The sequence below is a fragment of the Suncus etruscus genome, chromosome 8, assembly GCF_024139225.1.
Source record: "Suncus etruscus isolate mSunEtr1 chromosome 8, mSunEtr1.pri.cur, whole genome shotgun sequence".
NCBI lineage: Eukaryota > Metazoa > Chordata > Mammalia > Eulipotyphla > Soricidae > Suncus > Suncus etruscus.
The window spans coordinates 4,274,820-4,561,937 of NC_064855.1; the positions used below are offsets into that span (position 1 = coordinate 4,274,820).

The 287,118-nt window shown below is 39.5% G+C and overlaps 1 protein-coding gene across 1 annotated transcript; it reads left to right on the forward strand.

The window, feature by feature from the left end:
* Positions 1 to 62,532: 62,532 nt before the first annotated feature.
* On the forward strand, positions 62,533 to 240,008 carry GUCY1A2 (guanylate cyclase 1 soluble subunit alpha 2). The gene is made up of 8 exons (XM_049778553.1): positions 62,533 to 63,220; positions 94,231 to 94,292; positions 100,804 to 100,925; positions 115,627 to 116,345; positions 165,026 to 165,511; positions 178,268 to 178,411; positions 234,095 to 234,249; positions 237,980 to 240,008. Exons 1-8 carry the CDS (start codon positions 62,894 to 62,896, stop codon positions 238,185 to 238,187), a joined length of 2,223 nt encoding a protein of 740 aa, XP_049634510.1. The 5' UTR covers positions 62,533 to 62,893; the 3' UTR covers positions 238,188 to 240,008.
* The last annotated feature ends 47,110 nt before the right edge of the window (positions 240,009 to 287,118 follow it).

A 287,118-nucleotide genomic window follows, 5' to 3' on the forward strand; every position in this document is an offset into this window, starting at 1 on the left:
TGATTATGGTTTCAGAATCGTTAAATTCATTGATATTCTACTAGAAACAGATAAGATGCAATAAAAGCATTCTTTTTTATTTTTAACTTTGACACTGTGTTTATGTTTGCTCAACCTAATGAGACATGCAATTTGGGGACCACATTTAGTTTTTTCATCAGAATTTGAATCACAGAATGGGTGGTGGTACCTTGATGGGGTAGCAACAGCCAAACCCAGAAATTAACAGGAAGGTGCCACAGAGCAACTCTGTTTACATTTATTCCATCAGTACGTAGGTGGACATTTAGGGGCCATGGGCACACATGATGAAGCCATAATCTATGTTCTTGAGTAGAAGAAGTGGACTTTGCCAGGTGATTGCTGGTTAAGGTAGTCTCTGCTGGGCTTAAGGACAGAGGCTTGCATATAAATTGATGTGGTGAGAGGGTCTCTTTAATGCTGGTGCTGTGAGTAAGGGTAAAGCCCCAGTTAAGTCTTGCAGGATGAAAGGCAGTAGGCAAAGACAGGTCTGGGAGAAAAGGCATTTCAAACAAATAGATTGCACATATGCAAAAGGTGAAAAAGGCATGAGGTCAGTCTGGGGTGAATGCTCAGGGGTTACTCCTGGCTCTGCACTCAGAAATAGCTCCTGGCAGGCCCAGGTAACCATATGGGATGCTAGGAATCGAACCTGAGTCTGTTCAGGGTTGGCCGCATGCACAGCAAATGCCCTACCACAGTACTATTGCTCTGGCCTCTGGGGTGAGCACTTGTAAGAATAGGGAGAATTTAGTCTTGGAGAATCAAAGTTCCAACTTCACTTGCTTTTGTGGGGAGCCAAAAAAGAAGTTTTTAAGGAAAGAAGCTACATATTTGAGTTAAAAAAATAAAGGTCATTTTGCATTGGTAGCAGGAATGTGCACTGGTGAAGGATGTTGTACACTGTATGACTGAAATTCAATTCTGAGCAAGTTTATAACTATGGGGAAAACTATTATGAACAGTCTTGTAAACCATGGTGTTTAAATAAAATAATTTTTAAGTTATAAGAGAAACAGGAAGAGAAATTTCTCAACAACATTTCAACAAATTGCAGTGTCTGAACTCAAGAACATATAGCAACCTAAGTGCCCAGCACTATAAGACTGAGTAAAATCATGCTGAATACACCTAACAGAATGAAATGTATTCATTCCATTCCAGAATACAAAATTTCCAGAGTAAAGAACTTGTAATCATGCTGGAACAGAACTATTTGAGAGAAGTGATACATACAAAGCACATGTTGAATTGATGAATTGTATGGCACGTGAATTATATTTCAATACAGTTAATTTTTTCTAACAGCAAAAAAAAAAATGGTGAGGGTCATTTGGTGGAATTGGTAGTGAATGAAAGGAGAATCCATTAAGGGGCCTATTAGGAGTAATTGTTACAGCCCAGAGAACAACAATAGTAATTCTGAGTAAAGATTCTTAGGAGAGGGACGGATACAAACTAATCTCTCTCATATTGGGGTGTACAGAAATATAGGAGGGGAAAGCAGATGCCCAAAGGCAACAGAACCCGAGAACTGGATTGTAAATGATGCTGGTGAAGTCAGATTCGAAGATGTAGAAGTCACAGTTGAGGTTGGATCCCAGGCGAGTATTGCACTCACAAAAAAGCATCCACCAGCCACTTCGGGAGAATAACTTAGTTTATTGTAGGTGGGAAATGATTATTTATATTAGGGGAGATTGTGTCAGCCAATCAGGTAGGATGTGAGAGGGGATTAAAACAGTATGTGTGCTTCTATGTTTAGGTAAGAGGGAGAGGGTAAGGGGATTAGGGAAAGCAGGGTACAGGTGTACTGTGAGTGTTAAGACAGGGTGTGTGCTTAAGGTGATTAGCTACACGAAATGACAGAACCAAGTTTACCAAGGGCTGGAGTGAGTGTGGGGTGGTGTTGTGATTGGGCAAGAGTGTTTTGGAAGGGACACAAGGGGTAGATGAAGGGAAGAGGACACTGTGGTGAAAGGTTTGAAATATTGTGTGCATGAAACCCTGCCACTAACAGTAACAGAAAGATCACAGTGCCTCAAATAAAATTTAAAACAAAACAACAAACTAAAGAAAAGTGAAGCTGGTTAGTGATTTTGGAGACATTTAAGAGATAAAATAAACAGAACGTGAGAGAGAGAGAGAGAGCCAGACAGACAGACAGAGACAGAGAGAGAAGAGTTGGGAGGGAAGGAGGAAGGGAGGGAGAGAAGAGAAAAACATAAAAAGATTTATAGGATAGATTTGAGAGAATTTCTAAAATTTCTAGATTTCTAGAAATTTCTAGCTAAATTATGTGGAACGAATTAGACATATTCTCTAGTTAGGATAGTTTGGTTGAAAAAATTTTTACTGAAAGCATATGAAGTAAGCATTTCACCTATTTTCTTATTTCAAAGATGGTTGAAGAAAATGAAAAAGGAAAAGAAACCCTAACTTTTGGGGAAAAGAGATACATTCAAATGTTTATTTATTTCAGAACTGAATTATATCTTTCTGGGTATCAAAAGTCTAGTGAATGGTGGTTCACATCAGTCTTAACTTTGGATGTAAAGAATTAAATGTTGGCAGGCACAGTATGTTGTTGCTAAAGGAGAACTTGGAATGCCTAAGTAGGCACAACCTACAGCAGTTAATTAGTCTGAGTACTGCCGGGAAGACTCTCTTTTGGAGTATTGCCAGGGGAGATAATTAAGGATTTAGAAAAATTAATTTTGCGTCCAGGGAAAGGTGAAAGACACCCAATGATTCATTCAGTGGCTGGTAAGGACGTTTTGGCATCTGAGCTGTAAAACAAAACGCTGCCTTTGTGTGGATTATTGTCTCGCTAATGTTTCCCTTGTGGGATTTGCTAGACCCAGAACTCACTTTTTGCACATGTTCTCCAGGGGCCGCTCAACAAAAATGGTGGGTTCGGATTAGAGTGAACAGGTTTTCATTATGTGGGAGACCCCTTGGGAGGAAAGTACCTCTTGTTCCTTTGGTGCTTTACACCAGCGTGATCACATTTCTTCCATATAGTTATCTTCTTTTCCCTTTCTCTTTCTTCATTTCATCTCACCTCTCTCTGCTGCTTAAACCTTTTGCCCTTATTTTAGAAAGTCTCAATCCATTAAGTAGTACAAAGACATTTTATTTTACACAGAGTAGAGTAGGATGCAGGGTTACAGCCTGATAAATTTGGGGGCAATAATCCAGTATTTTTAAAAACGTATTTTATTAAGATACATTTAGTTTGTAAGAGCCTGAAAGTTTATGTTTTTAGGGGTACAATTTTACTATGCCATACCTGCCTTCAAAATGCCAATATTCTACCATGGTCACTGGGCCCTTTCAGCTCACTCCCTTTCCTACCCCCCTACTTTGGTAACTCATCCCTTTCATCAGTCTAAGGATATTTTTCTCTCCTGGTCATTGCCTGTTTCCTTGTTTTGTTTTTCTATACTCCGCATGTGAATGAGATCATCCAGTATTTGCCTTTCTCCTTCTGAGCAATACACCCTTCCATTCCATCCATGCAGCAGAGAGCTAGAACATCATTTCTAATAGTTCAGTAGTACTCCACTGAGTCTATAAATCCATTGCTCTCCACTCATCTGTTGTTGAGCAATTGGATTATATCTGGCTCATGACTTTTGTAAGTGTGTCAGCAGTGTTATCCTAAACACCCTAAAGCTCTCTGAATTGGAGTTTTTTTGTTCTTTAGATAGATATGTAGGAGTGGAATTTCTGGATCATCTGATAGTTATATTTTTTGTTTATTTGGGGCCCATACCCCACAGCACTCAGGGTTACTTACTCCAGGCTCTGAGCTCAGAAATCACTCCTGGATGACTTGGGGGACCATATGGGATGCCAGGGATTGAACATGGATTAGCCTTATACAAGGCAAATGTCCTACCTGCTGTGCTATCGCTCCAGCCTCTGATAGTTCTATTTTTAAATTTTGGAGAAATCTCCATACTGTTTTCTATCAAGGAAAATAGAATGAGTCTACTTCCTTTTGGCCCATTATTCGTAGTTATATTTCTTTTAATAAGCTTTTCTTTTAAATTTGGGAATACAGAGTATAGTTTTTTGCTGCTAAATTCAAATGTCTGTATATTCCCTTTATGAGACACATTTGTAAACATTTGAGGGAATGAACGAATATTTCTAACATCTCTTAACTATAAAAGTAGATATAATATTTATCTATTCATATCATAGGAATAATTTTTCTTAAGACAAATGCAACTATAAATTTATAATTATATGTCAGTTAGACAGTGGGTTTTCGTGTTAAAAGCTACAATAACACGAGGGTGTTAGTATTCAGTTCCATAGCTTGTTTCTTGCGACTCTAAATGTCACCTCATATGGCCTTGGGGTTAGTGACACAAATGAGGGGTGTAAATGTCAACATCATAATTATCTCTGTTAATCAGATGGCAGATACCTCTGTAGAAAAACTGAGAATGTCCTGAATGTCAATTAATGCTAAACTTTTATATCACCGTTTTGATTTAGCAATATTATCTGTTGCTAAAAATAGCATACTACACGGATAAACAGAAATCTTATTATTATATTCTTTTTAGATCAAAGTAGCCATTTTTATGACTACTGTTCTTCCCTTGTGTAATAAAACCCCAGTATACTGGGGAGAAGTAAACTCATCCTCATTTATGTTACACGCCCACTGAATTATTTGATAGGACCCTTGACCTCCCTAACCTAGAGACAAGCATTAGATCTGATTACATACATGCTAAATGATTTTCCAAATTATAATTATTAATCACACCAGCAGTGCTTGGGAGTTATTTCTGGCTTTGTGCTTGGGAGCAAATGCCAGTGGTTCTTGGGGAGCTTATTGTGCTGTGGATCAAATCTGCACTTCCAGTGTGCCAAACACGCACTTAGCCGGCTGATCTATCGCTTTAGTGCATTTTTTTACAAATTAATTAAAAATTTAATTTTAGTTAAAAGCTTAAATTTAAGACTTCATACAGAGTTTATCTACATCCTCCCGTTGATGCATTTATTATAATTAGTGAGCTTATAATGACACATTATTATTGCCCAAGTCAGCACTTTCTATTGGGTTTAGTCTCGGTGTCATAAATATTATACATTTGAATAAATGTGTGATTACACATATTACTATTGTAGTATCATAAAGGTTATTTTCATAGAAAATTTCCCTAAAAACCCGCTTCTCTACTTTTTGAACTTTCTGCTGTTTATCATCCTTCCTAGAAAACACTAATCTTCCTATTTCACCTTTCAGAAAATGTCATATAGATGGAATAGTATATCATATAGCCTTCTCATACTTACATTTAACTTATTAGTATGTATGATAACTTATTTTTATGCTGTATATTTCAATGTCTGAATATGACATAATTTATTCATTCACTTTGAATGTTTTTTCAAGTTTTAGCAATGCTGCTCTGCAATGTTTTGTGTGTGAACACACGTTTTCAACTTCATTAGGCTAATATCAAAGAATATGACTGATAATTTATAGGCTATGAATATATTCGGTTGCATAATAAATCTTCCTAAGTGGATACTTTGTTTTATATTCCCACCAACAGTGAAAGAGCATTCATTCATGTTCTACAAACTTGCCAATATTTATTTAGTATTAATGTTTCATTTTTGGCCATTCTGATAAAAGTGTAGTGGTATTTCTTAATTCTAATTTGCATTTTTATGTCATTCAATGTGGGACATCCTTTCATATGTTTACTTGCCATCTGTATTTGGTTAGGTACCTGTTAGCATATTTAGCCAATTTTTAATGAGTATTTTTTGTGTTTTGTTGAGAAATTTTGAGTTCTTTGAAATCTTGGTGACTAATTTATTATTAGATGTGTATTCTGCAAATATTTTCTTCCAGTCTATGATTTGCTTTTTATTCTTTTGGCATTGTATTTTACAGAGCAGATGTTTCTTATTTGAGAGAAATCCAACTGTTAATGTGTTTCTGTTATGGATAGACTTGACCTTTGACCATTGAGTTTAGTCCAATAGAATGGACTCCTTATGCACAATTATAAGAAGAAAACCAGAAGACATGGTATAGGGATCTCAAAGTAGAGAGAGGCTATTTTTTAGTCTTTTAAATGAAATTTAAGCCAGGTTTTTCAATTGAGGGTGGTGTCCAAAGATAAGGAGAACTTTCAGGAGAGTTTTGAAGACTGTTTTTGTAGAGTGGGAAAGTCCATGTGCTCGGGAAGTGTCAGGAAGAGAACTAAGCCAGGTCATGTGGAGTTTGAAGTTGGTGATCAGACCTTCAGAGGAAATCAGTCAGAACACTGCTCTATTGTTTTCTACCTTGTGTTTAACCACTCAAATAATTTCTGGATTTAAAACAACATTGAATACCTCCTCCCCAAGTTAGTCCAGTAGAGGCTGAGAGTATAAGTATTGTGCTTAGTGAAAAGTAAAAGGCACTGATAGTGAGAAAGGTGGGTTTCTTGTATGTGCTGTCTTAAGGAGAATAGAAGATGATGGACAGAATGTTTAAGTGTGTGAAGCTCTGATTCTGGTTTTCAGACACGATGCTATGATTGAGAATGACAAGGTCAAATGTATGACTGTGAAATTGGAGGGCTGAGGAAAATTGTATAACCAGTGAAATCTTGATGAGCATATAAGATGATTTCAATTCCATCTGAAATAAGAATAGGAAGCTAAGATTTTCTGCATTTTATTTGTGCTAACCATTTAGAAATAGTATTACTGAAATATATCAGAGTTATACAGGAACATGGTAAATCCCAGTGATCATATTAGTCCGATTTCATTAAATTTAACTGACCTTCACATTTGAAAACAAATGTCCACTCCTACTAGCGTCAGTTCGTCTCTTGTCAAATATGTATGCTCTCTGCTTTATCAAGTTGAAAGGCATGGTCTAATATATGCATCACCTTACCTATTTGCCCTTTTGGGGATGCAAACATTAACATTTTTTTCTTTTCTTTTCTTTCCTTTTTGTTTTTTTGTTTTGGGCCACACCTAGTGATGCTCAGGGGTTACTTCTGGCTCTGCACTCAGAAATCGCTCCTGGCTTGGGAGACCATCTGGGATGCTGGGAATTGAACTTGCAACCATCCTGGGTCAGTCGCATGCAAGGAAAATGCCCCACTACTGTGCGACCACTCTGGCCTCTAAAGATTGTTCTTTTAGCAAATCTCAGTACTATCTATATAAGAATTTATTATCACCAAATTTATTGAGCCTGCATTATTATTGCTAAGCAATTTATTATCATGCTATTACTACCACAGTCAAAAAGATTTTGTTGGGGCCGGAGAGATGACACAGCAGTGTGGAGTTTGACTTGCATGTGGCTGACCCGAAAGGAACCTGATTTGATTCCTGGTGTACCCAGCCTGCCAGGAGCAATTTCTGGGTGCAGAGCCAGTAGTGACATCTTGATGCCAGCTCATGTGGCCCCCAAACCAATCAATCAATCAATAAAGTTTTTTTAAATGAGAATTTTTTTTGTTTTGTTTTCGGGCCATACCCGGCGGTGCTCAGGGGTTACTCCTAGCTGTCTGCTCAGAAATAGCTCCTGGCAGTCACGGGGGACCATATGGGACACCGGGATTTGAACCAACTACCTTTGGTCCTGGATCGGCTGCTTGCAAGGCAAACACCGCTGTGCTATCTCTCCAGGTCCTAAATGAGAATTTTGTGTATTCTATAAATATAAAATAAGAGCGTGGTTTAAAATCCCTCTTTATCCTAAATGCAAGATCCTGTGTTTCAGGATTGGCATTCATTTCAGGGTTGGCATTCACTCTGAGCAGGTTGGGGCCAGACTCTTGCCATAGCCATTCGTGGATGAGAGTGAATTAATTTTCTTCAACCCAACTTCCTCCTCTCATGTTGACTACCTTTGACATATTAGGATCATGTTTCAGCTGACATCACAGATTTTTTTTGTTAAATGTTGGCACGTATTTAATTGTCACATATGATAAATACTTATTTTTATACCAGCTATATGACTGGCCACAGATCAGGTATTTTTGATGAAATAAGAATTACGTTCCTCAAGAGTTTGTGAGTCAAGGTGAGAGAGATTCTTTTTTGAGGGGCTTGGGTTTTTGGGTCACACTTGGCAGTGCTCAAGGGTTACTCCTTGCTCTATGCTCAGAAATTGCTCCTGGCAAGCTCAGGAGACCATATGGGATGCTGGGATTCAAACCACCGTCCTTCTGCATGCAAGGCAAACACCCTACTTCCATGCTATCTCTCTGGCCCCAGTGAGAGAGATTCTATGCGACTTTTTTGGAGAGCAGTAGGGACTTTGGAGAGGAGGGTTTGTATGGATTTATCTCTGATCCAGGGAAGGTTTTCTAGCAGGCATCTTTGCTACCAGTCCTTATCTGAGTTTGTCCTGGAGAGGAGAGTTAATTTAGAGCTAACCAGGCCTCCAATTGGTAGATGTAATGTGCTAAAACACAGGTTGACTGACGTTTGGTGCTGGAAAAGGTCACTTGAAGGACGGTTTATTTTGCTTCCATTCTGGGCTCAGAGCAGTGTCCAGACATGAAGTGCCACTCTGAGTAACCCCAGAAGGATGAGCAAATGGCAGTGGATAATGGTGGGGGCCACTCACCCATTGAATACAAACCAGCAGGAGGCCGACAAAGACAGCTTATCCCAAGCAAGGCTTGTTTTCCTGCCTATTATCCTGAGCAGCCAAAAATGATTACCTCTTCCTTTTCCCTTTTTTTGGAGTGGAGGGGGGGGCATACCCAGCAGTGCTCAGGGGTTACTTCTGGCTCTGTACTCAGAAATTGCTCCTGGCTCAGGGGACAATATGGGATGCTGGGGATCAAACCCACATCTGTCCTGGGTTAGCTGCCTGCAAGGCAAACACCCTATGTCTGTGCTACCACACTGTGTGTCTGTGCTACCACACTGGCTCCAGTTCTATCCCTCTAGCATCTATCACTCTTCCTATAGTTGGTATCTAGCTCTGTCTCTGGCATCTTGGCACCTGAATAGTTTTCTTAGATTTATCTGTTAAAACTTGAGGGTATTAACTGAAAATATTGAGAATGCCATGGTTTTTCCCATTAAAATTAAATACATGTATACCCATTTTTTTTTATCATATTAAAAATCCTTCTAGTACTTGTTGGACATGATGTTAATGTAAGCCATATAACATCACTGTTCAGCCTTCAGAGAAAATTTACTTTGAAGATGGGAATGGTGGGACACATCAATGAACAGAAGCCAACGACAAATGGCAGGCGTCATGCCATCAGGCAGTCAGATGGGATCTGTAGAGCTCCATGATGGGTTTTGCGAGGACATTTAACACAAGAACAAAGTAACATTCCTCAGAAACTCTCAAAGAAAAATTTGTTCTTTCTCTTGGGCTTGAAAAATTTCTCCTAGACAGACGCTAGGCTTGTGCCAGTAGCTACGGGTCTTACACACAGTGCCTCATTGCCCAGAGAATAAGGCCAGTGCCTGGTTTTGAAGTTGACAGAGCCATCCACAGCAGGATGTGACATGCAAGGGGTCAGCCTAGCAGAGCTGTGGACTGGATTTGAAAGGTGTGAAATTCTGTCTTTCGTTAACACAGACTATTTTTAACCGTTTTATCTCTAGGACAGGCCCTACAGCAGAGATTCTGGAAGCTCTAGCTATTATTTTTAAACACTGGTGTCTTCTACCATAACCAGTATTTTGAGCTCTTGAGATGTGGACCATAAAAATGTGAAGAGCTAAAGGTCTCACACTGGCGACATAGAGTTTGAGGCATAGTGTTTGACTCTCATCAACATCCCCACAGGGCCAGGGCGAGAGAGGCTGCTGTGAACTGACCCCAGGCCAACTGCTGTTGCCAGCTGAAGGCATTGGGAGGCCCACATAGGGACAGTTTCTCTGTGGTGACCTAAAGGAAAGCATTTGTCAGGGGCCAGAGAGATAGCACAGCGGTAGGGCATTTGCCTTGCATGCAACCGACCCAGGACCAAATGTGGTTCGAATCCCGGCATCTCATATGGTCCCCAGTGCCTGCCAGGAGCGATTTCTGCCAGAAGTCACCCCTAAGCACTGCTGGATGTGATCCAAAGCAAAACAAAACAAAAGAAAGGCAATTGTCACCTCAATGGCTCAATGGATGCTATATATTCACGGCCTGTTAGGGGTACCCTGACAGTACCCTCAGTGAGGTATATCAGTTAACTTGGTAACTCTGAAAAGCACACTTAAGCCCTGATTCTGGCCCAAGACACAAATATTTACTTGAGCTAAGATAGCCAAAAAACTTACATAGTAGATAGGAGGGGAGAAAAGGAGAAAGGAAAGGAAAAACATGCACTAAGCAAGCAACAAAAGATCCAGTAATGCTTCTCACTTAAAATTCAAGTGAAAATAAATATCATCAATATAAAAAGAAATACAAGCTAAAATTAGTTCAGGTGAAATTTGGGTAGCCACAACATCCTGACTCCTCACCTCCAATTTACGCAAGTGCTTTGAAGATACTCAGAGGCATAAGTGAAAGCCTTAAAGCTATTAAAAAGTTTAATAAGGAGTTATTAGAAGGAGTTTAATAATGAGTTATTAAAAAAGAGACAGCGACTTTGAAACAAGATACCAAAGAGGCAGTAGTGTATATGGAAAGAGGGTTTTTGTTTGTTTTGGGGCCATACTCGGTGACTCCTGGCTCTACGCTCAGAAATCGCTTCTGGCTTGGGGGACCACATGGGACTCTGGGGGATCAAACCACAGTCAGTTCTTGGTCAACGTGTGCAAGGCAAATGCCCTACCACTTGCACCACCACTCATGCCCCTGGAAAAGAGTTTTTTTTTTTTTGTTTTTGGGCCACACCCGGTAACGCTCAGGGGTTACTCCTGGCTATGCGCTCAGAAGTCGCTCCTGGCTTGGGGGACCATATGGGACGCCGGGGGATCGAACCGCGGTCCGTCTCCTAGGCTAGCGCAGGTAAGGCAGGCACCTTACCTCCAGCGCCACCGCCCGGCCCCTGGAAAAGAGTTTTTGAGGTTAAAAATACAACCAGCACCCGACAGTGGCTGCCTGTTGCCTTTGTGGTCGTGGGTTCAAAACCTGGGAGCCCCGGATGCCTGAGTTCGAGCACCATCTTGGCATTCATTAGTTGGAATCTAGGAGCTGGGCTGCTTGCAATCCTTGGTACAACAGCTAGTACTGTGAGCACCCCAAAGAGGGGTATGTCCCAAAGATGCAAGAGCATCATGGCTAGGAAGTGTGACCCCAGCAAGCATGTGTGTAAGCACCAGAGAACCTTTTTAAGGGTTTTTTTTCCCTAGTAATCATGGTAATAGTGAAACAAAGAAGGAAAGCACAGACTGGGGTTTTTCAGTGGGTAACTCCATCATCATACACTGAGGTACATTGAGACAAGAAAGACACAACATGGAACTTAGAGGGGAACCTTGTTTCTGGTAATCTTTGTGGTAGGTACATGGTTTTGGGTCCTAGGGAGACGTTTATGAAGCTACTAATAAATTTATTGTCTTCATGGTCCTCACTCCCCACATAGGTAACAGTAGGTTTAGATCCTTCTATTCTGTTCTGGCCAGCATTAAGGCCTCTGATTGTTCATCTGTGCCCAGCTTCCACAAAAAGAACCACTTGGAGGTCCCTCCTTGGCTTACCTCTTTGGCTACCTGAACTTAGCTACCTGCTCAGGTTAATAACTTTCCTATTACTATAAGAAGACATCAATATAAGGCATTTCTTAATTCAAAGGGTACAGGGAGTGCAGAGCAAAGAGCCCTGCAGTTTAAACATTATGGATCCCACAGTGAAGCCAGCTGAATAAAGAAGACAGATCAAACATGAAAGAAGAATTGAGAGCATTCCCTAGATACATGCTTTAACTTAACATTTATAGGCACAGTTGTCATGCAATCAGTTTTAGTTTGGTAAAGAAGCTGCAAATGATGCTTGCACTACACTTCAAGAAATTTGTTTGTGGGGCCAGAGCGATGGTGCTAGTGGTAAGGCATCTGCTTTGCCTGTGCTAGCCTAGGAAGGACCACAGTTTGATCCTTGGCGTCCCATATGGTACCCCAAGCCAGGAGCGATTTCTGAGTGCATAACCAGGAATAACCCTTGAGCATTACTGGGTGTGGCCCAAAAACCAAAAAAAAAAAAAAGAAATTTGTTTGTTATTTATTTTTGTTATGTGCTTAATTGTTTTATAAACTTAGGGAGGTTACTTAAAAGTCATTTGTAAATATTCTTTCTGTTGTCTTTTACTTTGGCATTTTGGTGTTAGCATTCATTGCAGCAAAATTCATACAAAATTATAACTTTATAATTGCCATTTGCCTTTTGTTACCGAATTTTAAAAATTTTAGCCATATTTGCCTTAGAGTTTTCTAGTTTGCTTGTGAGTCTGCGCTAATCCTTGAACAATTCTGCCTATATTTCTTAAACTTCAGACATTTCTAAATGACTTTGCTGCAAATGGATTTCTTATGGACAGGAAATATTTGGGTTTCCGTTTTGACCCAGTCTGGCAGTATTTTCTCTTTTTTTTTTTTTAATTTTTTTTTTCTAAAAAATAATGTGATTTTATTTAATATTTAACTTTAAAAATTTTATAATCATGGCTTAAATTATGATGATTCCAATAGGTGGTTTTCCTTTTTTTTTTTTTTACACCACCCATCACCAGTGCAACATTCCCATCACCAATGTCCCAAGTCTCCCTCCTCCCCACCCGACCCCCGCCTGTACTCTAAACAGGTTCTCAATTTCCCTCATACATTCTCATTATTAGGACAGTTCAAAATGTAGTTATTTATCCAACTAAACTCATCACTCTTTGTGATGAGCTTCCTGAGGTGAGCTGGAACTTCCAGCTCTTTTCTCTTTTGTGTCTGAAAGTTATTATTGCAAGAATGTCTTTCATTTTTCTTAAAACCCATAAATGTGTGAGACCATTCTGCGTTTTTCTCTCTCTCTCTGACTTATTTCACTCAGCATAATAGATTCCGTGTACATCCATGTATAGGAAAATTTCATGACTTCATCTCTCCTGACAGCTGCATAATATTCCATTGTGTATATGTACCACAGTTTCTTTAGCCATTCGTCTGTTGAAGGGCATCTTGGTTGTTTCCAGAGTCTTGCTATGGTAAATAGTGCTGCAATGAATATAGGTGTAAGGAAGGGGTTTTTGTATTGTATTTTTGTGTTCCTAGGGTATATTCCTAGGAGTGGTATAGCTGGATCGTATGGGAGCTCGATTTCCAGTTTTTGGAGGAATCTCCATATCGCTTTCCATAAAGGTTGAACTAGACGGCATTCCCACCAGCAGTGGATAAGAGTTCCTTTCTCCCCACATCCCCGCCAACACTGTTTATTCTCATTCTTTGTGATGTGTGCCATTCTCTGTGGTGTGAGGTGGTATCTCATCGTTGTTTTGATTTGCATCTCCCTGATGATTAGTGATGTGGAGCACTTTTTCATGTGTCTTTTGGCCATCTGTATTTCTTCTTTGTCAAAGTGTCTGTTCATTTCTTCTCCCCATTTTTTGATGGGATTAGATGTTTTTTTTTCTTGTAAAGTTCTGTCAGTGCCTTGTATATTTTGGAGATTAGCCCCTTATCTGATGGGTATTGGGTGAATAGTTTCTCCCACTCAGTGGGTGGCTCTTGTATCTTGGGCACTATTTCCTTTGAGGTGCAGAAGCTTCTCAGCTTAATATATTCCCATCTGTTAATTTCTGCTTTCACTTGCTTGGAGAGTGTAGTTTCTTCCTTGAAGATGCCTTTAGCCTCAATGTCCTGGAGTGTTTTACCTACGTATTGTTCTATATATCTTATGGTTTTGGGGCTGATATCGAGGTCTTTAATCCATTTGGATTTTACCTTCGTACATGATGTTAGCTGGGGGTCTAAGTTCAATTTTTTGCAAGTGGCTAGCCAGTTTTGCCAACACCACTTGTTGAAGAGGCTTTCTTTGTTCCATTTAGAATTTTTTGCTCCTTTATCAAAAATTAGATGATTGTATGTCTGGGGAACATTCTCTGAGTATTCAAGCTTATTCCACTGATCTGAGGGCCTGTCTTTATTCCAATACCATGCTGTTTTGATAACTATTGCTTTGTAGTAAAGTTTAAAGTTGGGGAAAGTAATTCCTCCCATATTCTTTTTCCCAATGATTGCTTTAGCTATTCGAGGGTGTTTATTGTTCCAAATAAATTTCAAAAGTGCCTGGTCCACTTCTTTGAAGAATGTCATGGGTATCTTTAGGGGGATCGCATTAAATCTGTACAGTGCTTTGGGGAGTATTGCCATTTTAATGATGTTAATCCTGCCAATCCATGAGCAGGGTATATGCTTCCATTTCCGCGTGTCCTCTCTTATTTCTTGGAGCAGAGTTTTATAGTTTTCCTTGTATAGGTCCTTCACATTTTTAGTCAAGTTGATTCCAAGATATTTGAGTTTGTGTGACACTATAGTGAATGGAGTTGTTTTCTTAATGTCCATTTCTTCCTTATTAGTATTGGTGTATAGGAAGGCCATTGATTTTTGTGTGTTAATTTTGTAGCCTGCCACCTTGCTATATGAGTCTATTGTTTCTATAAGCTTTTTGGTAGAGTCTTTGGGGTTTTCTAAGTAGAGTATCATGTCATCTGCAAACAGTGAGAGCTTGACTTCTTCCTTTCCTATCTGGATTCCCTTGATATCCTTTTCTTGCCTAATCGCTATAGCGAGTACTTCCAGTGCTATGTTGAATAGGAGTGGTGAGAGAGGACAGCCTTGTCTTGTGCCAGAATTTAGAGGAAAGGCTTTCAGTTTTTCTCCATTGAGGACAATATTTGCCTCTGGCTTGTGGTAGATGGCCTTAACTATATTGAGAAAGGTTCCCTCCATTCCCATCTTGCTGAGAGTTTTGATCAAGAATGGGTGTTGGACCTTGTCAAATGCTTTCTCTGCGTCGATTGATATGATCATGTGATTTTTATTTTTCTTGCTGTTGATGTTGTGTATTATGTTGATAGATTTATGGATGTTAAACCAGCCTTGCATTCCTGGAATGAAACCTACTTGATCGTAGTGGATGATCTTCTTAATGAGGCATTGAATCCTATTTGCCAGGATTTTGTTGAAGATCTTTGCATCTGCATTCATCAGCGATATTGGTCTGTAATTTTCTTTTTTCGTAGCATCTCTGTCTGGTTTAGGTATCAAGGTAATGTTGGCTTCATAAAAGCTATTTGGAAGTTTTCCTGTTTTTTCAATTTCATGAAAGAGTCTTGCCAGGATTGGTAGTAGTTCCTCTTGAAAGGTTTGAAAGAATTCATTAGTAAATCCATCTGGGCCTGGGCTTTTGTTTTTGGGCAGACATTTGATTACTTTCTTAATTTCCTCAATAGTAATGGGTGTGTTTAGATATGCTACATCCTCTTCATTCAATCGTGGAAGATTATAAGATTCCAAAAATTTATCCATTTCTTCCAGGTTTTCATTTTTAGTGGCATAGAGTTTCTCAAAGTAGTTTCTGATTACCCTTTGAATCTCTACCATATCAGTAGTGATCTCTCCTTTTTCATTCCTAATACGAGTTATCAAGTTTCTCTCTCTTTCTTTCTTTGTTAGTTTTGCCAGTGGTCTATCAATCTTGTTTATTTTTTCAAAGAACCAACTTCTGCTTTCGTTGATCTTTTGGATGGTTTTTCTGGTTTCCACTTCATTGATTTCTGCTCTCAGCTTTGTTATTTCCTTCTGCCTCCCTATTTTTGGATCCTTTTGTTGAGCACTTTCTAATTCTATGAGCTGCGTCATTAAGCTATTCAGGTATGCCCCTTCTTCTTTCCTGATGTGTGCTTGCAAAGCTATAAATTTTCCTCTCAGTACTGCTTTTGCTGTGTCCCATAGGTTCTGATAAATTGTGTCTCCATTGTCATTTGTTTTCAGGAAGGTTTTGATTTCCTCTTTGATTTCATCTCGGACCCACTGATTATTCAGTATGAGGCTATTTAACTTTCAGGTGTTAAAATTTTTCTTCTGTGTCCCTTTGTAGTTTATATATAATTTCAGGGCTTTGTGGTCAGCAAAGGCAGCCTGCAAAATTTCTATCCTCTTGATATTATGGAGATATGTTTTGTGTGCTAACATGTAGTCTATCCTAGAGAATGTCCCATGTACATTAGAGAAAAATGTGTATCCAGGCTTCTGGGGGTGGAGTGTCCTGTATATATCTACTAGGCCTCTTACTTCCATTTCTCTCCTCAGGTCTAGTATATTCTTGTTGGGTTTCAGTCTGGTTGACCTGTCTAGTGTTGACAATGCCGTGTTGAGGTCTCCCATAATTATTGTGTTGTTATTGATATTATTTTTCAGATTTGTCAACAGTTGTATTAAATATTTTGCTGGCCCCTCATTCGGTGCATATATGTTTAGGAGGGTGATTTCTTCCTGCTGTACATATCCCTTGATTAATACAAAATGTCCATCTTTGTCCCTTACTACTTTCCTAAGTATAAAGTTTGCATCATCTGATATTAATATGGCCACTCCTGCTTTTTTTTTGGGTGTTGTTTGCTTGGATAATTTTCCTCCAGCCTTTTATTTTGAGTCTATGTTTGTTCTGACTATTCAGGTGCGTTTCTTGTAGGCAGCAGAAGGTTGTATTGAGTTTTTTGATCCATTTAGCCACTCTGTGTCTCTTAACTGGTGCATTTAGTCCATTGACATTGAGAGAAAGAATTGTCCTGGGAGTTAGTGCCATCTTTATATTAAAGTTTGGTGTGTCTGTTGGTAAGCCTTGTCTTAAAGTATGCAGTTCAGTTTTTCTTTTAAGAATGGTTTTGAGTCTGTGAAGTTTTTGAGCTGTTGTTTGTCTGTGAAACTATGTATTGTTCCTTCAAACCTAAAAGTGAGTTTTGCTGGGTGCAGTATTCTAGGCGAAGCATTTATTTCATTGAGTTTTGTCACTATGTCCCACCACTGCCTTCTGGCCTTGAGTGTTTCTGGTGACAGGTCTGCAGTAAATCTCAAGGATGTTCCCTTAAATGTAATTTCTCTTTTCGATCTTGCTGCTTTCAGAATTCTGTCTCTATCTATGGGATTCGTCATTGTGACTAGGATGTGTCTTGGGGTGTTTTTTCTGGGGTCTCTTTTAGTTGGCACTCTTCGGGCATGCAGGATTTGATCACATGTATTCATTATCTCTGGTAGTTTCTCTTTAATGATGTTCTTGACTGTTGATTCTTCCCGGAGATTTTCTTCCTGAGTCTCTGGGACTCCAATGATTCTTAAGTTGTTTCTGTTGAGCTTATCATAGACTTCTATTTTCATCTGTTCCCATTCTTTGAGTAATTTTTCCATTGTTTGATCATTTGCTTTGAGGCTTTTTTCCAATTTCTTCTGCTGTATGTAATTGTTATGTATCTCATCTTCCAGTGTACTGATTCTATCCTCAGCTGCTGTTAACCTGTGGGAAATCTCAAACATGTTTTTCTTCAATTCATCTACTGAGTTTCTCAGACCTGTTATTTGATCTGAAATTTCTGTTTGGAGTTTTCTCATTTCTATCTTCATATTCTCCTGATTCTTTTTAGTTTTCTCTTCTATACTTTGTTTGAGTTCTTTGAACATGTTCCATATTGCAACTCTAAACTCCTTATCTGAGAGACTGACTAGGTGGTTGATCATGTTCAAGTCATCAGAGTTGCCATCTTCATTCTCTATGTCTGGCACTGGCCCATGTTGTTTCCCCATTGTCACACTAGTACTGCGTGTTTTTCTACGTGTTGTGATTGTATTCATTGGCTAAATGCTGTGCACCGTCGCGAAGGGGAGCAAAGCAACCGTGCTCCTCTGGCTTCTCCCTTTCTGGGCGTGTCGACTCACCTCCACGGAAGGCTCACAGGAAGGCAGGCTGGCAGATGGGCCGCACCCAGGATGAAATCAGGCCAAAAATGCAGGACAGCAGAGTAGAGAGGCAGAAGGGTGCTGGCATCTGAGATCCAGCGAAGTTCAGTGGCTCCTCCCTTTCTGGGCGTGTCGACTCACCTCCACGGAAGGCTCACAGGAAGGCAGACTCCCCGGAAAGTTCACAGGAAGGCAGGCTGGCTGATGAGCCGCACCAAGGGTGAAATCAGGCCGAAAATGCAGGACAGCAGAGTAGAGAGGCAGAAGGGTGCTGGCATCTGAGATCCAGCGAAGTTCAGTGGCTCCTCCCTTTCTGGGCGTGTCGACTCACCTCCACGGAAGGCTCACGGGAAGGCAGACTCCCCGGAAAGCTCACAGGAAAGCAGGCTGGCTGATGAGCCGCACCAAGGGTGAAATCAGGCCGAAAATCAGTATTTTCTCTTTAATAGTTCAGTTTTTCTCATTTTCATTTGATATAGGTGTGATCTTGAGCTGTCATTGTGTTTTGGCAAAATAAGATATTTGTGTGACTTTAGATTTATAAATTGTCAGGAGTACTTCTGATTAATTTAAGCTTGTTGTAAACAGCTGTTGGGGGCACTACTAATTATAAAACCTATCTTGAAAACCAGAAGTTACAATGATTTTTTTATGGTTCAAATCGCTTAATCTTGGGAAAAATAGGAAGGAAAAATATTTGCAGTAATTTCTTTTGCTTTGCTTTTAAAATGATTAATTATGAACTAAACTATGAATTATTGAAATATATGCTAGCTAATTTTACTAAATTATCTTAAACATTCTTCATCAAAACACTATCATTTAAAATGATTTGATACCTGAGTTCCATACAATTTCTAGCACTAATTCCATCACCAGCATTAACTTCCTGCCACCAGTGTTCCCAGATTCCTTCCCCTATCCTTCTACTCAGGAGTATATTTTGGCTCTACAGGGTCTTTTAGGATTCCACACAAACTTTATAATTGACTGTTCTAAGACCTGCTGTCTGAATTTGTATAGGAAAATGGTATTGAATTCACGTTCTCTGTAGAATCCAGAGTAGAATACTACTCTGCCAGTATTATAGATGCCAGTGATGTGCAGTAAGTCACACTTGTCTATGGTGTATAATCTGATAAAATGACATGAAATCTTTGAAACATTAGTGCAGAAAGGCGAATGAATATATTCACTGCTCTTAAAAACTTCCTCTTGGTTGTCCTGAAGTGGTAGCACAGTGGGTAGGGTGTTTGCCTTGCATTCAGCTGACCCAGGTTTGATCCCTGACATACCATATGGTCCTCCGAGCCTGCCAAGAGTAATTTCTGAGCACACAGTCAGGAGTAACCACTGAGCACTTCTGGGTGTATCCCAAACATTGTACCCCCAAATAAAGCAACAAAACTTCCTCTTGGGGTCAGAGAGCTAGTATAGTGTATGGCATGCTTGCCTTGCATACAGCTTACCTGGGTTCCATCTTGGAACTCCGTATGTTTTCTCAAGACTATCAGGAATGATTCTTGAGTATGGAGCCAGGAATAAAACCTGAGCACAGTCAAGTGTGTCAAAATTAAAAAAATAATCAACAAAAATAAAAAAAACAAAACCAATAGCTAACTAAATAAACAAAAAACACAATTTTTTTTCTTGGTGTGGAGGAGATAAATCAAGTGATAAGGCAGGTGCCTTGCATGTGAGAACTTTTGACTTTGATCCCCTCTATGGAATGATCCCTGGAGTATTGCTGGGTGGACACCCAGGAGCCTCCGAGGAACACCTAGGCCCGAGGAAGTACCAACTGGCCAGGCATTGCCAGAATAGCACCAGTCTCCTTGATCACTGATGGTTGTCCCTTCTATTAAAAATTCTTCTTACCTATTTCTCTTTTCTGTGCTCACCCTCACTCTAGCATCTGTTGTCAAACATTCACTTGTTTCATAACTCCATGCATTAGAATACTTTCTGCCACTCATCACAGAAGTCTCTTATTTAGGGATTTACTTATGTTTTCCGTGTGGTAAGCCGTCATTTTTCTTGCAGAGTAATCTTTCTATTATACCACTATTTGTTTATCTATTTATCCATTAGTGGGTTGCTTCCAGCTGCTCTTGTATGCTATGGACATTTCTGTTCAAGTATTTTTTTATACAACAACTTATGCTTCTCTTATAAATACCTTGGCATACAAAGGATAGGTGTATGTTTAAGAAACGAAAAACTTTTCCAAAAGTCATTTAATTTTGCATTCTCATGAGCAGTCTAGAGCCCCTGATATTTTTGCTCATAACGACTTAGTTGCACATCTCCTCGAAGTGATCTGGGGACTGCCTGGCAGTAGTAAAGCCACATGCATCTTAGTTGGGGTCAGCTCTGCCCTGACATTTTGGTGTTCAGCAGAGCAGAGGCTGACTGTGTTACTCCGTCTGACTTGAGGCCCCACTATTACTTTTTTTTTTTTATAGATAACATGTTTTAGTGAATTCCCTTTTTTGAAAGTAAATCAGGTGTACAGCATTAAAATTCGACAACAGTGCACAGTCTGTCATTATAACTGCTACCAAAAGTCTAGTATCTTTTTACCCAATAAAATTGACTGACCCCTTTTACTTATCCCACCCCCAATGTTGCCCTCTGCTTACTACCAGAATACTCTCTCTATATTCTTTCATTTCCTAGATTTCTTCCCTTTCCGCAGTAGAGTCAAATAATAAAGCATTTGTTTCCCTAGACTTAATTCAATTGGCACAATCCCCTTGAGATATATTATGACATGAATGGAAAGATTTCAACTTTTTTTTTTACATAGTATTCTATTGCATGCACATATAAAATCTTTTTTGCATTAATTGATCAGAAATCTGAAGATATCTGCAGTTCTAGTTTACTGAAGCTTTCTTTACACCAGTCAAGTTATAGAAACCATTCATGGGCTCACTGATGAGTGGACCTCTCATGTTAAGCCATGTTTTCCCCATACCTTGAGAACCATATTTTCTTTTTCTATGTTCCCAGGCTCCTGGAGCTTGCTACATATTTTAGGTATTTCTTTTAAACTGTATGTTTAGCTCTTTATTGTTACCATTCCACTAATAAGATAAGCAAGCATAAAGTTATTTCTTTTCAGAGACTTTTTACTCTACATCATCATAATAAAAATACAAACAGTGTATTCTGTTATTTGCTTAATGTTTCTCAGAGATAAATTATTATTGTATATACATCTACTATTAGTCAAAGTTTTGAGAGATGGACCAAACTGGTAGTACAATTATAAAGACACTTGCCTTGAACACTATTTCCTTTTGTCCTGAAGTTTTTCACTTTTATTTAAATTGATGATTTTACTTGGAAATAGAAAGCAAGATTATACTTTTGATGAGGACCCTGAAATAAAATTTATTTGTATTTTTATTTATTTAATTTTTTGCTACTTCTTACAGTAGGTTATCACTTGTTATTTTGCTGTCCACTTGATATGGATTTGGAAAACTATCAGTGCTCTAAAAACGTTGTTTTCATTCTCAACATATTCCCTGGATGAGGTAAAATTATACAAACCATAATTTAATATTGAGAATTGTCCTTTATTATAGCGACTTGGAGATATATATGCTTTCTAGTTTTATCAAAAATGAGGCAAGGTTTTGTTTTTCTTATATTTTTTAAACTAGTTTTGGTTTGAAAAAGAACATTGTAAAATGAGCCAAAAACCCCCCAAAACCGACTACCCAAAACCCTTATTATTCCATCTTGGGTAATTTTAAGTTATTAAACCCATCTACTAGTATTTCTCTCTTCTCACTTAAGCCATTGTCTGGGTGAGGAGAGATAGGAGAGTAAAAAAGTATATTTCGCAGCAATCTTTAACAGACACCAGGCAGGGATTTTTTTTCAACATGGATTCCATTTGTGTCTTGAAAAAGATCATTCACATTCTCTGCTTTATCAAATCCATTTATCAAGTAGCTTGTTTCTAAGTCATTGGAGATAAAAATAGCTACCAGTTCCTTCGGCCAGTTCCATGGACTTTATTCTCCAAAGAAATCTAATCCAAGCTGTGAAAAATCATGGGAACCCTGGCCACCTAACTGAAAACTGACAATATTGGGAGGCTGGTCAGGCCAAGTCTTAGGTTGCAGCTGCACCCCAAACCACAAACGCCACCTCACTAATGGCTCAGCTTTTTTTTTTTTTTTTTTTTTTTTTGGTTTTTGGGCCACACCCAGTAATGGCTCAGCTTTACCATTGATCTTTTTGTTAAAAATAATATCTTTATCTAGAAGTCATGATTACAAACATATTTGTAATTGGACTTCATTTATAAAAAAAAGAACACCTTCCTACACCAGTGCAACTTTGCTATCACCATCTCCCTCTTCCTCAAACCCCTGCCTGTATTTGAGACAGGCATTCTATTTCCCTTACTCACTACCATTGTCATGATAGTTGTTAATGTAGTTATTTCTCACCCAATCTTTGTGGTAAGCTTCATATCTTGGGCCAGTTCTTCCAGTCCTCATCTATCTCTGGGTATTATTACCATACTGTCTTTTATTTTTCTTAAATACCACAGGTGAGTGAGACTATTCTGTGTCTGTCTCTCTCCCTCTGACTTATTTCATTCAGCATAATAGTTTCCATGTACACCCATGTCCCATGTGTAGGAAAATTTTATGAGTTCATTTTCCCTGACAGCTGCATAATATTCCATTGTATATATGTACCTCAGTTTCTTTAGTCACTCATTTGTTGTTGGGCATTTGGTTGTTTCCAGATTTTGGCTATTGTAAATAACACTGCAATGAAAATAGGTGTTCAGAAGTAATTTTTGTGTTGTATTTTTGTGTTCCTATGGCATATCCCTAGGAGTGGTACAGCTGGATCATATGAGCTCAATTTCCAGTTTTTTGAGTAATCTCCATATTGTTTTCCATAAAGGCTGAACTAGATGGCATTCCCACCAGCAGTGAATGAGAGTTCCTTTTTCTCCAACCTTTTATTTTAAGTCTATGTTTGTTCTGACCATTCAAATATGTTTCTTATAGGCAGAAGAATGTTGCATTTCAGATTTTTTTTTTTTTTGGTTTTTGGGCCACACCCGTTTGACGCTCAGGGGTTACTCCTGGCTATGCGCTCAGAAATTGCCCCTGGCTTGGGGGGACCATATGGGATGCCGGGGGGATCGAACCGCGGTCCGTCCTACAGGTAGTGCTTGCAAGGCAGACACCCTTACCTCTAGCGCCACCTTCCCGGCCCCCGCATTCAGATTTTTGATCCATTTTGTCACTCTGTATCTATTAACTGGTGCATTTGTCCATTGACATTGAAAAGGGATAACTGTCATGGAATTTAGTGTCATCTTTATGTAGAACTTTGGTGATGTCTGTTGGTCTGTCTTGTTCTTAAAGTAGACCTTTCTGTTCTATCCTCTGTAAGGCTTGTTTTGTGTCTGTAAAGTTTCTGAGCTGTTGTTTATCCATGAAGCTATTTATCCTTCCTTCAAATCTGAAATGATTCTGGCTGGGTGCAGTATTCTAGGCGAAGCATTCATTTCATTGAGTTTTTGTCGCTATATCCCACCACTGCCTTTCTGGTCTTGAGAGTCTCTTGTGATATACTGCTGTAAATCTTAGACATGCTCCATTGTAATGTAATTTACCTTTTTGATTTTATTGCTTTCAGTATTTTATCCCTATCTAAGGGATATCATCATGTGACTCAGAATATGTTTGGGGTGCTTTTCTTCAGATCTCTTTTAGCTGGTACTTTTCAGGAATGCAGAATTTGGTGCATGCACTTTTTAGCTTTGGAAAGTTTCTCTGCAATTATGTTCTTGACTATTGATTCTTCATGGGGATTTTCATTCAGGGTCCCTTTCTGGGACTCCAATGATTCTTATGATGTTTCTGTTGAGTTTCTCATAAGACTTCTATTTTTGTGCTACCCCACATTCTTTGAAGATTTTTTCCATTTGTCTGCTTGTTTGCCTTAAGGGTCTTTTCCAATCTTTTCTGTTGTATGGAGCTGTTATGCCTCTCATCTTCAGCTCACTGATAGTTCTCAGCTGCTGTTATCTGTTGATGAGGCTCTTCCAGTGAAATTTTCATTTTGTCTTTAAAGTTTTTTAGTCCTGTTATTTCAGTTTGGGTTTTCTCATTTCTGTTTTTCATATTCTCCTTGATTCTTATTTGTGGTTCGTTCAGCTTGATCTATGCTTTCTTTGAGTTCTATAAACCATCTCCATATTTCCTCTCTAAACTCCTTTTCTGAGAGGCCAAAATGAGTGATTGGCACTTTTGGGTTATCAGAACTGCCATCTTATTTCTATGCAGGTGTTGACCTGCATTGTTTCCCCATTGTACTGCTTGTAGTTCTGGTTATTTTTATGTGTTGTGCTGGGGATCATTGACTAGGAGATGTCTGGGGCCACAGGGTGAAGCAGAGCTGCTGGGCTCCTCTGGCTCCATCCTTCTTGGGTGTGTGCAGCCTCACCTACATTGATGTGGCTTCATGAAGCTTCTGGGCAGGGTTTGGTCTCAGCACTGGCAGCTGAAAGATTTTGGATACAGCCATGTTGAAAAGCATGTGAAGGGATCAGGCTCCGCCCTTCATGGGGTGTGGCCAGATAACCCTCTTTACCATTGATCTTTGCAAAGAGCCAAACCAACCAAAACTCAGGTATGATGGTATTTGGGCTGATATCACAAGGATTTTTTCTGAGTGAGTGAGAGCATCCTACTCTTGCCTTCTTGTACTTCTGGAAAGGCTGGCAGCCCACAAAAACACACCCACAAAAGCCACAATATAAGCTACTTAATTTGGAATTTCTGTACTGAGTGGCTGCACAACAACTCTAAATTTTCCATACTGTCATCCTAGTCGGAACACACCAATTTAGACATCATCATGCATTCAATGCACCTTATGTCAGAAAACAAAAATTCAAAGATCAACTAACAATAAATAGTTTAGTGAATTTTCTGACAATGACTTACTGATCTCATTGTGGGATACAACAATTTTTGATGTACTTAAAAATTTCTTATCACTTACCTTTAAGCAAACAATATAAAATATATTAGTTTATGCCTGCCATTGGGGAAAGTTTGGGAATGGGTTGGAATTTGGGAACAACGGTAAGAGGGTATTTACATTGGTGGCAGATTGGTCTTGGATCATAAGTTGCAAAAACAAATTGTATTATGAGCAACTATGTAATACATGACCTTTAAATAAAGTAATTTTTATAAAAATAAAAACCTACCAGTTTCTGGAATAGATGAATTCACAAAGCTGCAGTTGATTAACTTGTTTCCAGGAACCACATTATTGTCTGTTGTCCTTTTCACCTAAGCCATTTCTGGCTTCTGTTTTTAATGTTCCGATCTCTGGATATGACTTTGGTAAATATTTTCTGTGAGGTAGTCTGTATTAGCACCCGCAATTTTCAATATGTAGTGTGAAGAAATGGAAGTTCAGAGAGGTAAATGACATTCAGAGGCATTTTTCAGACTTTTTAGAGTCTTAAATACCTCTTTTTAGACTCAGAATGCTTTTGTTTTTATTTGAAAAAAAATTGTTATCTACAGTAGCTTTACTGTAGGGAATTTATTATCTCTGCAGGAAGGGAATCAGTATATGGTACACATGCCTCAGGTCATTATAGATGATAGCAATAGATTTAACCTAAATCCAGATGATTTCAAAGCACATCCTACCTGGCAGTATCCTAATTCTGAAGTTTGCCCATGCTCATCTACCTCTCCAAATCCAGCAACCAAGACCCTCTTGGTTCCTTATAATTTCTGGAATGAGTTAAAATAGAATAGTTTTTTCTCCATCATATTCTGGAAGAATGTGTTCATTGCTTATTAATATTGAAATATTTTCAGTTCTTTTGCTCATTTCTAGGTCAGAGTTCTACTTTGAAGGAAGTCACTTGGGGAAATTCATGCTTACTTATAAATCTCTTATTGATATTGCTCTAAATATCAATAAGGAATAGAGAGTTTTGGGGAGATCCTATTCTAATGAAGAGATTCTAATTATCTGTATGATGAAATACTGATTTGGAGGTGCTAGAATATAATAATATTGAATTCTAAAATTTCAGGACTGAGTTTAAATTTTTAATCTTGTTTCAATTTTTACTTTACCTTGAAGTCAGGACCTACAGCTTTACTTCCTGGGATAACAGACTTTTGTGAATTTTATGAAATGTTATGCGTGTGATAGTGAGAAAAATTTGTTTCTGCACTCTTTCAAATATATTCCAATGATGTATACCTACATTTGGAAACATTAATAAGTGATTTTAATTTTCATGATTTGAGACCATTAAGTGGGCTGTGCCTTAGACTGTGTTAAATCACTTGTTAATTTAGAGAATCAAGGATCTGTTAGATATATTTATTTTAATGTTATTTTTTAACAATAAAAAATTAACCTTCTTGTTAGATATACTTAAAATAAAAGATTAGATTTCAAACTGAGGGCGAGTCAGCCTGAATCCAAAATATCTTTTGTGTATAACCAAAAATAGTCATACACAAAAACGGTTATACACAAAAAATGAAATAGAAGGTTGCAAATTGATTTGTCCAAACTGTATTAACATGAAAAATGACTAGAGAATGGCACCCTCAAAATGAGACAATCCAACGTTGCAATTTATATCAGTAAGTAAATAAATTACTTTTTTTAATAAAAGCAAAATTTTTTTTTTTGGATTTTGGGCCATACCCACTGATGCTCAGGGGTTACTCCTGGCTATGTGCTCAGAAATCGCTCCTAGGTTGGGGATGCCGGGGGATTGAACTGCTGTCTGTCTTAGGCTAATGCAGATGCCTTACTGATTGTGCCACTGCTCTGGCTCCTACAAAAGCAATTTTAAAGAAAGATATTCATTTCTCAAAACTGGTCTTTAAGGCGTGTACTCAAAACAATGATTAAAAATTCCGTATGATTGAAACTCAATTATCAACAACCTTATAAATCTATCTCACAATGATTTCAAGAACAATTTAAAAAAAATATTTGAACGTTGAACTTCTATACTGGTTAGACAAACATCTCAAGTGAGGTCCTCAGACTCCTTGAGTACTGCTTGAAAATACTACTTCTTGACCTCAAAGCTACAACAAACTAACAACAACCAACCTTCCCCTGCAAAAAAACCAAAAACAAACCAAAAAACCCAATAACACACACTTGTCAAAGCAGACCCTCTACTAAGAGCTTTTTTTTTTTTGGTAACATCTAATTGAATAACTTCAATAACTCTCAGACACAAAATAAAAATTCTGTACTTGCACCCTTCTCCTTGTGAACCCAGATTGAAGACAGCCTACAGAGACATTACAATGTAAACAACATACGAAAGGTCCCATTCCATTGTAATCTGAATTTCAGAAGAGAAATGTTTTCTTTTCCCAACAAGATTGCCAAAAATACATTAAGCACAACAGGGTGACCCATTGCCCTCTGATGCTCTCTGAAGATTGGGTTGTTTTGGAAAGAAGTCAAATGCTGTCTTCTCACGGAAGCAGAAATTAACCTTTTAAGCACACATTTCCTCTGAGTGTTCCATGAGGAAAAAACACTTCAAGCACTGGTCACTGGTAGACAAGGAAATCATAGATTGATGGTTAGTGCACAGAAGTAACTCTAGATAAATGCAGAATCAAAATACCCTTAAAAATACTCCTTTATTTATTATTATGGGGACTTCCCAAGCAGTGCTCATGGGGCCCAGTGGGCCCTCTAGTAATTCTTGTGCTTAGTTTATTTTATTGTTAATATGCACATGGAGATAATTAGAAACTCATTTGCTCATAAGTATAGTTTGCTTCTACTGGCAGAGTTTAGTACATCATTACTGTTAAACAATGTTGAATGTTCAAACTATGAAAGTTTCATTGTTTGGAGCTGGATCAATTGTACACAGTGGTCCCCTGAGCACTGCCAGGAGAAATCCTGAGCACAGAGCCAGGAGCAACCCCTGAGCACGGATGAATCTGGCCCCCCTACCCCCCAAAAAAAAGAGTTTCACAGAATTTTCCAAAAAACTTATTTTAACATTGTGGTTTACACAGTTGCTCATAATATATTTATTTCTGGCATTCATGTTCCAACACCAATCCTATCACCAGTGTAAAATTCCCTCCATCACTGTCCTTTGGTAGGCATGGAGTAATTTACTTTCTATTGTTTACAACTAAGTGCTAATGAAATTATTGAAAAAAATTTAGCAAAAGAAAATCTATAAAAACAATTATATTTCACAATATACTAAACTGTTGTTAGATGATCATTCAGTTTGTCAACTTGAGGTGGCTTCTCTGCTACTTTGACATCTTATTTGGTGTCTTTCTACTGGGGTGTCAGTATTGAAATATTTTGATTTACTGTATTTTGCGTTCTGTAAGACGCACCTGACCACAAGACGCACCTCATTTTTAGCTGCTCTTCTCTCCTGCACTCAGGCTTCAACACCAGGTGGCATTTGCTTCTTACGGCACACTTTTTTTTTTGGGGGAAAAAGTGCATCTTATGGTATGAAAAATACAGTATGTGGCCAAGTGGTCCAGGATTCCAAATGTTGATATAGCTGCTTCTGTGGGGCTTGGTTATGGCTATATAAAAAATATGAAAGTGGGGAGTGGGGACAAGAGGTGGGCTGCTTGCACTCACTGGGCAAAGCTCAGCCCCAATATTGGCACACCTGGAATTTTGTCATTTAGGCATCTCTGCAGAGATCAGTGGTAAAGTCCTAAAATTGGCCTGGTGGTGTTTGTAGGTTGTGGGTGCAACTAATGAAATGAGGCTTTGGCCCACCCCACCTGCCCCAATCTTCAGCTGTGAGACCAGCGCACTCATGATTTTTCCAGCTTAGTTTATCTCTCTCTCTTTTTTTAATTTTGTTTTGTTTTATTTTGGGGCCAGACCCGGTGACTCTCAGGTGTTATTTTTGACTCTGCACTCAGAAATCGCTTCTGACCTGGGGGACCATGTAGGACTTAGGGTGATCGAACCTTGGTCCGTCCTAGGTTAGCCTAGTGCAAAGCAAACACCCTACTAATGTGCCACTGCTCCAACCTGTAATTTAAATCTCTTTTGCAAGTAAAATCAGACTCTGGAGTCAGCTGATGAAGGAACACGGCTGCTGCTGTGAGGTTGTCTCGAAAAGTTTCATAGCTTTTGTGAACTTTTGTTCTGTCACCTTTGATATATTCTTGAAAACTCAAAGGGGAATTTATTAGAAGGTATGGGCGTCTTTAGATCATGCTGAAAAGCCAGAAAGAAGCCCAGTTAGTGTTAATGACAGGAAGTTGGGAGCAGCTGTAGTTGGAAGCAGTGTGCTTATTTCAGCTTTATGACAATTGTACTAAAACATGGGCACCAACTACCCTCCTAGATTCGTTATCCAAAGCCACTGGTTTGTTCTGTACTTTTCCTCAATATGACTTCAGTGGATGGTAGGAGACCTCAAGGGGTACTCCAGGAGTACAGGGGGCCAACAGCTGCTCTCAGCCAGCCAGAGGGGCCAAAGTTTCTTTGCCATGGCCTAGGGCTGTGTAAGTCCCATAGAAACAAGCCACTGTGCTAATCCAGTGGTAATAGGGGCCTCCAATGCTCCAATATCGATGCTCAGAAGACCATGTTGTGCTGGGCAGTGTGTCCTACTTAACTGCTGTATTCTTACCCTTAAACTTGAACATTCTCTCTTTTTTAATGGTATAGAACTTTATTTATTTTTATTTTTTATATCTTTATTTAAACACTGTGATTACAAACATAATTGCAGTTGGGTTTCAGTCACAAAAATAAAACCCACACACCCCCTTCACCAGTGCAACATTCCCACCACCAATGCACCCCATTTCCCTCTTAATATTCTCGTGACATTTAACATTTAAAGCCAAGTTCAGATTCATAGCACTTCAATTTCATTTTCTATTCATAACTCATAGGGAAAAAAGCCATCTTTTTGATTTGATTTATTTTGGAGCCACACCCATTGGTACTCCTGGGTCTGTGCTCAGGGATCATTTCTGGTGGTACTATGGGGTGTCAGGGATCAAACTGGGTCGATTGTATGCAAGGCAATTGTCCTACCTTCTGTAATATCTCTCCAGCAACACCCCCCAGACAATCATTTTTATTAGAAGCAAAATCATTTGGGGCCAGAGCCCAAAATGCACTGTGGTGCAGTGGTAGGGCATTTTGCCTTGCATGCAACTACCTAGGACAGACCATAGTTTGATCCCCAGGCGTCCCATATGGTCCCCCAAGCCAGGAGCGATTTCTGAGAGTATAGCCAGGAGAAACCCCCCGAGGGTCACTGGTGTGGCCCAAAAACAAACAAAAAAATAAAAGCAAAATCATTTTGACCACAACTTAGGAGAAAATAAATCATTACTATCTCATGCCCCACTCCCTAGCCAGGTTAGCAGGTTCAAGTGGAAGACAAGTTCCGGGTACTTAGGCAAGGACTATAGAAAGTTTACTAAATGAGCATCCTTGGACAGCACCTTAGGAACCTTAGGAGACTACTTGCAGCCTGAGGTCACCAAAGCTGAGGGCCAGGAAATGGGGTCTCGGTTGATCTTTAGAACTTGGTGCTCCTTTCTGGGCTTGGGATGGAATCATTTCCCAGCTCAGGGATTAGATTTTGTTGATCCCTGGCAGAAGTGCTTCTGTGTGGGACACCAACTTCTTTTGCTTTTTGGGGTATCGGAGTCTAGATTCCTTTCACCTTGTGTCCAGTCTAGTAACTCCCCAGAAGAGTTTTGTCATCTCAGACACTCACCACCTGCATCACTGGACAGTTTTTCCAGCTGTCCTCAGGGACTAGGGGAGACCAGCCAGCTGGAGGCATAGGTTCTCAAGAGTCTGACTGATCAAATGGCCCAAGTTGAAGGTGACAGGGCCCAACGCTGGTGACTGAGGTGACAGCAGCTAAGCAGGAGACACTAGAGAGGAGTTCTGGAGGGTTCTTCCAAGTAACAGGTGTTTTGGACATTTGACTCAATTTAGAAGAGATGAATTATATCCTGCAAATGCAATTAATGATGTAAAATTAGAGTTGTATAAAGCTGGTTTGTAGAAGAGTAGGAAAAACAAACAGTGCTAGAATATTCAGTGACTGCTGGGCTATCAGCAGGCAGTGGATATTTGTTATCTTCTATGTCAGATTATTGCATAGAAAAGAAACAGATATATTCCCTGCTCTTGTTGAAATAATATTTAGGGTATTAAACCCATATTTTATTTCTTGGTAGAAGTGCAATGTAGATAATTTTATAATAAAGATTTTGTTTTTTTTTTGGGCATGTGACACAAACTCATATATCTATGTCTTGTCCAGTAGGATGAAAATATTTATAGGATGACACATAATGTATTGAGGAAAATTATGTTCAAGATTAGGCACAGTTTCCCACCGGGCTAGCTTTTCAAATTTTGAGTACAGTAACAATTTCAATGAGTTGATATCTGACACTATAAAAACAACTGGGCATTTATTTTCATTCCCTAGAAATGTCAGAAAAAGCTTTCTTGCCTCCATGACTGAAATTCTTCTCTCTGATCTTTCTGTCATTGATATAGTCCTTCTAATTCTTTTCAGGGTCTTGAAGCCATCTGTTCTCCACTCTTCATGACACATGTGTGTGTGTCTGTGTGTGTGTAGAAAATATACCAGTTTAATGATCATTAGAGTTTTCTAAAGAAGCTTAAACTGGTAAGCAAAGACAGTTACTACTTTTCTTCATGGAGGTATGTATAGTTGGTACTTTAACATTTATTTATGACTCAACACTTATTTATTTGTTCAGCAAATATATTTTGTCAGGTTCTGATCTTGGTGTTAGATATAAATGCAAACTATGACTGTACACTTTACTCGGGTAGGTATAAGCATTACAGTCTTCTTCATGTGATTTTCTTCTTCATATTTGTAAATGCCTAATATTTTCAAACAGAAGAGTGACAGTTTGACTAAAAAACTCAATCAGGGTTCCATCATTTTACAGTCATAATTTTAACTCCTCAAGAGGATGTGTGTTTGAGATTATGATGCACCAGACTATTAGCTTGTTGTGTTATGTCATTGATTAATTATATTTTTGAGCCACACTCAGTGGTGCTCAGGGCTTACTCCTGGCTCTATGCTCAGGGATCACTTCTGACAATGCTCCAGGGACCGTAGTTATGCCAAGGCCCGAAACTGGAGCTGGGCACATGTAAGACAATTTATTAAGCCCTGGATTATATTTAAGGTGCCTGTTATGATACTTTAGATGCAGAATCATGGAGGCAACAGATATTCAGTGAAGTTTTTTTTCTTTTGTTTTGGTTTTTGGGTCACACCTGGTCACGCTCAGGGTTTCCTCCTGGCTATGTGCTCAGAAATCACTCCTGGCTTGGGGGACCATATGGTACACTGGGGATTGAACCTTGGTTTGTCTTAGTTTAGTGCATGCAAGACAAATTCTCTACCGCTTGCACCACTGCTCTGGTCCCTATTTAGTGAAGTTTTAATACATTGTTAAAAAATTCATCCTTTTAAACTATTGAATAATTTGTAATCTTACCTACAATATATACAGGTACACTTCTTATAAACTTGCCAGTTCTGGATGTTATCAGTTTATATAATCTTTAAAACTAAGTCCTATGTACATAACATGACATGAACAAGCTGCCTTGGTTTAAATGGCAGCTTGGCTGGGAGGAGCTCTTGTCCCTGTGGGTCTGTGGTACCATTTTTGAGGAACCCCAGCACCCCAGTAAAAATAGCCTAAAAGCATGGTTTTCTAGTTTGTGTATTTGCTTTTAGGCCTTACCTAGCAATGTTCAGGGGTTACTCCTGGTTTTGTTTCCATGAATTACTCCTGATATGGCCTAGGGAGCCATATAGACTGTCAGAGATCAAACCTGGGTTGGTTGCATGCCAGACCAGCATCTTACTTCCTGTTCTAGTTTGCTTTTATGACTTCCATTGGCTTGTGAGTATCTATATATTTTCTGGCATCTGATTCACAGATACTTAGCTTCAAATGAACTATATTTCTCTTTTTGGTAATCTTTGAATTGTATTTGAGTGATACTTGACATCTAGCTCTCTGGCTGCATAATAAAGTCATTATATGCTTATGCTTTGTTTTAAAATAACTATAAACTGAATCTCAAGAGGATGGTGACATGGGAGCTTTATTATGTTCAGTGATTAGATGCTGGCATTAGTAGGCAAGGTCACACATGGATGTCACATTATCTCTCGTCAAGTGGCCAGAGAGACATTTAGCCAACTCCAAGGGGGACAGCTCTGATTTTATTCTTTTAATGCTCTACCATGGCTTGAAAGGCTTTCCAAAGCTTGGAACCAGGATTTACGGGGATAATTGTGTTTAGGCTCCAAGATGTAAAACTACCACATTGGGGATGGATAGTTTTAAATTGCATTGATGTGTCTAAGGATAGAATCTGGCTGAATCTACCCATGATTGTAGGTAGATCTGTTAAAATTTTTCTTTAATCTTTGAGACCACACTTGGTGTTCAGGAAACTGCTGTCTGGGAGCTTGATGAGGGTCACTCCTGGTGGTGCGAGGGGGCTTAGTAGGGCCAACATTCAGACTAGGGTCTGTAGCATAGAGAGTGTTACACTCTAAGCCATGTGCTTGCTCCCTGGCCTCATAGCTGAGCCTAGGGATTCTGATTTCTCTTAGTCTGTGAAGGTATATCCTAAGATTGTACTGAGTTTCTGTTAGCTGGAAACATGGTACAAAGCACCATGATGTATTTCTGAGATAGAAATTCTCCTGAAGGGTAGTGGGGTTCCCTTTTCTGTCAACTTGGAAGGGAGGAGGAGAGATGAGATTGTCCTGCCAATTAAGGACTTGAACAAAGTCCTGGCTGCCAGGGAATAATCCAGCCTTCTGCCCATGAAGGGCTGTGTGGGAGGGAGGTACCATGTATGAAGTGAGCTGCACCGACTCACTTGCAGCGGAGTAAAGAGACTGCTGCCTTTATGGTTTGGACTATATTTTAAATTAGGTACTATTTTGAATTTTTAAGCAAGATATACGTGATTTTATTTGTATTTTAAAAGTTTATGGTTTAGGTGTTGCATGCTCTATGAATATGAGGCGGATGTGGAGACACAGTAGTTCAGTGAAAAGATATGGTGGGATTTGACTTTGTATGAAGCAGAAAAATTCCAGGAAAGTGGATAGTTATATGGAAATGGCGTTGATATACTTTAATGAGGGACTTGAAGGGAAGGATCTTAGGGGTTTCCTTCAGCAGTTGAGTGACTACCATGCTACTCACTGAAATAAGGGAAGTCAAAATTTGTACTAATGGTATTTTGTGAGAGAAATCCAGACTTCTAGAGTAGACAGGTAATTGTTCCCTATTACGTGGGTCAATAGGTATACTTTTTAGGGAGGACTTCTCAACAACGCTTGGGAACTTCAAGACCACTCCAGTGATACTTGGACTGACTCTGTGGGCCTGACTCAGGTACAAGGATGCGGTGTTATTAAGACTGGACTGTACAGGGCCCACCGGGGCCAAACCTTGACAATACTTAGTGCATCCTGTGTGTGCCAAACATCGAATTCAGCCCTTTAATTTATCTATTGGGTTCCATCATGGGGTATGCTAAGTCAGGATAAAGGAGAAAAAGGTAATTTCCAGTGTCAGATTGATTTGTATAGTATTTTAGTCACTGAGATTCATCAGAGGATATTGGTTACTCTGACGCTTAAGTCAGGATAAAGGAGAAAAGTCAATAAAGGATGCTGAGGCACAATGGGGAGAAAGACAGGAGAGCATGGTATTGCCAAAAGAGGAAGTTTTTTGAGGGTGGAGAAGTCAACTGTGAAATGCCGATGAGAAGCACAAAAGAGGAGCTTGGGCTCGGTCATTGGCATCACTGGTGATGCTCAGAGGAGAATCTGTGAAGTGACAGGGTGGACTCAAATTTGACGGGTTCAGTTTGGATGGTGGTGCCTATTCATATATCATTCCTCATCCTTCAATCTTTCTAAAATCATTGTAACACAGTCTGCTCTGAATTCATGGCAATAGTCAGATGATCATGATCCACATTTTCTCTTCATTAGCACCATTTCCATTCTGCTCTCCTTATGGTACCCTCATTCTCAGAAGCATCTGTGCAGCTCCTGCTCTTTTTTTCCTTCCCCTTTAGCCACTGGAAACATTTACTGAGCACTCTGAAAAATCAGTCCAGTATTATCAGTATTTCCTGTACCTTAATTCTCTTGCAGAGGAGGCTCCTTTCTTGTTCTTGTACCCCCAAAGAACCTCAGTCTACCTTAGTGGTGCTCACTTCTGCTCTCACAGCTCTGGCATGCCTTTTGCGATGAGATCAAGGCTCTTTATTCCTCCCCCTTATCACCAGGATATCCTTACTCTCTTTTTTTTGAAAATGTCAATCTTTGACTTTTATAATATTGATTAACTTTATGCATTACCATTCATTGTCTTCTTCTTTTAATTTTTGGGTCACACCAGTGATGCTCAGGGATTACTCCTTCTGATTTCTTTTTTGGATTTTGGACCACATCTTGCATCACTCAGGAGTTACTCTGGATTCTGAGCTCAGAAATTACTCCTTGCCGGCTTGAGGGATCATATGGGATTTGGGAATTAAAACTGGTTGGCCACGTGCAAGGCAAATGCTCTCCCCATCGTACTATCACTCTGGCACCCAAATACTCTTTCCTGCTTCTGCCCTCAGGAATCACTCCTGACAATTTTGGGAAGGACCTTATGGGGTAGATCACATGCGAGACAAATTCCCCATCTCTTGTGCTGTCACTCCAGCACCTTATTACCTGTTTTACCTTTACACTCCTGAAGTATTTTTAACATATATCCCCAATGCTTTACCATATTACCGAATTGGAATTCTCTACTATGACTAATTATAGTTTTTTCAATATGTACCTTGCCACCCTCACTTAAACTATCTCCTGAAATGATCTTGCCTGCTGAGCTGCCTGAGCAGATAATCCCCTATGCATGTCCCAGACTGATTCTAGCAATTTCTCAATGGTATCTCACTTGCTCCTTCTTTTTTCAATCTCACTGTTAATCCTCCCATCCTACAGCCCCTTGGTCCCACTAGAATTACAAATCAACTGGTCAATTTTTTTTCAGTTATCTTTAAAATACAAAGATAGTATTTTTCCTTTTGTAAAAATACAGAAAAGAAAAAAAATCTCACTACAGATAGATTTACATTCCTTTCCTAGAAATTCTTCACACTAGTTGCTTATAGTCACTGTTTTGATTTTTTAAAATATCTCTCTCTAAAGCAATTTCAAATATGCCTTCACCTCTTTTATTCACCTAAATTACTTTTTCAAGGTCACCAGTGACCTTCACACTGCTAAATTCAGTAACCAGCTTTCCCTCTTTAATTTACTTGCATTTCCAATAGTGTCTGAACTTGTTCACTCCTTTTCTTCCAATTTTTTTCCATTTACTTTCAAGACAGTACCTTCCTTCCTGTCTCCCAAGTGTTTCTTTTTCCTTTTGACAAGTCTTCTTTTCTCCTTGGTCTATTAATCCTGAAATATCTCATGACTCAGTCCTTCATTTCTTTATTTTTCTATGTGCCCTCCCTCCTTTTATGATCTCTAAAAGTCAGTGATTCTCAGTGTTTATCTCTGAAATTGACCTATCTTCCACACTTATACATGCCTACCCCTCTTATTTCATGTTGATAGAGATTCAGTCAGTGTCTCAAACTGAACTCATGGTCTTCACACACCTCTTCCACCTGTTTTTCCTATTTCATCTGACACCACTCTGCTCGTCCATCAGCTGCTCAATGTCTATGTACACACACTCAGGAAATCCTGTGTTCAGTTCTATCTGAAAATTATATTCGGGATCATGTTTTTACAGATTGTTGTAATGGCACCCTAACAAATTCCTGTTTCCATTCTATCTCTGTTTTTTTGTTAGGCTGGTGGGCCAAACTCAGTGGTAGGCAGAGTTTACTTCTGGCTGCACATTGTGGGGAGGGTTATCCTGTGGGTACACATCTCAAACACAGCTCTTCTATAAGCAGAGCATAGGGTCATGCCTATGGGGCCATCTTGGTGCCAGTTTCTCTCAGTGTATTCCTAAAAGCAGTGAAAGCAGTTTGCTCTGCCCCACCTGGCTTCATGTGTGTAACTCTAGGGAGGACCAGAATTCTCCATCAGCTGCACACTTCCCCACCTTAAGCCTCTGTTGTGTATGTGTGTGTATGCATGTATACTCAGGGCTTATAGTACTGGCTCTGCAATCAGGTATCATTCTCTGCAGGACTCCAGAGAGCAGATGAGGGTGCCAGAGATCACACCCAGAGATCTATAAAAGGCGAAGGAAATTGGTTGGACATTTATTACTCTTTTAAGACATGGACAAATGGACCTACTTATCATTCATAAAAAAATCTCTAAAATCTCTCTAGAGTCTGTTTACTGAAATCAATACTGAAAACCACATTATTAAAGAACTATGATGGTGAGATTGAGTGCTTGCAGACTTCTAATATCCAGCCAAGAAGCAGGCAAGTGGAGCCCAAAGAATACTCACTGGCTCTGATGCCAGTTTTTATTTTTCTTTTGGGCCACTCCTGGCAGTACTGGATATGGGATTACTTTTAATGTGATGTTTTGGGATCACTCTTGACCGTACTTGCAGGATCCAGCTTAACCACAGGTCAAATTCAGGTCTTCCCCAGCAAGAAAAAAGACTCCAGCCTCTGGGCTTTGTCCCGGGCCTTCAATATTTCTTTCTAAGTAGTTATGATTGGCTAAGTGTGATCAGTTATTTTGTATGCCTATAATATGTGGTTAGCAAGAAAGAAAGAGCAATGACTAACATCCAACATTGTGGGTCTGTCTGGGAAGTTTTAGAGGATTCCTTTTGACTTTAAAAAGTTGATGTAATGGGGCTGGATCGATAGCACAGAGGTAGGGCATTTGCCTAGATGTGGCCAATCTAGAACCCAGGTTCTATTTCCAGCATCTCATATAGTCTCCTGAGCCTGCCAGGAGACATTTCTGAGCACAGAGCCAGGAGTAATCCCTGAGCACTGCTGGGTGTGACCAAAGCAACTAACTAACCAATCAACTAACTAAATTTAAAGCAAAAAGCTGATATGAGGAGCCAGAGAGATAGCACAAAGGTTGATGGACAAGCCTTGCATACAGCTGAACCGATCCTGGTACCACATGGTCCCCTGAGCACTCCCTGCCAACAGGAGTGGCCCCAGTCATCCCTGACCTTAGGACTAGAGCAGCACTGCATCTTCATGACCTTGCCTTGAGTTGCCAGCCCTGTTGGCTGAGAAGCACCAGGAAGGGTCCTTAGACCTTCTTAGCACCACTTGGGAGCCAGACCCAAGAGATAAAAGAGTTGATGGTGCAAGATGATGCTAACAGTGGTGATGGCATAATCATCTATAGAAGAGAAAGAATGTACAAATACTGAAAGAGGGGCTATGTTTTCTTTTGTCCTATTCTTGCAGATTAGTCATTGATTTTTTTTATTTAAAAATATTTTTGACAATTTATACACATTGAAACGTTTCCAAATTAACCTCTAAGGTCATCCCCTGTTTTTCTACCAGTGTGGGTGTGAGTATCTGTGTGTGATGGTGGACATGACATGTGGGTCGCCATATTTGTTGAGAGCAGAATATGTTTCCATTCATTTTCCAAAGTACCTCAACTCAGTAATTAATATGTAATAATGGATACGTTTACTTATGTGTAAAGTTTTTGTAGTTATTCTTAGTATTGTTGCCATTAATGAAATTTTGCCTAAATAAAGGATGGAAAAGGTTATGTGTGTGTGTGTGTGTGTGTGTGTGTGTGTGTGTGTGTGTTGGGAAAAGGATATTGAAGTTCATGTTTAAAAGTTAAGTAGAGAAAATTTGGATAGAGCTTTGAGAAAAAAGTCTTTAAAACACATTGGATTAGATTATGATGTTAGAAGTGCTGATGACTAGGCTTTTTTTGGATGAGGAAAAATTACTTTGTTTTTGTTTTGGGGCCATTCTGACCTATACTTAAGAGTTACTCTTGGCTCTCCACTCAGGAATCACTCTTGGTGGTTCTATGAGGACCATATAGGTCACAGGGGATCAAATTCAGGTTGACCACCTACAAGGCAAATTTCCTACTTTCTCTACTTTTGTATCTGCTCCCCACAAAAGATATTTTCAATAAATCTTCATGAGTAGTTTGTGCAACAGGGAAAGGATGAGTGATAGAATGTTCTCTCTAATCCAGAGGGTAAACACATATGGGGTTGGGCACATCCCAGCAGCAAAAGGCCAAGGCAACAAGGGAAGAGTTGTCGCACAGAGCTGATTTGGGGGGGGGGGGTTTGGGCTGGAGGACCTCTCAGAACCTTGCTGTGGGAAAAGGGAGGCGGCAGCTCGAGTGGTGGGTGTGTTTGGAATTTTTACGCATGAAGCCATCATTAACAGCAGTGGAATTCAGTATTTCCATCGATAAGGTTTGTTGTTGTTGTTGTTTTTGAAGTCATTTTGGAAGTGAGCAAAGTATTTTCCAAATGAAGCAGTCTTAACCTCTATTTTTGTACCCTGAAATCTGTGAAAACCATCTCACTCTCCACTCCATTCCCCTCATTGTTAGTAAAATCTGATTGTTTTTTTCTTCCCGACTTTTTTTTGTCAAAGAGGACCTCATCATTTTAAGCTTATCTTCCTATGAAATGGGAGTTGGAAAGGGAGATGACTTAAAAACCTTTCTTCCTTGGGCTGTACTGCTGGGGCAACTGTCAGCTTGGCTGAGTGTGTGACGCACACCCTGGCAAGGAGCAGAGGGTGGTGGCGAATGTGCCAGATGCGAGTGTGTGCTGCCGTCTCCCCTAGCAGCAGAAGCGCCTGGCTTTGAATGTTCTTGAACTCCAAAAGCATCTCCTCATTAGTGTGTACGATTAATTACATGCCATCGACTCATTGTTTGCTATAAATAGACACAGATTTGTCTCCATTTTCATTCTAGAAGGTTTCCTTAACAAAGCATCATTTTCGGTAGGAATGCGTCCTGGAGAGAAATGCAGACAATCATCTCCAAAGAAGAGTGGCAATATCCTGACAGGACACTGTCATTTAAGACAGTAGCTTGTGGTGATCAGCATCCTCTGTCTTAATTACGAAGGCACTCTTTTATTCCATATTTTCATCAAGCAAGCCATATTTTGAAATTGTTCTCTATCACATGGACTAAGTTAAGTTTCTTTCTGCTTTAATAACGCCAGACACGATGCAGAAGTTCTATTCAGTCAGTAAAATTATTGCTAAGAAAGACAAAACCTGATGTTTGGTCAGACTTTTGTTGACTTGGTAGAGACAAGCAATATGATTTCCATTAGTCAGTTAAAAAGTAGGAGGCTGGAGAGAAGGTACAGTGGGTTAGGTGCTTGCTTGCACGTGGCCTACCTAGGTTTAATCCCTGGTACTACATATGGTCCCTCAAGCACTGCCAGGAGTAACTCTTGAGTACAGAGCCAGAAGTAATCCCTAGAACATTGCTTAGTGTAGCCCAATAGAACAAAATAAACCAAAAACGAAAGATCAGATAAACCTAAAAATTATGGAGGACTAGAGAGATAGTTCAGTGGGTAAGGTGTTTGCCTTGCACATCATACCACAAGGCTGTTTTATTACTCCCTAACTCAATATATAGTTAACATTTTATACAGAATTTTCTTATATAAGCTATCTGAATGATCCTTTAGCTATATAGTGTGTTTCAGTTATGTGGGAAAAAATACAGATGACTTTCCAGTGTCATGTACCTTCTCTGGGTCATAAACTCACTATCGGGCTCAAAGCTCCCTTTCCAGACTTTTTGATTGTGTATCGTTTAAATATTTTGAACAATTTTGTACCCCTTTATACATTTTAAGGAAATATGTAAAATTTTCCTTCACAAGTTTAATTTGGTAAAGTTCCTAGTTTATTGTAAAGGTTTCTGTTTTACTAGAAAACTGCTAATACCATTTTTAATGTATTCAGTAATATGCTATGGTGCTCCAGTTACAGACTACATATAGGAATGTATTTATTTAATTTTAGTTTAGTTTGTTTTGGGGTTGCACCTGGTGATGCTCATGACTTACCTATGCTCAGGGATTATTTCTGGTGGGTTCAGGGACCGTATGAGATGCCTAAGATTGAACCCAAGTCAGCCACATGTAAAGCAAATACCCTACCTGTTGTACTGTTGCTAAAGAAGCCCTAAAAGCTTCTTTTGGTACCACATGTTACACATCATATATAGTTCTGTTTCCTACACTTGTATTTCTTTTTTTTGGGGGGGGGCACACCTGGCAGTGCCCAGGGGTTATTCCTGAATCTCTGCTCAGAAAGCGCTCCTGGCAGGTAGGTACAGGGGACCATAATATATGATGCCAGGATTTGAACCACGGTTGGTCCTGGGTTGGTTGTTTGCAAGGCAAATGCCCTACTGCTGTGCTATCTCTTTGTCCCACCCTACACTTGTATTTCTACTCAGCTTTTACCTTAAAATATTCTCTTAAATGTTTTATATGAAAACGTCTTCTCTTAATTACGTTTATTTACATCAGCACAGTGGATCCTCGTCATACAGATTTCATATTTGCAAGTTCAGTCATTTGCTAAAATGTATTGTGCTAAAATCCTTGTGCTTGCTTCAGCAGCACATATACTAAAATGTATTGTAATCCCAAGTCAATACTCACAACACTTTTGAGGTCACCTGCAGAAATCTGCAGGGCAGTGAAAAAAATTACACTTGTTCCTCCATTTGAGGTCAAACAAGGAGTCACTCTACCTTCATGTTTCAGTTTGAATACTACTAAAAGGCCTCTTTTTCATGTTTTATTTAGAGCCACACTTTCTACCTTGTGCTTTTGTGTTGGTTATTTCCTTATTTAAAATGTCCTCAAGAACTGTGGGAGGGATTTGCAAAAACTCTGTAATATGCCTGAAAAGAATGGATGTGCTAGATAAGTTTCATTCAGCCATGAGTTCTAGTCAGCTGTCAGCTGTGAGCTCGCTCTTAAGGAATCAAAGTGTATGTTAGGCAGGTGATTTTTCAACAGAAACACCAGCAAACAGTTTATTTATTTGTTGGTCAGTTGAGGAGAGTGTTGTGAACAGAGACTCACAGGAGCAGCAAAGATTGATAAAGTGAATAAGGAGTCAAGAAAGTGTGGATATTTTAGAACATATGATTGTTAACTTCTCATCAGTTGGAAAGAAAAACAAGGAACCTGTAAAAAATAGATAAATATAATTAATTCAATATGAGACTGTTACTCAAGCTACAACAGAATTGGAATGATAATTTAGGAGCCTATTTTATTACAACAAATGAGGGTACCTCTGCTTTCACCACGTTTTCTCACTTACATTAGCTACATGATTTTCCTTGAAAATTAAATGTTAGTGCATGAAAGATGTTCATAGATTATGTGATGTCATATCAGTGATAGAGTAGATCAACTACTGGGCCATATTATTTGAAATATTTTTATACATTTGTTTTTATTCTTAAATTTTAGGCCACCTTAACAAAGATCTTAATAGAAGTATTCTTTATAAATTAGTAAATCCTTAATTCAGTCAAAGCAGTTTATATGATTATGATTGAGTAATTCTTATTTTGATAATTACTTATGAATAATCATAATATTCAAAGTCATGCTATGGTTAACAATTTAAATTAGGTAGAAGGAAATAACTACTTCAGATTGTGTAGAAAGAATTTAGCACTGAAAGGTCACACTGAAGACTTTTCTACGTGGCATTCCAAAAATTGCACAAAATGCATTTCCGAACATAAATTTGAATGTAGAAAAGAAATCAAAGAAATGAATTTCAGTTTTCATCTTTGAGTTGAATGCCACAGATCAGCATAAATCCTTGCCAAAAAAGAAAGTCTTCCTTAATAGCTTTGCAAATTGCTACTTACTCCACAATTATAATAGTCGAGAAGATGGTAGAAGATCAGTGTCTTCTTTTTGAATGATTTGAATCTTCATGCCTAGTTTGCAAGGATGTCTTGGTGCGTTGCTGAGCCAGAAGAGGAATGTTCTGGCTTATTTATATTGAGATAAGACTTCTGTGAAAAGTTCTGAGAGCAGTTATTCAAGGAATCTAGAGAGATTCATAATTGCCTGTGAATGTGTTGGCTGTGGAGGGAGCAGAAAGCCATTTGCCCTTGGCCATATCTTCCCCTTGGCTCTTCTTCTGATGGTCTACATGTAACTAAGAATCAGGATCATTTGTGCTGATGGGTTCAAAAGCACAATTGGGCCCCTGAAAACCTTTCATCACAATTTCTAAGCCTCCCACAAGATGGGGCTAAATTCTAAGTAGATTGTGATGTCTATGGCCTCTTAGCCCAATAACCTCATTGTTTTCACTATTGAGTATTGATTACCAAGGGAGATGATGAGTTTGTGACAAACTTTAATAATTGACTTAAAAATGACCTTAAAAAGTGAAACTCTTCTTTTAAAAGAAAGAAACATTTCTTTTCCCCCAAATGCTATATTTTATTGAATGATGCCATATTTTTCTTGCCCAGTAGAGTTTGGGTTTTGGCTCTAGGTGCCCTGTGATGGGCCTGGCTGAGCTGTCCCTCTAGAATAGGAGATTGTGCTTTTCCTTACAGCACTATCCAGTGCTTCTAAGGCCCAAGGCCACCTGGCCTAATCCAGCAAGCAGCTTCCGAGACAATATGGTGCTGGGAAGTCCTCACCCATCAACTGGCATATTTGGGGAGCCAAGAGGTGGCTTAATGTCAGGGACTGAACCCACGGCCTCACACTTCGTACTCAGATGGCAAGTGATCTATTGCTGGATTATATGCTGGATTCATAAAATGGTCAATATATTTTAATATATTATTTTTAGTGAAGCAAGATAATTTCTCTCTCTTTTTTTTTTTTTTTTTTTGGTTTTTGGGCCACACCCAGTAACGCTCAGGGGTTACTCCTGGCTATGCACTCAGAAGTTGCTCCTGGCTTGGGGGACCATATGGGACACCGGGGGATCGATACGGGGTCCGTCCAAGGCTAGCGCAGGCAAGGCAGGCACCTTACCTTTAGCGCCACCGCCCAGCCCCAGTGAAGCAAGATAATTTCTATGGAAAAATTTTACTTACAAAGACATGAAATAGAGGAAAGTATGTTCAAGTGAGAACACAAGCTTGGAAGAGAAAGCTCTAGTTGGCTTGTAGGAAGAGGTTATTATTATTATTTTTTTAATCTTTATTTAAGCACCATGATTACAAGCGTGATTGTAGTTAGGTTTCAGTCATAAACAGAACACCACCCCCTTCACCAGTGCAGCATTCCCACGACCACTGCCCCCTCCCACCTTCCCCACCCCGTCTGCATTTTTTACAGTTGCTTTATTATATGTGAGTATGCATAAGTATATCACATATTTTTATACATACAGATATGTTGAATTCATACAATTTGTGAGAATAATAGATCATGGACATGAGATCGTTTGGGATCAAATCTACTCATTGAGATATACAGGTCATCTACTCTACAAACTGAACCACATCCTTAGCCTCCTCCTCTTGTCTTCTTTTTTCTTTTCTTTTTCTTCTTCCTTCTCCTCTTCTTCCTCCTCTTTTTCTTCTTTCTGTTCTTCCCCTTCTTACTATTCTTTGCCCTCTTCTTACTCTCCTTCCTCCTTTTCTTTTTCTTCTTTCCCCTCTTCTGACTATTCTTCACAATATTCTTCTTACTCTTCTTCGCCTTATTCTTACTCTTCTTCGCCTTATTTTTCTTACTCTTTTTCGCCTTATTCTTCTTAAAAGGAAAAGGTTATTTTTCTAACTGGTCATGGCTTGGAATTTTCTGCACACTTGCAAGTTATTCTGTTCATTGTCACAGGGAAAGACTTGTCCTGTTGATGGTCCTTTTACAATCTCATCATTGACCTTCTTTGCTTAGTTTCTCTGTTTTGAAGGGTCCACCCTTCTCTGGGTGGGATCTTGGATTTCTGCATCTGGGTAAGCCTCATTTTCTCCATCTCCCAAAGGCTCAGCTTTTGCATTAAATACTACTTTAAAAATATTTCTATAGCATTCCTTAAGATAAAATACTTGTTTCTTGTCTCTTTTCTTTACCTTTTTTGGGGGGTTTGTGTTGGGTCACAACCAGCATTTAATTTCCTTTCCTTCCTCCTTTGCCTCTTTCTCCCAATCCCTCCTTTTCTTCTTCCTTTCCACCTCCTCCTCCTCAATGTCCTTTTCCATCTGCCTTCCATTTTTTTTTTTTTACCAGATGATGACCGTGTGTGAGCTATACCGTGTGTCTGGGGAAAGCAAAGCTGTGCTCTGATCTTTACACTCATGAGGAATTTATTCAGTTGATGAGTCTGCCCAGAGGATTTAGGATCTGCTTTTATCTATCAGATATTAATATGAATAAATAATATTCATTTATTAATAAATTAAATAGATAAAACTAGCAAACGAAATAAAAGCTAAATAAAACTAAAGCATTGATTTTGGGTATGTCTTAAATTATATCAATAAACCAGATGAGTTGTTGCCTACCAAGTTTTTCTAAATTCTTATCAAGGGTCTCAAACCTGCTGCCAGCGGGCCGTTTGCAGCCCTCCATACAACATTTTGTGGACCTGCCCAAGAGGAATCTTTCTTTTTGTTTTGTTTTGTTTTAGTTGTTTGGGTCACACCCCACAATGTTCAAGGCTTACTTTGCACTCAAGGATCACCCCGACTTTGCCTCTTGCGGCCCCCAGGTAAATTGAGTTTGAGACTCCCTAAGACTTAGATAAATATTTTGTTGATGAGTTGTAAACATGCATTTTCTTGAGCACCTACCTCCCAAGTCAATACGAAAGAGACTTAGTGTTGTTACTTTGTGCACACATTTAGCTCATCTTCTCTTAAGTTTGTCTTTTTTACTACCCGCATACCTGGTAAACATTCTTATTTCTATCACTGTGGTGGCTATTTTACCCTCTTCTTTCACTGGAGATAAATAGAATGTATTTATTTTTCTATATGACTTAAAAATCAAAATAGCATTTTTGAAGTTTAGCCATGTTGTTAGGCATACCAAAGTGTGATTATTATTTTTTTTTTTTACTGTGAATTACATTGTATAAATATCCATCCAATTGCTTAGCTATTTTCTGATACATGGACACTTCAGTTGCTTACAATGTTGACTGTGAGTAAGGATGTTATGAACAGTTTTTATAAATGTCTTTTTGCAGACGCATTTTTATTTATTTTGAATATATAATGGCATTCTATAGGCATATATTCTAGCTTTATAAGAATTTGTCCAATTGTCTAATGAAGCAATGATTTTTCCAGCAATAATATAACAAGGTTCCAGATACTGTACAGAATGGACAACATTGGATAACACTGGTCTGAATTTTAGTGGCCACAAACTGGGATTTGACTGTGAGAAGATTGTGAGAAGATTATGAGCACAAGAACTGAGTCTGAAATAGTCTCTACTTGATCATTCTTCTTTACCTTTTCTTTACTCAACTTGTAAACTGGCTTTTACAATTCACCAAAACTCTTAAGTTTTTCCAGACGACTTTGTTGCTAAATTCCCATGGATATTGTTTAGTTAAAAAGTTGTTATTGAGTTATTCTGATATGTTTAACAGATCCTGCATTCCTAAAATTCTTTGATATCCCAGTGTCCTAATTATTCCAAGTCAGTATGGCCCATTTTCTCTCCTCTTGGAGTCTGGTATTGCAAAAGTATTGGTCTTTTATTTAAAGATTTTTTAAATAAGATACTTAAAAAAAAAAGACATCACATTGCTGATGTGACAAATTGCTACAAACTTGGTGGCTTCAGACAACACAAATTAATTGTCTGAAAGCTGAATCAGTCTTACTACTAAAGCCAAGATATCGAGCCAGATAGGGCTGGTCCTTCCAGACACTCTGAGGGGAGAATAATTTGTTACTCAGCTCTTTCTGCACACCTGCATCTTTTTGGCCACACCTGGCAAAGTTGACTTCTGGCTCTGCACCTTGCCACGGAACTATTGTTCCAGCCCCTGACACTTTTGTATTTCTTGGAGTGTGGTTTCTTTCTCCATCTTCCAAAGGCATCTCTCAGACCTCTGACTTCTTTTATTTTATTAATATCTTTAAACATCTTGATTACAAATATGATTGTAGTTGGGTTTCAATCAAGTAAAGAACACCCCTCCCCTTTCATGGGTGCAACATACCCACCACCAATGTCCCAAATCTCCCTCTGACTTCTTTGTCTATCACATCATTGTCTTGAACTGATCCTCACATCATTGCATAATGACTCTGTGGTGACCTGGAGTTATCCTGGTGAATTCAGAATAATCTCAACCTACCATGTCTGTATGTTCCCTTTTGCTGCCAAAAGTAACAGCATATTCATGAATTGAAGAGATTAGGATATGAGATTGTCAGGATGGGAGGGATCTTATCTGGCCTCCACTGTGTTTTCATCTCCCATATTCTCAGTTGACCTGAAATGCAGCTCATCTCCCTGCCTGCATCATCTAGTAGCTGCCTTTCCTGCACTCCATTTAACTCCTTGCCAGGCATTTTCCTCTGGATCAACTTTAGATTCAGTTAGAAGCAGTAGACATTACTGTTTTCACCAGGCTATTTTTTATTTCTGTGCTCTCAGTATAAAAATTTGGGTCATTTAAAAATTTCACCCCTTTCTTCATTGCCTTATTAAAGCAGATTTTGTCTTCTGAATTTCTATGTTTAATCTTTTACTTCTAATCTATCCTTATTTTAGTTTCCACTCCCTGTCTCAAAAAAAAAAAAGGGATAATGGTGTTTAATTCTTTTTTTTTGTTATTATTATTTAAAACATTTTATTAAAGCACTGTGATTTACAAAGTTATTTGTACTTGGGTTTTAGTCATAAAATGTTCCACCAGTTTGGTGGTGGGGACTTGACCACAAATTTGGTGGAGGAAAGTTGACAGACTGGTGTTTTATAGACATGATGAGTAGAACAGTCTATTATATTGGTCCTGTATTGAATCTCCAGGCACTGAAAAACAAAACAAAACAAAACAAAACAAAACAAAACAAAAAAAACAAACCGCAAACACAGATAGTTTAAAAAATGATGATTTCAGGTATCTCAGGGTCCCCTTGAACTATATTAGCCATAGTTCTTAGCTCTGTTGACTAGCATGACCCCTGTGAAAAACCAAAATCTGAAACCCCAAAACTCATCTTAGACACATGCAAGAAGGTATTTAAACTTTTCTGTCAAAATTTGTATGAGGTTTTTTCTGCACCCTGTATTAGACACATGCAAGAAGGTATTTAAACTTTTCTGTCAAAATTTGTATGAGGTTTTTTCTGCACCCTGTACATCTCTATTCTTTTTTTTATTATTTATTTATTTATTTTTATTTAAACACCTTGATTACATACATGATTGTGTTTGGGTTTCAGTCATGTAAAGAACACCACCCATCACCAGTGCAACATTCCCGTCATCAATGTCCCAAGTCTACCTCCTCCCCACCCGACCCCCGCCTGTACACTAAACAGGCTCTCCATTTCCCTCATAAATTCTCATTATTAGGACAGTTCAAAATGTAGTTATTTCTCTAACTAAACTCATCACTCTTTGTGGTGAGCTTCCTGAGGTGCAGCTGTCAGGAGAGATGAAGTAATGAAATTTTCCTATACATGGATGTACACGGAATCTATTATGCTGAGTGAAATAAGTCAGAGAGAGAGAGAGAGAGAAAAACGCAGAATGGTCTCACTCATCTATGGGTTTTAAGAAAAATGAAAGACATTCTTGCAATAATAATTTTCAGACACAAAAGAGAAAAGAGCTGGAAGTTCCAGCATCTCTATTCTTATCTCTATCTCCTTCCTTCCTTCCTTCCTTCCTTCCTTCCTTCCTTCCTTCCTTCCTTCCTTCCTTCCTTCCTTCCTTCCTTCCTTCCTTCCTTCCTTCCTTCCTTCCTTCCTTCCTTCCCTCCTTCCTTCCTTCCTTCCTTCCTTCCTTCCTTCCCTCCCTCCTTTCCTCTTTCCTTCCTTCCCTCCCTCCTCCCTACCTTCCTTCTCCTTTCTTTTCTTTCTTTCTTTCTTTCTTTCTTTCTTTCTTTCTTCTTTCTTTCTTTTCTTTCTTTCTTTCTTTCTTCTTTCTTCTTTCTTTCTTTCTTTCTTCTTTCTTTCTTTCTTTCTTTCTTTTCTTTCTTTCTTTCTTTCTTTCTTTTCTTTCTTTCTTTCTTTCTTCTTTCTTTCTTCTTTCTTTCTTTCTTTTCTTTCTTTCTTTCTTTCTTTCTTTCTTCTTTCCTTCCCTCCCTCCTTCCCTCCCTCCTTCCTTCCCTCCCTCCTCCTTACCTTCCTTCCCTTTCTTTTCTTTCTTTCCTCCTTCCTTCCCTTTCTTTTCTTTCTTTCCTCCTTCCTTCTTTCTTTCCTCCTTCCTTCCTTCCTTCCTTCCTTCCTTCCTTCCTTCCTTCCTTCCTTCCTTCCTTCCTTCCTTCCTTCCTTCCTTCCTTCCTTCCTTCCTTCCTTCCTTCCTTTCTTTCTTTCTTTCTTTCTTTCTTTCTTTCTTTCTTTCTTTCTTTCTTTCTTTCTTTCTCTTTCTTCTTTTCTTTCACACTACATGGCCCTTGAGGAGAAAGATTGTTTTATTCTTTTCTCTCCTCATAACACCTCATCTATTTCCTGCCACATATTATTATTAATAAATGCATTTTGAATGAAGGAATATGTTAATACTTACATGCTGGGCTTCTTATTATTTCAGAACAACAAAATACATTCTGTATGTTTTAGGCATGAAGTCATTATCTCTAAGTCTTTAAACAGTAATCGTAGGGTAGGCTAATTACTATGCTGAAGAAAAGGAAATAAATCTCTTCCTTGGTACAGATTTCTACTCTAATAAGGAATTGCTTTACACAAAATAATAAAATGTCAAAATTAAAGTTGCAATTGCTTAATATAAAGAATAATGCTTTCATTTCTCTTTAAGAAAACTTATTTTTCTATTTTCAGTATAAATAATTGAATTGAAATAAAAAGAAACCTAAGGAATCTTTATTGATACAATTAAATTGCTTATAGAAGTGAAATCCTTTTCTTTTTTTTTTTTTTTTTTTTGGTTTTTGGGCCACACCCGTTTGACGCTCAGGGGTTACTCCTGGCTATGTGCTCAGAAATCGCCCCTGGCTTGGGGGAACCATATGGGACGCCGGGGGATCGAACCGCTGTCCGTTCCTTGGCTAGCGCTTGTAAGGCAGGCACCTTACCTCCAGCGCCACCGCCCGGCCCCGTGAAATCCTTTTCTATTTGTATATGTATCCACTGAAGCATAAAAGTCCCAATAAGTAATTAGTCAATCTGCCAACAGGAATATTCCTATTTTGTATCTCAGAAACTGGATGCTAATAACCTGGGAAAATATTTTGCATGTGTGTGCAAAGAATAGATAGCTTTGTTTTAGAACAGTGGGGTCTTTGCACAATCTAACACTGATTTACTGTTGGCCTCTGTGTTCTGATGAGTGTGAGTGGCTGGCTAGCTCTGCCAATGCTCATGTTTGCTTAATTCCCAAGGGCTCAAAGATATTGTAATCTCTTTTATAAATTGGCACTGGTTTTTTTTTTAGTGATGAATATTGACTTTTAAATCTGGTTGGAATGCACAGAAATTATGTCATTTGTACAATAAGGCATTGTTTCTCCCTCATGGAAAACTACCAACCAAGAGCAAATAGCTAAAAGCAAAGGTGTTCGTTTTTAATTTAGGACACAAAACAGAGGAGGGAACCACTAAGGAAGAAGTTCTGCTAAAATAATTGGAACTCAAGGACACTGAGAATATGTCCTCATCAGCCTGGAGACAATTACTTTTATTATGATTCATTACATAACCTCCTGAAAATACAAGCCCAGTGTAAACGAAGAGAAATGGCAGAGTGCTGAGGACGACGGCAGAACGACAAATGGGGCTGTTCTCTTTGGCGGTTTTAATCCTATTTCTGTCTTCCAAAATACTTTATTTATCTCGTTAAATTTTTTTTTGGGAGTAATTAATTGTGATATTTCGACAGGGCATTTGTATCCATTCTCTAATCAAATTATTTGAAGATGTTTTGAGGAGCTTTTAGAATTGCAAATGGTAGCTGCTGCCTTATAAAGATGAACAAATGTTATGGGGAATACAAGGAATGGCATGCTTTCAAGACCATTTTTCATTTGTCTTCTCATACTCCAGCAGTAAGCACTCCAAACTGTGGTGTATTTCCCGAATGTTCACTGATAGATTAATCCATGCCATTTTATCTCCTGAAATGCATTCCTCCTTCCCTCCCTCTTTTCCACCCTTTAATTTCCTTTCCATCTCCAAATGGGACCATATTTGATGATGCTGAGGGGCTACTCCTGCTCTGTACTCAGGAATCACTCCTAGCAGACTCAAGGAACTTATGGGATGATAATGGGCAAGGCAAGTGCTCTCCCACTGTACTATTTCTCTAGCCCCTTTTAATTTTTGAAAGGAGCCTCCCTGGCAGTGCATAGGGACCTCAAAACATGCCAAGTGATACCATTTCTCACTATTCCCCAACAAGATTTCTCTGATATCATTTGTAATGTATGTTTAGTATTTTGAAACCCAGTATATTCTTTCTCTTCTCCATGTTGAATTGATGAATTTCTACCTGTTCCAGTTTACCCATGCTCAGTCTCCATTCCCTTCAGAAGGAGATACCTAGGGCTAATCTTTTTTTGCTCTGAAAATATTGTAATTCTTTCTTTCCATATGACAGGTATAATCTGGTTCTACTTTGTATGTCTATTTAATTTTTTGATGTCATTTAACTTTTCCAAAGCTTATTAGGGTGATTTCCCAGAGGCTGGGTATCTACTCTGATGGGTTTAACAGTAAGCCTAAGCCTTCAGCTACTCAAACACACAGGAGATAAATGGAGAGGGATGAATTCACTTAGCCAGGATAGGGTTGTATGGCTGGATTAAGACAAACTTTTTCTTTTTTCTACCCAAGAAAACAGCTCAAATATTATTATCTACAAATAATGAGCAAGAGCTTTCCATCCTGCAGGGTCAGTGCTGTTAGAGCAGCGTTTTGGAGTAGAGCTGTGATCTCTGCAGTGTGTGGACTTGCCTGTGCTCAAACTGAGTGCCACCCCCACTCTGGCTATTGGGGAGCAGGTCCTTCAGGCTCCTGCAACTAGAGGCAAGTACTTGCTTCTCTTGAGTCATACCCAGATCACACCTAATAAGGAAACCTCCCTGACCTTTCCTCTTCTTTATCAGGATTTTAGGACTACATTTTGAGTGGTAAAAATAAAAAAGAGAGAAAGAAAAATATCCCGAGCCTGCCAGGAGCAATTTCTTCACACAGAGCCAGGACTAACCCCTGAGCACTGCCGGGTGTGACCATCCCTCCAAATATAACCAAAAACAAAACAAAACAAAACAAAACAAAATGTCATGAGTTTCTTAAGTCAAACTGTCCACACAAATAACCCTTGGTTAAGAATTGTAATATGTTTTGAAAATAATGAGACCATATTTATGGCTTTTCAAATGATCATATATTCAAAACTATTGAGAGATCATTAAGAAGCTGAAACATTTTTAAAGTTATGAAATAATGTGCTACACATAATTAACACTAGGTAATTTCTATATAGAAATTTATTGAGGCAGAAAATGACATTAAAATGTGTAATTTTTATTTTCATTTCTAAACTTATTGCCTACTTATTTAGTGTCTTTAATCACAATTAAAAAAATGGTTTTCTGAGAGTTTTGGGGGGAACTCAACACCAGCAGACACTGGGATGGAGAGAAATTCACAGGGGTTGATGTGAGGAATTTAAAAATTGGAGAAATGCATGGAACTCATTACATGTTAACAGCTAAACAATTAGGGCTTGGATTATAAAGGAGATCCTGAGCCCCAGATGTAAGCCCCAGCAATGCTGGGTGTGACCCCAGGACAACAGCAAAACAAAACAAAACAAAAAATGTATGAGCTTTTTCTGCAGGAAACAGTGACTTGTGAAGTCTTGGTGAAAAGCAGCTGGGCTCTAGGATGACCAGTTAAATGCTGCTGATTTGGATAGAAAGAATTCCTCTTTTTAGGTGGCTGGAGGAAGACTCCAATATGAATTAGGAAATAAACATTTCATTTTAGTAACTTGGGTGGTAGAATATCTATCCATTTTTGTATACCAAAGGAAGGATTAAAGCGTGTTTTGGTCACATGGGAAAATGTTAAAAATGAGTAAACATATATTTTAAGTTTTATGCCTTTTGGTTGAGAAATGTATTAGAATGGTTATCATTGGAACTTTTTTAAGTTTGAGCTAATCTATTAATTTTTTGAGCTCACTTATATCTTAAAATGTTTTCTAGAGAAGAGTATAGCTTGAGCACAAATTTTGATTATTTGTTCCTTAATTTCTTAAAAAAATTTCCCTACTAATTCTTTTAAGTGTTCTAAGTACATTGCTATCTTATCCTCATCAGTAAAATTTTTCAATGTTTCTTTTATACCTAGTGACAGGGACACAACATTTCCTTCTTAATGTAACACATCTAATATTTCTAATATTAATTTTAAAATTGTGTTAAAATAGATTAACTCAAAATAATGATTAAAGTACATTACATATTTGCAACAAATGGGACATATTTAAGTAAATGTCTATTAACATTAACAAAATTATATCAAGACACTGTTATTGATAATTCATACTTGTTATTGTTATCTGTCAAGCTTAATAGGTTGTAGACAGGAAGATATGATTCCTCCCTATAATATAATAAAGCAGACAGAAGAATTAGGTTATGAAAAGACAGAGAGATGGTGAACAGCTAACCAAATGCAATTGAGTTAACATTGTTCCTTTTTTATCTTCTTAATTCTGTGGACCATGTTCACAGAAGCTTTGTATAAGGAGAATATTCTAAGCAGTTGAAGAAGAGATTGGTAGAAAAATTAGATCCTATACAATTAGAGATGGAAGGGGCACAGTACAAAGGGCAAAATCAAAATAATCTATAATGTATGAGGGGACATTTTTCTAGGTCCATTCAATACTGGAAATAAAATGAGAGTAATTATACAAATAAGAAAATGTAAAACACTGGGGATTGATGATACTCTAGTTATTTTATCCAATCCTTTAAATTTGGGGATTGGCAGTCTTATCTCAAGGCAACTAGTTTTTGGTTACATGACTAGTTGCTATCAGAGAAGCAACTAGAAAGTAAAGCTTCAGAACAGATGGGTGCTTTTCAGTGACATTGTGTTCCAGGGAAAAATTCCAACAGGTTAATTGTATATGAGGTATTCGTTTTTAATGCAATAAGCTTACTCATATTATAATTTTAATTCAGCAAATTTGTTTTCCTCTGTGCTACAGGGGATATTTGAGGATAATTACAAGAGGCAGACAGGAAATAGATTTTAGTGGAAATGACATGGGCTTTGAAATCAGTTCTGAATTCTGACTTGAACAGTTTTCTTTTCCACAACCTTGGGGAAGATGCTTGAAATCTATGTGCAAGAATTTTTTATTCTGTTAAGGTGTAGTAAAGATGAAACGAAGTTGCAGATTAATGGATGCAATGTTGATTCAGTAGATTCTCAACAAATATTTACATTGCTTATACTTAAATATTTTTGGAAGTCCAAGTTTAGAAAATAGGTATGAAGCACAAATAAGTACTTTAAAGAAAATAATGAGACTGCAAAGGAACATCATGTATTAAAATTGTATTCTTGTTAGATATGTAAGGACTATACAGTGGGTTACAAAAATATGTAGAGAAAGGCCTTGTAGTCTCTCAACAAGTTTGCCTTAAATCCATGGAAAAGAATCCCAGGCTATGTAGATAGCCCAAAAGGTAAGAATTGTAGGAACCCCTGGTGCTGTTGCTCCAGTCTGAAGCAGTGATGCAGAAGGGAGAATGGAATTCTGCAGTGCAAGTGGGTAGCACAGAGCTATGGAACCACTTACATGGCCTTGAGCTCAGGCACAATAATACCAATGACTTTCCTTCTGGAATATGGCTGCATTGAAACAAAGCAGTCATTCGCTTTCCAGTATCTTTCTGGTATACATTCCGTATGTGTTGCTTTCTTTCCTCCCCTAACCTTGTTTCCAGCAGTGTCTTACCACTTCAGGATGGCTTGATGATGAACTGTAACCATTCGATCATGGGCTGTATTGTTTTCTGTGTGTTTCCCTGTGAATCAGCCAACTAGATGCTTCTCATTTCAGTGTTACTTTTAATATTTATTTTTATTCACCAAGCCAAGCAAGAATATTAGGCAAAGTGTCTTCATTTTTATTTTTTATAATCTTTAACTAGGAAAGTCTATTTGCCCTCATTTTAGAGTGCAATTACACTTAAAAGTGAGCTAACATCTTGCCTGTAAGAATGAACTGTAGCACAATGACCAGAAATAGTGTCAGCGAGGTTGTGAAGACAAAGAAATGTAAGCTAGTCCACCTTTTCTGGAAATTTTATGGAAGTTTTTTAAGATGTTAAAAATATTATGTGACACATCAATTCCTTACTGATTTCATATTTTACTTATCCAAATTATGCAGCATAATTAAAATTTTACATGCACTTTTATTTAATTGCAGTGTATTTATATTAATCAGGATATGGAACAACCCAAGTAGCCAGTGTGATGTTGGTGTGGCTGTAGACTGGATAAACATATACCCCATGAAAGGATCCATGGTTCTACAAGAAGTTGAAATCCAGCCATTTGCAATAACATGTACGAATTTGGAGGTTTTAATGGATGCTGAGTGAAATGAAGTGAAATGGAGTGCTACACACTCCCTCTCCTAGGTGCAATGTAGAGAAACAGATCAGAGGGATGAGACAAAGCCAACCCACCCTTAGATAAGAACACAGAACTGAGATTGCCAGAGCAGGAGGTTGGAGGGGGCTGCAGAGGCCGGAGGCATGGTAGAAGGGGGCAGAAAGAGAATAACCTGGAAGGTTCATTCCTACTTCTGCTTGATGGGGTCAAAGGAGGAAGAAGCTGAAAAGAAAACTTTATTAATAATAAGCCAATAGGTTAAAAGACAGATTCGTATCTTGAAGAACCATCTTGCCTCACTGTCACAAGGATCAGAAACAGATGGAGGTGTGTAGTGTAGGTTTTGGGGTGGTTAGTATATTTTGTTGTGATCCATTCCTCCGATCCATGCTCTAATGCACCTGTAAGTCTGAAGGATTTCTGGTTCTGCCTATGTGTTGTTTCCCTAGTTTAAGCTTTAAGGAAAGGACAGCAAAAGGGAAAATCCAACATTCTTGGCATTGCCAACAACCAAGTAATTTGCTAGTTTTGAGCTCAGCTGGTTTGGGGCTGATTTCAGTCCTTTTGTGTTGGGCCTGATAGGATTCGATTGTTTTGAAGAGGTGGAAAAAGCACCCCAGAAAATATCTACAGTGATATAAACTTGTGTTATCTTCTTTAAAAAATAAATGAAAGGGCCAGAGAGATAGCACTGTGGTAGGGTGTTGCCTTGCATGAGTGGCCTCATGGAGGGAGCTGGTTCGATTTCAGGCACTCCATATGGTCCCCCAGCCAGCCAGAAGCGATATCTGAGAGCAGAGCCAGGAATAACCCCTGAGTGTCGCTGGGTGTGGCCTAAAAACCAACCAACCAACCATTCAACCAACCAATCAATCAATCAATCATTCAAGTTATAAAAAAATAAAATGAAAAACTTAGAGAAAAATAGAGTTTGGAAACTGGAGAATCTGAGTATAAATCATAGACAGAGCTTGTTCAGGCAACAGCGTGGAAGCTTCGCCTGCAGGTTAATTCTTTAGGTACAATTCGGATGATTCGTTACACTTAGGTAAATATTGGAGGAACTTAGACAAATGTTACAGGGAGAGGCTTCCTCAGTGTTCTGCTAGGCAGCAAGAGCTTTGCTTCGGGGAAATCTGATGCAGATATTGCAGGTTTTCTTGCTGGAGATTTAGATGAATGAAAAGAAAATTTTAAGCGTCTGGAGCTCTGAGATGCAAAAAACATGGGGAGTAAAGACTGATTGTAATTTTGATACGAGTCTGACAGAGGTGATTTTTCTTTAACTCTAACTCTGGGAAGGCTGAAAATAAAATTAAATGAGGCAATACAAGGGAAAGAAATGTATAAATAGCAGCGCTGAATCTGATGTAAGGAATGCACATGAGTGGTTTTATGTGTCAGTACCTAATTAAGGTGGAGACAAGGCTGTGTTAAGGAGACTTGCATGATGCTTGAGAGGTCTGATGTCCTTGGATTCCCTCATAAACTTCAAAAGCAGATCCAGCACACGCCTGCAGTCTCCCCTTTAAACAAGAATATGGCTGTGAGAAATGTTTTGAAACCCGGTAAATCCAGCAGGGTTGGATATTTCAGCATGAATTTGTATAATTTTATTTTCCTAAAGTCAGAACCTCCAAACAGTTCCAATTTCGGGGTCTGCTTTTTTCCTCAAGTGTAACGATTTCTTTTCCTATTTATAAGTTCCCTTTAAAAGGTGAAGAATAGGTTATTGTTCCTTTTAAAACAATAATTCAATATTGGAATACAGTAGTCTCGTGTTAAGAGCCCTTGAATTCTGTTCCCGAACATAAATATGAAAGAAACCCTTGAAAATAATTCGGATGAGGAACTGCCTATATCTAGGTCTCTCCATTTGTTTAGAGTTTAGAAATCATGATCAAAACCAGGATAAACTGGTGGAGAAAAGTGTCAGGCTACTTGACCAGATTACATCCTGTGAAGTGCCTTTGACTCAAATGGCTCATACAAAGCAAACATGCCCCTGAGGTTCAGTTATTTTGGTCAGTAAACTTCCTCTGTAAACAGAAAGTTTTTTTTTAGCTTCTAATTGTTTGGAACAAATGATGCTCATTGCTGACATCCAGTCGTTTTCACTTTGATACAAGAGCTGGCATGATTTAACTTAAGATTTTAAGCTTAATTTCTTCTGCAACGTAGTTAGTAATATACTCAGTAGGCTAAGAAAACACGTATATTTTTGAAAGGGAGTTAATGTGTGAATGATAGTATATGTCTTAATGTTTTGTTTATTTTAAATGTATTTATTTATTGGCTTAGGGGCCACACTCAGCAGTGCTCAGGGGTTATGCCTGGCTCTGTACTCAGAAACCACTCCTGGCAGGCTTGGGGGACCGTATGGGATGCCAGGAATTGAACTGGTCCCTTCTGGGTCGGTCATGTGCAAGGCAAATGCCTTACAGCTGTGCTATCTCTCTAGCTATTTAATATCTATTTTTATTTTTGAATCTATAATTGGCTTTTGTCATTTTAACTGAATACTTTTGTACCTTGTTCCGACATTTTTTAAAGTTTAAACAAATTAAAATTTAAGGTTTTTCATACTGCAATTTTTTTCACAGATGAAGTTGTTCATGATTGAATTGCAGTTATACCATGTATAAGAACCTTTGCCATTGTGCATTTCCTGCCACCAAAGATGATTTAATATTTTCAAATTTTATTTTTTTATTTAAAAAAACATTAGATGTTCCATATCTTATGAAAATGAAAACCATGCTTTTGTCTACCAACTCTCTTCCTTTCTTGCAGCCCCAATTTTGTTATTCATATCTAATGTTTTTATTAATTTTTTAAATTTATTTATTTATTTATTTAATTTTTGGTTTTTGGGTCACACCCGGCAGTGCTCAGTGGTTACTCCTGGTTCTACACTCAGAAATTGCTCCTGGCAGGCTTGGGAGCAGGGAGAACCATATGGGATGCCGGGATTTGAACCACCATCCTTCTGCATGCAAGGCAAATGCCCTACCTCCAAGCCATCTCTCTGGCCCCTGGTTTATTTTTAGTTTTGTTTGTTCATTGGTTTTCTTTCTTTATATTGCTCACATAAGTGAAATTAATCATTTTACTGCTCGTTATTTTTTTGGGGGGGTTTCCCACACCTGGTGGCGCTCAGGGTTTACTCCTGGCTTTGCACTCAGAAATCACTCCTAGCTTGGGGGATCATATGGGACACCGGGAATTGAACCACGGTCCGTCCTAGGTCAGCCACGTGCAAGGCAAACACCCTAATGCTGTGCCACTGCTCTGGCCCCTGCTCATGTTGATTCTAATTTACCCCATAAGTCTGTATAATCCTGTCCAGTTCCTTACATCTTAATGCAGATGGCAAAGGTTTATCTTTTAAAAGTAGGTTACAATTAAGTTTAAAAGATCAATGTTCTACCATGTGTGTATGCATGAATACATATGTATACATGTGTAGATAACATCTAAAGATCTTTTTACATTTTTATTACTTTATTTAAATGTTGTGGTTTACATAGTTGCTTATAATACATTTGTTTATGGCATTCCATATTCTAGTACCAATCCTGCCACTAGTGTAACATTCCCTTCACCTTTGTCCTGAGGATTTCCACCCATTTCCAAACATAATTTACTTTATATTGTTTCAACTAAGTGGTAATGGAAAACATGTAAAACAAACAAACAAACAAAAAAACCCAAAAAACAAGAAACCTTCAGCAAAATGAAGACTTGTGAAAATTGTTAAATCTCACAAAGGGTCATTATTAATACTGTTTGTTGATAGTTGAGCCTTCTGTTTTATTGGTTTTGTTAACCCTAAATGGCTTCTATGTTACTTTGACATCTCATGTGGTATGTTTTGACTGAGGTGTTAGTATTGAAAAAGTTGGAGGTACTATAGCCTTGTGCTCCAGAAGTTCCAGGTTCTGTGGCTGTCATGGCAGCGGCTGTGGGATGTGTCTATGGCTGCCAGGACTTCCAGAAAAACAAGAGGCTGGATTGGAGGGTGGTGGGGAGGCCTCCTGTACTCATTCCAAGAAGACCTTAGAGATCTCAGTCCGAATACCAATGTATGTGGGGTTTTGGTCAGCTAGGCCTCTGCAGAGATGGGTAGTAAAGCATTGAAGTGGGGCCTTTGGTGTGGTGGTGGTTGTGGGTTGTGGGTGCAGCTGCTGAGGCTTCAGTAGGGCAGAGACTTGGACTGTCCCTCCTCCCGAGAGTGCCCTAGTTTTCAGCTGTGAGACCAGGGGTACATTGCATTTTTACACAGTCAGCTATAGATGGGCACTTTAGCTTCTGTTTTTAACTTTATGAATAATGCTAAAGTAATTTTTAAAATGAGCCATTTCATATTTATTGGATAGATACCTAAAAATGAGACTGCTGGATCTTGCGATGGTTCTAATTTGAGCCTTCTGGAAGAAGCTCCATGCTGGTTTTCAGAAAGGTTGCAGCAGTATGTATTCCCAGCAACATGAGCTTTTGTTTTCTCCACTGCCTTTGCAAGTCTGCTGTTTTTTTTTTTTTTAACATGATCTATTCTTCACATGTGGATGTAATGTTAGGTGTTTGAGTCTGGTGAACAGCTTATGATTTTGTTGATCACATACATATATTCATATACACACTTTCTGGGTAACGGTCTATTCAGATCTTTGCCCACTTAATTATTCTTTTAATTCTTTATACACCTTGGATATTAAGTTCCAATCAGATGTATCATATATGAATATATTTGTCCATTAAATATGCTGTCATTTTGTAATGTTAATATTTTCTTAAGCCATACCAAAGTCTCTCAGGATTTTTTGGGAGGAGGTGGTGTTATTTTGTTTTTGGAGCTCAAAGCTTATTCTTGTCTCTGTGCTCAGGGATTATTCCTGGAGGGGTAGTGGGGCCATTTTGGATGCTGGGCTTGAACCTAGGTCAGCCATGTGCAAGGCAATTGCCTTCCATGCTGTACTATGGTGCCGGCCCAGAGAGTCTCAGATTGAGATGGTTCCAGATGATCATCTGCTTGCTTTTTCCAGGCTTTTAAGGTAGGCTCTGGCACTTGTGTCCTGAGCGATCTCACCTATTGTCTTCTAGGCTGTTTCTGGGTCTTACAATCTGATCTTTGATCCCCCAGTTTTTGTGCCTGTTATTGAAGTATGGTTCATTCTAATTCTTTTGTGTATGGATGTCCAGTTCTCCCATCACTGTTGAAGAGAATTTAATTTCTCTGCTGTTTGCCCATCACTCTTTTGCCACAAACAGTTAAAATAATGTGTGTTTCTTTCTAGGCTCTTGATTTGTTTCATGAACATAGGTTTATTCTAGTGCTCGAGAGTGGGATGGTCTACAAATTTCATATTTTTAATACCTATTTGGGGTCCTAGAATAAGGCATGTGTCTCAGCCACTATGAGTGGATTTCCATAAAATATAAAAGGAATTTATTTATTATTATTTGTATTCACTCAAAATTAGAATTTTTGGCTTTAAAAAATTGGGGTACATATACAGGAAAGATTCGTTTATATTGTTATTTTTTTAAATATACACCAGCCCATCTGCCTTCCCTTAAAACTACCATTCAATCCCCTAACCCCAAGAAAAAACCCACCAGAAACCAATAATAAAAGTAACCAAAACTCAGTGTCCTCGAGTTAAGCTGAATTTGACTTGTTGGGAAGTATGGGTGAAATGGTGGGGTGCACATGTATTTTGCATCAGTTTGGTACCCTTTTTTTAAATTGGGGGGCACTAGTTAGCCTCTTCTTGCAACCCCTTTCTTTCCTTAGTGGCCCAACTGGGAAGCGCCCTGGCACAGCCGGCGGGTCCAGGTTAGTGCGGATTAGGTCTTGGATGAAGGGGCCCCGGGGGTGGGTGCGAGCAGGCCACCAGCCACAGGGACATTCTGGCTCTGTGGCTCTGTGGGGTTCTGCTCTGGGCTGGAGCAAAGCCACTTTCCTAGGGTGCCTAGCTCTGGGAGGAGCAGATTTTGCAGCTAGGCACCAACCAACAGATCCGCTCGCTATCTTGGGCGCCGGAATCTGGGCGAGGAAGACACGTGGGCGCACCCTGCCTGCTCTGCACTCCAAGAGGTGCCAAGAGACAGGCACAAGGGGCGCCTTGCAGGGATAACGGGCGCCTTTTCCTTACAGCTGCAGGTGGCCCAGCTTTGCAGGAACCGGAGCTGGAGCTGTCCAGCACCAGGGAGCCTAGGTGCCCGGGAGCCTTGGTACCACTCCAGAAATCAGTGCTACCAGCCGGCTGGGGGGCTGCTGCTCCTGGGAGGCGACTCCCTTTTGGGGGTCCCCAGTTCTCCCCTTCCCAGATCTCCAGGGGGGGCGTCTGGGCTGCACTTTGGGCCTCGCCCTGCGCCCAGAAACTCCATTCCCAGTGCCCACAACTTCTCCAGTGCCCTGCGCGCGCGTCCAGGGTCTCCCCATGCCACCCACCCCACCCCACCGTACCCCGGAGTCTCGGGGCTAGTTCGTCCAGGGAGAAGGGGGGGGGTGCTGTGTCCTCGATGCTCCTGGATCGTGGCACCCAACAGGCGACACTGAGACTCGCGCCGAGTGTGCGGAGCCACGTGACGCCGCGACGGGCGCGTGGGGGAGGGTTTGGGGGGCGGGTGGAGGCGGGGTACGGGCCTGGCCGGGCCGGGCTGGGCTGGGCTGGCTGCAGGAGAACCTCTGCGAAAGCGGCAGCAGCGGCTGCAGCGGCTGCGCCCCGCTTTCCCAGCGCACCCCGCTTTCCCAGCGCGCGCCCAGCTAGCTGGCCGCTGCACACGCGGGGCGGTGCCGAGGCGGCCGGAGCCGCTGCAACCTCGGCAGCAGACAGAAGGGAGGCCGCCCCGGAGCGATCGCGGGGCCCCGGGGCCCCCAAGTTCCCGCCATGAGCCGGCTCGGAAGCCCCCGAGACTCGCAGCCCGCCGTGCGCCCCCGGAGACCTCTCCAAGCCTGACTCCAGCCGCTCCAGACGCGCGCCCCGGGCCCCGCAGCCTCCCCGCAGCAGCAGCAGCAGCATGTCTCGGAGGAAAATCTCCTCCGAGTCCTTCAGCTCGCTCGGCTCCGACTCCCTGGAGCCCCCCGAGCCCCTGGAGCCCAGCCTGGAGGATGACAGCGAGTGCCCCCTGGCCAGGCTCTATTGGAACGGCAGCCGCAGCCCGCCCCGCGCGCCCGCCGCCCCGGCCCTGGCATCGGTGCCCGGCGCCTCCTCTTCCTCCTCCGCCGCCTCTGCCACCGCTGCCACCGCTGCCACGGCCACCGCGGGCACCCGGAGGGCGCAGCGTCGCCGGAGGGTGAACCTGGACTCCCTGGGCGAGAGCATCAGCCGCCTGACTGCGCCCCCGGTGAGCCTGGAGGGTGGGAGGGCGCCTGGGGGTGCGGGGGACCCGCCTCTGGCGTGGGGGGAGGCCTGGTTTGACCCCTGAATAGGGGATCCCCGAGTCCGGCACCCCCAGATCTTCCATGACGCACCCCCACTCCAAGGAAGGGGTCCCCAGAGCCCGAAGCCCTCTTTCTCTCTCTCCCCGGGGCGCAGGCTCTCCAGCTTCGGGGCCTCCACGCCCACCTGTTTTCTTTCCCCCAAACTTTCCCCAGCGCCGAGTGATGCAGCTCCCACTTCCAAATCTCAGCTCACGCTCTCGGGGTACCCTCCCCGTCCCCCCATTTTGGGTGCGCGACCACCCCCCTCCACCCCACCTTGGCGTCTACCCCAGCAGCGAGCAATCTTGCTTCTGATGTTGGCACTGCCTGCCCGGCTTCCCCTTCCAACCTTTCTTTCTACTTAGCAGAGCTCTCCGGAGTGCCAGGGATTTGTGGGGTTCGTCTCTTGGAGTCCTCCTCCTCTCCGTGACCCCGGTTTTCTGAACTAACTTGCAGGTGTCTTTTTTTTTTCCCACCCGCGCTCCATCCATGCTCCACCTCTCCCCCGAATTCTGGCCTTGGAGCCCTCCTGTGGGGTGAGCAGCTACTTCTCTTTGGCGCCCCTTTTCCTGGCTCAGCTGTTTCAGATGTTCCAGCTGTTTCCCACTCCTCAGCTCCCCAGCATCCTCTGTAGAGCGCTGCACGCCACTAGTGCAGAGGCATTTCAGCCCACCCGGATGGTTTCTGAATGCAGGAGCCTACCTGACTGCTCGTTTGCCCTCCTGGTTTCTGGCTAAGCCCAGTTTGCAGGACTTGGGGCCATTCCGCCCTGCAGGTGGAATCTGGAGAGGCCCAGTGAACCCCCACCCCCGATCTCCTCTCACCCCTGGAGAAAAGCCTCCAGTTTCTGAGCACCTGCTCTGAGACTTGGAGCTCTGAAGTTTCCAGAATGGCTTGGCTTGTATATCCGTGGACTCTTCTTGGGTTTCTTTGGTGTGGACACAACCTTGGCTAGGCTGCTAGACAGCTGGATTTGGTCAGGTCACAGCTGATGTCTGTCTGCTTGGCAGATGTGTATGTCCTGGTCCTTCTGTTTGTCCAAAACTTAGCTTCTTGAGTCTTTTCCTCCTGGATCCCTCTTCAGTTGCCTTCCCTCCATCAGGAACATGGCTCCTGTTTCCCACTGCTCTCTGGAAGATTCCCCCTGTGCAGTAGTAGCTTTGGGAACAGTTGGTGTAAGTTGTTCAACATGCACCTTTGTAAGAGCTGGTGGCATCTGTGCAGTCCACTTTATTATTGCAGCAGCTTCATTCAGAAATGATTTGACCAAAGATTATTCAAGTTTTCTGTGGAGTGGGAGAAAAATAAAGGGGGAAAGGTCCTAAGAGGTGCTCTGAAGGCCTAGGGGCCTTTCCCCTTAGTTCTTAGCCCACCAGTATATGGTTGGCCAGTTGCTGCTCAGACCCTACAGGGCAGAGATGACTCCTCTACCCCACTGTGCCCCAAATTCGCAGGTTGGTGCCAAGGATGCTGCCCAGGTCCCCCGCATGCTACCTGACCTCTGTTCCTTCTCTCTGGCCGCAATGATTAGTTTTGCAAGGATTATTTTTGTAATCCCAGAGTTTGCTTTTTGCTTAGTATTGACAAATTTCAAAAAAAAAGTCGTAGCAGCACCTTTGGTAATGCCAATTTAACCAAAGTTCTTGACAAATTCCAGGAATGGATAAAATAAATTGAACTCAAGTACCTATTACCAAAATGAGAAAGAATACAGTCTCTGATTTTTACCTTTATAAATCAAATTTGAATGGCTGGCTTTTTCACCAAGAGAAAACTGTATTCTGGGCTGGAGCACTAGTATAGCAGAAAGGCACTTGCCTTGTACATAACTGACCAGGGTTCTATCCCTGGCACCCCAGATGTTTCCTTGAGCCCTTCCAGGAGGATCCTGAGCACAGAACCAGGACTAAGCCCTGAGCACTGCAGGGAATGACCCAAAAGCCAAAAGAAAGAAAGAAAAAAGAAAACTGTATTCAAATAGTAGTTTTCAGGATATGCTCTTTGAAAATGACAGTTATTAAGTATGCAGTAGTTATTTTTACTTTCCATGCTGTAATTTTGAAATTTTTTTTGGAAAAGGCCTTACATATACAGGTGAATTTAGTGTGAACACTTTCAGGACTGACTTACACAGAGAAAACATCATCTTTCCTAGCAGTGCCATTGCCATTTTTCTGCCATCCCCACCTTTCCTTATTGGGCAGACTACGCCACTGCTTTCAACAGTTCTGGCTGGTTTCTTTCCTCAAGTGTCAGGATTTGAACCTTCTTTGAAAACATTTGAGCAGACTTATTATGTTCCATGTATTTACTTTAATCAGGCTTTAAATAAAACAACAAATCTCTGCAAACACCCGTTTGCAGAACATTTGGTGACAAGGTAGCCGGTGGTTCTGAGCAGTCCGATTTTTCTTCTTTCTCCACGGTGGGAATGTTCTAGGCTCCACAGAGACATACATTGTATTGGCTTTTGGTTAATTGTCATAATTGAAAATGAAAGAAAAGCATGTAATATTAGATTTAAGACTTTGAGGCAAATACATCATTTTTCTGAAATAGGAACATGAAAATAATATTTATTTTACACAGTTATTAAGAACTAGCTGATGATCTACTGTGTGGTGAGTATTGGGCTAAGCTTTCAGAGCAAACAGTACAGTGTAAAGAAGTTTTAGTTATTATTCAAGTTAGGTGGGTCACTGTGAATCTCTGAGGCACGACCTTGAGAGTAAAGAATCTTAAAGACTTGCTGAAGGTGCATAAATCACTTATTATGTTTTTATTTTGAAATGATCTAGTACTTGGGAACACATATGGAGAAACAGCTGGGAAATTTTTTTTTTTACATCAGGGTGAATTTAGTAGCTTATTTATTTTTATTCTGGAAAAAATGAGAATTTTTTAGAACCATTTGTTAGAACTTTGCCGTCAGGTTTTTCCAGCCAGTGAAGATGGGTCAAGAGACCACTTCTGAGGAAAAGCATCCCTCAGTCTCTTGTTGGAGGTCCAGTGACTGTTCCAGCATTGCCAGTGACCTCAAAAGCCACAGAATAGAATGTTAGGAAATGAAAGGGCACAGTGGGGAGGATGGCACATGAGGGCATTAGGTGCTCTGAATATGGGCATGGCCCAAGGAACTGGGGGAATAGTGAGGAGAAAAAGGGGACCAAAATTCAAGTAGCAAAGAGAATCAAAATGGTTTTATTACTTGCGAAGGGAAATTTTATTGATACACATCTGCACAAAGGTGAAAGACAATACTCATTTTATTGCTTATGTTAAATTGACTCTGATTTGTGTAACCCCATAAAAAACCTTAAAAAGTATTTTTGGAATTAATAATATATTAAATGTAGGGGCCAGAGCGGTGGCACAGTGGTAGGGCATTTGCCTTGCAAGCGGCTGACCTAGGTCGGACCGTGGTTCGATCTCCCCAGCGTCCCATATGGTCCCCCAACCCAGGAGCGATTTCTGAGTGCATAGTCAGGAGTAACCCCTGACACGTCACTGGATGTGCCCCAAATAAAAAAAAATAATATATTAATATAGTATTAACCTGAGAAAACGTTTGTGGAATATAAATCATGAAAAAATGCATTGTGAGTTAGAATAGTGGATGAATATATGTATTTTTGTTGTTGTTGTTGTTGTTGTTTGGGTCATACCCGGCAGTGCTCAGGGGTTATTCCTGGCTCCATGCTCAGAAATTGCTCCTGGCAAGCTTGGGGGACCATATGGGATGCCGGGATTCAAACCAATGACCTTCTGCATGAAAGACCTTACCTCCATGCTATCTCTCCAGCCCCAAATATATGTATTTTAATTACAGCTTTATAATTTGGGAATTAGTTTGACAAAGTTCTGAACACCAGGTTAATCAGAGTTAAAAGTACTGAACAAAATATATTCTAAACAATATAGTTTAGTGACTTCATATTGACAGAAATCGATACCATAATCTGTGATCATTATTTAAAAATCATCTTTGTCTTTCTTACTCAATCATGCTTAATCTGGGACTGGAGAGATAGAATAGCTGGCAAGGTGCTTGCCTGGTAGGCAGAACACCTAGGCTGCATCTCTGACATCCCATAAGGTCCCCAGCACCATCTAGAGTGATCCCTGAAGGCCAGAGCAATAGAACAGTGGTAGGGCATTTGCCTTGCATGCGCCGATCCAGGACAAACTTGGTTCAATTTCGGCATCCTGTATAGTTCGCAGAGCCTGCCAGGAGTGATTTCTGAGTGAAGAGCCAGGAGTAACCCCTGAGTGCCGCAGGGTGTGGCCCCCAAACCAAACAAAAAAAAAAAATAAATAAAAGAGTGATCACTAAGTAGAGAACCAGGAGTAAGACCTGAGTACCACTGGGTGTGGGCCAGACCCTACCTCTTCCTCCCAAATCCCAAATGAAATCTCTTCCCCAAAATATAATTATTTCTAATCAAGAACTAGCATGGCAGAGTGGGACAGCAGGATTCTGAGCTGGCTATGTGGGTTTGAAGAAGGCCTGGTAGGCCCTTCCCTGGGTGAATGCCTGGGATAGCTAATTCTGGCTGGGCTAGGAAACCTTGGCTTCTTAATTTGTATCAAAGGGAAACAGTTGCCCTGTAAATTTGTTGTGAAAGATGACATTCACAACATTCTTTGTAAAGCTCCCTGAAATTCAGTAAACGATAGTTTCTGGTTAAAATCCATGAACTTGGGGCCGGGAAGGTGGCGCTAGAGGTAAGGTGTCTGCCTTGCGAGCGCTAGTGTAGGACGGACCGCGGTTCGATCCCCCTGCGTCCCATATGGTCCCCCCAAGCCAGGGGCAATTTCTGAGTGCATAGCCAGGAGTAACCCCTGAGCGTCAAACGGGTGTGGCCCAAAAACCAAAAAAAAAAAAAAAAAAAGGGGGCCGGGCGGTGGCGCTAAAGGTAAGGTGCCTGCCTTGCCTGCGCTAGCCTTGGATGGACAGCGGTTCGATCCCCCGGTGTCCCATATGGTCCCCCAAGCCAGGAGCAACTTCTGAGCGCATAACCAGGAGTAACCCCTGAGCGTTACCGGGTGTGGCCCAAAAACCAAAAAAAAAAAAAAAAAAAAAAAAATCCATGAACTTTTTTTTAAAGTTTTGCCTTCTAAGCCATTATTTGCATGACATGAGCTGGCATTTCAGTGAAAGGAGCCGAGGCTGTGCTGGGGATGGCCTGGGATACCCGGAATGTCCTCTCCAGGACCACACTTGGCCACACTCTGTGGGCTGGGAATTGGATCCTGGTTAGAACATGCAAAAATATGATTTAACTCTTATTTATATCTTTTCAGTTTTGAAGTCCATTACCTGATGAAATCAGAATACCTAGAAATGCTCTAAAATTATTTTTTCTGAATAACTTACTTGCTAGTAACCTCATTGGAAGGATTTACTGGTGTCTTGTTCCTAAATGTTATGAAGGGGGTTAATTTTGTTGGTATCATCAGCTAATGCATGAAACAAATAAAAATTGGAATTTTTTTTGCTTCTGTTTGTCATAACATGTGTGTATGTGATCATTGCAGATTTAAACAGTTCCATCAAACTTCTGAATGTTATCTGAAAATGACTTTTTATAATTCTATAAAAAACTGAAGGGTATTTTGTCTCTTGAATAAACTCTTACAATAAAAAAAAACTGAAGGATATACATATTTGGTAGAATATTACAATAGAACCTCACAGTATATTAGTTTAAAATGAGGGAAAAATCCCACTGGGAAAAGTGAAAGGGAAACTTCTTGCTCTATTTGTTGATGAGTTTTTTTGTTTTTCCCATAGATTGCATTCAGTGGTGTGTGTGTGTGTGTGTGTGTGTGTGTGTGTGTGTGTGATTTTAATTTGTAAAATACAACAATTACAAATTATGGATGCCTCTGTTTTGTATTCAGTTGTCTGTTTTTTTTTTTTGCCAGTTTAACTGTTATTTATTTTAAAGATAAAATTTTACAATGGGCAGTGGAATCAGTGATTATTTGTAAGTAAAGGTGATTGTTAAATATATATTAGTATAGAATTTATTTCACCTTGACGAGTTCTATGATGGGAAGAGTCTTTTTGTGCTAGTCTGTATTTCCCCTCTCCACATCATCATTGCTCTTATTCACCATTATTTTTCTTGTTGACTCAGGTGGAGTCGAACATTTTATATGATATATATTACATTAATAATTTGTTCACTATGATTGCAAATTTATTATATCCAGATGAAGGCAAAATAAAAATAAGAAGTTGAAGATAAAATAAGAAATATATATCTTATTTCTTACTGGGGCTGGAGAGATAACAAATAGAGAGGTAGGGCACTTGCCTTGTACACAGTTGGCCCAGGACAGATGGTGGTTCGAATCCCAGCATCCCATATGGTTCCAAGACATCCAGGAGCAATTTCTGAGAGCAGAGCCAAGAGTAACCCCTGAGTGCTGCTGGGTGTGACCTAAACACAACAATAAAAAAAGAAATATATCTATTTATTGGCTGTGATAGTAAATTCATTATCTCTAAGTATATACAGTTTTCACCATGAACTAATATCAGGTATAATGAGTTCTTTTAGTATTTCATTCACATCTAGAAAGAAAATAATTAAGTCACAAAAATAGTGAGAATGTGTGCAAGAGCTTCCCCCCGACCTTTGCAGCAGGCCCTTCTTGATGTGTGAGCTCAGAGTTCTGAAGTTCCTTGGTTTAAATTCTGTCTCTATTTTTTTCTATTTATCTCAAAATTAGCATAGTACCTGGTACCTTATGGATAATCAATCGAATGTTCAGAATAAATGGTTCAATGCTCATGTGTAATTGACAGTTAAGTATTTTATGCTCAATATTTTTGTAATATTTGGTTCTAGCCAACAGGATAGTTAGATGCTACACTGACCCATGACAGATAAACTCAGGTGTTCAAAGGTGTTAGAGTTTCACTGGCATCTGCCATTCATGGTAAAGCTTCTCAGTGAAGTTGTTTTCCTTTTTCTTTTCTTTTTCTTTTTTTAGCTTTTGGGCCACACCCGGGGGCTGCTCAAGAGTTACTCCTGGCTCTGCACTCAGATTCTGTCAGGCTCAGGGACTATATGGGATGCCGGGGATTGAACTTTTGTTCATCCTGGGTTAGCTACGTGCAAGACAAATGCCCTACCGATGTGCTACCACTCCGGCCCCCAAAGTTGTTTTCTTTTTTATTTTTTTATGAAAACATTTTTAATTCAGTTAAACAGAAGCAGGTAGGAAATAAAAATAAAAAAAATAAAAGGAACAAACTAGCTTTATAAATAGAATTAAGTACAAGCATATTAAGCATTACATTACATTAAAAGGCATATATTACTTATCAGTTCCTGCAAAATAAATAAGTACAAAATTAGTTTCAAACAACAAACTTTGGTTTTAATAATATTTGGATCAAGTAATGCAGCCATATACTAGATAAATAAGAAACTTGGAGTTACTGAATAAACTTGTATCTATTCAAATATATACTTTGAAACTATACTATAAAGCTATAATGGTTTAAACATAGTACTGGAATAAGGACAGACTGTCAGACCAATGGATTGGAATTGAGAACTCAGTGATAGTTAATTTGCTGGATCTATGAGATGGAGAAAGATAGATTATTCAACAAATAGTGTTGAAAAGGCTGGAAAGGAAAAATTATAGAATGGAAGGTAGGATGGAAGAAGGATAGAAAGAGGTAAAGAAAGATGGAAGGAAAGAAGTGAGCTGATAAAATGTTACTGACAAGGTAAATGCTGCTATCTCAGGTAATGTAATAAAAGACCTGATGTCTCATTATTAATTTTTTTAGTTATTTTAAGGCACCACATTTAACAATACTGTTGATGGAGAAGTCTGTGTTCTCTCTTGCACATGTATTCTTTTAATTCTTTCCCTCACATTATTTTAAGTATGTTTATTTCAGTAAAATCTTTTGCTTCACTAAAATAATATTTTTTCTTTAATAATTTCTTTATTTAAGCACTGTGATTACAGAAATGTTTGTGATTGGGTTTCAGTTCTCTACTGTACATCACATTTCATCACTGTCATTTATTCTCTACCAATGTTCCCTATTTCCCCTTCCCTTCTCTCCCTCCCTCTGCCTGTCTCTGGGACAGGAATTCTCTCTCTCTCTCTCTCTCTCTCTCTCTCTCTCTCTCTCTCTCTCTCTCTCTCTCCCTCCTCTCTCTCTCCCTCCTCTCTCTCTCTCATTGTCAGTAGTTGTCAGTGCAGTTAGTGCTCTAATTACACTCACCACTTCATATCAAGGGCTTCCCTTGATTTCTGCCCTTCATCTCTATTATCTCTGGATATTATTGCCATTCTGACTTTTATTTTAATTTTTTATAACCCACAGGTGAGAAAGACTATTCTACGTCTATCCCTCTCCCTCTGACTCATTAGTGAAGTTGTTTTCAAAGCGAGTAGGTGGAACAGTTGTTTTATGAAGTTACGTCAAGAGTGATGCCTCACTTCCAGTGTATCTCTGTACGTCTGCATGGATATCAGGGGTCTCTCAAATAAGAGACAAATTATCGTTAGCAAGAGCTGTAGATTGTCAAAAATAAATGCACCGATAGGAGTCAGAATGATACAATCTTGCCTCTCAGTTCTAGATTTATGTGTTCGTAACTCAGAGCACTGCATAAAATCAAAAAATTCAGGGCAGAGTGATTTAGGAAGCAGGGGAATGGAAATATCTCCGAAAGCTGGGGATTTGTTGGCATTATTGTGGGAAATTAAATGGTCACTTTTATTGCTAGAACAATAAGGACCACTTCCTGGGCAGGATTTATTGGAGGCTTATAGGTGACAGAGGTTGACAGGCTTTAGAGGACAGTGGAAACAACCTGAACAAGTTTTTGAATGCAGGTTTTTGCTTCGGACTCTGAGGAACTGTCTTGATAGTTCTAGAGAAGAACTTGGACCCCACATTTTAAACAAGCCTTTGGCTGGACACTCCAAGGTTGTGTCTAACAGTGAAAGAAGTTTGCATCTTCAGAATCATGATCTTGGGTCACTGAGCTGTGCAGCCTGGTTTCCGCAGCGAATGACCCTAGACGTGGCTCCTTGGAGGGAGAATGGATCCCAGCACTCAGGGCTCTAACTAGAGGGACAGAGGGAAATGGTAGGCTGAAGTCACAGGATACTTGTTGCTTTGTGCTGAAGATTGTCTTGGGTGTATCAGAGAAAGTACTTCGGTTTGGTCATTTGTGGGTTTGTCATTTGCTTCCTGTTTTTTTTTTTTTTTTTGAGGGTGCTTTGTTAGCTTCTCTTAAGTGTGTTTTGTACATTTCCCATGTGCTGTACAAGTCCAGGGAAATTCTCAATGACAAGAAAGCAGAAAATCCCTCAGAAAAGCTGGCTTATTGAAGAGAAGAGAAGAGAAGGACTGTGTCGAGGACTGATTTGCTGTTACTACCAACTTCCATGTTTTTAACTTTGAGATTGGCATGTCCTTAGCGTGTTCCATCTACTGGTTCATTTTGGAAGAGTGATGTGTTAATATTCCAGTAAATTCTTTTTGAGGGGCAAACCTGATGCAGCTCAGGGGTTACCTCTGGCTCTGCACGCAGGAATCATTACTCCTGGTGGTGCTCAGGAGATCATATAGGGTGCTGGGGATTGAACCCCATTAGGTTATGTGCAAGGCGAATGCCCTATCCATTGTACTATTTCTCTAGCCCCTGAAAACTTTTCTAAAAGGTAAAAAGAGAAACCAATTTGTATGTCAGATATATAATTTCCCCAGAAAGTAAGCAACACAAGGACATCATACTAAATGGATAAACCATCCCTTAAGCCCTACTAACCTGTGACATCATAATAATGGATGCTAATGTCTACATTTTAAGCCCAGTAGTGCTCTCTTCATTCAGTGACTCTGTTGGGATCATCTTGAATTCTAAAGGATGATCAAAAAGCTAGGAAATTCATATTCTAGTGTCCCATAGAGTCTTAGGGCCTTGCTAGTAGCAGGTTCTGTGTGGCCATCTTGACCTAACCTTATTTGTAAATCCTTAGACCCACTTTGCTTCCTCTTCACTTTGATGTCTTTGCTCCAGGTCATTTTTCTGTTCCCAGTAGGTGCAGTAAACACAGAGTTTGCTTCCCTTGCAGGGCTTTTTGCCTGTGTTTCAGGCATGAACCTTCCAATCTAGTATGGTGAGAAGATTGTAATGAGTTATCTGGAGGACTCCCCCAAAGAGCTAAGAGCTTAGCTTGGGGATCACCCACTTTGGTTGGTACTTGGCCAGGTGGGCAGGACAGTTCCGTGTTAGAATCCCAGTGTGCAATATTGCTTAGGCTTGGTGCTGCTGGGGGCTTCGGTGTCTGCACCCTGCTACCCTGTTGTGATGGGCATCAGTCCAGTACCAAACACAGGTTCTTGTGCTTGTGTCCCCAAACTCTTTTCTGATGACTTTTCAGAGCATAGTACCCTATTCTCACCCACTGTATCATCTCCCCTGTGAATACCATTTGTGCTCATGTTTCTGTTACAGGATTTGCTGTAGTGTTCTCTGATTTTCTTTACTTTTCTTCCTAGAGACAGGAGTATATATATATATATATATATATATATATATGGCAATACTTAGGAAAAGACCTGGTTAATGAAGCAGTCAGCCATGTTTGGAGAACAGATAAAGGATTAAGTAAATCCTTGCATATTTCATGTTTTAACTAGTCATGCTCTGAAGGCGACAGGGATTTTGTGCTGCCATATATAAGCGGAGCTATTTTAGCTCTTCTGTTGCTTTTTCTCAAGTACAAATATGAGTAGATACAGTTAGAACAATGTATTTTAGAATGCCGTAAGCTTTTAAAAATATTCACACAGCAGGCATTTTATTGGCAACTCACACTATTGTGCAGACCATCTCTAGATTAGGGCAGAATGATTATTTTAAAATGCCTGTAGACACAGACAGAAACGATTTGGGGGGCAAACGCAGAGTCACTCGTGATTGCTTATTAGCTCTTATCAGAATATGCATCGTTCTTCAAGCCCCTTGAACATGTATTTCACTTGCTGTCTCTGTTTCTTTGCTTCTTTAAACTCTGGAGAAACCTGTTTTCTCTCTCAAACATGTGTTTCTCTCCTCTCACATCTTTCTAAATAAGTCTCAAGAAAAACTATCTTGATTCACACATGAAAAAAAAGAGATATGCTTCTATATAAGCCACACAGATGGTATCTCTATTGTTTCATGCAGTATTTCAGAATATAGGAATGCTGTGTCCTCAGGTGTATTTTGAAGACTCAGGTGAGTGTAGGGATACGTTAAGGGTTTGTAGAGCCACTTGGAATATCAGAAATTGGTGAGGATAATCGTTGCACATCTCTGTCACTGGAAGCTGAAGATGTTTGAGGGCAGTTCTCTGCCCTGGAAGTCTGTGTCATGGGAGATCACAGAATGAGGGTCAAATGGGGACAGACTGTGCTGGTCAAAGGCCTGTCTGACCTCTGGCTACTACATTTTCTGACTGTTAAACCTATGTAGTGTCAGACTGAATCCTGTCCTTCCATCACCCAATACTTTCTCCACCAGGGGAGTCTTTAATGTAAGAGGCAAGCTGGAGTTGATTTTAACAAAAAGCTTTGCTAGCAAATTCTGCGTATAATTTGATTGATATGTTGGTCTTGTTATCATGAAAAATGCCTGTTTGTATGAGGAGGGGCACAGTTACTACAACTCAAATTGTTTTATGTTTTCATTTTTATTCAGGAAATATTCTTTTTCTGTTTTACTCTCTTAAATCAGTTATAATAATGTTCGTCTCCCATTCATGGGTAAATATATAATGAAATGCAAATAATGAAGGCACTATTTACTATTCTAACTTACCATTAAGTACTTCTCTGCGCTGCTTTGCTGCTGTCTTGAAGATAGAAACATCCGTTCAGATTTTTTTTTACTCTTTATGTTCTTGGAAATGAACCAAGAGGCTTTGGAATCCGAAGCTAGCTCCAGTAATGTTATCTTGTGCATTTTTAGAATAGCTTGAGAGTAGCCTTTCTGAGGCTCAATTTCTTATCTATAACATGAGGGTAATAATTACAAGATTCTGAATATGGAAAGCATAATTCATAGTAATACAGCCAGTAAATGCTCATTAATTTTGATGCTGTCTCTCCACCACTTCTTTACAGGATCTGCATATCGATGGTCATATTTGATAGCCCCAGTAATTCCTCTTCAGTTTTCAGAGAAACCTCTGGGTAGAGCCTCGCCTTTTAACTCTTGCTCTGTCTCACATGTTTTTATTGACATAATTCAACACTTTGGAAGTGTATACAATACTCCAGCATTATTTTGTGCTCTCTAGAAGTCTTAAATCAAATGTACTCTTGTATCTCTTCATTCTCCCATTTACTTAACCCTCCCATTCATTTGAATCTTCAGACAGTATCTTTTAGCAGATGAGTTCTTAGGAATTGTTCAACTTGCACACAGTATATGCTACACACATGTATGAAGTGGGCTATTCTGATGGAAATGTAAAACGGCTTCTTTTGTTTAAAAAAGATCACCAGCAAAGTGCATTGTATAAGTGCTTTGATTCCTGCAAGGTCCCAGCATTTAAGTATTTTTATAATATGTGTTAAAATAATTTAAAAATATTATGAGAGATTAACTTGCCCATGATCGTCATTCTTTACTGACAGATCAGAGTAAATCTTGGTCTCTGGAGTTCCAAGCTCTCTTCTTCCCACTGTTGTGTCCATGTCAAGCCTCTGGGTATGATGGACATTGCTGCTTATTGTCTGAGTCGCCTTTTGAAATGATATACATATATATACATATATATACGTATATATATTATATATATATATATATATAATTTGGGTTTTGGATCACACCCAGCAGTTCTCAGGAGTTACTCCTGGCTTATGCTCAGAAATCGCTCCTGGCAGGCTCTGGGGACCATATGGGATGCCAGGATTTGAATCACCGTCCTTCTGCATCTAAGGCAAAAGCCTTACCGCTGTGCTATCTCTCCGGCCCCTGTCCCTGTATATTTTTCCTGAACTGAATATAGCTTCAGTGTTCAGTGACACTCCTCATTCCAGTGATTAATCATCATGGGGGTCTAAAATCTGGCCCTTTGCCTTGGTTGAGCCCATAGTGAAGGTAGAGAGGTAGGTATCCAAAGGCTCCTTTCAGACTGTGCCGTAGGTCAGCCACTCTCTCAGTTCTGCTTCTTTATATGCCCAAGAGTGTTGGGCCCAAGAGCATTCTCTAGTAAGCTTTCTACTAGCTCCTTCTCAGAGACCCCACCCTGCAGCCATGAGTCTGAGACCCTCCGTGGTATTACTTAAAGGGTAATGGAAAAATGGTGTTCAAACGGACTCTGACAACTTAGACTTGGGTGTTTTGAATTTTCATATGATCAGTTGGCTTCAGACTGTAAGCTCTTTGAGACCTCAGTACAGGGACAGCCAGTTCAGCAGATGGCCATCAGAGAGTTGCAGTTGGGGTTGGGTCAGAGATTGTGGAGGTACTGGCGAATATTAAGAAAAAATTCAACTTAATAAGTCCTCTGCAAAATGGAAAGAGAAGTAAGAAGAATGATGGAAAATTCAGGTGCAAGGATGCTCTTTGGTCCATTTGTGAGGAGTGGAAACAGCTAAAGATGAGCTAAGAGCAAGGGTGGAACTAGTAGAGAGTTAGAAATGCTGGTGACTGCAGATGGCTCTGACAGAACTCAATATATACGAGCAGCTATTGTTAGCCTTGGTAAAGCCAAACCAGCCCTGAGATAGAAACATCTCGAACTAAGGCTGGAGTGGGAGTGTGTGATGAGAAGGCAAAGGATATCAGACAATTGATGATTAAAAATAGTAAGAGAAGTAGTTGATAGGGCCTGTGAGGCCAAATCAGCTTAAGAGAGGTGGGGATGTGCTTCAAGGTAACAATAGTGAATAAAAAATAGAGATGAAATAAATAGATTTCGTGAATAAACAGTTGATTTAGAGACTTTATTTGAAGCTCTGTACAAAGAAGCAGGGCACTTCTTTCTCAACACTCAAGGGAAATGAATTATGGTCTAAAAGAAGTATTGACAAAGGCTGTTGCTCTATTTGGACCTACTTAAATCTAGATTAATCTATATTTTACCACTTGAACTCAGTGACTTATTAGGAAACATATTTCATGGTGGTTACAATGAAATCCCATGCTTCTTTTTAATTGACTGGATGTACCTTTAGTATGCCAATTGCATCTGACTATGTCCAATGAGATCTTAACTGTCCCCAGTTTTCTTTTTGGAATTTTTTCATTTGTGTTGTGCCACACTGGTGGTGCTCAGAATTTACTTCTTGCTCTGTGCTCAGGACCACTGTTTGCAGGGCTCAGGGCATCAAACCCAGGTTGGACACATTTAAGGCAGTGCTTATTCACTGTATTCTCTTTAGCTTCACCTCTTGGAAATTTTGTACTGAAATAATGAAGTGTACATTTAAAACACTGGTGTATTTTACTGTCAATTATTTCTGAGTTGTTTTTATCAATCTGAAAATGTTAAATTTTTGCTATTTCTCAATGATTGGGACTTTATCTGTTCAATGTCACATGTGGAGGGAACTATTGTGTGTTTTTTTTTTAATAAAATGCACTTTGTATACACACATTTTCTTTCTTTTTTATGCAGTTACAAAGTTGTTCATGATTGAGTTTCAGAGGAGGGAACTGTTTTGATTTATGCTTATATAAATATATTCCATACTGTTTAGAAAGTAACTTGTGAGACATATTTTATTAGTATAATCTTTGACTTTACCTACTCTGTGTTTGAATGACTTAGTGTAATATTAGGATTCTGATTCTGCTGGAGGGAATACTGGGTGGAAGAAGTCCAGAAGTAGGTGTAATGTATCTTCGCTGTTAACTTTGCTGGGTATTTGTGAATCCAAGAACAGTCCCCAGAATGAGAAATTATTTCCCATCCCCTTGTCCCCTTTCGGGGGAAGACCTTGGTAATATTTATCCGCAGCAAATAATAATCCACACAGACAAGAAGGATAGGGTGTAAAAGATTGGGCAAGGAGAGCAAGAGAATCCTCCTGCAGCCGGCAGCTTTCGCAAAAGGACCCCTCTCCCCTGTCCATCAAGCTATTTATTGCCAACTCCACAGCGCCCCACCTGGAAGGGCTAGGTGGGGCAATAGTCACAGAACAATCCTAAGGAAACACTTTTATATACAACAATTCCAAGAATAATCTTATGGAAACTTTTTCATATACTACAGTAGGAATGCCTGGCAACCCAGGCTGCAGAGGTGAGAGAGCCCAGTGACCCAGGTTGCAGAGATGATAGAGCTTGGTGACGTGGGCTGCTAGAACCTGCTGATCTGGGCTGTAGAGGTGATGCAGCTGGGTGACCTGGGCTGCAGAGATAATAGAGCCTGATAACCTTAGTTGCAGAGATGATAGAGCTTGGTGACGTGGGCTGCAGAGGTCATAGAGCTCAATTCTTAGGGCTCCATTCACTTTTTGAATATATTGAAATAGTTCAAAGGTGGGAAGTAAAATAAAGCCAAGGAAGACATACACATTTAGCCCCATAGTTTTTTGACTTTGCATTTCCTTTTCTAGGTAAACTTTGCTCAGAAAGATTTTTTTCTTCCAAATTCAAATTCTACAAAATCCTAGATCAATAAATATTTGCTAAATAAATATATAGTGGCTAAGCATACTTACCATAACTATACCACCTGAAACTTATAACAAAATAACTACAAATAAGGAATATAAAAAAGTAAAATAATAACCAAATAGAACAGACTTTACAAATGTAAAGAATCAATAATTTGTATAAGTTTTATTCCCTCATTTATTCACTTCACTGACCTGAGCCAGAACACATCAGGTGAGTGGAAAATATCTCAAGTTAATCTGTAAAGTTATAAAACAGAAAGTATTGGATTTTTTTTTTTTTTGCAGACAACCTTGTAATGAGATAAATCAGTTAATTTATATTACATGCCAGGGAGAAAGACCATCCTTTTCTTCACAAATTCTATATATTTGAAAAAAATTTGACATAATTTTACTAAGCAGATATTTGCTGTATTAGGAATTTGAGATGTCTTTAGTTTTACAAGGAAATACTTATAATTCTCCCTCCTTTTTATTATTTGGGGAGTGTTTCTGTCACACACATTTTAATAATAAAATTACAGAAAGATTACATCGTTTTCTCAACTTCTGTAGACGGAGAATAGAAACCCTTGGAAGAAAAACATATTATCTCAATAGCAGATTGCAGAGGAAATGATGTGTCCCATGTCTAGTGAGAAGCCTGGCTTCATGGGTTAGTGTGTTTCTATTGATGGTAAAGAAGGAAGGAAAGGAGGGATGGTGGGAGGAATGAAGAGAGGGAGAGATGGAGGAAGGCAGGGAAAGGATTGATTTTGTGTCTTGGCTAAATCCTTGCAGTGTAAGAGTCATCCTGAGTCTGTCCTCCAGTGCCATCCTCTTTTCCCTTCTGTAACCTGTTTCTTTGCTGGCTGACTTGTCTACATTTTTAAATGCTGCCATGTAATTTTTATTGTAAGCAATTGCTGTTTGTTTGTTTATTTTCCAGAAAGAGGAAGGGTACAGAGATTCTAAAAATTTTTGCCTTCATCACATTATTTACAGATACAAACCTGAGTTAATTTTAATAGCACCTTTGAAGTCTGTTTATATGTTATCTATAATCAATATCTCTCTTGTGTCGGGCTTGCGCTTGTGTTAGGGCAGAAGAGGATTGACAGTCATTGATTCTGAATTTAAAAATGCGATTTAATAGAAATCTGGAGGCGGCATAATTACTCTCATTGTGTCTTTTAAAAATTTGCCACAAGTAATGAAAATGTCTTTTACCTCCTTCACAAAAGAATCTGCCTCCAAAGGCATTTATTGAAAGGAGTGGTAATGAGGAGATGATTGTGTTGTAATGGAACAGAGACTGAGCAAAAAACACATTTCAGCTACAGACTATTGTAATTCCATGGGAAGCTTCAGACAGATAGGAGGGAATTGCAAAGTGTGGAAGCCAGAGAAGATGGATTTATTGTTTCCTCCTGATAGGAAGATCAATAACTGCTTTGTGGGCCTGACAGTGTTTGCAATCTGCAGAGTCTCCCTTTGTGCCTCTTATATGCTAACTTATTGCCATTGTAAACAAGTTTCAAAGGAAACTCTTTTTTCCTTTTGTTCGAAAGTAAACGCTCTTCTGCAGATGTGTGCCACAGAGAGCAAACCCAGCTTCCCCAGGATGGAGAAGGGATGGACTGTTCTGTGGCTCACCCGCCTGCCCTTGGGCTGACTGTGGGGAGTGGGGTCTAGGAGGCAGCTCACTACTTGATCTTTAAGTCCTTGGTAGTTTTCTCCTCATTGACCATGTTCTTGGATAGAAATGGAAAAAGATTGAGTTGATCAAATAGTGAATTGTGTTGTTAATATTGTTCTTTTTTCTTTTCTTTATTTAAACCTCCTGATTACATATATGATTGTGATTAGGGTTCAGTCATGTAAAGAACACCCCCTTCACCAGTGCAACATTCCCACCACCAATGTCCCAAATCTCCCTCCATCCCACCCCACCCCCACCTGTACTCCAGACAGGCTTTCCAGTTCCCTCATTCATTCACATGATTGTGGTAGTTCTCTGTGTAGTTATTTCTATAACTGCACTCACCACTCACTCTTTGTGGTGAGCTTCATGAAGTGAGCTGGAAGTTCCAGCCCTCCTCTCATTGTCTCTGAGGATTGTTGCCAAAATGACTTTTATTTTTCTTAAAACCCATAGATGAGTGAGACTATTCTGTGTCTCTCTCTCTACCTCTGACTTATTTCACTCAGCATAATAGATTCCGTGTACATCCATGTATAGGTAAATTTCATGACTTCATCTCTCCTGACGACTGCATAATATTCCATTGTAGATATGTACCACAGTTTCTTTAGCCATTCGTCTGTTGAAGGGCATCTTGGTTGTTTCCAGAGCCGTTAATATTGCTAAGAGTATCTTAAGATGGGGTGGAAGAGATAGCACAACAGTAAGGCGTTTGCCTTGCATGCAGCCGATCCAGGACAGACGGTGGTTCGAATCCGGGCATCCTGTATGGTCTGCCGAGCCTGCGAGGAGCGATTTCTGAGTGCAGAGCCAGGAGGCACCCCTAAAAAAAATAATAATAAAAAAGAGTATCTTCAGAGTCTTCTCTATTGAGGGAAATTCAGATCATCTAGGCCTCGAATGAACAATTAACACACAGGTATCCAGTTACACTGACATAGTGATGGGATGATGTGTCATCTTTTTGGGGAAGAGACTGTGGTGCTGGGATTAGACCCAGGGCTTCAGGCATGTGAGGCCTGCTTACATTTTTGACAAGAGATAAATCAGGTTAATGGCATTGATTGGTACAGTAATTACAAATAAATATCTCCTCGGGACTTAGAATTGTCAGAAGTATTTTACTATGTTATCCCTAAAGACAATTCTTTTCCAAAGAGTGCACATTCATCAGTCACTTTAAATATGACTCATTAAGAATACTGCCTTAAATAATAACAAAATAGAAATGTTTAAATATGGTTTTAAAAATGAACATTAAATAAGGTGTTCAGCTATTGTGTCTTATGAATCAAGTCTAGTTTTGTTTACCTGATAGCATCTTCAAACCCTAAAATGACAGTATATTATTTTGCTTTTCTGGTGTAACTGATAGAAATGAAAGCAAGGCTACATCAAAGTAAAGTATATCAAAAAAGTGTTTGCCTTACATGGCTGGGGAGAGTACAGGGGAGGTCACTTGCCTTGTAGGTGGCTGACTTGAGTCTCCTGAGCACCCCCAGGAGTGATTCCTGAGTGCAAAGCCAGGAGTAAGCCTGGAGCATCAATCACCAGGTGTGACCCTAAAATGAAAGAAAACAAAAAAAATTTTCACTCTAAGAACTGGGTGCAGAAAGGAGGTAAGGTGATATGCATTATGCATGATACCCCTTTATTAACCATATTTCAGACCAGTATTTAAAAGGGAGAAAAGGAGAGAGAGAGATAGAGAGAGAAAGAGAGAGAGATAGAGAGAGACCTATTAAAGAAGCAGGCAGGAGAAGAAAGAAGGCAGGGGGAGGTGAAAGGCGGGAGGAACAGTGACATTGGTGGTGAAAAAATTATGCCCTGGTGAAGGGTGCTGGACATTGTATGACCGAAAGGAAGAAGAAAAGCTTTTGCCTTAGCATTCATAAAAAAAAAACTATGATTTACACTCAGTTATCTCTGTGCTAAATCTCTCCTTCTTTTCCCTATTTCTATCGCTCTTGATTCTTCTATCTACAGCCCTTAATGTCAAAGTCTGCTAGGAATCTCTCAGGCCAGACATACTGGACACGGTCTGTTTTAAATACCATATTTTTTGTACCATAAGACCCCCCTCCCCAAGGGTATCTTATGGAGCAAATGCCGTCTGGATCTAAAGCCTGAGCATAAGGGAGGAGAGCGTCTAAAAACTATGTGCATCTTATAGTCAGGTGCATTTTATAGAGCGAAAAGTATGGTACTTTCTCACATCCAATGAGTCCTTGAAAAGTGTCTCCCTTCATTTGACGTATCTGCACAGTGGATTGAGGATTGGGGTGGGGTGCGCTGTAGGTAGCTCGGTGCTCCCTCCTCAGAGCAGAGCTGGGTCTGGGCTGGCACATCTCTGGTGTGTGTCCTTTAGACCCAGCCTTGTGTAGCCTGAGACCCATCACGTCCCCCTGCCCTCACACAGAGTTTTGGGCCTGGCTGGGCAAGTCTCCTTGAATGCCCCTGACCCCAACTCTGAGTGACCATATGGAAGATACTCCCCTCAAAAATAGAAAAAGAGATTTTTGGGGCAGGGTGGTGCTGTGTGACTCCTGCTTTTTTTTTTCTGAAAAGGAAATGTGGGCACTTCTGTCAGCCATGTGTGAACCAAGTCAGCCAGACTTGGTTTCTAAACGATTCTCACCTTCTTACTGAGAGCCACATTGATGAGAAAGATGCCTGCAAGCATGTTTTTCCTTCAGTCTCACCCTGGAGTCAAGGATTGTCCTGTCCTGGCATAGTTTAAATAAAAAACATCTGTATTTTTGAGACATAGTTTCTACAGTCTGGGTGTTTTCCTGGGCATTGAAGACAGAAGGAAATAGGGGATTTGAGCTAGAGCCACGGGACCATTTTCTCAATGGCAATGCAAGGACTCACGTTGGCAATGGGGCCAGAGACTGTGGGAAGAAGAGCCACTCTCCATGCAGAACCCTCAATGGCCTCGGAACACTTTGAACTCTCAGAATGTCAGTTGTTTCAGCTGTGGAACGTGGGCAGTGATATCTGGGACTTTGGGAGTTGTGACTCTGTAATGAGATGAAGGAAAAGCAGGTGATTTGTCAACTGTGAAGCGTTCCACCAACTGAAGGTGCTGCTACTCCAGAGTTTGTGGAAAACATCAGAAATTTTTAGATGGCTTAAAGGTCTTCATGCCTGAAAACAGGAAAAGAACTAACTACATAATCCATTTAGATCTGTTTTATTGAGGGGAATCATATTTTCAGCTAAAATTAGTATCGATGGTTTTAGGTCTTGTCTCAAATGAAAATTTGATGGCTCTCTTGGGAAAGGCATTAAAATACCGAAGGGAAGGCACTTGGAAAATAGATGGACTTCGTATAGAAGACTTAATTATCATATTGATCATATGTGGGGTCTAGTCACTTCATAATTCCATTGATAATAACTACCGTGCACTAATTAGAACATGCTTCTATGTAGGCCCAGGCTATCAGTTTGAATTCCTCCTTGGGCCAATTAGCAACTTGCAGAGTCCCTCACCTTGGACTCTGGGGAAGCAGATACACTCAGGGACAGTCCAGGGGAGCAGGATCTGTGCCCCCACTCTGGGGGAGGCTCCACATAATGTAACACTTGCTTTGAGCTTGTTCTTTTCGTACAGGCATTCTAAACTTCTTTATTCGATGAGCTCTTCTCACCTCAAACCTTTTTAAGTGATCCTGGGTATATAGATGTAAAAAAAGGTTTACAAATCAGGCATTTAATCAAAGAAAGTTTAAAACGACTCCACAGTCAATTATGGGAACCTAAATGGGATTATGGTTCACAGTTTAAAAATTTACAAAATGTGGGCCGGAGCTGTGGCACAGAGATAGGGCATTTGCCTTGCATGGAGCTGACCCAGGATGGAGCTCGGTTCGATCCCTGGCATCGCCTATGGTTCCTGCAAGTCAAGAATGATTTCTGAGTGCATAGACAGGAGTAAGCCCCGAGTGTCACTGGGTGTGGTCTAAAAACCAAAAAATGTAAAATAAAATAAAAAATTTACAAAATGTATGACTTCACTTTTTATTTTTGGGGGGACTTTGAGCAACTTCAGGTTCTGCTCAGGAATCACTTCTGGTAGTACTGGGCAGGAGCAGCTCATGTAGGGATGGGCATGTCGGTGTCCTGCTGATATGACCTATTGCTCTTCATTTCTGCTTTTTCCAATCATGTCGAGTACCAATTTTGTGTAGAACATTTCTGATTTCTTAGTCTCCTGAAAAGTGCTACAATCTTTCCTCTCTTTCCTTCTTCTCCTTTCTCCACTTCCTCCTCCTCCTCCTCCTTCAAGCTTTGCAGAGTTTCGCTTTAAAATGACCCCGAGGACTAAGATTTTCTTGTAAGTATTTTCCAGATGGGAACATGGAGGTATTTTTTTCCCAAGATATTTTTACTTACAGGTGAAGAGACTTTGGCTAATTTTACAAAAAGGTCAGTAGAAAAACTGACCTCGAAATGCAGAGGTCCTGACTGAAAGTGCTATATTTAATTTGCAGTCCTTTTTGCTTTTTTGTGTGTAGTAAATCAAGTCAGAGGCTGGGAAAATGAATAGTATATGTCTGAATATTTAGCGAGATTGATGACTACTTTTATGTCTCTTTAGAAGTAGTTAGGCTGGTTGAAGTGAATCTTTTGTCTGTTACTGGGTGTTCAGGGCTTGGGAACTAAATGGGAAGTGGACCTGGGTCAGCTGCCTGCAATTGCTGTCTGCCTACTGTACTATCTGATCTCTTCAGTAACATTTTACTCTAAATAATTTTGTTAATCATTACCAATCATATAATTTTATCCACTCATGTTATAAGGCCTAAACTTAAAGATACCTCTATAACATGATTTAGATCAGGTTATTTGTGTTTTGTTGGTAGCTTTTGTTTTTGAGCTAGACTTGATGAGGGGGAGCTCAGGGGTTTTCTGCAATGAGGCTAGAGACCAGTGCTGGGGATCGAACTGGGGTTCTTGCAATCACAACCTGCCTTCTCTAACCCTAGTTTTGATCCACTTAGTGATGGAATTTGGCTGATCATCTTAAGAGAAATTAGTGAGCAGGAGGGTGCAAATATCAGATGCTCCTACCAATATGTGGCATTTTAAAAAAAGGTTAAAAAAGGAGCACAAAACAAACCTTTCTCTCCAAGGAATTAATAACATCTCTGTGGCCTTTGAGCACAGGTCTGTGGCTACCAGGAGGGAGTGAGCTGATTTCCACCACAGTGTGAGTATAAATACTGTTGCAACCATGTTACTTCAACTAGAAAACAAAAAACAAAAACAAAACATGCAAAAATAACCAACTCCCACACAGAACTTTTGTTGATGATAGTATCCTACAGAAAGAAGATATGCTTAGAGGAAGGCACCCCGTGTCTCTAATTTTAATTTGTTTTATTTTTTATTTTTGGACTACATCCGGTGATGCTCAGGGATTACTTCTGGCTATACACTCAGAAATTGCTCCTGGCTTGGGGGACCATATGGGTCACTGGGGGATCGAGCCGTGGTCTGTCCTGGGTTAGCTGTGTGCAAGGCAAATGTCCTATTGCTTCGTCATCACTCTGACCCCCTAACTTTGATTTTTTTTTTCCAGACCAGTGGGATAATAGCACCAGTTTGACTGTTTTCCTGAACTTGTGCATGCATTGGTTGGGATAACGAAGATTTAATAATGTGGGCTGGACAACAGATGAGTGGCTAAAAAACTGTGGCACATCTACATAATGTAATACCACGCAGCTATTAGGAAATATGAAGTCCTGAAATTTGCTTATACATGGACGGACATGGAGATTATTGTGCTGAGGAAAATGAGTCAGAGGAAGAGGGATAGACATAGACTAGGCTCACTCATCTGTGTGATATGAGAAAAATAAAAGACAGTATGGTAATAATATCCAGAGAAAATAGAGATGAGGGTCAGGACAACCCAGGAAGCCCGTGATATGAAGCTTGACACAAAGAGCAGAGTGCAGTTAGAGTAAGAAGGGTCTACTATGAAAGGGACATGCATGGCATCGCTTCATTAAAAGTAGTGAAAACCACAATGTCAAAAAGAAGAGAGAGACAGAAAGAGAGGGAGAAGTAAAGTGCCTGCCATAGTAGCAGGCAGAGAAGGGTAGGTGGGAGGGAAGAGGGCATAAGGGTGTGTGAGAGGGAGGTTGTTGACATTGTTGGTGGGAAATGCACTCTGGTGAAAGCTGTTGTCTATTACATGGCTGTAACTCAATCATGAACAACTTAACCTGTGGGGAAGAAACTGTAGTATGAACAACCTTGGTGTTTAAATTAAAAAAAAAAAGAGAGAGAAAGGTAAAAAAATGCAGCATGGAAAGTGACTTACCATATTTTAGCATTAAATACTTTATACAGTCTAACATGGATATTCAGGCTTCAGTTTGGGAATGGACTTGCCTGAGTTTCTACTCTGGTCTAGCCCATTTTTCTCCTGGGTAACAGAGGGCAAGTTAACGTTTCTGTGTCTCAGTTTTCTCGTCTGTAAAATAATCACAATTTCTTTATGGTATTGATGTGGAGATCAAAGGAATTAATGGGCTTTCATAGACTAAGTATGTCAACCATACTGGCCGTCGTATTGATGTGTGCAGGCCAGTACAAAATTTTATTAATTTCCAAGTGAATTATTTGGAAATACAAAAAGCAACTGTGGCCATTTATCTAACAAATTTATATTTTATTTTAAGTCATTAGTGACAACTAATAAATGGAGCTGGGCTAATTTTCCACTTATGTCTGAATGTCATAATATTTGGAAAAAGCAACTCTTTTTAGGACTGGAGTGATAGTACAGTGGTAGGGTGCTTGCCTTGTATATGGCTGACCAGGTGCAATCATTGGCATCATACACAGTCCCTCATCCTCATGCCCTTCCAGTAGTGATTCCTAGGCACAGAGCCAAGAGTAAGCTCTGAATACCACCTGGCATGCCCATATCAAAAAAAAAGAAAAAGAAAGAAAGAAGAAAGAAAGGAAGGAAGGAAGGAAGGAAGAAGGAAGGAGGAAGGAAGGAAGGAAGGAAGGAAGGAAGGAAGGAACTACTCTCAATGCTGACTTACTCAGGTAAAATATATAGTGTCATCGTGTTTGTAGCTTAAGTGAAAGCTTTTCAACCCTGAATGGACATTGAAGGCTAACTAGATCCTTCAGATCAGTTGAATTGGAAAAGTTAGGGGTGGTGCTCAGGGATTGGCATTTTTCAAAAAGCTCCCAAGGTGATTTTTTGTTTGCTTGTTTGTTTCAGCATATTTATAAAAACATAAAGAAAATTGAAAATAGAGTTGTAAATTACTGGCTTGGGGCACACATAGTTAAATCTATAGCCTTAGTTTCCAGTTTCTGATGTTGATATATGCAGTTTTCTCATATTTAAACAAAAATGATGATAGGGCTTTATGAGTGGCTTTTTTACAAGCAGACAGGCATAATTTCATTAACTCTGCAGCTTAGGGGGTTTAAAGTAGTGTTGTAAAGTTGCAGCGAGTTTACTTTTTTTAAACACATGAAATGCTGTACGTGCAAATAAAATAAAAAGTGCAGAAACAGAAACTCTCAAAGGAGAAGGATCTCCGGGTTTGCGGTAGAAAAGAAAACCCACTTTGGAGCCAGCCGTGGCTTGCAGTTTGATTTTGGGGCTACTTTATCTGAACTTTAGTTTTCTATCTATGAAGACTGACAGTGAGATTTTTCTTTACCATGACAATTTCCTTGTCTCTGTCTCTGTCTCTGTGTGTGTGCCTCTCTCTGTCTCTATCTCCGTTTCCCTCCATCACTGCCTCCTGCCTGATTCCCCACACCATCTGGTGCAGATATCCAGAGCAGGGACTGTGGGGCCCCTCAGGACCAGCTGCTGGGAAGCGACATCCTTTCTCTGGCTCTGTGGGACTGTGTCGGGCCTGACTGTTTGGCTCCCATGACCTTTCATGAGCATCGCTCACTTCTCTGGGGGTCAGTCGCTGCTGCCAAGGAGAGGGCGGCTGTTAATGAGACTCACTCCCATGATGGCTTCCTGCTGCCTCAGGACTGGCTCTTCTGACTGTGCAAAGCAGCCTGTGTGTGGTGACACAGACGGCTGGGCTGCTCTGGTTCTCTCACTCTCGCTCTTACTCATCCTCTTTCCCTCTCTCCTCATTTTCTCTCTCCCCTTTTCCCCCTCTCTCTCCCTCTCACACACTCTCTCTCCCTGTCCCCCTCTCTCTCCCTCTCCCCCTCTCCTCCTTTGTGTGGAATAGAGACTGGAGAAAACATCATCTAGACCTGATTCTGAGAAAAGCTGGGAAAAATCACAGGTTTCTTTGACTCTGTTCCTCCCACTCTCTTCCCCCTTCTATCAGCAGGTGGCTGTGGTTAGAATGTGCAGTTCTGTGTGAGGAAGGAAGCATACACTACTCTTGACTGGCACTAGATATTCTTTTACTACCCGTCTGGGCTCAGACCTTTGCCTTGCCTTGTGTTTTGAGGTCCTTTCCACTGCATGCCTGGATTTCAGCATTTCTTTAACTTGCAAGTTCTGTTTTGGTCATCCTCTCTGGACTGATCTGAAGGGCTCAGGAAAGACATTTGTGGATCTGATTACTATTGTTTTACCTTTTCTCTTGCTGCTGGAATAAACACTAATAGTAGTGGGGGCTCTTGTTTTTTTTTTTTTTTTGAGAGAACATCATACTTGTGGAATGGGTGTTATGATCTAATCTTGTGCTCTTTCTCTTGAAACTTCCAAGGAGAGGAAACATGACTTTTATCTGGGCATAGACATAACTGTTATTCTTTATCTAATATGAACTAGTTACCTCTTTATTTCAGTTAATGTCCATGAGAATATACTATTCAGAAGGATTCTTATTTCAGTGGGCAAGTCAAACTACTCAAGGCCATCTGTCACCTAAACTCCTGCACCCTAGGGTTGGAAAATTCTGGGATGGTGAGGTTGGGTCCCAGCCAGTGGTGCTCAGAGGTGACTCCTGGCTCTGTACTAGGGAATCACAACTGGTGGCTCTCAGAAGACCATATGTGGTGCTGGGCATTGAACTGAGTTGGTGGGGTGCTTGGCAAGTGCCTTAATCCTCAGGTCCTAGAACTGGATTTTGAACTCAGTTTGACATTTCACTTTTTTTTAAAATCATCTTTCTAAAGTCCTTTTAAGATTTAAGGACACGGATTCACTTATGGCACTATGAATTCTGAGACTTGTTCATGATAGTATTTCATGCATGTATGTCACACCTCAACACCACACCCTAAGGTGTCTTGTTGTTTAAGACAGTTGGGTGAGACTTTTGAGTAGATACAGGCCTGAATATGCAACCTGAGGTAGAGGAGAAAGGCCTGCCTGTCTTTAAAGCTCTGGCTTCTCCACTGTCTCCCCGGACTGGCATCTTTAGCCTGTGGGAAGAGATAGTAAGGAACTCTGCAACTCTTAAAGTAGATGTCGGTCCAAGGCCTGTGGCTTTGGTAGCCTGTGGGTCTTTAATTCATGCTTTTCATCCTGCGCAGTGAGCTCCTGGGGTTTGGTAAAGATGTTTCTCAGCAGCGGGGCCACAGGCAAAGCAACAAACTGTGGTCGCTGTGAGTGAGTTCATGTGAGGAAATGGTGGAAGAGTCGGGCCTATTGAAGTGGGCCCCAGCTAGCTCAAGTACAGATATTCTCTGCAGTCATTTCTTGTGATTGTGTGCTGGACTTTTCAAATGTGTCTAACATAAGAATATAAATGCCTCTCCAAGTGGAAGCTTTGTAGAATGTGTGCAAAGTGCTTTTTCCTTTTAATGTATCTGGGAACCATAATTTTTTCTCCTGTTGGGGAGTAAAAGTAATTGCTTCATAAAAGAAAAGCTCTTTTAAAAGCTTGGCTCCTTTAACATGTATTTTTTTAATGACTGGTAAATTCCTAGTAGAGGGGGAAAAATGTCCTTTCGTACAAATGAGGTCATTCTGGCCTTTGCACTCTGGTTCCAGCACTCTGTCCCAGGCTCTGAAACCAGAGGTTATTGGTAGGATAATCCCTCTGTGGAAATTCATTTCTTTGAAGGCATGTTGCCAAAGAGAAAGTTATCTGAGCTTAAAAACTACCAAGCCAGAGCAAGAGAAACCCCATTCCAGGGGTCTAAGCCAGTGACTGATACTGTCCTTTAGATTGGCCTTGGGCAGCCTCCATTTCCTCTGCTCCTCCTCTCCTCTTTTCCCTTCTCTTTCTCCTCTACCACCATCATCTCTCTTCACCATCATGTCCTCTCCTCCTTCTCCTCCTTCTCCTCCTCCTCCTATCACCATCTCTTTTCCTTCCCTTTCTTCTCTCATTTATTCTCTTCCTCTCCTCTCCCTATTTCTCCTCCTCCTTTTCTTCCTCTTTTTCTTCTCTTCCTTCTCATATCTTTCTCTCCTCTATCTATTCCTTATCTTTCTCCTCCTCCTTCTTCATTTCTCCTTCTATTCTCCCCAGGGTGGGTTACATCCAGTGGTGCTCAGGGCTTACTTCTGGCTCTGCTCAGGGGACTGACTATATCTGGTGCAGGAGATTGAGCCTATGTCAGCTGTGTGCAAAACCAGACACTACCTGTGGCTCTCTCTCTGGCCTCAGTTGCATGCTTTAAGATTCAATTTTCTTTTGCATGAGCATTGATGTATGTCTTTGTCCTCTAGGTCATCATTTTTCAACAAGACCATGTGAGCCAGCTGGGTATTCTAATGGGGCCATAGATTGAAATTGCATAAACAGGGACCCCCACACCAGACTGGGGACCAATTGTTGGAATGGGGTCATATGCTGCAATAAAGTTGGAAGAGGCCTTGAACAAAGGTCTATAAACATTGTTTTTCACTTTTCAGCAGTTACATTTCTTCTTGGTTCAAGAATGATGTTTAGTTTATAGATATACCCTTGTTTGCTTTTATTCTCTCTTCATGAGCAAAGACATCTGTGCTAGTTTGAGGCCTCGTGTTCATCTTTTGACCCTTTCATTTATATAATGAAAGCCAGTTCTTGAGGAAAGTCTCTCTGTTCTCTTCTCTTTGAACTCTTAGAGTTGAATCTCCCCTAAAGGTTATTTAGGAATTGGTTTGATCATAGTAAAGAATATTTCTAAGACTCTTGGTTTGGTCATAGAAAAGACTTGCCTTAGTGATAGGTAGAGTATCAACAACCCTTGTAAGTGAAATTCACTTTCCTTGGCCTCTAAAATAAGCATTTACTACCAAGGAGGATACTGAAGTTTAAAAGCATAGAAGATAAGCTTATTATTATTATTATTATTATTTTTTTTTTGGTTTTTGGGCCACATCCATTTGACTCTCAGGGGTTACTCCTGGCTATGTGCTCAGAAATCGCCCCTGGCTTGGGGGGACCATATGGGACGCCGGGGGATCGAACCGCGGTCGGTCCGTTCCTTGGCGTGCTTGTAAGGCAGACACCTTACCTCTAGCGCCACCTTCCCGGCCCCAAGCTTATTATTTTTATCTTGGATATTTTTAGTTAAAGAGGTGAACATGGAATTGGTTTGAGTTAACCTTTGCAACAGCCTTTGTGATCTTATTTAAACTGGAAAGGTGGGGTGGGGTGGGATGGAGGGAGATTTGGGACATTGGTGGTGGGAATGTTGCACTGGTGAAGGGGGGTGTCCTTTACATGACTGAAACCTAATCACAATCATATTTGTAGTCAAGATGTTTAAATAAAGAAAAATAAATAAAAAATTAAGAAAATAAATTATCTACTGGTAAGACAGTCACTTTGTAGGATGAGGAAAGAGAAAGAAGCTGACATTTATTAGCTGTTTTTAGATGCCAGTCCTGTGCTTGACCCATTCTGCACACCATCTCTTCAGACTGGTTTAGGCTGTCAAATTCCTTAGAGGGCAAACCCATCAGACCACAGACTAGCATCTGCTTCCCATCCTGAAGGGTCTGTGTCAGCTATTGCGTTCTCCTCACATTCATACATTGTTCTAACAGATTCTGTAAGTGGTTTGATTGCATCTTTCCTATTTGATGGACTTCAGGTTATCATTACTTTGAAATTAATTTTCTGGCCATTGAAAAATTTGTCTGCTCAAGTTGTTAATATAATTGATGTCCTGGTCTCTGCATAATTTTTAGAGCTCTGCAATGCCCGGTATATTGAAAAATTTATGGTATGTAAGATAAATAAGTCTAAGGATAATTTCTTGGTCTTTGATGAAAAACTGTATTTTCAACTATAAAGAAAAGACATATGACTTGGTACCATCAAGTTTTATCCTCATCTTCAGAAAAGCTGGTGATAACATTTGGTCATGAGCTGCTTAGGCCTTTGCTGCTGACAAATGTCTTGCTCAAAGCACAGGTGTCCCATTTAGAAGACTCCAGAAGTCTTGACTGACATTTTACTTGTCGTTGGGCAAGTGCGATTTGTTCTGAACTATGATTTGTTTTTGTCTAGTACCACCTTCATCTCTGTCCCCAAACCCAGGTTTATTGTTGATAGTAAGGAATATTTATTGAACAAACTGGTTCTAAAAATAACTGAAAATAATTATGTCAGGGAAGTGTTATCATACTTGAAAACTGAGAGACTGCTTACTATACTTAAAGCTGAGTGCCTCATATTCAGCACCTTTGGGGGAAAATGCATGCTAGAATTTAAAATTATAAATTATCCCACAAATGAGTGAGGTTATTCTAAGTATATCCTTTTCCCTCTGACTCATTTTACTCAGCATAATTATCTCCATGTCCTTCATGTATAAGAAAATTTCATGACTTCATTTTCCTACAGTTGCATAGTATTCCATTGTGTAGAAATAACACAATTTCTTTAGCCACTCATTTTTTGTCCAGCATCTGGGTTGTTTTCAGATTCTGGCTATTGTAAATAGTGCTGAAATGAACCTAATAGTGTAGAGGGCATTTTTGTATTGTGTTTTTCTGCTTCTTGGGTATAGTCATAGGGGTGGTATTAATGGATGGTAATAATATCCATAAACAGTAAGCATAAGGGGAAGGAGGTTCAGCCCAGGGTAGGAACAGCTTGCCACAAAGAGTGGTGAATGCTGGTAGAGTAGAGAAGAGTCTACTATGACAATGGTAGTTGAAACTGATCACTCTGGATAAGAACGTGAGAACTTGGTGCTGAAAGACAGAGAAAGAAAGAGAGAAAGAAAGAAAAAGAGCGAGAGAAGCAAATCACCTGTCCTAGACACAGGTGGGGGTGGAGGGTAGGAAAGGGGAGACATAGGTGATGGGAAGGGGACACTCATGAAGGATGGTGTACATTTTATGAATGAAACCCAATGATGAAACAATTTTGTAACCATGGTGCTTAAATAGAGCAATTAATTGAAAAAAGAAAGAAAGAAAGAAAGAAAGAAGAAAAACACAATAGCAGTACAGTTGCGAAAATGATCATATCTCCAGTGAAGTCAGTAATACAATGGCAGAAAATTTAATAAAAAAGTAAAATTATAAATTAATGGTGGGATTAATATATAGCAAACACACATGAAATAAATCAGAAGACACATATGTCTCTATGATACTTAGGATGGGAATGACAATAAATTGCTGACAATATATTATCCTTGTTATTCTGTAGCCTCAGACGATACAACAAACTCTCAAGAGGACCTTGCAGTATTATGAACATCAAGTTATAGGGTAAGTAGAAATGTATTTTGGTCATCATTCCAGCCATATAAAGATAATCATTGATATACCTCTATCTGTTGACTCTTTGTTTTTCTGCGTCCACTTCAACAGTATTTCATGGTAACTGAGCTCAGTTTGGCCCCTTGGATGATTTCCTTTGACTTATTTATGGTTTCCTTTTAAATTAAATTTCCTTTGGATATTGTTCTTTCTCCTTTTATTTTTCTTACCCTATTATTCCAGCCACTTAGTTTCAGTCTCATCATTTTGCCTCAGTACTATGACTGGGAGTTTAGAATTCCTCAGTGAAGATTAATCAAAATCACTCTAAGCTTCCCACAGTTCAGTGACGGGTGTTCAGTTAGTTACATTCTGCAGAGCTGGAGAGATGGACAGGGATTTACTCGACATGCCACAAACCACAGTTTGATCCCTGGCTCTCCATGGTTCCCTAGACATCACCTTCTTTGGCTAAGGATTGAGAGGCATCCAGGCTTCCTGAGCAGTGCTTGGGAAACTCCCTGCCCAAAGAATCACAAGCTACATAGTTTTTGCAATCATAGCATGATTGTTATCATGAGCATATCATGATCATGAGGTTGCTGTGATAAGTTAAATAGTAACAAGCCTTGAAGTAAAATAGCAGGAATTCAAGATTTCTCTCTCTCTCTCTCTTTATTTTTTTGGTTTTTGGGCCACACCCATTTGATGCTCAGGAGTTACTCCTGGCTAAGCGCTCAGAAATCGCCCCTGGCTTGGGAAGACCATATGGGACACTGGGGGATCCAATCGAGGTCCGTCCTACGCTAGCGCTTGCAAAGCAGACACCTTACTTCTAGCGCCACCTTCCCGGCCCTGGAATTCAAGATCTCACCAAAACACAGAACTTTAAAATAACTTGATCTTTCTTTATGAAGCATGATAATAATAACAACAGTAACTATAAGAAAGATTAGGTGTTATACTTATATCAGTTAAATAAAAAGTGTTTTGTTAACAGAAAATTACAAATGAATAGAATATAAAATATTCATTGCATCTGGCAGAAAACAATTGACAAATACAATAGTATAAAAATAACCTTTAAAAATTTTAATGTAGGAAAACCTTTTTGTTTGTTTTTGTTTTTTGGTCTGCACCTAGAAATGCTCAAGGGTTACTCCTGGCTCTGTTCTCAAGAACAACTCCTGACAGTGCTCAGGGTACCATCAGGGATACCAGGGATTGAACCCAGGTCTGCCGCATGCAAGAAAAATGTCCTCTCCACTCTACTATCTCTTATGCCCACAGGAGAACCTCTTAAAATCAAACTAACTAATATTAAAAGCAACGAATATTAAAAAATTAAAAATATTCTGTACCTGCTACAGTGGATTATCTTTGTAAAATTTTAAGAATATTTGAGAAGTTAAGATCGAAATTCTCGTACTTCTTGAAAGATTATTGGAAACCCTCTAACATTTATGGTTATTAATCATAGATCAGGAATCTATTTTTGCTTCTTAGGATATAGTCTGATTTCCCTCACAAAATAGAATGTGGCAAGTTAATCCAGTATCTAGCTCAATGCCATAGATTTTAAGTGTTTCATGATTATGTTGGCATTCAAATGGAATAACTTTGAAACTTTGTCATATCAATTTTCAAAAATGCAGCACTAGGAAAAAACATTTTTTAAACTCCTGAGATGATTTTTAGTTTGAGTGCATTAGTGATTTTAAATGGTTTATCCGAATGGAGATAAAGAACGTCAAATTAATCTCTTCCTACATTTAAAATAAAACCTCTCATTGGATTTTTCTGCATTAAAAGTATGGTGTTTGGATTAAATTAGCCAATGTACTTAGCAAGGTTTTGATTTGAGATATATACTACATATTTTTTCTCCTATGTCTATTAACATTATTATTTTTGGCAATGCCAGTAATCAAATGCAAATATTTTTCTAGAATTATAATTTCCCTCTATTTTGAAACAAAAATAAATGATGAAATATCTTCTTTGTTAACTCAACTATTTAAAAGGCAAATTGGAGTGGAAATCTTGTAAATGTGATAAAAACATAGCTTTATTACCATAATCAGCAGATATTTTTCTCTTTGATCTAAAAATTTGCCTGAACTCTTCTTTCTGTGTAGGCATAGTCTGTGATTGTTTTTTCTTCACTGCCTAAAAGGTCTTTTCCTAATTCTGTTTATTTCAGACAGTTTGAAGAAGACAGGTAGGAAATATTCCTCTTGATGATTGCCTGGTTCCAAATAGACCTATTAGTGTAATTTTGCTTGTGTGTTTGCTAACTTCTCATTACCTGAAGAGCCTGTTTACTACTTTCACTTGTTTTTGTCTTGCTGAAGATCAAAATGCAAAATCATGACCAGGTTTGCATTTCTTGTTGTGTTCCATGTTCTTTCAGCCTTGGATTCCTTGTCCAGCACACTCTTTTACCTTTTTAATTTTATCCTTCTGCTTATGTTTCTCCTTTCAAGTGCTGGAAATCGAGAGCATCTGTTATCGCTAACAGTTTGCTTAAAATGTCTTCACACCTATACATTACTCTTCTTAAAGGTTCACAGTTTAAGGCATTTTATCTTGCAACTGCAAAGGAGTATGTTGAAGGAATTCCATCTGATTGAGAATACATGCGTTCATGTTAGTTTCTAAATATTTTTTTTTTAGTTAAACTGTGATTTACAAAGTTACCAATAGTTAAGTTTAGGCACACAATATTTCAACACTATCACCAGTATCAGTCCCATCACCAGTGTTCCCATGCTCTGTCATCTACCCCCATGTCACTCTGACAGGCACATTACAAAGTTTGGTGGTAGCAGCTTAGACCTCATGTTTTCAGTGTCAAGTCTGTGCTTTGGATTTATAGTTAGGTCATATTATTTTTGCATGTTTCTGGGGAGGAAAGAGATGTTTTCCATACTTTACCTAAGGCTTGTGTGGAGATAATTGGAGATGTATAGCCCCTCTTTTCATTGAATTCAGCCTACACCCGTTTCTCTTCCCAACATCTATTTTTTTTCTGTCTCCAACTCCATACTTGGAGACCTGTTTTTATTTAGCAGATCTCTAGGATCATATAGTTCTGCTCCTTAACAGAGCAGGAGCCCATACACATTCTCAGGGGCTTTGTTAGTCTCCCAGCAGCCGACTTGAATGCAGGACGCAGCTGTTCCAAGGATCCAGCAGATGGAGCATGGGGGAGGAGTTGATGACGTACATCTCTTCCCAGAGTCACAGAAGAGCCTCTGTACCCGCAGAAACTTTATCTTTAGGTGTTTATCATTTCCCTTAACTCATCCATTTACTGGCTCACAGAAATCATTCGAAGAGGAACCAGTGCTAAAATAATGTATTCTGCAATGTTGATAGATAACATCGCTATAGGTGACCATTGCCTTCCACCAAGTAAGGTCAGACACATCTGACTTTTGTTCCTGTCCTTCAACATTGGATTTTCATCAAAGTAAAATGATTTTGAAGATGAAAGCACGCACCTTTCTTCTTATATTTTATTTTTGTGGTACATGTGGTAGTATGTTGGTGCCTCTTCTGGCTTGGAGTTTAGGGGTCACTCCCATCAATGCTCGGAGAACCCTGCAGTGCCAGTGGATTGAGCTGGGAGCTCCCACCTCTAACCCTCTGAGCATCCCAAATCCACTTTCATACTTTCCGCCAATAGTTCTCAGGTATTAATGTGCATGGGAGTCAGCTGACAACTATTATATTGTGGACTGTGGGGTTCAATCATGGAGCTTCTGTGACCATGTGTGTCTGGGGGTAGCCAAGTATTGACCTTTCTTGTCAGTTCTCTCAGAGAACATACATCATACAGCAAATATATGTGCTTCTAGGGAAGCACACTTTGACATCTCAGCATTGAACCACCAACTAGCTTCTTGTCATAGAACAAAATGCGATCTGCCCTCTTCTTACTTCTCTGGTTTCATTCTGTCCTCCACCCCCAATGCCATTCTCCCCTCCACTGGTTACCTGTTTTTAAGCTGTACCACATGTGTTCAGTCTCCAGTTCCATTTTCTGGACTGCTTTATCTCATATTTGTTCAAGGGTTATTTTTTAAGAATACTTTTATATTTCTGTTTAATATCCTATCTACCTCTTTCATCTAGCTTCTGTGATAGTACTCTTTTCTCTTTATAGTGTTTAACATTATTTCATAGCATCTTGTTTACTGTCTTATTTGGCATTTTATTTTGTTTATTTCCATTTTTCTGTGCCTTTATAAATGCCTGGTAGATAGCTGGATTTTCTGCCTTTCTGTGTAAAGGGAGGGGACGTGTGACAATTTGGATGAGTGAATTGCACAGTAGAAGTGTCACAAAGAGGTGTGGATAGTGAATTAAAGAATTAAATTATGATTGGGAGGGGTTGTAAAGCAAGGGACAAAAATATCTGCAGAGGCTATTATAATGTTAAGTACTACAGTTCTAGTGTCTGGGACCCCTTTATGTGTACCATTAATTATACTGATTTAGAAAATAAATAGCTTTTAAATTTATATTTAATCTTTGTCACTATATCAATTGATTTTGTGATAAATCTTGATTACTGTGTAAGGTCTACACATTCATCTTCACTTGTATGACAATAAAATAGCTTCTTTCTTCAATCTAATCAGAGAAAAGTAGCATTGAGAATAATCCTTACATTAGGCTTCTTTAATTCAAGCTTCATCTCTTAATGGATTTAGCTTTCCTGAGCAGTGTATGAAAAAAATGATAAGGAATAGAAGGCCTGGTAGTATATAGGTGGAATAAAATGATAAGGAATAGAAGGCCTGGTAGTATATAGATGGAATAAAATGATAAGGAATAGAAGGCCTGGTAGTATATAGGTAGAATAAGTTCACCATAGGAATTAAAAATATATTAATATTCAGGAAAATATGGTTTATAATGATATTTTAAGTGTAGTTTTAGCTAGATTATAGCCACAAAGTCTAATCATGATAGCATGAATAATTTCATTGAAATTAGTTTCCTAGAATATTTCACTTCTAATGATATATTAACATTATGCTCACTTAATATCTATGCAATTGTCAAAATATGAAGAGAACAGAAGGTTGACTATAAAAAACATAGGGCCCATAGTGATCATTGGAGTAATTAAATTTAATTATAGATGACTATGGAAAATTATTGATGACTATGTTGTCCTAGAGACTAATATAAGGTCGGCAGCAGGTCTACTTACAATATAAGCACAACAATCTTTATTCTAACAAAAAAGCATAAAATGAATGGCCTGGTTCTGAATATGTATTTACTCATACTTTAAAAAGGTGGGATATATGAACATTCTTTTGTCAAAAGTTGATCATCATGTGTTTTCTCATTTAGCTATAAAGAAATCTTTGTTTTGTCTGACTCTCACAGAAAATCTCCCATTTTGATGACTCTCATTGGCCAGTGGGAATCACAGTATATAAACATGAGCAAAAGTATTTGGGTTAGACATTGTAAAGGTAGAAATTAAGGTTAAACAATTCTAAACTAGGTCAGAAGAAAGTTATAGCTGAAAAATTAACTGGCTTGTTTAGTTTCGACACTAAATTCCTGATTCTGAACTCTTTTAAAGACCTAAAGAAGAGGAAAGGGAAAGTCTACAGTAATATAGACAGAAAACAGACTTGTCAGATCTGAGTAGAAATATAAAGAATTCTGTGAACATATTGATTGCTTTTATGTGCCAGTAACTGCATGAACTGCATAAATTATGTTACTCCAATGTCCCTTCCAACTCCCATTTTCTTTCTTCCATGAGCTGCTGGTGGGTTGACAGCCCTAGTGATTGGTAATTTCTTAGGTTCCCAGTGAGTTGTCTAGTTTTCTTGGAGTCACCTTTGGAACTTGGAGGAAGCAGTTTGCCTATGGTAGATGCCTGTACTCTAGCTCCAAGGCAGCTGGAACCATCCTTGTTCCTTCAGTCCTCACAGCAACTTGTGGAACAATCTCTGTCTCACACAAACTGAGAGGTTTACTCCATCTCTCAGTCTCACATACAGAAAATGGGAAGAAGTCAGATGTGTAGCGCTCCGCAGGCTGTGTTTGCTTATTTCTACCCATGTGTCTATTACTGTCTTCTTGCCTGCCTTTGATTGAGATTATGCAAGTTCACTGTAGGAACCAACTTAGCCCTGTTGCTTCCCCTCTCCTAGCCCCTTCCTCATGGAAACAGATTGCTAAAGATGATGAGGCACACACAGGAAACACCAGTAGACAAAACTCACAGATCCTTAGGTCTCCCTGTTGTTGTTTTTTGAATGCATAACTTCCATGTTAATTATTGCCTCCACTTCCAGGCCTGTGCCTCTCACACTGATTGTTTACGGTGGATTAGGCCAGAAATTATGCTTTAAAGCTTCAATTATTTTGAAACGCAGTGATGCTGAGAATGTTGACTGCGTTTGCATGTGTGTATGTATATGATTACATTTGTAAATGCTTTAAGACATTTCTGCATATGCTAATTTAGTGTTCTTCTTAGTTATAGAGACACAGAAAAGAATTTCCACAATATTTCTAACAGATGCTTCTATGGAGACCATTCCAACAAAGAAGAAATTGAAGACGTCTTTGGAATTCTTCAGTGTACTGCTAATGTGCTCGGTATGTTAGCTCTGTTTTTATATGGTTGAGAGAAAATGAATGAGGGGAGGGGGGAAGTAAAGGTATAAGTTTTTCATTTTCTACTGAAGAGTGGTCTGGAGCCCCGGACAAATTGAGATCAAGACCTTGTGTTAACATATATTTAATTTCAACACTTGTGAAGAGGTTTGAGTGGAAATTATTTCTATGCCATTTATTTGGAGACTGAAACATATTTCAGTAAACACGCTCACCTTCAGGGAAAATGTTTCCAAATATTCATATGTTAGTATAATTAATCTCATGTAATCCATGGGCTTTCTTTTTCCTGTCTCTTATCTTTAGCTACAATGGTGAAATCTTCCTCTCCTCCCCACTTTTTTTGCTCTCTCATTTGTATGGTTGTCATGACACTATTTTTTCTGGCCCTGAGTGGGCCTATTTGGTGGCTGGGATTGAGTGGGCAGAGGCTGCCCACGCTGAGGTCTTGATGCCATGTCTGGCAGCAGCATATCTGCCCTGGAAATACTCACATGGATGACTGAGAGGGTGATTATGGATGTTCTCAACCTGGTTAGGTGCTGCTCTTCAAACCTTCCCTGGGTTTGAACCAACCCAAGTACCCTAGGTGAGTCGTGCTGTCTTACTCTTGACGTCTTAGTATGCATCAACTGTATTGTGTCACATTCAAAGTCGATGTTTGAATGTTTCTTGATTTCATGTCTTAGAGAGTAAAATTAGTGAAAAATACCCCTCAACTTCCTTAGGGAGCACCTGCCTTGATCTGCACCCTGCTGTGTGTGCATGACATTCTAATATCTGGGCTCAAGTCCAGAGGTGTTGGGGTGGGGAAGACAGAGCTGCACCTGGGGGATTGGTAGTGCCAGGGATTCTGGGGTGCCAGGGTAGATGCGTCCCAGGCATGCATGGAGTCATGTGGACCTCGAGTTTGGTGGCTGGGGGGCAAGTCGTATGGTGCATTTGGCTTGTCTTGACTCCCTGGGGCTCCCTGGAAGCCCACCTGGGCTGCACCTCTGGAATGCCAAGAGGTATAAAAGGAAAGTTCCCTCAGCAGCTTTTCTGCCACTCACTCCCCCCATTGTTGGCTGTTTTGTGCCTCATTTACTGACCCAAGGTCTTGGCTGGCTCTGCCCCATTCTGGTCTTCTTGCTGCCTGTGTGCTCATGGCACAGTGCTCAGATGTCTCAGAAGCACAACCAGAGTAGTGCCTTCTTGGTGGAGGCTCTCAGCACTTTGTCAATGTTGTATTTGTCTTTCAGGTAACTAAAGAAGCTGTCTCTTTGTCAAAAAAAATGTAAACCAGGCAGTTAATGTTTAGGGCATTTGCCTTGCATTCAACTGACCTAGTTTTGATTTCTGATATCTCATATAGTTCCCTGAACCTGCCAGGAGTAATTCCTAAATGCAGAACCAGGAGTAACTTCCGAACACTGTCGGGTATGGGCCAAAAACAAACAAAAAATTGTAAACCTTTTATAGCCATGATCTGCAAAGCTCATTTTTAGCTCTAATTAGGTTGTAAAAGTATGTTTTATACACATTTTTCTCTTTTCTCACCTTTTTAATTAAATACCTTCCTTTAAGTCCTTTCCACTCTTTCTCCCCCCATTACCCCATTCTTCCCTAGCAGCAGACTGTCACCCAATTTTGTCCCTTCCCCTACTTTATTTCCCTACATGGCACACATGGGGTTTATCTTTCCTTGACTCATTCCCATTCTTATCATCCCTCAAAGAAGTTCTTTTTGATTTTGCTTTAAATGACAAAGTTTCATCTATTTTTTTTTTATAAAAAAATTTCTTTTTGGATTTTGGGCTACACTCGGTGGTGCTCAGGGGTTACTCCTGGCTATGCACTCAGAAATTGCTCCTGGCTAGGGGGACCATATGGGATGCTGGGGCTCAAACCAGGTTGTCCTGGATTGGCCATGTTCAAGGCAAACGCCCTACTGCTTTGCTATCGCTTTGGCCCCTCATCTATTTATTTTTTTTAAAGCTGACTAGTGTTCTGTTGCATACACACACCACATCTTGATCTGATCGTTTGTCATGGTCATCTTGATTGTTTTACCGCTTAGCTATTGGCTGTAGTACTGCCTTTGTGGCTGAAGGGCTTTCTTTGCCTCCACATCTTCGCCAGTACATTTTTGGTTTTGTTGGCTTTGTTTAGTGGTCACCTGATGGTGGTGCTCAGGGGGTTCTTCTGGCTCAGTGTTCCCATCTTGCTATCTAGAGGTCCTCTGGGTCTGCTGAGGGACCCCCAGCTGCTTTCCTTGTGTGAGACCCATGAGGCTAAGTCAGGGCCATGCAGCCCCTATAAACTCCACCCATCTTCCCAGCCTTGGCTTGAGGATTGCTTGGTGGACTGGACTGTCGCAGCAAAGGTGTGTGCTGTCTTGTGTCTGTCCCCAGCCCTACTCCTCAGCCATGGTTTTCTGTCTATTCTTCTGTGCTTCTCTGTGCCCCAACCCTGTTGCTTCTTCGTGTCCCTAGCATTCCTCCTGCAGCTACCTGGCTTCTTGCCCAGGTCTCTTCCCACTCTGCACCCTCACTGGATGGACACAGTCTTTCAGCCCTGGGCTTCTATTTGTGCTGTGACACTAGAAACCTATTTTTTTCATTGTTAAGGAGATAGTTTATTCAGATAGACATATTTTAAAAAAATATCTTTATTTAAGCATCATGATTACAAACGTATTTGTAGTTGGGTTTTAGTTATAAAAAAGAATTGGGGCCAGTGTGGTGGCGTTTGCCTTGCACACAGCTGACCTAGGACGGATTGCGGTTTGACCCCCCTTATGGGGTCCCATATGATCCCCCAAGCCAGGAGTGATTTCTGAGCGCAGAGCCAGGAGTAACCACTGAGCATCACTGGTTGTGGCCCCCAAACCAAATATATATATATGTATATATATAATATATATATAAATAAAAAAATAACACACCTTCCCTTACATACTTATGTCACTACTTCCACGAACAATATCTTATTATAGTGGCAAAGTTTATGGTATCAATAGACAAAATGACTGCACCTCCCCACAATGCCACCATCTTCTGGGTTGGCTTCCCCAACCCCTGCTGTCCCTCTGTTCCTCCAGACTGCCTTTTGGTAATGGGCTGCGGCTCTAATATTGGATATTTCCATATGGAGCAGAATTGAGCCTCTTACCTGGAAGCATGTTGGTGCAAGTCCCAGGGGTGAACCCTGATACTCCCTGATGCTGCCAGTGGTACAGGGGTGCATCTGCTGGTGCTCGCAGCTGCATTCTGGGGGTGCTGCTGTTGAAAGCCACCAGCCTCCCCGGTTTGGACTCAGTCATTGTTAGAGGAGGATAGGGCAAGGCAAACTAGGAGGGACACAAATTGCTCACCTTTGCTGCTGCTTAAAATCTGAGTTAAGGAAAAGGAGGGTTCTGACCTGGGACTTTCTAAGAAGCTTCACAGATGTGAGCGAGTCGGCTTACTTCCAGGTCGAGCCCCTTTAGGTCAGATTGGAGGAAAATAGTCAGCGCCAATTGACTGACAAAGTGCTATTCAGGACAACGTTGGGGAGTTGGGGATGACCTCTGCTCCTGCATCTCTCCGAATTTTCTCCTACCAGGATTCTGAAACACGCAAATCTGGCTGTCTGTAACATGGCACCAATTCCAGAATTGCCAGCTAGTATGGAGCTTTTTGTTGTTTAAATAAATAATAATAACATGCTTTCTTTATGTCTCAATGTGTCTATTTCAATATTTTGAGATCTGGAATGTGCTTCTACCAGCCTTTTGGTTATGGAGAACATCTGAGGGACTAGTGGGGTTGGTGGTTTTCATGAAAAAAAAAAAAAAGATCTAAATGAGTCATTTAATTATTTATGAATTGGAATGTGTCAAACACACTTAGCAACTTTGAAAACTGGTCTGCTCAATGAGAACATATTTTATTAATGACATGAGATTGACATCAATAAAATATGTGAATATCGTTTTTATTGCTGTAACTTAATAGCTGATTATTATCTTTCCAACTGAAAGTAAATATTTTCAATCTTTTGATATGGTGAGTTGGAGTTAAGACAGTTGTGGGTGAACTAACTTAATCATGTTATTGTAATGTAGGCGGTTTATACAATGATTGAAGCTAGATTACTTCTAGGAAGGAACCCCAGGGCCTAGGATGTAATTCTGTGGTTGAGGATTTGCCTTGCAGGAGTGAGGCCCTGGGTTCAATCCTCAGCACCTACCAAATCCTCCCACCCCTACCAAATAAATTGAGGGCATCAGAGCTACTTACTAACTATAAACCGAAATAGGTTATGTCCTCTTTCTATAAAGTGATATACAACAATACTATATGTGTTTGATTTTATTATGAAATCTTTGCATCAGGAATTGGAGGTCCATGTTGCTTTCATTTTGGGAGGAGAAAACTGACTTTGAGTCATTCAGTTCCCTTGTCAGTGTTGAAAAGCCACAAAAGTAAGGTTAATGATCCCAATTCCAACTCCCCCATATCTTTTTTTTAATGTTATTGTTCTTATTGTTTTTTTGGTCACTCCTGATAGTGCTTAGGGTTCCCTTCTGGCTTTGCATTCAGGAATCACTCTTGGCGGGCTAGAGGGACACATGGGGTGATCCTACAGGACAGTTATTTATTTTTTTTAATCAGATCAGGTGACTGATTTCTCTATGCTCATTTTATTTACTTTTATACCTGAGGAGCAGACTAAGGAATACTCATTTCTGAACAGTATAAACAATTGTGGATACATCTATTGTTTATTTATTTTTTAATACCACTGGAACAGATGACATTTTTCTACTTTCTTATCTTTACATTATGACATTTTGGGGTTTTCTAAATTCTTTCCCTGAACTTTGAAGCCCCATCGGCTGCCAGTATCATCTCTCCGGGGGTAGATGATACTAAAACTCTATCTCAAAACTATCTATCCTAAAACTTAGGATATCCTAAAACTCTCTCTAAGTTTTTTCCTTTCATTTTAAAAATCCATGTGAACTTGCACTCATGATATGCTTCAGTTTTTTGACCCCTTATAGTGCTGTAAAAGTTCCTGTATTTGATAGAGGGTTTGATGTCTTGGTTCAACTGTGCTACAATGAGATGCATGGGAGCTTCTCCTGAAGTACATCACACCAAGTCACTCTTTAGTGCTTGTTTTATTTGGGGCTGGTACTGGGGATCTAGCCCAGTCATTCAGTTTTGTAAGGTAAGAGCTCTTCCACTGAGTCACACCTTGGCCCATAGTTTCCTGTGAAAATGAGCTCACTGAGACCCTGTGTTAGGTGCTTGACTTAACTTGCAGCCAACCCAGGTTTCGTCCCTAGCAGCTCAAAGGGACCCCTGAATCCTGCAAAGAGTGATCCTTGAGCTCAGCTAGGAGTAAATCTTGAGAAACACTTAGTGTGTTCCCCACCTCAAAACAAACAAACAAACCCCAAATGGAATTCACAGAAGCTGAAAATAAACTATTTCTTTTTATCAATATAATTTTTATTTTAATCATAGTGGCTTACATATTGTTGACAATAACATTTTAGGTACATATTAACATAATATCAGGGGGATTCCCATCACCGAATTATCCTCCCTACACCTCCATTCCCATCCTACCTCCCATATCCTCCTTCCTCACCCCTGGCACTGCTAGAATACATGGTCCCCTCTGAACCTAGCTTACTACTTAGTGGTCTTACACCTGTTTTGGTCTTGGTATCTCCCTTGTTTCCTCCTCTAACTACTAGTAGTTCCAGTTATGTGGTTTTGTTTGAAGAAGAGAAAAGTGATAAACTGGGATAAAAATCAAATACACCAAAAATGGGCGGAGTCCTTCTAGAGCAGTGGTCCTCAAACTATGGCCCGTGGGCCACATATTGTATTTGTATCTGTTTTGTTTCTTCATTGCAAAATAAGATCTATGCAGTGTGCATAAGAATTCGTTCGTAAGTTTTGTTTTTACTATAGTCAGACCCTCCAATGGTCTGAGGGACAGTGAACTGGCCCCCTGTTTAAAAAGTTTGAGGACCCCTGTTCTAGAGGCTCTCATCATCGGTTTGAGAGATGAAGGGGAAAAAGAAGGTGAAACACCTCAACAGTACAAAAAGAAGTGTCAAATAAAATATCCAGTGAGCACTCCCAACAATAAAGATAAGCACCACATAAAAGCCATGGTCATGAGATAAAAAACATAGCAGAGCACCTAAAGAAAAAGAAAAGAAGAAAATAAATAAATAAATATAAATGGAGACAACAATTTCAATAACCATACCAAAATGAAGAAATCGACAATACCTAGATAGGTATAAAAATTTTTTTTTGTGCTTTTTTTTCCCCCTCCTGCACAGGCACAGTAAATATTGGGGTCATTCGAAAAGGAATTCCCTTGGGTTTCTCCACCCTTGGAGTATATTGTCATGGAATTCAGGTTCATTTACTCTCTCCTTGGTGCTTTCGTGGTGTTTGGAAGACTTCTGCTTCGTCCTGGGTGATAAAATCAGATCTCTGTATCTAGAGATCTCGGTATCTGCACAGGTCAAGGGGTGGAACTTATGATGAAGCCTTTCTTTGTGGTTCTAGAAGTTCTGTTCCCTCAGTGTCATTTTAATCCATCTTCTGTGTTTGACGGTCTTGGTCTTTGCGCTGGTCTTAGGATGGAGCCTATGATAGCGTCTTTCGTTGTGTTTCCAGAAGACCCATTCCATTGCAATCGTCTCAGACGGATCTTTGGAACTGGAGATCATGGTTGTTGTGCAGGTCGTAGCTCAAACCCTAGACTAGGGTTTTTTTTATTGGTCACAGGATACATACAGTCCGGTCATGGTTCTATCAGCCAGTCATCTATAAATCGCGATCTTGGCTTTTGGACTGACCAAAGGGTGACAAGTCTTCTGATTTTGTCTTATCGTCAGCTGGAGGGGTAGGATAACCTGCTCTTAGGTCAAGTTGTTACCATTTTCCTCGTTGTCAGGATATCATATTAGAGCTGGCACTTGTTGGTGTCCGAGCAGTATTGAGGCTGTCCCGCATGGGATTTGTTTCCTGTAGCTATCATTTCTACACAGTTCTTCACGAAAGTAAACTATTTCTAAGATGAGGGACAAAGTCTGTGACTAGAATTATGCATGGTTAAAATTATTACCACTGGCAAGATCTTGACATTATTAACAGAATAGAAGACCCACCCTTCAGGTCTTGCACACACTCGATATCCTGGTCCCCTGGGGGGTAGTTTCAATTAACTGGTAGAAGTAATTTAATTGCTCATGGAAGCAAAATTTCAAGTGACAGTGATAGTCACAGACAGACCAATATCCCTGTTTTCAATCTTAGTAAGACGATGAGGCAAACAGGAGGGACTCGTGGGGGTAGAGCCAGTCTTGGTCCTATCACAGGGAACTTGTCTGCAGGACTTGGTGCTAATTTTCTGTATCTAAGGCCTTTAGATCCCATTAGTGGAACAGGAAGGTTTCTCAGCGAGCTTACTTCAGGTATGGGCTCTGCAAATTTAAGCTGATTAGGTTCATTGTTTGAAAAGAAGATTGTCCACAGTGTGAGTTTTGCAGTTGAAACAAAATTACCAAGGTCACAGGCTAAAAAAAAAAAATCTCTTTTATTATTTGCTTGCCTTTCAAAACACTAGCCAATCATTGCACTGTTAGTGGGCAGGAAGAACAAGTTATGCTGACCCTTGACATCTCTTCTGGGAGCAAGAAAGGAAATAGCAAAAATATTTGGAAAGTCTCTGGATATAACTAAAAAAAGAGTCCACAACCCCCTTGATGCCTGACTTTTCAGCAGCATAATCAAGAATGCGACATCTTTCATTGTATGTGATTCAAGATCTTGCAGCATTGCAATATCTTTTTCCTGTCAAGTACTAGATTTGGTTGACCTTTCAGATCATGCATTTCCGTTAGCTTTCCGATATTGAGAAAGCTCTCATAGAATCTTTTGTTTTCTTTGAGTGTTAAGTGTTAAGGTTTATGGACAAAGAATTCCAAATGCAGATGTTTCTGTTTGACGTCTCCTTTGGGTCAGCTGGGAAAGGCCAGTTTCCCCTGAAAACCCATACGCAAATAAAGCAGAAGTCACCTCTTCTTCCTTTCTCTGTCTTTGCTTTAGCATCCTCTTGACTCCTTGCGACAGCTTCCCCACAGCCTCCATATAAATTGGGTCCCCAGGGTGCCCATCAGGAGGGCTTATTGGTTTTTGGGAATTCCAGGGAAAGGAAGGGGTGGGAGTTGGAAGGAGCAGGATATACTCAGTAAGCACTGAAAGAAAGAGAGGGGTGAAACATGGTTTTTGTGCTGTATTTTTAAAAATAGGAGAACTGGACAGAATTCTCAGGTCTCTGGAATCTGCCAGTTTGTCTCACCAGATGTGACATTTGGCTTTCGCGTTCTGCTCTGTTCCAGGAATTTGTGTTATAGGTCCTGGCGTACTCATTACAAACAACTTATTGTTTTCTGGTAGACTGGGATTAGGTTTATTACCCTGAGCAGTCAAAAATTGCTACTGAATTTATTCTTCAACTATTTTTTTTGGCTAGCTTCTGTATCAAAGTATATCTAACATCTTATCCCATTCTTAACACCATCACTTTTGTCTTTTTGAAAGTTTTAATTCAGAAGATGAGTTTTGAGAATGTGTGCTCATATGGAGGTGGGACTGAGCAGACCCCTTGGTGTATTGGTGGAGAGAAGTGAATTTCTGAGGATGGGGTGGTGTTAGAATAACATATGTTTGAAAGTGTAATTAACAGTAGTGTAAATCTCTGCACCATGATAAAAAAATGTGAAGAAAACAAGAAAGATGGGGGAAAGAGTAGGAAGCCTTCCTAGAAGGTCTGGGAGGGATCAGGTTCTCCACATTTGTGTGGTATGATTCATAACTTAGAGTCAAGAACTTGTCTCTAGTCCTGATTTCTCACTTATCTTCATTTCACACATTAATGAGCCTCTATGAATTTTTTTTTATTTTAATTATGACAACAAAGATGCAAAGAAAGAGGACAGGGTAAAGTTACAGTGGAAGCCCAATCACCCATAAACAGAATTCTCGGTAGTCCCATCGATGATATCCCAGCCTTGAACTTTCAGCCAAAGAACATTAAGAAAAATAAAGCTAAACCCATGTACAATACAATTACTTTGTCCCTCAAATCCCCAGTTGTAGTACATACTATTTCTTAGCAGCACACAATATAATCTAAAGACATTAGACTTATGTAACTCCTTAAACATTGAGGGCAAAGTACATTTATCTAGTTCCATGCACATGCTTACTAGTTTAAGTTAACCTCAAAAGTTTTAGTGGGTTGTTTTTCTTAAGGATTGGAGTCAAGGGAACATAGTAAAAAATGGTGTTAGAGTGGCATTTGTTTGCATAGGCCCACCAAAACATAAGGGACATGGAAAGACAAATTATGGTCTAAATACAAGGAGACCCTACCCCTGAAGTTTCCTGGCACAGCACTGACTCTAGGCTCCAGGCAAACTAGTTTGTCCAATTCAAGTCATCGTCTGTAGTAGCAATACACCTCCATTCCTCACATAGTCTCTGTTGTTGGTATCATGCTTCTGTAATATAGATCCTGGAGTCTGCATATCCCATATTGCAGTCAGGATGGTGCAGAGCATGCTCTCGTTTCACCTCACACTTAAGGGGCACTAGAGAGAACCATGTCCTGTAGAGCAGGTCATTGATGTTGTCAAGTCTTCTCAGTGTAAACGGAAGTCTCTTTTTAGGGGGTTGATGTCAGACCCTTGGTAGTGTCTTTCCTGGTAGAGGACTGCTTCCAGCTGTTGCTATAAAAGACCTTGGATGTTTCGTAGATAGCTTGCCTGGTTCCGGCGTGAATGGAGGATGCCCATTCTTCTGAGGCCTGTGCCAGGTCATTATATCAATGTTCAGGGTGTAAGGTACATCATACTGAGATTTATTAGATAAGAACTTATCTATATGTATGGTGTTTTCCCATTTTAATGTGTTTATGCAAACAAGGATCAATGCCATGAAGCGTTATTGGTGCATCTGGAGGCAATAGGAACAAGACCAGCAATTTCCATGACATAGTTCAATCATAGGCATCAAACTGAGGGACAGTTCCAACAACAATCCTTACTATACAGCTTACAAAGAAAAGACAAGATGAAAAGTGGATAGAAACATCATGGTAGAAAAATATATAGAAAGTTACATCAGTTAAAGAAAATACCTATAAAATATTCAAAAGATATATGTGTTCAATATGTGTTCAATTTGTGTCCTTCTAAATAGTTCTGAGATTTGTTAGAACTACTGTATGTCTTAGGTTAGAGATTAAGACTATGTGTTACTAAAGTTAAGAAGGGTAAATCTGGGGTACTGATGGTTGGGAGGAGCAAATGTTCGCGCGGGGGCACTAGCCCCCGCGAGGTTTGCAAAATGTAGACTGGTATGAAATTTCCAGTGACAGCCTGAGTATAGCTGAGCAGCTATCTGCCACCCACCAGATCAAACTCCACCCCCTAACCCCACCCTAGGCCAGTGTCCGGGCCTGGCCTGGGAGTGGGGAAAACCCAGGGTGCCCCGTCAACTCCTTCCAGGAACCCACCTGGAGATCCGGAGGAATGGGGGAGAGGGGGGTCGGGTGACCCAGGTCCGGGCCCCCCTGACCCTAGGCCGGACCAAAAGGCCGCTGGCACATGGGGAGGCCTGCCAGCTGCCCGTCCGTGCTGGCTAAAAATCCTGCTCCAGGAAGGGAGAGGGACCCTCCTAAGCCCGAAGGACAGGGATTTGACCCCACCCCAGGCCAGTGTCCGGGCCTGGCCTGGGAGTGGGGAAAACCCAGAGTGCCCCGTCAACTCCTTCCAGGAACCCACCTGGAGATCCAGAGGAATGGGGGAGGAGCCTCTATGAATTTTAAGTAAATTTTAAAGCTTTCACTTCTGGCAGGCTCAGGGGACCACAGGGGTAAGCGCTGAACATGGTCAGGTATGGTCTCCAAACCAAGCCCAACTAAAAACAGTGATGCTGTTTTTCTAATGAAACACCTTTTAGGCCTTCAGCTATGCACTTCCAAATTTGGTAGGAAATTTGGATGTTTGCCAAATTTCCATGAACTTTTTTTCTGCACCACAAAACATTTATTCCAGAAGTAAATCCTCTGTACAAATTGGACAGGCAGAGCTCCCAAGACTGGTATGAAATAACTGAAAGTAAATCACCATTTAGTGAGTGTGAAAAGCACAACAATTACAGAGGCATTAGCAGCGATTAGCAGCTTCCAGTAAGCCCTCTGAGGGGCCAGATTCTGCCCTCCTGCTGCCAAGACTACGGGGTCCAATTTGAACATCAGCTGCAGCAGCCAGGAGTCACACATTGGCACTGCAGTTCCCTTCCCTGCCATTGGTAGGGGAACGAGGGGAGCGCATCTGTGTGGGAGTGTCCGGGCCAATGGGCCCTCCAGTGGTTTTCACAATGTGCCTAGGCTCCTACCAACTGGCCCTACCACACCCAGATGCCCTACGGCTCACTGTTAGCTGGTTGTCCCTTTGTAAGTTGGTCACAAAAATCATTTCTCCTGGAGTGATAGTACAGTGATAGTATAGTAGGGCTCTTGCCTTGCACGGGACCAACTGGGTTGGATCCTTGCATCTTAGATGGTCTCCTGATCCTTCCATGAGTGATCCCTGAGTGCAGAGCGGAATAGGTGCTGACAACGGCTGGGCAGGCCTCATAGACAAAAAAAAGGGGGGACATGATATGAGCTTGCATAGCTGACGAGGGACAATGATTCAGGTCTTTAATGAACAAATTATTGTTGAAGGAGGTTAATGTCAGTTGTTAGGCTATTAATTACTTAGAAAAGAGCTGAATTAATAGGAATTATTATTCTAACTTTGAACTTCCTGTTAAAGTACTCTTTTGTTTGAATTCTCACATTTGAATTTCAGACCCAGATGTCATGCTATCTTATTGCCATGCGGTGTGAGATGGACCTTGTCTACAAGTTTCAGGCAGAGTTCTAGGGAATAGGTGACTTGATCCATAATAAATAAAATCCGACATCATTTATAGAGCTGAGCTACATCTTGGGACTTTTTGAGAGATAAAGTTTGAAAGGAACTTGGCTATTGATTCATCATTTCAAAAATTGAAGAAAACTCCTCTAGTTTTACTATTTCAAGCTCTGCAGACGCTTTGCAGATTGTGTATAAAGCCCAGTGATAGCAAGAGTTCCCATCGGAGATTTTCAACTATGCATGACTCACATCTGTAAGGCCTTGGGTTTGATCTCCATACCATATCATATCTCTTGCCCATCACACTTACAATTTATTCTTTTAAAAAACTTATAGCAATAAAGAATACAATGCCATTTCTTTTTTCTTTTTTTTTTTTTGGGGGGGGGCCACACTCAGTGACACTCGAGGGTTACTCCTAGCTATGCACTGAGAAATCGCTCCTGTCTTTGGAGACGATATGGGATGCAAGGGATTGAACCTAGGTCCATCCTGGGTCAGCCACGTGCAAGGCAAATGCCCTATCGCTGTGCTTTCACTCTGACCACTCAAATGCCATTTATTAAACACATTGGGTTGAGAAAATTTAACTTGGACTATATTGAGAGTGATCTGGGGACTTGGCATAGAAAGTTTTAGTGAAGGAGTTTTCAGATATGATAATCAAACCCGAAGAGTGTGGTTGCATTAGTCAAGAAATAAAGAAATTTTGGTCAAAGAAAACCAATAGCAAAGATTATATACACAAAATTTATATATCAGATAAATTTAAGTAATTATAAACTCTTTTAAAATGGATTAGCTGAGTGGGAGTCAATTTTGTCCTGTTTTCTCCCATTCACATTAGAGAGAAACTCAGAAGGCTGTTCTTGTAAAGTTTGACATGGTGTAGGGCAAATAGTTGCAGCATATGCTCAGCAGTCCTTTAATATGGCACTGTAAGATGAGTAATGTTTTTATGATTGTTGGTGACCATTGAACGTCACGTCTGACACTAAGATGGTTAATTCGAAGGACTTCATACTTATAGGACCTTTCATCATTTTGATTTTCTTGTTTTCATTTCACATTACTTTTTGTAAACTTTTTGTCTAACTGACTTTATTACTACCACAATTGTTAGATTCTCCAGTAGATACTCAAGAATATTCTATGTGTTTTGAGTGTTTCTTACCTCTACTTATGGGTTAAGAGGACCCTTAGGGAGTAAGAACAAAGGTAGAACAGTTAAATAAGTCATGGAAACAATAACTTCCCTCAATTCTAACCCAACATTAGCAAAGGGGTTGTCCTTTTTCCCAGTTCTGTCTGATTGTCAAATTCTTCTAGAAGGTGGAATAGCCCAGCAAGAAAAATGAATGAATATGTAAACTACATGTCATAATTTTAGCCAATGACAAAAGATTTGCATTAGAGTGATATCTGTAGAAACTTTCTTTAGCATATAGACTCAGATCCTTTGCAAATGTTGTATGTTCTTAGCTGGGGACTGTGCATTTCCTTCAGTTGTGTTCTGAGATGTTGCTCAGAAGGGTATGCAAATCACATGCAACTGGCTACTACATATCTTGTGAACGTGGATGTACATGTTTACATAAGTTTCGTTATAATTTCCTAAGAGTTTATTTTGTACATATATTCAGCATTTGTACACATAAACTGAAAAGAAAAACACCTGACATTTTCTGTTAATAGACATACTCCATTCTTGATTGTCCTTTTTTTAATAGGTAAGTGAAGGAAAATTATGTCACATTCTTTCATTTTTAACACATTGTTTTATTTATTCCTGAAGTCTAGCTAACCTGCATGGAATCACTAAATTAAGCCCTTCACGTGACACTTGATAAGCGGAAGTCTTTTCTCAGTCATGTATCTGCTCATTCTTATATATATACCATGTCTGGTTTATATCTCTCACTTAACAGGTAAACTTTGATAAGTAGAATGGTAGTCCTGGACATAATATAGACAATTTTTTTAATAGTTTTCTTTAGAAAGACTCTTGGAGGAGGAGGGGAATCACTAAAAATATTATTTGTTTGGCCACAGAAAATGGAGTAGGGTATGAAAGAAAGCAAATAGCTAGATTGATAACCAGCTTCTGAGCAGTTCATGCTCTGGGGATTAGGGCAGAGGAACAGATGAGTAAGTGGAGCACAGTGAAGTTTTAGGGAGTTTTAATGGATTCCATAAAAATGGAAAAATAAGACTATGATACTGGAATGGGGAGCATGCATCATTGTAGGTTTATTGAAACCAAGGATATGTAACATCCAGAGTCCTCCCTGATGGAAACCAAGGTATTTGGTTGACTGTGTGAGCAGGCTTATGGGGTGTAACTACAGTAATGTGGGGGGGGGGATGCTGGGAAATGGGGCTGGGATAGGCTTCTCCATGCATGCTGACAGGGTTCTACATGGAAAATACATTGACATTCTATGTAGATGTTGAGTCTAAAACTGCTCTAAAGATAGTTTGATGCAAAGTGAGTCTTGCTTGCTCAGACTTCAGAAGCATCAAGAACATGAATTGTAGTTTGTTTTCCTATCCACAAAAGAATAGTTGGCTGACTTGGGACATTTTGGGATTTGAGGGAATCATGTCCCATGCATTGTCAGTCGCCACATTATCAGATAGATGGCAAAGTTCCACCTTCCTGACATTTGCTTCCCATCCTGCCTGTAGGTTTGAAGTTCGAGGAGCTCCAAGAACGCTTCGGGGAGGAATTCTTCACTGTGTGTTTTGATGAGAACGAGCGAGTCCTCCGAGCTGTGGGTGGCACATTGCAGGACTTCTTCAACGGCTTCGATGCCTTGCTAGAGCACATTAGAACTTCTTTTGGGAAACAGGCCACTCAAGAGGCCCCCTCCTTCCTGTGCAAAGAGCTCCCTGAGGGTGCACTGAGGCTCCACTGCTTCCATCCGCACCAGATTGTGGGCTTTGCCATGCTGGGCATGATCAAGGCCGCAGGGAAGAAGATCTACCAGCTGGACTTGGATGTGGAGCAGGTGGTGAGTGAGAAGACATGCTCTGATGGGACAAACCCAGGCAACTGCAGCTGTCTGACATTCCACATCCAAGAACGTGGGAACACCAATGCCAGGAAGAACTTGCCCATGGGCACCTCCCAAGTGCCCGGGGACCTGCGGATCAGCATCAGCACCTTCTGCAGGGCCTTCCCTTTCCACTTGATGTTCGACCCCAGCATGGCCGTGTTGCAGCTCGGGGAAGGCCTGAGGAAGCAGCTCCGCTGCGACATCCACAAAATGCTCAAGTTCGAGGACTGCTTTGAGATCGTGTCGCCAAAGGTGACTGCCACCTTCGACAGGGTCCTGTTGCGGCTGTCCACGCCTTTTGTGATTCGGACCAAGCCTGAGGCTTCTGGCACTGAAAACAAGGACAAGGTAAGTGGCTATGGTCCTAAGCTGGGTGAGGGGAGGTCACCGAGGACCACAAAGTCCCTTCCTGGGCCACTGCTGGCTCTCCTGGCAGGCAGAGGAGAGGGAGCATCAAGGGCCATTTGGAAAATTACTGGTCCCTAGTTTTAAAAGGGTTGGCTCTGTGCCTATCCATTCTTCATAGTGTCTGCCTCTTCCATTAATTAAATTCAGCAGATTAAAAGAAAAGTTATTAGGACTAATCATAGTGAGGCTAGAAAAGGCAGGACTCAGTGAAACCCTGATATGTGGAACTGAGGGAGAGGGTGAAGAGCATATGGCACTTTTTTAGGGCATGGCCATTGCTCTCTTTTAGCTGAAATCAAAAATTTTGGGGGGAATCACACCTGGCTGACCTGAGATCAGAAACCCCTGAGGCTACTCCTGGCTCTGTGCTTAGAAACTACTCCTGGCAGGCTCGGGGTATGGTATGCTGGGGATCGAACTCGGGTGGGCTGCATGCAAGGCAGATGCCCTACCTGATATGCTATCATAAATCCAAAGAAAAGGCATCACTATATTTAATTTGTTCGTATGTTTTAATGACTAAAAAGTAGGTACATTATGGAATAGACATTTGATTGTTTTCTGTAAATCTCTCTAATATTTCATACAAGATAAATTTATTTTAAGTTATTCAGTTTGTTCCAACGCATTTTGGGGAAAATTTTTGGCTTTTGGACATAAACATGTTGCTCTGGGTTGTGGGGAGGAAGAATAGCAGAAACAAAAGGTTATTCTGAGTGAATTATCTACTATATTTTTGAACTCTTGCAACAGTAAAGGAGGAAATAGCCTCCGAAGGGCAAAACCAAAGACATTTTTGAGGAGTTCACATGGTATTAATAACATAATTAATTTATATAATTTTGAAGTTTAATGGAACTCTTAATATTTCTGAGAAAAATTGGATGGTAATGCCAATTTAATCAGAATGACCAAATCAAGTGATTCAGGAGAGTCATTCAGCAATGACTTAAGAACGTGCAAGGATAAATCCCGAGATTCTAATTTAGCATATTAGTAATTGACAATTTTAAAATACTTAGCAATGGAGTGAGTTATTAGATGTATATTTTGGTCCACATTTTCAGTTGCTTTAAATTTAGAATTTAGGGGCTGGAGCGATAGTACAGTGGTATGGCATTTGCCTTGCACGTGGCCCATCCAGGATGAACCTTAGCTGATCCCCGGAGTCCCATATGGTCCCCTGAGTGCATAGCCAGAAGTAACCCCTGAGCATCACAGCTGTGGCCCAAAGAGCAAAAAAAAAGATTTAAAATTTATTTTTTATTCATGATAATATAGGAATGGTTTAAGCTCTTCGTTCTGTCTTATAGAAGTACAATATTTGAGTAGGAGTATTTGAAGAATTTTGGCCTTTAAAATGGAAGTTAATATTCTTGAAAATGTGCCCAAAGTAGAATATATTATTACCAATTTTTAGTGCTTTATATATCTTTGTAGAACTGAGGGAAATTAATTAAGTTTAAAGTTATTGCTTCAGATTTTCCTCCCTATATTTCATCTGGCTTATAGTTCTATTTAATTTACATACCAGGGTAGGAATTAGACATAATGAAACGATGATTCCAATGTCAAGGACCCCTGCCAATTCTAATGATGAGGAGCTCTCCTCACTGCAAAGATGCAGGTAGAATGCAGAGCCTCCATAGCAGTTTACAGAGATGTGGGTCTAACCACTTGAACTTGGAACACTACTGGGTGGGTGTGGCCCACAAACAAAACCTAAAAAATTACAAATCAGAATGAGAAACCTATTGGGAATGAAGAGTGGCTAGTCAACTCATGTTTGTTTCATTTTTTTTAACATTTTATTTTTTAACCATATTTTTAAATATATAAAATCTTTCAGCACCATGACTACAAGCATGATTGTAGATGGATTTCAGTCATAAACAGAATAATCCCCTTCACCAGTGCAACATTCCCACCACCAATATCCCCCCACCTGCCCCACTCCTGCCTGTATTCATGACAGGCATTCTACTTCTCTCATTCTTTAACATTGTCATGCTAGTTGTTAGTATAGTTATTGATGTACCTGTCTGGGACTCCAAATGTAATTTGCTTCTGAGAATTTAGAAGTCAGAGTTCTTTTGAGACCTTGTAAGTGAGCTTGAGGAAAAATTTGTTTTAGTTCAGCATATGTTTGGGCATTCAACTTTAGTAGATAAACCTAACACAACGACATCGATTCAAAAGCTATTTTAGATAAGCAGGGACTATGTTTGTAGATAGGCATGTGGGAAATGATAGTTCTTTGCATTGTTAGGACAGGACAGAGAAAGATAGAGAAGTGTCTCAGTCAGCCATTGTTTCTATGAAGTCCCTATGGTCTGAACCTCAGATTGACTTTGCTGGAAATTAGAAAATGAAGACTTACTACCTACCTGATATTTACTTGACATTTTGGCTTTTTAGTCAGTTTTTCTTAACATATATAATTCAATGGGCTCTGATGATAATGAAGCTTTCTATCACATTTTAATCAGGGAGGGAGGGGGGAGAACCATGATTAAGCCCTGAGCACAGCCAGGTGTGACCCACAAACCAAAAAAAAAAAATTAAAAAATATTCCCAGTTATCTTTTCAAAGTCACTGGAGTTTGCAATCAGGATTTTATTATCTGTAGGTCCTATAATCTTTTATGTCCAGTTGGCACAGCACTTTTCTGTGCCGATGGCTTCCAAAATACAATGAACTGATTAACTTAGGCATGGCCGGAAACAGCAGTGGGTTTGAGAAACAATAAATGTACTCTTTGGCTTTCTGTCAGTAGCATCGCTTCAGAGAACTTTAATAACACGGTGGAAGGGATCCAGCATTGGAAATACATTATCTCTGAGGCAGGGCACTCGCTTGTTACTCATTGTCACTTTGGTTTTGGGGTTTGAATTAAGGAGAGGCAAAACAAGAATGTGTTTCTTTTCAGTCCCAGAAGTATCCTTACAGAAGACAATTTGTCTTAATTAATTAGATGCTGCATTACAAATGTTGGGGGCAATTTTCAAGAATAAATGAGTTAACCTTTGATTTTCTTTGGCCAAATTGGTTTAGAAACATTTCCCTCCCCTGATCTATATGCCCATCTTTGTTTAACACAATTGGAAAAATTGAATATATTTATTAATGTCATCAAACCATAATGAATATATTGAAAAACAAGTTTCATCTAGCTCTTGAGAATATGTTATTTTGGGCCAGAGATAGAATAGTAGGCAAAGTGTTTGCCTTGCACATGCTCAGACAAGCAAGGGCTTGAGTCCTAGCTGATCATATAAGTCTCTGATTCTCACCAGGAATGATCCATGAGCCCAGTCACATGTGTCCTTCCCAGACTGCCACTCCCAAATATTATTTGACTTCATGATTAATTTGGAAAGTGTTTCCCATCTTTCTCTTTCTTTCTTTCTTTTATTTATTTATTTATTTATTTTCTCATCTTTCTCTTTCTTATCTGAAAGATCATAGTTTATTGGGAGATTTCAAGTACTGAACAATAATTTTGGTGAGGACAAATTACATTTGCTGTCCTAAATGACTTGCATGAAAATATTCATGAAAAAAGTGTAAACTAGCTTCAAATATTTTAATCAAATTGAAAGATTGTTATTTTTAGAAGAAAAACTAGGGTCAAAAGAGGAACTTTACAACAAATTAAATGTATTACTGCTAGTTAGTGAATTAATTAAACATTGTTTATGTGATAGTGGGCTATGTAATATTTATTTGATGCCCCCCAAATATCAAGAACTTCTTAGATGTATTTTATTGAGGACTCATAGTTGGGTAATTTCAGAGTAAAGAAAACCATGTTTTTAAGCTATTTTTTTTCAAGGAGTGAACTAGAACTCAATGTTACTGACTTTTTTGGTGTGCTCTTTTGGAAAACTTCTATGCTATTTCACCATAGATGCAATTTAATATGAAAAAACAAATGAAGTTTTTATTTTCTTTGTTAGGTGAAGGAGGTTCCCAAGCAGAATTCAGCAGGGATGGGTACCCATCTGTGATTCTCAGCCAGCCATGGGTTGGTGGTTCAATGCCAGGAGCTGAGGAGTTGGCATTAAGGATCTAACCATAGTGCTGGTTGGGCATTGAGATGCAGGGGATGTCTAGGTCACAGCAAGGAATATATGTGGATTAATGGATGCTAGGGGTAGGACCCTGGCTGGTTTCAACAGTGAACAGGGTGTGCTAGGGACTGGACCTAGGCTGGTTTCAGCAGTAGGGCATATCTAGCTGGATTGGTTCAGTCCCTCCTCAACAAAAAAACTGTGAAAAATAGATTTGTAAAAGTGATCAATATGCTCAACGACCTCTGTTCTTCCAAAACAAAACAAAACAAAATAGTGGTATTCTTTAAAACTTAGCTCAATAGAGCGTCTTTGAAATGCCACTAATATTTGGATATCAAGTTGAGTAGACAGTTTCCACTCTTCAGGATGCTGTGAGAACTTGATTCTTGTGATCTACTAAATAATCATAGTAATAACTTACAATCTTAAAAACATTTTCACTTACAAGAGTGCTTTATAAGGTAGGTATTTAGACTTGCATCATCTATGAAATTGCATCCTTGAGAAATGCTGAGACACTAAACATATTACTTACGATATGAATCTTGTGATTTATAAAGTCCTTCATAGTTGGATTTCAGACATAGAATGAGTCAGGGCCAATCCTACCACTACCAGCAGTGTTGACCTCTCTCCACCAATGTTCCCTATACCACCACCACCCTTTGTTCCCCTAGCCTGCCAATATAACAGGCCCATTTTAACTTTAGATTGTTATAGTTTGGGTCTCTTGATTCTTTTATTGCTGACTTAGGCTTGGATATGTAGTTCTGTCCTTTTAATCTCCACCAATGCACATGAGACCAGTTGGTCCCTGTCGTCAATCCTTTCTTTTGTTTCCCACCCTTCTTAATTTTATTTAAAAAATGCAAAATTATAAGGTAAAACAAAGTAATTTGTGGTACAAGTTTCCATAAAAAGGCGAGAGCTCCTATCTAAAAGATTACAATAAAAGGTGGTGGCAATTTTTTGCTTAGGTTCAGCAAAAGCTGGGAAAATAGAAAGAAAACATTTTTTAAGAAGCTTAATTAAACTTACATATTAAAAACAAAAAGCCAACTTTCATGCCTCTTATTCACTGATAGTCTACTCTGAAATAATATACATGGTATGTTTTAGTAATAATAATATTTTATATGAACTCAAAAGGAAATAAAATTTGGTGAAGGCAGTCTTACCACCAACCTGAAAAAAATTTTTGATCTGTTGTTACAAGTTGTCTTTTGTTTCTCTAGAATTGTTATGAGATACTTGATTTAATAGATTCCGTCTGTGAGCGGGTTTTTCCAGGATTATCTTGTTATGCTGATAACAAGATATTTATTTCCAGGGTTATCATGTCTGCCATGAACTCTGCTTCCCTTGAGTCACTAGTGGTTGAGGAGACCTAATGAAACCTGCCTACTGTTACCGAGCTTCGACCCTGGCAGACAGTAGGGTTAGATTCATTGTGTGGAAACCTGCCTACTGTTACCGAGCTTCGACCCTGGCAGACAGTAGGGTTAGATTCATTGTGTGGAAGTCCAGCGTGTCATGGTGATTGCTAACACAGCAGTGTATTTGGTGGATGCTTGTTTGCATACTTAATGTTGATCAAGTACTTAGTATGTGTGGAACCTGGGGTGAAATACTCTTTATCTACACACTCTTGTCTGATTGTTCCAGCTGCATAGGGACAAGTATCTTCCTCCACTTTAAGGGTAAGAAAATTGAAGCATAATTATTTTGGGCCCCTCAAAGAGGGACTCTTTATTTCTTGGTGAAAAAATTGGAGGATGCAGAGAATAAGAGAATGATGTGATTTTATTGGTTAGGAGGAATCCTAAAGAATTATTTTTACTATATTAAATATGTTCTTAATATGTTTTGTTTTTTCTTAACCAGAATTAGTTTAGTCTTTTAGTCATGTTTGGAACTACCCTTTTCTGTTTTTGGATAGCATTTTGTGTTAAGGATAACATTTCTGGCACTGATCCCTGGGAATATGAAGGAAGGACATCTCAGAATGTTCCATTTGGCTCGAAGTTCGGAAACATCTTTTTGATCAGGTCCAGTAAGAGTAGAAATCACGCTCCAGTTCTGATCTTGGAGCATTTCAGGATACAGGAAATTGAGTCAAGTATGTGGTGTGGAAATATTGAGAAATTCATACAAAATACTTAAAAATGGGTGATTTTGGGTTGGAGCAGGAAGGGCTTTTGTCTCACATATGGCTGACCTGGGTTGGATTCCCAGCATCCCATATGATCCCCTGAGCCTACCAGGAATAATTTTTGAGCCCAGAGCCAGGAGTAATATTTGAGTGCACCAGGCGGAGTCTCCAAAGTGGTTTCTATGCCCCATTCCTTGTTTGTTCAATGGTCATAATTCCATCACATTACACATGGCATATAATCTTGTGATCTTGATAACTTTTAAGACATATTATGTGCATTGAATTGGTTATAAAATAGGAAAAAGAGATTAGAGTTAGGTTCAATCACAAATATTTGATATAATAATAAAAGTTGTTTTGAGAAAAGTCTTTATTGCTTTCTGTTACTAGAATGCCATTTATTTTTGGTAGGTAATGAAATATTGAACCATCATTATTTGAGTAGTACATAGTGAAATACTGAAACATTACTATTTGAATAATTGTAATAAGATATAGTGTGAAAAGGGGAAACCAGGAGTATAGACTTTTAATAAATAAATATAAATTCAATATTATGGGGATAAAAACAATTTATTATCTCTTCACTTGAACTTAAGGCAAATTATCGACCAGTACTTTTTCTAATGACTATTTAAGAGTCTTACATAAACATATGATTCAAATGCTAACGACTAGAAATGTTTAAACTATTCAATAAGAGGGTTGAATTTAATAGATTCAAACTGCCCTTAACTAGCTATCTTATTTATAATTTTCATGGTTTTAGATTTAGTAACTTTCTACTTTATCTACATTGATTACAAATCGATAACAAATTTTAAATCAGTGGCATGTGATTTGATGACTTTCTCATTTATTTCCAGTGATGGAAGGAGAGCAAGTTTTCTGTAGTTTTGCTGCTAATGAACTCAGTTCCAGGCCAGGTTTGGATCTGAGTACTTGACTTGACTGCCTTGCTATTCCAGGGCAACTGTGATGGCATGTCTATTGTTGACCTATCTGTTGAAATAGCTGGTTGTGACTACATCATTTTATTTGGAGATCAAGAATGATTGGTTTCTGGTCTGGAGCTATAGGACAGCAACTAGTACAACTGACTTTGCATGCGGCTTACCTGGCTTCACCCTGGCATCCAATATGATCCCTGAGCCCCGCTGAGCCAGGAATAACCCCCAAGCACTGCTGGGGCCCAGTTGTGACCCCAAAATAAGCATACAAGCAAAAAAAGACCAGTTTCTTAAGCTCTTTCCTGTTCCTGAGATATTTAAGAGACTGCTCTGCCCTAACCACTTTACATTCCTCTGGGTTGCATGAGTTCTGGCTTGTCCCAAGGTCCTGAAACTTGAATGCTATTATCTAGAGGTGGTCTTGTCAAGATGGCAAATGCTTGATGTAGAGACCCTCTTTCTGTGAATGAAACTAGTGTGCTTTTCTGTCCAGCAAAGGCCTTGCTTCATGCTGTTGTCAGGTACCACACCCAGAACATTTTGCTATTTAGTTTTTAGGTGTTTTGTGTGTGTGTGTGGGGGGGGGGGGAAGTGTAGGGTGGTCAGGTGTCACATCCAGTGGTTCTTGGGCATATTCCTGCTTCTGTGCTTAGGGGGGTGGGAGGGTGGGAGGTGGGGAGTCCTGTAAGGTCCTCTGTATTAAACCCAGGTCAGCTATGTTCAAGGCAAGAGACCTACCCACTTCGAACTCTCTTCAGCCCCCTCCCCAAATCATTTTGAAGTATATGTTTAAATCAGCACTTTTATTTGCCTTTGATTTTTTTGTATAAATTATTCATAACTTTTAAATTTCATCTCACTTTTAGCTTACTGCTCCAGTTATTGAAATACATTTTAAGGCTGATTCTGTCACAAACAAGTTAGATATTACTTCTGAAAGCCATGTTTTAGTATGCTTTCAAGACTGGAAGGAGGGAAAAGAGAAAATCAAAGAAAAACACTGTGAAAATCAGATTGCAGGTGCCGGAGAGTGGTTAAAGCATGATGGGCTGACCTTAGTCAATAGATTACAGCTGTAGAGGTTCCCAGAGCACCAGCAGGGTGCTGAGCTTTGCCCTATGGGGTCCAGGAAACGTAGGTCCACACAACTCCCTTCATCCAGACTCTTACAATATCACTATTCATAATTGCGAACATTTTGAGGCAGCCAAGATGCTCTTCAGCAGATGAAAGAGTAGTAAAACCCTGCTTTACCTCCAGACATACAATATAATATCATCCAACCTGGGAAAAAAATGCATGCAAATAATGACTCATTTTATTTTATCATTTTTATTTATCAGGCTATGACAGGACCCAGAAGAATCTCACAAGCATATTCCCAGATGAAAGAATCCAAACTAAAAAGGGCACACAGTATGCGATTCCAAATAGGAAAAAAAATTCAGAAAAAAGACACAAGCAGAGAGACAATAAAAAGATAGTGATTGTCAGAGGCTAGGAAAACAGGAAGGGTGATCAGATGGTGGCGGGTGATCCGCTAAGGTGGTGAAACTGCCCTGTTTTGGGCTGGCATGGTGGATTTAGGTCATTGTGTATTTCTTAGAACATGTGGTTGTGCAATACCAGGAATGAGTAAATAGGGCTGATAACTGGACTTGGTTGGGTGTGCTGGATCCATGGAAGGTTATCAACTGTAGCACAGGGACCAGTCCAGCGAGGGAGACTAATTGTTGGGGGAAAGTGGCACAGGAAAATTTCTGTATTTGCTACTTCAATTAATCAAGAACCACAATGACTATTTTCCTAAGAGCATAAATAAGTGTTTGAGTAGTGTCTCATGATTTCTAAATAGGAACAGAGTATTTAAAAATGTGCCCTGCCTTGGAGTGATTGGAGAACACCAGGCCTGAGGTCTGTCCTGGAAGACAGAGGTTTGCTTGAGAGAAGGGTAGGCTATGATGTATGCCAATTCAATTGTGGGAAAGTTCTAGCAAATAAATACTTTGAGGTAAAATTAAATTTAGTGCTCTGGGGAGGAAATTTCACAGGGTTATGGGTGACTGTGCTTCTGAATTTTAGTGCAATAGAATGTCTTGGGTCACGTAATGCTGAAATGTAATACACAGAAATTCCATATGATTGCTTCTTCTTGAGACATTTTGGGGAGGCCGAGAGCTATATTGGATCAGGAGAGGGAGGCGCGGAGGGTGAACTGAGAAAATTGCATCAGGCCTGACACTGTTGAGAATGGCAGGATGAAATGAATCTGGGCTGAACAAATCTTCAGGAACTGGCAGTTTTTTTATTTTTTTATTTTTTAAAACATTTCTGGAGGATGCAGTAATTGGTACTATTTAGCACGTACTCATCTTTAGGAATTGAATTCAATCAATTTAATATAACTCAGATTTGTATTTTGTTACTTGAAACTTTTATCCAAGGATAAAAGGGCTGTTTGGGGGATAGAAGAAACTTCATCTGGCTGCAGTGGCCATGGAGGGCGAGGGCAGTAACAGTTTGGGGGTGTTGGGGGTCACTCTCTGTTTACACACAAGAAGTGAGATTCCCAGCAGGGGCACTGAAGGGATTTTTTTCTTTGGGAATCTCTGGGTTAGAGATTAGGCATTAGAAAGGATTTTTGCAAGTCTTGATTTACCAATCAAAGTCCACATAAATGCTTCGTTAATCTAATGGCCATCTGATATCCCTTACAATCTTGGGTAATGGGTATTAAGGCAACTACAGTTTTAGTTAGAATTGCTTTTGCACTGTGAAAATGTGAGTATAGTAAAGAAGGTAAACAGGAACTTGTGTTCTTTTGAAAGCAGCTTTGACCTTTTTTGGGTTCTCTAACATTATTCTGCAAACTCCTGGAGGTCTGATGACCACATCGGAGTTAGGGAAGTTTGGGATGAAGGGTTTCCACGGAGCACAGAAGACCTGGGCCTGCTCTTCCATTTTGTTTTGCTTACTTCTCTTATGGATGTCAAAACTGCTATCAAAACTGCAACTACCCCCACTGCTTTCATGCTAGCATTTTATGTTATTTTATTTAACCCTTTTTCTTTTAAATTTTACATGACATCGTGATTTCCAAAGTTGTTCATAATGAAGTTGTTTGAAATGCCTTCAAATTCCATGGGACTGGGAATATTTTCATGCTAAATTTTTGTTTGCTTCTTTAGAAGAATCACTAAGGAAATATATTTGTATGCATTTTTAAATAAAGACTATGAATAAACAGTGATTTTAAAAATAAGTGATGGAACTATTTCTTCCATTTTCTTAAAATGTACTAGTACTGATATAAGAGTCTTATTAAGAATACAGAAAGATAGGAGATACAGAGGTGCTTGGGGATGCTATTTTTAAAAAGGTTATCTTTAGTAGCAGCAGAGTATTCACTTCGATTTATTGCTGATGCTATGAGCATTTCCCTAAATATGCAATGCTGCTTGCTGGGTTAAGAAATATGTTTTTTTTTTTTTTTTGCTAGAACATGGCAGTGACCAGAGCATATAGTTAGGTAGTGTAGATACAGCTGTATTGAAGGGCTCCATGGAAGTCCTGAATTGCCACTGTATAAAATTCAGCACACGACTTTTTACAGATGATAATCCATAAATTTATCACGAGGTTTTTTTCTTTCCATTCTTTTTCTTTTCTTTCTTTCTTTCTTTCTTTCTTTCTTTCTTTCTTTCTTTCTTTCTTTCTTTTTCTTTCTTTCTTTCTTTCTTTCTTTTCCTTTCTTCTTTCTCTTCTTTTTTCTTCTTTCTTTCTTTCTTCTATCTTTTCTTTCTTTCTTCTCTTATTCTTTCTTCTTTTCTTCTTTCTTCTTTCTTTCTTTCTTCTTTCTTCTTTTCTCTTTCTCTCTTTCACTCTTTCTCTTCCTCTCCCACTCCTTTCTCTCCTCTCTTTCTCTCTATCCCTCTTTCTCTCTCTTCTTTCTCTTTCTTTCTTTCTTCTTTCTTTCTTCTTTTTCTTTCTTTATTCTTTCTTCTTTCTTTTCTTTCTTTCTTTCTTTCTTTCTTTCTTTTTCTTTCTTTCTTTCTTTTCTTTCTTCTTTTCTTCTTTCTTATCTTTCTCTCTTTCTTTCTTTCTTTCTTTCTTTCTTTCTTTCTTTCTTTCCTCTCCTTCCTCCCTCACCTCCCTCCCTACCCTTCCTCCCTCCACTCCTCCCTCCCCTCCCTCCCCTCCCTCCCTACCTTCCTTCGCTCCCTTCCTCCCCCCGTCGCCTCCCTCTTCCCTCCCTCCCGTTCCCCCCTCCCTCCCTCCCTCCCCTCCCGTTCCCGTCCTCCTCATTCCTTCCTCCCTTCCTCCCGTCTTCCCTCCCTTCTTCCCTTGCCCTCCCTCCCTTCCCTCTCATCCCTCCCTCCCCTCCCTTCCTCCCTACCCTCCCCTTCCTCCCTCCCCCTCCCATCCCTTCCCTCCCTCCTACATCCCTCCCTCCCTTCCTCGCTTCCCTTCCCTCCCTCCCTCACCTCCGCTCCCTCCGTTCCTCCCTTCCGTCCCCTTCCTCCCTTCCTCCCCTCCCGTCCCTTCCTTCCCTTCCGTCCCATCCCTTCCCTCCCATCCCTCCCCTTCCTTCCCTTCCTCTTCCGTTCCTTCCTTCCTTCCGCCCTCCCTCCCTTCCTTCCTTCCTTCCTTCCTTCCTTCCTTCCTTCCTTCCTTCCTTCCTTCCTTCCTTCCTTCCTTCCTTCCTTCCTTCCTTCCTTCCTTCCTCCCTCCCTCCCTTCCTTCCTTCCTTCCTTCCTCCCTCCCTCCCTCCCTTCTTTCCTTCCTCCCTCCCTCCCTCCCTCCCTCCCTCCCTTCCTCCCTCCCTCCTCCCTCCCCTCCCTCCCTCCTTTTTCCTTCCTTCCTTCCTTCCTCCCTTCCCCCCTCCCTCCCTCCCTCCCTCCCTCCCTTTCTCCCTTCCTTCCTTCCTCCCTTCCTCACTCCCTCCCTTCCTTCCTTCCTCCATCCCTCCCTTCTTTCCTTCCTTCCTTCCTCCCTCCCTTCCTTCCTCCCTTCCTTCCTCCCTCCCTCCCTCCCTCCCTTCCTTCCTTCCTTCCTCCCTTTCTCCCTTCCTTCCTTCCTTCCTCCCTCCCTCCCTCCCTTCCTTCCTCCCTTCCTTCCTCCCTCCCTTCTTCCTTCCTTCCTTCCTTCCTTCCTCCCTCCCTTCCTTCCTCCCTTCCTCCCTCCCTCCCTCCCTCCCTTCCTCCCTTCCTCCCTCCCTTCCTTCCTCCCTCCCTCCCTCCCTTCCTTCCTTCCTTCCTTCCTTCCTTCCTTCCTTCCTTCCTTCCTTCCTTCCTTCCTCCCTTTCTCCCTTCCTTCCTTCCTTCCTCCCTCCCTCCCTTCCTTCCTCCCTTCCTTCCTCCCTCCCTCCCTTCTTTCCTTCCTTCCTTCTTTCCTTCCTTCCTTCCTTCCTTCCTTCCTTCCTTCCTTCCTCCCTTCCTCCCTCCCTCCCTCCCTTCCTTCCTCCCTTCCTCCCTTCCTCCCTCCCTCCCTCCCTCCCTTCCTTCCTCCCTTCCTCCCTCCCTCCCTCCCTCCCTTCATCCCTTCCTCCCTCCCTTCCTTCCTCCCTCCCTCCCTCCCTCCCTCCCTCCCTCCCTTCCTTCCTTCCTTCCTTCCTTCCTTCCTTCCTTCCTTCCTTCCTTCCTTCCTTCCTTCCTTCCTTCCTTCCTCCTTCCTTCCTTCCTCCTTCCTTCCTTCCTCCTTCCCTCCCTCCCTCCCTTCTTTTTTTTTTGTGTGCCAGGTATTGAATCTAAGGCCTCACACATGCAAGGTAGGTGCTGAAGCATGGAGCTACATCCCTGCTTCAAATAACCATGCCCAGTATTATTTAAAGGAGTGATTACAAATACTTTATTTCAATTCCAGGGGGAGAAAATATAATTTTAGAGACAGAATAGACTAGATACCTAATTGCCTGATTTTTTTTCTCTATGCTGTTCTGGCATTCTGTAGACAAAGCCCAAGTTCTTTAATTATGTCTGAATTAATTTAAATACATGAAATTCATGAACACTTGTTCTATTTATCTCTCCATGGAAACAGCATGCTTTGTGTTGTTACTAATTTTTTTTACATGCAGAACATTTTCATTTTTAATTTAACAAATATTCTTGTGAACTATGTTGTTTCATTTAGGCTCTTTAAGGAAATGAAGTAAAAATGAAAGATTTCTTTAAAAATGCATTTGGAATGAAATACATTTTCATTTTATAGCTTGGTTTCCTTGTTGCCTTCAATGTTTTTTTTTTTTTTTTTTTTTTGCTCATTTGCAAATACTTTTTCGTAGTGTTTTTCAGAAAAATTCATATTGGAGGATTCATTACAAAGTGTTGTTGTTTTTTTCTTGTTTTTTGGGCCACACCCAGTGACATTCAGCAGTTACTCCTGGCTATGCACTAAGAAATCGCTTCTAGCTGGAGGGACCATATGGGACGCCAGGGGATTGAACTGCAGTCTGTCCTAGGTCAGCTACATGCCAGGCAAATGCCCTACTGCTGTGCCACCGCTCTGGCCCTTATTACCAAGTGTTTTGAGATACATACCCCATGATACATTTTTAATTGCAATTTCTTTTAAGATTTAACTTATGGCTAAAAACTTCTATGTAAAAATGTGACTTGATGCATGTATTTATGTATGTGTGTGTGTGGTATTGATTGTGGGGGCTGCACCCAGTGGCAATGTGTGAGGAAGGCCCACCCCCATGTTGGGGGAACCATTTCAGTGCTGTACAGGGGCCGCTGGACCATGTCAGCTTGTTCACAATCATTTCTGCTAAGTGCTCAGAGATCAGGTCCATTTCTGGAGGTTTCTGAGGGAGTCATGTGGTACTGGCATGTGCCCCAACCAGGTACTGGGTTTTGAGCCCAGGTATCATACGTGTAAGAAGTATGTTCTACCACTTGAGCTGTCTTCCTGCTCCCTTGAGAGATCTTTGGTGGACTTTATTATCTCAGTGGAGGTTCAGCTCATAGTGAGGTTAACTGAAGAAATCTCCTGAAGAACACCAGTTCCATGCCCATTCATAATCTCCCCACAGTCAACATCATCAAAGGGTTCCATTGGCTGCATCTGGTGTACCTATTCTGAAATACCATTATCTTGAAGTTCATCATTTTACTTGACTTAACTTGAACATTATAAAGGCTTTGTCAAATTTATGCCATTATATTATTTTATCAAGTAGTTTTATTGCCTCAAAAATTCTCTGGGGACTGGAGAGATCATTATACTGCCTTATATATGATTGATATATATCATATATATGATTGATATATGCAGTGTCACATACTGCATATATCAAACACACCCCAGCACCTCTGGAAGTGATCTCTAAGCACAGAGGCAGGAGTGGCCCCTGAGCACTACTGGTGCGGCCTGGTCTCCATGACACTTTATGGTAATCATGGTGTAAGACATGGATACGAATAGAAATATACCAGAGTCTCCTTGTTGAAGTTTGAAGCATAGTCATAAGGTAAAGGTGAATGTTAGGTCATCGGATTTGTAGCTGAGACGTGGGTTTCATTTTAATTGTCATGGGGAATTGAAGAAGCTCTTGTGGGTGTGGGCAGAATAACTGAACAGACAGAGTTGTTTTGGCTCTCTTGAAAAATACTTTTTTTTTTTCTCAGAACCTATCAAACATTGTAGAAAGACAGTTTTTCATTCCCAGACACAAGCTTGCTGTAGTTTGCCTCTTAGCTGAAATAAAACCCAGCAGATATGGGCTTTCAGAGGCTCACTGATGAGCATCTCATGAGGAGTTGAGGGGCTGCTAGTCTGATTGGTTTTCATAGGCTGTGTTTGAGGGTCAGAATAAATCATATCTTCACAGCAGATCCTTACCTGGTAAGCTGATTACCATCTTGTATTCTTTACCAAGTATATGTTTGCTTGTTTTATTTTATTTTTCCCTCTAAAATCTTTCCATTTGGGAAGCCAGTTTTCTGAAAAACTGCAGATTGTCACTCAAGTTGGAGTAATTTTCCAAGACACAGCAGAAGTTTGAGTCCTCCTGAACTAATGTTCCCCAGAATACTTTGGTGGTGGCCCAGTGCCTTTGGGACCCCTGCAGACAGAGAAATTTATTTTCTTTTAGGTAGAAGGAAAGCCAGCAGCCTGGAGGGATCTCAGTGTCCTAACATGAACCAACCATTTGTTTTTTGGGTTGTTCAGTGGCAGCTACTGCTTGAAAAATGGTGTGTGTGGGGGGGTGGGGGAGGCAGAGAAAGCTAAAAAGCTATAAACAATATCCAGCTTTTTATGAATTTCAGAGTGTTCTCCATACCACTTTTTTTTTTTTTTTTTTTTTTACCTTCCTGGAGACTGAACCCGGGGCCTCCCACACGAAGAAACACATGCTCTACTGCTAACCACAGAGCGAGCACAGCCAGGACAGAACTGTTGACAGCAATCTTACCTTAAAATCTTCATTTTCCTTTTGGCAGCATCCCCAAGCCCCAGTGAGGGGCAGTTTCTTACTCTCAAACAAGAATGTTCAGATGGCTGATTGAGGCATGGCTGTCCCAGTTTAGATGGACACAGACTGTGGTCACTTGACCTTTTCAGGCTTAACTTTTCCAGTTATGGACTTGATTTTGGAACTTGCCAGGACATCTCAGTTTCTGGCCTCTGATACAAATTTGATCTATAGCTTTGTTTAATGTTTTTATATCAGATGTCATATCAAGTTTCCAAGTGTGACACTAGTTTCCAAGTGTGATTCAGGTGAGAGATAGAGCTTCCTGGATTTTCTGTTATTTGTTCTTGGTGTCTGTAACCAGACCAGGGTGATCTGAGGGGGAGAGGTAGCTAAATTGAGGGGAGGGACAATTCTCACACAGACTCATGAATGAATTTGGAACTGATATTACTCCGAATGCAGAGTTGCTAATGACCTGCCTATTACCCAACGTGGACCCATCAAGACATCCTCCTTCCTGCTCAGTGCTCCTTCCCTCTTTCTTGTGTTCTGTTCACAAAAACTAGAACTGACATTATTTATATCTAATAGTGAAAACAATATGTTGATATCCTCGTCGTTGGTATAAAGGTAGCTTTAAAATCCAAATTAAGATTTTATTTGGTCTGTGTTTGTTATTGAATTGTTACTCATCTGAGTTTATTACACTTTCATTTCCCTCCTAAGGTTTTTAAATGTCCCTTAGGATTCAGATTGGTAATATATAATATCATATATAATAGAGGATGCTAGACACTCTAAAAATGAAAATGACTTAAAAGCACATCTCAAATTTAGCAGGTTTTTTTATTACTTATTATTATATTATTTATTATTCACTAAACTAATTGAGGGTTCCCTCTTATTAATAGTTCATATTGTTTTTCTGTATGGAATTATTTACCTCCCTCAACTTTTGCACAGAAAATAAGAGGGAAGTTATTCTAGCAGGCTAATAAGTATCTCGGTTTCTTTTCTTCTACAGTTATGAGAAAGTATCCTTTGGATGGTGTTTCAATAATAAATATTTTAATAGAAATATCAACTATAGTAAACAGATAGTTATCTCCCTTTGAGGACCAGCAACTATTTTAGCTCCCTAAAGGAGTGGGTCCAGTAACACTTTCTTTGGAATTACTAGCGAATTAATTGATTTTAGGGAAACAGCTATGTGTTTATTTCCCTATGAAGTACACTGGAAATAGTCTAGAGAAATATTGCTTAATATTTATACTTACCAGGAGGCAGTAGGTAGGACTTGTGAAAATTGGATGGGTAGATAAGAGCTGAGCACTGTCTCTTCAAATGCGTCATGCACGGACAGTTTTGACTACTCTCAAGTCGAAGCAATAGTATTGTTGGAGGCTGTTATTGCAAGAGAAGATTTCTGTTCATCAGCGTTTTGGAAAAGATTCCCCTGTGTTATCCTATGGAGCAGCAGAGAACAATTCCAAGCCAATGAAGTACACGTTACTGATACTGTGCATTTTAATTGGCTGATTTGGTTCTTTGTCTTATCATTACAAAGACTAGGAGATTACATAACTGAGGAGAGCCTTTGTAGCATGGGAACTCAGGTTTGGGGTTAGCAAATAAAAGGGGGAGTTCTAGTACAGACACAGGCCAGAGGAAAAGAAAAGATGCAGGTGTGAGAACTCAACTCAGCAGCTCATTGCCAAACGATCTGGGACATTTTCAACAGCTTTTCCACATTTTCTTCCTTATTCTTAGCTGGACATCTCTTATTCTCCTCCAAAAACCTTTTCAGTTCATCATCTCTGTTTTTATTTTAACACTCACAGTGACTTTCACATTTCCTTAAATCACAAGTACCAGAAGTGTTGGGATGTGTTTGGGGATTTATTGGTTTGAGATGAGACAAATCCTTTCTTTCTCTGTTTCCTTCCTCCTTTTCTTGTCCTTGACCCTCCCATCCCACCAACAACCATTCTGTCCTATTAGAGCTTGAATTTGAGTTTGACAATACAGCCCAGCTTTTCTTTTGGGGGGAAATTAAGATTCAGGGATGTGAGGATCAGAACTAGACCAGAAGAATTTTCTGATCTTGGTCTTTCTGTACCTTGCATATTGCCTAGTTATAATAGCATACTATAATAAGAGTACAAACAGATGCCTTTAACATGCACATTCTGAGGTTTAGATGTAAGTAAGTAAGATTATCGTGTGTGTGTGTGTGTGTGTGTGTGTGTGTGTGTGTGTGTGTGTGTGTGTGTGTGCGCGCGCGCGCCCTCACTAGAAGAGTTTAAACAATTTCCCTGGTAAATACCAGGTGGAATGGCAAGGGACTTTGGTCCTGCTACAGATGATCCATAAATGCTCTGGAGTTTGAACATTTTGCCTTCCTTTTAATGTATAAAGTACAAATCTACATTTTTTTCAAAAGGCATCTTTTCTAGGAAACTTAAAAAAAAAAAGAAAGCAAATAGGAGTTGTTGTGGTGGTGCTAGAGATATAGCATCTGCCTTGCGAGCGCTAGCCTAGGACAGACCTTGGTTCAATCCCCTGGCATCCCATATGGTCCCCCAAGCCAGGAGCAATTTCTGAGTGCATAGCCAGGAGTAACCCTTGAATGTCAATGGGTGTAGCCCAGAAAACCAAAAAAAAAAAAAAAAAAAAAAAAAAGAAAGAAATAGGAAAGCTGCCCAAATATTTGGGTGTGGTGGGTCTCAGGCCCCATCAAAGTAGTCTCAGAACTCTTCCCTCTCCACCTCTTCAAACTTAGACCTTGGTCCCCTCCTCTCTCTGTTTATCAGGGAGTATTAGAACAAAATCTTAGTCACTCAAGCAAAATTGTACAATAGATCGTCTGTTGTGTAAGAGAGAGGATGATCTTTTTATTTTATTTAAAAAAAAATTTACTGGGGTGCAAGCAGGCCTTAGATAGTTCCTCTTTCTTGGGCATTTCTTTCTTCAGTTCCCAATATATAGGAAAGTCTATTTTCTCAACAAAGTTACCAGAAGTTTCAGAGAGTAGAGAAGCTTCTGATGGGGTCAGAATCAGAGTTAAAGGTGCTAGTCAAAATCAGAATGCCAATAACAGTGTAGCTACCAATTAATAATCTTATTCTGAAGACAGATCTTTATTTTTTTCTGGTATTTAACCCTTGTGGCAATTCTGTGAGAACAGTATTTCCATTGAACTTGCTAGGTGCTCAGTAATTTGTTGCTGTTAGAAGTAGCTGGTCTGAGGCAGAAGAATCTCTTGATCTCAAAGCCTGTATTCTCCTCACCTAGCCCTGCCCCTGCAGATAAAGTTGTCTTTCTAAGGCCATTTGGTGACATGACTGGGCAGCCGATGGGCAGCCTGTCATTTTAAATGTGCTTGAGGACATCTGCGCCCATTCTAAATGACACACTTCCTCCTAAGAGAAAGCAAGGGACCAGTTTTCCCCCCTCAGTTTTAGTTTATTGTATATAAAGGAACTGATATTTCCCCCCTCTGATTAATGATGAAAAAAAGTACAAACATGATGCTTGTTTAGAATGCTTGTTTATTTTTGTTTCTTTTCACCCTTAGTTGGTCAGAATATTGTTATTTTATAGAAAACAGAGCATTAACAAATGGTGATTTTTCTTCAGTAAATTCATTTGTTTGTAAAGAATGAAATTAAATAATAAAATCTTTTAGATAGATGCGATTAATAACATAAAAGAGGAAAAGAGAAAGCAAGTGGTAGAATATGTGCCCTTGCCTATGTGTCAAGTTTGGTCCCTGTCACCCCAGGGCTCGCTGAGCAAGCTCAGTACTACAGCAAGCATAGAAACTTGTCACATACTCACTGGGCCCCGCCTTATTCCCTCACCCCCCAATAGCACTGGGGTAGCACTCATTAAAAAGTAAAATAAATGACATATTAAGTATTGAACTTTATATGAACTCATCTATAATATATAATTTTATGTTGTATATATTACTATATATACATAATTCATATATGAACTCATCTAATTTATACTGGGTCATATGAAACTTGACCCAGTAGAACTTATTTGTATTACTTTCTTTTTTTTTGTTTTGTTTTTTGGGCCACACCCGGCGGTGCTCAGGGGTTACTCCTGGCTGTCTGCTCAGAAATAGCTCCTGGCAGGCACGGGGGACCATATGGGACACCGGGATTCGAACCAACCACCTTTGGTCCTGGATCTGCTGCTTGCAAGGCAAACGCCGCTGTGCTATCTCTCCGGGCCCTTGTATTACTTTCTACCTATAGAAATTATTATTGATTTTGTTAATATTTGTCATGAAATTCCATTTCACTTTCTAACATGCAGTTCCCTGAGAAGAGGCATCTACCAAACAACTGCATTTTATTATCATGTTCCTCACATAATATTTAGTAAACTTTTATGGATACAATAATTACTTAAATCTACTGTAAATTACATTACCACCGTATCCTTTCTTGTGATTTATTTTTTTGCAGGGTAGAATAATATATGTATGAGATTCAGCAGCACAAATACATAAGTTAAGCATGGATGACCAGCTCATGCTAAGTACCAGACACCATTTATTATCCTCTGGTGGTTATAAATTGCTATCATTAGTAAAATTAATATTCACACAGAAAGATAAAAAAGCTAAAATAAAACTTAACTCAGCTTTGAAATTGCCAATTCAGAACAACCTTCGTTAGCAGTTAGGTATTTGGTAATCTGACTTTAAGAACTCGTACAACTACTGCAAGCTAACCTTTTATTTTCATTTGAATTTATTAATTTAATATCATGTAAGTAATAGGTTATACTTTTACAACAACAAGCTATAGTCCCTAAATATATGACAAAAAGGAAGCCAGAGTAACAAACTCTAGTTAATTTTAGATTCCGTTTCTTGCTATTTACATGAGGTCAGAGATTCCTCAACTATTGAGTAGTTGCTATTCTAATCATTCTAAATAAGCTATTTGTAATTTATTATGATTATATTATGAGTCATACACAGTGGTGCTCAGGGTCTACTGCCATCTTTGTGGTCAGGTGTAGTTCTTGGTGGTGCGTGGTTGATTATGTGTTACAGAAATGGAACCGCCTCCCAAGGCAAAGCTTGCCCCCAGCCTGTGGAGTATCTCATTGGCCCAGACTGTTTGCAGGTGATGGCAATCATCTACTATGTTGACATGACTTTACTAAATTTTATGATCACTTTAGGATCTTAGCCTTGGGTTGTTAATGACTTGGGTTGTTGCTTTTACTTAGATCTAGGACTAGACCAACATTTGATTATAATGAGAGTTTGTTGAACAGGCCCACTTCTGCACTTCATTTCTTTCTTCTAAGTCAAACTGCAAAGGGACAAAGCTACCAGAGAGGTTGGAAGTAGACAGGAAATTGAGATCTAAATTGTTCCTTTACTATCTAGTTGATGTGTGTGTAGACAACTTTCATAATTCCCTTTAATCTCAGGTTTCTCCTTTGTAAAATAAAGACAGTGATGGTGCCTATTTCAACTGTGTGGACTGCTTTTTATTCAGAATTATCTAACCTGATCTTTGATTCCTGCCAAATAAAAAAGTTCATTCCTTCATGCAGCTCTTACAAGGAAAATCATTTTATTGTGTTATTTTTTTTTTACTTATATGTGAGCCACCAATAGAAGTAACTTGAAAATTTATGTGTACTAGGAAGAGATTTCTTATTTTCTTCAACTAGTTGATCATTTACTTGAAGCAATAAACTGATGTAAAGGCTACATATGATACGTGGGAACAATAAATTTCATTGTCATTGTCATTACCATTCTGGCTGGTTGATTCTCTCAGGTTTACCCCAGGTTGACAAAGGAGTGGCTTGGAGGCTGGAGAACAGTCTGAGAGCAGTGACTGATTTTATGTAGTGTGATATGTCAGTTGAGCACAAACTTTATTTTCATTCTTAGATAAATGAGGGTGTAAATCCATTTTATGTTGCATTTAGACATAGAGAGAGATGGTACAACAGCCCATTTAGGTAATTATCTAAATAGTAAATAGTCCATTTTGGAAGTTATTTGGAGATTGGCTTTACTTTCATAACAATGACAGACACTATGGGGACTAGTCCTGAGCTGTTTGTTTTAAGTGAAAAGGGCCAGAATGCAGGTGATTTTCTCATAAAGACAATTCAATTGGCGAGTGGGGAAATTGCCCAAATTCTGACATTCCCCTTCAGCACTCTGAGATGTGGAGGCGAGAACAGTGAGCCATAGTGCTAGGTAATTGCATATAGGAACTTATGTAATGCTGCTGTGATGCTTGGTCTGGGACAGACTGTGTATGGGGTGGGCATTCTTCTCAGACACTCCTGAGATTCTGAATGTCCACATATAGATTCTGTCACAATATAGTCAACACATGAGATATGTGATAGCATGGATGGAATGGCACTTTCTTGTTAAACAGAATTTTCCTATTTATTGTGTCTCATAATCTTCAGACATTTATCCTTGGGCATAGGTAAAAGGAAAGTTGTGCTTTTAAATTACACTTATGGAAAATGAGATTTCCAAGACTCAGGCACTTAATGGCAGAAAAAGGAGAAAAAGGCACGTCTTCTTTATTCTCTGGGGTTCATATTCAGAAGAAAATGAGGTAGCAAAGCAATGCTCAGGCTTCACTGGTAAATTCTGAGTATTTCAAGAATTCACACTGATACAATCTCTATGTATATGGAGTGACACAATGCTATAAAATTAACTTGTGGTTGCAGAGCTCTGAAGTCAACTGTAAAAAATCTACTGGATTTCCCCACTAGCAGTATAATGTAACACCACTTCTTCCTACAAAGGCATATTTTAAAAAAAGGGGAAATTTTACGTGTAAAAACAAGCTCTTATCTACTAGGGATAAGAACTTATACTTTTTTACAACACAGGGGCATCTCCCACCCTGAACGTATGTCATATGGAACCAACTTAGACCCCAGGGAATTAAGCACTGACTGTCCAGCCCTGACTCCTGGATTCCAGTCATAGAAATGACAGAGTTCTCCAGAACAGCTCCAGGAACCAAATCCCTTCCAGGGCATCCATAATGCTACTCTGACACCAACATGCTCCAGTTCTAAATTGATAACTTGACAACAAAGAAATGGGAACAACATGATCCAAGAGCAAGTTGTCCTTCCTCACCAGCCAACAATAAGACAAAATCAGAAGACATGTCACCCTTTGATCTGTGCAAAAGCCAAGATCGCTATATACAAATGACTGGTTGTTATAACCAGGACTAGACAGTACGCATCCCGGGACCAACAACATCAACAACAATAACAAAAAACACTAGCCTAGCTTTTGGTCTACGATCTGTTCAACAAACAAGATCTCCAATTCCAGAGGTCTGACTGAGACAATAGCAACTGAACGGGTCTTCCGGAAGCATAACGAAAGACTTTCTCCCAGGCTCCATCCTAGGAGCAATGCAATAACCAAGACCACCAACTACAGAAGATGGATTAAAATGACACTGAAGAAGCAGAACTACTAGAACCACAAAGAAAGACTTCATCATAAGCTCCATTCCTTGAGCTGTATAGACACCAAGATCTCTAGATATAGAGGTCCGATTTAACCATCATGATGAAGCAGAAGTCTTCTATACACCTAAAAAGCACCGAGGGGAGAGTAAATGATCATGCAAGGAGTCTATAGTTAATCCCATGACAGTATACTTTAGGGGTGGAGAAACCCTGTATCTCCTAGGCCAAGGAAATTCCCTCTATAATATCCCCAATAGTTACTGTGCCTATGCAGGGAGAAAAAGAAAAAAAAGCACAAAATAATCATTTTCCACATATAAATTTATTGATCGATCGATTTTTATTGATGTCTTTATTTTGGTGTAGATATTGAAGTTGATGTCTCAAATTTTATTTTATTTTATTTTTATCTTTCTCTTTCTTTTTGTATTCTGGCATGGTTTGATTTCAGAACCCAGACTATTGTGTGGTTCTTGTCTTTATTGCTGTAGTGCTCACTGGATATTTTATTTGATATTTCTCTCTGTATTAATGTGGTGTTTCAATTACCTTTTTCATGTCCTTGCTCAAACTGAAGTTGAAAGCTTCTAGAAGGACTCTGCCATTTTCAGCTTATTTTATTTATTTTATTTTTTCTTATTTTTTACTCCATTCTACTGCTTTTCTTTCCTTCAAACAAAACCAGATAACTCGAAATATCAAGCTCCACCTCTCAAATAGAGGGGGAAACATGGGAGGGTACCAGGACCAAACAGATATATGATCACTAATAGTAAGCTAGACAAAGAGGGGACTATCTACTCTAGTAGCCTGGGGGGTGATGGTGGGGAATGTGGTTGCAGGAAGGGAATGGGGATGGGGGAGGACAAATTTGGTGATGGGTATTTCCCTGATTTATTGTTAATATGTACCTAAAATACTGCTGTGAAAGATATGTAAGCCAATATGATCAAAATAAAAATTAAAAAAAAATCTACTGGATTTTCTACTTGAAGTGAATTAATTGTATATGACACTCTAATTCTTAGAATGGGTGCATGTTTGTGGTACCAGGGATCAAATTCAGGGCCTCATGCTCACATATTTTAGCAACTGGGCCTAAGTCTTTGATCAAAGAGCTGGGAGAAGTGGTAACTTGTGCTAGCCTCAGTTTCTTCTTTGTTCCTTGTCTTGTGCCCAAAGAAACTGGCTATTATGACTGCTTATATCATGATGCTGCAAGGATATCAGCCAGGCCTAACCTCCTAACTGCAACCTCCTCTCAATCAACCACTGTAAGGCCATTTTTTCCCAGAATTAATGTACATGGACTTTTAAAAGAACATACATATGTATATTCACATGGCTTACTCTGTTTAACTAAATTTTTAATCCAATTAAAGAATGCTTAGAAGTGTCTTAAAGTACATTGATGCCAGTGGTACAATTTGTGTTAAGACACTTTCAGGTGATTAAAGACCTGGAGGAGTTGGTCATGTTTAGGAGCTCCTCACTCAGTGTTTTTAGTTGGATATGCCAGTCTCTGAACCAAGGAGGGTGGGTGGAATATTATTCTATGTGCATAACAATTACCCATCATCCAGAAAATGTTTCAAGGTTTCAAGAATGTTTTTATACTCTACAAGGGTCATTATTTAACAGAAAAGAAGCTGCCTGTAAAAAACTTTTACCTTTGAAAACTGACTTCCCAAAATTCCAAATAAACCTAAGGAATAAAAATTGTTCACAGCAAAAATAAAAACGATAAAAAAGTGCTTCATATTATACAAGTACACCATAACATAGTAATCCAAGAGAGTATTTCCTCTAAATAACCAAAGACTTAAACAGTTTTCACAGAAGGTGTGGGCTGGCAGTACACTTTCCCTACTAATGAGGGTATTTCTTATTTGGGTTCTGCTTTTGTTCTGTCAAGGCCAATGTTCAGTTATATAAACAATCACACAAACAATCTCAGTATTTTAAAATCTTACCTGGTCTGCAGCCAAAATTATTATCTAAGTGTGCATCCACTTTTTTCAGGCTCTTCTCAGAATCATATCTGCGTGGCTTCAGAATGGCATTTTCTCTCAAAATTGGAGAACTGGCTACCAGGAAGTTTTTCCAAAGTGGATTTTGAATCTCAGCAAAAGCACATGGGTAGCTGAGTCCACTGAAAGACATGAATTGGTCACTCAGTTAAATGTTGCTTGCATGAATAATGCATATGTCTGTGTTCTCTGTACTTCTCTGAAGTGAATAATATTACTCATTTCACATCTGTACTTGTTTCTCAAAATACAGTTGTTTCGTATCCCCAGTATGCACATGCTGATTCTGTGCTTTTTGCTTATTGTTGGAATTCTTATAGTTTTGGTCATAAAGTGGTTTTTTGACCTTGGACCATGTATTTTAATTTTTCATCTTCTTCAATCCTTAAAGTCTACACAGTAAGCAAAAGGCAACATTTTCAGATTTCTCAGTAGCCTGCAATGTTTTATTATGACCGTTAGAATTCTAAGATGTGTTCAGCTCATTTCTGAGTGTCTGTGTAACAAATGCCATAGGGTCTGTGACTTTGAATGCAAGTAATCAGCATCCAAAACTCTTCCTTATTTTGTTGTGATATCCTGTACGTACTTTAGTGACTGCCATTCTGGTAAATTAGATCAGTGTTGACCTTCATGGAGACAGAGTTAAGAGATTGTGGAAAGTCAGTCATTTTTTAGAACCATCGATCATATTCTTGTCTTCCCACTTAATAACTCAGAGGCATTTCTCATTTTCAAGAATGTTTATTTCTCTTAGTGTCTTTGAAAACTTGTTATTTATTATTTTGCCTCTCCTTTCTTTAACCTCTTATCCCTTTGAAAAATAGTCATGATTGCTGAAAAAAGAAGAAGCCACAGTATATTTATGTATCTTTCAGACATTTCATTGGTTCTTTTTCTCAATTTTTGGTAACAGATTTTTATTTTGCCTCCCAAGTTTAGTAAGAGCATCTAGACTAAATCCTCTTTTTGTGTGCTCCCCATTGCGAAGACTGAAATGAAACCTCCTTCCTTTGAGTCTATAGGGCTCTATTGGTTTTATGTGTTTTAGCCTGTATTACAGTCATATATGTGCAGCCTTAATTTCACTAACTAGTAAAAATATTAATAGTAACTACTATTGATTAGATGGTATCCTTTGGGACAGATACAGCCTGAAAGAGCTAATTTCTTAGTCCTCTTGTATTAAAGGTATTGTTTATCTTATGTATGTACATATAATTTTTAATGCAAGTTTATATATGTCTATATGTTTTTGTGGCTTGTAGTTAAACTCTTCACATGTGATGTTTTTATTTTAGGTGGAGCTCATACTCGTTGGTGCTAAGGGCTGACTCCTACACTCAGGCATCACTCCTAGTGGTCTCAGGGGCATCATATGTGGTGCTAGGGCTTGAACCTGGATTGACTTTGTACAAAGCAAACACCCTAGCTAGTATATGAACTCTGAGTAGTTTTTTAAAAAAGATTGTTTATGCCTCTTATGAAAGGTCAAGCAAATTATTCTGGTAATGAATCTTGCATTCCACTTTTCCCCTGAGGACTTTTTTTCTGTCATCTTACAGATTTGTTTAAAACCATTTCATTTCTGATTCTAAGCGACTTAATTTTTTATTACTGAAATACTTGAAGCATTTTAAAAATCTAATCTTTGTGTTTAATAACCTTTTCCTGATACACGGCATGTCATTTCTACCCAAAGATTGGATTTTCTCCTTATTTTATTTTACAGAAAGTTTTCTCTGCTATGTCTTTGTGTAGTTTTATTGTTTGGCTGTCAATTTCAGGAAAATAGAAACTAGATGCTAAATATGTATTAGCATAAAGTGGATAGAGTAAGAACAGGTTTGTGTATAAATTTTTAGGTAATCACTGTTGAAGAGGTCAGAGGTTAGAATGTACAGAGTCCACAGGAAACCCGTTCCCTACATATCACCTAGCATGAGTCAGCCATTAAATAACCTGAGTGATGTTCCTCACTTTTCCTACCAGCATTTTGTTTCAAAAATGCTTGTACTTGGGGCCGGCGAAGTGGTGCTAGAGGTAAGGTGGCTGTCTTGCAAGCGCTAGCCAAGGAAGGACCAGGGTTTGATCCCCCGGCATCCCATATGGTCCCCCCAAGCCAGGGGCAATTTCTGAGCGCTTAGCCAGGAGTAACCCCTGAGCATCAAATGGGTGTGGCCGAAAAGCCAAAAAAAAATGCTTGTACTCCCAGAAATGTTGGAAACCTGCACTATTGATTTTTAATATTTAGGGCCACTGATTGCTGACAATTAATAAAAATTAAATGTCACTGTTATATTCCTAAAATATACATATCACATGCCTCCTTAGAACAAGATTAATTTATACAGTCAAGTTTTTTTTTTTTTTTGTCTTTTTTTGGGGCCACACTTGGTGACGCTCAGGGGTTACTCCTGGCTATGCACTCAGAAATCGCTCCTGGCTTGGGGGACCATATGGGATACTGGGGGATTGAACTGCGATTTGTCCTAGGCTAGCACCAGCAAGGCAGATGCCTCACCCTCTGTGCCCCTATACAGTCAAGTTTAACTTTGGAATGATATTACCTAAAATATAATTTATATTCAAATTTACCTGTCTCAAAAATGTCTGTTAGTTTATCCTTCTAGACTCCAATAAGGTATTGTATCTAGCTTAAATGTTTAGTTATCTTTATTCTGAACAGTTTCTCATTATTGCTTTTATGACAGCATGTTTTGACATATGTTGGACAATCTGAATTTTTCTAATTTTTTAATGATTAGTTTAAAAGTTTATGGCAAGAAGTCTGGATAGTTATTATTGTGCAGTCCAGTTCTAATATAGCAGAGAACACTTTCTAAGCATTTACCCCATTATTCTTTGTGTGTGTGTGTGTGTGTGTGTGTGTGTGTGTGTGTGTGGTTTTTGGGTCACACCCGGCAGTGCTCAGGGGTTATTCCTGGCTCCATACTCAGAAATTGCTCCTGGCAGGCATGGGGGACCATATGGGACGCCGGGATTCAAACCGATGACCTTCTGCATGAAAGGCAAACGCCTTACCTCCATGCTATCTCTCCGGCCATTATTCTTAATATTAAACTTAGATTTCTTAGTTAAGGCACTGACTTCTAGATGAATCCACTTAAAAGTTAACTCTCAATTGGTATTTGACAGGTTATCTGTGGGTTGACACTTACAATGTTATGACTTGACCTTTTCCAACAGCCTCTCTATGGATAAGGACACAATAGAAAGTTCTTGCTGTTATTTCCTTGCTGATTTTCTGGTTCTATGCCTTGGTCTTCTTAAGTACAACTGTGACTTCATTATGGTGCTCTCTAGCTTATTATAAATATTCGGATTAGAATAACATTTATTTAATAGAATATAAAAAGTATTGATGGCAGTGGAATACCAAGAACACAGATAAAATATATTTACATCAGTTTCCCAGTGTGGATGATTGTGTTTTAGAGGTGGCAGTAGAATGGGAGGTGCTGGTTGCCTTAAGGGGAATTGGGGGGTTCTTTTGTTTGTTTGCTTAAAGAAGGTGCATTTTCAGAGGGTGTGGACACGTACTTTCTGAGAAGTGTACATAAGTCTAAGCTTGGGAGCCTCTAATCTACACTAACCTAGTCTTCAGCTTCTGCCACTCGGCGGAGAATTCAACTAGAGCATGGAGAATCTATAAGCGAAATGAAAACAGACACATAACATGTTTTCCTCTAGTATAAGCCTTAGATTTGTATCTCTTTAAGAAAAAAAATCAAAGAACATCTAATTACTAAAATTAAAACCATTGCAAAGCTAAGGAGCCAGCAGTATCCTAAGCTTCAGAAGTTAATTGATTGCAAGAAAAATGAAGTGTAATTTTAGAAGATATCTTCTTCAAGAATTTTGAGGTGTTTTTTCTTTTAGTGGTTGTTTTGTTCTTAAGAAGGGGACATTGCATTTATATAACACTAATTTGTCCAGTCTGAGGTGGACTCTGGAAATTACTATTTTAGTTCTCCAGATGATCTCAGATCATCTTAAATCTTAGATGATCTTAGATCCAGATGATCATCCTGGAATGAGGATCTCCAGGAGGAGGAGGAGGTCCAGTTTTAAAGACAATGTGGAATGCAGACAAGTGCAAATTGAGGCTCTGGCCCCCTGCCCCCCAACAAAGAAAAATTCTGGATAAAGGTTAGCTTACAGATGGCAAAGACTTGCTGGCCTTTTTCCATTCAAAGGCTGCCTTCCTCTCATGTACATGTGAAAGGGAACTTGAATGGATGTGATGAAGTTCACCTATTCATAAGAATCAAAGGAGAGGCACTCCTGTGGTTTTGTTATTGAGGGAAGAGCTAGGTGCTATTCTCAGTAATATCTGCCGCTTCTCATCTGTGGTACAAGCCCTTCCTCTGCAATCCTAGTAGGCCTGCTTATATTATATGAGGAAATTACACCCTTTGCTGGGCAGCAAGATTTCAAACAGATAATAATTTATTGAAAACATGTTCTGATAGAGCAGTGATAGTAGAAAATGGGAAAGCTTGGTTCTTATGTTTCTGCTTTTACCATGGGCTTGAAAGTCAACTTCAAATCTGAAGATAATGACCATGAGCATACATAATATGAATTATTTTTAAAGAATAGTAAGAGTGCTACGTCAGTAAATCAGTTCTGAAAATTATAAAACTAAGTGTAGTAGGGCTTCATATCAGAATAAACTTAGTTTTATGTCTACTAAAAACAGTCTATTTGGTGATGAATATAAGGAAAAATAACAGTCCAATTGTTAGGTTTATTAATAACATTTCTTTGGGTTTTATATATATTCCTAATATAAACTACATGTGTATTACAGACTTACAAAATATGGAAAAAAACAGTTGAAAATCTGTTTTGTTCCTGCACAAGTCATAGCTATTCAGATATGTCATATAGTATAATCTCTTGAAGTAAAAGAAAAATAGAGAAAAAAGGAAAGTTGGTCAAGTTTGACATAAATACTCTTTATAAAATGTTTTGCATTGCAGGGGCCAGAGAGATAGCATGGAGGTAGAATGTTTGCCTTGCATACAGAAGGATGGTGGTTTGAATTCCGGCATCCCATATGGTCCCCCAAGCCTGCCAGGAGCGATTTCTGAGCATAGAGCCAGGAGGAACCTGAGTGCTGCAGGGTGTGACCCAAAAACCAAAAAAAAAATGTTTTTCATTTCAAATTATTGGGGCCGGAGAGATAGCATGGAGGTAAGGCATTTGCCTTTCATGCAGGAGGTCATCGGTTCGAATCCTGGCGTCCCTTATCGTCCCCCGTGCCTGCCAGGAGCAATTTCTGAGCCTGGAGCCAGAAATAAGCCCTGAGCACTGCCGGGTGTGACCCAAAAAACACACACAAAAAACCCAAAACAAACAAACAAACAAACAAGAAAACAAATTATCACCCTGGAGTTTGTATAAGGCAGTCACTACCTCAAGAGGGGCACAAAATATTCCTCAGTTGATGGTCAGTCCCTGAGGAACTCCTGGCACCCTGACACAGGGCCTCTGGGGCCAGGACTCGTTACCCAGGTAAAAACAGTAGGTTTTCCTTTCATGAATCAAAAATAGAATATTCAAAATAAGAGAGGAAGAAAAGAGAAAACAAAAGAAATAGAGCAGGTGAAGTGGAAGAAGAATTGGACAAGACATCAAGAGGTGTCTTGGTGACTTGCTCACCCATTGGTGTCTTGACTTTGGGGAAATATTGGGAAAGTGAGCATTAGACTATTGGAAATAGTCTAGTATTGGAAAGTGAGCATTAGACTAATTATCTGGGAGTTTAAAAATGGTTTCAGAAACATAAAGTCTTCATTAGAATTATACTTTATAAGCAGATGAGAGAACCAGATGACCCCTAGGAGTTCTGCCTGTACCATCCTCTGGAAGGGAGAGGTGAGGTCCCCCCCAGACAAGGGAGGCCTGATTCCCAGTGCAAAACAGAACTAGCATCAGCAGATCAACAATGAAGAATTAGAAGCATTGGAAGTGGAGACCTGTACAACTCATTGGGACCAATCAGAATCTGAGTTTTGATCTGTCCCACAGTGTTTTCCTGCGGAAGTTTAACATACTCTGCATTTTTTTTTTTTTGTTTTAGTTCTTGGGTCATACCCAATGATGCTCATGGCTCAGAAATTACTCCTGGCAGGCTCAGGGGACCATATGAGAAGCTCGGGATTTAACCCAGCCACGTGCAAGGCAAACACCCTCCCTGATGTGCTACCGCTCTGGCTCCAGATGTTCAGTCTTAGAGCTTCATGACTTTCCAACTGAAAACTAAGGCTGGACTAGTTAACTCACAGGGGTTGGTGGGATTCACTGTGCTTATTGGCACACCAAACTAATTAGCAGGGAACAAGATGAAATTCAAGTGAGCAAGAAGAAGTAGGAGCAGCGATACTACTTTTAGGGTTTATGAATCTAGAATGTTCCCAGACAGTTCGTTGTTCTGTTTGAAGCACAGTATTGTCTGAGAAATGGAGCTTCCAAGTGGTTTTTATGTTTCAGTCATGGATTTGGATAGTCTTCTCAATGGAGAGCAGTAAAAAGCATTTTCAATAGGGGAATGGTGAGAGTTGTATGCAGGATTGAGGGACTCCATAAGGGATAGTAAAGCATCTCGCATCTATGGGTTGTGAGACCCACTGACACCTTGATGGAAATGCGCATACGTGCATGTATATAATGTATATTAAATATTAACCATCAAGAATTTTCTTTTGGTTCCCTCATGCCTAGTGGTGCTCAGGGCTTACTCCTGGCTCTGTGCTCAGGCTCATTCCTGAAGTGCCCAGGGGACTATATTGGGTGCTGTAGATTGAACCCAGGTCAGGTGCATGCATGACAAATGCCTTACCCACTATACTAACTCTTCAGGGGAAATTTTTTAACTTGCTTACAGAGTCTTATTTTTACGTTTTTAATGCATGGAGTGGTTCATTTAAATTGCTTTAGGGCAGTTTTTATTCAAACCACGAGGATAGGAAAATTGGTTTATAATAATCTCTTACCTTGACAAATGTGAGGTTACTCTCACTCATAGTTTATGACAGATTAAAACATGGATCTACAAAGATTGAATAATGAACATCTATATAACACTGATACAATATGCAGGTTGGCTTATGAAATTTCAGAGACCAGGCTCTGCATTTTAAAGTAACTCTTTAGAAGATAGTGCTTCCTAGATCTTAGAGGCTTGTCAGATAATAAGTGCCTGAAGCCTGTAGTCAGTCTTATGACAGTATGCTTCATGGTTGGAGATACCCTGTATCTCTTAGGCCAAGGAAATTTCCTTTCTAATTTCCCCAGTGTTTACTGCGCCTATGCAAAAAAGAAAACAAATAAAAAATCCAAAACCAAAACAAACTTGCCACAACTGCACCCCTTTAAAATTTGTTTTATTTACTTACATCTTTTAGATAGGGGGTCCCACCTTTTTCATAGGACCTTAGAACTTGCATCATTTTGTTCGACCTCATATTTCTATATCTTTCTACAAATTGAGGAAAAAAAGTGGATAGGACCAAGGAAGGAGCCAAGTGGTCAAAGAGTACTGAATTTAAAAAAAAAAAAAAGGTTAGATCTAAATACTCAAGCCAAAGTCAACAACAATAGACTCAAGAGACCCAAACTATAACAAGCTAAACACAAAATGGACTTGTAGTTCAGAGAGCTAAGGGTGGAGGTATGGTATGAGTACTGGGAACTATGGCAGAGCAAAGTCAACACTGGTGGTGGAAATAGCCCTAGTTCACTGTCACTATATACCTGAAATACAATTGTGAAAGACTTGTGATTCACAATGGTCTCAATTAAAAAAATAAAAGATGTGGTAAGACACAGGTAAAGTGAGCCCAGCCCCTGAAGGAAGGCTTCTGAAGAGAGGAGATTTGTACCTGGGAGTGTGGGTGTGTGTTCCAGACCAAGAATGATTTCCTAAAGCAAGTGATGCTGAGAGCTTCCCTTCAGAATAGGTAGTTCAGAGCCGTGGCAGGTTGAGAGGAAAGTATGCTTGAGACTGTGAATAAGATAGCAGAGACCATGTGCTGAGAACATAGTGGCTTGATTTTGGCAAGGACATAGTGTGAGGAAGGATGTGTGGGAGAAGGAAAGATGTGGCATGATGCCTTGACCACATGTTCTGCAGCAGGCAGAGAGCTGGCTGGTATATGTCTCAGGAGGAAAGGAAAAATGGTCCAGTTGCAATATGGAAGTGAATATAAATTTATTACATGTACTGTCCTCAATATATCTTCCAATTCATAATAATGACCTTTAAAAACCTGTACATGATTTATTAAATGCTTCAGTTACATCTCGTTTCTTAAACTTATCCAGAAAAAATAATCATCAGGGTAGCTTCTAAAATACAGCGTACTACTGTTGTGACTCATATGTATCATGACAGTGCTTATTTAGATTTATGGAAATTCTGTCAGCTTCCTAGTTCATCTTTGTCTAGATTATTTATTCTAGACTATTCTTCTGGGTTTATTTTTTCCTTTTCCAATAAGACATAAAAATTTGGGGTCGGAGAGATAGCTTGGAGGTAAGGCATTTGCCTTTCATGCAGGAAGTCATCGGTTCGAATCCCGGCATCCCATATGGTCCCCCGTGCCTGCCAGGGGCAATTTCTGAGCCTAGAGCCAGGAATAACCCCTGAGCACTGCTGGGTCTGACCCAAAAACCACAAAACAGACAAACAAAAAAAGACATAAATTTTTTTTTATTGTTTTGTTTTTGTTTTTGGGTCACACCCAGCAGTGCTCAGGAGTTACTCCTAACTCTATGCTCAGAAATCACTCCTGAAATGCTTAGGGAACATAGAGAATGCTGGGGATCAAACCTGGGTTGGCTGCGTGCAAGACAAATGCCCTACCTGCTTTGCTATTGCTCCGGCCCCCAAGACAGGAAGTCTGTTGGTGTGTTAACTTACTGGTTGTAAATGACTGGCCTGTACTTATCTCAGTAGCATTTTTGAAATATCACTGAGTGTGTCATTCTAGGATGACAGTTTCTCAACCCACTGAAAATAGGATTTCATTACCCCTGGTTTCCATCATTTCCCCTTGCCATCTACCATTTGAAGATGATCTTTAGGGGATTCCAGGTGGTGCTGGACTCCATAGCCCCCCCAAGCTATCTTCTGCACCTCAAAGTGCTGCTTAATTTCTGGCTTTGCTTCATGTTTTTCTCAGATTCATATTCCACAGCCTCACTTAGTTTCTCAAAATTTGGATTTTAATCTTTTGGTTTGTTTCCTGGTTCATGTAAAACGTACTGTGTTTTCACATTTCCCATTTGTTAGAAGATTACCAATTACCACTGCTTTTCACTCTTCTGTTTGTCAGATTATCTGACTAATGTTAGACCCTAGTCTTCTATGTCATTTCTCTTATCTTTTATCTGTGATATATAAATGTATATAATTTATATATTGGTTTTTGGGTCACATCCGGCAGCGCTCAGGGGTTACTCCTGGCTCTACGCTCAGAAATCGCTCCTGGCAGGCTCGGGGGACCATGTGGGATGCTGGAATTTGAACCACCGTCCTTGTGCATGCAAGGCAAACACCTTACCTCCATGCTAGCTCTCCAGCTCCTATCTGTGATATTTTTACATTGTTTTCAGACTTATGTTCCAATTACTGTCTGCTGTTTTATTTTGATTTTTATTCATATATTATTTCTTTCTTTATAAATATTTCTAGTCTGTGATCATCTCCTGTCTTTGCCTTTTTTTTTTTTTTTGAGTGTGTGATTTCATTCTTTATTTATTCCCCTCATGTTTCAGATCTGAAATCTAAGAATTCAGTACTTGAAATCCTTGGTAGTCTAAATCCATTGCTGTTCTTCTTACTCACTTTTATTGTTACCAAGATATACATGTATGAGGAAAGGCCATGAAAGAAATGCTATACTACAGGGTAAGTTCTGGGGAGGAAGGTAAAGAAAGAAACAATGTGTGGGAGGGTCTGTGCCCTGGAACCTATCATTGAACCTTGGCCATCTGCGTGACAGTCACATCAGAGCTGGTTCTCTTTTGAGAAAGACAGCGAGGGGCTGATCTGTGGCCTTAAAAATAGAAAAGGCTAGGAGTCTGGTCCACAATATATGATTCTCTTTGGATATAGCATATTTTGAGATTAATTTTAATATATTAGTATTCTCCCAGGAAGAGGAGAATGTGGATCCAGACAGAGGAGGAAGCTATGTGAATAGTTTAGAAAAAAATAGTTTAGAAAAAAAATAGTTTAGAGTGAAGGCACTTGTACACACTAGAAGAGAGTGACTGACAGAAGTCACAATGCCTCTGCCAACATTTGTCTGGACCTCTAGCCTCTGAATTCTGAGGGTATAAATATCTGTTGTTGAAACGGTGGTTTTCAATGTCTTTACACTTCTTGACTGGCGCTGGTCAGAGCCAACAGTTGAAAACTACTGGTTTAAATTGTTCAACCTGTGTGGCTTTTTAGTGTTTCTGTAAAGCTAAAAGAGCCAGTAATTAAATTTTAATTAAAAGTTAACACATGAATGAAGGGCTAAAAGGTTCCAATGTAAGTAAGCTGGGTGGGCTGCATGCAAGGCAAACACCCTCCTCACTGTTTTATCACTCCAGTCTCAGTTCATATGATTTGTGTTAAAAATGCAAAAAAAAAATACAGTCATATCAGCAAAGCTTTGGTTTCAGATCTTTTGATTTAACTATGATTAGTCTTAAAACTGTGCCTTTGTTTCATTAATATGTTTTAAAAAATCTGAGAACCAGCATGACATGGCTTGACTGATAATATAGTCAGGTTGGATGGAAAGAATAACAGTACATTCCTTGCACCAAGATCATTGCATGGAGGAACTGTAAATCTCTCAAGTATGTGGTGAAAATTGAGAATGTGTTGTTTTATTAATGCTTCTTTATCAGTCAGGGTGAATATGCTGTTGATATATGCCGTATTTTTCGCCCTGTAAGACACATCTAACCATAAGACACACATCGTTTATAGATGCTCTCCTCCCCTGCACTTAGGCATCAGCTCCAGGCAACATTTGCTCCATAAAACACACTTTTGGGGGGAAAAATGTGCATCTTATGGTATGAAAAATATGGTACACCCAAGGGTTCACACTATATGGACTGATTTCTTATTTACACCAAGGGGCTGAGGACTGTTAAGTTTTTTTCTAAGCAACAATTCTGCAGGAGACCCTTTCAGGCCCACATGTCTAATGAGCTGCTCTCAGGATGATAGAAGAGAGAGTGGGGAAGTGACAGCAGGGTCACATGGGAAAATAAATTCAGTGCAAAGTGAATAAAGAACATGAAAGCAAAAATAAGCATTCTAGGGAGCCAGAGCCATAGGACAACTGGGCGGGCATTTGCCTTGCACTCAGCTGACCTGGGTTCGATCCCCAGCATCCCATATTATCCCCTGAGCCTGTAGGAGTGATTCCTGAGCACAGAGCCAAGTGTAACACCTGAGCACTTCTGGGTATGGCCCCAAAACAAACAAAAACTTAAAATTTGTGGGCCCAAGCTATAGTAAAGTGGGTAGGGCATTTGCCTCGCATGTGGTCAACCTGGGTTTGACCTTCAGTATCCCATATGGTCCCCTGAGCCTGTCAGGAGTAAGCAGAGAACCAGGAATAACCCCTGAGCACCACTGAATGTGGCCCCAAACCAAAAGACAAAAACAAAAAAAGCATTTCACTTTTGGAGATTTGCACACAGAATACCAAAACATTTACTAATTTATCTCTTTCAGTTGTAAAGCATAAACATTTTTTTAATATTATATGACTCCTGCTGTGATCTAAAAATAAAAGTCAAATCAAGTCATGGAACATCAAATTGATTTTGTCATGAGATTTACTGGCTTATCTACCAAAACAAAATTCAAATCAATTTTCAGAATAAATTCTGATTTAAGAAATAGCACTGAAATGTAATCCAAAGGAGTGGAAAAATAAAATGAGCCAAGAAGATTATCTTCAGAATCACATTAAAAATAGTTTTTTTTTCTTTTTTTTTGTGGATTTTGGGTCACACCCGGCAGTGCTCAGGGGTTATTCCTAGCTCTAGGCTCAGAAATTGCTCCTGGCAGGCACGGGGGATCATATGGGACGCCAGGATTTGAGCCGATGACCTCCTGCATGAAAGGCAAATGCCTTACCTCCATGCTATCTCTCCGGCCCCCCAATTTTTTTTCAAAGTTGTTCATAATTGAGTTTCAGTCATCCAATGTCCAACACCCATCCCTTCACAAATTTACTGCCACCAATTTCCCCATTTCCATCCTGCCCTCTCCCTGCACTCTCTCTTGCCTACTCTATGTCAGACATTTTTCTTCTCTCTCTCTCTCTCTCTCTCTCTCTCTCTCTCTCTCTCTCTCTCTCTCTCTCTCTCTCTCTCTCTCTCTCTCTCTCTCTCTCTCTCCCTCCCTCCCTTTTATTCTTTTAGACACTGGGATTTATAGTATTGTGACTGCAGGGGTATCATGCATCTCAGTTTACCTTCTTTTAGCACTCAGTTCTTGTCCAGAGTTATTGTTTCCCAACTTTCATTATCATAGTGGTCCATTTTCTGCTCTATCTGCACATATTCCCCCACACCTACCCAATACATATATACTCTTTACGGCAAGCTTACTACCATGGACAGTTGTCCTGGCCCTCCTCTCTATTGTCTTTGGAACAGAATCACATTTTTGACTTATTTTTTTGATGAGCTCAATAAAAATTCACCTATGTACTGCTGTAGGACTGTGCCTCTGCCTAGTGAGAAAGTAACTGCTCCAGTTGTGTCCCTGACTGTTGGAACTACTTAGCCTGGTGCTATCCCTTGTTAGATACTAAGAAGCATGTGAATGATGGTAAGACAAAGAATAAATGAGTTCCTCCAATTCATTTCACACTATATTTAGTGCATTAAAATCAGTTATTCTGGGGGTTATCTCAGGTGGGGCTGGGGAGCTCAGTGAGCAGCCTACCCACCTGTGTGGTGCCTCGATGCTAAAGACTAGGATTCAGCCTTGTGCAGTGCTCGGATCAATTTGGGAGGTGCTGGAGATTGAACCAGGGTCTCATGTCTGCAAAGTTCACACCCAGGCCCCTGACAGCTTCTCAGTCCAATTCTTTCATAACCTCTTTAAGAATATGTAAGGATTTTCCTTGTTAGGAAAAATAACTTATTTTCAAAAGGTTTAATTGAAGCCATTGTGATTTTTTTTTTTTTTTTTGGTTTTTGGGCCACACCCGGCTTTGCTCAGGGGTTACTCCTGGCTGTCTGCTCAGAAATAACTCCTGGCAGGCACGGGGGACCATATGGGACACCGGGATTTGAACCAACCACCTTTGGTCCTGGATTGGCTGCTTGCAAGGCAAACGCAGCTGTGCTATCTCTCCGGGCCCGAAGCCATTGTGATTTACAAAGACTTTCATAGTTGGGTTCCAGACATAAAATATATCAGGGCCAATCCCACCACCAGTGTTGGCCTTCCTCCTTCCATGTTCCCATGGTGCATCCTGTGCCACTGACCCCTTATCCCCCAGCCTGCCAGCATAACAAGCTCAATGTAAGTCTTGATTCTTAAAGTTTGGGTCTCATTATTTCAATATTGTTGAATTTGGCTTGGATATTTAGTTCTATCCTTTTATAAAACCATCAAAGCCATGAAACCACTTGACCCCTTGCCCCCATTATTTCATATTTGTATTTCTCCTACTTCACTCAATTTCTTTCCTTCTCATTATATTCTGAGTCCTTAGAGTGTCCTCAACAACTCCCACTTAAAGCATTGCATTTCTTCCTGCAGTTATTCTAAGTATCACATAAGTGATATTATCCTCTTTTTATCCTTCTTCTGGCTTACTTCATTGAGCATAATATCTTCCAGTTCCATGCATATTATAGAAACTTGCATGAGTGCATCATTTCTTACAGCTATGTAGTATTCCATTGTAAACATGTATTACATCTTCATGATCCGCTCATCTTATCCACTTATTGGACATCTCAGTTGGTTCCAAGTCTTAGCTATTGTACTGAGTGATGCAATGAATATAGTGTGCATACATCCTTTTGGATGAATGTTTTTCAAACATGGTGATTGCTGGGTTGCTTGGCAGATGGATTCTTAGTTTATTGAGAATACTTCATACTGTTTACCATGGGTGTTGGATCAGGTAACATTCCCACCAACAGTGGATAAGAGCTCATTTCTTAGCACACTCCTGTCAACACAAATTGCTCCCAGTATTTTTGATATGTGCCATTCTCACTGGTTATGATTTGAATTTCCCTAATGATCACTGATGTTGAGCAATTTTTCATATGCCTGTTGGCCATCTGTTGGTCTTCCTCAGAGAAGTGTCAATTTCTTATCCCCATTTTATGGGGTTTTAAGAAATTAACCTTTGGGAATACTTTGTATATCATAGATATCAAACATTTATCTTATGTGTTGAGTACAAAAAATTTCTCCCACTGTTAGCTGTGTTTTAATTTTAGCCTGTGTTTCTCTTGCCACACACAAACTTTCAGAAAACAGCTTCAAGGAATTAGAATAATCAATTATGAAGTTTGTGTAGAACCATTAGAGTCTTAGGATAGCCAAACCCATATTGCAAAACAAACTGAGAAGCGTCTCTTTACATAACTTGTAGCTCTACTTCAAAGCCATAGTGATTAAAACAGTATGGTATTGGAACAAAGACAGATTTTCAGACTAATGGGTGAGAATAGAATATCCAGTGACAAACTACCAAGTATATTGTCAATTAATCTTTGACAAAGAAGCCTATAACTTGAAATGAAATAAAGACAATCTCTTCAACAAATGGTGTTGGAACAATTGGATAACCATATGTAAGAAATTATAGATTGATCCATATCTCACACCTTACACAAAAGCCAATTTAAAGTGGATCTAAGACCTTGAGATTAGACCTGAGTTCAGAAAGTTCACTGAGGGAAACATAGGCAGAACACTTCAAGACTTAGACCTCAAAGAAGTCTTCAACAATAGGATGCCAATGGCCAGAACTATAGAACCAAATCTGAATAAGTGGGACTATATCAAACTACAAAGTTGCTGTATGGCAAAATAATTTATTTTTACAAATAAAAATGGTAGTTATAATGGTTTAATAAATGTTGTTGGAATTCAACCATATCTTGTTGACCATATCTTGTTAGTAAAACAGTAGCTCACTAGTATAAACACGTTTCTCCTAAATAGGCCACTTCTGGATAACTATATTCTTTTTGTGTTTGTTTGTTTGGGGGCCACACCCAGTGGCATTCAGGGGTTACTCTTGGTCCTGTTCTCAGAAATCATTCCTGGCAGGTCTGTCCTGAGTTGACAGTATGCAAGGCAAATGCCCTACCACTGTGCTATTGCTTCAGCCCCTGGATAACTACATTCTAAAAATAAATACATGCATAATAAATCTAAGCAAGGAAAACTACAAATAGTTTTTTGATTAAAAGTTTATTTCATTCATCATGAATTCCTACAGATTTATTCAAAACATCTACTTGTATCATTAAAATATTTTTTAAACTTTAAATTTAAATTTAAACTTTAAATTTCTGTGCCCCATTCCACACTTGAGTTACTTATCCATTCGTCCTACTGAAAAGCATCTGCGTGTGATGAAGGCCTTAAAGGTTTTTGATTACTAGTTTGAGTTTGTCACTGGAAACATACTCTGTCTAATTTCAGTTTTAAAATTCTGATTTATGTGTATACTTTGTATATACTCATCTCTTCGTTTTTTTCATACATTGCTGCAAACATTTGTGAAAAAAAGTGCAGGCTGCTCTTGGTGTCTCATTTCTGCCACTGGCAGCCCATCCTATTTATTGATTTAATTGCTTCAATTTGTATTAGTTTATTGTGGCTACTGTAACAAACCATCACAAACATGGTTTTATTAGAAGAGACACAATGCTTTCATAGCTCTGGGTTTTATCTGAAATCAAATTGTGTGTTGGGCTGTCTCTGGGGAGACTGACCTGGGATTACTTTTATGTGTTGGTGCTTCTTGACTCTGGTTGCGTTGAATCATTATGATTTTTTCCCCGAAACATTCTCTCTCTCTTTCTCTCTCTCTCTCTCTCTCTCTCTCTCTCTCTCTCTCTCTCTCTCTCTCTCTCTCTCTCTCTCTCTCTCCTCTCTCACACCTCCCTCCTCTTCTCTTATAAGGCATTTGTAGTAGATAATCATTATAATCATATTGACACCATCACATAATTATTTAGATGACTCATGAAAAGCACACTGTGGGATTCATACACATTTCTATCCTTGCATCTCTTCATTCATTCCCCCATCTTCTGATTCTTCTGTTTTACTTCTGTTTAATGATCATTAGTATAAGTCTGTTAGGACAAGGACTTCAGTTTTTCCTTCATCTACAAATGATTTTCCTTCATTCTAAGCAAAGAGTTTCCCAGATGAAGAATTTATGGCTGATGCTTATTTTAATGTGGTGCTTTAACAAATATGCTACTTCCTTCTGGCCCCATGATTTCAAATGAGAAAACAGTTACCATGAGAATTAGCATTCTCTACAAATTCTGATTATTTTTCTTTGACTTCAATCAGCCTCAGTAGCATTAGTGTCTCCACTCTATAAATAAGCTGAGGCTTTGAAAGGATAAGTAATTCAACCTACATTAGTCTGCACAACTAAAAGTCAGCAGAACTGGAATTGAAATCTATTTCTTATTTATTCCATTTTTTCTCACATTATATAATATTGCTACAAATTATGTTTTTATGTGTATGGGTTATCCATGTCTAGGATATATAAAACTAAGTATTTGCTCAGATTTCCATTAATTTTTTAACCAGGATAAATGTTTTCATAGAGATAAAAACGTCTAAAAATAGAATTACCACAAGTTGGGGCCTGTGAGGTGGCGCTAGAGGTAAGGTGTCTGCCTTGCAAGCGCTAGCCAAGGAAGGACCGCGTTTCGATTCCCCCGGCATCCCATATGGTCCCCCCAAGCCAGGGGCAATTTCTGAGTGCTTAGCCAGGAGTAACCCCTGAGCATCAAACGAGTGTGCCCCCAAAAAAATGAAATACCACAAGTTATTTAATAAAATCTGACAGTGATAAAAAGAACTTTTAACCCGTTGGTTGTAAGTAAAATAGTCCGCTATTAATTAAGCCCATCATTTTGTTTTTTTCATTATTATTGTCATTTATTTTTATTTTTAATATAATTTATTCATTTAAGCATGGTTTCAAACATGTTTGTAATTGGATTTCAGCCATAATATGGACACCTCCTTTCACTAATGCAACTTCACTGCTACTGTTGTCTCTCATTTCCCTCCTCCCCCATTCCTTGCCTATCTTCGAGATAGGCATTGTATTTATCTATCATCATCGTGGTAGTTGTTAGTGTAGCTATTTTTCTAGTCTAACTGCACTTCCCACTCTTTGTGATAAGCTCTTTGTGATGAGCTGGTCCTTCTGGCCCTTATCTCTATTATCTCTGGGTATTAATATTATTATACTGTCTTTTATTTTTCTTAAATTCAACAGATGGGTGAGACTATTCTGTTTTTATCTCTCTCCATCTGACTTATTTCACTCAACATAATAGCCTCCATACCCATCCATGTATAGGCAAATTTTGTGACTTCATTGTTTTTCTAACAGCTGCATAGTATTCCATTGTATAGATATATCAGAGTTCCTTTAGCCATTCATCTTTTGTCAGGCATCTGGAATTTTTGTCCAGATTTTGGCCACTGTAAATAGTGCTGCTATGAACATAGGAGTATAGAGGGCATTGTGTTTTTTTGTGTGTGTGTGTGTGTGTGTGTGTGTGTGTTTTCTATGTTCCTAAGATATATCTCTATGAGTGGTTTGGCTGGATCATATGGCTGCTCAATGTCTACTTTTATACGAAATATCCATATTTTTCCCAGAAAGGCTAGACTAGATAGCATTCCCACCAGCAGTGAATGAGAGTTGCTTTTTCCCTACATTCACTCCAGCAGTGGATTTTCTTGTTCTTTGTGATATGTGCCAGTCTCTGTGGTGTGAGATGATACCTTGTTGTTGTTTTCATATGCTTCTCCCTGATGATTAATGATGATTAGTGGAGCTTTTTTTCATGTGCCTTTTGGCCATTTGTATTTCTTCTTTGAGGAAGTGTCTGTTCATTTCTTCTTCCTATTTTTTTTTGATGAGGTTAAATTTTTTTTCTTGTTAAGTTCTGTCAATACTTTTATATCATAGACATTAGCCTTTTCTCTGAAGGGTATTGGATAGTTACTTCCATTCTGTGGGTGACCTTTTTACCCTAGTTACTGTTTCCTTTGAAGTTCAGAAGATTCTCAGTTTTATGTAATTCCATTAGTTTATCACTGCTTCCACTTGGACAGTGGAGTTTCCTCCTTGAAGATGACTTTAGTCTCAATGTCATGGAGTGTTTTGCCTATGTTTTCTTCTATATACCTTATAGTGTCAGGTCTCATATCAAGGTCTTTAATCCATTTTGATTTGACCTTTGAGCATGGTGTTAGATAGAAGTCTGTATTTTCATTTTTGCAAGTGGTTGGCCAGTTGTCCTAACTTCACTTGTAGGAGAGGTTTCCTTGCTCTATTATGCATTTCTTGCCTCTTTGTCAAAGAACAATTGATTGTATGTCTGGGGAACATTCTCTGAATACTTGTCTATTCCACTGATCTGAGGGTCTGTCTTTATTCCAATACCATGCTGTTTTAATGACTATTGCTTTTGTAGTATAATTTAAAGTTGGGGAAAGTGGTGCCTCCCATCTTCCTTTTGGTTGCTTTAGGCTATTTTTGGGTGCTTATTGCTCTAAGTGAAATTTAAGAGAATTTGATTCACTTCTTTGAAGAAAGGTCATGGGTATCTTTAGAAGAATTGCATTAAATATGTACAATGCTTTGGGGGATTATTGCCATTTTAATTATGTTATGCCTCCCAATCCATGAGCAGGGTATATGTCTCCATTTTTTCATCTGCTCACATTCTTTGAGGATTTTTTCATTGTTTGATCATTTGCTTTGAGACTCTTTTCCACCTTTTTCTCTGTACGAAGCTGTTATGCATCTCATCTTCCAGCTCACAGATTCTGTCTTCAGCTACTATTACTCTTTTGGAAAGGCTTTCTAGTGAGGTTTTCTTTTCTTTTTTTTTTTTTTTTTTTTTGTGGTTTTTGGGTCACACCCGGCAGTGCTCAGGGGTTATTCCTGGCTCCAGGCTCAGAAATTGCTCCTGGCAGGCACGGGAGGACCATATATGGGACGCCGGGATTCGAACCGATGACCTCCTGCATGAGAGGCAAACGCCTTAGTGAGGTTTTCTTTTCACCAAGTTTTCCAGCCCTGTTATTTCAATTTGAAGTTTGTTTGTGGCCTGTTCACTTTGTTTCATGCTTTCTCTGAGTCTTTAAACATCTTCCATGTTTCTTCTCTAAAGTTCTTATCTGAGAGGATAAGTAGGTACTTGACACTTTTTGGGTCATCAGAGCTTCCATTTTGATTATCTAAGCATAGTGGGTCCCTGCATTCATTTCCAATTATTGTGGTTGTAGTGTGATGTTCTCTTTGTCTTATGCCTTCATTACTTGACTAGGAAAAATGTGTAGCCACAGAGTGAAGCTGAGTGGCTGTGCTCCCCTGGCTTTTTGTCTTTGACTTGGATTTCATCTCTCACCTGGGTCCTGCTGACGTGTCTTCTCAGTCCTATAGCCTCTGGCTCTGCTGCTCAGGTCTTGTTCAAACAAGGATCCAGAGAGGATTCAGTAGCTCTGGATCCCTTTGGCTTCAGTCTCTCATGTGGGTGCTGCCAATGTAGCTCCAGGGTCCTAAAGTCCTGGCTCTGGGGCCCAGGATTTATTTTTTATTGCAACCATTGTGATTTATAAAGTTCTTTATAGTTGGGTTTTAGACATACAATATATGTGAGCCAATTCCACTATCACTGTTGTCCTCCCTCCCCCAATGTTTCCAAGTGCATTTTGTACCACTATCCCCTGCCCTCAAGCCTGTCAGTATAACAGGCCAATTTTTTGAGTGTTAAAATTTGGGTCTCCTTCACTGGATATTTGACACTTCTTTTGGTACTAGTGGAGTGTTTCACCTTCTTTTTATCCATCTCCCAAATTGATGATGAGAGCCTTTAGAAGGACTCCGCCCAATTTCGGGGTATTAGACTCTTATCCCAGTTTATTACTTTTCTCTCCTTCAAACAAAACCACGCAACTTGAACTAGCTAGTCCTGACTCCAGTTAGAGGGGGAAATAAGGGAGGCATCAAGACCAAACAGGTGCAAGACTACTAAGTAGTGGGTTAGATACAGAGGGGACCACATATTCTAGCCTCCCTGGGGTGAGGGAAAAGGAAAAGGGAGGTAGGACAGAAACGGAGGTGTAGGGAGGACAATTTGGCGATGGGAATCCCCCCGGATTTTATGTAAATATGTACCTAAAATATTATTGTCAACAATATGTAAGCCACTATGATCAAAATAAAAATTTATATTAAAAAAAAAGTAATATGTGATAAAGAAAAAAAAATTGGGTCTCTTGATTTTCTTGTTGTTGACTTTGGTTTGGATATTCATTTCTGTCCTTTATTAGCACAACAAACTAGCATATTTTAATTTATGATTATGTTATTTGACAAATTAAGGTAGTGTTAAATCAAACTTATTTCTATTTTATTTAATTTTGTATAAAATCATTTTCTTCGCATAAAAACTTGCAGTTTTTATATTATTATTACTATTATTATTAATTATTATTATTATTATTTGGTTTTTAGACTACACCTGGCAGTGCTCAGGGGTTACTCTTGGTTCTGCACTCAGAAATCACTCTCGGCAGGCTCAGGGAATCATATGAGACACTGGGGATCAAACCTGGGTCCATCTGTGCAAGGCAAATGCCTTACTGCTGTCTTATCACTCCGGCCCTAAAAATGTTACATTTCTATAATAGTTATTTTACAGAGTTAAATTAATAAATGAGGATGATAGTAAATCACTGAATTGATCATTATAATTAGACAAGGACAATTAAATAATAGTAATTTTTTATTTCATTAAAATTATGATAGTTAAAATGTTCAAATTGAATTTATGTACTTAATAAATATAGAAAATTCACTGATGTGAAAAAATGTATAATAGGAAGCAATTTACTATTTATGTTGAAGCTTTTATTTTGGATCGCTTTTTCTGTAGTGTAGGTGGTAGCCAGTTATTTATTTTTCTGTAGTTAGGCTGCTGATTCAGAGGTTCAAAAATAAACCAATTGCCCCATAGAAGTTAGACATATTTGTGTTTTTATGTTTATCTTTAGCTTTCAGGTAGGAATATAAGTCAGCTTGGCATCACTGTGTGTTGAAAGCTGTTGTATTACATACAAAAAGTAGTATGTAATATGACGTTATTTCTGTGTGTGTGTATATCTATATCTATATCTATATCTATCTATCTATATATATATATCTATATCTATCTATCTATCTTTCTATCTATCTATCTATCTATCTATCTATCTATCTATCTATCTATCTATCTATCTATCTATCTATCTATCTATATATATATATGGTGACTCCATAAATAGAGAAATGGAGATAAAGACAGAAAAGTTAACTCATGATAGGAAATATGGAGCTTGATGCCTGGGAAGGAAAGGAGAGAAAAAGGAAGAAACTCAAAGAAAAATGAAGGTGCAGTGGACTGCAGGGGTAAAGGAGACAGGCAATAGGAGACGTGATGACCAACAAGGGAAGTTAAGAGGTTTCAGCCCAAATAACAAGGTGTGAGAGGAGCAGGAAAGAGAGAAAGAGAAAGTTGAAGAGACAAAGAGGAGAGATGAGAGACAAATCTAGATGGGTGATCAGCAGCATTGTGCCTTTACGTCTTAAGAATTTAACATACTCTATGTAAGTCTTTTCCCTGCATTAACTTGTATAGTTAGTTCTAAAAAGAGCTTTGATGTTAGAGTGATAAATATAAATAATTCTATATGATAAAATATACTAGTTGATTTTACTGAGAATTAATTTCTTCATCATACAACAAAATCGATAATATGCATTAAACAGACTTATTGTAATTGGTAAAGAGAAAAACTTTTAAAGTGCCTGGTTAAGTTTAGGGCCCATGGAAAATTTTAATAAATGATGAATTATACTTCAGTCCCTGAAAAAAAAAAGAATTTAACATACTGATTTTTTTTTTTCAAAATGGGACTTTGTATTATTTGTCTCCTCATACTTGTGCTTCCCAGCAGTGGGAAGTTCATGCTACTCATGACGCTCTTTTGAAGCAGTACCCTGGTATGCTGTGGTGTGGACATTGGTTGGAGTAGTGCTGCTGCCCATGACAGTATGCCCCTCTAGCCCAGCCCCTCTGCCAATGGCCTGGCCCTTCCCCTCTTTTCTCCTGGTATTCACTCTTTTGAATATTTTTCACGACTCCACCTAAGCCCATATGAGTATTAGATTTTTCTCAGTAAGCACTGATTTATTCAGTACTTAGTATCAAGAAAGAAAGGGTCCCAACAGTGAGGGCACATGGTGAGCATGTGAGGGCTTGAGCCCATGGTTCCCCAAGCACTGCTGGGTGTATCCTGGAGGCCTCCAGTACCACTGAGGTGTCTTGGGATATACTCACCACAGGTCCTGAACTTAACATAGTGCGTTCATGGGCCTTTGGCTGAACCTACAGCTCAGCTGACCGAGAAGCGCTACTCAGCACTCTCCATCTCTGGAGTACCATTTGTGAGCCCCCCAAATAATTGAAAGCTTCATATTTTTATCTTAGTGATGACATTTTTTATTTTGATTTGGGGGTCTACTTACGTTGAACATGGTAGCTAGAAATATTTTCTGGTAATGTTGGCTGGTTATATTTCATTACATTTTTACATTTAAGATGTAAAGATAGTAGTTAGTGTAAAGACTGTAGCTGGTTTTAAAACTACTTAGGAGAGTCCAAGCAACTTTTTTTTTACACATTTTAATCTCCTGAACTTATTTTCTGGGTATTATATTTTTATCCCCCCATTTTAATGGCCATTAAGTGGAATTATTTTGACCAGTGAATTCATTCCAATGTTATTAAATCAGTCTAAAATTTTATGAAGTGACTCATGAGCCAGTCTTAGGATGGGCCTGAGTTTAATTTTATTTTAAATAAAACTTGTCTTCATGTTTCATTTTTCATTATTCTCAATATCGACTCATCATTGTCTTTAGTGGTCAATTGGAAGACAGTAACATGCTTGTACTTTAGTGTATTAAGCCTTATAGGAGATAAATATTCACACTTTCTTGTATGTAAGAAAAATATCACTGTACCCAGTAAACATGGCTCTTCTTTCCTTGGGTCCAGTTACATTTTCAAGTGCCCCTTGGAGGGTTCTGATCACAATCCCTATTTCTTTTCCAGGTGATGGAAGTCAAGGGCCAGATGATTCATGTCCCAGAATCTGACTCTATTCTCTTCCTGGGCTCCCCATGCGTGGACAAACTGGATGAGCTCATGGGACGTGGGCTGCATCTCTCAGACATTCCTATCCATGATGCCACCAGGGACGTCATTCTGGTGGGAGAGCAGGCCAAGGCCCAGGATGGCCTGAAGAAGAGAATGGATAAGCTCAAGGCCACCCTGGAAAAAACGCACCAGGCTCTGGAAGAGGAGAAGAAGAAGACAGTGGATCTACTCTACTCCATTTTCCCAGGCGACGTGGCCCAGCAGCTGTGGCAGGGCCAGCAGGTCCAGGCCAGAAAGTTTGATGACGTCACCATGCTGTTTTCTGACATCGTGGGCTTCACAGCCATCTGTGCGCAGTGCACGCCCATGCAGGTGATCAGCATGTTGAATGAGCTCTACACGCGCTTCGACCATCAGTGCGGCTTCCTGGACATCTATAAGGTAACACAGATGCCCTTTCCACTCCTCCTAACTACAAGAGGACATGTTAGCTCAGTCCTCACACAAAGTGATAATATCTTGATTTTTTTTTAGACCTATGTCTGTAAAATCACCCCACACACCATATCTCCAAGCCCAGGTGAACAAGTCTGAATCAAGGTCTTGCATGAAAAAATCCAAACAAGGCTGAGAATGAAACATGTGTAGTCTGGCAGTCTTCTACCTCATATGGAGAGACTCAGCTGCCTGCCAGAACTGCCATTGTTGAGTACAAAGACCACCCTTGGATGGGGCAGTAAGGACAGGTAGCTCAGGCTATCCAGAGCCATTCCCACCCAGATTTACAAGTCAAACAATCTCTGTTTTGGAGTAAATCCACGTTGTAAACATTCAAAGGAACCAGGCATGGCCTTTGTTTTAGGTATAAGGTATAACCCAACATATGTCTCTTACAACTCAGCTCTATGGGGATAAATAAAAACTTGCTGTTTGCTACAACTTTGGTGGAGCTGGTGGAAGTTCATGTTGAGAGGCTTTCGAAGACACTTCTGGGCGGGGTTTGCCCCAAAACCCACAGCCCTGGGTTCAGGCAGTAGTGGCTTGAAAGGTGTTCAGCTGTGATAAAGCTCTCCCCCTTGAAATTTCTTTAATTCAATACTAATAAAAGATCTGAGAAGGCATTAAGATCATTTAACTTAATTATCTTTAATTTATATCAGTTGATTGTTCTGCCTTATTCTGCAGTTAACTATTGATTCCTGTCACTTAGAATTCCTTAACTACTTTGTCATATGTGATGGGGGAAATCTGGATGTCCTGAGAATCAATGCAAAGTACAGAAGTAGACTGTGATAAACAGCCAATATGTAAAGTTTGTGTGTTTAACTTTATATTTTTATATGAGTTTAGTTTTGAATAGGCATGTACTAGGTAAAATGAGTCTTTGAATTTAAAATCTGAGTTAAGACTTCTGGGGCTTTGCAGATTTACTAGTGGTTGTAAATTTGAATCGGGACATTGTCAGACCTCTACTGGCGTCTCTTACCTCCATGATAGGGGCTGAAAGCAGGCATTTCTCACCTTAGATTACAAGGTTATGGAAGGCTTGGCTGTGGAACTTTTGTTTGTTCTGATATTTGACAGTGTGGAGTTATAGATACTGAAGTGCCAGTTGTCATCTTGTCTCAGAAGATGGAGCATCTCAAGAATAGCTCTCTGGGGAACTAACTACCTTCGCAGTAGAAGAGAAATGCTCCTTTTCTTACTGTTTCATGACAGACATTTTCTCTCTCTTATTTTGTTTTTAAGAAAATTAGGTTCTTGGGACACTAATGCACTTTTATAAATATGCATTTATCACATCTAGTCCATTTCCTGTTACTAATTGCTAGTTTCATATAGTGGGTAAGTGAATATTTGTTCATTTTGCTGGTAAGATTATTTTTAAAAACACCATTTTTGGTCACACTCAAAAATGCTTACTCCTGATTCTGTGCTCAGGGATCACTCCTGACAGGGTTTACATAGTCTTTAACCAGTGCATAAACTTTTGAAATAAAAACTACTGAATATTTATACTAGTTTTATTAAGTAGTTTGTATCACCGTGAAGGCCATTTAATTTGGGGTGGAAATGAAGTAACAGCCATTTCTAGTAAGTCTGGGAAAGATGATTCTGTGGTGGAAAATGTTTCGTCATTTCTACATTCAACACACTTGACTCATTTGATACCACTGCATGACTCCACAGAAGCCCACAAAATGTTATGGAAATTAGTATGTATTTTTAGCCCAGTTTTCAAGAGTGGAGAAGAACTAATTTATATGCTTTAGAAGGTAAGATGAAAGTTACAGATAAATAGGCTGTTTTGTTATCTTTTCTACTTGGGGGGATTAGACCGTCAGTTTTAAAAGGCACTAACGATTTTCTTAACAAGGTTTTACCTCATTTATATTTTTGCCATTGGCAAGCATTTAGGCTGGAGATCAGTGAGAACTAAGATGAAAAATTATTCTTTCTATATGATTCTCTTTTCATTCAGCTAGAGCATCTGCATCTCTCTGCGGTCTTCAGCATCCTTTGGATCTCTTACCTTTCCACCTTGACCCATCGACAACATCCACATTTATATTTCTACCATCTGGAAAGAGAAGGATGGATAATTTTATTTATTTGGTAGTTCTGTTGTGAGCTTTTTTAAACATGAAAATAAATGTTGCTGAGTGTGTCTGGACCATGGTAGTAAATATCAGCTCTCCTCTATGTACTTACATGTGCTTGTACAGCAGTATTGTGTACTTGCCCTTTATTGGATGTAGATGAAATGTCTATGATTTGGGTTAATTACTTCAGATTTGCACAGGAGGTAGAGAAAGACTATGAAGTAAGAAAACAATGTAAAATTAGGAAATAAACTCAATGGTACCAAGTGAGTCAAGTGTGTTGAATGTTGAAATGATGAAACATTTTTCACCACAATCATCTTTCCCAAACTTAATAGAAATGGCTATTACTTCATTTCCACCCAAAATTTAAATAACCTTCATGGTGATATAAACTACTTAATAAAACTAGTATACATATTCAGTAGTTTCTATTTCAAAAGTTTATGCACTGGTAAAGACTATGTTTATCTTGGGGTCAGAGCAACAATACAATGAGTATGTAGGGGCTTCCACATAACCAATCAGGGTTCAGTCCCAAGTCTCCTTGAAATGTGTTGTTTCCTCTTCACCAGGTCCCTATCGGGACTCATTCTTGAAGATGGTCCAGAACCTGTTGTTATGGGTTAGTTTTTGATCTGGAGAGACAATGTGGAATTCATGAAGACAATATTATTTTCCAAAGTACTATTTACTTGTGCGCTGTCTGTAAATAACACTAAAAACTAAACCTAAAATGCTTATTTTAAAATTACTTTCTATGGTGTCCTTGAATGATTTTGTTTTTGAATTCAGAAACATTTAGTGTTTTGGCAAATCCTGAAGACAATCACAGTCTAAAATAATTCGAATTGTCAAGCAGAACTAAAAGTGGATGACATGTCTTACTGAATTCATCACACAAAATATTTGTGGGTTATTTTTTTTTTTATCCCTATTGATCTTTACTTCTTTTTTTCAGGAGTGATGGTGGCCATTAGAAAATTTTTTTTTTAAATCAGTACAAAGTTTTATGGACTAAATGTTTGTGTTCTTTCAAAATTTACCTTTGAATTTTGAGGTTGGCCTTTGGGGAGGGTTTTTCAGTGAGATCCCTGAGGAGGGGCCCAGGACAATACACAAGTCACTTTTATTCAGGCATCCTGGTTTACAGAGCTACTCACTAGTGATGCTTAAGGCCTAGACTATTGTGGGCCCACACTCCTGTGATCCATACTTGTCCTCTCTCCTACTCTGACCTGAGCAAGTTCACCTCAGGGCCCAATATCAAGGGTCTGTGTTCACCAATGAAAGCGCCTCCCTGAGAAGGGGCCAGTCTTACTTGGAGTCTGAACAGAGGTCTTCAGGCCAGGTTCTGCCCTTGCTTTGTGTCTGGCCTGGAACTTGGGGAGAAGGTTAACAGGCTCATGAAGCCCAGCCTGGGCTTTGGAGCACAGACTAAGGCTTGAGATCTGGAGTGCCCGCAGTGCTCCTTGCCCTTCACTTCCCTTCTAGGAACCTCTGTTTTTGGTCAGAATTCAGGAACTCAGCTTAATCCCTTTTTCCTTGGCCTTTACCTTTTTTCTTCATATCCCACACATGAGTGATTCCCTATTTGTCTTTCTCTCGCCAGCATATTTCTTTGGGCATGATCCTCTTAAGTTCTGTCACACTATTGGCCTGCCACTCACCCACAAATTTGCACTGGGCTCAGCTGGTTTCTGCAGCATGACTATGGAGGATCTTTCAGACCAATTTTGGCATTGTCTTTGGGTAAATGTTAAGGATTGATTGGTATGACAGATCCAGTAGTTATTTTTTGAGGAATCTTTTGCAGTGGTCCTCAAACTATGGCCCTCGGGCCACATATTGTACTTGTATCTGTTTTGTTTCTTCACTGCAAAATAAGATATATGCAGTGTGCATAAGAATTCGTTCATAAGTTTTGTTTTTACTAGAGTCAGACCCTCCAGTGGTCTGAAGGACAGTGAATTGGCCCCCTGTTTAAAAAGTTTGAGGACCCCTGCGAGGCTAGTACATGCAAGGCAGACACCCTACAGCTTGCGCCACTGCTCCATCCCCTCCCTTCTCTTTGATATAGTTGTTATTTATACATCTTCTTTGGTGTCTGTTGAGGTCATGAGCACAAACTGTAGCCAGCTTGTTTGTTTTCTTGAGTTTTAAGAGCCAAGATATTCTTTTCCTGATGTTTTTGAAAATATTTTCTCTCAGTCTATGGTTTATCATTTAAATATCTTGATACTGTCTTTGTGGCAGATATTTTTTTTCCAACTTAGAAAGTTTTATTTATTTATTTTATTTTTTAAATATAATTTTTATTTTGATCATAGTGGCTTACATATTGTTGACAATAATATTTTAGGTACATATTTACATAAAATCCGGGGGGATTCCCATCCCCAAATTGTCCTCCCTACACCTCCGTTTTTGTCCTACCTCCCATTTCCTCTTCCCTCACCCCCAGGGCGGCTAGAATATGTGGTCCCCTCTGTATCTAATCTACTACTTAGTAGTCTTGCACCTGTTTGGTCTTGATGCCTCCCTTATTTCCCCCTCTAAGTGGAGGCAGGGCTAGCTAGTTCAAGTTGCATGGTTTTGCCTGAAAAAGAGAAAATAAATAAACTGGGGTAAGAGTCTAATACCCCGAAAATGGGCAGAATCCTTCTAGAGGCTCTCATCATCGATTTGGGAGATGAAGAAGAAAAAGAAGGTGAAACACTCCACCAGTACCAAAAGAAGTGTCAAATATCCAGTGAGGACTCCAGCTATATCGATAAGCACCACAAAAAACAGATAAAAAACAAAACAAAACAAAAAACAAACAAAAACAAACAAACAAACAAACAAACATGCCGTGGTCTTGAAATAAGAAACATGGCATAGCACATAACGAAAGAAAAGAAAGGAAGAGAAAAAAATTAAGAATAATTGGGGACAACAATTTCAATAATCACATCCAAACAGAGAAATCAACCAAAATAGTTAGGTAAATAAAAATAATAATAACAATAATAAATGAAGGTAAAAAATATATATATAAAAATAACCAAGGTTTTGTGTTTTTTGTATTTTTGTTTTTTTTCCCTCCTGCCCTGGCACAGTAAATATTGGGGTCATTCGAAAAGGAATTCACTTGGTCTAAGAAATATGGGGTTTCTCCGTCCTTGGAGTATACTGTCATGGGATCAGCTCTAGACTTTGTTCAGGATCATTTACTCTCCCGGTGGTGTTTCTTTTTTTTTTTTTTTGGTGTGTGGAAGGCTTCTGTTCTGTCCAGGGTGATACAATCAGAGTTCTGTGTTTAGAGGTCTCAGTATCTGTACAGATCCTGAAGTGGGACTTATGGTGAGGTCAGTCTTTGTGAATCTAGAGGTTCTGTTACCTCAGTGTCATTTTAATCCATCTTCTGTGGTTGGTGATCTTGGTCTTTGCACTGAACCTAGGATGGCATCTAGGATAGCGTCTTTCTTTGTGCTTCCAGAAGCCCCTTTCCGTTACAATTGTCTCTGTGGCAGATATTTTTAATAAAGTTCTAGGTTATTAAATTATTTTTCATATATGTAGAAAAAAATAATTGTACCCAAGATCACTTCTATTTACTCCTGTTGTCTTCCAGAAGTTCTCTCGTTCTCAATTTTACATTAGAAAGTTCTCAATTTTATATTAGAATTTTATATTAAAATCTATGGTACATTTTCAGTTTAGGAAGTGTAAGATTTCAGTCAAGGTCTTTTTTTTTTGCATATAAACAACTAGTTGTTGTACCACCATTTGTGGAGACCATCTTTGCTACAGTGTATTGCCACTTGGCAAAGAACAGTTGCTCTTTAATTTAGAGATGTTCTGTTCTTCAAAGCTATTGGCTGGTCCTTCTGCTGACATCACATTATCTTAATAGCTTTAGCTTTATGAGATCTTGAAACCATTCACTTTTTTTTTTTAACAAAAACTAGCATTATTTGGGACTCATTATGTGTTTATTGAAATTATAATAGATACCATTCCCTGGAGGCATATAACTCAATGTGTGAAAGAGTGGATTCCAGGTGAAGCAACTACTCTTAAGGATAGACAGGATTGTTGGAGGTACATTAAGTTTGTAAAGGACAAAGAGTTATTCATTTTGTTTGGGGTCAAATGGAATAAAGGTGGTGATGAAATTGAGCACTACGGAATATCATACAACATCAGTCTCACGTACATTAGAAAGTTTCAGTTGCCCACATTTAACTTGAGGACTTTGAAAGAAATTTGGTACATAGTGACAATGAATCAGGGCCATTCCCACCACCAGGGTTGTCCTCCCTCCATCCCTTTTCCCAGCATGTGCCCTATATCTCCCTCCTTTGTCCCCCAGAGTGCTAATGTAACTGTTCCCCTCTGTGTATAGCTTGTTGTAGATAGGTTATCGATTCTGTACTAAAGCAAACAACAAAAAAAAAACTATAGACACATACAAAAAATGCCTTTTATTTTCACTTTCTGAAATGGTCCCCTCAGGATTTGGTTCCCCACCCTGTAACGATGCATATCCAATTTTACTGATCATTGATTTTGGCCTTTTGTGATTTTAAAAAATGACTATGTAATCTACTGATTAATTTTTAAACTAATTTAAGTTTCCCATCAAATTTGTAAGAAATTGTCAGAAATAAATGTGAGTCTAGGGTTATTTTCATCAAAAGAAGAAGAAAAAAAGAAATTTGGACTGGGAACACATACACACATGTACACACACGCACACACACACATACAGAGTCTTACACTTACATGCCTCAGTCCTCAGTATTCAGTCACAGCTATGATAAACTACCTGGGGCCCAGCAATAATATTCTTGTGACAGAAATGTCCAAATATTAGTTGGAATTCATTACTGCAGACCTACTGAGAGAGTGTTCCTCAGAAGAGTGTCCTTCCTAGGCAGCGCAGGATAGTCCAATTGGCTGTTTGGGGAGCAGCGTTCATGCCAAATCCCTGATCTATATATATCCCTGACCTCCTTTCTCATGCTGTATCAGCTGAGCACCACAGAGACATCCTTGAAAACGTAGTATTTGGGTCAGAAGCATTAACCAGAATTAGTGTAATTACAGAAACTGTTTGCAAGAAAGAAGGGAAACTTTGAAGTAGGTTTTCTCGGCAAGTCTTAAGCTGGACTCTCTTCCATTTAGATTCCTAAACCATCACGTACAGTTAGCTTGTGTGTGTGTGTCGCTGAACACAAAGAATCTTTGGGGGTGTCACTGGATACTTTGCCAAATGAGTCTCTGGATGTGAGCAAACACGTCACAGGCAGGTGAGGATTTGTAGTTGGTTCTGACAAATGAAGGACTGTCAGGAGCTTATCACCCTGTGGGGAGGTGGAAGACAGGAAGCTTGGATCTCTTGGAGTCTGGGGGAGAAACTTTCTTATGGGGGCTCGCTGACTCTTAGAAAGGGCAGATAGTGGCTGAATGGTGAAGTATTTTCAAACACAGAGAACCACAAAAGACACTAGAAGCCTGTGAAATGCAGGTAGCTTGTTGTCTTCTAGATTTTCTCACTGCTGGGGGACCTTCATCTGCTTTGGGATATTTTGAACATTATTCTCACTCTGGCCAAACAGGACAGCAGATGAGCCCCAGGCAGCCTGTTCCATCACAGACAAGGACCAGATCCCCCCCACAGCCGCAGGAACCATCCCTTGTTCAGTAGATTTAGAGGGAGGTGGTAGTTAATTTTGAATAAATAGTCTGAATTTTTAATAATTCAGGGGCCACTCCTGGAGGGAGCTACTCCTGGCAGTGTATGGGGGCAATATGATACCGGGTCTCAAACCCAAGTTTAACAGCTGGGTGCAGTTTAAATCTCTGAATAAAATGCTTCCTGGGCATCTGGATTTAGCGACTTGGATAATCAGGTAGTGGGCTGAGAACATACACATGCCAACATGCTCCATACTGTGATACAGTGTTTATTGAATCTGTATTAAGAATTAGGGGGTGCTTAGCCTTGAGCCAGGCTTCCTGCCTGCTTCAGGATGCGGGATGCACCCTAGCGACACTGCAGAAGCAGTGAGGGCGGCACGGCCATTTTCTTTTCTCCTTGGAGCCCCTCTTTCAAAGTACACCCTTGAGGCTCTGGGGCCTTTGAGAAGAGGCAGAGCTTGTGGTTTCAGCTTTTCTGAGCTTGGAACTGAAGGTTGTGCTGGGAGATGCCACGCTCCATGGTCAGTGCCCCAGATCCTGGTCTAAAACTAGCAGCTCCAGTCTGCAGAGCCAGGCAGGCACAGGACAGTGCCAACTGGGGACTTGGCATTCCCTGTGTGGGCACTCAGAAGTATTACGGGCTTCACTGAATGACTCATCATACCTCAGTGCTTCTGATGCAGGAATCAGCACAGAGCTGCAGCTGCTGCAACCTTGTCTCATTAATCTCAAGACACCATTTTTTTTCGACCTTAAGCACCAGAGCCCAGGGTTCCAGGGGAAGATGCAAAGATTGAATGACTATAAGATTTTTAGAAAAATAGAAAAGAATAATCTGCTCATAGTTTTTCCTGTTTTGTAAGAACATTTTTTAGGGGAGGAATGAAATGTTAAGGATAGATTCTTAATGTAGTGACTGAAAAAGATGAATATATCTATCTATATATTCATCTACCAAGGAGCTCAGCCAGTGCATGAGCCAAAGAAGATACCATCATGTAATAAATAATAACAAATTATGTAAATTGATTGGGATATTTTTCATCATGCTTCATGCTTTAAAACTTAAGACACAATTCTGATCGTCTACAATGAGGAGATACCCACAAGTATGGAGTTGTTTAAGTGGATTTTACTTTTTGAAGTTGTTATAATAAATTGGGTCATAAGGATTGGGGGCTTGAGAAAAAGTACAAAGATTAAGGCATTTGCCTTGGATCCTGCCAAGAGTAGGAGGATATAGTTACCCCTAAATACAGAGCTAGGATTTATGACTCTGAGCTCCACTGGGTGTGGTCCACTCCATACCCCAAAATATGTTTTTTTTTCTTTTGCCCTAAATGCAGTCATATTCAATGATTCCAACTTCCCAAAAGGGTCATGGGCAAATTGCTAACAGTCTCTGATTGCTTTCCTTTCATTTTAAACTTTTTTTTTTTATTGTGGCCTAGGTAACATGGGTACAATATTAAATGCCTATGGATTTGATGTAAAAAGTTTCTGCACCTTCCCTACCACCCATATACCTAAGAATCTCCACTACTGTCATGATGTTACTTCTGGCTCACCTAGTCTTTCTCCCCTGCCTCCACTGTTCAGTAATCTCACCTTCTTAATCTAAGGCCAAGGGTTTATCATTGTTCAATTCTGTCTATTCCCTGGTTTTAGTTATCTGTCTGCCACAGATGGAAAAGATCATCTAGTATTTTTTTTCTCCTGCCTTTTTTAAAATTTTATGTCCTTTAATTACATCCTAGTTTTGGCAGACTGCAAGATAATGATCTTAGAATTTCGCAGTGTTCCATTATTTATGGAAACTTTAAAGAAACTCGCTGGTAAAGAATGTATATGGTGGTAGGTCCGGAGAGATAGCACAGCGGCGTTTGCCTTGCAAGCAGCCGATCTAGGACCTAAGGTGGTTGGTTTGAATCCCGGCTTCCCATATGGTCCCCGGAGCCTGCCAGGAGCTATTTCTGAGCAGACAGCCAGGAGAAACTCCTGATCACTGCCAGGTGTGACCCCCCCAAAAACAAACAAACAAACAAAAAAGAATGTATATGGTAGTCACGTGGCAGTGAGTATGTGGTGAATTGTTCTTCCAGATCTATATACATATGTAGCATGAATCAGAAATAAACTATTTTAGTGTATTTAGATTTATAATTATATAATTTTCCTGAGGCAAAACCTGGCCTTGCATGATAGAGACTACACAGTACATTCTAGTATGTTGGGTATTTATAAATAACGGTTGAACCCCACATGTTCATGGGGGGGCATTCTTTGCTAGTTTTTGGCCCTGTTATTTATGATACCTAACCTGACTTTTCAAGTATTTAGAAACGAAATATACTATAAAATATTGATCATTTTAGGGATTTAACGTGAAGTTGCTGTGTCTATATGATGTACATGTTTTTGAACTTCATTTTATTTATGTTATTTCTTTGGTGATAATGGGGGCCATTCTTTGCTAGTTTTTGGACCTGTTATTTATGATACCTAACCTGACTTTTCAAGTATTTAGAAACGAAATATACTATAAAATATTGATCATTTTAGGGATTTAACGTGAAGTTGCTGTGTCTATATGATGTACATGTTTTTGAACTTCATTTTATTTATGTTATTTCTTTGGTGATAATATAGGTGTCCATCTCATACCACTACCTTAAGGAAAAAAACAGCTCACGACTCATTCTTAAAAGTGATCATCAAATCCTAGAAATGCACATGTTTTGGGGGAATTAGCTGGATGAAGACAGAAATTTTAAAAAGATGTTGTGCCTCAGGATCATTCATACTCAGAGTGACTATAAATCATTCAGATGATCCAGATACACATGATATACTCTCTACATATCTGACAATCAGAAGTTAGTTTCAGTGCTAATGTATTCTAGATTCTAAGACTGTTGATTATGCAAAAGAAGGAGATAAGTGATGATTAGCAAGGAACATTGTTATTTTGGGGGAGAATGGCAAACAGCTAGATTTATGTGCTTATTATTTGCTTCTGTAGGAATTCTTTAGGACATTAGACTGAAATAAAACCTTTGCCAACTTATACTGTATTATGTTTCTGTTCTTGGGTTATTTCTATTTTTCCCCCTGTAATCAGCAAGTTAGTCTTACAGTGACAATTGTGAACTAGAAGATAGTTCTGAGGATACTAGAATCATTTTGGAGGGACCTCCCAAGAACCACTTGTAGTCTTCTTAGATTCTTGACCAACTACATTGGTGCTGTGTACGGACCCAAGGAAGCTTCACTGAGGTCTGTGGTACTGGGTTTTACCTAGACCACTCCCAGAGATGCATGGGAGACCATGTAGTACCAAAAATTAAATCTGGGCTGGGGACATGCCAGGCCTGTGCCCTAACTGCAATATTATCCCCTGGTTCGTTAGGACCATTTTTAATGTACATCAATCAATCATGTTCTGAATATAAAATTTTAGAATTCTTATTTCCATAAACTTAAGTGTTTCCATCCTACTCCATAAATCATTGCCCAGTAATTTTAATAAAATGCATACTTAACACTGTTAAGAATGCATTTGTGTAAAATTTAATTGTTATTATTATGTCTTCAGCAGTAGGGTATTTTCTTCCCTAATTCTTGCTGGGCTTATGATAGATATGTTTGCAATCAGAGGTAGCAATTTTCCTACACAAATCTATACAGTTCTCATAAAATAAATGGTGAAAATGTACAAATGATATAAAAGATTTATTATAAAGTATAGCAAATATGGTTGATTTAATTTGGTAGATTAATTATTAAATAGCAATGTTTAGACAGTATGAGCAGACCATGCATATAGGTATGAATATATGTGTGGAGACACATATTGATTATACCTTAGACTCTAAGGGTGATTTATGGCAAAAAGTCATACCAGAACTGTGGGCAAGAGCTATTGAAAGGGGAAGAGCTTAATGCTAAAATTGGTGGAGATACAGAAATAGTAGTGCTGGAATTGGGCACTTAGGCAATTTAATCATTTATCTACTTACAAGATTTACATAGTGTGGTTACTTAGAGATCATTTCTCTTATGGTATCTAGTGTTTATGTCATGCTTTGGGAATACTGGAATTTTTAATGTGGGGAGGGGATAAAATTTCCTAAACATATTACAAAAACAATGGGCACCCACAGTGGACACTGGCAATAGAAATAGAACAAAGCTGGGAAAACTCAGTAGTGCCAGTTAACTTTTTAACCTGATGCCTTATATCACTTTTTCATGTGCATAAGCTTTACCTCCTTTTAGTATGCTCAAGAAGGCTACATGAGATTGTGGATACAAAGCGTGTGATACAACGAGAGGTACTGAGTCTGAGTTTAAGAAAAGCTGGATTGTTAAGGGTCAGTATGAATAGATTTGACAACAGGTTACACATAGAGGAAAAAGTGCTAATGCAGCTTCATGGAACAGCACATGCTTTAGAGTAATGAGGTCCCCTGGGGGTGAGCCCCAGTACTGAACAAACAAGTGAAAACTCCAGGAAACATCAAGTATTTTCAGGCTAGGTTGTCAGAGTGTCTTCTTGAAGATCCGTTTGAAAGTTTGAAGAAAATCCAAGGGTGGCTTTCTAGACAGTTGTAATGTGGACATGTTCCAAGCAAAAAATTATCGACCGTTCTGTTTTTTTTTTTTTTGTGGAGGAGAATTAGGATGTTTCTGTTGTTTCCAGCTTTGATGATCATCATTGGTGATCATGTTGATGAACAGCCCTAGAGGGAGACAGCAGTGGCTGGGACTATTTGCAAACTCTGCTGTGATTACACTCCGGTGTGTAATTAATTTATAGATGTTTTGCTGACATGTGATTGCAGATGGCTAATCATTTCGATTCTGCCTCATTATCTCACATTTGCATCTGATCTGATTGCTGCAGGTGGAAACAATAGGGGATGCTTACTGCGTGGCTGCAGGACTGCACAGAAAAAGCCTCTGCCACGCCAAACCCATTGCCCTGATGGCCCTGAAGATGATGGAGTTGTCGGAAGAAGTACTGACCCCAGATGGCAGGCCCATCCAGGTAAGCCTCTGACTTGTGTCAGAGTGGCCCTTAAATGGACAAGAAAGGCCCAGCAAGATTGTGTTCAATGTAATTTTAGGGTCTACATCAGGAGGAGAATGTAGAACTGGAGATATCTCCAAGAGCCAAGAGAGGAGGGAAATGGATCCAAGTAGGAAAATGTTTGTGGAACAGAAAAATAAGACCAGTTCTCTAAACAGTGCTTTTTGTGTTTTGTTTTGCCCAGTGCCCTCTTTTTAGATCCAAAACAAAATTTCCAGCTACCCCCTGTGGAAATATGCCTTACTGAAGTGGAGAATCCCACAGCGCCCCCAAAAGCACTGCCCTCATTCCCAAAATTACTCCTGTACCCCTTTGCAGGGAAGGTTTCACTTATCTTAGTAAAGATTAGACCAAGAAAAGAACTTATTGTTGTTGAGAAGTAGAGATGAACGTGAGGGAGCCTGAGAGAGCTCACGGGACCGAAAATAAGCTCAAAATGTGGAGATCTCGGATGCAAAGCCTCAGATTCAGAGGTCCTTTATTGGGGATTTGTGTGACAGAGGTTGGAACTCAGTCACAAAGGAAACAGACATTGCAAATCGAGCTCTTGGTGCCCTAGACTTGATTTATACTAACCACTCACGTTCTGGCAGCTGGGATCTACCTCCTGGAATGGATCAGGTTAACTTGCTTTTTTACTGCCAGAACCACCGGCTCCCATGAATATCACTACTCTAAATCCTTAAACACTAGAAGCCAGCTTATAAGCCTGATTGTAGGGCCCATCCCCATTTAGCCGGAGACACTGTGCATAAAACTCCATAGAAATAACAGCCACCAGGATCCAAGGGACACTGTCATATAATTCAAATAAATAAATGAGGCTGGCAATGTGGCACAGAGGCTCTGGGCTCAATTCTCAGCATCCCCACAATCTTGATTCATTTTTTTTATTTATTTAGTTTTTGTTTACCTAGAAACTTTGTCCATCAAAAGCATCGTCCTGCCTATGATGGAGCCACCGAACACACAATGGTCATGATCTACTGGTGTGTGTGTGTGTGTGTTTGACTCCCAAACCACAAAGAGAGAAGTGTTCTATGGAACTTGAACATGAGGTTTGAAGCCACTGAGTTTCTCTCCAAACTCTTTTGGGGCTACTTTTTATTTTTTATTTTATTTATTTATTTGTTTATTTATTTATTTATTTTGGTTTTTGGGCCACACCCGGCAGTGCTCAGGGGTTACTCTTGGCTATCTGCTCAGAAATAGCTCCTGGCAGGCACGGGGGACCCTATGGGACACCGGGATTCGAACCAACCACCTTTGGTCCTGGATCGGCTGCTTGCAAGGCAAACGTCGCTGTGCTATCTCTCCGGGCCCTGGGGCCACTTTTTAAAAATTATCTTTATTTAAGCACCCTAGTTACAAACATTTTTTGTAGTTGGATTTCAGTCATTAAAAGTACACTCCTTTCACCAGTGCAACCTTCCTACCACCAGTGCCCCCATTTCCCCCCTCTCCCACTTCCTGCCTGTCTTCAAGACAGACATTCTATATCTCTCACTCACTACCATTCTCATGATAATTGTTGGTTAGTTATTTCTCTAATTGCACTTACCAATCTTTGTGATATGCTTTATATCATGGGCTGGTCCTTCCAAACTTCTCTATTGCTTCAGGTTTTATTACTATACTGCCTTTTATTTTTCTTAAATCCCACAGATGAGTGGCACTATTCTGTGTCTATCTTATCCCTCTAACTCATTTCACTCAGCATAATACTGTCCATGTCCATCCATGTATAGGAAAATTGCATGCCTTCAATTTTCTTGAAAGCTGCATAGTATTCCATCGTGTATATATGCCACAACTTCTCTAGTCACTTATCTGTTATCAGGCATCTGGGTTGTTTCCAGATTCTGGCTTTTATAAATAGTGCTGAATGCACATAGGTGTGCAGAGGACATTTTTGTATTGTACTTTTGTGTTCCTAGGGCATATCCCTTGGAGTGGTATTGTTGGATACTATGGAAGCTCAATTTCCAGTTTTTTGAGGAATCTGCATATTGTTTTCCATAAAGGCTGGACTAGGCAGCATTCCCACCAGCAGTGAATGAGAGTTTCTTTCTCCCCACATTCTCGCCAGCACTGATTGCCCTTGTTCTTTATGATGTGTGCCATTCTCTGTTGTGTGAAATGATACCACGTTGTTTTGATTTGCATCTCCCTGATTAGTGATGTGGAACATTTTTTCATGTGCATTTTGGCCATCTATATTCTCTGAGGAAGTGCCTGTTATTTCTTCTCCTCATTTTTTAAAAGTTTTTTTTGGCCACACCCGGTATGCTCAAGGGTTACTCCTGGCTCTGCACTCAAAAATCGCTCCTGGCTTGGGGGACCGTACGGGACACCAGGGGATTGAACCGCAATTTGTTCTAAGTCAGCTGCTTGCAAGGCAAATGTTCTACTGCTCCGGCCCCTTGTTCCCATTTTTTGATGGGGCTGATCAGTTTTTAAAATTAAAACAACAAAAGAAAAAAAAAGTGAGGTGGAGAGAGTTGGTTTAAGAAGAATCATTAAAAAAATACAACTCAGTAGATAAATTTTGAAGCAGACTAGACAGAGCTGAAGCAAAAATTAGTAACCGGAGAAACTGCCCATGATTAAGTTCACAGAATTTTAAAAAATGAGAAAATATGATTGAAAATGTCCACGTAAACTGTATCAGATGTAAAGGAGAATATGTGAGATGATAGGTCTGTTCTGTTGGAGTTCCAAAATGAGCTAATAGAAGGACCAAGAAAAGAAAAAGAGACTTTCTCCTGAAACTATTAGACATCAATCAGTTCTCAGACACAGTAATACTAAATAGTTATAGAGATTTTTCATATAAATCAGAATGAAATATATCTTAATGATACTGTCAAATATTATAAAAAAGTCAGGCACATAAATGACAAAAGCGGCCTGTTTGGGGGAAAGGATGGTCAATTTAAAAAGAATCTGGCTGTAATTTGTAATATTTGTGGAAAAAAAATTGGATTTCTACTTTGAGTTTTCTCAGAATTTGCTCCATGTGGGTTAAAAGTAAAAGACCAAAGTATAAAACTATGATTTTTGTAGTGAGAAATTTTGACTCAGAGTAGAATTTTTCTTTTTGGCCAATTTTTTCCACTGTAAATAAAGATTCAAATCATAAAAGATAATATGTATAATTTAAATTTCATATACTAAAAAGTAAAACTTACCTATAAAAACACCTGAAGAGAATAAAATAACAGTCACAATTTGGTGAACTTTTTGTGACATATTTAACCAATAAAGGTGTGTAAAGTAATGGCACCAACTCTGAGATTAGTCAGAGTTGGTCATACATGACAGAACATGCTACTTTGAAAATCTGACAAGCCAGTATTACTGAGGGTCCAGAGTTCCACAAATGGCTTGTGAGAATATAAAAAAAAATGCAGACCACATAGTTGCTCTGGAGTGCACTCTTTTTTTATTGTATTGATTGATTACTTTATTGGAGATACATACAATAATTTTCACAAATATACTTGCTACTGAACTTTTTCCTTTTCATTTTTTCTTTTATTCCATTTTATTTTAGTTTTTCTTTCCACTTTTTTCTCTTTTTTTAATAACTTTTCTTTCTGTTATCTTGAAATGAATGTATTATGATCAGTTATGTCAACTATGTGATGCATTTTCTTTTTTCATTAATTATCTTTATTTAAACACCATGATTACAAATATGATTGTAGTTGTATGATTTTAGTCATGTAAATAGTACCCCCCTTCACCAGTGCAACATTCCCACCACCAATGTCCCAAATCTCCCTCCTCCCCACCCCACTCACACCTGTACTCGAGACAGGCTTTCTACTTCCCTCATTCATTCACATTGTTAGGATAGTTCTCAATGTACTTATTTCTCTAACACACTCATCACTCTTTGTGGTGAGCTTCATGTCATGAGCTACACCTTTCAGCCCTCATCTCTTTTGTCTCTGAGAATTATTGCAAAAATGTCATTCATTTTTCTTAAAGCCCATAGATGAGTGAGACTATTCTGCATCTATCTCTCTCCCTCTGACTTATTTTACTCAGCATAATAGATTCCATGCACATCCATGTATAGGAAATTTCATGACTTCATCTCTCCTGATGGCTGCATAGTATTCCATTGTGTATATGTACCACAGTTTCTTTAGCCATTCGTCTGTTGAAGGGCATCTTGGTTGTTTCCAGAGCCTGGCCATTGTGAATAGCACTGCAGTGAATATAGGTGTGAGGAAGGGATTTTTGTATTGTATTCTTGTTTTCCTAGGGTATATCCCTAGGAGTGGTATAGCTGGATCGAATGAGAGCTCAATTTCCAGTTTTTGGAGGAATCTCCCTATGGCTTTCCATAAAGGTTGGACTAGACGGCATTTCCACCAGCAGTGAAAAAGAGTTCCTTTCTCTCCACATCCTCGCCAGCTCTGCTTGTTCTCGTTCTTTGTGATGTGTGTGGAATTCACTCTTATTTCACCATGTCTTTCCTGCAACTCAGTGGTCTTTCTAGATGGTCACCAGGGAAGTATTTGTACCTGTGCAACAGAATTCACACACAAGCTTCAAACTGGAAGTTCAAAGATAGACCCATGAATGAGAGTGACTAGAGTATGATGTAATTCTGAAGGTCTTACAGTAGGGAGAATGTATGATTTTAGCTATTGATGCTAGTTTGGATGGCTATCAGAAACTCAATTATGAGAAAAGAGGAATATGGGGGACACCAGTGGTGGGAAAGTTGCACTGGTGAAGTGGGGTATATATTTCATGGCTGAAATCCAATTACAAACATGTTTGTAACAATGGTGCTCAAATAAAGAAATTATTTTAGGGGCTGGAGAAATAGTGCAGTGGTAGGGCCTTGTGTTCAGCCCACCCAGGAGGGACCTGGTTCGATTCCTGGCATCTCATATGGTCCCTTGAGCCTGCCAGAAGTGATTTCAAAGAGCAGAGCCAGGAGTGACCCCTGAGCGCTGCTGGGTGTGGCTCCAAAACCAATGAATTAATCAATCAAGTTTTTCTTTATAAAAGAAATCATTTTAAAAATGAGGCAATTCAAGGAAGAATGCTATTATATGATTCAATTGAATTCTGTTTGAAAGCTTGACAACAGAGGAAAATGCCTGCATTTTGGGGGGAAAGTGTAAAAAAAGTGAATGAGATAGTAAAGAATTCCCACTGCACTTACCTCAGAGAAGGTCGAAGCTCCTTAGGGCTCTTGTACAAGGAACCACATGATTGCTGTTATCTGGTGTAAAACTGGTTGTTTGTGTATCACAGTTTGGAAACATTGCATTTTCCAAGCATGTTTAGGTGATGCAAATAGCAATGTATAGTGCTAATAATGAAGACTGAATTTCCCATGTGATGCAAATAGTATGGACTTAAACTTTTATGTGATGCAAATATATTATTTGCAAATATATTAAATGAGTGGACTTTAGTCCTCCTTCAGTTGTGATTATTGTTAGATGAGTGACTATTATGCCAGAACAAGCCAAAGGAAAAATGACTTAAACGCATATGTTTGTAATCATGGTGCTTAAATAAAGATATTATTAAAAGTAATAAAATTAAAAAAATAAATGTAATAGGGCAGAGATAAAAAAATAAGTGACGTATGTACACTTTTCAGCTTGAGCTCATTTCCATTTTAAAAATGTTAAGACTACAGCTAGATCATCTTATTATGTGCGATTTATTTTCTATGTTGGATATATTTTTAAACAGTGAATTTATGCTGTTTATATTGATTCAGCTTTGTAAAAGCAGCCTTAAATTACCAGAGAACAAACCAGGGAATCTTATCATTAATGCTTTCACTTGTGGGATATGACATTAGCTCTGTTTTATTTATTAGATGGATTTTTTAAATTAGAACAGGAAATGTCCTAAAGATTTAATAAAGGGGCAGAAGAAAAATTCCAAATAATAAAACACATTAGTAATTTTAACTTCATTACTAATTTACATTACTTGCATGGAATTGGTATTTTTATATTAATGTGATTTAGAATTCACTTTTACTTGTTGCCAAAGGAACATTTCTAAATTTAATTGGAAGAATCTTTTATTAAAAATAGTGGACTGTAAGGTTGATATGTGATTACTTGATTGTTGACTTTAAAATAAGTTTTTAGACTATTAAGATGTAAACATTTGCGTTTCTATAATTTCCCAAATTAAGGAAAATCTCCCAAACCCTCTCAAAAATGGACAATTAAAATGGCCTTGGGACATTCTCTCAGCATGTGAAAAAGAAATCTAAATAGTCAATTCCAGTTGCTCATAAATGATGAATGTTCTGGAATATTAACTACAAGACTTATTTAGTTGATTTTTTAATGTGAAAAATTAGAAAATATAACCTTTCACCTACTCAGATTAAATTTATTTTTTGCTCAGTGAAGACTAGTTACAAAGCATATATGAATATAATTCTCATAATAAGATATGGAAAAATAACCCCAGTTATTTTAATTAAGACTTTTAATTTTTTTAAATTATTTTATTTAAACACTGGTTCCAAGGTTGTTCATGATACAGCTTTCTTTTCTCATAATTGCAAAGTTGTTCATGATTGGGGTTCAGTCATATAGTGAAAAACTACCTTCACCATGTCTATTTACCTCCAGTGTTCCCAGTTGCCCTCCTGCCATCCATCCATCCATCCATCCATCCATCCATCCATCCATCCATCCATCCATCATCCATCCATCCATCCATCCATCCATCCATCCATCCATCCATCCATCCATCCATCCATTTTTCTTTCTCTTTCTCTTCCTCCATTTTTTCCTTTTAGACATTGTAGCTTGCAATATCGTTGCTGAAGGGGTATGATGTATATCATAATCCCTCCTTTCAACACTCAGTTCTTGTCCAGAGTGATAACTTCCAACTATCATTGTCATAGGGGTTCCTTCTCTGCCCTAACTGCACTGCTCCATTATTTGTGACAAGCTTCCTATCTTGTACTGATTCTCCTGGCCCTTGTCTCTATTACTCTGGATATTAATATCATACTATCTTCTTTCATATATTCCACACATAAGTGTAGTTATTCTATGTATGTCTCACTACCCTTTCTGACATATTTTACTATGTATGTCTCTCTACCCTTTCTGACTTATTTCACTCAGCATAATAGCTTTCATGTCTATCCATGTGTAGGAAAATTTCATGACTTCAGTTTTCCTGACAGCTGCACAGTGTTCCAGTATGTATATGTATCACAGTTTCTTTAGCCACTCATCTGTTGTTGGACATCGGGTTGTTTCCAGATTCTGGCTATTGAAAATAGAGCTACAATGAACATAGGTGTGCAAAGGACATTTTTGTATTGTGTTTTTGTGTTCCTAGGGTATATCCCTTGGAGTGGTATAGATGGATCATTTGGGAGCTCAATTTCCAGTTTTTTGAGGAATCTGCATATTGTTTTCCATAAATGCTGGACTAGGTGGCATTTTTACCAGCAGTGAATGAGAATTTCATTCTCCTTTCATTCATTTTATCACTGGTTATTTTTGTTCTTTGTGATGTGTGCCAATCTTTGTGGCATGAGATGGTACCTCATTGTTGTTTTGATTTGCATCTCCCTGATGATTACTGATGTAGAACATGTTTTGTGTGCCTTGTGCCACATGTATTTCTTCTTTGAGGAAATATTTATTCATTTCTTCTCCCCATATTTGGATAGAGCTAAATTTTTTTTCTTGCTAAACTCTATTAGTGCCTTGCATATTATAGATATTAACCCCTTATTATATGAGTATTGAGTGAATGATTTCTTCCATTCCATGGTGGAGTCTTTATATCCTAGTTACCATTTTCTTTGAGGTAGAGAAGCTTCTTAGTTTGATGTAGAATTTTATAAAAGTTATAAAAAGTATATATAGAAATGTTACCATTCTGCCTTCCTTCTAAATAAAAATTTTCTTACATTTTAAACAATACACAAATATAAAATAACACTAGATTTATTTAAATGCACTATATTGGGATTTCATTCGGAAACTATTGTATTTCATGATCTTTATTAATCTTGTGAGTCCAACTATGCATTGTTTGAATACTTTTGGTCATTGAAACCCACAGTAAGATTTTTGGGTCACACCAGTGATGATTGGGGCCTTCTCTGCTCAATACTCAAGGGTTGTTCGGGAAGTACTTTTGGTTGATTTAGCTCTGGGATCAAACCCACTCTTCATGGCAAATTAATCTACATCAGAAACTGTAAGTCTACTACTTTTAGCCTCATATGTATTACTGCCTGGATTTTTTCTTTATTTCATTTTTTTTTTACTTTAATGAGGGAAGGGAAAGAAAGGTTAGCATGAAAGCTGACTAGACTGTGTTCAAAGATAGTTGGGGGTGGGTGGCTGGGGAGATAGCACAAAGGGATGAGTTGAAAGCCTTGAATGTTCCAAGTACTGAGTTTGATCCCTGGCTCTATATCTCACCCCCAGCACAGCTGATAAGGTCCCCGTGGTTCCTAAAACTAACAGGGTTCCAAGAACACTGCATGCCCAGGCCTGAACATTATCAGATCCATATGGTGGGTCAGGCGTGGTCCCTGAGCCTCCTTGCAGTGCTTGGGAGATTTCTACCTTCTCCCCTCCACCCAAAGACAGACACTAAGCTGAGTGAAGTAAGCTCAAGACAGATAATGCTTGATCTCACTTTACATGTGGGATCTGAAAATGGAACAAGCATCAAAATCTGGAACAATCATCAATGGAACAAGAACAAAAACATCCAGGAGGCAGAATGAGTGAGAGAACCAAAGGTCCACGGATTCTACAGTAAAGCTGCTATTGTTGGTGATATTGTGGCACACTGGAAAATTGCTGAGAGAGTCAATCTTCCAAAATGTAACTGTTGTGATGGGCGTTAATTCTACACTTCAATTACAAAAGTGATATAAGAAGACAATATATTACCTGCTGAAAGAATATACCTAAATATTGAATTATTCTGGGAATTATACCTGAAACGAAAAGTCTTCTATGTATCAATATAGCTCAGTAATTACATATATTACAAAATAAATAACATTTTCATGACACATCACTTTTAGAGAAGATTGATCATGCCTAGATAGTTGTGCTTAATTCTGAACTTAAGTTTAACAAAGATAGTAAATGGATTTCACTACCTAGGTATACAAACTCAAGTTTCCTTCAGTAGCTCAGAGAATAGTACAGTTCATAGAATGAATTACAAAGAGATTGTGAAATAGAGTTTAAAAGAATGTGTAGTAATCATGTTGTAATGCTAATGTGTTTAGCAATCTCAATTACAAATCAGGGGAATAATATGTATTTCTTCTGCCTACTCGAAAGATAGGAATATTAATATACAATTGACACATACTCTAATACCTCCAATTATAGCTACTTAAGCATCACCACCTAATGATCTTACAGGATTTACTTAAGATTATGAAATCATTCTCCAATTAATTTTTAAATGGTTGTTGTTATTTATAAGGGAAACTGGTATTGTTACTTTTATATTCGGAAGGATTTGCTCCTTGAAAATATATTTAATTAATCCTATGAGATAACAAACTTAGCTTACATTTAAAAAAAGGAAAAACTGGGCCAGAGCAATAGCACAGCAGGTAGGCCTTTTGCCTTGCACACAGCCAAGCCAGGTTTGATCCCTGGCATCCCACATGGTTCCACGAGCCTGAGACGATCAATTTCTGAGTGATTTCTGAGCACAGAGGCAGGATTAACCCCTAAGCACCAACAGGTGTGGGCCCCAAAAAGAAACAAAAAAAGAAAAAGGAAAAGGAAAGAGAAAAACAAATTCTTGACAGCTTGGTTAATTCTCTGTGATTTTTCAATAGTTATTAAAAATTCTCATTGCTATTTTTATTTTGAAACGATTATACTTTAAATGTTTCATTTGTAAAGTAGTTCTATCCAGAGAAAAATCCGAGATGTGTCTGAAAAGAAACAGCGTGTTTATCTAAGACACATATGAATTTACATTTAATCTCTTGCATAACGCACATAGTGGCAGTTTTAATAAATCTTATTTATTGTAGCAATAATATTAAGCAATATAATATTGCTGGTGAAATTTACAGCTGCATATATTTTCTAATGATTCTGCAAAGTGAATTTAGTTCTAAAGATATGTTGTTTTTATAAAACAACAAAGGATTTTTTTCCGTTGAGATTTTAGAATAAGATTCCACCTGATCTGTTTTATAGAATTTGTTTTCATTATCAGTGCTTCAGCCTGTAATTATCTCTGGAATGTATCATCTAATTCATGAATATTCCTTTCATTGGTCATCAAACTCACAGTTAACCCTTATGCTGCCATCCCCATACTCCTGAGTTCCCATTTATCTGATAGAAGCTTCTGGTTCTGACTTTATTTTCTGGAAACGATCACCCACTGTTATTGGACTCTTTGAAGGTGATTCTCCAGTGATCTGTGTTCTTTTGCTTTGCTCCATCTTTCACTTCAATGCAAAACCATCTCATTGTTGCTTTGCTAATATTTTGGTTGGAGAGCTGGTGTTTCTGTGGAGATAATCAGTCAAGATGAGGTCACTCTTCTAGAGGGAACTGTCCTGTTGCCTCTGGCCAGAAGGGTTGCTTGGGGCTTCAACAATCAATCCTGGATTAGATGATGTAATGCTGGGCTCATTCGTGCCTGTGGGGTTTTTGCACCCAATGTTGTCATGGCTTTATGTCTTTTTTTTTTTTTTGACATAATTTTTATTTTGACCAAAGTGGCTTACATATCTTTCACAGTAACATTTTAGGTACATATTAACAATGTGTCAGGGGAATTCCCATCACCAAAGTTGTCTTCCCTCAACCCCCGTTCCCATCTTGCATCCCATATCCCCACCTTCACCCCCCAGGCTGCTAGCGTAAGTGGTCCCCTCTGTGTCTAGCTTACTACTTAGTGACCATACAACTGTTTGGTCTTGATACCCTCCACTCTTTCCCCTTCTATTTGAGAGTCAGTACTAGATAGTTCAAGTTATGTGGTTTTGTTTGAAGATAAGGAGAGCAATAAAATGGGATAAAAATAAAATAAGCCGAAAATGGACCAAGTGCTTTTAGAGGCTCTCAACCTCAGTTTGAGAGAGAAAAGGGAAGAAGGAAGTAAAACACCATCACCATACAAAAGGAGATCTCACATAAAAAAAAAATCCAGTGAGCACTACAGCAATAAAGACAAGCACCACATAATAACCACAGTCCTGAAATGAAGACATAACAGAGCACAAAAAGGAAAAAAAAAATGGAGACAACAACTTCAATATCCAACCCAAACAAAGAGATCAAAAATATAAATAAATAGATAAATAAATAAAAGATTATTTTGTGCTGTTTTTTTTTTTTCCTGCATAGGCATAGTAAATATTGGGGACATTAGAGAGGGAATTCCCTTGGCCTAAAAGCTACAGGGTTTCTCCTCCTTTGAAGTAAACTGTCATGGGAATAACTATAGACTCCTTGCATGTTCATTTACTCTCCCCTGAGTGCCTTTGTGGTGTATGGAAGGCTTCAGCTCCGTCATGGGTGATAAAATCAGATCTCTGTATCTAGAGATCTTGGTATCTGCACGGGGCCAGGAACGGAGCTTATGATGAAGACTTCCTTTGTCGTTCTAGAAGTTCTGTTCCTTCACTGTTGTTTTAATCCATCTTCTTTAGTTGGTGGTCTTGGTCATTGCGCTGATCCCAGTATGGAGCCTGGGATAGAGTCTTTCATTTGCAATTGACTCAGTCAGACCTTTGGAATTAGAGATCTTGGATGTTGTATAGATCGTAGACCAAAACCTAGAGTAGGGCTTTTTTGTTGCTCCCAAGATACGTTCTGCTCAGTCATGGTTGTTAACCTCCTGGTTAGCTCTTTGGAAATCCAGAGGTGCCCCCAGATTGCATTTTATGCTTTCCCATCCTCACCATGTCACAGCTAAGTGTTGTCCATGGTCACCAGAAGAGTTGCTGCAAAGACACGGTCTGCCGTGACCAGAGGGAAGGTGAAAGCAGCACAGCTACATACATACATAGCTGACGAATTTGGTCTTATCATTTATCCTCACGTATCTGTATCAGTGTCTGTTTTCAACCCAAAAGCAGTTACCAGAAGCAGATACCTTTAAGCACAAATGACAAAATCCTCTAATTGTAAATAAATTGCCTATTGGAGAAACCCAGTGAATTTAACTTAGCAATATGCTAGGCAGTTACTCTTACCAGTGCTTTCTGACAGTTACTATGAGGAAAGGATGACTATGCCAACTTGTTAAGTGAAGAAGAGACAAACTGGAATTTAGCCTCATCTCTGAATTATTATTCTAAAAAAACTATTGAATGTGTTAAGTTTTAAATTATTGTCTTTTCCCTATATTTATTATAGGAAGTATAAGTAGTCTATTTAACAAGTTGATATTTCATAGCTTTATTTTTTAAGAAACAAATTTCTAGTGAATGTTCTTTATAAGAGAGTGGAAAAAATACATTATCTAGGTTTTTCAATTCAAAATATGTAAAGAAAGAGAAAATCAATGTGTGTGTGTGTGGGGGGAGTGTGTATTGTGGAGAGGGGAAATCGTTGTTAATCCATTATTTTATTAACTTTATTATATGATTTTATAATTTTTGTTACAGAAAATTATTACACCATTCTGAAATATGAAGAGTTGGCATAAATTGTAATCAATGTTATATGAAACCTTCATTTAATTTTTTATTTAGAGAATTGTGATTTACAAAGTTATTCATAGTTGAGTTTTAGACATACCATGCTTCAGCACCAATCTCTTCACCAGTGTCAACCTCTCTCCAGCAATGTTCCCAAGTCCATCTCATGCCACCATACTCCTGCCTCAGCCTGCTATCATCACAGGTGCAATTTTTGGTTTTTGAAGTTTGGATCTCATGATTTCATTGTTGACTCTGTGGCTTGGATAGTTAGTTCTGTCCGTTCGTTTTTATTTTTTATCTTTGGTTTTAGATCAGACCTGCCAGCACACAGTGGACATTCTCACCAGTAGCGAATGAGAGTCCCTTCCCCTGCACATCTGAACCAACACTGGATGTACTTGTTCTCTTTTGTGATGTGTGCCAGACTCTGTCATCTGAAATGTTATCTCATTGCTTCCAATTCTTATGTATTTTGAAGTTTTTTGTGATAAGTATCTCACCTCTTTTGTTAAGCTGATTTGTAGGTAGGTACTTGATGGTTTTTGATGTTGTTTTAAATGAGAGAGACCTCTTTCTCTCCTGAGTCATTATTTGTATAAGGGAATGCAACTGATTTCTGTGTATTGACTTTGTAGTCAGCCACTTTGCTGTATTGGTTTATTGTTTCTAGGAGCTTTTTTTGTGGACTCTTCTTTAATGTATATCATCAGGTCATCTGAAGATAGGTAGTTTGATTTCCTCTTTTCCAATTTGGACTGCTTTGATTTCCTTCTCTTGCCCAATTTTTATTGCTAAGACTTCCAAAACTATGATGATTAATGAAAACAGTGGCCACCCTTGCTTTGTGCTTGACCTCTATAGGAATGTTTTTAATTTTTCATTAGGGCTGAGGTGATAATACTGCAGGTAGGGCATCTGCCATGCGCGTGATCAACCAGGGTTCAATCCCTAGAATCTCATGTGGTCTCCAGAGACTGCCAGGAGCAATTTCTTAGCATAGAGCCAGGAATAACCCCTGAGAGCTGCTGGGTGTGGCCTAATTCCTTCTCCCCAAAAGATAATACTAACTCTGGACTTTTTATAGATAGCTGTTACTATCTTGAATAAGGTTCCTTCCACCACAAATTTGTTGAAGGTTTTAATCATAAATAGGTCTTGCTTTCTCTGCATCAACTGATAATGATTTTTATCTTCCTTTTTATTGATGTGGTATATGATGTTAATTGATTTCAATATATTGAACCATTCTTGCATCCAAAGGATGAGGCCCACTTGATTATGATGTATCATTTTTTTTTTGTTTTGGTTTTTGGGTCACACCCGGAAGTGCTTAGGGGTTACTCCTCTCTCTATGCTCAGAAACCACTCCTGGCAGGCTTGGGGGACCATATGGGATGCCAGGATTCAAACCACCGTCCTTCTGCATGCAAGGCAAACACCTTACTTCCATGCTATCTCCTGGCCCCAGTGATATATCAGTTTTTGATGTCCTGTTGGATTTGGTTTGCTAAGATTTTGGTAAGGATTTTTGTATTAATGTTTATTAATAATATTTGTTTGTAATTTTATTTCTTCTTTGGGAATCAGGGTATTGTTAGCTTCATAGAAGGTATTAGGAAGGATTCCCATATCTTTTTTTAGTTTAAGGATCAGTAGCAGTAATTCTTCTCTGAATGTTTGATAAAACTCAATCATAAACCCATTTGTTCCTGGACTGTTATTTTGGGGGAGATTCCTAATTATTGTTTCAATTTCCTTGCTTGTAATTGGCCTGTTTAGGCTCTTTATTTCCATCTCACTCAGTTTTGGAAGATGATATATTTCCAAAAATCTGTCTATTTCTTCAAGGCTCTTTAGCTTAATAGAGTAAAATCGTTGATAATAAGCTCTCATGTTGTCTTGGATTTCTGGGGGTTCTATTGTAATTTCTCCCCTTTTTCTTTATTTAACTTTTTTTTAACTTTCTCTTTTTTAACTTTAGTCTTGCCAATGATTCGTCTATCTTGATTATTCTTTAAAAAACAAAACAGTTTCTGATTTCATTGGTTCTTTACGTTCTTTTCTTAGTTTCCATATCATTGATTTCTACTCTTTTTTAAAAAGTTCTTTTCTTCTACTTGTGTATGAATTCCTTTGTTATTGGTTTGCCAGGTATTTAAGTTTTTGTGCCATTGTTGATTTATCTTTTTCTTCTTTAATAGGCCCCTATAATTGAATTTCACTGAATTTTATTGCTTTTGCTGTTGTCCCATAAATTTTGGTAGCTTGTTTCTTCATTAACATTAGTCTCAAGAACTTTCTTTATTTCTTCCTTGATTTCCTCTTTGATCCAGCTGTTATTAAGTTGCATGTTGTTCAGTCTCTAGGTGTTATAATTTCTCTACATCTTTTCTTTTAATTATTTATAAAAGTTTATTAAAACATATACCAACTGATTAACTGCCCAGTTTTGTTTTGCTTTTGCATTGTGACCTATTGTTCCAATGTGATTTATTTTTCCAGTACAGAATAAAATTCTGTGTTTTCCCAGCTCCTGTTTTTTCAGGTAGAGTTCTTAGATTTGGATAGATTCAACAGGTAAAGGAAAGATTCAAGATTCTGTGTCAGAGTGAATAGAGTCCTTGGTTATAGATACCAAAGCCACATCCTTCTCTGTGGGTTTTGCCAACCACATCTTTTTATAGTCAATCTCCATCTCTGTGGCTTTTGGTATGATAGGATGCTTGGTATGATTTTTATGTTTGTGAATTTTTGTTAGTTAAGTTAGACATGTCCTAAAATGTGATCTATTGGAAAAAATATTTCATGTGAACTAGAGAGGAATGCGTATTTGGCTTTTTGAGGATGGAAGGCCCTATATAAATCCAGTAGTTTCAGCTTTTTGAGCTTTTCATTTAGGTTTCTTATGTCTTTACTGATGTTCTGTCTAGTGGATCTATCCAGTGGTGAGAATTAAATGTTCAAATCTCCCATTACTATCACATTTCCATCCATGTGTTTTTCTAGGTTTGTGAGCAAAGTCTTACATACTTTGCTGATCCAATGTTTGATGAGTACATGTAGATTAGAGTTAGTATTTCCTGGTCTATGTTCTCCTGATCAAAAATTAATGTCTCTAATTACTTGTTTGAGGTTGAGTACAATGTGGTCTACTAAATGTATGGCTGTCTCAGCTTTTGTTTTGTTTTCCAGAGGCTTGTATAATTGTTTTCTCTCATTTTGCTCTGGGCCTGAGTATATCCTGAGATTTTAGATGTGTTTCATGAAAGAAGCAAATGAATGGTCCAACCCTCTGCTCTGTGCCTTTTGGTGGAAGAGTTTAGTCCATTGGCATTCAAGAAAACTTGAGAGAAAGGACTATGTTTCTATTATATTGTGTAGAATTGCTGCTGCTACAACTGGTTATTTGGTTTATATATGTGGCCTTTCAGCAGTCAGTTTAGAGTTGTTTAGTTATTGCAAATGTTGCCAAGTTCTTTCTTTGTCTGAGAATGTTTTTTATCTTTCCCTCCCATATAAATTAGAGGTTTGATGGATAAATGGCCTGTAGGTTGAAAATTTCTTTCATTCAGCAATTTCAATGTCATTCCACTCTTTTCTTGCCTGGTCCATTTTGTATGGGAGATCTTGTGTGATGTTTATAGTCTTTCCTTTATACATAAGCCTCTGCTCCCTTATTGCTTTAAGAAGTCCATGTCACTCTTTATTTTTTGGATTACTATATGTCTTGGTGGTATTCTGTTTGGGTCTGTTTTGTTTGTTATTCTTTTGGCCTCTTGGACTTGTGCAGCTGCCTCTTTCCTGAGAGTAGGGAAGTTCTCTGCTATCATCTCTCCCATGTCTTCTTCCCCCTTTTCTTTCCTGTCCTGGTATTTCTATAATTTAGAGATTGCCATATTTTTGTACCATAAGGCACATGTTTCCCCTCCAAAAGTGTGTTTTATGGAGCAAATGCCACCTGGAGCTGAAACCTAAGTGCAGGGGAGCTGAGCATCTAAAAACTATGTGCATCTTACGGTCAGATGCATCTTATAGAATAAAAAATACTTTTGTTCTTGTCTTTCTCTTGTCTTCTTTCATTAAATACCTTACATTTTCTCCCACCCTTTTGTTTCTCTTTTCTTTTTTGACGCCTTTATCAATGCTACCTTGTAATTTGTCTTCACCTCTGTCAATAGTTTTTCCTCTGTGTGATTCTGCTATGATGACTTACTAATGTGTTCTTTATTTCCCTCAAATCCATTTGTACGGATTCTCATCTTCTGAGTTTCTTTGAGTTGGTTGAATTACTCATTCACTGATTGTTTAATTTTGCTGGCTAGTGCCTCCTTGATTTCTGTAGCTAATGCTTTAAGTGTTGATTTTAGGTCCTCATCAACAAGGCTCAGGCATTTTGATGGGCTGGAGATTTGCCTAGGTTGTTACTCCATTATTGTGAAAATTGTCTATTGAACAGTTGCCCATTTAGTCATCCTTCTTTATTATTTTCCTGTTTATTTTCTCTTTTTCTATTGTGTATTTAAAGCAAAAATATTTGAAATGTGTATACTTTTTGTAGGAAAAAATTTTTTTATTGGTGTACTATTGCTAATAACTGATTCCATGTATTGACATGACATTGGTATTGATGGCAGAGTCAGCTCTGTGGCTCAGTGTGTAATGCTGATCTGATGAAATGTGGCCCAAGTCACTTTCCTTGTAAGGTAACAGCCAGTGACCATCAGCCCAGTGATCTGTGCAGAGCATATGGGACAGCAAGATGAGTCCACTGCCAGTTTATTTCAGTGCTTTTTCTTGATCACAATGAACTCCAGTATTGTCACCGTGTTTCCATATTTTAGTCTATGGAAAGAGCATGTCAGACATACGTTTCTGAAAATGATGATCTTTTAGAATTTTATTTTTAGAAAGTTCAATTTTTTTTCATGAACATATTTTTTCATGAAGAGTACTTTTTTCGTAAACAGGATTTTTATATTTTTACTTCATTAAAATGGCAATACTTTTAGTGTAAGAAAAAGCAAAGCCAAGCTGTGGGGAAAATACTGTACTGTAAGTTTAATTGTATGAAACTATATAAAGTACAAAATTACTCTTTGGTTTTATTCAGGGAAACCTCATTTTCACAAATTCCAGAGAGAAATAGATCCATTTAGAATTTTTAAATGTATTCTTATATAGTGCCCTATGAAGTAAATATTTCTAATAACTTTATGATATATTTTATTTATATTTTGCTTCTTTCTAGTTGTCCCTCCCAAGATATTGCCAAAAAAACTTAAGATGTTAAAAAAAAACCTTGCAGTAAGGGGCCGGAGCGGTGGTGCAGTGGTAGGGCATTTGTCTTGCACATGGCTGACCTAGACCAGACTGCAGTTTGATCCCCGGACATCCCATATGGTCCCCCAAGCTGGGAATGATTTCTGAGTGTATAACCAGGAATAACTGTTGAGCATCACTGGTGTGGCCCCAAAACAAAAACAGATAAAAACTTATAGTAAAAGAATTTATTTCCATTTTATTTATGTGAGGCATGCTTAAGAAGTGGGAAGCCTATAAGCAATTATTAGAGTTTTATATAAAGAATCCTAAGACTGCCATTTTCCCCCTGTTCAATATTAATATGTGATTTCTTCATGCCATCTTGAGGCCAATGATTTTTTAGAACATGGGATCCTTAGCACTGTTGAATAAGAGAGCCTTTAGTTTTTATTACCAGTTTCATCTTTTTAAGGGCAGTTGTTAGAGGCATATGTACCAGCATGAGCAAGTTAACTTTTATAGTGCTGAGTATGTAGGGCATTGTATTTTATTACACAGGAAAATATATAAGAGAGAATATTCTCTCTGTATGCCATCCAAACTGTTATTTTAGTTTTATGGTTTTCATTGATTATTTTATCAATTTTATAGTTAGTTCCAAATAAAAGTTTTAGAATTATTAGAATTATTTCACAGTAATATTATTTTGTGAAATTAGAAAAAAGTAAAATGACTCCTGAAAGGTACTATATAAAAGATAGTTAATTACCTACAATTTACCAGCCATAATCACATTCTATGTTGTGTTTATTAAGTCTTGAAATTGCTTTTTTTTTCTTGTGGATATACATATCAAAATGAAAAATACAGATTGAAGAGTAGGTTCTCCTAAAAATGGAATTGAGGAGCTGGAGCAATATTACGGAGAGAAGGATGTTTTGTTTTGTGTGCAACTTACCTGGGTTTGATCCCCGGCATTCCATATGGTCCCCGAGCACTATCAAAAGTGACTTCTGAATGCAGAACTAGTAGTAACCCCTAAGCATTGCTGGGGTTGATGCCCAAACAAAAGAAAACAAAAAGATTAGACCTCATGACTGTATTGGTTCAGGCCAAGCCAAGACACATGGTATTCCCAGGATATACCAAGAGCAGGCATTGCTGGTGTGGCCCATTAGATCTTTCACTGCTGAAACCTCACCTAGAGTTTGTATTCTCTCTCCCTTTCATAGCATTTTTGAGTCACTGAAAGGCAACTCTATCACTTGAGTTACAAATGTGGTATCAGTGTCACAAGTGCTTTTAGAAATGCATGAAGCTTTGTGTTGGTGTCACGTCAGGCATATGGTAATTGTCTGGGTCACCACCAAACTATTCCTTATTCAGAACATGGTTTCCTAGCAACTCTGGCTCTCTCCTAATGGCTGAATTGATTTCTGCACGTTGTAATGCTTCCTCCTGCATCAGAGATTGTCACCTTGTGTGCAGGTGTTACAAGATCAAATTTACTTGTATATTTAATTCTGACAATTTATTCTGCTTTACCACTTGCTTTTTATATGTTAGTTCAAGGGTTAAACAAACCATAGAAAAAAATGCATTTAGCAAAAGCTCATGAATTCAGACTTCAGTCTGAGAAAATATATTAAATTTGACCACAGTGTCCAGATTATATGCAAATACACCTGGTGGGAAGACCTGTTGAAGTTGAAACTAACTAAGCTTGATGTTAAAAGAGACTGAAACCCAAACACAATCATGTATGTAATAAAGTTGTTTAAATAAAAAAAATTAAAAAAAGAAGAAAATCATCATAAGATGGCCCCATATGTACTGAAATTCCCCAAAGGAAGGATATATGACAGTGGCAATTCAGCTGGCATGATGCTAGATTCTAGGGGGAAGGACCTGCTGGCTGGAGCCTCAAGATAGAGGGACTTGTCCTCTTCATTTGACACTCATGCTTTGAATACATTCTTCTAGATCAGTGGTCGGCAACCTGCGGCTCGCGAGCCACATGTGGCTCTTTCCACTTTTAATTTGGCTCTTCTGTGTGCTGGGTGGCCACTCCAGGAGTCAGGACTCTGCTCCTAGCCTCTGTCAGTGCATGCCCTGTGTGGCTCTCAAATAAATTTCAATCGTGGTTTTGGTGAGATTTGGCTCAGTTGAAAGAAAAGGTTGCCAACCACTGTAGATGGTTCCACACTAAGGTCAGGAGAGAAGCAATCCAGATAGGGCCTGTGATTGTCCCAAAGACTAGCCCAGGGAACTAACATCCCAATGACTGAGTTGGCTCAAAAGTGAACTGCAACACTTGTTTTCATCTTAGTGCCAAGTGGTTTGTGTTAGGGCTTTGGGAAGATTGGCCAGTGCCTTTGATTTCTAGTAAGCATAACCTAGATGTTGTATATCCAGACCTGCAGAGGAAGGGAAGGGCATTTTCTGTATGCCAGACGTTCCTTTCTCCTCATTCTCCCCACCCCAGAACCTTGCAACGTGAGCTTCATTTCTCTGATTTTACATGTAAAGACCTGGAGATTCACAATTTGCTCAACTCAATTGTAGATTTAAGTTTAGACAGATACATGTGATTTAAAAATACTTTTGACTTTTCTATATACCAAAATAGCCAGTCCCTCCCCAAAATACTTAGCAGAATTCTGTTACCTGACTACAGAGGCAGAGTTGCCTTTCACTCAGTGCTTAAAGTATGCTAGGAATTCTGTTAGCATGTACATGGATAGAGGTAGTTTCTCTTCATTTTTTATTTTTGATTTTTGGGCCACACCTGGTGACACTCAGGGTTTACTCTTGGCTATGCGCTCAGAAATCACTTTTGGCTCAGGGGACCATATGGGACACAAGGATCGAACCCAGGTCTGTCCTGGGTCAGTCACGTGCAAGGTAAATGCCGTACTGCTATGATATTGCTCTGGCCCCTTCAATATTTATTTTATATATTTAAAAAATATGAAAATGTGGGGCCGGGCAGTGGCGCTAGAGGTAAGGTGCCTGCCTTGCCTGCGCTAGCCTTGGACAGACCATGGTTCTATCTCCCGGCGTACCATATGGTCCCCCAAGCCAGGAGTGACTTCTGAGTGCATAGCCAGGAGTAACCCCTGAGCGTCACTGGGTGTGGCCCAAAAACCAAAAAAAAAAAAAAAAAAAAAAAGGTCTTATATACATATATATATATATATATGTCTTGCCTATTATCACATAATCTTAATCATGACGAATGAATCAGATCTTATATCCTTATTAGATAAAAGAAAACCAAGGCTGGGACCAGCTTGATAGTATAGCAGAGAGTGTGCTTGCCTTGTATATAGATGACCCTGGTTTAGTCTCCAGGACACCCATATGGTCCCCAAGCTCACTTGGAGTGATCTCTGAGCAGAGCCCTCCCTCCGAAAAAAGCTCATCAAGACTTAGTTTAAAGGACTTATGATACAATACTAATAAATAAGACTAATAATGAATTTTGAATTAGAATACAGAATTATTTGACTTCAAATCTATGCTATTACTCATTGTACTACACTGCTTCCACTATACTACACTACAATGAGATTATAATACTAAATTTCTAGTACTGGGGCTGGCATGAGAGGCCAATGGTTTGAGTGGGTTCTTTGCATGCAGAAGGGCCAAGCATTGTTGAGAGCGGCTCTGAGCACAGATCCAAGAGTAGCCCCCTCAACCAAATATTTTATGATCTTAAGAATAAACAAATAACTTTAACTTTTCTTGCATAAAGGTTGATCTTATCTCCTTAGTAAAGAAACATTCCTGTATCATAATGACTTAATAACTGAGGTCTATTCTATTGAAGGTAAATGCCCTACTGCTGTGCTATCACTCCAGCCCCCAAAATAATAAGGGTTATTAAAGTTGCATTAAATATATATGAAGTCAGTGAGTACTTTGATAAAATTTTAAATCTTTGAGGAAAAATTTAAGTTGGGGAGATATTGAAATGAAAACTTCCATGGTATTAGCTTTTTGCAAAAAAGATGATCTTTTATTTAGGGCAATATAATAACCCAAAGTATAATAGTAGAAACTTTAAGCTATATCAGGCAATTAAAAAGAAATATTCTCTCTTGAGGACCTACTATCTTCCAGATGGTACCAATTTATTCTTTTGTATATTGTTATTCATCCAAGAGTATTTTAATATTTCCCATGACCAACAACACTGATTGAAAGAGGGAAATAGAGTAAAATAGTTCGATTAGTCAGCCAGCAAGCATTTACTGAATTTCTCTCATGTGCAAAACTCCCTAATTGAGTTGCAGCATGAACTGCCCGAATGCCAGGCACTAATCAGCTTTTTCTTGGCTCTCATGGAGCTAACACTGTCTACACAATACCCAAACATCTGGTCACTTAAACCCATTCAGTCAAAAATCAGTTGCTTAAATTTTCAGACTCCAGGAATCCCCTCAGCTTGTTTGCCTTAATTATTAGTTTATCTGAAAGCTGTGTTGAGCAGTCATTAGCCAGTGTTTAGTTATTTCATCAGGGCTTGATATCTTAGCTAAGGAAAAGTGGAGACATGGAAGCGAGAAGCCCAGGGGTGTGGATGGCACCATTCCCAGGAGGCCTCAGTGTTTATACCAACTTGTATGCCAACTTTCCTTTCTCTGTTTGCCCCCTCATCCCTAACTCACCCATCTCAGAACCTCACAAACCTTCTCTCTCTCTTTCTCTGTCCTCTCCCAATTTCCTGTTGGTTACTTTTCCATAAAACATGGAATTATTGCTTATATAAAATATATTCTTATGAATAAATTTCATAATTATAACTGACTATAACTTTATTATAGAGATAAATATACACTTATGTACCTGGTAAATATGTTACTAAAAAGCTCAAACTCACCCCATATAAGGCTGGAGATAGAGTTCTAGGGGTAATCTTGCCTATATCTGACCCAACCTAGTTTGATCCCTGTCATCATGTATTATCCCCTGAGCAAAGCCAAGTATGACCCCAAACCCCCCTAAAACAAAGCAGAATAATAAATATAAAATAATATTGGCTTATATGACAAAGGATTCAAAGAAGAAACTATACAAAACTAAAATAAATATCAACAATATAACAACAAAATAAAATTGTCTTTCTCCTACTGCCTGGTAAAATTTGATTCAACTTATTAATTGACAACTTATCCTATATGTTTAAAATAATAAACATATTTTTGAAATTAAAATTTCTGGTTTGAAATATTTGAATGCCATCAAATAAAACAATTAGAATTGGAAGCCTAGAACTGAGCCTTCTTGGTGACTTCAGAAAAGCATCAAGGTTCTGTCCATCCCTTGAGCTCAAGACTTGGCCTCCAGGCCCAAGAAGCTCAGGAGTCCTAGATCTTCTGGGTTCTTTATATGCAGCAATAAAGAATGTTCAGATTCTGATTCTGAAGAGATAATAACTGTCTCATCATCTGAGGTGCTGGAGTTTGAATCATATCTGAGAGATGCAAGTCTCTCTAAGCTGCCAGCAGTAGTATTTGGAATATTAACAGCCCTAGGTTGGGTTTGAGATTGAGCCTGAGTTTCCACTGGAAAGACATCTCTCCCCTCTGGTGGCGTTTGTTTGCTGGAATTCTCCTGTATTGGGAGAATAGAAGTAACACTCTCCATTGGATTTGATCTAAGTTCTGCAGGAGGAGCTCTATTTTTCTGAGGCACAGGCACAGGAGGGCTGAGAGGGTTACATTTGCAAATAAATTTTTGTCTGTTCTCCCCTACTTGTGGAATGGACCCAAGAGGAGTTGAGGGACTAATATTTTTAAGTAATTTGGTGAGTATCAGTATTGTTTCCTTTTATCATTATTTCATTCAGCATAATAGATTCCATGAACATCCTTGTATAGGAAAATTTCATGACTTCATCTCTCCTGATGGCTACATAATATTCCCTTGTGTATATAACAATTTTCATAGATTTTCCTCTTACTAAAATTTTCGTGAATAATTCCATGACCATTTTGTTGTAATAAACAAAATAAAATAAATTATTTTGTGCCTGCCAAGCTGGTATGTTTAGGAATGGGTGAGAAACTGGGAACAATGGTAGAAGGAATGTTATGCTGGATTGGATATTGGAACATTAAGTCCCAGAAAAAACAGTATTAATTTCAACTTTGTAAACTGTGGTGTTTAAATAAAGTAATAAAAAATTATTATTGAAAAAGATGACACAAACAGGCTAAATATCCAGTGAAATGCTGGGAAAAGATACTTTTTTGAGAAGATTGGTTTCTAAATTTGTAGGGATGTCATTTTATCTAAGTATATACTTATTTTCATTTGGGGCTTACTCTTGGCTCTGTGCTCAGGGATCACTTCAAGTGGTGCTCAGGGGACCTTATGTGGCACTAGGGTGGAGAGCGGGGTGTGTGTGGGAAGAAACAGGGTAAGCTGCCTACAAGGCAAGCTTCTTACCCCTGAGTTCTCTCTCCAGTCTAGGAATTTTATTATCCTCAAGTTGCCAATATTTTTATTATTTTTAAATTGATATTACTATCATTGTTTTTCTTGATAGACTATTTTTACTTAAATAAAGTAAAACCACGAGTATGATTGGTTCTAATTATCCTCCCGACCCCTCTCCAAAATCAATGTTCTAGCTCTGTCTCTTGTCCCATCCCTTCAACTGGCCTCTATGTGCCCGCAAAATCTTTTTGACTGTTGACCTCACATTTTCTATTTTGTTTGTTGCTTTTCCTTTTATTTATGCTGTATTCTGCTCTCTTTATGACCAAACAGGCCAACAGAGCATCACTCTTGGTCTCCAATGACTACGGGGATTAAATAATAATCAGTAATCAGTCATCAATAAAACATAAATGAGTCCCGAAGGTCCCTTTCTGAACTGTAGTCCAGTTGAATAACATCCCACCAGAACATTAGGATATTAAACAAACCAGACTAATTGCTGCATAGCTACAGCTTTGTTAATTGTAGTTATTGTTTTGTCTTGTGTATTTTTTATAATCTATTTCATCTTTCTTTACCTTACCCAGCTTTTATTAAGCCAACTCTGGCACTTTAGGAAATTAATGTGTCAGAATGAGTTGTTGATACTATATCTTGAATATCAAGGGTATTTTATATATATTTCTGTTTTCCAAGCTTGACTGAAGTTCTTACCTAAACAGATCTGGTTATCATAACCCTTTTTAGAAAAGCAAAAGTAAACAAAACACACAAAAACTTTCTTGTTCGAGACCGTATCTTATACAGTACCAACATCTTGTAATTGTTATTAAGTGAAAACTTTTGTTAATGAAAATCTCTGTTCTGAAAAAGGACTTCAATATCCTAATATCAAATTATCCACTTATTTATGTTCTTACATTTGGGTCACACCTGGTGGTGCTCAGGACTTACTCCAGGCTTTGATCACTATTAGCAGTGCTCGGGGGGACTACTGGGACTGGTACCAGATAGAATTGGCAGCAAGCGCTGACACAGTGGCCAGGCAGATTATAGCATGCAATCACTCTTTTATTATTTGGTACTCGATCCTACACTATCTAAACCCTATGTCTAACACTATTGCATGGGTCTGCTCACCAATGTGAAGCAGAACCCTTCTCTGGAAGGGGTCTTTGCTGCTGGGGTTTTGGAGAAAGCTGAAGTTAATGACAGGTTCTGATAAATCGATGATGTGGGTTCCATTGTACAACACAGGGTTGGGGTGGTGGGGTGGGGAGCAGAGGAATTACGGTTGGTCAAGGGTGTCAGTCCTCTGACAGTTCAAGATGAGGTCACAACTGCACCTCCTTTCCTTATAGAGCTCTGACAAATTGGTGCCGGCCCATTCCTTACTTTTATCCTATCCTTCCCATTATAATGATGCAATTCCTGAAAGTTCTCATTGGTGATACCCAGCACTCTTGGGTGTTTCTCTATAAAATCCAGGTGCATGGTTGGGCTTGCCTATAGCTTCCATCATTAGTCATTATCAGTCACTCACTCACTCACTCACTCACTCATTCACTCATTCACTCTCTCTCTCTCTTTCTCTCTCTCTCTCTCTCTCTCTCTCACACACACACACACACACACACACACACACACACACACACACACACACACACGCACACTAGCTCTAGGGTGCTTCCTCTTTACCTGTTCCCTACTTTCCCTAATTAGCATATCTTTTCTTCACACTAGTCTTGTCTGAGGAGGGTCCAGGATGCTGTGAGGAAATATTTTCATCTAGTTTTTCAAGAAAGCATGACTTTTAAAAAAAACCACTCAAATTTAACACAAACATCACTGTCACAAAGATCATCCTGTTGTAAACATGTTTACTCATTACTTAGTCCATGATTGCATGATCTGGAACCCTTTGAATTCCTTAGCTATTTTCAGGCATTCATTATAGGGGACCATATGTGGTTTGTGGGATCAACTGGGCTTACCTTCTGAACTATCTATATTGAGCTACACTTATTCTTTGTTTATCTTGTGTACATTGCTTTCAACCTAACATCTTGGGCTAGAGTGATAGCATAGAGATATGGCCTTTGCCTTGTGCATGGCTGACCTGGGATGGACCGGGTTAGATCCCCGGCATCCCATATGGTCCCCCAAACCTGATAGGAGTGATTTCTGAGCCTGTGTTCAATCTCTTGAGTATGCCAGGAACAATTTCTGAGCACAGAGCCAGTAGTAACCCCTGAGCACAGCTAAATGTGGCCCCAAAAACAAACGAGAAAAGACTCAACCTAACATCTTTGTTGTAGGTCTTTAGGCTTGAGATCAGACACCCTACCAGGTATGGCATAGTAGTTCCCAAAGTGGGAACTCCAAACCTTGAGGGGTACCAGAGGGATGCAGAGGGGACTATTAAAGTCTTTACTACAATTGGGGGTTGCTACTGTGTGTTCATATGAAGCAGGTAGATTTCCAGGGGAAGGTGAATTTTTTTTTAAAGAAGAGGTGGTAGGTGAAATAATTTTGGGAATTTCTGATATAGAAAACTGCATTTATTATTCATTCTGTCACTTCGCTCTATAAATAACTTTGGTAGAATTTTAGGGACATAATGTTGACTTTTTATTTTGAGTGTGAAAGACGGAATTTTATTTTTACAAATAGCACACTGATGAGAGTCTGCATTGTCTCTCCAGCATCCCAGCTCAGGGTATGCAGCCATCAACTAAACTTCTGGTCCTACAGAGCCCTGGTTCATGGCCTCAGCATAGAGGGGGAGAGTCTTCATGCATAATTTTAATGTCTTGAACACAGAAGCATACTTCCAGGGCTCTCCCAGTTATGAAGGACAGAAGAATTATCCATTTCTGCCATTAACTATTCCTGGAATGGTAATTATTAATTCACTCTTCACAGTGAAAGGTAGAAACTTCATCATCAACTGAGGCATTTGTGTGTTTTCTGCAGCCGCACTGTCTTAGTAGGGCAGCAGGCTTGGCAGGGAGACATGTGAACTGATATTGCAGGGCACAGAGAAGCAACTAGCCACCATAATTTCATTCAAGAAACACGATTTAATGCCAGAGCTAAAAAAAAAATTCTGTAAGAGTTAAGCCAGCAGAAAAGCCAATTTTATTTTCTAGCTGTCAGCCTGATTGACAAACGGGGCTCATCAAGTATGTTGCTAGTCTTATAATTCAGGGACACCTTGAAATGATTTCCCAAGAGAAAAGAAACATAATTTAAAGAAGGGAAACTAAGAACATATTTAAGATAAGCTATAGAAAAATTTCTTCGTTCACTTGCTGGTGCTAAGCCTACAAATATTGAAAATGCCTTCTTTGTGAGGTGCTAGGTATAAATCTTTTTTTTTTTTTCTGCATGAAATCTTTCTCATTTAACAATCGGGCATGGGGCTGTATAAGTCATTTCATTTCTACTTGTGTTCTAGATGCAATTTGTATTGGTTCAACATTTTGTATTTGCAGCAGGAGTTTATCTTTCCGGCATAGGAATGAAACATTCAGGCTCTGGAATAGCTTATGAAAACATTATTGTATTGCTAGACTGTGGATTTTGGGGCATTGGTGCCAAAGCCTTTAGACTGTGCTGTCTACACTGGATACCATCTAAGTTATGTTATCCATGTGATTTTCATGACCCACTTCCACTGTGAGATGCACATACACAGAGAACCACAACTTTCTGACATAAATTCCACAGCGATTTGTACTGGCTCTAATCCCTTTCATCACCATTTTTGTTTTGCTCTGGTTTTGTGGAACGGCATCCAGCTGTATGGTTCTGAATCTCTCATGGCCAGGTTCGGGGGAGCAAATGGATTACTTGGATTGATCCTGGGTCCTCTGCATGCTTTGCCAGCTGTACTAGCACTCTAGCCCCTCATCAGCATTTTTGAAAGTAGCGTTTACATGGTTTAAAGACAATATTTAGGTGGTCTTTCCCTGGAGAGCTACTACAGGGGCTAATGCATTTGCCTTGCATGCCCCCAACCTTAATTTGAATCTGGGCACTGTATCTGCTCCCCCAGCATCACCAAGATGCCAGGAGTGACCCTTGAACAGAACTAGGAGGAAACTGAGAGCATCATGAACATATTTCATGAGTGGAAGAGACTGAATTTCTCTGCATCTGAGTAGTGGCAACTGATTATGTGATATTACACTAGGGTGCCAGCTTCCAGTCTCTCCTCTGCCAGTTCTTAGAGCCTATAAATGAGCATTGAACATCCATGGGGTGGAGAGCATGGAAGGAAGGGTGGAATGCTGAAGAGCAAAGTCTAGAGTCTGAGGTCTTGCAGTGCTGCCTTGTTCCCATAGACCCTGTGTAGGGCCCCCTGTGTGCCTCCACACTGGTCCAGGGTCCTCTGCCTTTTGTGTTTGTTTTGCTCCATTGTTTTGACAGCTGTCATTTTCTAGCCACTTCTATCCTCTCAGAGAAAGGGCTTCTTTTCCTCTGAGCAGAGCTCTATTAGCATAATCACCTTTCAAAAAGGAGAAAATTACCGTAATTTTTATGTTCTGAAGATGTATCATAATAATGCAACCACCCATCATAACTTCAAATCAAAGGTCCCCCCAAAAGAGAACTGTTTCAGCCTATTTTTTTCCTTTTGGGGGGTGTATAAGAGCTCGAGTCTAGGGATCTCTACAAGCTGCCAATAACATGATTGCCCCTTCTTACTGCCAGTAGAATCCATAATACTTCAGTTCCAGCATATTCCTGTAAAGCACCTGTAGAGGGAGAGTGAAGAACAAGGGGATAGTAATCCTCATGCCTGGCACCCTTTAGCTGGTACAGTGATCCCAGCCCACACTCCTGTCACTACATCCTAAGAAGACTCATTTTTGGGTTATAGAGGTGTGCATGCAAGGGAACCCCAAGAGCAGACATATATCTAATTCCCCTGACTCTGACAACCATCAGAAAAGCTTCCAGAGAGAGTGAAGGGATGGGGATGGGGTATAGATCAGCAAATCTGAGACCTTTGTCTTCTCTTGGGGTAATGTAGCTCACACCTGGGGCTCAGGCAGCACCCTAAGGATCCATCCCAGTGATCCTCTCTGGACTGCTGCTCTGTGTCCCCCAAAACTTATAGAATAGCAACCCCAACCTCAGCCTGGAATCATGTGAAATGAACACTGGATAGATGAGGAGGTGCTACTTGTGTGAAGACTTGTAAATCACATGACTAGTGAGTTTTTGATTCTGGACAGTCTCTGGGGTAAGACATTTAACTCATTAACTCTGTACTTCCCATATATATTATTTCATTGTACATCGCTTTAACCTCTTAAAAGATAGTGGTCATCTGCATGACTTGGGATGAGAAATAGGGCTTAACTAACATGTGTTTTGATCTCTTGGCATCCTGTCCTGAACATTCCCTTTTTCCTGATGCTGAACTCCCTCTGAAAACTCTCATTCCTTCAACAACAAAACTTCCTTCCTAGAATTTTCTTCACCATATCATCAATACTATCAAATTCAGTGATATAACTATAGCCCATACAGTCATGACTATTTGTATATGCAAACAAAGAAACAGGCCATAGAAACTATGCTTTGTCCTTCCTTGACCCATCAGGATGACTTTTCAATGCTCAGGGAGCAATTTGATTTCTGTGTTAATACAGTAGAATGAAAGGTAAGGACACCATAATGTAGGAAAGCATTATGAACAGAGCCTGTTTGCATCTTCAGAGTCACTTCCTCAGATGACATCCTCAGCAGCAAGCAGGTGAATTGCTATGTGTGTACCTCATGTGACTCCGGATGAAGACCTCACCATGTGGAAATCAGGGGTAATTTCCAAATCTTTCCCATTCATGCAGCAACCATTATCAGTTGTGCCTGTTTCCACCCTACCAGTCACACAGGATCAAGTAACTGATGGGATTCGCTCCTGCCACATCAATGCCTGGTGGCCCAAAGGCACGCCAAGGTCACTGAAACTCAGCTCTTATCCTAAACTCACCACCTCTGGTTATAGGCCCTCAAGTGCTCCTGGATTCCAGGAGCTATTTCTCATGAGTTTGGCTTTGTAGTTCACTACCTACACCTCCAGAGAAAACTCCTTTAGTCTATAGGTCTTACCAATGGTGTTGTTAGATGGAAACTTGATGTTTCTGTCATTACTATTGATGTTGGATTTCAAAATAACTGATAGGTGCATGATGGGAAGCCAGGTTATTCTAGCAAGTATTCCATTAAATAAGAGATATATTTTCTTTTTTTATGGTTTGGAAGAATTATGATTTTTGCATATTATATAAAATATTTAAGCACCATGATTACAAGCATGATTGTAGTTGGGGTTCAGTTATAAATAAAACACCCCCTTCACTAGTGCAACATTCCCAGAATGTTTCCCAGAAAATATATCTCTTGTGGGAATGTTGCAAGAGATATATTTTCTGGGCTCAATATATAATCTTGTACAGTGTGTGCACAGTATACCTATCTGAAATATTCTTGAATAGTGCAAATTAATAAAGTGATTAAAAAGGAAAAATTAAAACCAGAAAACATTAAAGCCTGATAGATGGCAAAGAAAGGAGAGCATCTGCCTTGTACATGGCCAACTCAGTTCAATCCCTGGCATCTCATATGATCCCTGAACACCACCAGGAGGCATTCCTGAGTGCAGAACAGTAGTAACTAACCCCTGAGCATTGCTGTGTGTGTCCCAAAGAACTAACAAGTCACATTTGTTTCTTTGTATTTCTGACTAATCCTCATTGACTGTCACTACCACAAGTCATGGGAGGATTTAAGGAATACTTGGTTTACTAGAGACAGAATTTGTCATCAAAATAGAAGTTACCCCAGTGACTATGAGAGGCCAATTACAAATAAGTTTATTCTGAGAGTAGCTGTCATATCAGGATACTCATTAAATATGGTTAGGCACTATTGACATGGCTGATGGGTGAGTAGTTAAAAAGGAAGTAACCATTAATTTCTGTTGTTATGAGATCAGTACTCATATTTTTGCAATGACCTAAAGTATATAAACATTAAATTCTCTGTCTTCTGGAATACAAATGTTAATTACAATAACCATTTGATAATTATTTTTTATAAATGGGATGCAATCCAATGAGGAATTTAATACACTGTGACATGACATCTGGGTTATTTATCTTTTTTAAGAAGGCAAAAACCATTTAAATTAAATACATCTCATTTAAATTAAATACATCGCATATGTGTATGTGTAAAAACACTACACAGTCCCCAAGAATTATTGTGGGGTTTCTTAAGATCCTTTAAATAAAAATGCAATTAAAATATAAGAGCTATTATTCAATCTAAATATTTAGTAACTGTTTGTCAGACTTCCTGTGAAATGTTTAGCAGTGATAAATAATGCCAACAGCTTACTTTTCTTTAATGTATCTACTAACTCGTGGAGAATTTAAATTATGTTTTCTTTCCTAAGGCTAATATTATTATTCTTTCCCTTCATTATGAACAATTACTTATACTTTGGAATCTAAAAAAATACATTTTGGAAAAACTTTTTGGAGCAGTAGAAGTGGAAAGAGACTGGAAAATGCCGACACTTCTGAAGGTCAAATAAAATGATCATCCACTTTGGAAAATTTAACTACCTACCAAATTTGTTTCTTTTTTTTTTTCTATGACAGCAAATCAGTTTTTGGGTGGGAAGGAAGTTTTAGCAAACTCTGTCTTCATTCTTCTGTTCAAAATGACTCTTCCATAGAACTCCCTCCTGCTCATTCTCATAATAGTCTTCCAAACATTAAAAAAAAAAAAAAAAGCGGGGCCCTGGGCTGGAGCGGTGGCACTAGAGGTAAGGCGTCTGCTTTGCAAATGCTAGCCTACGATGGACCACGGTTCGATCCCCCATCGTCTCATATGGTCCCCTCAAGCCAGGAGTGATTTCTGAGCGAATGGCCAGGAGTAACCCCCGAGTGTCAACGGGTATGCCCCCCCCCCACCAAATGTGAGGCCACAAGGATACAGTTGGGAAAGTGTGTATATAAGAGTTAAATTCTTCAAGAATGCCATGATTCTGGTCATTTTAAAAGAGTGACTTATTTCAGTGAGCGCCCAGGGACTTTTGCTCTGATGAAATGCCGGGCAGTCCCTGTGTTTTCTCCCACTTCCTCCTTTCCTATGCATTTCTGAGTGACCACACAGTGGATTTGCTTCTCTTCCTGCATAAGTGGACGTTGGTTCACATTCATATACTTGGCATGTACATCTGCACTTCTTTCAGTGGTTCATTCCTGACCTACTTTTTAAATTAGAAACTAAATTAAATGATTCATCCTAGAGGTTGGGGTGGATGCTTAAACGAGAGACTTAGAAAACATGTAACCTTTTCATTTTCAGAATTTATTCTGGAATTTTGGGTTCAATTCTGAACCTGTTTGTAGATTTATTTTATTTTAGTAGCTATTTACTGAGTGTTCCATATGAATGAAATACTCTTCTCGGATAGAAGTTTTCCCATTAAGATCTGACACATGCTATACTATATGAGGAGCTAAAGATTTTTTTAAAAATAGCTTTCTATGATTTCAGCAAGATTACCAACTAGTGATAGAGACAGTTATGTAAGAGAAAAAGGTGCATATATGAAGAGCACATGAGAGATTAAGGGGAAGACTCGGCCAGCAAATTACCATCTAAATTTGTAGGAACTGGGAATCTCAGGGACTTAGCAGGAAGTCTCTGCAGGACAGAACATGCCAACGTCTTCGGTCAGGTTGATCTCAAGCAGAAAAAGGTCCATTCTGGTAACTGTGTGGGTTGTAGCTCAGAAGGAATGAGACTGGGAAGAGAAATGTTAGTGAAGAGGCTATTGAAGGGAGTGAAGGGAGGGGGAAAAAATGAACTAAGGCCAAGGTTGCTGAGTTAGAGATTGAGAAGGGGCAGGAAAGAGGCAATGTATGAACTGGAGGAGTCCTGACATAAGCAGGGGAGGCCAATGACCTCATCAAATAGATGCTCAGGCTGATGGGACAATGCAGTGAGAGTTACTATGGCACTGGAAAGTGCCCAGCCAAGGCTAAAAAATGCTCTCTTACTTTTATTTGCATTTTAAAAATTATTGAAAACCTCCTGCAGGCTCTCAGATTAACAAACAGCAAATCCCAATCTGGTTGTCAAGAAAAGAATTTCTGAAGTTCAGTAACTGTTAAATATGTCTTTATCTACTGAGATAGTATCCACTAGAAATCCCGTGTCTTTTTTCCCCCTTCATTTATTACTCGAGTTTGCAAGATGTCTTTAGTGACAATGTGAATTGTCATAAAATCTGTGATTAAAAGAGTTTAATGGGAGATTAATTGCTAAGAAATTCTAAGCACATTTGGTTGGGTCATTTCTTTTTTTTTTTTTTATCAAATCATAAACTTGTCTGAGATAAGAAAACGAGCAGCTTTCTTACAACTCCGAGTGGCATGACTGGTTTTAAGGTGTCTAGATATATGCGCTACATAAAAATGTGTAGAAAGAATTCATGAAACTGGTTTAAGAGCTAAAAGGACACAGTACATTAGATTGCCTTTCCCCTTTGGTCATTAATTCATGAGAAAAGAGTGTCTATATTTGTCTTCTCCTCACCAGCATGTTTTTTTTTTCTCTAAATACCTGTGTAGAGGAAGTGCTAGGCTTTGCCAGAAGCCTTATATTTCTTTCCTTCAGTGTAATTTCACAATTGTAAAGATCTATCTTCTTTTAGTTTGGGACCTCCGACCCTTTTGTTTTGGATACCATCTCTGTTTCTCTTAGTGGAATACTACAGCTGCTTCTTCCAAACTCAATTTCTGAGTTCTGTTAGTTTTTCTTCCTTTGCCATGCTGCATGGCAAGATCACACCCTGCTCATCTTTATTTTGAAGGTGCCTTTTCATTTATTGTCAGAGCTTGTCAGCCAATAGAACTGCAGTGTCCGACAGAGAAAGCCCCAAATAACATGCAGCTAGTAAGAATTGTATAAATAGTTTGAATTGAGATGCGTTATGAATGACAAATACCAGATTTAAACATTTTCTACCCCAAAATGATTTAGTTTGAGATAATATTTTGGATATATGAGATTACATGAAAGGTGACTTTAACCTGATTAAAAAAACTGCTTGCATCCATGGCTTCTATTGAGACCTGCATTTGTTTTTTTAATAATTTATTGAAACTATTGTGATTTACAAAGTTATTACAGTTGAGTTTCAGACATACAATGAATCAGGCCCAATCCCATCACCAGTGTCGACCTTCCTCCACCAATCTTCCCAGAGTACATCCCATGCTACCAACCTGACCTACAGCCAGCCAGCATAACAGGCCCATTTACATTTTTTTGAAACTTTTTTTTCTTTATTTAAACATCTTGATTACATATATGATTGTGATTAGGTTTCAGTCATGTAAAGAACACCCCTTCACCAGTGCAACATTCCCACCACCAATGTCTCAAATCTCCCTCCATCCCACCTCACCCCCACCTGTACTCTAGACAGGCTTTCCAGTTCCCTCATTCATTCACATGATTATGGTAGTTCTCTGTGTAGTTATTTCTATGTTTATGTTTGCTAACATCACAGCAAACAATGTTTGAATTCAGTAAGGGCAGGCTCTGTGCTCTGAGGGTCCTGAAGGTAAGAAATGGAGGGTGTTGAGAAGGGCGTGAGCCTACACTCGGATCCTGTGTAGGACAGGACCTACTGACCATTCTGGGGAGAGAGCAGGCTGTCAGTGGGGCTGTCAGTGGCAATGGCAGGGTTGATGTGCTGCCTTTCCCGTGGCCTTCCAGGAACTGATCAGCCGAAAAGTGTTTCAGCCCTTTCCCACCACTGCTGCAAGTCCTTGGCCATGCCTTGTCCTGTCCAGGAAGCCCCTCTGAAAGGGCAGAGAGATGCTGCTTAGGGGACACCGTGCCAAATCTTCCGGGATTGGGGTGAAGTTGCGGTTCACACTGCCTCTCCTTGAGAATGAGTTGCTCTTCCTGTATCTGAAATCCAGTTTCCTGATCTGTAAAATGCATGACCAAGTTTTCTATGCAGTTATTAGAGTCAGAAATAACGTCAAGCATGCTGGCTGGTACCTTACAGGACTCAATAAGTGATACTTACCTTTAACTTCTTGGGTTCACTAATTTTGAGCTGTATTTTTGGTTGTTTCTCTGGGAGAAATTGGTCAGCTGGGGTATCTTAATCCAGGCCTTTCATCTGCAGCTTCAAATGAGGACGTCACAAAATACTGCAAGGAGAATATTTTATGTGATTCTATTTCTCTCTCCCATCTCTCTTCTATCTAACATAGTGAGTCCAGAACAGAATGTATGAGAGATGGTTTCTGCCATACAGGTCATCCTTGCTGTCTGCACACTTGTAAAATTGGGATTACTTCTAGTGGGCTTTATATGCAAATGCAGTCCTTTAGGATCATATAGAAAGACTATTAGTTTCCTTTAATACCAGTAAACAGTCTTTTGCTCATATTCTGGGAAAATTTGGATTTCATCATCAAAGCTTACTAAAGAGTGGAATCCATTTCATTTTTTAATTTGATTTTGTCTTACTTGTGGACGGGGAGAGCACATCTGGCAGTGTTCAGGGTTTACTCCTGGCTTTGTGCCTAGGAATCACTCCTGACAGTGCTTGGGGTAACATATTGAGTGCTAGAGCCCAAATCCAGGTTGGTCTTGTGCAAGACTAGCTCCCTATCTATCTTTCCAGCCCACACATAATGTAAAGTATCATGAAAGAAACTAAGAAACGGTGGTCTGGAATAATATCCTGAGATCTACAGTAAGTTTGGCAGAGTGTGACAGCCAGGGGTAACATTGTGAGATAAGCAAAGTATGACTTTGATATTTGACTCTGTTCTCTCTCAGAAAAGAAAAAAACAGGCCTGTGCTTTGCAAAGGGAAATGATTTTGAGTGCAAAGACTCCGCTTGTTGTTCTGACTCCAGTAAGCTTTTGCAGGTCATATACCACTTTTGGCGTTTCTATGGTTAACAGCAGACCTGCTTGATGTTGATTAGTTTAAAAGCATTTCAGTGTTTAGTGATCATTAAATGGTTTGTACCTTAGGATGAACAAGGCAATGTGTTTATTTGCCTGGAGGAGAATAGGAGGCTCCCAGGACATTTGCTCTGAAGGTTTCACGACTCAACTGGTACACAGGAGCCATCAGCCTGTCACTTGCATTTACGGATGTTAGCAGAGGGGAGTGCAAGGGCAGTTCTGTGAATTTTTAGGTGCAGACTGGTTCCCTTCTCAGATTCTCCCAGATGCCCGTCCCTCCAAGACAAGGCTCCTCCTGTCAGCTAGACAGCCTTTCTCCTTCCTTCCGAGTGCTACCCTCCCTTGTCCTTCTGGCCCAGCCCGTGGCCAGAGTTGGTGCAGTTTATCTCCCACTTGGCTTTCTGCAGCTCTATCTCATTAGCTATTATGCTGCAATAAACTAGCTTTCAACTGGTCGCATTTCCCTAAAAGGCACGATTCTCAAATGATCTGTAAGCTGACTTTTGGGTCTTCAGTGAATATTAACAATAATGGGAAGCTTTAACCTCAGAGTCTGCAAACTTCCAGATACAAATTTAATGTGTCAAGGCTCTAATACCTAGCATGGTAATTTAAACTAATAATATGGCATCATATACTTGACTATTGCTAAGAGTATATCTAAGGTGGTTGGTAGCTCGGTGACAGAATGGAGGTAGCAGCTATTCCATTTATAGTAATTGTACTGCACTTTAGATACGTAAGAAGTCAGCATGCTAGCTAAAATTACGGTGTAATTCACCAATGACATATCAATAAAGCAGGGCGTATAAAGGCATTCTTGTGCTGAGATTGTGTGGTTGTGAAGATTGTGTGGTTAATTCCCTGGGGAAGCACTGACTTCAGATCTGTCCATTTATATGTGTTGGGACTTATGATCTAAGAGAAACCCAGTTTCATTACAGTACATAGTTAACTTATTCATATTTTTGACAACTTATAATTTCTCCATGTTGCACCTTGACTCTACTCACATCCATGTTTGTATGTTAAATACATAGTTAAGGGTAATTAGACAATGCTTCACCTTCTAACTCAGAAAAGATTTTGAGCAAAAGTTTAAAAACCATTATTTATGAAATGCACAAGCATTCTTGGCATGTGTATTTAATCAAAATTTTTATGACCTATAATTTACTTTGCTGGATAAACAAACAAGTATTTCAGAGAGCATTTAATATCTTAAATTATAGTGGCCTGTGATTATCTCAAATCTTAATTTTGTTACTTTTTTCCTTGGAAAATCAATTCATGCACAGATCTTTATTGTAGATGAGATAGGGAAATAAAAATATATTGCTTGTGGGTTGGAGTGATAATGAAGCAGTAGGGCATTTGCCTTTCATGCGGCTGATTCAGAACAGACCTCAGTTCAATCCCTGGCGTCCCATATGGTACCCCCAAACCAGGAGTGATTTCTGAGCATATAGCCAGGAGTAACCCCTGAGCATCACCGGGTGTTTCCCAACCACCACCCACAAGTCTTTTTCCAGTCTTTTTCTTTGGGGGAAGTGGGCCACTCAGTGGTGCTCAGGGCTTACTCCTGGCAGAACATGAGACCATTTGAGGTGCCAGGTATCAAACCTGGATTGACCACATGTAAGGCAAGTGCCCTACCTGCTGTACTGTTACTCTGATCCTTTCCCATCTTTTTCTACAGTAATTATCTTGTGCCTGAACTTGGTTCTCCTATCACTTAGCTATGATTAACTAATGATTTTGTATTAATTTACCTTACAAATGAGTTGTTTCTTTTTACTTTCTGTAGTGAAACACACCTCCCATACTATAGTTTCTCCCATTCCCAATATTTATGATTTTATTAAAATTTTTATTTATAAGGATTACACTATTGTTCTTTTCAAGGAGATACTCCTCCTCTTCCTCTTCCCCCAAACTTCCTTGTTGACAATATGGAGAACCATCACAATATTCAATGCTGCTATGTTTCATTGGTAAACTAATTATTTAATCTTCTTCTTTTACCATATTGGAAAAGTCCAGTAAATAGAGATGAATACCCTATGAAGTCAATTCCTCATAAAATTGATGTATAAATATATACCTTCTTATTTAATTTGGCAAAAACCCCAAACTCAAAGAGACATCAACATAATATACATTGTACAGATTGTGCATATATCCTTATTCCAGTGTTGCACGTTCGATCGACCCCCAGATCTTCATGGTCCCTAAGTCACCACTGTGACTTCACAACACTGCTGAGGTACAGATAAGGAACAAACCAAGAAAATCCAATCAGATAGAAACACCTTCAAGGTTACAATCCAGTAAACACAGCAGATTTATGAAAAGTCAAGTGTGCTCATCAGAGGGAGTTAAACTGTAGCTTGAGTCCAGCATGATTGAAGGAGGGCTGGATGGTGTGTGAAAAGGCTCAAAGAAAAAAAAAAACTCCCTCAAAGATAGGGCTCATTTATAGATGAGTCTTGAAGGACTCAGAAAAGAAATTAATCCAGAGGGAAGAAAAATGTGAGGAACTGTCCAGACCTTTCCCTGCCCTGATATAACTGCAATGATAGCTCTTGGGTCTGACACACACAGATTCACAGGGTCCTTTTGACCTTGAAAATGTCCTTCTCTCCCTTCTTGAGTTTACATTAATTAGCTGGCCAGGTTATTGCAGTAATTGGTCTCAAATTCCGTCTTACTAAACTTTTAAAGAACAGTTTTAACTCAGTGACTGTAGACTTCTCAGCTAATCTCTGGCAAAAGTACAGTCTTTAAAATGTTGCTCTGAGTTTCCTGGCACAGCTGGTCATTTGCAGCCACACACCCAACACACACAAACGAAAATTTCTCTTGGTCATTCATTTGGCAATGCTTTTCTTTGCGGAGACCATCCCTGACAATTTCCTAGCTCTGTGTTCAGGGGTCGCTCCTGGTGGGCTCAGGGGACAATATTGGATTGCCAGTGATTGAAACAGGGTCAGCCATGTCCAAGCCAAGTGCCCTCCCTGATGTTCCATCGCTCTGGCCCCAGTTTGGCTATGCTTTTTATACACACAGAGCAGAGATACTGTAAGAATTTGAAAAATCTTTAAGAGTCTGAAGTGACAGCTCAAATCTGTACTGCGTGGGGGCAGCACAGATGATCTGTTAGGGCCTTCTATTTCATTCTGATTAAGCCTTCTTATCTTTTTCCCTTAAATTCTTTCCAGGTCATAAATAGAACAGCAAGGCACTTCTTAAAATGAGACTAGTGATGTGGGATTTTTATGCATTTGTTTCCTAGGCATTCCCATTAGCACGCAAATACCATAAAGGCAAAAACTGCATCTAAAGTCTCTTTAGCTTCCAGAACAATGAATAGTGTGCAGCTCAAACATGAACTCAATAAACTCTCATAGAAGAGTATATTTGTATGTGAAATAAACCACAGTGAATAAATATTTAGTAATCAAACTTTTTATAAGCAATAAGCTATCAAAGAGAGAAATGAATAAATATTTTATCATTGTTTAGGCATTGTGCCTGAATTTCAGATAATTTGGTTTGTTTGTTCGCATTTATTGCACATCTACTGTCTCTCCATAGTTCCTTCCTTTAAGAGAGATAGATTTTGATGGGATGTTAAGGAAGAGAAAAATCTTAGTTGAGGAAAAAAATAATGGGAAGGGATTTGAAAATGAATAGATGGTATAGGATTTGTCAAGTGAATACTGTAAAGGACAGTATAATTAGAAGAAAACTCATGTATAAAAGTTCCAACATAAAAAAAATTAACTCTGAATTTAGAAAAGAATAGAAAATAACAAGACATAAATGTTTTTGTTTTTTTTTTTAAGTAGAGGGAGAGGAAGAAACTCAGATGAAATGGGACATTTGGAAGCAGCCAGAGTTGTGATAGGCTCTGAGCATTTGGTGGGAAGTCAGGAGCCCATAGAAGAGGAACTCTTGTAGCTAAATGTTAGAGACTGGTTTAGAAAGTATTGTCTGGCCCGCATATGTAGGAATGCTCAGAAAGAACTGAGAGCTGTTGGAGATCTGTGTCCACATCCAGGTAGAGAATGGTCAGCCCAGGGCAGGTAAGAAAGTAGGAATAAAGGGAAAGGCCAGTTGGAGACTTATGACATCAGAGGCGGGAAACTTCTCAGAGATTTCTTTGTCAAAAATTCAGTTTCTGAGTATGAGTTTTTATTCTGGTAACTAATCCTTTTCCTACAAATGTTGAGGGTTTTTCTGCTTGAATTCTTTCTTAAATGACTGGGGTAAAGAAATGATGAACAAAATGTGGCCTTAGTGCTATTTTTAGTGATTGGAAATTCTTTGGAGGCTTAAGAAATTAAGAATGTCTGCAGTTTCCTTCCAAGATCAGGAGACTGAGGAGCCATCGAACTGATGGTCCATGCTCTCATCTTCTAGATGTGGAAACTTGCCAGCAGTGGATTTCATTTGCAACTTCTGGAGCCTGGTTCACAGACGGAAGCTCTTTAGGGGTTCTTTGAACTTGGTCTCAGAGTCAGGGCACATTGCAGATGTCCTTTTTCCCTTCTCAGAGTTGAGGCAGTTCTGCTGCAGGACTGGCTCTAGTCCTGACAATTTCTGGACCACTGGGTCCTTTGTCCCCTCCCAGTGCCTTATGATGGGACTCCCCAAGCATTATGGGTTTTTCCCTTCAGTTGCTCTACCCTACAACCCCTGCCATCCACTTGAACTCAGATTTTGGCTTTGGTCTCAGACCCTTAGTTTGGAATCTTTTATATAATATATATATTTAGTTTTTGGATCACACCCGGCAGCTCTCAGAGGTTACTCCTGGCTCTACGCTCAGAAATAGCTCCTGGCAGGCTCAGGGGACCATATGGGATGCAGGGTTTTGAACCACTGTCCTTCTGCAAGCAAGGCAAACACCCGACCTCCATACTATCTCTCTGGCCCAAAATATTTTAGATATTTATGTTCCCTGAAATTCTTCACTAGTTCATTTTCCTCATGATAACAACTCAGATAATGTGCCCCCACTCTCCAATTCAGATTTACCTACCTGCTTTATCCACCCAAACTGAACTGCCTTTTCTTTAGGGTCTATTTCAATCTAAGTAATCACCAGAGCACTAATTCAGAATCGGAGGTCTTCTTTCATTTGTTTCTTTTATTGTTTCTGTCGTCTCACTCACCAAGTCTGATCAAGTAGCCTTGTAGAGCGCAATATAATTCTTTTTGTTTATGTGTTTGGGGGCCACCCCTGATGGTGCTCAGGAGTTACTCCTGGCTCTGTGCTTAGAAATCGCTTCTGACAGGCTTGCGGGGACCATATGGAATGCTGGGTCTATCCTGGGTCGGCTGCATGCCAGGCAAAATCCCTACTGCTATTCTATCACTCCGGCTCAAATTCTTCCTTTTATCATTGCCAGATGTCATGAATATTCTTAACCTGTAATTATTATATTTCAGTTCCAAATCTAGAGTACTCTCCATTCTTATATTATATCAATTACATTAGTTTCCTAAAGTTTTGCTTACCCAGTGCATACTTATCATTCAATTTATGAGCATTGCTGGGCACTGTGAGAGAGGCTAAATTCTCACAATAAATGGTAGATAGAAATCTAATAATTTGAATCTAATAATTTGGGTGGCCTTAGAGAATCTTGAAATCCGTCCTCCTTCCTCACTACTGAAAAAGCAGGAATCACAATGGTTAATTTTTTTCCTCTGGATTTCCTCCCTGAACATGTAATGCATAGCACATGCCTGGATACTACATAAAAGACAGGGAAATTATGTTATTTGCTTGTCTAGGACCCTGTGCTATTGTTGGAATTCATGGTTATTTAAAACTTAGGCACACAATTTGCCACAGAGGTGAGGCCATATACTTCCTATATATGGGAACCAGTAACTTTCCTGGAGAATTGGGGAGAGTGGGGCACATGCCAGCTCACTGATTGAGAGGTGTTTCTGTCACTGTCCATGTTTCAGGGTTAGAAAGGAAAGAGATTGGTAATATTGGTTCTAAATACTTCTAATCATTATAATACTTACAAAGTTATCACACATGAAAATGTATTACTTAATCCTAAAAATAAAAATCTACATGCATGATAATTTATCATGCATTTATAGGTTGCCTGTCTTGCATTCTACAAAACGAAATTCAATTCCTAGCACCCCACCAGGAGTAAACCCTGAGTGCAGAGCTAAGGGTAAATCCAATGTAACTATGGGTGTGAACCAAAAAGCAAAAAAATTATATATTATATACTACCATGGTTTGATCATATAACTTTAAAATCAAAGCCCTTGGATTTAATCCGGTTCTAAGCAATGCCTCTGCCTTTGCTGGTTGAAGTCTAACATGTCAGGTAAGTCAGTGAAACAGAATTGGAAGGAATACCTGAGGTATTTCTTGTATATCATTCTTAATTTTTTAATGATAGTCCCTTCATGAGGCAGAGCAGCTGAAGAAAACAAAACTACATTTTTGTCTGAAATGTACTTACTGATGTCTGAAAGTATCTACTGATTCATACTTGGATATTTCTTTTTTTTTTTTTTTTGGTTTTTGGGTCACACCCGGCATTGCTCAGGGGTTACTCCTGGCTGTCTGCTCAGAAATAGCTCCTGGCAGGCACGGGGGACCATATGGGACACCGGGATTCGAACCAACCACCTTTGGTCCTGGATTGGCTGCTTGCAAGGCAAACGCCGCTGTGCTATCTCTCTGGGCCCATACTTGGATATTTTTAAACAACTAATTAAAACTCATAATCAACTCAGGATTTATAAGCAACCACTTTGGGCAGAAAGGAGCTGGGGATAGAGGCCCACAAGACAGGGGACATGCTTGTTTCCCGGAGAGTAGTACAGGAGAAGGAAATAGCAGCAAGTAGTAAAGAGTCCAAATCCATGTTGGGGTTCTCACTTTGCCCCAAAAGGATCTGAGGGAGGAGGCAACTGTGAAGCTGTCTACCACACAAGAATGGAGGGCGTGAGGATGACATGACAAACATGAAGTACGGGAAGGATCAGATGCACAGGGCTCTCGTCACTGGTGACCTGGAGACACTTTAATAGAAGCGAAGCCAGAAATTAATAAAGTTGTTAGAAATTTATGAATAAGAGTAGTTTAAGTGATAGATTTCTTTTTTCAAATTTCTTGATTTGAGGGGATGAGGTAAAAATAAAACACGAGCATACACCAAGTTGAGGTGTTCTGTGCAGACATCCTCACACACAGCTGGCATGGGGCATTTTCTTATTTCCTTTTGGAAGAAGCCAATTTCCTGTCTTCTCTTGATACATGAATGTAATCAATAGCACAGTCTCACATTTCCAATTGCAGCACTCTTTCTCGAAAAGGAAAGGTCAGATGCAAGAGTCCTAGTTGATTCTGATGACTTCTAGCCTTGCTGCTCACAGAGCTGTAAGAATAGACACGATCAAAATAGAAACATCGCAGCAGGACTGAAGCAGCATGAAAGGCAATTTTTAATTTTGATAGTAATAAAAGTGACTAACCTTTCTCTTCCTTTCCTTTTTAGCCGTTATCTAGCAGCTTCTAAGAATGATCAGCTTTGGGAGGGCCTAAAGATAGAAGTTAGTGAGATCTGGACTTATCAATTCACTACCAATAATTGACTACCAATTATTGAACAAGTAGATCAGAAATAAGATTGGGTATAAAATACAGAGGTTTTTGTTTAAAGAGTGTTTTTTTATTTTTCTATCGACATATTATGGTGAACTATATAAAGTTGAATAAGTATCCTTTTACTTGCAATGGTAAATATGCATAGTGTTGCCTATGCTTTGCATACACAATGGTGTTGTATGCATAGAAAAGGTGACTTTTTTCTCAGCATGGAATTTTCTTTCATTGTTCTGTTTATCGACTTATTAATTCAATATGTTTTTAATACTGTTTGCTAAAAGAAAAAGCCAGTAATACATGTTTAACATACAAAAAATATCTTGGAAAGGGATCTAAAAATAACAGTCCTTGATACTGGGGGCTGAGAAAGCCTTTGAAAATCCCCCTGACCCTGATACAGCATTCTCAACCTAGGGCGTAAAGATCCAAGGCCAATGAGTCTCTGGGACTGACGCATCCTGCTGAGCCATTTCTTCATTCCCATTTCTGTTCATGTGAATTTTTTCATTCAACTCAAGGAATTTTAGAATTTATTGTGGGGTTGGCTTGGATTTCACTTCTTACCACTCACATCAGTCTAGGATCAGGGCATTTGGACACATTTCTAGTGGTGACAGATCTGCTGCTTATACTGAGGCGTCACCCTGCTCAGCAGAACAAGCAAAGGTACCGCCTCTATCCAAATGGAGTAAATGTTGGTCACTCCTGTCATTGACAGGAGGGTTAGGACATAAAACAGAAAGATCTGTTTGCATTATTGGGTGGTTGGTAGATTGATTCCTTTCCAAAATTTGCATATTTTTATGTGCTCAGGTTTTTGTTTGTGTTTGTTGGTTTTTTTAATAAATAATATCTTTATTTAAACACCATGATTACAAACATAATTGTAGTTGGGCTTCAGTCATAAAAAGATCACCCCCTTTACCAGTGCAACATTTCCACCACCAATGCCGACTTGGAGGGCTCCTTGATCACTACTGGCAGTTTCAGGGGACTATATTCGGTGCTGGGGATCAATCCTAGGTAAAGTATGCATAATGCCTTATATGCTGGTCTATCTCTTCAGCACAACCAAGTATTTTATTATGAAGTACAATACTTGAGTTACCTGTTATTATCTTAATTAAAAGCTAGAAAATATTTATCAATTTTGGGGTAGAGATATAAACATTTTAAGTGAACTTTTACTTAACAATTACTGTCATAGATTTTTGGAATAATTGTGAAGATAGTAGATACCCAAAGAACTCACTGTTTTCTCCAAACAGTTGTCTGTTACTGGTATTATAATCAAAATACCAGTATTAATATATAATTAAAATCTATACTTTATTCAGATTTCCTTGGTGGATAATATCATATATCTCCTTAGAGATTTTTGTCATAGTCTATATTTTCTATAAAAGTATTATGTATTGAGGGGCCAGAGCAGTGGCACAAGTGATAAGGCATCTGCCTTGCACATGCCAGCCTAGGACAGACTGTGGTTTGATCCCCCGGCGTCCCATATGGTCCCCCAAGTCAAGAGTGATTTCTGAGTGCAGAGCTAGAAGTAACCCCCGAGTATCACTGGGTGTGGTCCAAACACCCCCCAAAAAAGTAACATTTTGAGGCTCTTTTAGGATAATCTGATTTACATTTTACATGTTTGAATTTTATTGTAACTATCATTTTTATTATACTGCATAACTAAGCATATTTTATGTGAGTAATTATAAATGATTATTATCCGTTTCCCTTATAATAGAGAATTGCCAACATGCTATGATGTAAAGATCAACTCAATAGTTGTAGAACATTTTGTTTTCTTTTTTTACTCATTGAATCACTGTGCAGTACAAAGTTTTAAAGTTGTTGATGGTTGAGTTTAAGTCGTACAATATTTGAGCACTTATCCCTTCACCAGTGTCCATATCCCTCCTCTAATGTCTCCAGTTTCCACCCCACTACACCAAGTCTGCCTCTCTGGCTGACACTTTTCTTTTTTCCTTTTAGACACCATGGTTTGCAGTACTGTTACTGAAAGGGAATCATTCATATATCTTTCCCTCCTTTCAGTACCCAGTTCTTGTCCAGAGTGGTCATTTCCAACTCTCATGGCTATAATGTTTTGACAAACATTTTTTATTTATAATATCTTTATTTAAGCATCTTGATTACAAATATGATTGTGATTAGGTTTCAGTCATGTAAAGAACACCCCCCTTCACCAGTGCAACATTCCCACCACCAATGTCCCAAATCTCCCTCCATCCCACCCCACCCCCACCTGTACTCTAGACAGCTTTCCAGTTCCCTCATTCATTCATATGATTATGGTAGTTCACTGTGTAGTTATTTCTATAACCACACTCACCACTCTTTGTGGTGAGCTTCATGAAGTGAGCTGGAAGTTGCAGTCCTCCTCTCATTGTCTCAGGATTATTGCAAAAATGACTTTTATTTTTCTTAAAACCCATAGATGAGTGAGACTATTCTGCATCTCTGTCTCCCTCTGACTTATTTAACTTAGCATGATAGATTCCATGTACATACACGTATAGGAAAATTTTATGATGAACATTTTGTTTGCTGTGAAAACTTAGGCTTATTGTAGAGACTCATATGTTTATTTTTGCTTTTGTTTCTCTCGCCACAGTAGTCAAGTTCCCAGATATATCTCCAAAGGAGGCCTCAAGAAATCACTTAGGACGGACCCAGGTTTGATCCCCGGCATCCTATATGGTACCCCCCCCAGCCTGCTAGGAGTGATTTCTAAGAGCAGTAAACCCTAGACCACTGTTGGATGTGGCCCAAAACAAACAAACAAAAAAGAATGAAATCCAGTTTGTTTTCTTCCATATGTTAAAGAGTTTCAGGCCTTACCTCCAAGTATCTCATGCACTTTGAATTAATTTTGTGTATAAGCAGTCTAGTTTTCATTCTTTTGCACTTAACTCTAGTTTTGTTCCATTTTATCTATTAAGATTGCTTTTTGAAGGAAAAAACCCTATTACCTGGGGCCAGAATGATAGCACAGTAGTAGGGTGTTTGCTTTGCATGCTGCCGACCCGGGACAGACCTGGGTTTGATACCTGGCATCCCATGGGTCTCAGGAGCCTGCCAGGAGCAATTTCTGAGTACAGAGCCAGGAGTAACCCCTGAGTGCTGCTGGGTGTGACCCCCCAAAAAAAAACCTATTAATTGAATAGATAGGTTTAGTAGCATCACTTTCTAGTGGTAGTCTTAAAAATGAAACTTCTGAAAACATTGAAGTTTCAGCAGGGAACATACTTAATCTGCAAAAAGTAATGCCTTTAACCCCTTCATTTGCAGACATTTTTCATAATGTCATGAAAGAAAGAAGGAGAGGAGGAGGAGAAGGAGGTAACATGCCTTCCTCAGAAGCAAAAAAGGAAGGGTGAAAGGTAGGGAGAAGGGAAAATGGGAGGGTGAGAGGGAAATTGTTGACATTGGTGGTAGGAAATGTGTACTGGTGAAGGTTGTTATATTGTATGACAGTAACTCAGTCATGAACCATTTTATATGTGGAAAAAAACTGCATTATGAACAACCTTGTTTGATGTTTAAATAAAAAATACATATACATTTTTCAAAGAAAGTAATGTCCTTAATAGGATGAGCCTTTACAGTATAAATAAGAAATAAGTTTCAATATCTATAATTAAACAATAGTGTATGTTTATAAGTCTAAAAACCACAATGACTTGTTTAATGTCTATACAACTACATAGAATTATTTATATACTACTGCCTGGTTCGAGTGGCAGAGTCTGAGTGTTAAAAAGGGCTTCTTTTATTTCCTACATATTATAATGAACATCAAATGCTGACAAAATGTCAACCACTTCTTAATTTCCGTAAACATATTTTCTGTTGTTGCCATTTATCTTAATAAGCAGTTCTATATATCTTTAAAGTATGAAATTATTTTGGTAAATGCTAGCGTTCACACTTCTGTCATAAAATGACATGTTTTTTCAATTACTCAATTACATACTGGTTATTTCTAAATCCATGCATATATAACTTGGAAGCATTAGAATTTCCTGAAATCATTCTTTCTTTGAAACATAACCTTCACCAGTGCACATTTCCTGCCACCAGTGTCAACAGTTTCCCTCTCGGCCTCCCTGGCGCCCTCTTCCCTCTGTCCCATCTGCGTCTGGGCAGCTGTATCAGAGGTGTAAATGGGCCTGGTGCCCCATAGTAGAAGCAGCACCATGGCTACCAGAAGGTGGCAGGTGAGCGGGAATGCAGTCTGACCAGAGCACCAGCTCTGAATCTCATTTGAATCTCAGTTCTGAATCTTCTCCTGGTCTGAGAACAGAAGGATGGTTCTCTTAAGAGTATGAACAAGGGTCCCTCAGCCTCAGCTGACCTAGCTTGTGACAGTCAAGGTAAGAGGTATGAAAGGAATGCAGTGCTCAGACAGGAAAGCCCAATGGTGGGAGGGCTTCTGAAGCTGGGAAGAGCTGTGAGCTGGCCCCTGCTCCCCACCAGCTATTAGGAGACATGGAACAGTCTCCACTGTCAGACTTAGCTGGGGGAACAAAGGCTCTCTTCACTTTCACCTATTTCTTTTTTTTTAATTTTTTTATTTAAACAACTTTATTACATACATGATTGCGTTTGGGTTTCAGTCATGTAAAGAACACCCCCCCATCACCAGTGCAACATTTCCATCACCAATGTCCCAAATCTCCCTCCTCCCCACCCAACCCCTGCCTGTACTCTAGACAGGTTTTCTATTTCCCTCGTACATTCTCATTATTAGCATAGTTCAAAACGTAGTTATTTCTCTAACTAAACTCATCCCTGTTTCTGGTGATCTTCATGAGGTGAGCTGTAACTTCCAGCTCTTTTCTCTTTTGTGTCTGAAAGTTATTATTGCAAGAATGTCTTTCATTTTTCTTAAAACCCATAGATGAATGAGACCATTCAGCATCTTTCTCTCTCTCTCTGACTTATTTCACTTAGCCTAATAGATTCCATGTACATCCATGTATAGGAAAATTTCATGACTTCATCTCTCCTGATGGATGTATAACATTCCCCTATTTCTAAGCGCCCTTCTGCACCTAAAACTCTGTGCATACCCACATTGGGAGGTGGGTGGAATCTTATCCGTTTGTTTCTTAGTCCTGAAGATGGGGTTTGGGTCAGTTTCACTAAACCTGCAGGCTGGAAACTAGAATCTGATGAAGCATGGAGTGAGCTAGAGATCGTGTGTCCCGCATCAAACAGGGAAGTGCAGGGGCTGGAAGCTGGAGGACAGTGGGGAGGGTTCTGGCCGATTCACAGCATCCCAAAAGTAATCCCTGAGCAAAGGCCAGGAGAAAGCTCTGATGGCTAGGTGTAGACTCAAAACCAAACTCAATTCTATTGGGTTAGATTGTACAAAGTCCACAGGGTGAGACTGCTTGGTGCAGAGAGAAGTGCCACCTGTGCCCATATCCAGAACCTAGTTTGGAGTAACCTTTCTATTCCTTTTCCTAGCAAGGACTCTGCCTTCTCTCTCCCCTCCCCTCAGTGCTAAAATGCCCCACATGGGCAGGGTTTATCCCCTGTGCACATCCCTCTCCTGGCCATACATCGCTCTCTGGTCAGCACCAGGACCAACACAAAGATCAGGGCCCCCTGGACCCCATCTTTATCCTTCATCCTTTTTTTTTTAATTTTTGTTTTCATTTTTGAGCCATACCTGGTGATGCTCAGGGGTTACTCCTGGCTATGCACTCAGAAATCACTCCTGGTTTGGGGGACATATATGGGATGTCAGGGGATCAAACCTAGGTCTGTCCTAGGTTAGCACTAGCAAGGCAAACGCCCTACAGCTTGTGCCACTGCTCTGGCCCCATACCCTTCAACTTTTAAGGAGCTATTCTTTCTTAAAGATTTCTTGTCCTTGTCTCTTTGAGGGCCACACCCAGTGGATCTCAAGGCTTACTCCTGGATGGGATTCAACCCATGATTTCTGGTGCCAGGGATTGAATCCTATAGTGTTAGCCTTATAGTTAAGTGCCCTCTGTGCTACTGTTGTTCCAGCCTAAAGACCATTTGTTATAGCTGTTACTGTCTCAGCCTGGCACAGAGGCTGGTGCTCTGCATGAGGATCAGGGTCCCTGCAGTGCCAAGAACTGAATTTTGAGCCACCATTTGAGCTTTCTCCCCAGGGTACCAAGTTGTTCTATTATTTACATGCAATGAAAACTCCAGGAAGGCAGAGAACACCAAGTGGTTGTTGGCCTTAATACTCTGAGCACTGAGCCCCAAGACTGTGGTGGAGATCTATGTCTTTTCATAGGACTCAAAACCATTAGCAGCATATGGCAAATGTAGCATTTGTGGGAGTTGGAAAGTAGATTAATCAGGAAAGATTTAATGTGGAGAAGCAGAATAAAATTTCAAACGAGGGACGGTTTAATTATGTGACTTTTTTTTTCTTCATTTCTTTTGAACAATGCAAGCATTCTTGTTTGCATAGAGCAAGCAAGCCAGATTAAAGCATGTCTCATTATCTGAGTGGTTTTTTAACCTGCCCTGCAGGCACCATTTCAGTTTGGGCCAATTTCATTCTATAGTTTGGGGCACAGAGTCAGTGGCTGAAGGCTGATTGCTGCCCTAGTAGGGACTGTTGTGTGCCTGCAGGTCCCTGGATCTGTACAGTGAGGGAGCAAGATGGCGCATATAGACAGCCCTGCAGCCTTTGACTCCCTCTGTGAAACCAGGGGCCAGCCAGGCAGAGGAGGAATCCAGCCTACAAAGCTAGCTGTTTATGTCCCCAGCCTATTAGTGATTACAGGAATACCTAATATTTAGATGACTGGGGATTCTGAGATTTGTACTGGAGATTTGTGTTATTTCTCACGTTTCATATAAACTAAGCATTTATGTAATAGTGTGATCTCAGAATATATTAAGTATTTTTGAAAATTAATTTGAGATATATGCTCTCAATTCTATTAATGGTGATTTGTCTTGCATATTATTCCATCACCCCACCCATTCCCAGTGAACCTACCCTGCCCCATGTAAAAAAAAAAAAAAAAACAAAAAAAACAAAAAAAACAAAAAAACAACTCCCTGCAAACTTTTTTTTGTTTTTGTTTTTTGGGCCACACCTGGTGATGCTCAGGGGTTACTCCTGGCTATGTGCTCAGAAATTGCTCCTGGCTTGGGGGACCATCTGGGACTCTAGGAGATTGAACTGCAGTCTGTTCCCCGAAAACTTTTTTCCTAATTAACTTTCTCTGAAAGCAATTAGGTCTAGCTAAAGCATTTTATCAGAGTTTTTTTGTATGGTTTTTGAGCGTTCAGAGGTTGCGGGACCCTTCTGGACAGGCATCTGTGTGAGCACTGATCACATTCTGAACTGAAAAATTGTGGTGGGGCTGCTGTCTGTCCCAGCTCTGAACATCAGAAGTATCTCTAGATTTTGACAAATGCCCACAAGGGGGATAATTGACCCTAGTTGACAGCTAGTAGTTTAAGCTTTGTAAATGATCTGCCTTGTTCTGATGGGCCTTTAGTAGAAAGTCTTTCACTGGAGAAAGAATCAAGGGCCACAGGAAGGAAACAAGGTTGGAAGCAGCACTTCTCACCAGCTTCCAGACACACAGGTCGGAGGGATACAAATATTGCCTCATTCATCTATTTTAATGAAGCTAACTCTTGCCAAAATGCATTTAAATCCCTCGTTGGTTGTTGAATATCTCTATGTTGTTTAAGTGCTAAATGTTCTGGCATATACTGAATAAGGCAATCAGGGATTTCCTTATATAGACAACAATTCCTGGAAAATATCAGTAAGTTATTAAAAGAAATAGAAAAGAACATGAAGTCTGATGATTCAGCTCGTAACTTTCAGTGTTTTTTCCTCCCCAAATTAAACAGTTCTGAGTCGAATTCCCTTCTTTGGGGTAGTGACAGTGAGTCTGTGCTAACCTCATAGTCACTGACATTCTGGTGCTGTTTTCATTGGCCTCTTTAATGACCAGTCATTCCTACTCACTCATATCAAGCACACCAGTGGCACAATGAGGTAGTCCGTGGCTATTTGAGAATTTGACATCTTTTTTTTTAATGTATTTTAAAAAACTACATCACATAGTTGACACAATAGATCATAATACATTTGTTTCAGGAAGAACAAAGGCAAAGTTATTAAAAATATAAAGAAAAACTAAAGAGATGGAAGAGAAAGGAAAGAAAAAAAAGTTCAGTAGCAAGTATACTTTTGAAAATTATTGAATCACTGATGAACTCATTAAAGCCCTAGCATAATATCATAATATTTAGTAAGCTCCTCCTCCTCCCTCCTCTTCCCTCCTCCTCCTCTTCTCTTCTTCTTCTTCTTCTTCTTCTTCTTCTTCTTCTTCTTCTTCTTCTTCTTCTTCTTCTTCTTCTACTACTACTACTACTACTACTACTACTACTACTATTACTACTTACTACTACTACTTTTTTTCAGGATAAGAGTTAAAGAATACAGGCCCAGAGAGATAGCACAGTGGCATTTGCCTTGCAAGCAGCTGATCCAGGACCAAAGGTGGTTGGTTCGAATCCTGGTGTCCCATATGGTTCCTCGTGCCTGCCAGGAGCTATTTCTGAGCAGACAGCCAGGAGTAACCCTTGAGCAACACTGGGTGTGGCCCAAAAACCAAAAAAAAAAAAAAAAAAAAAAAGAGAGAGAGAGAGAGAGTTAAAGAATACAGTTAAAATGGTGTTAGAGTGGCAATTGTTGTGGTTTGCATAGGCCCAACAAAATATGGGGAAATGGAAAGGAAAAGCCTTGGCCTAAATACAAGGAGAACTTACCCCTAAAGTTTTCTGGATAAGACCGACTCTGGGCTCCAGGCATACAAGGTTGTCCAACCCCTGAGTCAGAGAATTTGAAATCTTATAGTATGCAGCAACTTGGATAGAAATGAAGGGTATTGTGTTTGCCAAATACATCAGAGGATCATCTTACTCCTATCTGGATACAGAAAAATAGAACCAGGAAATAGAAACTAGCAAAAGATAACAAGCCTTTGACTTGGAGAAGAAAACTGAGCTTCACAATGGGGAGAAAAGCAGGATGAAAATTGTCTTGAACTATGGTGGAAGATTTTCTCAGAGTGCTTTGGTGGTGGTGAATGTGCAGCGACTTTTATACAACAAAATCAACAGTGTTGACTGTTAGATTACACCCTACTTTTACCCAGGACAAAGGCATTTCCCAACTTCCTCTTTCCTTTCCACTCATCTCTTTGACATGTAAAAGTCCACCTAGACTAGATTAACTTTTGTCTTTCACCAACCCTTCTGTGCCCAGTTGGGATTTGAACTGGTAAATAAAGAGAGGGGCTGGAGAGATAGTACAGCAGTAGGGCATTTGCCTTTCATGTGGCGAAACCGGTTAGATTCCTGGCATCCCAAATCCCATATGGTTCCCTAGCCTGCCAGGAGGCAATTCCTGAGTTCAGAGCCAGGAATGACCCCTGCTGGGTGTGGTCCCAAACCAACCAATCAATCAATCAATCAATAAAGTTTTTTTTTTATAAAAAAAAGAGGTTTGGGTTTGGTTTGGGTTTGACCATGAGGTGAGAAGCCACCCTACTCTATGATTCTCTCTCTCATAACTGCTTGGGTTTATTAATTTGTGCTTCAGACCCACTCATCCAGAGTTGGGAGTATGTCACATGGATTTATTTATAGTTGACATTATTTGAACCACTTGTGAAGGGAGAATTTGGGATGGAGAAAGAACTTCCCAGGAGAGTGAAGTGCTATAGGTGAGAAGAAGCTGGTTTGGGAGAAGGGAAAGCATTCTTGATGCTGACCGCAGGGTAGGTTCCAGGAATGCTTTTTATTGTGTGGCTCAGGGCTGCTTGGGCGAGAAGTTTCTGCTTTCCAGAAGAGGCCATTTTGGGAGATGTGAGCAGGAGGTAGCGGACAATTCTGGGAAGGGAGTGAGACATCTATAGGATAATCGGAGCCAATTCTGGGACAGGAGCCGTGGGGTTAGTTCCAGGAACCTGTGTGCAGAAGCTGATGGACTACAGTGAACCTGTTCTAGTCAGTGACAGCAGAATGAGCCAGTGGAGCCACATGTACCCCACCTGCAGGCATTGCAAACATGGAAACTGAGGGTGGCAACATGAGACCCATAGAGTGGACCTGTAGGGCCAAGATGAAAGACTAAAGGTGCCTGAAGGCTGCCTAAATTTCTCCAAGAAGGGCCACTTCACTTGATAATACTAGCCTTCGACTGAGTTTCTTGCTCCATCTTGGGCTGGATCACTGGAGTGCTCCACATTCAGTTTCAGTTTGAAAACAAGCAGTATGGCGGGCAGGATGGAAGGAGCCAGGGGACCTCTGAACAGAGACTAGGAGAGGTGGATGGTCGGTATAGCATGTGTGCAGTTGGGGATTTTTTTTAAGGATCATTTTGTATATATATATATATATATATATATATATATATATATATATATATATATATATACACACACACACATATATATATTCTTTATTTAAGCACCATGATTACATACATGATTGTAGTTGAGTTTCAGTCATAAAAAGAACACCCCCTTCTTAAAATGGCTATTTTTTGTTTGGTTTTGGGCCACACCTGGTGGCGCTCAGAGGTTATTCCTGGCTCTGTGTTCAGAAATTGCTCTTGTCAGGCTCGGGGGACCGTATGGAGTGCCGGGAATCGAACTCAGGTCCATCTGGGTTGGTCGTGTACAAGTCAAATGCCCTACCACTGTACTATCTCTCTGCCCCCAAAATGGCTATTTTTAAAGCTGAGAGTTGTGCCTTCTACATTAAGATCTTTAATTTAAATGTGTATCCACTATGTCAAGGATTCCTTTAAGGCAGAAGCCTCAGAGATTCTCATTGAACTATCAAAGAGTGAAATATACAGTGTTAAATTTCATTTTGGGGATACTTATTTGATGCTTCTTGACTGAAACTTAAGTTATATTTTCTCTTAAGGATTCAATACAATTATGTTGGGGATAATTGAAAATTGCCTCTTAGTACTGTAGGGCAATGCAGATAATACTAGGTATGAATGAATATTCCACAGTAAGGAAATAAATGTTGAACTTTTTATCATGGGAAAAATCTAATATTTAGCAAAACAAAGTATATAACTTATAATTATGCTTAATGCTATAATGGAGCTAATAGAATTTTATATGAGAATAACTAGAGGGAGAATAATTCTTTTCCATGTATTACAGCGTATTATGTAACATAAAAACCTGATTAAAAAATAAAAATAAAATAAGAGATAGTAAATAAAAAACCTGATTAAATATGTAACAACCATATTCATGTATCAATTAAAAAATCTTTTTTTTTCTAGATAGTTATTCATTCCACAGCATCTACATTTACTGGGCAGATATCAGGTTTACAAAAATGGCAAGACCTCATCTCTCTTTGAGAAACTCTTAATTTAATAGTTTAATAATTGCAAATCATTGAATTCACTTCATGCCAGGTAAAACTATAAATTTGTCTTTAATTCTGTTCCTTTTTAGATGAGGATTGGCATTCACTCGGGTTCTGTGCTGGCTGGAGTTGTGGGAGTGAGAATGCCTAGATATTGCCTCTTTGGAAACAATGTCACTCTGGCAAGCAAATTTGAGTCAGGAAGTCACCCTCGCCGCATTAATGTCAGCCCAACTACATACCAGTAAGTGTTCTCTGTCATTCTCTAAGATCATGAATAAAATTCTCCCAAGGTGAAAGACTGTGACTATAACAGACTATTCTTTGCACACTGAGAGAGAAACACAGGTTTGTCGAAGACTGAACAATTCTTCCAGATGAGGAAAAATGCTTCCAGGTGAGTAACCTTAGGTAGACCCACTTGCCATGTTTGTGGAACAGTGTAGATATCTTTCTTTGGTGGAAAATCATTTTACACTTAGTATGTATAGATGGGTCAACTGTGTGAGGTCATGCCCTGAGCTTAGACAGAACCAGTTTGCTTTATTTACATATAACAGTCTAGAAAAGCAAAGTCCTTACATCACACAGATTAATGTATTTGGGTGCTGCCTCTTGAGTTTCCATAATAATTTTTCACAATGACTGTTGATGTTTATCCTAGGTCAGTGGTCGGCTCTTGAGCCATGTGTGGCTCTTTCCACTTTTAATTTGGCTCTTTTGTGTGCCGGGCGGCCGCTCCAGGAGTCAGGACTTTGCTCCTAGCCTCTGTCAGTGCGCGCCCTGTGTGGCTCTCAAAATAAATTTTAATCGTGGTTTTAGCAAGATTTGGCTCAGTTGAAAAAAAGGTTGCCCACCACTGTCCTAGGTGGCCAAAACCATCTGAGAGATTGAGTAATTTCAGCCACTGCTAGCGAGAAAAACTTGGTCTTCCAGCTGTCTTCCTCACCCTACCTCCTACTAAAACTTACACTGAGCTGCCTACGTTCTAAAGGATAATTTCCACTGTTATCTTTTAACCCAAGTATGTCCTCCTAAGAACCTCTTATGCTGTTCCATATTTCTCTTCGGTCAGCAAGTATCTTGTGAGAACTTCCTCCTGCAAGGACTAAGGAGGGACAGAAGGCATGTGGCCCAGCCTTCACAGCAGATGGCCCTGACTCAGCTGCTGTAGGCCTGTGCTGGTGTGGGGCAGCAATCTTTGTACCCGGTCCCTTGAGAGAAGCACATACTGCCAGCCTAGAGTCCTGGGAATCTGCTCATGGCTGTCTTCCATTTTAATCTGGGATGTTATTGGGGAGTTTCTAGGCACTAACGCTCAGATCTGTGATCTCAGTGGGACTCTGGGTTTTCAGACCCTTGACTTACAGAGTCAGCTCATGTCTGTTGCCATGTGCCTGACTCTGACAGTCCTATCACTTTTTATAAAACTCACAGTGACGCATTACAATCAAATCTTTTTTTAAAACTTTATTATTTATTAATTTATTGATCAATTTTTAGGCCACACTCAGCAGTGCTCAGCGGTTACTCTGGCTCTGCACTCAGAAATCGCCCCTGGTAGGCTGGGGGACCATATGGGATGTCAGGAATCAAACCATGTCCCTTCCGGGTCAACTGCATGCAAGGCAATTTCCCTACCACTGTGCTATTTCTCAAGCCCTACAATCAAATTTTTTCCCATATATTGTCAAGCTTAAAATTTTGTATTATTTAAAAAAGATTTTGTAAAATCTTTTGTCTGTAAAAGAATTAAGGTACCTTATTTGTACCCAATGTAAGTTTTCTAACGTTTTCAGTGGGAATGTAGGTCAGAGCACAGGGAAAAGGTATCGTCATGTGAGTGAGAGGTCAGCTTCATTTCTGCTGCTGCAAGAATCCCTCCCAGCACAATAATGAATACTCAGGGGCTCACAGTGAATCTTCATCTTGAAATGGAATTTGTAAAGAATGGTTGAGAGGTGCAGGAAGATTTGTGTGGCTTCCAAACACACCAAGCATGTTCCCAAAACTACCAGGTTGTATATCAACTGGCTGGGATTACAGCCGGGGATTAATTTAGATTTATGTACGAATCTAAGCTTCCATATTACTGCTGACTTACTGAAGAAATGGATTGTTAGGCAGTGCTTTAGTGCCATCCAGGGACTCGGATCAATAAAGCATGTTGGGGGAATCAGAGTTCTGGGGTGATCAATGGCTACACTCCTAATCCCCATATACACATTTGATCATTTATTTAGTGCTGTGACTCATCACCATGCATGCTGTGTGAAATGTTCTCTCAGCCCAGACCCAGTGTGAGAAGGTACTTAAGGGTTTCTGTAGGCCAGTTTTTTCCAAATGTGTTTGGCTCAGAGCCACACTGCCCCAGAAATCTACCTTCTCTAAGCAAAGAGAGAAAGTCCCCCATGTTGGAGACTAGCATGGGCCCAGTGGTACACACCTATCACTGACTTTGGGAAAGAAGGTGAACCCTGGACACCATGGGAACTTAGATCTATTGTCATGCAATCTTATTTTGAGATTAATTTTTTTATCAAGGTGTCTATAATTTTAGGCAGTGGCTCAGCTGTATCTTAGAAGAAACAGTATATTACTCATTGACAGAATAGCTAAGACCTTGCTATAGACATTCCAGAATCAACTTGAAGACAGATTTTTAAATGTGAAAAGACACACACTAACACAATACTGTTAAACTAACAGAAGTCATGGAAAAAAAGCCAAAGTTGCCAGGGAAAACTATATCATAAATACACTCCAAACAGGTTTCCTGATAACCAGATTTCCCCACAGGGACCCGATGAGCTGGGAGACAGTGGCACAGTATTCATAATTCTGAAAGGAAAAGAATCTTCTAGGAGGAAATACTGTCTTGAAAAATTATTATTCAAATATCATCCTGAAATAAAGGCTTTAGTAGATGGAAGTCAAAACTAATGAAGTTGAGGTTCGGTCGCAGAGGGTTTGTCTTGATGCACAAGGAACCTGGGTTCTAGGTTCCACCTGAAAGGTTCCTGGGTTCCAGGTACCTTAATTATTTTACAGACAAAAAGGAAAATAATACAAAAAAAATTTTAAATAATACAAATTTTTTTGAAATAATACAAAATTTTAAGCTTGACAATATATGGGAAAAAATTTTAAAAAGCAGAAGATGGGCGAGATGTGTCTTATACTGTACAGCAGACTCCTAAAACAATGGAAATCATAAAAAAAATGGCAGTAAGGGAGCCACATTCAATACTTACCCCAGATGACACCACTGCCACCCTAAAAATCCTTTTATTTTTACCTGTCTACTTAAATGCTCAAATTTGGTCTGAATTTCACAGCCCACCTGAACCATTAGCCCTATCTTTAGTACTGACCTGCCTCTCCCAGTGCCAACTGATTCCTAGTGAGTTAGCTCAATAAAAACAACTTATTAATTTACCCCAAATGAATACTTGTTTTTAGCAAGTGCATATGAAACTAGATTCAAATTTGTCTCTCATCTATCCAGATATGTGGATACAAATCAATAGCCAAAACTACTAAGGTGGAAATCCTCTCAGCAGTTTAGACATCTCTTCCGAGAACATTAAGAAGCTAAATATCCACTATACAAAAAACGTGGAGAAAATTTCACATACGTGAAGACTGTTAGGAAGAATGCTACAAGCTCAGATGGGCAGGCATAGGATGGTTCATAGGAAACATACCATATTTTTCATACCATAAGACGCACCCCCACCCAAAGTGTGTCTTATGAAATGAATGCCACCTGGGGCTGAAGCTGAGTGTAGGGAAAGAGAACATCTAAAAACTATGTGCATCTTATGGTCAGATGCATCTTATAGAGCAAAAACATATGGCAATTTCCTCCTATTGGGAGTCCTTGGCTCATAGCTCTCCAGAGAATTCTAAAACACCAGTAGTTATTGAACTTGAGTTCTACTTGGCTCACATGGCCCCTCTTTCCATCTTAGATTACTGAAGCGGGAAGAAAGTTTCACATTTGTTCCTCGGTCCCGGGAAGAGCTTCCAGACAACTTCCCAAAGGAAATCCCTGGAATCTGCTATTTCCTGGAGCTCAGGACTGGTCCCAAGCCGTTGAAGCCTTCTCTCTCCTCCTCCAGAATCAAAAAGGTTTCCTACAACATCGGCACCATGTTCCTCCGGGAGACCAGCCTCTGAGAAGCAGCAGGTCACAAAGACTTCTCCAAAAAGCACAAGCCCAAACCTCGGGTCACGACAGGAAGGTGGAGAAAGGCTGCCTTGATGCCAACAGGCAGTGGAATCGGGTTCTGTCAGGCAATAATCCCAGGAGGGGTGGGTGAGGGTGCCCGTGGCCGGGCTGTGCCCACCGTCTCCCTGTGCATCACATGTGCAGACCTGCATCCTTGCGTTCTAGACATCGGCTGTGATGGTCCATTCCTACATTTAGTGAGTCTGTGTGAGGAATCTTTTCTAATTTTGTTTTTTCGAACAGACATTTCATACATAATGGCAGTGTGGTAAACTAACTTCCCAGCGGCAAGAACTATAACTCAACAAAGTATTTTAGGGATATTAACCTATTTTTATACACATTTCTTCTTCTAGATAATGACATTTCACATATTCGATTTTGAGGCTCTGCTCTTGTGTCGTTACAATGTATGTAAACCTAACTGCTTAATCTAATATAGTTTCACTTATGTAGTGCTTGGATTGAAAAATACTTATAACCAAGGATTCCAGATGCAGAGAAAGCAATGTATGTTTGCTTAGTAAATATATCTTTTAGCTTTAATTAATGTCGCTACTTTAAACTATGAAATCCAGAGGGACTGACATTTCCCAATGGTTGTGTTTTGCCATCTCCTAACAAGTACCAGTTAAAATGAAGTTCTTTGTTACATAGGCCCATTCTGAACTTAACACTTAGAAGTATTTTTCCAATCATACTAAACTGTATTCTACTGAATCTTGCAAAATGACACATTACTTATCCCCTTTCACCTCCCCAGGGAGGCCTGGATATGGCAACAGTGAAAGGAGGTGTGTAACACCTTACTAAGAATGGTGTTTCCTTTTGCATAATTCAAAGCGAAGGGAGACATGTGTTCATGGTTTTTAGACTTAAAAATATCCTGCTTGGTATGGGTTTTCAAATCAGTGGTTCCCCTTCGTCAACAGTGACGTAGGTCTCACACCCAGACTCAGCGGTTAAACCGAAGCTCCTTCACATGTTCTGCTGAAAGAAACATCGCGTGAAAATATTACCAACTTCCCCTGAAAGGAAGAGCACTGTGCTCAGAGTTCTCCTTTTTTGGGATCGTATAGAAAGTTTTTCTGTTGAGGTCACTGAGCACTTGTTTCCAGGTCGGGGAGAGTTTCCTTCCTTCAGTGACGCTCTCATTGGTAGCTGGTATCCACTGATTACATTTTTCTTTTTCTGGGCAGGGATTTTGATTCTGACAAGAGAGAGTTGACTAGTGACCAGGGTAAGGCTGAGTCTCCTTCATTTCTGCAAGTGTCTGTAGAATGTTGCTTCTGTTCTTGCCGTTGGCTACAAAGTCGACTGGGCCAGGGCTCTTCATCAGGAGAAGTCGAACCTGAGGCCCAAGGTGCTATCATGGAAGTATCTCCTTCAGAAGGGATACTGGGTAGAGTCATAGTTAATGTGAAAAGACCAAGGCTAGGAGCATGTCACCATTCCTCACAGGCAATACTTGAGCTATGCTAGTGGGTCTTTGGAACATGAGAAGTGTCACTCTGACAGCGAACCAGGACAACCAGTCACTGTCTTGTGGTAATGTGTGTCATGTCCAGAGGCTGAACAAAACATAAGAGAACCACCCAGTCTTTTCCCCTCTTTTTGTGAAAGTTTGTCTAAACAACCACTCTATAAGCATCTATTATGCTTCTCTATTTTTGAGTATATTTGGAAAGCATTTGTGAAAATCCATTTCATTTTCATTTTCATAATAAGGCCCAAGATAAGACGTGTGTATACATTTAATTTGTCAGGTGTAGCTCAACTTCTTCCTTAGCTCACACGATTATAGAGAAATAACAGCCTTCTCTACAAGCTACATAGCCATTCATACATGGAACATTCAGCATCTTGGTCTGTCATAAACATATACTTGTAACTCCATCTCTGAGATAATGGTATGACAATTCTTAACATTTGCCAGCTTAGTACTGTTAGTTTATACTCTGTTTCTCTAAAAATTTACAAAGTAATGCATCAAATGGTAGTGGTGAGGGAGGTTTTATAACTGTGTCCATAGAATTTACATTTTATTTGCCTACATTATAATATAGTCCTCATATACTCCATCAAGAATCATGTCTCTCTAACAATGGACAGTAATCCATATTTTATTTGAATAACAGCTTTACATTGTTCTTCCAATTATTACATGTAGATTGTTCTTAGTGTGGCAGATTAGAATTCGTGATGTACCATTAAAAATGGAGGAAGGCTAAACTTGGGAAATGACCTTTACTCTAAAAGAGAAGTTTTTATGCAGTGGAGCTGTGTGTGCCAAATGATAATGTCCTTTTAAGAAGCTAATTTGGAGAAATTGCTTTATAGCTAGTAATCATCATCAAAAACTTCCTTTCACATTAGTGTCATATTCTCAGAAAGATTCAGACACCTCTGTGTGCCCAACGTGCTGCAGTCACTGCTGCTCTGTAGGCCTTAAGGAGGTTTCAGTGAACATAGTATGTCAGGAGGATAGGTAGGTTGGTCCTTGGCTTCGTAGCTTTTGCTGGAAAAGGGAAGACAGGTGATAGCTTACGATGCCTGAAAGCAAGTGCATGTGTAGTACAGTGCCCAGTGATGTACTTAGTGTGTCTAATGTGGTCTCATACCTGTGCCCACTATCCAGAGGAAATTTAGAGCTTTTTTAAGAAGTTACAAAAATAAAAACAGAATAACAAGCACATCTAGAAGGACACTTGCCAACCTGGGTTCTATCCCCAGCATTTTATAAGGCCCCTTGAGAACCACTAGGTGTGGCCTCTAAATCAAAAGAACAAAACCACAAATCCACAAAGGTTATAAACCAGTGGACACTGTTTGATTCAGAATCCTGAGCAGCTCAGGTTCTGTCACTGAAATGAAAGAGTTGGGGGCTCTGTCCACTCTGTCCCCAGGCCCTCAAAGCGATCTGGCCTGACTAAACACTGTCCTCCCTGGCATGGCCACAGAAAGGAAGTTTGATAACACATATGTGAAGTCACCACCATTTTGTACTGTTGAGGGCCATTTCTTACACAACCTCTTCCTCTACATTTTTTTCTAAAAAATTATCTGCCTAGTACTTTCTATAATATTATTGAACATTCCTTCCAAATAAGTTAATTTGACTTTAACTTGACTGAGTAACACCAGATGCCTTTCAACCAACAGTACCTGAAAACTCAAGTAGTCTGGTTAGTAGACTATGAATCCTTAGCTACAATAATGTCACTTCAGAGGCATATATGTGCATCTTAGTAGGTAGAGCTTGAAAATATCAGGCAATGAATCAGTAAAAGTTCAATATATTCCAGTCTGAATGCTGACTCTCTATGTGGCTTTTGATATAGTCTTAGTTCCTGAACACATTGCACTGTTAAGTGGATAAACTCTCCCCAGCTGTGGACATAAGTTCAGGATCTTTGTGGTGAAAAAAAGAACAGATACTTCCATAAATTGGTGAACACAGATCTTGACTGTACATTGAGATAGTGTGCAAAATTCCTTCCTCACACTTGACTCAAATAATTAAATCTAAGTGTTACTGTTTTGCTGCCATTCTTTTTCCTTCCTTTGTTCCTCCACCTCTCACTGGAACAGACACTGGCACATTTGTACTGGGTGGAGAACCACCAACAGCTGGATGTGTGCACTGGTAGAAAGCAGGTGATGCATGGTTACAATGAGGGAATTATGCAAGTATGTGGAATGGAATTGTGAAGTTTTTGTCTTGGTTGTGGTGGGTGGTGTTCAGATCACAGCTTCGATTCAGTGTCTTGTTGCTATCTCATTTTCTGCAAACTGACCCTGCTCAAACTAAGCTATGTAGCCCTCCAAACTGGCCTTCTGAGACCTAAACTCAGTAGGTGTCTGGTGAGGCTAAGGGCCAATATTCAGAAAATCTCACTAGAGGTGTTGATAGACAGCTAGATTAAGGATTTACTAGAGAATACAAATAATACCAATTACCAGAAATAAAAACATGGTATCTGGGATAGCAAAATAGAAATTCACTTACCAGGTGTTTCAAAAACTTAGGTAACAATTATTTATTTCACAATTTATGGACTTTTTTTTGAGCATGAGGGATGAATATTGCTCACTATAGGGCTATTAGGAAGACTAGAAATGCTAGTATTTTCTTCGGGACTGCCAGAGTTGGGAAATGCATCATGGCATTTGCTGATCCTCACTACTGAGACAGGAAGTAGGAACTTTTGGATGGAGAAACAAATATCAAAACAGCCTTACTTCTGAATGCTCTGATGTTCGTGTTATGAAAAGTCACTGTCTCAATACTGTTGCATTCTGTACATTTCATATTGAATTGTACATTAATATAAAAAGTATTCCCAAGCAATATAACACTTTAAAGCAATAATTCAAGCCATGGTGATCATCACGTGAAACCTGCATTTCTGTGCATAGTGCTTAAAGAAAAGAGGCACATGATTTATATAAGCAATAAAGCTCATGTGACCTCTTAAAAAGAAACTCACCTGTTCACTGCAGTAAAATGATCAGCAAATGACATACTCCAGAAGTTAAGTTATTCATCTGCATACAAGGTTGTAAAGTAGCATCTACCCAGTTACCTTTTGTCCTAAAAGTATTAAAAATACCTACCACAATGTGGTTTCTATTTCTCTCCGTAGATTTGTGTGCATATGTAATGTTGTCCTGATTTTTAGGTATTTGTACCGTTTAAAGTTAAAGTATGGATGAATTAGTAAAATAGTAGAGTTGGCTAAGAAAGTAGACTGCAAAAATATAGGTGGGGACAGGGTAAGGTTTTAGAAACTGAGAAATTAAAGATGAAGGAGTGTAGAGTCACTATTTTCCAAGATAGAAATTTTAGTAAGTGTAAAAGTATTTTGGTTTCAGAAAGTAGTAAGTGTTGGATATGAGTATGTTGTTAAAGACAACCTAAAATTACATTGAAAATATCTTGCCCTTCTGAGCTATTTTGATTACATACTAAAAGCTTGCAGATTTCAAAATGAAAAATTGATGCTTTTTGTCTTAAAATACGTTTTAATCAAAAGTTGTTTAATCAATTGTTGAATGGTTAAATTATTCCTCCACCCTTTTTATAGCAAAGTAGCACGATCATAGCTCAAAACAACTTGTAAACTACATTTAGGATTCATTCTAAAGCCTCTAAGATTAGCTTCTGACTAGGAAAATGACCAGATTTAGGAATGGGCTGTGGGATTTTAGTAGTATCACTTTTTTACTATCCATGAGAAAATTTATGTTAGCTTTATTCTGTATACAGTTTCTATATTCCTATAAAAGCCAAATAGGATTCTTGACTCACTGAGAAAGATTTTGGTATTCATTCATTTATCTTTAATAGACATACTTTCAATGCATGAAGCACTAAACTCAAGTATGTTAAATTATTAATCGGAAATGTCATCTTAATTTTCTAGTTTCTGGTATCAATTTTAATTTAGATATATTTGTTATTGCTTATTATTTAGAAGCAGAGGAGACCAGAAAAACTGAATGGCAAGCCTAAAAGGTTTTTTTTCTGATTCTTTTTAATGTAAGTTTATATTCTGTCTTTCTCTGCACCCTTTGCACTATTCGGAGATAAGGGGATTCTGCTAAACATATTTGACTGTAGTCTGTTCAATGTCATTAAACACACATGGTACAGAATGTTTTATTTGCGTGAAATAAAAAAGTGCACTATTTTTTTGTATCAACTCACTTTTTAAGGAAAATTCCTCCCATTTGTGGGGGGCCTGGCAATTATCCAAGAGATTTGTGTGACTTGGGAGGAAAGAATGAAAAGGGGTTTTGGATAATGTTGAGCAAAGAGGTTTTAATCTTTCTGAGGGAACACTAAAAGGAGAGTCAGTTTACTTTAAAGACATAATTTCTCTGATTGTTGATCATTCCTATTTTTGAAAGAAAAGAAACCTGCCTTTTCTTTCAATAAAGAAGGCCCTTAATTAGGTCACCTCTCTTTATCATGAAAAGTTTCTCACTGACATGTGACCAACTGATGAATCCAACATATTGGATATATGTCATATATGTGATATATATAGATAGGTATTTTAAAAGAATAGATATTTTAAAATCATAATTATTAGGTGAAAACTAACTTAGGGCAAAAGAACACTTGCTTGAAAAAGTTAACTTACTTCCAGTCAAAAGCCAAAAAAGTTTGGCCAGAGTGATGGTCCAACCAAGAGGGCATTTGTTTGCCTTGCATGCTACTGACCCATATTCAATCCCAAGCATCCCATATAGTCCTCCAATCCTGCCAGAAGTGATTCCTGAGTGCAGAACCAGGAGGAACCCTCAGCACTTCTGTGTGAGGCAAAACAAAAGTAAATTAAAAAGTCCAGAGAGTCCAGGCTTCTGAAGCTTTCAGAATGCATCAAGTTCTGTAGCTGGGTTTCTCAAGGTTTTCTATGCCCTGAGTATACATAATTATGATCACATTTGTGACTACCAAGAAAATCTTCCTGGACTCTCTGATACCTCAATTTTTAGAAAAATTTCTCTTTCATTTTCCATTAGAAGCACTCTTTATTTTTTATATAAGCATTGCTAATTCTAGATGTTGGAGGAGGAATAAGATTTTCTTTTGAGACTGGAATGATTGAGGCCTGCACATGTATGTAGTTAAAGATTCCTTAACATTTTTTTTTAGATTCCTTAAAATTTCTCCCTTTTATTTTTGTATTTTAAGTTCAAATGTCAAGAAACCAAAAAACTGTGTCAAAATTTTATTTGTATAAACTACCATATTAAGATCAAAGTTAACATTGACTTGGAGTATCAGGCATATTGCTTTTGTGTTATTTGAATAGAAACCACTATGGAAAGTAAATTCTGTCTTAAGATAAATCTTATACTAGCTAAAGTGATCCAGAAACATTAGATGAGAGTAGTATTATATAAAGGAATGTAGGAAGAGTTCAATATTTGCTGTTGTGTAAAATTCATTCTTAGTGGATGGCAGCCCTGATCAATTCCTATCTTTTAAGTTTGCTTCAAGTATGTCAACATCTAAAAAAGGTGCTTATCAAATGTCACGTGTAACTCTGTGATCTGGATAATTAAACATGCATTGCTTTTTTTTTTTTTTTTGGTCCTCAACAATACTAAGAATTCTGCAATGAAATGAGTATTTAAAAATTATTGGCAGTATTTCATTTTTAGCACCTATGAAATGGTTTAGCTTGATTCATCAGGACTAATACCAAAAGCAGAGTTACTGGGCAGAACACTCAAGAGATAGTTTTACTCTGGCATCACAGGGCCCCTAAGTACATGTACATCAGGGTGTGTTCCCACCCTCCAGAGAAATAATATTAGTTGGCTAGGTAAAAGGCTAAAACAAATCAAACTTTGCCTAGGACTCTGATAAATATGCTTACATAAATATTTAAACACTTTCTGCATTTAACATGTCATAGAATGCATGATATTAAAACTTTGATGAAACAGATAGAAGTTTAAAAAGCAAAATAAAATGACACACTAATCCAAATGGGTTGGTTTTATGTTTACTTAAATGGACACAAAAGATGTGTAGTAAGTATGGCCACCACCAAACTGTTTTCTCTTGGAAAAATGTGGTATAATTCACATAATCCTAGTTGTTTCAATATTTGTAGCCTGAGCTAATACTATTATAGTTACAAACTATGCAGGAATCCAGATCTCACAGGCACTTATCCCTAAATAGTAAAGTGTTTGGTATTAAAGCTGAAAAAATTCCTGGTGGGTGGGAAATGAATAAACTCTGTAAAAGACATCACGGTAGTGAATTAGGACCTAAAAGTTTGTGGACATCTTCAGATCCTCATCTTCCTTCTGCTCTTTATTTTCCTCTTCCCTCCTCTCCTTTCCTGTCTTCTTTCTATCTCTTATGAGAGAGGTAAAAATAACAGCTATTTGGTCTTGGAGTTGGTGGTTCCCTTTTTTTTTTTTTTTTAATTTACATGCTGTAGAAAACTTAGTAGATATTAAGGCAAAGGAAAGAAGGTGAGAATTTGGGTGCAAGATCACAGGATAAAGACACTGGATTTTCTAAGTTTTTTTGTTCTTTTATTTGGGGGACATGCCAGCAGGGATCATTCCTGGAAGGCTTGGAGGACCACATGGGGTGCTGGGAATTGAACCCAGATTAATGTGTTCAAAGCAGGTATCCTCTCGCTTTAACTATCACTCTGGTCCCCTGAATTCTGTCTTACAAAAAAAAAAAAAAAAACAACGTGGTATATATAATGTCTGTTGTTCTTTTTTCAAGGAAGTTAAACTTTTTCTCAAGAAGTATCAGGGTTAACCTGCACACAATTTGCTGTCGGCCCCAGGTGTCTTAATTTAGAAAGATCCTTATATTTTCAAATAGCCAATATTTTACTTGGGTGCCACATCACTAGTGATTGACACAGAAAGTAAACTTTCTTCTATTTGTAGGGAAGAAAATTCTAAAAATGACTTGCCAATAGATACATATACCAAATATTACTTGATTTGCCTAAATTTTCTATCTAGACATAGATCACTTGATGTAGAAATATACTACTGTCTACGTACCCTCTCTAACTCAATAGTATGGTATTTGGGGTTCTTTTTTGAAGTGCGAAAACGTTCTCCTTAAATAGTGAAAAAGCAATATACAGTGGGCTCCATATTTTAGCTCTATGTCTTTGATATTTTAATATATATTCTGATAGTTGCTTATAAGTACAATTTTAATTGATTCGGTGTATAAAAATTTACAGGTTTGATCATTTTATGATTTGTCAAGGGGTCGATCATTTACAAAGCCTAATTAAAAAAAAAAGCCATTTTTTCCAGGGATGTTCTAGACACTTCTAGCAGAACATTTGAGTAAGGGAAAAGAAGTGAACAAGTGCAAAAGTCAGGAGTTTCTTGTTCCATTGTAGGCAAATCCATCGCATGTTCGTTTAAATAAGCTTTGAACAACTTTTAAAGTATCTGCCTTCCCAGACTGAAAATGTTATTTGCATTTTCACCAGTGTATTAATATTAAGTTCAAGCTACTTAAAAATGATCTCCCATAACATATTTGTTTTTTCCTAATACAAACTAGTATAGAAATACCCACTACAAACCAAATACATGAACTTTGGTTCTTATCATTGAGACTTCTCTGTTATAATATACCACAGGGGGTCCTCTACTTGTAGGAAAAGATGATACAATTTCACACACAAAAACACTTCCAAATGGAAAAACAGAACTGTTCATTTATTTTTACTTATTCTATCCTGGCATTTGAAATTGTGGGAAACACAGGCAGCTGCCATTTAAATTATACACATCAATGATAATACCTAAAGGAAAACAAAATAACTTCTTCCTGCCATTGTTTTGAACAGACAATCTGAACACTTGGACTTCCTTTTATTATTTTATTTTAAAACATTCTTAATCTTTGTTTCTCCTCAGCCACACCTTAGAAAACAATTAAAGTGACATCTGAACAGTGTGCCATGATGCCATCATTTCTATTTCATAATCTCCTGCTGAATGGGTAACTGAGGCACAGATTGGCAAAATTTCTAAGGCGCCAGTACCTGTCTTCTTTAAGAGTTTGGAAAAAATTCAGGAGCACTAATTTCCATTAGGAAGCGCTGCTCTCACTAATTACTAGGAAGACAGTTTAGGTTCAAACAGGATAATGGTCCTTGGGGAGAAAAAACTGATTTTTCTCTGCATTGAAGGACAGATGGTCTTTGAAACGGAAATCTCTCTGAGATTTTGCTTTGAAAATTCTCTAAAACTTCCTAACAGCTTCCTGTAAATACTTGGTAATTACCCGACCAAAATGTCTCACTCTACTTTTAATGTAGAAATATGATAATACTTCTCCAAAACTGACCTCCCTGGATTCTGACTAACTGTTAGTAGCCATTTTACAAACCAAAGGATCTCATTTCCTAAACAGCAATTTAGATCAAAAGAACAAAACCAAATCAAACAATTTGCCTGCTCATTTAGTGCATAAGCTAGTCAATGCATTTTTATCAAATATTTGGGCACTATGTAATAATGGATAATTTACCAGTTCACTTAAAAAAGCATTATGAGATAAACTTTCATTTACTGGATCTGCATGGGGTAGGTAGGTTTACTTAACCAATTACCTGAATTCTTTAAACATTTGAGACAATTTACCGGCTGTGTCTAAATTTTTGGTTTAGCTTGCAATGTAAATACTACTTGTTCACCTGCTATTTTGCTATCAGATTATACTTTGTGAATCATTTCTTTTAAAAAAATCGAGTTATCACAAATTATGTCATCAAATAATACCAGGTAAATATACTAATATATCTATAGGGCATGGTAAATTGCAAATAGCTTGAAATGTCAGGCTATTATTTTTGGTTTTTAAGATGTATGCATCTCTTTACCCTGTACCACTACTTTAAAACAGTTTCATTTGGTGTTTCATAACATATTTTAAAATACTTTCTTTTACCCAGTAGTACAGCTTTAGAGAATCTTTCCTGATTGAAATGATTAAAACATGCCTCATTTCACAAGAATTTTAATATTACTAGTGTATGTAAGATATGTAAGCACTTTTAGGATTACAAACATCCACTCTATCTTTTTTGCTTTTTATGTAACAACTTTTTACACACTTTATTATGTTTGTCCTGCACAGGGTAAATTAGCATGTTTCATTAAGCAAAGCGTCTGTGTATTTACAACTGGAGAAGGTAAATGTGCATATGAAAAATGAGTGGTGAAAAACTGGGATATATATATATATAAATGTGGAAATGATAGTTCTATGTTGTATTCATTAAAATGTTTGAAGTCATACATTTATTTACCTTATAAGTCTAAATGGTCACATGTAAAATATTTAATAAAGAAATATAAAACATAATAGGTCTTTAGCTTTTTGTTTTAGTACCTTCTTAGGTCATGACACTAATTAAGAGGAAAAAGGAAGATGAATGAATGGCATATACTCAATGAAGATGGTGTTACTAACAGAAAAGATGGTCTAGCAGGGGTCCTCAAACTTTTTAAACAGGGGGCCAGTTCACTGTCCTTCAGACTGTTGGAGGGCCAGATTATAGTAAAAACAAAAATTATGAACAAATTTCTATGCACACTGCATATATCTTATTTAGAAGTGAAGAAACAAAATGGAAATAAATACAATATGTGGCCCGCGGGCCGTAGTTTGAGGACCATTGGTCTAGAGTCTGTGTAATGTAGAATCCTTGTTCTCCAACAACCCAGTTCACAGCTTCTGTGGCATGATGCTCTCTCAATTCATACATAGGCTTTCAGTCTCGATCTTTCCCTGGGAGAAATGCTGTGAGACTCTGTGTTGGCATCATGGCATGACCCCCAGTCATTGACACAATTGGGCTATGTCCTAGTAAACTCATCCTAAATTGATTGTATTAAAGGTCACAATGTATGTCCTACCTGTCGTCACTTACATGAGGGGTGGGTGATACTCAAAGCTGGTGCCATGGGCAGACTTACCTGTTTTAGAAGAGACAGAGCAGAATATTATGCTGAAGTGAAAGGCAGGCACAGTGGGATGCAGACACACAAAACGTGATCTCCGAAACATGCTGGCAATGCAGCATACAGTACACAGTAGGATGGTGCAGGTGCCGTGCACCAGGTGTGACTGTCATGTAGCTGAGTGGGGGTCATGCCATGCCACTACAGAGTCTCCCAGCATTTCTCCCAGGGAAAGCGTGAGATTGAAAGCCTATGTATGTCTCCCACCATTCTCAGGCTGAAGAAGTCTAAATCTGATCATAGTAAGTCTGGGCCTGTGTATAGATGCTATAGAAAGGCCAGGACTGACCTGCATGTGGTCAGTCATTTCTCTAAAAGGAGAGAGTGTTATTGTATTGGCATTCTTAACTCCAGTTAAATCGCAGCGGGTCCCAGCAGTTCCCCATCCAATAGTCAGAATACATGTAGCGTGGACTTAGCTGTTGTTGGTTAAGACAAGGAATGTGTGTGTGTGTGTGTGTGTGCTTGTGTGTATATATGTGTGTCTTCTCCTAACTGCTTCACCTCTAAGCTGTTTCTAGTTCTTTCTGGTAATTTCCAAGGGAGCCTGTGTTGTTGAATAAAGTTCTTATTTTTTTCCCCTTGTCTTCTTAATTAGTGACCCTGAATTTAGGCCACTACTGAGGACTACCTTTTTGACCAGAGGAGAAATGAGCTGAATAGGCAACAGAAACAGATGTAGTACAGGCAGATGTATACTTGAACATACATACAATGTACATATGTGTGTATATGTATGCATACAAATAAAACACAGAAAATAGCAAGAAAAGAACACTCATTGCAACCCATTGGCTCAGAGAATTAAAGTCAGGTAGGTAAAACCCATAGAGATTTTTGAGGGTGCCTCCTACACAACAACACTAGTTATTTGGGGGGGGGCACAAAAGCTGTTTAGGACATATTTGTGACTTGGCACTCAGGCATCACTCTGGGCAGGCTGAGACCATATAGGGTTCTGGAAATCAAACCCAGGTTGGCTACATCTAGGCAAATGTCCTCCCCGCTGTATTATTGCTTCTCCCCAATAGAGAATTTTCCCACAGTACAGACACTTAATGTAGACACTTAAAAGTGTTTTAACATAAAGTCAATATCTCCTTTCTTAGAATAAAAAACACATTTTACCAATATTCCCTTTCTTAGAATAAAAAACACATTTTACTAATATTCCCTTTCTTAGAATAAAAAACACATTTTACCAATATTCTCTTTCTTAGAATAAAACACTCATTTTACTTCAATAGGTTTTTTCTCATTTCCCCTTTTTAACTTTTAACACTCTTCACTCTTATTTCATGTAACTATTAAAATGCACAGAATTATTCACAATATGAATTTTTGAAATTGATATGTCTATCAGTTTTAGAGTAAGATTTTTCTTTTTGTGATTCTTGGGTCACATCCTGTGGCACTCAGAGGTTACTCCTGGCTCTGTGCTCAGAAATTGCTCCTGGCAGGCTCAGGGGACCATATGAGATGCTGAGATTCAAACCACCATCTGTCCTGGGTCGGCTGCATGCAAGGCAAATGCACTCCCGCTGTACTATCTGGCACCAAGCATATCATTTTTATTGATTTATCACTCATTTATAATTTTATGGAATTCCAGAATATTAGCTCCATTTACCTATATGTGTAGCTCTTATCCACAAATAAAAACTAATTAAATATGAGATAAAAAATAAACACGGGGAAGAAAAAATAAACATAGTAACGTAACAACAAATAATCCATGTCATGACAGCTGAAGGTTTTGTCTCTGGAGTTAGAGAACTGAGCACCCATTGAGGAGGGATCCCTGAGACATGAAGAGGCATGGTCCCTGCTGAAGGGTGTGGTGTTGGAATGATGCATCAACGGGAAGAATAATTAGATGTATTCTATATTCTGGTAAATCAATAAATAGAGTTAAAAAAATAAAAAGTTACAGTGATCAGAAGCAGAAAAGAAAGGATATCTGGGTTATTTCCCACATGGATTTGAAATTCAAGTCTGGGCACTTTTCATTATGTGGATTTTAACTTCCAAAACATGAATACAAGCATTTCAGCCCATTTCAAGCTATATATGCCTTTCTTTCCATAATACTTTTCATGTCCTAATAGGCTACACAGTTTCTTTCTCTTTTGCCAGATCCTCTCAAAATTCTGATTTGTATGACTTGTTTGCTCATAATTGATAACATTTACAGGGGAGAAATTACACCCAGGAATTATGCTAAATTCCCTTTTCGCAGTACCTTTCACCATAACATGTGACATCATCGCTCTTTTACAGATGAGGAAATAAAATCTAAGAAAGTCAGATTCCCAGAGCAGCCTTCCAACCAGGTTCAGTGTCTCATGTCTGAAAGCGAGAGCCCAGGGGCTCCCACCCTGTCGTGCTCCCAGCAGCAGCAAGTGTGCCTGTGCTAAGAGCATAGTCTCAGTGGCATGACCATATCTAGCCAGACATTGTACCTGTGGATGTCCAGCTTTATAGGTTTCCAGACTTGAACCTGGCTGAGCTGATGCTTATCTGGGTTTTCATTGTTTCCCAGTTCTGATGCTGAAAATTCTAGATGCTTTTCGCCGTTTTTCTCTCTCTAGTTTCCCCGCAGTGGGCATATGAGCACATAGAGACCATCCAGGAGAATAGAGCAATAAGAAGATGCTTGGAAAGGACTGACTGAAGTCCTGTTCAGTGTGTGATGGGCAGGATTGATACATGGGACTGACTCAGCTCTCTTGCAAAATATCAGTGCTCAGGTCAACAACTGGGTCTCTGTCAGATGAGGTCCCGAGTTGAGAAAAATGCCTCCCCCCCTGATAGGAGCAAATAGCACAGACTTTCTCCTAGAATAAGTTGGGCTGGGCATTGTGGGTAGGATGAGAGAGTGGAAGCATGGCACACTGAGTGTACTGGGTGGATTCCTGGCACTAGGTTACTTGGAGGCTGGGCTTCACAGGTCACAGCTGAGGCATCGCTTACTTGAACATGGGAAGCTCTTCAGATGTTGGGAGCTCCCGTTTACAAGTAATGAATATGATGCAATCCCTTCAAAGGAGGTAATGACTTTTGTTTGCAGACATCTCTGAAGATGGCTCTCAGACTGGGGCTGCAGTTCAGAATGCTGATAAGGGGAGCTGAAAATCGTGCTGCTTCTGAGTGACGAAAGAGTGGCGGCACATGTGCAAGGGAGTCTGGTCTGAGAGCTCTCAGTAGCCTTCGTGCTGCTGTGTGATCTCAAGAAGTTGCCAACGATAATGATGGACACCCCTGTCCTCCTAACACTGACTTCCTGGACACAGCATCTCCAAGACAGGTTTGTCCAAAACCCTTGATGCAATTTGATAAGTGCTGGTCAAGAGGAGGCAACTGGGAGCACATTAGGCAGAATACAGCTGCACCTCAGTGCTCCTCCGTTTTGGGGTCAACCTTTTCATCAAATGAAAATACAATATGAGTCTAAACATGTTCTCATTGTGTTCTTGACTCTGAGTTACTAGTGTGCTTCTGCTGGATAAATGCTGTTTAATTCGAGTATATTATTGTTTTTTTTTTGTTGTTGTTGTCATTTGCTTTATTTTATTTTTTAAATTTATATATTTTGTTTTGTTTTGTTTTTTGGGCCACACCCAGCAGTGCTCAGGGGTTACTCCTAGCTGTCTTCTCAGAAATAGCTCCTGGCAGGCATGGGGGACCATATGGGACCACCGGGATTCGAACCAACCACCTTAGGTCCTGGATCGGCTGCTTGCAAGGCAAACGCCGCTGTGCTATTTCTCCGGGCCCTTAAATTTATATCTTAATTTAAGCACCATGATTACAAACATGTTTGTAACTGGGTTTCACTTATAAGAAAAAATGATGCCCCACTTCTCCAGTGCAACATTCCCACCACCAATTCCCCAGACTCCCTCCTCCCCCCACCTCTACCTGTATTTGAAACAAGCATTCAGTTTCTCTCACTCACTATCATTGTCATGATAGTTGTCAGTGTAGTTATTTCTCTAACTCATTACTCTTTGTGGTAAGCTTTATATTGTTGGCCAGTCCTTCCAGCCCTCATCTCTATTGTCTCTGTGTATTATTACAATTATGTCTTTAGATGAGTGGGGTTATTCTATGCCTATCTCTCTCCCTCTGACTTATCTCACTCAGCATAATAGCTTCCATGTCCATCCATGTATAGGGAAATTTAATGACTTCATTTTCCCTGATGGCTGCGAAGTCTTCTATTGTGTATAGGTACCACAGTTTCTTTAATCACTTATCTGTTGTCATGCATCTGGGTTGTTTCCAGATTCTGGCGATTGTAAAAAGTGCTGCGAAGAATATAGGTGTTCAGAAGCAATTTTTTGTTTTTGTTTTTGGGTCACATCCGGCGGTGCTCAGGGGTTACTCCTGGCTGTCTGCTCAGAAATAGCTCCTGGCAGGCATGGGGGACCATATGGGACACCGGGATTTGAACCAACCACCTTTGGTCCTGGATCGGCTGCTTGCAAGGCAAACGCCACTGTGCTATCTCTCCGGGCCCCAGAAGGAATTTTTTATTGTGTTTTAGTTTGAGTATATTAAACATGCTACAAGTTAATGTATCCCAGTTAATCTTGAGAAGAAATAAATAAGGGAGCCAGCTTTCCCATCTGCAAGGCTGACGTCCTAGAAATGTTTTCATATGCTAAGAGAAATTGTAGATGGTTCAAAGAAGAGGAAAGTTAGGCAAGGTTGATTTCTGCTGCTGGGATGGCCCTGGGGAATACATGTGAGTCCTTAAGAGGCAGAAATACAAAGCCTCAAAACCACTCCAAATTCTCTGTTGGGACTGTTATGATGCCTCCACACAGCCCTAGTGGGATGCCTTCCTGCCAAGTCATTGTGGTACAGGGCAGGTGCCTATGATACCAGACCCTGAAGTACCTGCATCATCCACTTTCTCATGAACACTGGAATCACAGTTTCCTCACCTAAACAAGTGCTGCACAGCCCTGTCTCCCCACCCCTGTGCTATTTGTCTAGCAGCACATTTCCTTCTTGATGAAAAATAATAAAAATACAAAAGAGACTAGGAGCTCAATAAATTCAAATGTGAAATGTAATTAATCTGAGTCTTTTAATTGTAGATTAAGTAACACCAGACCTAATTTAGCTGAGTTATAGGATGTTGATAATGAGAAATTTCCTCCCAATCCCTTTTTGAAATGGAGATGGTAAGATGCTGGCTAGAGGAAAATGTCTTGTGTTGAAAGAGTTTTCTTGATATCCTGAGTCATACAGTGAGCAAAGTTTAATATGAAACTAAATATCACTGCTAAGTCCTAGCTCTTTTCAGTTATTAGTTGCTGTCAGGGTAGAGCCCCAGGAATCTACCATGTGGAAAGATAGTAAAGTTGAATATTTTTAAAGGTTCTCTTCCAGCCACCTCTGGGCCTCCCCATCATCCTAAAGAGCCCCATTTAGTCCCTTCAGGAGGAAAGTCCCATGCAAGGAGAGCACTGGGCTTGGAGCACAGCTCTGCCAAAATAGGGCCAGAAGCCTCCTTTAAACACCCCATTATCAAGATGCCTCATTAAGATAGCTTGGAATTTATTAGTGCTCATGTGAGAAGTGACTTAAATACCTGATACAGGCTGAGTCACACTTTTAAATGCAGAACAAGCCTTTCAGCAAGTGAAGGAGCAAAGAAATGTTAAGTCTGCAGTTTCTCAGGATGTTCTGTGAATCTAGACATAAGCCTGAAAGACTTACAGCCTCCTAGTCCCCCCTTCTCCTGCACCCCTCAATATAGGAGGACTGGTCAGGCCGGCTCAGCAGCAGACACCCAGCCCCGCATCATCCCATGCTTGTCATCTCTTCAATACTCCTGTGGAGGTGGTGTCCTGCCATGCGTGGATCAGGACCATGGACTCAGGCTCAGCCCTATCCCATCATCCAGCTCTGGGTATCAGCAGCCACATCAGGACTTCTGGGCTTTAAACCAGATGAATATTTCTGAGCATCAGGCTCATGATAGAGCAAAACATGGGATTCTATAGTTTTTCCTATAATTGGTCAATGTTTTTTTTTTAGCTGCCTTTTTCTGAAAATGTCTTATTTAACTGAGCATTCAATCTTTCTGGGGAATTGCCTACCTCCACTATCCATACACCTGAGTTTTTAGACAAAAACACTAGGAGCAGGGGCTGAAGCAGTGGCACAAGCCTTAAGGCTTCTGCCTTGCCCTTGCTAGTCTAGAACAGATCGTGATTCAATCCCTTCATGTCCCATATGGTTCCCCAAGCTGGGAAAAATTTCTGAGCACATAGCTAAGAGTGGCCCCTGAGTGTCACCAGGTGTGGCCCCAAAACAAAATAAAACAAACATTAAGAACAGAGCAAGAATGTAGGGTGAAGGAGCATGCAGCCTAGTATGCCCCCACCCAACCCCAGCCTCGATCACAGCAGCATGGTGCCTGGAGAACTGCAGGCCTGGGCAGGACCTCATCCTGGACCTTTGTGGGAACTGCTGGCCCAGGTAATTGAGAGTCACAAGGAGAAGCCCTAAGTACTATTAAGGAGCCCTTTCATGCCCCAAAATATTAATAAAAGAGAAATAGGACAAGGAAATTAGGAAAAGTAAAGAGAAAAAGAAATGGAAATATCAAAGCTGTAGATGGTGGTGCAGGTGATGATGAAGATGGAAATGGACAGAAAGGATGTTAGAACAGATCATGCTTTAGACATCCCACAACATTTCGATGCCAAGCGGTAGCGCAAAACAGAGAAGAGGAGGTACAGACCTAAACACAGCATCGCACAGAGAATGGCGGACATGATGGTTTCTGCTCAGGAACAGGAGCAGGACTGTTGCCCAGGAACAGCAGGAAGATGAGGAAGTACCAAGTGAAGCCTTAAGATAGTGTATGTTTCTTGCAGCACAGAGCACAGCAGAAGTGCCAGTTTTGAGCTCCACATATAACAGCAGCTCCAGAGTAAACTCAGAGAAAGGTGGTTTGGAAAGCAACCAGAAAATAGACTGAATTGTCTTTTCAGGACTTAATTAAAGACAATTCAAAAGGATGTGCTTTAGGGGCGGTAAAGATAAGCTGAGAGACACAAGGAATCTCCAGATTTTAAAATGAATAAAACAAAATGTGGCTAAGCACATGCATCCCTTGATCACCGAAGTCAACTATAAAAATATTTGCGAGTGAAAATATGGTGGTGTAAAACCACAATATGACAATATCTGTACGAAAGTTGTAGAAAGTTGGTAAAAATAATTTTCAGGACTATTTTTTATATCTGTATATATTTAAGATTACAGTATTATTTGCTACAGTCTAAATACAATTTTTCTGTAAAAATTCTTTATATTTATATATAAATAAAAAAACTATCTCTAATTCTACATATCTAACTGTCTATATGTACTGATAGATTTTGTGTCTATGTATGTGAGAGAGAAAAATTCTGGTTTGAGGCCACACCCTGATTAGTTCTGTGCTCAAGGATCACTCTGGGTGGACTCTGGGGGGGTCCATGAAGTACCTGGGGTCAAACCTGGGTCTCCAATGTGCAAGGCAAGTGCCCTAACCATTGTACTATCTATGCAGCCTCTAAATAATTATTTTTCAAGTTTTATATTCTCTGAAAAGTCAGATTGACATTAAAACCAATTCCAGGGCCCAGAGAGATAGCACAGCGGCGTTTGCCTTGCAAGCAGCCGATCCAGGACCAAAGGTGTTTGGTTCGAATCCCGGTGTCCCATATGGTCCCCTGTGCCTGCCAGGAGCTATTTCTGAGCAGACAGCCAGGAGTAACCCCTGAGCACCGCCGGGTGAGGCCAAAAAAAAAAAAAAAAAAACAATTCCAGTGATTTTTTTTTTTCTTGAAAAGCCAGAACCAGCACTGTCAGCTTGCACACACTCTTGTGACTATCCAACAAAGCTTCTGCAGCATGAGGGACAGGGCCGGGCTTGTTCACCCAGATCCCTTTCACAGACCCTACATGAGGGATGATGCGAGGAACATTTAAGCAACCACGTTTCTATTACTACATTCATAGTAGAGAAAACAGCAGCCGGATCTGAATTAGACCTGAAGGAATGTTTTCCCCTTGTAAAATACAGTAGGAGAAAAGGTGTCTTCATAAAGTCACTGCTTCATGACATGCGCATTGTTGAGTATTTTCACACAGGTTGCCAGCAGCAGGTATATCATTTTCCTTACATTCCATGGGAGGATATGGGCTCTGAGAACTAAAGCTACTCAAACTGAGCCATAAATTACAAGCTTATACTTATTTTCCCTCATCCCTTTTTGTCCTACCTGGAGCCCATCTATTAGCTCCCTCACATGAGTGGGGGCAAAAAACAAGTGCCAGATGTCCCAACATTCCCAGATGCTTTGCAGCTCTACTTCTTTCTCCCTGGTATTCTTTCCCCTCTGTAAATCTCTCATTTCCAAACCTTGGCTCACATATCATTTCCTAGAACTGAATGCTCTCTTTTTTACAGCTCTGTCAGACCTGAGCTTGGCACCTTGCATGCTTTACGGCATTTATTTTTTATTTATTTTCTACAATTCCGTGGTTGGAATTTTATTCATTTCTCATAGACCAACCAACATACCAATTAGTGAGAAATGGCTTCTTGCTTTTTTTTCTTACTCCCCTCATACTACACTCTACTGTCTCAAGTGATCTGCAGTGAGGCTCATTTCCATGCTGTCAGAAAAGCTCTATGCACGTGCATTTCTATTTGTATTGCCTATAAACATTTACTTACTTAAAGAACATATGAATTACCTGAAAGTTTATTTGTACATATGTTTCTTACAAAACACCATTTTTTCATATCAGCATCTGACTTTAGATAACTTTTAGATATTCTAGTAGATTCATGTCACTTCACTTGTTCAAACAGAAGAGCTGCAAAGCTTACTCTGTATCCTTTCCCTTAGGAGGGCATTGATATACAAAACTCTTACAACAGATGTCTAAGGAAAGGATGCTATTATCATGACATGAATACACTGCTTTTCCATTTCCAAAAGAGAGAAGACATTGGCTTGGACAAAGTAGTTGCAAATCTGTCACTGGTTCGTTCTGTATTCTACTGTCTTATCTTGGCTTTCACCAACATTGCAACTTGATAGGATATCTAGGACTTTAGACTTAGATTATCTACATTTAGCCCTTAGTTGGTTTGTGTTCCAGTCTAAGAGGTGCACCTGGGCAGAGATGGAATACCTTACTTAAAAAATGGGTATTTAAGGGGCCAGAGAGGTGGTGCATTCGCAGGGCGTTTGCCTTGCACACGTCTGATCTAGGACAAACCACGGTTTGATTCCCTGGCGTCCCATTTGTTCCCCCAAGCCAGGGACAATTTCTGAGCACATAGCCAGGAGTAACCATTGAGCATCACTGGGTGTGACCCAAAAATACAAACAACAACAAAAAAGAAATTGGTATTTAAGATGGTACATACTGCATAGGGATGGCATCAGTATATTTCTGGGAGAGCAGAAGCAAGGCAGCCTCCCTCAACAGTGTTCTACTTTGCATTTGATCCACCTAAAAGTGGCTCCAGTCTAAAAAATGCAGATTTTGATATGGTGGTTTCTTAGCACAGGTCATCATAATAAAATACTTCTTCATCAACACAGTGTGACTTAAAGATAAGAAATTTATGGTAACAGTACATGAGAACTCACAGTTCTGGAGACCAGTTAGTGTCTAGTTCTGGTGAGACTTTTCTTCTTGGCTCACAAGCAATTACCTTTTAGGCCTGACTAATTTGGCATTTTTCTTAGCACAGCCTGTCATAATAAAATACCACTTTTACAACACAAGCATGACTTAAATATGAGAAATAATACTCACAGTCTGGAGACCGGAAGTAAAGACTCAGTTAGAGTCTAGTTTTGGTAAGACTTTTCTTCTTGGTCGGCAATAGCTGCTTTCTCAGGGTGTTTCCATGACAGTTTTTCTCTGCATACCTGAAGAAACAGGATGGTAGTGAGGACAGGTGAGGACCTGCCCTTTCCAGCAAAGGCCCTCCTTCATATCCTCCGATAATCCACCACTTCCCCCAAGGCTGTTTTCACAGAGCCACTTTGAAGATTCAAGTTTTGATGTGGACTTGGATAATATGTGACCCCTAAGAGTGGCTTGAACCGTGAATCACCTGGTTTGAATCACAAGCATCACATATGGTCCCCCAAGAACAGCTGGGGGTCACTCCTGAGCAAAGAGCTAGGAACAGCTCCTCAGGATCACTGAGTGGAGTGCTTCCTGGGCACAGATGTGATGCTATTGTCTACGCAAGGCTTTACCATCTGTGCCAGCCAATCACTGTTACTCCTGATCCCTTCAGTTCTGGGACACAAGGTGGTTTTTCATTCTGTCAAGTCTTCTTTGAAAAGTTTGTGTACAAGGATGGGTATCAGGAGCATATGGGCTACTGAGCACCATTGGGGTAATTACTGCTGAGAACATGGCCAGGACTCTAAACACCACTGAGTATAAATGGTCTCATTTCACAGGACTGGAGCTCAATATCCACTGGGGTGGAGGAGGAAGCCCATAGGCAATCTGGTCACCAGGATGGTAGGCAAAAACAGGTGCTCAAAATGGTGGAAAGAGGAGGAACATGATCCAGAAAGTTAAGTGATCATTAGAGAGTTCTAGAATTCAGCAGGTAGTAGTCAGGGAAGGTTATATTAGCTATGTAAAACATTCCGTAGGCAGGCTACAGCATTAGAAAGCCAAGTTACTACCCTAAGAGTATGGAAACTTGAGTACAGAAACGATCATAGCAGTGGAATTTGGGGCACAGAGTGCCCTCCAGAAAGTACTACCGAGAGGGTATGGAAATAATTTTGTCTTTAGAGGAATGGGAGAGTGGACAGATGCTGCCGTGGCTCTGAGGCACATGAGAAATCAATCACCTTTGACTCACCAAAAACAAGTCCAAGGTGAGTGCTCCCTAGAAGATGACAGTAAAAAGACTTTGTCATGATTTCCTAGGTACAGATGCATAGGAGCAGCTCCTATGACTCATCCTAGACCTAATTCATCAGGGGAGTCATTAAAACACATTAGATTCAATTACTTCCCTATTACTCTGCCTCCTGTCATAGTCAATACTGCATACACAAGGCCTATGAAAGGCGTTTCCATCTCTTTATCTTTGATTCACTCAAACACGGATCCAGCCATACTCTTATACAGAAACCATTCTCATGATGGTTTTCAGTGACTTCTATGCTGCTAAATCTACCAGACACTTCTCAGCTGCCTTAAATTGAGTTTTCATGTATCTTCTAATTATCTTGACTTTCCACTGATATTGTCCTCACATGTCAAAGACTTGATGACAGAACCGACTTCTCCAACATTTCTCTGCACTAGTGTCTGCTTGTGGGGGACTCTGAGGAACCCTGCCTTTATCTACCTACCTGTATTAGATTTTCTTCATATCTGTGACTTCAAATCCTTTAACTTCTAGTGGCACCTAGATGTGATCTGTGCATTATCCCTTCACTTACCCTGAGCTCTGAAACTCAAACATCTCAACTATAGATTTCTCCAAAGTTGGCCTTTTGCCTTGGTGGGGAGATGGGAATAGAGTTGAGGGGTTGATATTTGGAGAATATTTGAGATATTTGAATAACTTAGTGGTTATTCCTGTTTTTATGTCAGGAATGACCGTTGGTGGTGCTCAGGAAACCTTATATGGGGCCAGCAACACAAAGCAGGGACAATACAAACCTTCTGTCCCCTCTCTCCAGCCCCAATCAGCTTGGGCTGATGTGACAAAAAGTCATCAGTTGTGTAACTTAAAACAGAAATGTATTCCTCAAAGTTCTGGAGGCCAGAAGTACTAGAGCTAATTTGGCTGATCTGGGGTCTGCCATGGGTCTCTGGATTGCAAAGGGCTACCTACTTACTGTGTCTTTCACAGAAGAAAAAAGTTCTCAGGTACTAGCCCTTTATGACTGGAGGCCTCAATATGTTCTTACATAATCTTGACCATCTCCTCAAAGAGCTCTCTCTCAATGAAGACTGGACGTCAACATATGAACTTGAGGGAGGAAAACTATTCAATCCAAAACACTCACTTTCGCATCACAGAAAATGTCACTCTAAGGCGCTCAACTGTTTAAGCCAAAACCACGAAGTTCCTTCCTATTATAAAGGACAAAGCTGGCACAACAATCCACATCCCCATTCCCAGTCATTTAAAGTCACTTTGCCAAGTTTTTTACTCTCGATTTTCTCCATTCCAGAATTATTTTAAAATTAAATAAGGTCATATCATCTGAGGAAAAATCAATCATCTCTGTGCTAAACACTTGAGTTATTTCTCAAATAGAGGAGCAAGAGATCAGCTGTTAATAGAGGGTCTGAGGGCAGGTCTCTCTCTCCCTCTTTCTACTTTCTCTTACTACTTACTTTCTCTTTCCACTTACTCTTCTCCCTCTTTTTACTCTCTTTAACTCTATTTCTCTTTTTTTAAAAAACACTTTCTATGAACTAGGTACTGTGATTTTTTTTCAGTTCCCCAAATATAAAAACGTTCTTCTATCATTCAGCATAACTCCCACCTGCCATTCATTTTTTTTGCCTACATGATCTTTCCACAGAAGAGCATCCTTTCATCTTGGTGTTACAGGCAAGAAACCACAGTCAAGTTCAATGTCAAGCACAGATGTAAGTCAAGGGTGCAAACATGCAAGGCCACACCCCAGCCCTCCTGAGAGCAGAAATTTTATTTTCTGTTACGTTTGGCTCCACATTGAGACAGAAGCATCACTGACAACTCTGCCCAATTCCTAGCACTGGGCAAGGAGATGCCCTGTGAAGACTAACACTTGGCCCTGTCAAAGAAGGGCAGGGGTGGTGCAGGTCACCTAGAGGCCAGGCAGAAACCACACAAAGGGTTTCCCCAGGAGCTGCTGAGCAAGAGGAGAGGAAAGGGGGAGGCGCCTGCACCCCCTTGATGGCTGTCAAGCAGCCCTTTGTGTGGCTGCTGGGTTCCCAGTTCCTTTGACTCAGAGTTTTCCCTTGGAGGGATGGTCATGGGCTCATGTTGAGTCCCAGTCTATAGGGAAAACCGAGATTCAGATAGTTCTTCTTGGGATATAGGAGGGAACCCTTTGCCTTCATTTAAAATAGTCAAAGGGGCTGGAGTGATAGCACAGCAGTAGGGCATTTGCCTTGCATGCGGCTAACCCAAGGACAGACCCGGGTTCGATCGCCAGCATCCCACATGGTCCCTTGAATCTGCCACGAGCAATTTCTGAGCGCTAAGTCAGGAGTAACCCAAGAACTGCCGGGTATGGTTCAAAACCCAAAAATAAAATAAAAACAAAATAGTCAAATAATTTCTCTCTCCAAATAGCCCAAATAGCTCTCTCCAAATAGTTTTCCTGAGGGCCTGACCCAGTTAGGAGTCAGACCCTGAACTCCTCTGGCCAATTCTCGACCATCTTGAGGCTATTCACTGCAGGTCAAACTCTAGGGCTACCTCAGAGCAGCAGCCTGGCTTGAGTGGGTCTGGAGCTCAGTGCTCTCCCAGCTGTGCCTGCGGCAAAGCTTTGCTTCTCTGACAACCTGGTTTATTTTTAGAGAGCTCAGGAGAACTCACCTCTGCTGCTGCTGCTGCTGCTGCTATGAAAGCTGACTGGAAAATGTCACACTTCCAACTTTGCACAAAGAGCAAGAGAAAAGCTGCCGAGGCAACAGAACCCAGGCAGGAGCCCCAAGGCCTTCCCCACTCACCAGCTCTGACACCCCTCGACCATGTGCCCCATCACCTCAATTTTCAGGTGTCTGTGTGCCTATGGGATGGCAGGGCCCCAGAAGTGGAGGGCAGGTGGCTAGCCTGCATAGCAGACTTGTGCTTGCTCAGTGGCCCACACAGGAAGGATTGGCCAGCAGTTGTGCGTTCTAAGAGACATTTTTCACAGTGTCAGAGACACTTACATTTCTGACGGATGCAGAAAGAGACGGTTTCTGATCTGACATTCACTCTTCCTCCCTTGTCTCAACTTCTCTTCAGAGGGATTGACAGGCTCAAAACAAAGCAATGAAGCCTGTTTGCAGTCAGTGTGTGTGTGTGTGTGTGTGTGTGTGTGTGTGTGTGTGTGTGTGTGTGTGTGTCCTGATAGATGCTAGCTGGCAGAGAAAAGGGTCAGGGCAGGCTCCAGAATAAGGAACTGCACAGAGTGGACAGAGGCTGGAAGTATAGCTTCTTCACAAAGGGCAGGATTAACAGTGCAGCTGAGCCATGAGAGTTTGCTTTCTTGTCAAGAAATTTTTGTTTCTGGGGCCGGAGCAGTGGTGCAAGTGGTAAGGCAGATATCTCTGCCTTGTGTGCACTAGCCTAGGACGGACTGCGGTTCCATCCTCTGGTGTTCCATATGGTCTCCCAAGCCAGGAACGATTTCTGAGCACAGAGCCAGGAGTAACCCCTGAGCATCACCAAGTATGACCGAGAAAAAAAAAAAGAAAGAAAGAATTTCTTTTTTCCATGGGGTGGCTATGTGTAATTCTGCTTTCTGTTTCCTTAACCTCTTCTTTTCCGATGTAAAAGTTCACCTGGATGGTCAGACCCGCCCTCACCTGGGATGGGGTGGGCTATTTTAAATAAAGAATAAAAGGTCTGCTTTTGGGAAGAAGGAAGGAGCAGCAAAAGGCAGAGAGGAGAGGCAGCAAAAGAAGCTGCTCAGCAGAGAAATCTTAGCAGAGAAGCAGCAGAAGGAGGATGAGAAGAGATGAGTTAGGCAGACACGCACAAAAGCTGCACATGGCAGAGAAAAAGCCATGGAATAAAGCAAGCTGACTTCGATGAAATTTTAACTGACTGCTTGTGAATTATTTCTCTGCTGTTCTCCTTATTGATCAGACCTGCCAGCTGAAGAGGCTAGAGGCACTGTGCTGAGAGGTCTCTCCCAACACGTGGACTTTATACTTTATATTTCATATTGAATCAACAGCTATGAAAATGCATCAAGTTTCTGAATGTCACTTTCAGCACACCCTCTAAGTGAGTGCATCTGCGCTCATCTTGGTTCGAGAGCTGGTACTGGATGACGGTGCAGCCTTCCCAGTGCTGTGTGACCCCCGATATGAGTGAGCACCACAGTTATAGAAGATGAAATGGGAGCTGAAGTGATAGCACGGTGGGGAGGGCATGTGCCTTGCATGTGACCAACCTGGGTTAGATCCCTATGGTCCCCCAAGCCTGCCAGGAGTGATTTCTGAGCACAGAACCAGGAGGAGCTCTTGAGCATCACAGGGTGTGGCACCCAAAACAAGCAAACAAACAAAACAAAAAGATGCAACCGATGGGGAGCACACACAGTGAGAGCATGCATGAGAACAACGAAAGCGTGTGACATGGTCACATGTCTGCAAAGAGAGGGGGGTGAGAGAGTGTGTTTGTGTGGAAAAGGTATCTGTGTGTGTATGAGAGAGATTAGTGAGAGGTGTGTGTGTGTGTGTGTGTGTGTGTGTGTATACTTTCAGGAACTCTCCTATTGCTGCCATGTCACAAATGTGGGGCAGTGACAGTGACACCCCTACTCTGCACCCATACTTCCAGGAGTCAGCCCCAGGTGTCTTTTTCTGGAAAAGGTTTCCTGAGTGGGACCGAGAGTGCTCTGACTGAGGCAAATTCTCCTCTGGACTGCACCAATGAGCTCAAGATTGTAGGACTCACTGCTGGGCAGAAAAGGCACCCACCTGCCCTCAGACATATTGCAATGAAAGAGAAGAGAAGGGGTGGGTAAGGGATGGAAATTAATGAGAGGGGACACTCATAATGGTCAGTTAGGGAATGAGAAAGTAAACCGAGGGAGGGAAAGACAGTAGGCGGAAAAGCTGGAAAGAGCCAAGATGGAGACAACCCGTGTGCCCACAGGCCCCTGGAAAGTAGTTACAGCAGCCTTGCCCTCAGCTAGGTTTCACATGAAGGAAACTAACACATGCGTGAGCCTGGGGCATGTGGGCAACACAATAATTGGGACTCTACTACCTCACACTGACCTAGTTTTACAGAAGGATGTTAAGAGGATACAATAAACACTCCCATGAACTAGCCTGAATCCAGCAAGTGTTCTTTTATAATTCAGTCACCCCATTATGAAAGTGTGTCACTTCCTCGGTCTCAGTCTTTGACAGCTGGAGATGTCCATGAGCTGGAAATAGACCGTGCTAACTGGAAACCATCTGTAGGTGAGATCCGGCTCCTTCTGAAGGTGGGCCAGATCAAGTAGAGACAGTCCCAAACATTCATGAGCTCTTTACAAACCATAGCAAGTAGCTAGAGTTTCCCTACAAGATGTGATCTTGGAGGAAATGTCACAGAGATTTCTCCTCTTTTATTTCTTCCTCTAATGACCCCATAGGAAGGTGTCTGGAAGGGCAGGACTGATGCCATGGGTCATGCAGCCGAGTTTCCTCTCATTTACCAGCCAAGGCCATGATCTCCAACTTGCCACTATGCTACACATCCATGTCCAGACTCATATTCACTAACTGGCCTCCCTTCCAGTGGTTCCAATCCTGGGCTCTGACAGGGAAATCAAGAAATGTTTTTTTGTGTGCCCTGGGGCATGACAACTTCAAGTACCTCACCAGGGAAGTTTTCTCTATAGACTTGGCCTACGCTGCCAATGTTGTATGTGCTCCTCTTCTGGTCTCCTCAGAAACTTGAAAGAATTTAAGAGAGGTTTGTGAAATTTTATGATTTTAGTTCTAGTGCCTCAGAAATGTATGTTCCCTTCTCTTCTGGAGGATATGTTGTGGGGCTTGACTCCAGGCCTTCCCAGCACCTATGTAGCATATGGAGTTACTCTGAAAGTGCTCAGGAAAGAAAGCCCAGCAGAGAGTGAGACAATGGTCTCAGTGACACAATCAATCAGAGGGAACCAGTTACTCTAAGGGCTGAAGAGTTAGAAGACAGGCCAGAGAACTCAAGAGACTGAGCTCTATGGATCCCTGGCCCAACTGGTCCCTGAATAGCACCAAGACACAATTACAGGGCAAGAATAATTCCATTTATAGGACATCTACTGTACACTAAATTCTGCTAAATACCGTGTATCTACTTTTCTTTTTTAGATTTCAAAACAACTCTAGAAACATAATTATTGTTCCTTTTTTTTTTTAATAAAATGATCCTTAGATCATTCTATAGACTACAGGAATTGAAGACAGATGTTCTGGTTAAATCAAATACATGAGAAATGTTATGTATAAAAATCACTATTTTCTATAAATTTGAGGCTTAGGACAGAGTATTAGAACAGCACATGGCAACCTGGGTTAGATTCTAGCACCTGTTCTGCTATCTCGTCATCCCCCATGAATTGGTGGGTTTAAATGTCCATGTTTTAACTTTTGAGTTAATTTTTATTTAAGAATATATATACATAAACATATATAGAAACCTAGAAATATACAAAAATATCTAAAGGTTCGGGCCAGAGTAATAGTACAGTGGGGATTGCGTTTGCCTTGCATGTGGCTGACTCGGATTCAATTCCTGGCACTATATCTTTCTCTGAAGAGCCCACCAGGAATAATGCCTGAATGCAGGGTAAACTTTGCAGGGTAAGGCCTGAGTAAGCCCTGTGGACCACAGGGTATGGCCCAAAATCAATCAAACAAACAACAACAAAAACCTTAAAAGCAAACCATTTGTGCAATAATTTTTTTTAAAAATAATTCTCAAGAAAAGGATCAGGAAGTATATACAGTTGGATCACTCAGTCACACTAATTGATGCAGTTAGTCTGGCTATAGAGAAAGATTATTGGAGAATTTCAAAAGATTTTTTTTTATTTCTATATAATTATTTTTACCATCCTGTGGGCTCAATGATAGAGTAAGGTAGTTTGGTTTCTTTTGAAAATTAGCTGTGTTTATTGCATGCAATTCATTAGTATGCAATGACTATTAAAGTAGCTTTTGAGACGACTAACCATTTTTTTAGGGAAGAAAAAAGAAATTATTAAAGCTACCAAAAATTAACACAGGTTCTCTGAATTTCAATAGCACCAATGAAAATCATGAGCAAAGAAATTTGTAATTATTTACTAATTGTCTCGGTTGGAAGCATCATTAGAGGTGATTACTAGAAGCAGTAGTACAGTGGAAGTGTTGGGAGGTTTTCCTGCTACCTCCTAGCAATCTGTAAACAAATGGATGGCAGAAGCGGAAGGCAAAGAGTGGTCTCTTGGACACAGAAGCTGTATCACAGTGCAGGAAATAGAGGAAGGTGGTGTGAGGGCTGGAATTTATCCTGTGGAATGCTAATTTACAGAGTTCATTTGTATCATATGGCAGAGTGAGTCTTTTCCGTTTCCCAGCCCACCTTTTCTCCTGAGAGCTGCAGAACAGGTGAGGTAGCAGCTTGGTAACGTGGTGGATTTGAATCAAACTGTGGCTGCTGCAAGTTCAGGAGCTTTTTATTGATGAAATATCTAGGCATCAACCCAAACAGGACTGTGACTGCAGTTTAAGGAACTGGGTTCTGGAAAAACCAATAAACATGAATATGAAGCCAGAGTGTGAATGTGTCAAGTACACCCATGAATCAAATGAGGCCAAGGCCTGGGTTAGCCAACTAACTGGCAGCAGGAAGAAGAGCAGCATTTGCTGCTTTCTCTCTGTCAACCAGGCTCAGCTCTCGGGTTTCACTCATGTTTTACATTCCTCTGTTTGAGTACTTACAGCTTCCTAATGAGGTTGTGGGGAGGAAAGAATCAGAAGCTTTCTAGGAAAGTAGGTATAGCCATAGAAAGAAACCAAGTGCTAGATGGCTGAGGGCAGACACAGTACTTATCTCCAGGAAAACAGTTCTGCTTTCTTTCCCCAGATATCAACAGTGCTTGGTTGACACTAACTGTGGCATACCATGAAGTCTGCATTTGTATGTTTTTAAACTGAAATAACCAAATTTCCAACCACCTTTCACATGGACATTTACAGAAGACCCATATGCATAAAACTTGTTTTGATTCAAAATTTCACCTGCCGTTTGACAGAAATATAAATCAGTCACTGTCTAACAGTAATAATGTTTTCAACCTTTTAATGTTTTTCTCCAGTTTCTTCAAATGGTCTGCATGATCCCTTGGAGTGGTCCAAAAGCTTGCAACATGACATGGAGTAATTCAAGCTAACTCACTGTTATCTAAGATTTTTTTCACCTCATCTCTGATATTTGAGACTCAGTGATCCTTCATGATTGAGTCCTGTGTCCTGAGGGTGAGCAGCATTCTTAGTTTTCTCATATTGCATGCCAGAGGCCCATAGAACTTCCTTCGCTGTACACACCAAATTATATGTGTACATCTCTCCCAGCTGAAACCCACTGCTGTTGTTCTGGGCAGAGCAATGGAAAGTGAGGAGGCATTTAAAGTAGGTTCTTGAATGGGTAAATAAAAACAGCATTTGTACAAAAAGTTTGGGCACCAAATCTAAGAGCCAAGTGCATAGGTTATTCCTGATCATGCATTCTGCTTAGCACCATCCTATCCAAAGTGGAGAGGAAACCAAGCAGGTCATCATTCAATGCTTATCTGAGACTGCTTATTTGCAAATGAAACCCACTTCTCTCTGTTGTTTGCTTCACTGTCTATCATCAGGAGGGCCTGAGTAAATGGAAAATCTCCCCCCCCACACACACACACACTAGTAAGGAGCCACTTTTTGTCCTTGATGAAGAGCTTACTAAATTTATTCTGTTTTCCAACTGGTAAATAAAGCCAGACCTAGTGTCCACAGTAGGGATTGGGTAGTATCAGAAGAAATAAATTGGCATTAAGCTCCTCCTTGCACCTTGCTTTTCTACTATTCTAGCTGAGCTGAGAAAACCAAGCCTTCTGACCAAGCATGCTTGTAAAGATTTCCTGTCTCCTTACTGAGTCACTGCAATTCCTCTGGAGAAAGCGCAGGGTGAACATACAGACATGATTCTGACTGGGAAAGGTAAGGCTTAAATTTATGAGTAGGCAGAGGAGAGTAGATCTACCTGGAATTCATTTCATCAGTTCTGAGAAAATTCCCTGGCTTTAAAATGTTTCCTTTCTTCTTCCTCAATTCAATTACAATATAATTCAATCTTATTGATTGAAAGCCTACACTGAGCCAGGCACTAAGCTGATTTATGGATTATAGACATAAAAAAAGGGAAGATGCAGTTTCTGTTTGCAGGCAAGTCTCAGAACCGCCTGAAAAGCAAGTGTGTCAGTCCAGTGTGAAAGAAGAGATCTGGGGAAGTACTGAGTGCAGAACCTGGAAATAAGTGAGGTTGGGGATGAAATTTGGCTGCAAGATAGGATTGAACTATGTTTGAGCAAAATCAGCATATGCACAGCCTTGATATGATAATATTTATTTAAAAATGATGCCCCAAGGACAAAGCAGATTAAAAATAGAACTACCATAAAGCCCAACAATTCCATTCCTGGGTAGTTAGTTGTCCAAGAAAATAAAAACACTAATTTGAAATGCAAAAAAGATCTGCTTTTCTTTCTTTTTCTACTGTTTTGTCTTCTCCAGTAGTTAACTAATACATTATGATGCAATTGTCAGAACGCTTGACACAATGTTTAGGAAGCTTTTACTTCAAATGCTTTTAGTTATTCCAAGTTAGAGGTCAATATGGCTGCTAGTACTCATCTTGGCTAAAAGCCCAAGTCCTAATCTTATGAATGAAAGATGCCTTCATTTTAAATGTAAATTTAAAAATTACCAATCTCATAAGATTGTTCTTTTTTGGGGGGAGACAACACATTTGTGCTGAGGCTCTGCACTCAGGGACGGCATGTCTCAGGGGACCATCTGGGATGCTGGGAATTGAATTCAGTTGACTGTATGCAAGGTGGGCATCTTACTTCCCTGTACTATCTCTCCAGCCTCTTACATAAAATATTGCCATTGAGTATATCTGGGGAATTCATCATGTTAGAAAATCGGTTCTGTTTTTCAAAAATATGCATATTATACCAGCATAACTGACTTACGTAAAAGGAATATGGAGATCATATTTCTCTAAATTACTCCAGAGGGGACCAGACCATATTCTGCTACAGAATTATGATAATATTAAATCACATGTAATTTCTCAAACCAGTAAGACCAGGTGAAATCTAAAAAGGAGGGATGCAGATAGAACCATTTTCCTTCATTGTTTTTGTTTTGGGGCCACACCCAGTGACACTCAGGGTTTACTCCTGGCTATGTGCTCAGAAGTCGCTCCTGACTTGGTGTGACCATATGGGACGATTGAACTGCAGTCCATCCTAGGTCAGCCACGTGCAAGGGAAATGCCCTACTGATGCGCCAATGCTCCAGCCCCCATTTTCCTTAAGTTTTAAACTTTAAATGTCAATAAAATTAGCAGCAATGGCTTCCTAAATGCTGAAGAAGTCAGCATTTATAAAATATGCAAAGTTCCTAACATTAATTATTCACAAGGTTAAAATATGAATCATCAAATGATTGAGTTAAATTTGGATATTTAATAGCTCTCATATAGATTCCTTTGAACTTTAAAGGGCATGTTGACAATGAACTTCAGGAAACACAGTGAAGTCTGTATTTTGACAATGTATCTGATATATGTCAGCAATATAAACACTTTTAACTATGAGCAAAGGTAAGAATGATGTATTAGAAAATTAAATACAAATAAGAACTTGAATTCTATCCTAAGATAAGCTTATTTTTAACTTTATATTTGGTAAACCTGTATTATGCCCAGCCAGTGTGTGAAGGGTCGTTCTAAGCTCTTGAGATTTCAAGGGGACTATCAAAGAGCCCAAGATCAAGACATAGGCAAAGAGAAAAATGACTGAAAACAGCACAATCCATACACGAGGGAATCTCATTAAAGATGGCAGTAAGAGCTGGGAAAGACCAGTAAAGACATTTATCAAGATGAAGCTAGTTGTACTGAGTTTATACGGAATATTAAGGCTTATCCAGGTAATTGTGGAGGAGGGGAAGCAGAAAGAAGAAATAAATAGTCTGAGCAAAGGAAACAAGACAAGTAGCAAGGTATAGATGAGGCTCTAAATGGAATGGTGGGAAAATGACCTTCATGGGGGAGTCACAATATTTTCACTTATTTTTTTTAATTTTAATTGCCAGGCTAGTGATGACATCACAAGCATGCGATTGGTGCAATAATACAAGCCCTACATTTGTAAGGGCCCTGTTTTTGCCTTAAGACTCTATTGTCATCTTTAAATTCTTCTGTTGTTTGTTTTGGGGCTGCACCCAACAGGGCTCAGGGCTGACTTTTGTGTTAGAAATCACCTCTAACAGGTTCAGGGGATCATAGAGGATGCTGGGAATTGAACCTTGGTCAGCCACTTGCAAAATAAGTACCCTCCCCACTGAACTATCGATCTATACCTTATCTTGAAATTCTTTTTTTTTTCCCCTGCCTCCTGAAATTCTTATTATTTGAGGAAAGCACTGAAATTCATTTTGTACTGGATTCCATCCACAGACAAGGCTGTGGGTTGGAGCTGGAACATAAATTAGCACACACAAGGGGCAGAAAGATCTAAGAAGACAGTTCCTGGGGCCTAAGTGATAATAGCACAGCGGTGGGGCTTTTACCTTGCATGCAGTCGATCCAGGACAGATGGTGGGTTGAGCCTGGGCATCCCATATGGTCCCCCGTACCTGCCAGGAGCAATTTCTGAGCGATGCTGGATGTGACACCCCATAAACAAACACACAAACAAAAAAGGAATTTTAAAAAAAGGGCCGGAGAGATGGCATGGACGTATGGTGTTTGCCTTCCATGCAGAGGATCGTGGTTGGAATCCTGGCATCCCATATGGTCCCCTGAGCCTCCCAGGAGTGATTTCTGAATGAAGAGCCAGGAGTTAACCCTGAGTGCTGCCATGTGTGACCCAAAAAAAAAAAAAAAACAAAAACAAAAACAAAAATTAGTAAAATAAAGAAATAGAATTATAAAAAAAAAGAAAGAAGAGAGTTCCTAACCCCAGGCTCTAAGACATGAATTCATTTGCACTCATAGAAAAGAAAAATAGCCAGTAAAAAGATGATTTCAAGCTTGATATGGGTACAATCAGTTGTGAGTTTTCCAAAATGGATTAAATGGTACAGAATGAATAGAATGGTATAATACTCAAGGTAGGGAGATGACGAAAAATGAGAATGAATAGGAAATCGGGAAATGGCAATGGATATGAAAATATAGAAGCATTTCTAGAAATATGTAGGTGATAATTAAGGTAGTTGGTAACCAAGAGTATAAAAGAGAGCAGAGCTAGAGTTTTATAGGCCATTGTTTCCAAGAGTAGAAACTACTGATCTCTTCCTTGTTCTATTCCACTGCCTGTTCTGCGTTCCATGTGTGAAGAGTCTTGCCTATATGTTCTGATCTCAGAGTCCCATCACAATGGCCCACTGGTTATGCTGCTTTCATCTGTGGCTTCCTTAATATCCTGGGAACTGCAGGGGGATCTGACCCATGGACAAGAAAAGCAAGAACCTATATGATGCAGAGGTAGATAAAAGTGAAAATAGAAAAAATTAAAGGTTTTAAAACTGAAAACAGGACTTCAGGAAAACACAATAGCACCATCAAAGTGGAGTAAATTAATTAACACTTTAAATAATCTTCCTTTGGTTCCAAAATTTCTTAAACCAAAGGTCAATAGGATAGGATAGAAATTTCCATCAATGAACTAAAAAATCTAATAGAAAAAGGCACATAATCAGATACCTCACAGTGTAATTTGATAACATCATGGAAAAGATGACAATTCTGTAAATGGAGTGTAGAAATATATGTGTCGGGGTAGTGGGAGGAAAAAGATAGGAGAGGTGTTGGGTTACTGATGCTACCCTAATCAATAATTGTGCCCCACCCTAGGGTGTGACCTGGTGATAATATATTGGATTATTTCTTACTTGGTATTCTGCTCCCATCCTAGGGTGCTACCTAATTCTTGTGTATAAGAGCAAGGGTCTGAGGAAGGCGGGGGTAAGGGGTGGGGAGTGGGGGTCATTCTGGGGCAGATTCTTTAGCCTTATCCACTGAATAAAGCTGATATCTCCTGAAGCCTGACTGCCTGTGAATGTTCCTCACCGCCACCCTAAACCCTCAGACCCGCCAGCTGGAGGGGCTTGCAGATGCATGGCCTGGGCTGGAGGAGAAAGGCCTCTCCATCCCATCACCATCCAACCCCATTCAAGGTCTGAATTGCAAAAGAGAGGGAGAGAGGGTGGGAAGGAGAGAGAGGGAGAGAGAGGAGGAGAGAAAGTGTCAGGACAAAAAATGCTGCAATGTTTCCAACTTCTATGGAAAATTTATTTTCATCATGGGATTCTATGTAGAGTCCAATTAACCAAAGACAAAGGAAAACTTCAATAAGGTATTTTTACCTAAAGAGCTCTTTCATGAGCCACAAGAGAAAAGTATTGGGCACAAGTCTAGATGAAAAGAGAGAATCATGGATCCAACTCAGGAATAACCCAGCCAGGTTCTTCCAGGATAAAGACAGTTTCTGAATGTATATTCCCAAAGAATGCTTCAAAGACAAATGGATATATTATTTAGCAGATTTAGACAAATGCAACTGACATTTTGGGGTGTTTCACATAATCTGTCATTATACAGGACTATTTTTTTTCTCTATAAATTTTCCTTTTCATTAGCATCGGGCTCAAATATCATGCCTTCTAAATGCCAATACTTTCCAATCAAATGGGACAGAAAGAAATCTACTTATAACTCTTATAGAACTTATTCTTCCTTCTTAGATTGTTACCCTACCCCTATTCTTTGTGTAAGCTTACCTACAAGAAAGACCCTCCCATTTCTGGGAGGGTTCTTGGGGAGGTTACAAAAGGTTTGACCTCAGGGGCTAAAGAAGAAGAATTTGCATGGATGCAGGATGGAGGAGGAAGCAGGAGGAGATCTCTGAGGGACAAGATACAATACAGGGCTGAATAGGAATCCAGCGTAAATGGTTATTATAGGCCGCACATGTTGGCTAGGGCAAATAAAGCTGATATTTCCTGAAGGCTGCCTGCATGTGAGTTTTCTACCCACCGCGATCACCTCAGAACCACTAGCTAGAGGCAGATGAAGCCATGTGGTCTGGGACGGCAGAGAAAGGCCCCTCCATTCATCCCATCACCATCCAGCTCCATCCAAAGGGCTGAGATGCAATATTAGATAATTAAAGCTCTATTCATTTTTAGGTATTTGATCTTCAACATAGGACCCAGCACAATGTCACTGTGCTGTGTCAATGTTACTCGTGTACTGATGTGGATTCAGAAGCAACTGCTAAGATGACAGACCATTTTAACCTCATTTCAGATGGCATCCAGCCTACTAAAAATGCTCTGAACTTACACAAAGTGTGTCTTTACTGAGATTCTGTGAAATAGGTCAATGCCAGTCATATTAAGTCACTAGATAGTCATAAGCAGTTTTTGGTTTGCACCCTTGGCTTTCAAGTTCCCTACTGAGAGAAAAACTGCTCTAACAGCCTGCCACATACCCTTAAATAACTGGAGTGGCACTTGTCCTCATTTTTGTAATTTTTGAGTAATTTATATTATCAAAATGTCAAACTTAGAATTACAGTGTGATTGTAGGAAGTTTCAGTTCAATTTAATTGTATTAGATTTGATTAAAATTAATATGACTGAGAGACTAGACCCCATATTACAGCAGACTCAGGGAAAGGACATCTGTTTGGAGTAGAGAGTTGGGTATTTATCAATGACAATTAAAATTCATGAGAAGCATGACTTATAGATGAGGCAGATGTGATTCCAGAGAGAGAAATGTGAATCCCCACAGAGTTGGCAAGGTAAGAGCCAAGAATTGTAGATTAGAAAGGAGTCGTGCCAGATTCTACCAGGATAAAGAAATGTTTCAGAATATTCCCAAGGAGTGTTCCAGAAGAAGTGCTTGAAAGACAAAAGAGTACATTACTTAACATATTTAAGCAAATGTAACTGGCTGTGGGTGGTGTTTCATGACATCTTCTCACTATCTGGAATTTTCTCACTCTTATGACTTACACATAATTAGGCATTAAACACATGTGGCCAAAGATGAGTTTATTATTCCTAGTATGTTTCACAAAGGACTTTGAATCATATGTCATTAGAGGAAAAATTAATGCTCTTCCAGTTGTATGATGGACTGATCTATGGAATCTATGGTTGAGGTGCAGTTACAAATGGGAGAATTTCCTTTCTTTCATTTGGCTAAGACAGGTTAGTATGTTAATGGTAAAGTCTCTGTCACATTAGAGTGTTGATAGGAATTTGTGGGAGGACTCTTTGTGTGGGTGCACGCAAGAGTGTTTGTGTATCTCTATGTCATGTGTGAAATCAATTAATTCTACTCACTTTTAGAGAAATATTCTACTCTAAGGCAATAGTTTGCCATGAACTTTCTCCAAATTGGTCGGATTTTACAGAATAGATGTTAGAAGGCCAGGGATAAGAATGCAGAAGTCAGCTTGGCTCCATCCATAGGAATACCAACCCTCAGAACACTGCTATAGGTGTAGGTTTGGGAACTACCACCAATGGGTCCAGGTGCCTCAAGTATAAACATGGTGCCCTTGCATCCTTGCATATACAGGACCTATGTGAAACCACGTCCTGAGTCCAAGCATTGAATCAACTTGCCTTGCCTGGATGGCAGAGCCTCACTGGGTTGGCCCCTGGTTCTCCAAAGCATTCTCAGGAGGCACATCTCAACACAGGTATTCAGATCAAGATCAGAGAGGGGTCTCCTGCCTTGCCATTTCAGATGGTTTCCAGCCATCACTCTGCATAATGGTAGGGAGGCTTGGTGAGCTGAAAGATGCGTGGATCAGGAACACACACCAACTTGGTCCACAGGAAAGCAGAGAGGCACTGGAGAACATGGCAGAGTACAGAGGGCTGGGGAAGTGGATTGATTCTACTTGTCCACTACTGATAAAATCAGCACATGGGCAGAGCTATTTGTCCATCCATCTCTCTCCCTACTTTGGCTGGAATATTTTAAAAACATTTCTAGACATATGTCTCTCACCTTGTATTTCAGTTAACACATGGGCACCAGCAAGTACCAATGATGCCTCACAGCTGACTGGGATCTGATGAACACGAGCACTCTCAGGTGCTCAGAGAAAGGAGAGATTCTGGGGGCCTCACCTTCCTCTCCACAGAGCAATATTCTCACCATCTACTGAACAGTTCATTCAAATCAGTAAGTCACTACCAAACTATCTTCCTTTTCCATTGATGTATTCACGTTGGAAAAAAATTTTAAGTCAAAACATTTTTAAGCTTCAAACCTCTTTAAAACCGATTTTCATTTCCTTTAAACCTGCAGGCCTCCCTCTTGGTTTCTCTCACTTGTTTGCTAGCCTCTAGATTTTCTGTCAGTTTGAGAAGGTCTGGATCATTCTTATATTCTTTCATTCACTCATTCCATTCATCCCTCATATTTATGAAATCCTTCATTGATAGTGTTGAATTCTTCAATATAGTCTTTGCTTTGATTCACTGAGCAGTGAATTTTACTCAGGTTCCGTCACTGAGCAGAGAAGACACTGAAGACACTGCAGTTTTTCATTTCACTGTCAGGTTTGCTGGCACTGGCAGCCTGGTAGCTCTCCTGGGAATTGCACCAGCAGTTCATTCCTGCTATCTGGCACAGTCATTAAACAGCCTATCTCCCACAACTTACAAAGTATAAGATCTCCAGGAAGGCTTTTTGGAGAACCAAGTATCCATGGAGCACACATAGAATAATTTTATTATCTATCGAGAACAGTTACCTGTCTCTTTTATGAGGAATTACCTGGTGACTAATTCTAACTCTTATCAAATCCTCATTGGATCATTTGGGCTGAATTTATTTACTGGAATATTTCTCTGTAAAACGCTTCTGCATATAAAGGACTTATGAGATAACTTGAAATGAAGTCTTACTTCAGAATGGCACTGTGGATACTTCTTCTTTCCTGGTGCTAATTTCCAGAAAGCTGAATTGGTGCCCAGACAATCTCTCTAAAGGATCACCAAGAGAATTTTGTGTTTTTTAATGTTCTTACTAAAGCATACATTTTTAGATATTAAAGAAACTGTAGGGCCCGGAGAGATAGCACAGCGGTGTTTGCCTTGCAAGCAGCCGATCCAGGACCAAAGGTGGTTGGTTCGAATCCCGGTGTCCCAGATGGTCCCCCGTGCCTGCCAGGAGCTATTTCTGAGCAGACAGCCAGGAGTAATCCCTGAGCACCGCCGGGTGTGGCCCAAAAAAACCAAAAAAAAAAAAAAAAAAAAAAAGAAACTGTAATGAATTGCAGTTGAAATAATTTTTGATCCTCCTAGTTTGATCATCTAGTCAACATAACTAACATGTCATTTTGATAATACTTTGCTTCGCTTCTGTGGTTTTCTTGTATCCTGGTACCCAATGTCAAAAGCTTTTCATAGACTGTTTATCTCAGAAGCCAAATCAAGTCTTAAATAGAAGCAGTAATTAAGTCAGCTTGTAGTAGGGAGCTACATGTTAGAAATATAAGTAGTGAAAAAATCCAAACCTTTAGAGGTCAGGAATTCCGAAAAAAAAATAAATAAAAGTATAGATAATAAACTGAAGGGCTCTTAACACAGTTATGGGAATGCCTACGCCATTCATGGAATGTCCTAGGGTGGTATCCTTGTATACAATCTCCTATCTATTATCCTTCCCTGGAGGGAGACAAACCCAGAACTTATTACCTAAAACTTCTTCATTCCTCACATTTCCTTATTGAAGTTAAACAATACATATCCAATGAAAAGGATAGTCAGGACTCTCTGTCCATGAGGCAGTTAGTCCCCTGAATCCCACGCTTTCTCTATAGTGTCTGTCTTGTTTTCTTGATCCTCACAGGACTCTGCTTCAGACCTGTTCACCTGGAGTAGGACTCTGGCATCAGCTAACTTAGAAGAAAGAGAGCTTTGCACAGCTAAGCTACTTCTCTACCTTTTTCCCAAACTAGTTGCAAAAACAGTCCTAAGAGGAAAAAGGTGGTCTCTAAGTTATGTCACTATTTGAAAATAAACTGTGGTTCTATTAGATATGGTTTGTGTTTTTAGTTTGCTTACACACTAGAAAGAAAACTCAAATTTCCCCCATTCATTAAAGGTCATTGTTATGTTAACAGGCTTTACAGCTTTACAAAATTAAACTTTCTACTAAATTCCAATGAATATAAAGAACAAGCATCAATGTTTTCATCCTCTACTAATTGACTAAACAACCATTTCCCTCTAAGTTTATGGTTTTGCTATTTTGCTGGCTTATTAACTTAGCAGAGGATTTACTTCCTTATAGCAGATGAATTTATATATATATATGTAGTCATTTACATTTGGCTTTTTAATTTATATAAATATTTACCCCCCAAAACCACCAGTTTACATAGCAGAACTCAGAGATCTCTCTCTACTCTACTAAATAAACAACTGCTTTTCATTACTCTTGAAATCACAGCAAGGAGAAGACAGGCATGCTCCATGCTTCCCTGAGAGAATTCAATGTCTCTGAGCAGAAAGTTCAGAAATGGCTGCTTTCTAACCTTGACAAAGTCAAGGAAACTGTCCTTTCTGTAATGAACCTTCAATTACAATGTCTTTTCAAGAGAGTAGAATGATAGGTAGTAAATTGGGAAGAATCTGTGAAGTAACGGGGTGCCCTGGACTAAAGAGTTAAACCACGTTTTTGTATTTGCCACTTGACTCTTGGACTCTCAGTCCAAGACTTACCTTGGGGAAGTCAAGTTCTCTTGAACTCAGCTCCAGAAAGTACAGTGCATGGCTCAGAGAGAGGGTAACTGCCTTGGGATCAGAGACCCCATCTTCAATCCCAGTGCAGCCAGCCTAGCCCTTCCCTGCAGCTCTGATGTCTTGGAGTCCAATACTTCACTGATATCATAATAAAGGGAGAAACTGGGGTACAGAACAGTGAACATCACTGCAAACACCAGGGGCACCAAGAGTGTCTCCCAGAAGTCACATATATATGCACCATTATAGCACAGATGTGACACTGGTCATTGAAGGAACACAGAAAAGGGAAGGGACAGCAGAAAATAAACGCAGTCAAGTCATTTCTAGTCAGTCCCCACCTTATCTTTCCTTTTTTTCTTAAACTTTATAATTATATTTTATTGAAACCATTGTGATTGACACAGTTCAAAGTCCTTCATAGTTGAATTTCAGATACTCAGTGAATCAGGGCCATTCCCACCTTTAGTGTTGACTTCCCTCCATTAAAATTAATGATCCCAGAGTGCATCCTATACCACCACCCTTTGCCCCCAAGACTGCCAGTATAACAGGTCCATTTAAGTTTAAATTGTGAGAATTTAGGTCTTTTGATTCTATTCTAACTCACTTTGGCTTGAGTATTTAGTTCTGTCCTTTTTTCCCTCCACCAATGCACCTGAGACCATTTGGTCCCTGGCCCCATCAATTCTTCTTTTCTTTCTTTTTAATTTCATAGAAAAAAATGCAGAAATTAGGTAAAACAAAGTAATCCATGTCCCAAGATCCTATGAAAAAGGCAGGAGCCCCTATTTAAAAGATAAAAAAAACCACACAAAATAACAAAAAAAAAGGGGGGGGGTATGTGTGCAGTTGTGGAGTTTTTTGCTTTGTTTTGTTTTGCATAGGCACAACAAAAGTTGGGGAAAATAGAAAGGAAAAAACCAGGAAGACCCTACCTGTGAAGCATCCTGCAATAAGATAAGGCCAACTACAGGCTCTGGGCATGCTATTGTCTAACACCAAAGTCTTTCTTCATGGTCCCAGTAAAAGTTCTTCTCAATCATGATTGCCACAGTCAGGTTTCTGTAATTAGAGACCTTGACTTTTACAGATTCCATGTTGAAGTCAGGATGTCATGAGTGTCTTCTGGTTTCATCTCACCGTTAGGTGGCAATGCAGGGAAACCTATTCTGAAAGCAAGTTGTTGCTGTTATCAAGTACAAGTTACCAAATGGATGTCATATGAACCTACTCTGGAGCAAGTAGGTGCCAGTATTAGGGCCTTTCCTTGTAGAATTTTGATTCCTAGCTGGTTCAGAAAACAATGCTTGTTCCAAAGATGGGATCCAGGAATGAGTGGCCAATGTCTGACTGACTGAAGCCTAAGTCAAGTCACTATGAAAAATGTCGAGGGTAAAAGGCACCATTGTAAAATAAAACTTATGAGTTCTTATCCGTATTATATAAGAACTTCTTTCTATAAGTAAAAAAAATTTCATTTTAATGTACCTTCATAAAAGGTACAATGCCACATGGCACTACTGATGCATATGGAGGCAAAAATAAAAAGCTAAACAATCCCTATAATCTGGTTCTAAAATGAACTCAGAACACAAGAGAAACTTATCCACTAGAATTTCCACCCCTTTTTTGGAAAAGGGATGGGGAAAATTACATCTAATAAGGAAATACATAATAACAATACCTATTAAGAAAATACATCTAAAGAAATATATGAAGGAAATATACATATCCCCTTTAAGTCTTTTTATATAGTCTGGGGCTGTTGGTGGTGAATAAAATTACATCTATAAATAAAAATACATCTAAAGAAATATATGAAGGAAATATACATATCCCCTTTAAGTCTTTTTATATAGTCTGGGACTGGTGGTGGTGAATAAAATTCAGAGTACATCTTCAGCCTGCAACACAGTCTTGTGGAGTCTGAAAAATGGCCCCCAGCAGTCATGGATCAGGAAATGCCCTCGAGCTTGGGGTTTCTCAAAAACTGAGTCTGGTAGTGAACAACAGTCCACAGCGAAGGGAGATGGAAGAAAAGGGGTCACGAAAAGCAAATTAGCAGCAGCAGTGGTGACAGCTTCTTCCCAGGCTGAGGCAAGATGGTCTGGGAAGCTTTCTTTTCATGCTGAGAGCTGGTTGGCAGCTGGTTGGGGGAGTTTCACCATTTTCTAAGCAACACAGATATAGCAATTAATACAAATCATTCTGAAAAGTCCATAACAGAAAAGACTGACTCCATCAATCTAGATATTCAGTTACCCAGCCTGAGTTCTGTAGAATTTTGCACATTCACTCTCTTCTCTCATCCATTCACTAGATATTCTTTCTCCACTTAAAAATATTTAGAACTTTAGTAAGTTGCACTGATGCTAGACTTGGCATATGGAATAGAAAATTTCATAATACAGGGTTCCTATCTTTGAGGTATTCACAGGCATGATTATAAATGATTATAGCAAAACTCAGATAGCTCAGCATAGTGAGGTGGCCAAGTGATGATCTGTTAAGAATAGCATGGAAGGGGGCCTCCTTTGCAGCCTTCCCTCAGCTTCCTTCTGGGTTTCAGTGCCATTGCTGATCACCTACCCTTTGGGACTAGTCAGGTTTGTGTCTGGGAGACACTAGGGATCCTCACATCTTAATTTCTTCCACCAAATGCAACAGAACCCCAAGAAATCTAAGACATCATGAGATAAAACTGTAATTAGAGAACTCCCCAAGAACAAATATCCGGGATCAGATGGGTTTACAGGTAAATTCTATCAAGCATTATGCTTCAACAAATGGTGTTGGAATATTTGGATAATTATGCGTAATAAATTAAAGATTGAACCATATCTCGCACCTTACACAAAAGTCAATTCAAAGTGGATTAAAGATCTTGAGATTAAACCCAAATCCATAAAGTTTATTGAGAAAAACATAGGCAGAAAACCCCAAGACTTGAACCTCAAAAAGTCTTTGATGATAGAATGTCAATGGCAAGAGTTAAAGCATCAAACTTAAATACATGGGACTACATCAAACAAAAACGTTTCTATATGGCAAACTAAAATTAGAAGGCAAATAACTAATTGGAAGAGAATTTTTGCACTCTACACATCAGATAAAGGGTTGGTTTCTAGGATATGCAAAGTACCATACTCACAAAGGTTAACTCCACAAAACTAAAAAATTCCATCAAAAATGAGGAGAGGAGATGAACAGGCACTTCTCTGAGGAGTACCAACAGATGGCCAACAGACACATTAAAACATGTTCATCATCACATATCCTTAGAGAAGTCCAAATCAAGACTTCAATGAGATATCATTTTACACCAATGAGGATGGTACATATCAAAAATACTAGGAACAATCACCGTTGGCAAGGATATGGTGAGAAAGGAACTCTCTTCCGTAGCTGGTGGAAATATTGCCTGGTCCAATCCCTATGAAAAACACAATGAAGGGTTCTCAGTAAACTCAAAATTGAGCTGCCATCTGACCCAGCAATCCCACTTTTGAGTATCTATCCCCAGAACAGAAAAACATTAACCCAAAAGAAAGTTTGTACACCGCTATTTATTGTGGCACTCAATACAATAGCTAAAACTTGGAATCTATCTAGATGTTCAACAACAGAGGAGTGGATCATGAAGATACAGTACATATATACAATAGAATACTACATAGCTATAAGTAATAATGCCATCATACAATTTGCCACAACATGGATGGAACTTAAAGATATACTAAATGAAGTAAGCCAGAAAAAGAATGATAAATACATAAAGATATCACTTATATATGGTATTTAGAATAACTGCATGAAGGAAAACAATGGTTAAATTGGTAGCTAATGAACATCATTAGCTCCAGAATATGGCAAGGAAAAGAAAAGCAATAAATAGAAGAGGAGAAACATAAAAACTCATTCTCTTCTCTACTTCAAAGAGACCTTCAGCAATGGTTACAGTATTTTAGGTTATGCAGTTGTCCAATCATCTACTCATTATAGATGTCTATAATAATGTTTTAATGCTTTATCCACAGAGACTAGTGCAGAATGCACTTGGAAGATGTAGAATGCCACTACTCAATATAAGAAGTATTAATGTATTAATTTTACTATGTCTATCATAAGTCCTTGATCTTTCTGTCTACAGTGGTACTTGGGATATAGATTGGTCACCTTATTGCAATGCTATATATATTGCACTCAGAAGATAGTGCTCATTAAGATAATGTCATATCAAAAATAAATTAGTTTTTTACTTTATATTTCTGCTAATATAATCCAATATTTATGTCCATAGATAGCAATGGAATATGCCACTGCATGTCATAAGCTCCCGCTACATAATTCATTATTTGAATATGTTATTGCCATCTGTTTTCAATTGTAGGTAGTTTACCATTATACCATAATGCTCATAATATTTTTGTGAAAGGAACCTGAATGCTTAAGACCCTTTAGACGACTCTTCATGGTGTAGATTCCTCTTACAGTGCTCATTACCTTATTGCTTAAAGTTTACCTCACCGATGATGATTGGCCTAGAAAAGGGAATACTTTTACATTTTTTAAAGCATTTTGACCCATTCCACCTGGGTCAGTTTTTCAACTGTAACCCATGAATTGATCCTCAGTGTGTGTCTTTGTGTGCACATGAGTGTGTGTGTTGGCTACCTCAATGTCTGTCTAATTTCCATCTGGAATATACATAATGTCTGTCTATGTTGTCTATGTCTGTCTATGTCTATTTTATCCCTCCCCCTTTTAATATATAAACCCTCTTACTGCTTCTCAGCTTACCATCTTACAAATCCTTTTCTAGCCTTTCTAGATCTATTATTTTCCCCCATTTAACCCTTTTTTATCCTCAGTTCTTAACTCCTCAGGAACCAAAACATTGTCCCAACCGTATCAGCTGCCAATCAATCAGTTCCCAAGGCAAAAAGACAGATTCTCAGCCCACCTTGCCTCAGCCTGGGAAGAAGTTGCCATGGCTGCTGCTGCTGATTTGCTCTTGGCGGCCCCTTTTTCTCTACCTCCCTTGACTACAAACTAGATTTGGTTTCTGAGAAGCCCCCAGTTTGAGGACAATTCTTAATATGTGAGTGCTAGGAGTTGTTCTTCAGACTCCACAAGACCATGGTCCAGGCTGAAGCTGTGTTCCAGATTTTATCCCACCCCCAGACTATTTCACAAGACTTAAAAGGGACATGTATATCCCCTTTGAATATTTCTTATATTCTTATATTTCTTATATTCACTTAATAGGTATGACTCTCATTGTCTGTCTCTTTATGTAGAGGCAGTTTTCCCATTACTTTTTTGGGGATCTATTTAGTAGGAAATTCTAGTAGACAAGTCCCTCTTGGGCTCCAAGTTTGTTTAAAATCAGGATATTGGGATCGTTTGGCTTGTTATTTTTACCCCCATATGCACCAGTAGTACCATGTGGCATTGTTCCTTTTTGTATAGGCATATTAAAATGGGGAATCTTACATATGGAAAAAAGTTCGTATCTAATAGGGATAGGAACAGATAAATTTTATATATGAAAAGGAAGGAGCTTCAATTTAAAAGATAAGAAATTTTTAAAAAATACAATTTAAAAAGTATGTGTGGCAGATTTTTTTTGTTATTTTTTTTTTTTTTGCATAGGCACAGCAAATCTGGGGGAACTAGGAAGAAAAACCTTTGGCCTAAAAACAGAGAGACCCTACCCATGAAGCACCTGCCATAACTACAGGCTCCAGGCATACTAAGTTGTCTAACCCCAAAGTCTTTCTCTGTGGTCCATATAAAAGTTCTTCACAATCACGGTTGTCGCGGAGCTGCACAGAAAACCAAAAGTAGTTGGGTCAGACTCAGCATTAGAGACAGCTAAGGCCAGTTAATTATTGAGAAAGTTGTGTACATGTTGAATCTCCTTTCTCAGAAAAATCTATAATTTCAAATATATAAAGTGTTGTCTGACAAGTCTGAGACTATGTGTTTTCTTCAGTCATTAAAAGCTAAATGAATTATAGAAAAAAACGGGTTTTCCCTCTCATATTTTTAAACCAATAAAAGAAATCTATAAAACTCAATTAGATTAAGGAACATTTTGTTACAAAAATCATAATTGAAACAACTTAATGCTTCTCTCACTAATTATTTATTTTAAATTATGATCTTTTTATATTATCCCCCCTTTTTGGGGGGCCATACCCAATGGTTCTCAGAGTTTATACCTATCTCTGTACTCAGAAATCACTTTGGGCAGAGCTCTGGGAACTATGAATGGTGCTCTGGATCAACCAGTACTAGTTGTGTGCAAAGCAAGTGCCCTACCAGCTGTAGTTTCTCTCCATGTCCAGTTTGTTTTTCATTGGTAACAAAATAAATCATTATTTGCTGCTGAAATCTGGGACCTTTACTGCTGCTCTGAGGTTCTCTCACTATGTATCCTCTAAGAAAAACAAACAAAAAACTTCAAGATTTCTCTCTCTCTCTCTCTCTCTCTCTCTCTCTCTCTCTCTCTCTCTCTCTCTCTCTCTCTCTCTCTCCTTCTCTCTCTCTTTATTGTTTGTTTGATCTTTTTTGGGGGGGCACACCCAAATATGCTCAGGGGTTACTCCTGGCTCTGCACTCAGAAATCGCTCCTGGCTCAGGGGACCGTATGATGCTGGGGATCAAACCTAGTCTGATCTGGGTCAGCCTCAAGCAAGGCAAAAACGCCCTACCACTGCACTACCACTTCGGCCCTTAAATTTCTCTTAAATGAACTGTATTAAGAAAGAAGAAAAGTGACATAATTACCTCTCTATTTTTGAGAAATCTATTTTTGAATCACATCCAACTGCTCAGGGGTTGTTCCCAGCACAGTACGTATGATCCAGTCCTAGGACTATAATATGCTTGGGTCAAATCCTGGGATCCCACATAGCAACACATATACTGCTGTTTGAACTATTTCAAAACTATGTTTTGTTTACCACACAACAAGTAGTGCTCGGTGCTTACTCCTGGATCTGTACTCAGGAATTACTTCTGGAAGGCTCAGGGGACATTATTGGAAACCTACATCAGCCACGTAAAAGACAAATTCCTTACTTGCTTACTATCTCTCCAGCCCCCAAATTTTATATATTAAATTTGCATGGGTTTCGTTTTGGTCTTTGATTAAAATTATGTCTGCCTGCTAGTTTTGAGATCTTGACATTGATTATCTCTTGCAATTTCCTTATAAAGTTCACTCTTTAAAATGAAGTTATAAAATCATTAAGCTTATTTAAAAAGATTGGTGTCATCGTCTTTTAACTTTATATAGAACATGAAATATGAATTCAATGGTTTCTGTAGCAACAGATATTTTTGACCAACTTCTTGTAGATTAAAATTTACGCCAAATGGAACTTAGCAGAAAGTTTCAACTAATTTTCAAAATAAGATTTTTAAATTTACATTTTTACATCCATGGCTATATAAGTTACAAAAGCCAGAAACATGAATTAACCTAAATCA

What these genes read in the sequence shown, in the direction of transcription:
- GUCY1A2 (XM_049778553.1), top strand. Translation starts at nt 62,894, where the DNA reads ATGTCTCGGAGGAAAATCTCCTCCGAGTCCTTCAGCTCGCTCGGCTCC. An exon ending in GCTTCCTGGACATCTATAAG is followed by an intron (nt 165,512 to 178,267) that starts GTAACACAGATG and finishes TGATTGCTGCAG; the next exon opens with GTGGAAACAATAGGGGATGC. An exon ending in CAGATGGCAGGCCCATCCAG is followed by an intron (nt 178,412 to 234,094) that starts GTAAGCCTCTGA and finishes GTTCCTTTTTAG; the next exon opens with ATGAGGATTGGCATTCACTC.